At 47.4% G+C, this 242,549-nt stretch overlaps 1 protein-coding gene and 1 non-coding gene across 4 annotated transcripts; both read right to left on the bottom strand.

The window, feature by feature from the left end:
* Positions 1–22,028: 22,028 nt before the first annotated feature.
* Positions 22,029–22,104, bottom strand: TRNAA-GGC (transfer RNA alanine (anticodon GGC)). Its single transcript has one exon. It is a non-coding gene; the product is annotated as a tRNA-Ala (tRNA).
* Positions 22,105–34,585: 12,481 nt separating this feature from the next.
* Positions 34,586–226,048, bottom strand: SH3RF3 (SH3 domain containing ring finger 3). Of its 3 annotated transcripts, XM_066376893.1 has the most exons (10): positions 224,097–226,042; positions 128,791–129,066; positions 113,732–113,827; positions 100,141–100,494; positions 83,426–83,505; positions 79,522–79,692; positions 77,439–77,668; positions 67,049–67,383; positions 44,714–45,045; positions 34,586–37,545 (listed from the first exon to the last, which is right to left on the bottom strand). In XM_066376893.1, the coding sequence occupies exons 1-10, from the start codon at positions 224,625–224,627 to the stop codon at positions 37,377–37,379; spliced, it is 2,574 nt and encodes an 857-aa protein (XP_066232990.1). In that variant the 5' UTR covers positions 224,628–226,042; the 3' UTR covers positions 34,586–37,376. The 3 variants fall into 3 exon arrangements, with proteins under 3 accessions (XP_066232990.1, XP_066232992.1, XP_066232991.1); XM_066376895.1 differs by lacking the exon at positions 100,141–100,494 and having other exon boundaries at positions 224,097–226,048; XM_066376894.1 differs by lacking the exon at positions 113,732–113,827 and having other exon boundaries at positions 224,097–226,045.
* Positions 226,049–242,549: the final 16,501 nt, after the last annotated feature.

Below are 242,549 nucleotides of genomic sequence, written 5' to 3'. Positions count from 1 at the left end.
AAAAAGAATCAGTCAGAAATGACAAATACAATATCTGAAATAAAGAACACAATGGAAGGAATTAAAAGCAGGATGGATGAAGTGGAGAATCAAATCAGTGAGTTAGAGGACACGATAAATAAAGGCACGGAAGCAGAGCAGAAAAAAGAAAAGAGACTCAAAAAGTCTGAGGAAACTCTAAGAGAGCTCTGTGACATCATGAAGAGAAATAACATCTGCATCATAGGGGTTCCTGAAGAAGAAGAGAAAGAACAAGGGATAGAGACTTTGTTCAAACATATCATAGCTGAAAACTTCCCTCAATTAAGGCAGAAAAACATCTCACATGTTCAGGAAGCACAAGAACTCCATTAAGGAGAAACCCAAAGAAATCAACACCAAGACACATCATAATTAAAATACCAAAGCTAAGTGATAAAGAGAAAATATTAAAAGCTGCTAGAGAAAAAACGACTATCACCTACAAAGGAGCCCCCATAAGGATGACTTCTGACTTCTCAACAGAAACACTTGAGGCCAGAAGGGAATGGCAAGAAATATTCAAAGTAATGCAGAACAAGAGCCTACAACCAAGACTACTTTATCCAGCAAAAAACCAAGGCTGCAAGAAATGCTAAGGGACCTGTTGTAAACAGATCAAAGGAGAAAAAGAATATAGCAAAAGAGGAATACAGTTTTAAAGAATAAAATGGCATTAAACAATTACATATCAATAATAACCTTAAATGTAAATGGATTAAATGATCCGATCAAAAGACATAGGGTAGCTGCGTGGATAATAAAATAGGACCCATACATATGCTGTCTACAAGAGACACACCTTAAATCAAAAGATGCACACAGACTGAAGATAAAAGGATGGAAAAAATATTTCACACAAACAGAAATGAAAAAAAATCTGGGCTAGCAATACTTACATCAGACTAAATGGACTTTAAAACAAAGAGTATAGTTAGAGATAAAGAAGGTCACTACATAATGATAAAGGGAGCAATCCAAAAGGAAGATATAACCGTTATAAATATCTATGCACCTAATATAGGAGCACCTACATATATAAAGCAGACTTTGATGGACTTAAAAGGCAAGATCAACAGCAATACTATAATAGTAGGGAATTTCAATACCCCATTAACATTATTAGATAGATCTTCAAGAAAGAAAATTAACAAAGAAACGGCAGACTTAAAGGACACACTAGATCAACTCGATTTAATAGATATCTTCAGAATCTTTCACCCTAAAACAGCAGAATATACATTCTTTTCAAGCACTCATGGCACATTCTCTAGAATAGACCACATGTTAGGGCACAAAAGCTGTCTCAACAAATTTAAGAAGATTGAAATCATATCGAGCACTTACTCTGACCACAATGACATTAAACTAGAAATCAACCACAACAGAAAAACTGAAAAACACTCCAACACTTGGAAACTAAATAGCATGTTATTAAATAACAAATGGGTAAACAATGAGATCAAAGAAGAAATTTAAAAATTCCTAGAAATGAATGATAATGAGCATACATCAACTCAAAATTTATGGGACACAACAAAAGCAGTCCTGCAAGGGAAGTTTATAGCATTACAGGCATACCTCAAGAAGCTAGAAAAAGCTCAAATAAAGAACTTGACCCTACATCTAAAAGAACTAAAAAAAGAACAGCAAGTAAAGCCCAGAGCTAGTAGAAGGAAGGAAATAATAAAGATCAGAGCAGAAATAAATGACATAGAGGCTAAAGAAACAATACAGAGGATCAATGAAACCACGAGCTGGTTCTTTGAAAAGGTAAATAAGATCGATAAACCTTTAACCAGACTCACCAAGAAAAAAAGAGAGAGGACTCAAATAAATAAAATTAGAAACGAGAGTGGAGAAATAACAACTGACACAACAGAAATACAAAATATTGTAAGAAAATACTATGAAGAACTATACGCCAGAAAACTAGACAACCTAGATGAAATGGAAAAATTCCTTGAAACATATAATCTTCCAAAAATTAATCTGGAAGAATCAGAAAACCTAAACAGACCAATTACAACAAATGAGATTGAAACAGCTATCAGAAAACTCCCAAAAAAGAAGAATCCTGGGCCTGATGGCTTCACAATTGAATTCTACCAAATATTCAAAGAAGAAATAACTCCTATCCTTCTCAAGCTATTTCAAAAAATTCAAGAGGAAGGAAGACTTCCAAGCTCCTTTAATTTTTTTTTTTTTTTTTTTTTTTTTACAGAGACAGAGAGAGAGTCAGGGTGAGGGATAGACAGGGACAGACAGACAGGAACGGAGAGATGAGAAGCATCAATCATTAGTTTCTCGTTGAGCATTGCTACTTCTTAGTTGTTCATTGATTGCTTTCTCATATGTGCCTTGACCGCGGGCCTTCAGCAGACCGAGTGACCCCTTGCTGGAGCCAGCGACCTTGGGTCCAAGATGGTGGGCTTTTCCTCAAACCAGATGAGCCCGCGTTCAAGCTGGCGACCTCGGGGTCTCGAACCTGGGTCCTTCCGCATCCCAGTCCATCGCTCTATCCACTGCGCCATCACCTGGTCAGGCCAAGCTCCTTTTATGAGGCAAGCATAATTCTGATTCCAAAACCAGGCAAAGACAACACAAAGAATGAAAATTATAGGCCAATATCCCTGATGAATTTAGATGCAAAAAATCCTCAACAAAATATTAGCAAACCGGATCCAGCAATATATGGAAAAAAATCATACACTATGATCAAATGGGATTTATTCTTGGGAGGCAAGGCTGGTACAACATTCGCAAATCAATCAATGTGATTCATCACATAAACAAAAGGAAGGAGAAAAACCACATGATAATTTCAATAGATGCAAGAAAAAGCGTTTGATAAAATCCAGCACCCATTCATGATCAAAACTCTCAGCAAAGTGGGAATACAGGGAACATACCTCAACATGATAAAGGCCATCTATGACAAACCCACAGCCAATATCATACTAAATGGGCAAAAATTAAAAGCAATCCCCTTAAGATCAGGAACAAGGCAGGGGTGCCCCCTTTCACCACTCTTATTCAACATAGTTCTGGAAGTCCTAGCCACAGTAATCAGACAAGAAAAAGAAATAAAAGGCATCCAAATTGGGAAAGAAGAATAAAACTATCATTATTTGCAGATGATATGATATTGTATATAGAAAACCCTAAAGTCGCAGTCAAAAAACTACTAGACCTGATAAATGAATTCGGCAAGGTGGCAGGATATAAAATCAATACTCAGAAATCAGAGGCATTTTTATACAGTAACAATGAACTGTCAGAAAGAGAAATTAAGGAATCAATCCCCTTTACCATTGCAACCAAAAAAATAAAGTACTTAGGAATAAATTTATCCAGGGAGATTAAAGACTTGTACTTGGAAAATTATAAAACATTGATAAAAGAAATCAGGGAAGATATGAACAAGTGGAGGCATATATCATGCTCATGGTTAGGAAGAATAGACATCATTAAAATGTCTGTATTACCCAAAGCAATTTATAAATTCAATGCAATACCGAGTAAAATACCAATGACTTACTTCAAAGATATAGAACACATATTCCAAAAATTTATATGGAACCAAAAGAGAACACGAATAGCCTCAGCAATCTTGAAAAGGAAGAATAAAGTGGGAGGTATCACACTTCCAGATATCAAGTTATATTATAAGGCCATTATACTCAAAACATCCTGGTACTGGCATAAGAACGGGCATATAGGTCAATGGAACAGAACTGAGAACCCAGAAATAAACCCACAGCTCTATGGACAACTGATATTTGCCAAAGGAGGTAAGGAAATACAATGGAGTAAAGACAGCCTCTTTAACAAATGGTGTTGGGAAAATTGGACGACTACCTGCAAAAAAATGAAACTAGACCACCAACTTACACCATACACAAAAATAAACTCAAAATGGATAAAAGACTTAAATGTAAGCCATGAAACCATAAGCATCTTAGAAGAAAACATAGGCAGTAAACTCTCTGACATCTCTCGCAGCAATATATTTGCCGATTTATCTCCACAGGCAAGTGAAATAAAAGACAGGATAAACAAATGGGACTTTATCAAACTAAAAAGCTTCTGCACAGCTAAAGACAGTAAGAACAGAATAAAAAGACAAACTACACAATGGGAGAATATATTTGACAATGCATCTGATAAGAGGTTAATAACCAAAATTTATAAAGAACTTGTAAAACTTAATACCAGGAAGACAAACAATCCAATCCAAAAATGGGCAAAAGAAATGAATAGACATTTCTCCAAAGAGGACACACAGATGGACAATAGGCATATGAAAAAATGCTCAACATCACTAATTATTAGAGAAATGCAAATTAAAACCATAATGAGATATCACCTCACACCAGTCAGAATGGCGCTCATCAACAAAACAACACAGAATAAGTGCTGGCGAGGATGTGGAGAAAAGGGAACCCTCCTGCACTGCTGGTGGGAATGCAGACTGGTGCAGCCACTGTGGAAAACAGTATGGAGATTCCTCAAGAAGTTAAAAATCGAACTGCCTTTTGACCCAGCTATATCACTGTTAGGAGTATACCCCAAGAACACCATAGCACTGTTTGAAAAGAAGAAATGCACCTCCATGTTTATGGCAGCATTGTTCACAATAGCAAAGATCTGGAAACAGCCCAAGTGTCCATCAGAGGACGAGTGGATTAAAAAGCTTTGGTATATATATACTATGGAATACTACTCAGCCATAAAATGATGACATCGGATCTTTTACAACAACATGGATGGACCTTGATAACATTATACTGAGCAAAATAAGTAAATCAGATAAAACTAAGAACTATATGACTCCATACATAGGTGGGATATAAAAATGAGACTCAGAGACATGGACAGCAGTGTTGGGGGTACAGGCTGGGGGGGGGAGAAGAGGAAGGGGGTTGAGGGAGGGGAGGGGCACAAAGAAAACCAGTTAGAAGGTGACGGAAGACAATTTTATCAATGTCACCCCATCAAAATTAATAATAAAAAAAAAAAAAGAATGTGTCTCATGGCTAATTCAGGCAGTTAGAAGAATAGTATAAGGATGCTAATTCTGCTTCTCAGGCCACATCCTGCAAAAGGGGCCCCAAGCAAATTGGTGATTTGGCTCCTCTGATTTTGCCAATTGGATTTAATAAAAAAATAGGTCAGGAACGCCCTGAAATGGAACTAACAATACATGAGCATAAATTTAATGGACTTTTAGATACTGGAGCTGATGTATCTGTTATTGCTAAGCTACATTGGCCTCCTTCCTGGTCCACTCATCCAGCAGCCACAGAATTACATGGTATAGTGCAGAGTAAATCCCCTCATCAAAGTTCTAGTTTTCTACATTGGGAAGATTAAGAAGGTCATTCTGGATTTTTTAAGCTTTATGTGCTCCCTGGATGGTCAGTTAATTTGTGGGGTAGAGATGTTTTAAAAAATATGGGAGCGTTGCTTGTCACCCTAATGGTTTAGTCAGTACTCAGATGCTTGATCGGGGATTCTTGCCCATCAAGGGACTAGGGAAAGAACAGCGAGGAATTTTCACCCCCATAGAAGTGGCACCCAATGCCAGAAGGTGTGGAGTAGGAGGATATCAAAATTTAGCATAGGGGCCTTGGTAGCTCCTGCTACCTCAATAATGCATTGTGCAGACCCAATTACTTGGAAATCAGATAATCCTGTATGGGCAGACCAATGGCCCCTTTCTCAGGAGAAATTTAGGGCTCAATTGGTACAAGAGCAGCTACAGCTTGGGCACATTGAACCATCTAATAGCCCATGAAATACACTTCCATATTTTGATCTTATTGCCTCCTGGATTATCAAGGGGCATAGGCGACCCTTACAGCTTATAGGTTTTGAGCCTCAAAATTATTGTTCCTTTTTTCAAAGGATCAACAACAATGGCTCTGGGAAACTTCCACTAAATGGCAAATCACTCTTGCAAATCAATGACAACTTTATACTGAAACTGTCAACTTAAAATCAGCTCAAAGTCTAGAATTATTTGCCATTATCATGGCTTTTCAGCATTTGCCATATTCCCCCTTTAATCTATATACAGACAGCAAATATTTACTTATGGTGTTTCCACTATAAAGACTGCTGTCTTAGGGACAGATGCTGATGAACTATTTCAGCAGTTCCTCCTTCTTCAAAGACTTGTATGTCAACATAGAGCTCCATGTTTTACAGGACATACTCAAGCTCACTCCATGCTCCCTGGAGTTTTGCACAAGGGAATGACCTTTTTTTGTTTCTCTTTTTTTTTTTTTTTTTTTCTGAAGTTGGAAACGGGGAGGCGGTCAGACAGACTCCCGCTTTTGCCCGACCGGGATCCACCCGGCATGCCTACCAGGGAGGAATGCTCTGCCCATCTGGGGTGTTTCTCTGTTGCAACCAGAGCCATTCTAGTACCTGAGGCAGAGGCCATGGGGCCATCCTTAGCGCCCGGGCTGGCTTTGCTCCAGTGGAGCCTTGGCTGCAGGAGGGGAAGAGACAGAGAGAAAGGGGAGGAGGAGGGTTGGAGAGGCAGATGGGCGCTTCTTCTATGTGCTCTGGCTGGGAATCAAACCCAGAAATCCTGCACGCCAGGCCGATGCTCTACCACTGACCCAACAGGCCAGGGCCTAGGAATGCCCTTGGTGAGCAAGCTACCCAAAAGAAAATTATTTGGAGCAACCATGACAGATCAAGCAATTCAGTCTCATACTCTTTATCACCAGAACGCTGCAGCCCTGTGTAAACAGTTTCAACTTTCTTGGGAAGCAGCACGGCAGATTGGGAAATCCTGTCCAAGGGGTCCTATACTACAATCTGCCCCTTCATTTGGAGTTAACCCTCAAGGACCCCTTCCAGGACAACTTTGGCAAATGGATGTTACTCATAACCTTCATTTGGCAAACAGTCCTATGTCCATGTTACAGTGGATACATATTCTGGATTTATAGTAACCTCTGTCAGAACAGGAGAGGCTGCTAAGCATGTTATAGCTCATTGTCCGTATGCATTGTTCTATTATTGGATTTCCTAAACTGGTTAAACTGACAATGCTCCTGCATATGGAGCAAAAGCATTTACTGTATTTTGTCATTCTTACAATCTTTAAAATTAAGGTATTATTAAAGTGTACCCAGCAAATATTTTAAGGTCAATTTAAAAAAATTTAAAAGGGGGGAGTCATATCCTGGAACTCCTACGGGTCTACCGTATCATGCTTTTAACTTAAAAAAATTTTTAATTTCTTTTGAATGCTGATGTACAAGAGACGTCAAATCTTTTTCTCCTGCAAACTACTACCTTCTTTATTTGATCCAGCTAATAACGCTGTTTTGTCTTTTTCCAAATAGCTCCAGATATATGGAAAAGATTTATATAGGCAGATGGGGATCTTCAAACCCCTCAGCGAGATCTTCTGAGCATGGCTTTTAAGATACCAAGAGGCAGAAAAAGCCCAATAGAGATCAGGGGAACTACCAGCTTTTAGGATATGCCCTTAAAGGCTCCAATGCCCCAAAGGGGTCTCATAGGATGCCATCTGGGTCCTGCTTCAATAGTGGAAAGGAAGGTCATTGAGCTAAAGCCTGCCAGACTTACATGCCTCTGCTGTGAGGAAACAGGGACACTGGAAGGTAGGCTTCCCCCTCGCTCCTGTAAGGGAGGGTTCAGTCTCTTCCAGCCCTGCTCCAGCCACCTATGACCTAACCTTGCCCAGAACGCTGGGGTTTGCCACCGAAGGCTGAAGGTGCCCAGGGCCATCAGCCCCATCTACGACACTGTGGACGAGCCTAGGGTATTTCTTCCAAGAAGCAGGTAAACTGATCTCATTTGCACAAGGGCCACTTAATTATGTCTTGCCTGAATAGTCAGGTTTTTTATTCTTCCCTCGAAGATCTCTGTTGTGGGTGTTGATAGTCCTATTTTCTGCTGCTTTGTTTAATATATAATGTTTCCTTTATTCCTCCTACCTCAATGCCCCACTCATATTTCAGGCTGGGACCTACTCCTAATTTAGAGCTCTCTTTCCCCCTTTTGCCAACTTCTATTATGAATCTACCTTTGCCACCCAGCTTAGTGTATCCCAAGGTTCTCTTTACCATGCCACAGTCCCAGAGCTCCAGGGAAAAGCAACCTGGTCTCATCTCTCCAGGCAGAGGAGAACAGAAGCTCCGCATCCACACATGCTGCAGATGGCTTTTTCCAGTCTACCTGAATCATTACCAGCCAGAAGCAGCAGTCATTGGGACTTGGACGTGAGCTGCAAAGTATAGAATTGTGACAACAATTCCAGTGCTATGCAGACTTTTCCTGGATGTGGACTTTTCCTGGACTCCTGCTCCTTGTGACAGCTCCTAACAGACTGAACTGGGGTTGGGTTGCATTTTTCAGGGATTTGGCACTGGGTTGGGGCCAACTTGGACTTGGTGAACATGTTAAGGACATTACTCTTTTATGGACTCTTGCGGTATTGGCCAAGAGTTTGCTTAAAGGCTTTAATCATTGTAAAAAAAAAAGAATAGAAGACTAGGTAAAGAATATGTGGCACATATACACCATGGTATACTATTTAGCCATAAAAAATGATGACTTCGGATCACTTACAACAAAATGGTGGGATCTTGATAACATTATACAGAGTGAAATAAGTAAATCAGAAAAAAACAAGAACTGCAGGATTCCATACATTGGTGGGACATAAAAACGAGACTAAGAGACATGGACAAGAGTGTGGTGGTTACAGGGGGCGGGGGGAGGGAAAAAAGGAGAGGGGGAGGGGGAGGGGCACAAAGAAAACTAGATAGAAGGTGACGGAGGACAATCTGACTTTGGGTGATGGGTATGCAACAGAATTGAATGACAAGATAACCTGGACATGTTTTCTTTGAATATATGTACACTGATTTATTGATGTCACCCCATTAAAATAAAAATTTATTTATAAAAAAAAAATTTTAAATCTCTAAAAAAGGTTTTAATCACATAGAAAACTTAAATGATAGAGGATTCATAATTGAAGTTCTAAAAATATTCAACGAGATATGAGGAAACAATGATAAGCAATTTAATGAGCTCAAAAAACAAATTAATAAACAAAATGAGTACTTCACCAAGAAGATTGAAACTTTTAAAAAAGAATCAGACAGAGATGTAGAACTCAATATGTGAATTGAGAAATGAAATAACAAGTTTAGTTAATACAACAGGCCAGACAGAGGAGAGAACCAGTGACATTGAAGAGAGGCAACTAGAGATGACAGAAGGAAGAGAGAGACTCACACAAAAAAAAAAAAAGTGAGAGCTCTACAAGAATTGTATGACTCCATCAGAAAGAGCAACATAATAATGGGTATATCAGAAGAAGGGAGGAAGAAAGGAATGGAAAGCCTATTCAAACAAATAATTGATGAGAATTTCCCAAGTCTATGGAAAGAATTAGAACCTCGAATATAAGAAGCAAACAGAACACTGAGTTACCTCAACCCAAACAGACATTCTCCAAAGCACATCATAATAAAACTCAAAAATCAATGACAAAGAAAGAATCCTCAAAGTAGCTAGGAAAAAGAACATAACATATAAAGGAAAGTTCATTAAGTTATCATTAGACTTTTCAGCAAAAAGTCTATAAGCCAGAAGAGAGTGGACCCAAACATTCAAAGTATGGAAAGAAAGAAATTACTAGCCAAAAATACTATATCCATCAAAGTTGACCTTCAAATATGAAGGAGAAATAAAAACTTTTTCAGACATACTCAAGGGGGTTATTCAACCAGACACAAAGAACAAAACAAATCAATGCTACAAGTAAAAACTCCAACAAAGTCACAATAAAAACGAGTAATCTGTGACAACAATAGCATAAAAGGGGAGAGGATAAAGTTTTGTAGTAACAAAGGAGGATGGACTGCAGAAGCACTCGTAAGACAAAGGACTCATACATATGACAATTTTTCTTTTAATAACCTAGTGGTAACCACCTATGAGAATGCCACTACTGAAACACATAGCTTAAAAAAAGAAGAAATGGGAAAGAAGTATGGAATACCACCAAACATCAACTGACAGAAATACAAACAAGAAAAGAACCAAACAAGACACAGAGCTACCAGAAAACCAAACAAAATGGCTAAAGGAAATTCTCAAGCGCCAATAATTGCCCTAATTGTAAATGGCCTGAACTCACCAATAAAGAGGCACAGAGTAGCCAATTTGATCAAAAGGCTTTTAAAACCCAACCGTATGCTGCCTTCAAAAGACATATCTAAGCTGCAAGGACAAAAGTAGACTCAAAGTGAAAGGTTAGAAAACAATTCTCCAAGCAAATAATACCTAAAGAAAAGCAGGTGTAGTCATCCTAATATCTGACAATGCTGACAACAAGACAATAAAAGTAACAAGAGACAAAGATGGACATTTCGTAATGATAAAGGAGACATTGTATCAAGAAGACATAATACTTTTAATATATATGCACCGAAGAATCAAGGAGCACCAAAATATATAAGACAGCTACTAACTGATATAAAAATAGAAACAAAGACACAATCATTCTTGGAGATCTCAACAAATCATTGATGGCTTTGATCATCCAAACAGAGTCAATAAAGAAATATTGGCCTTAAACAACACACTAGACCAAATGGATATAATAGACATTTACAGGACATATTATCCCAGAGCATCAGATTATACATTTTCCCCCCAGTGTTCATGTAACATTCTCAAAAATAGACATATATTGGGCCACAAACATCAACAACTTCAGGAAGATTGAAATTATACCAAGCATATTTTCTGACCATAAGGATTTGAAATTAGAATTCAACTGCAAAAAGGAAGTAAAAAAACCCATCAATAGATGAGTGGAATACTGCATGGCCATAAAAAAGAAACCTAATTTTTGCAACAGCATGAATGGACCTGAAAAGCATTATGCTAAGTGAAATAAGCTAGTCAGAGATAAGTACCATATGATTTCACTCATATGTAGAATCTAATGAAGAAAATGAACTAATAAACAAAATAGAAAGACTCATAGATACAGAAAGCAGCAAGACAGCTGTCAGAGGGGATGGGGCTTGGGAAGGCTGGGTGAAGAAAGTGAAGGGATTAAGCAAAGAAAAAGAAATGTCATAGATACAGACAACAGTGTGGTGATTACAAGAGATAAAGGAGATAGAAGATAGAAGAGGGTAAAGGATCAATAAACTATTGGAAGGAGATGACTCGAGATGGTGATACACAATACAATATATAGATGTAGTTTTATAGAATTGCACACCTGAAACCTATATAATTTTATTAATCATTGTCACCCTGATAAATTTAATAAAATAATAATAATTAGCCCATCCTTAATCCTAGTACATTTACCTTCCTGCTTCTGTTAGGATTCTGATAGCTTAAAATGTTATCTGCCCTGGTCACAGGTGTATGTGTTTTTGCTATAAAGCTAACCATCTCTTTTTGGTTTTGAATTTGACAGAGCAGATGTTTTAAAAAAGCAAATATGGGAAATATATGTCTTCTAATTATGTGTATCTTTTCTATGTGTGCTTAGAAGAATTTTTTGGTAAAGCTTAGTCTATTACTTCGTGTATCCATTCATCTGGCTTCCACATATCAATGGTGGCCTCTATAGGCTCCTCAGTGAGCAGAAGTTCCAGCATGACGGTGGGCCAGCAGGCACAGTCCAGAGCACACTTGGTCAAGGGTTCTGGTGGGGAAGCTTAGTTTGGAGTGGCCAACCCGGATTTGGGGGGGTCTTATCCATCTTTCCAGGGGAACTGACGTCCCTGTGAAGGCCTGGTGTATGCCGAGTCAGCCGGAAAAGAGTAGATGTTCTGCAGGCAAAGCTCCATCGCCACGGGACACAGGCTCCGCTCCCTGACTGGCATGAGGCTGGGGTATAAGCAAGAGCTGGGCAGGAAAGGTCTAGCCAGAGTGAAAGGTTTTAGACTTTAGCCTAAGGTTAATCAGAAACAATTAAACAGGCCCTGGCCGGTTGGCTCAGCGGTAGAGCATCGGCCTGGCGTGCGGGGGACCCGGGTTCGATTCCCGGCCAGGGCACATAGGAGAAGCGCCCATTTGCTTCTCCATCCCCACCCCCTCCTTCCTCTCTGTCTCTCTCTTCCCCTCCCGCAGCCAAGGCTCCATTGGAGCAAAGATGGCCCGGGCGCTGGGGATGGCTCCTTGGCCTCTGCCCCAGGTGTTAGAGTGGCTCTGGTCACGGCAGAGCGACGCCCCGGAGGGGCAGAGCATCGCCCCCTGGTGGGCAGAGCGGCGCCCCTGGTGGGCGTGCCGGGTGGATCCCGGTCGGGCGCATGCGGGAGTCTGACTGTCTCTCCCCGTTTCCAGCTTCAGAAAAAATACACACACACACACACACACACACACACACACACACACACACACACACAGAAACCATTAAACAGTTTTAATAAGGGGTATGACTCCATATGACTCCATCACATCTGTGTTGTGGAGTAAGTTTCTGTGGCACTGTGTAAAATTGCAGGTGGGAGTTGGGGGGGTGGGGAGGGTTGGGGGAGCAGCTGGGCTACTAGAGGGCTCCAGGTGGTAGGCATAATGTGCCCAGATGGGAGTGGGGAGAGAAGACGTATTAGACAGGTTCCTGAGGAGACAGGATTGTGGGATCTGTCTGCTAGGACCTGAGAGTGAAGGATAGGAGGGTACCAAAGACAACTTTCTGGACCTCTGGCTTGTTCAACTGGGCATATGGTTGTGCTAGGACCTGGAATGGGGAAGCCAGGGCAAGACGCAGATGGCAGAACAAAGCAGCAATGAGTGGAGAGCCAAGCAGGAGATCCAGAAGGGATAAATATCATGTGCAGATGGGACTGGAGGTTGTAGAGTGTGAGTTCACCCAGGGAACACACACGGAGAGAGGAAAAGTGCCCCCCACCAAATCCAGGGCACTGCCTATTAGGGACGGGCCAGGGAAGAGGGTCCTGCCACAGAGACAGAGAAGGAACAGCCAGAAAGGGAGGAGGAAAGCCCAGAGTGGGCATCCTGGCGAGAAGAGGCGAAGCAGATAAAAAGAGACTGTTTAAGAATGACGCCAGCTGGCTCAGTGGTAGAGCATCAGCTTGGCATGTGGATGTCCCAGGTTCGATTCCTAGTCCAGGCACACAGGAGAAGCAACCATCTGCTTCTCCACCCCTCTCCCTTCTCTCCTTCTCTCTCTTCACCTCCAGCAGCCAAGGCTCAATTGATACGAGCACATCAGCCCCTGGGTGCTGAGGATGCCTCTGTGGAGCCTCCACATCAGGCACTAAAATTAGCCAGTTGTGAGCATGCTCCCAGTTGGGCAGAGCATCAGCTTCAGATGGGGGTTGCAGGGTGGATCCTGGCCCGGATGCATGTGGGAGACTGTCTCTCTATCTCCCCTCCTCTCACTTGGGAAAAAAGAGAGAATAAAAGAAAGAAAAGAAAGAGAGAAAAGAAAGAAAAAAAGATAAGAAAGAAGCCCTCAAGTGCAAGCACTGCCACAACAGTGGCAGTGAGGTACATAGAGCTCGAATTTCTCAGTCAGGACGGCACTGGTCACCAGAGACAACGTTGAGACAGGAGCGTCACTGGAGGGTGGAGCTGGCAGGAGTTGGATTGCCATGGTGATTAGAGATGGATTGAGAAGGGTAGTCAAAGGACCTTTCCAAGAAGGTCGACTAGGACAAGGAAGAGGTTGGGAGGTGGTGATTATCAGCTCACTATTACTAAGTAACAAGTCACTTCCAAATTGTGTAAAAACAACAGCCACCTGTTATTTCTCACAAGATTTCAGATTGACAAGATAGTTTGGCTGAGCCAGGCCAGGCTCCCCTGAGCTGGGCTGGGTTGTGTCCCATGTTTGCAGTCAGCTGCCCTGTGTGGCCCCACACCCATCAGGAGAGCCTGAGCTTGTCCTCATGGTGGAGGCTCCAGGACACCCTGGCTTCCAATGACAAACCGTCACTCCCTGCACTGCTGTGACCACAGCAAGTCCAGCCAGCTCAGATCCAGGGTGTGGAGAAATCCCACCTCTGATGAGAGGAGCTGCAAAGCCACAGGAAGAGGAGGTGGATGTGGGCAGGAAGGTGTGGCAGTGTGGGCACTTCCTCACCCATCCCCCACAGGCAATACACAGCCTCTCAGCTTCCCCTCTGCCCTCTGCTGACCCCATTCTCCACACAGGAGCCACAGTGGCCCTCTGATCACAGGTCCCACTGCAACATTCCCATGCTTCGAACCACCTTGAGTTGATGATGGTGGATTTATCTGGTACTGCTTCCTGTGGGACCTGTTTCCCTGCACTGTGGGCACCCCCAGGAAGTGTCAGCTCTCCCTCCTGAGGCTTTGCCAGAAGCCCCCTCACTGTGGGATTTCCCTCACGGGTCTGTATGTTTCTGCAGTGATTGTCTTTCTAGACACAGCCCCACTTGGGCTGGGGCCTCACGGGACATGTTCCACTTTGTTTCCCAGGATGGTCACATACCTGGTCAGTGAGCATTTGAGGAGTGAAGCAGCATGAAGGAAACAAGAGACTGGGTGATTGGAGCAGAAGGGGTGTGAGTGTCCTGCGGTGCTGGCCGGGAGACCAGCTGCAGTGGGCCTTGTCCACATGGGACAGGCGCAATGTCACCTGCGTGTCGTGGGCACTTAGTTCTCCACTGCCTGCCTCTTGCTTCTCCCTATAGCCTGTTAGACCCCCAGGACAGAGTGGTGAGAGCAGACCTCTGGCTTTGCTCCCCATCTCAGGAGGAAGCTTTTACTTTTTACTGGTAAGTCCATGAGCTGTGGGTTCTCATAGATGCCCCCAGGTGGAGGAAGCTCCCTTCTAGTCCTAATTATTTTGTTTAGCAAAGGAGAAAGAGAGAGAGAGAGGGACAGACAGGGACAGATTGACAAGAAGGAAGAGAGATGAAAAGCATCAAGTCCCAGTTGTGTCACTTCAGTTGTTCATTGATTGCTTTCTCATATGTGCCTTGACCGGAAACTACAGCAGAGCCAGTGACCGCTTGTTCAAGCCAGGGACCTTGGGTTCAAGCCAGCAACCTTGGGCTTCATGCCAGCAACCTTTGGACTCAAGCCAGTGGCCATGGGGTCCTGTCTATGATCCCATGCTCAAGTCAGCTACCCCATGCTCAAGCCGGCGACCCTGTGCTCAAGCTGGTGAGCCCGTGCTCAAGCTGAGAACCTCGGGGTTTCGAACCTGAGTCCTCAGTGTCCCAGGCTGATGCTCTATCCACTGTGCCACCACCTGGTCAAGCTAATCTTAATTTTTGAGTTTTGTTTTTGTTTTTAGTGAGGAATCAATGCTGATTTTGTCAAGTGCTTTCTCTATATCTATTGAGATGATCATATGCTTCCCCCCTTTTTAGTTTATTTTATAAATTTATTTTTATTGAATATAATTATCATATAACACTGTGTAAGATTAAGGTGTCCAGCATTCTGACTTGATACACATATATACTGCAATACGACTATTACTTTAGGTTACCTTAAAAGCTTTACACATCACTGTTATCATTTCTTTCTTGTGGTGAGAACAATTACAATTGGGTCTCTTAGCAGTTTTGAAGTTTATAAAAGAGTGTTGTTCTCTGTAATCTCTGTGCTGTGAGTCAGAACTCCAGGATTTTTTTATTTAACTAGTTGCAATATATTCCCAATTCTCCTAACCCCCAGCCCCTAGTAACCATCCCTCTACTTTCTGTATATATGAGTTCAACTTTTTAAAATTCTACATATAAGTGGTATCATTTAGTATTTGTCTTTCTATGTCTGACTTCTCTCGGTTCACTAAATGCCTGAGAAGTCTATCCATATTATTACAAATGGCAGAATTTTCATCTTTCTCATGATTTGATAATATTCCGTTGTGTGTATCACATTTTTTAATCCATTCATTCACTGACACACTTAGGATGTTTCCGTATCTTGGCTGTTGTGAATAATGCTGCAGTGAACATGGGGGTGTGGATATCTCTTCAATATCCTCTTTTCATTTCCTTTGACTAGATACCCAGTAATGAAATTGCTGGATCCTCTGGTAATTCTATTTTTAATTCGAGTAACCTCCATACTGCTTTCCATAGAGAGTAAGCCAATTTGCATTCCCACCCACAGTGCACAAACGTTCCTTTACTTTCATGTCCTCACCAGAACTTTTGTCTTGTCTTCATCACAGCCATTCTTAGGGGTGTGAGGTGACGTTTCATGGTTTTGATTTGCGTTTCCCTGGTGATAAGTGATGCTGAGCATCTTTTCATGTACTTGCTGACTATGTGTACATGTTCTTTTTTTAAAAAAAAAAGTCTACTTAGTTTTGCTTCCTACAATGTAATTTTTTTTGTTATTGAGTTGTATGAGTTACTTTATTTTAAATATTTAACCTCATATCTAATATATGATTTGCAAATAGGTTGCCTTTTCTTTCTCCTCCTCCTCCTCCCTGCCTTCCTCCTCCTTCTTCTTCTTTTGGTTAGTTATTTTGCTGTACTGAAGTATTACTTTGATGTCTCATTAAATCAACTAGTGGGACATCAAAGTAATTTTGTTGCTTGTGCTTTGGGGTCATATCAAAAAACAAACAAATAAAAAAACAAAAACAAAACAAATCATTGCCTAGACTGATATTAAAGAGCTTCCTCACTATATTTTATTCTATGGTTAAGTCTTGAATCCATTTAAAGTTTATATTAGTGATTTAGTGATTGGTGTAAGATAGGTATTCAATTTTTGTTTCTGCATGTAGTTATCTAGTTTTCTCAACACCGTCGGTTGAAGAGACTATTCTTCCCCTCATTGGCTCCCTTGTCAAATGCTATTGACTATGTATACAGGGATTCATTTCTGGGCTCTTTATTCTGTTCCATTGTTCTCTGTGTCTATTTTTAGGCCAGTGCCATACTGTTTTAATTACCATAATTTTGTAGTATATTTTAAAATCAGAAAGTGTGAATGCCCTCAGCTTTGTTCTTTACCATGAGTCTTTAGCTATTTGAGGTGTGTGTGTGTGTGTGTGTGTGTGTGTGTGTGTGTGTATGTGTGTGTCTCTGTGTGTGTGTGTGTGTGTCTGTCCATACAAATTTTAGGATTTATTTTCTATTTCTGTGAAAAATGCCATTGGAAGTTTGATAGGGATTCATTGAATCTACACACAGCTTTAGGTAGCATGAACATTTTAACAATCTTAATTCTTCTGATCCATGAATATGGAACAAATTTCTATTTCTTTTTGGCTTCAGTTTCTTTCATGAATGACTCGTAGTGTTGTTTAGAGCTTTCAAATCCCCCCCCACACACACACAGTTTTATCAAGACATAAAACTTACACACACAGCACTGAGTACATCTAAGGAATTCAACTTGATGTACATATATTGTAAAATGATTACCACAATAAGTTTAGTGAACATCCATCATATCATAAAGGTTTTTAAAAAGCAAAAAATGTTTTGTTGTTTTTTTCTCTTGTGATAAGAACTTTTAAGATTTACTCTCTTAACAACTCTTCAGATATGAATACAGCAGTGCTAATTGCTGGTCTAATGCTGCACATTTTATCCTCAGGACTGGCCTACGCTGTAACTAGATGTTTCCCTTACTGACCACATCCATTCAATCCCTTCCCTCATCAGCTTCATCCCATTACTCCTTGTTCACTTTTTTGGTTACATTTATTCCTACATACTTTTTTTTAAATTCTATTGTGAATGGAATAGTTTTTGTATTTCTTTTCAACTATTTCTCTGTTAGTGTACAGAAATGCAACTGATTTCTGTGTGTTGATTTTACATACTGCAACTTTACTGAATTTGTTTCTTAGGTCCAACATTTTTTAGGTTGAATCTTTAGAATTTTATATAAATAAGATCATGCCATCAGCAAACAAACAATTTTACTCTTTTCTTTTTGATTTAGATATCTGTTCTTTCTCTTTTTTTTTTTTAGCAAGAGTGAGAGAGAGAGAAAGGGAGGGAGATGAAAAGCATCAATTCGTAGATGCAGCATCTTAGTTGTTCATTGATTGCTTCTCATTGGTGCCTTGACCAGGGGGCTGCAACTGAACCAGTGACCCCTTGCTCAAGCCAGCGACCTTGGGATCATGTTGATGATCCCACACTCAAGCTGGTTACCGTGCACTCAAGCAGGCAACCTTGGGGTTTCAAACCTGGGTCCTTAGAAGCCCAGGTCAATGCTCTACCCACTGCACCACCACCAGTAAGGCAGGATGTCTGTTCTTTATTTATCATACCTTTTTTTGTTTATTGTTTTTTAAATTAATTTTAATTTATTATGTTAACATGAATTCAAATGTCCTACTCAAATAACACCTCACCCCCACCCATATGTCCCCTATAACACCCCATTTGCCTCCATCTCCCTAACTCCTCCCCCCCCTGGGATTTGCTGTTCTGTTATCTGCATTTATGTGTTAGGTATATATAATTTCACTAATCCCTTCACCTCTTATCTTGTCCCCTCATCGCTCTTCCCTCTGATATCTGTCCCTCTGTTCCCTGTGACCCTGCCTCTGTTTCTAGTTTGTTTCTCAGTTTATTGTGTTCATTAGATTCAACACATGAGTGAGATTATATGATATTTGTCTTTCTCTGCCTGGCTTATTTCACTTAGCATAATAATCTCTAGGTCCATCCATGCCATCACAAAAGGTAAGATTTCTTTCTTTTTCACAGCCACATAGTATTCCATTGTGTATATGTACCACACCTTGTTAATCCACTCGTCCACTGATGGACACTTAGCCTATTTCCAGATCTTGGCTATTGTAAACAATGCTGCATAAACATGGGGGTGCATATCTTCTTTTGAATCAGTGATTTGGTATTCTCAGGGTATATTACTAAAACTTGGATAGCTGGGTCAAAAGGCAGTTCCATTTTTAATTTTTTGAGGAAACTCCATACTGTTTTCCAGAGGCTACACAAGTCTGCATTCCCACCAGCAGTGCAGGAAGATTTCTTTTTCTCCACACCCTGTCAGCACTTACTGTGTGTAGATTTGCTAATAAGCACCATTCTGACAGGTGTGAGGTGATATCTCATTGTGGTTTTAATTTGCATTTCTCTGACGATGAGTGACTTTGAACATTTCTTTCATATGCCTATTGGCCATCTGTATGTTCTCTTTGGAGAAGTGTCTATTCATTTAATTGCTAGTTTTTTAATTGATTGTTTACCTTCCTGGTGTTAAGTTTTAAAAGTTTTTTTTATACATTTTGGTTATTAACTCCTTATCAGACATATTGGCGAATATGTTCTCCCATTGTGTGGAAGAACACACAATGTTCTTTTTATTTTGTTAATGGGTGTCTTTCACTGTGCAAAAGCTTTTTAGTTTGATATAGTCCCATTTGTTTATTTTGTCCTTTATTTCACTAGCCTATGGAGAGAAATCTGCAAAAATATTGCTACAAGAGACATAGAAGAGCTTACTACCTTTATTTTCTTCCAATATGTTTATGGTTTCGTGACTTACATTTAAGTCTTTTATCCATTTTGAGTTTATTTTTGTGAGTGGTGTAAGTTGGTGATCTAGTTTCAATTTTTTGCATATACCTGTCTAATTTTCCCAACATCATTTATTAAAGAGACTGTCTTTATTCCATTGTACTCTCTTACCTCCTTTGTCAAATATCAATTGATCATAAAGGATGGGTTTATTTGTGGGTTCTCTGTTCTGTTCCATTGATCTGTATGCCTGTTCTTATGCCAGTTGCAAGCTGTTCTGATTATAATGGCCTCCCACTTTATTCTTCATTTTCAAGATTGCTGAGGCTACTCATGTTCTTTTCTGGTTCCATATAAATCCTTGGAATATTTGTTCTATATCCTTGAAGTATGCCATTGGTATTTTAACAAAAATTGCATTGAATTTATAGATAGCTTTGGGTAGTATACAATTTTAATGATGTTTATTCTTCCTATTCATGAACATGGTATATGCTTCCACTTGTTTGTATCTTACTTGATTTCTTTTTTCAATGTCTTATTATTTTCCAAGTACAAGCCTTTTACCTCCTTGTTTAAATTTACTTCTAGGTACTTTATTTTTTGTTGTTGTTGCAATAGTGAAAAGGATTATTTCCTTAATTTCTCCTTCTGACAGTTTATTTTTGATGTATAAAAATGCCACTGATTTCTGAATATTAATTTTATATTCTGCAACCTTGACAAATTCATTTATCAGGTCTAATAGTTTTTTGACTGAGACTGTAGGGTTTTCTATGTACAGTATCATGTCATCAGCAAATAATGATAGTTTTACTTCTTATTTTCCAACTTGGATGCTTTTTATTTTTTCTTTTTGTCTGATTGCTGTGGCTAGGACTTCCAGAACTATGTCGAATAAGAGTGGTGAAAGGGGGCACCCCTGCCTTGTTCCTGATCTTAAGGGCATTGCTTTTAATTTTTGTCCATTGAGTATGATGTTGGCTGTCAGTTTATCATAGATTGCCTTTATCATGTTGCAGTATGTTCCCTGTGTTCCCACTTTTCTGAGAGTTTCAATTATAAATGGGTGCTGGATTTTATCAAATGTTTTTTCTGCATCTATTGATATCATAATGTGATTATTATCCTTCCTTTTGTTTGATAAATCACACTGATTGATTTGCAAATATTGTACCAGCCTTGCCTCCTTTGAATAAATCCCACTTGATAGTGATGTATGGTCTTTTTGATGTATTGCTGGATCTGGTTCACTAATTTTGTTGAAAATTTTAGCATCTATGTTCATCAGGGATATTGGCCTATAGTTTTCTTTCTTTGTAGTGTCTTTACCTGGTTTTGGAATGAGAATAATACTAGCCTCATAAAAGGAGCTGGAAGTCTTCCCTCCTCTTGAATTTTTGAAATAGCTTGAGAAGGATAGGAGTTAGTTCTTCCATGAATGTTTGGTAAAATTCACCTGTGAAGTCTTCTGGCCCAGGACTATTGTTTGCTGGATTTTTTTTTATAACTGTCCCATTTCATTTGTTGTAATCAGTCCATTTAGGTTTTCTGATTCTTCCAGATTGAGTTTTGGAAGACTGTATATTTCTAGGAATTTATCCATTTCACCTAGGTTGTCCAGTTTTTTGGCATATAGAGCTTCATAGTATTTTTTTACAATCTTTGATATTTCTGCGGTATCAGTTGTTACTCCTCTATTTTCATTTCTAATTTTATTTTAGTCCTCTCTTTTTCTTGATGAGTCTGGTTAAAGGTTTGTCAATCTTGTTTACCTTTTAAAATTACCAGCTCTTGGTTTCATTGATCTTTTGTCTTGTTTTTTAAGCCTCTATGTCAGGGGTCGGGTACCTATGGCTCGCAAGCCAGATGTGGCTCTTTAATAAAAAAAAATTAATAATGTTAAAAATAGAAAACATTCTCATGTATTACAATCCATTTATTTCCTACCACTCATGTTCATGGTTGCGGGTGGCTGGAGCCAATCACAGCTGTCCTCCGGGACAACACCAAATTTTTATTGGATAATGTATAACATACACGGGTCGTTCATATGGCTCTCACGGAATTACATTTTAAAATATGTGGCGTTCATGGCTCTCTCAGCCAAAAAGGTTCCCGACTCCTGCTCTATGTCATTTATTTCCACTCCAATCTTTATTATTTCCTTCCTTCTACTTCCTCTGAGCTTTATTTGATGTTCTTTTTCTAGTTCTTTTTTTTTTTTTTGTATTTTTCCGAAGCTGGAAATGGGGAGGCAGTCAGACAGACTCCCGCATGCGCCCAACCAGGATCCACCCGGCATGCCCACCAGGGGGCGATTCTCTGCCCATCCGGGGTGTTGCTCTGTCGCGACCAGAGCCACTCTAGCACCTGGGGCAGAGGCCATGGAGCCATCCCCAGCGCCCGGGCCATCTTTTGCTCCAATGGAGCCTTGGCTGCAGGAGGGGAAGAGAGAGACAGAGAGGAAGGAGAGGGGGAGGGGTGGAGAAGCAGATGGGCGCTTCTCCTGTGTGCCCTGGCCGGGAATCGAACCCGGGACTTCCGCATGCCAGGCCGACGCTCTACCACTGAGCCAACCAGCCAGGGCCTCTTTTTCTAGTTCTTTTGGGTGCAGGGTTAGATTGTCTATTTGAGCTTTTTCGTGCTCTTAAGGTATGCCTGTAATGCTAAGAACTTCCCTCTCAAGACTACTTTTGCTGTGTCCCATGGATTTGGGGTTGTTGTATGTTTGTTTTCATTTGTTTCAAGAATTTTTTAATTTCTTCCTTGATCTCATTATTCACCATTTGTTATTTAATGACATGCTATTTAGCCTCCAAGTGTTTCAATGTTTTTCAGGTTTTCTATTATAGTTGATTTCTAGTTTCATGCCACTGTGATCAGAGAAGATACTTCACATAATTTCAATCTTAAATTTATTGAGACTTGTTTTGAGTCCTAACATGTGGTCTATCCTAGAGAATGTACCATAAGCACTTGAAAAAAATGTATATTCTGTTGCTTTGGGGTGAAAGGTTCAGAAGATATCAATTAAATTCAGTTGATGTGTGTTATTTAAGGCCAATGTTTTTTTGTTAATTTTCTGTCTGGAGGATCTGTCTATTGATGTTAGTGGTGCATTAAACTCCTCTACTGTTATATTGCTGTCAATCTCACCCTTTATTTTCATCAAAATCTGCTTTATATATTTAGGTGCTCCCATATTAGTTGCACAAATATTTATAATAGTTATATCCTCCTGTTGGATTGTTTCCTTTATCATTATGTAGTGCCTTTCTTTATCCCTTACTATAGCCTTTGTTTTAAAGGGTATTTTGTCAGATATAAGTATTGCTACCCTAGCTTATCTTTTCATTTCCATTTTCATGAAATGTTTTTGTCCATCCCTTCACTTTCAGTCTATGTGTATCTTTTGTTCTGAGGTTGTTCTCTTGTAGACAGCATATGTATGGGTTCTGTTTTCCTATCCATGTGGCTAACCTATGTCTTTTGATTGGAGCATTTAATCAATTTACATTTAAGGTTATTTTATTATTATTATTATTATTATTTTTAGAGACGAGAAAGAGGGAGAGAGAGAGAGGAGAGAGAGACAGAGAGAGAAGGTGGGGAGGAGCTAGAAGCATCAACTCCCATATGTGCCTTGACCAGGCAAGCCCAGTAAGGTTATTATTGATATGTACTTATTTACTGCCATTTTATTCTTTAAATCTATAATCCTCTTTTTCTCAATTCTTTTTTTCTTTTCTCTTTTTACAGTAGGCCCCATTTCTTGCAGTGCTGGTTTGGTTGTAATGAATTCTTTGAGTCTCTTTTTGTCTGGGAAGCATTTTATTTCTCTTTCAATTTTCAATGATAGCCTTACTGGATAAAGTAGACTTGGTTGTAAGTTCTTGTTTTGCATCACTTTGAATATATTACCTGCCAATCCCTTCTGGCCTCAAGTATTTCTGTTGAGAAGTCAGATGTCATCCTTATGGGGGGCTTCTCTGTAGGTAATTAACTGCTTTTCTCTTGCAGTTTTTAGTATTCTTTCTTTGTCTCTTAACTTTAGCATTTTAATTATGATGTGTCTTGGTGTAGGCCTCCTTGGGTTCCTCTTTAATAGGACTCTCTGTGTTTCTTAAACTTGTGTGGCTCCTTTCTTCACCAATTTAGGGAAATTTTCAGTTATGATTTCTTCAAACAGGTTCTCTCTTCCTTGTTCATTCTCTTCTCCTTCAGGAATCCTTATGATGTGGATGTTGTTTCTCTTCATGTTGTCACAGAAGTCTCTTAGTGGATTAAAGGTCAGTTGAGGCCCTGGTTGCAAAAGAAAATATTAGGCCCCTTAAAAAAAAGGGGGAGAGACAGGGAAAATAAAAATACATGTTAACCATATTTTTAAATAAATAAAAAATATTATGTACTATTAATGTTAAAATTGCACATATGAAAACAAATTTGGTGTCATTAGAAAAAAGTCTAAGTTAGGTTTTGTGTGGCACTTCAGAAGTTGGGGCCCAGGGCATGCATCCATTTTGCCCACTGTTAAATCCGCCTCTGCTCTTAGATTTTCTTCAATCTTTTTGCACCTCTTTTTGTTTTGCTGCTCTGCTTCTGCGCTTATGTTTATCTTGTCTTCTAGATCACTAATTTGATCCTCTGCTTCATCCAGCCTGCTGCTGATTTCCTTCTAGTGCAGTCTTCATTTCTGCTATTGTATTTGTCATTTCAGACTGGTTCTTTTTTTATGATTTCAATGTCATTTTTGATGTTTGCTATCTTTTTATTTAAGTACTCATTATGACCATCCATTGTTGCTCTAATATCTTTGAACATCTTAAAAATAATTATTTTAAACTCTGCATCTGGTAGTTTGGTTACTTCCATTTCATTTAGTTCTTTTTCTGGGGATTTCTATTATTGATTCAATTGGGTGATATTTCTATTTCTGCTCATTTTGTCTGTGTATTAGGTAGCTCTGTCTGACTTTGAAATTTATTGTGGTATATTTATGAGGAAGATGAGCTTAGTGGTACCGACCTCCAGGCTACCTGTTTTCCTTGCTCTAGGAACATTTCTTAAAGGTACTATTTTCCCTCCTGTTGTATGTGAGCACTGAATGCAGTTGTTCCTTTTAGGGGTGCAGTTATCCCTTCAGGCTGGCTGGCTCTAAGGATCAACCTTGATCATGTGTATTAGACACTGTCCAGTGTCTATCCTGTTGGGCATATTTATTCTTCACAATGTCTGGTGCCTGCTAGACTCTACTTTTGTGCATGCTCTTTTGTAGCTAGCTGAGTCTAGGGTTGGTGTTATCTGCCACCCACTACTAGTTGTGTAGGTTCTAGGTCTTCTTGGGCTGGCATAGTCTGCTGTGGGCTACCTGTCTGCAGCTACTGCAGTGTTCACTGTTTGTGTCTGTGTTTTCTGTGAGTGGGGAGTGTGGGAAGGACCAAATTGTGTCTAAGGATCAGCTTCTTCCTGCTTAGAGATGACAGCAGCTTTGCAAAAACCCAAAGCTCCATACTATTTGCCTCTACTTCTCAGCTGCTACACCTCCTCTTGCAGTTGCTTGGTCTTCCCACAGAGTCTTCTGTGGGAAGTCTTTAGTATGGGCTCAGGCTGACGTCATCTAACCAACCCTTCTACCGGTTGCAAGCTTGGTGAGTTAGGGTAACTGAGGTTGGGAATACAACGTTAGTGAGACTCCCTACTTCAGGGGTCTGTTGGTCAGGAGCTCAATACAGGGAATGTGGCCCCTACTCCAAAGCCTAATCCCTTAGCCACTTTTGGATGCTCAAATTTTATTTCTCCCCAACAAGGTGAGCAGCAGTTTCAGATCGAGTGTGACTGACAGTCTCCTCTGAAGAAGTTCTTATAGCTGGTGAGACCCTGGTCTCAAGGAGGAAGACTGAGGGAGTTCCCTCCTGGGTCTGACTGTGCCCCTCCCCATAAAGTGGCTAAACCCCTCAATCAGGGCCAAAAATAAGCTCACAAGGATCCACACTTTAAATGTCCATACTCCAAGCTTCTCTCCCTTCTGCCCATGGAATCTAGCCCAGCAGGGCAGGATATCCAGCACCCAGGCCAGTTGACTGTGAAGCTCCACTCTATCCAGTGCATATAAGCTGCTGTGAGATGCTGATCACAGAAAGCAGAACTTGCCTCAGCTGAGTCAGGTGTGAGGAGCCCTTCCTTAGGATACCCCTTTAGCAATGATTCTGAACTGATGCTCTCTGCAGCTGGCCACTAGATGTGCCAACCCTGGCCTCCCTGGAGGGAGCCTGGCGCAGACCAGTGGGAGACACTGCCCATGACTGGCCCTAATCAACCTTCTGGGAGCTACAAGCAATCCAGAGTTTGTGGCTGACTCTGCTGAGCCCAGGTGTACATGGAAATAGAAAACTGCACACCTAGGCTGGATTTTACCCACTCTGGGCCTGGGAGAAGGTTGACTTAAAAGGCCAAAGTTGGCCCTGGCCGGTTGGCTCAGTGGAAGAGCATCGGCCTGGTGTGCAGAAGTCCCGGGTTCGATTCCCGGCCAGGGCACACAGGAGAAGCGCCCATCTGCTTCTCCACCCCTCCCCTTCTCCTTACTCTCTGTCTCTCTCTTCCCTTCCCACAGCCGAGGCTCCACTGGAGCAAAGATGGCCCGGGCGCTGGGGATGGCTCCTCGGCCTCTGCCCCATGCGCTAGAGTGGCTCTGGTCACGACAGAGCGATGCCCCGGAGGGGCAGAGCATCACCCCCTGGTGGGCATGCCGGGTGGATCCCGGTCGGGCGCATGCGGGAGTCTGTCTGTCTCTCCCTGTTTCCAGCTTCAGAAAAATACAGAAAAAAAAAAAAAAAGGCCAAGGTTCCCTGAGTCCCACCTCCTGCAGCCTCTGTCTTCTGGCTGCTTGTTGGGCTCAACCACTGAAAAAAACCCTGGTAGAGTCCAAAGCCTGCAGCAATTCAGGGATTAGGAAGGGTGATGGGTATGGCTCTGCCCGGCCCCAGGTGTCAGTTTTTCCAGACTTTTATCATAGACCTCAGTAGGGTGTGGCCTCAGGAGTCTGGTGAGTATGACCTCTGAGACCCAGAGGTGTGGTCTGCTCATAGTCCCGTAGTCATCATAGTTTCTACTGAGTTTCCCCTGAGGCGAAAGCACCAGTCATAGACTCAGGAGCATGAGAGGGAAAAAGCTTCAGCCTCAATGCCAAATGACTGAGTCACTGATGCACCCCCTGTTTCCTGGCTTCTCAGAACAACCCAGTTTCCATGACTGGGGTAGGAGAGACTCCTGAGGGTGGAGCAGTTGCTTTACCCCAGGCTGATATTGCTCAGAGTGGACTGCTCAACCCAATAAAGATGACGACTGTAGTATTGGAGAATGACTCAGCACAGGGGTTCCAGTGGCTGTCTCCCATGGTGTCTCTCTCTGGGCCTCCAACTTTATACTGTCCTCATGCAACTCTAGTTCTCTTAGCTCTCCCTCCACCAAAGCCTTGGGTAAGTGGCTATGAATGAGATTCTCTGTGCTGGCCCTTTAAGATGGAGCCTGCATCTCTGAGAGCTCCTGTCTCTTTCTCACAGACAGATACCTTGGTTCTTTTCACTGCCAAATGCTGTGTGGGTTCCTCTTCTAGGATCTGGGGCTCTAGGCTGGAGTGCCAGGCCTGGGCTAAGACCCACAGCTCTCAGGGAAAACCTCTCTGCAGTGAGAGTCCCTCTGGACCCTCTGCCACTGCTCGCTCCTGGGAGTAGGGCAGCCCTTTCTGCATCTCCACTTTTCCAACCAGTCTCGGTGTGGCTTCTTCTGTGATCCTTGTTTACAAATTCCTTTGTTTAGTCAACCTTTTTATACCTACCGCCCACTTTTGTATCTCTGTTAGTAGTAAAATTTTCTAACCACCCACTGGTTCTACAGTAATGGTGATTTATAAAGTAGGGAAGTAACTTTACTTTATAAAATTTATAAAGTAGAGTTACACAAGTTAAAGCATATAATAATAATTACTTACCAAGTTCTTTATGTCGGATTTTTGCTAAGTTTGGCAGAATAAATCTTTATAAAACAACTTACTATAGTTAAATCTATCTTTTTATTTATACTTTGGTTGCTCCGCTACCACCCACCATGAAAGCTGAAACGCCCACTAGTGGGAGGTAGGGACCAGGTTGACTACCACTGGTTTAGTTCAAAGTTGGTTTTTCCAGGTGATTGTTCTTAAGTTTTAACCCAATTTTGTCCTGGGAGATGGCAGTTGAAAAGTCTGCCTACTTTGTTGCCATCTTGAAATCTGTCATACCTTTTTGTCTTCTTGTAGAACCTAAATTATTCCAATATTTGTTCTTTGATAAAATTCTATGGATTATTTAAGGCTTTCTTAATTTTTTTTTCATTTTTTCCCTTTGTTTTACCCTAATTGGGTTATTTCAAAAAATTTTTTCTCCTGCTCACTTATTCTGTCTTCTATTTGCCTTATTCTGCTGCATATGACCTACAGGGCACTTAAAATTTTTTATCTGTTGTAAAGCCAGTATCCACGGCCACCATCACAGCAGCCTGGCCCATGCAGGTTCGCATTTGATTCAGACAGATGGTAATGAAACAATGGAGCCAAAAACTGGTGAGCCATCATCTATAATCCTAACTTGCACCCAGCAGGCAAGTAAAACACACACTGGGCTCCAAAACCCACTCATTCAGTGCTCACAAAGCTATTGACTTATCCGAGTTTCCTAGAATCAAAGGTTTCTAGCTCACCAGCCTTATTCACCTCTGTTTTCCATCTTCTTCTCTCTGCACAAACTCTGCACTAACTGGCTTCTCTTTTAGCACTCCACCATCTTTCCTGCTTCTCCTGGCCTCCTCCACGTGGCCTTTCTCTGCTCTCCTCTCTAATGCTAATCTCAAGAACTGAGAGAGCAAGCTCCTGGTCTGCCCCCATTTTATAGTGTAGAAATCAAACCCTTTAATCCAATATACAAATAAGGAAATTTCTAATACAAAGTCACTTATCTGAGGCATGATGGGATTGCACCACCCCACATCAAAAAAGGTGGGAAAGGCTTAGTCCTAAAACCAAGCCCCAGGCTACAAAGATCCTGCCTGCCCACAGCCCGCCCCCAACACACATTAATATAATCACGCCCATTCCAAGCAATAGGGCAACTAATATCACCTGGGAGATGGGCTTCCACGTGGGCAGTGCCATCTTTAACAAAGTGAGCATAATATATTTTATCTGCCCAACATCTGTTGAATTCTTCAGCTCCAGATTTTCTGTTTGGTTCCCCTTTATATTTTTCTCATTGTTAAATGTCTTATTTTGTTCATGTGTCTTCTTCTTAATCTCAATGAACTGTCTTTCTGACATATTTATATGTCATTGAATTTCTTCAAAACACCTAGTTTGAATTGTCAGCTACATTGCTCTGATACATATCTGAACTGGGTTACTGGAGAATTGTTACCTTTTGATGACAACAAGCATCCTTTGATTTTACATTTTTGTTTTTTGCATTTGAAGTAGCAGTCACCTCATTAAATCTTTCTAGTTGCCTTCAGATGGGGTTGTTGGGCAGATAAAATATATTATGCTCACTTTGTTAAAGATGGCGCTGCCCATGTGGAGGCCATTGCCCAGGTGATGTTAATGTGTGTTGGGGGCAGGCTGTGGACAGGCAGGATCTTTGTAGCCTTGGGCTTGGTTTTAGGATTAAGTCTTTCCCACCCGTTTTGATGTGGGGTGGTACAATCCCATCATGCCCCAGATAAGTGACTTTGTATTAGAAACTTCCCTATTTTGTATATTGGATTAAAGGTTATGAATCTACACTATAAAATGGGGGCAGAACAGGAGCTTGCTCTCTTAGTTCCTGAGATTAGCATTAGACAGGAGAGAGCAGAGAGAAGAGCAGAGAAAGGACATGTGGAGGGGGCCAGGAGAAGCAGCCAAGATGATGGAGTGTTGATTGAGAAGCCAGTTTGTGCAGAGTTTGTGCAGGGAGAAGGAAGGTGTTGGGCAGATAAAATATATTATGCTCACTTTGTTAAAGATGGCGCTGCCCACGTGGAGGCCATTGCCCAGGTGATATTAATGTGTGTTGGGGGCAGGCTGTGGGCAGGCAGAATCCTTATAGCCTGGGGCTTTGTTTTAGGATTAAGCCTTTCCCACCCTTTTTGATGTGGGGTGGTACAATCCCATCATGCCCCAGGTAAGTGACTGTATTAGAGATTTCCCTATTTTGTATATTGGATAAAGGTTATGAATCTACACTATAAAATAAGGGCAGAATGGGAGCTTGCCCTCTTTTGGTTCCTGAGATTAGCAGAAAGGAGAGAGCAGAGAGCAGAGAAAGGCCACATGGAGGAGGCCAGGAGAAGCAGCCAAGATGGTGGAGTGTTGAGTGAGAAGCCAGTTAGTGCAGAGTTTATGCAGGGAGAAGGAAGGAGATAGGGAACAGAGGTGAGTAAGTCTGGTGAGCTAGAAACCTTTGATTCTAGGAAACTCGGATAAGTCAGTAGCTTTGTGAGCACTGAATGAGTGGGTTTTGGAGCCCAGTGTGTGCTTTTACTTGCCCACCAGGTGCAAGCTAGGGTTAAAGATGATGGCCCATCAGTTTTTGGCTCCATTGTTTCTTTGCCGACTGTCCGAATCCAATGCGAACCTGCATGGGCCAGGCTGCTGTGATGGTGGCCGTGCCTACTGGCCTTACAGAGGTATACTGTTCATTGTAAGAATAATAAACTGGCCTGACCTGTGGTGGCGCAGTGGATAGAGCGTCAACCTGGAAACGCTGAGGTTGCCGGTTCAAAACCCTGGGCTTGCCTGGTCAAGGCACATATGGGAGTTGATGCTTCCTGCTCCTCCCCCTTCTCTCTCTCTCTCTCTCTCTCTCTCTCTCTCCTCTCCTCTCTATAATGAATAAATAAAATCTTTAAAAAAAAAAAAAAAAAAAGAATAATAAACTGTTACTATCTGGGTTTTTTCCCCTACTTTCTGTTTTCCAGATGGTAGCACTATAACAATTTTGTGGCTTCCCCCTTGCCCAAAGATCCTGGTCTGTTTTCTGATAGCATTCATTTTTCATACTTGCTGTTGCTACTGTGCTTAGGAGGGCATGCAAGGAGCCCACTGCAGGGTGGTGGAAGATCTGGGTTTAACATTTCAGGTGTCAGTTGGTGCCTGCGGACCTGGTGAGTAGATCCTTGGGGGAGGGATTACCAGGGCATCACAGAAGTCCTGCTCAAGTCCTGAGTAAAGTCAGCAGGAACTGCATTCATCCAATGCTCTTTTGTGGGAGACTGCAAGCTGGCAGTTTAAGGCTTAGCCAAAGGTTAAGCTCTTTCCCCACACCTCCATATTGGCTATGAAGCTGAGTATTTGTACTGGTCCCATTCCCCCACCTCACTTCTTGATTAAGTTGTTAGAGGCTATTTACATGCCCTTCCTCTCACCCTTTGTTTGTTCTGATGTTGGTTGATTTCAGTTATGCAGGGTGGAGGGTTTTCTGCACTTGGAAGAATTCCTGGGTTGCCTGGGTGTGACTCTGTATCAGAGACTTCCTTATTTGCATATGGCTCTGCACTGTATAATGAAGCAGACTGGGAGCTTTGCTTCAGCTCTTGCAAGCTAAAGGCTGCAAAGAGACCTTCTGATCCCATCCCTTTTCTCTCTGAGTTTATTTCTTCATTCTGCATGCACCATTCTCACTCAGGATCTAGACAATTATTAGCCATGCTGGTCCTGGACACTCTGATATTCTTATCTGCCTCTTCCCTGATATCCTCCTCCCTTCCACCCCCCCAGGCATGGAGGCCCTTTCTCAGTACTCTTGAGTGCTATTGGAGAAAAACAGGTTTCTCCAGCTGCTTTCTACATAGCTGAAGGAGGCACTCACTCACCTCTTTCTTCCTTCTCCACCCTTCTTCCTGCAGGAGAGTCTGACTATGGCACAGTGTTGCCCTAGCTGAGGAAAAGGGTGGGGCATGGGAGGATGGAGCTAAGAAAATTCCTTTTACTTACTATCTCCAACCAAACTCATATACGTATGCTTTTTCTCCATGCGCATGCTGGCATCTGCCCTCTGGAAGGCTGTGCTTCTGCAAATTCACTCATTTCTGGGTATCTGCCCAGGTGGGCTCTCTCTGGGTTTCTTCCCCAACAATGGGAGAAAGGTTTAAGTAAAGTTTATTGGCTCTTCTGATTTTGCAGTCCATATGAAGGTCTGTCTACCTATAACCATGCACACAGGGGGTGGGGAGTCTACCTCTGAGCCACCTAACATGTGCTGCTGGATCCCACAACTCTGCATGAACAGAATTTTGCTTTGTTGTTTAACAAGAGGGACAGAAAAGAGGAATGTCTTAGGCCACCGTAATACTGAGTTCACTCACACCTTTATTGTATGGTAAATATTTATTTATTAAATGGAAAATATTGATTTTTGAATGTTAAACCTTGCATTCCTAGAATAAAAACCACTTGATCATGATATACTATTCTTTTTATACATGGCTGGATTTGTTTTTGCTAGATTTTAAAAATATTTTTGGCATCGTGTTCATTAGGAATGTCGGTCTGTGGTTTTCTCCTAAAGTCTTTGGCTTTCATCAGTGTTATGTCAGTCTCATAATACGAGCTGGCAAATATCTCCCCCATTTCAATTTTTTGGAAGAATCTGTTTAAAATTGTTGGGTTTTTTTCCCCTTGGATGTTTGATAGAATTAACCAATAATGCCAATACATTTTGTGTAAAGTTTTAAATTATAGATGTAATATCGCTATGCATTTTTCTATTTCTTCTAGAGTGACTTACAGTAATTTGTGTCTTTTACCAAATGTGTAAACTTCAGCTAAGATATTAAATTTCTTGGCACCAATTTTTATTCATAATGCTCATTACTCTTTTTTTTTTTAGCGAGAGAGAGAGACAGACAGGAAGAGAGAGAGATGAGAAGCATCAATTCTTTGTTGTGGTGCCTTAGTTGTTCATTGATTGCTTTGTCATATGTGCTTTGACAAGGGTGGGGGGTGCGGCTCTAGCTGAGCCAATGACCCTTTGTTCAAGCCAATGATCTTTGCACTCAAGCCAGAGACCATGGGGTCATGTCTCTGATCCCACACTCAAGCTGACAACCTCAGGGTTTTGAACCTGGGTCCTCAGCATCCTGGGTTCATGCTCTATCTTCTGTGACACTTTTCTTTAAATAAAAGATTCCGGATAGCACCTCAGTCCCTCCATTTGGAAAGCCCCCCAAGCCCTGGCCTTGTCCCTCACACACATACACAAAAGCACATGCTAAGGAGAGTGGTGGAGAGGTCTCCTGGGGCTGGGCTCCCTCTTCTGTGAGTTCTCACAGGTTGAGCATCACCCCCAGGTGATTCCATCCCATCTGCAACCATCCTGTGCTGCCCTCAAAGTTCTGCCAGGGGCTGACCACTCTCACCCCTCCTTGCTCACCTGTAGCACCCAGTGTGGCGCTTTGTGGGGATGTGTAAGTGAAGGGCTGGCCCCCAGAGCAACTCCCCGGGAAAGGGGAACCTGTGCTCCCCCAGCATGAATAGGCTACCTGGTGGGTCTTTGTTAGAGGCAGAGACACATGATTTGTTTACAGGGTTCACAGGGATGGAGGCCTCGCCACGCCCCAGTTCCCTGGTCGGTGACAAGAAATGTCTCTGCTTCACAGGCTGAGTCGTTGAGCTGTCCCAGAGAGCACGCTGTTCAAGCGGGTGTGAGACAAGCAAAGGGAAATTAGCCATTTGTTTAGTGTAGATTCAGAACATGGGCATGTTATGGAATTTGAATGCAAAGCGGCATGAGGCCTGAGGGCTGCCATGTCCATCTCTAGGATTGGGATATCCCCAGAGGTGGATTAAGGTCAGTTGAGGCTCCGGACGCAGAAGAAAATATTGAGCCCCTTACATTAGAAAAAAGTGTCAAGTTGGGGTTTTGCAGGGCCCTTCAGAAGTTGGGGCCCAGGGCGTGCGTCTGGTGCGCCGCTGTTAAATCTGCCTCTGGATATCCCTACCGGTTGTTCCCTGTCCTGACAGACAGTGATGGGCACGGCCCACTTGTCCTCTGGTATTGCTCTTCCCAAGCTTGCTGACACATTATTTCTACAGAGGGCTTAGGCTTAGCACCTAGACTGGGACTTGGAGAAGTAGACTTGAACTGAAGTCCCATGAGCTATGTGATCTGGAGCATTAATTCAACCTCTTCCAACCATGATTGCTCAAGTAGCAAATGAGGACCAGAGCATCCTTCACCAGGCTTGTCGTAGAGGTAGGTGAGCATGTGGGATGCTTCCTTATGGAGTGCTGGGCCCTCACTATGTTCCCTAGCCATAACTTGGGATACGTTATCTGTTCTTGTACAAGTTCATTGAATGTTTACAGAACATTAGTCATTCTTTGCTAGCTAAGCCTCTTTCCAGCTCAAGCACAGATACAGTAGTCAAGAACCGCAGGCATTCGTGCTGCCCAGAAGGCAGGAACAGCTGTCTCAGGAAACACCTGGATTGGAGACTGCCAGGGCAGCCCTCTGCAAAGTGGTGGTCTGGCTGCTTTGGGTCAGTTCCAACTTTCTGGAGGTTGGCAGTCTCCCAAAGTCCCTGTTGGTGGTTTCAAGGCACCCTCTACCCTGCGATCCAGAAAACAGCTCGAGCACCGCAAGGGCCAGACAGATAGGAACAGAGAGTGAGAGCACTGGTCTAGAGGTCAATACCAGACATCGCTGGCTGCCAGGAACCCGAATAACTACCAAAGCACAAAGCTCTCCCACACAAAAAAGAATGTGAGTCAACTGCAGAGAGTCAGAGGAGCAAACCTTCCAGGCAGACAAACCTCAGAGGGTCAGCCAGAGCTCATTCTTAGAACCCCGCCTGCGGATCTCTGGCGTATGCTGGGCAGGCTGACACCCTCAGTTCTCTCGGCAGCCCAGTACCCTGAAACAAGCCCCATGTCCCTCACTCTGAGGATGGGGGCACAGGTGATGTCCGCTCTGTCCTGCCCCTTCCAGGCTGGGTGTTTCTGTTCTGGCCCTCTCAGCCTGGCCCCACCTGCACCACTCTTGCCCTCACCCAGACACAAGAGCTCTCCATGTTCATCTTTATTTAAAGACTCAGAAACACAGGCATCATACTTTATCATCACTGTACATTCTTCCAAAATCACACACTGACATTGGTGTGTAACAAAAGCACTGTGTGTGTGTGCAAAATACAAAGAACTTCCCAGCCGGGTTGTGGATCTTATTTGGGGCACGAGAGTCAGGGACGCTCTTGCCTGGCTGTCTCCCCACCTCCCTCCCATGGTCCTCTGCTGGCATCAGGCCCCCACTACCTCCCTCAGGGGTGGCAGTGGACTCTACTGTGCTCCCCTAAGGAAGTGTCCTTGGCTGTCAATGCCACTGGAAAACCAAGATGTGTAAGTCCCTGGGCCAGGAAGGAGGTTTGCTACACCTTAGTGAACAATGAATGTGTCCTTCAAGGCAACATGCCTTGAAGAAAGGGTCTCGTCCTGCTTCTGCTCGTCTCTGGGTTAACTGGTCATGAGGGCCAATGGGTCTGACTGTGTGCGCTTGGAAACGCTCAGCCTGTTGTGCGCGTGCCACCACTGGGTTCCGGGCACTTCCTCTGGGCGACCGTCCTGATTGGACGCCTGGCTGATGGGGCCGATGACATCGCTTCCCTTCCCAAGTCGGTACCACTGGCCGCCCCAGTGGATGCTTGGCAAGGGCACTGGACACTTGCCCCGGCCTGCTGTGAGGGATGCTGGGCCCCAGAGGGCTACTGCCTCACCCGTCACTGAGCTGTTGGCTCTCCCATCTCCCACCAGGGTCAGGTGGGCAGGGACCAGGGACGGAAAGGAGGTCCAAGCTGGGCTGGCCTGTGGCTTAGCAACTGCTGTTGGGTTTTCTCGTAAGACTTTTCTTACTATGTAGGGACTTGAGTGAATTCTGGTTTCCGTGGAGAACACTCATCCTCGTCAGCATGTTAGCCCATGCATGTCTTTAGTAATGACATGATTTTAAACACACACATGACCTTTGCACAAAGATGACCAGGAAGTTGGTAACTGATGGCGAAAGGATACCCTGCAGTTGTTAGTGACTCGTGAATGGGGCTCCCTATGATTAAACTGCATTTTTTTTTCTTTGATTCAGAACAAAATTTCTCAAGTTTTTAAATCTATTGTCACCGGGGACATGAGTCTTTCTTTAGGCGTGATCCTGCCAGTGTGGCAGCCACCCACCCTGCCTCAACAAACATCAAAGTGGCATCCTGAAACAGAAACTCCAAAAACGGGCATTTGCATTTCGAAGGCCTCATGCCAGGCGCCAGGGAATGGGTTTCTGAACTGTGTTTTGCCCCTGAAAATCAGGGGGCTCTTATGGTTACCTAAGGCTAATTTATTCAGCCTCATTTAAACCTGAGTGATTCTGTAAAAATATAGAGAGAGGGTTTACAAATTGTGACTTTGAACAGGTAAGAATGTAACCCTAACGTGTGAATCTCTCGAAAATAAGACTGCCATGTGACAGGGCTCCTGCGAGCAGTGTGTGCAAGAGTGAGCACCGGACTTCAGGACGCTTCCTGTACCCGCCTGGGGAAGGCCCAGGGACGGACCTGCCCCTCCGTTGTTCCTCCGGTCCTGGCTCCCCCAACCCTTCCAGCCTGCGCTTCCATCTGGCACTGCTGGTCTCTAGGCCAAGGTCTGTTCTACCTGAGAGGGGAGAAGTTGTGTATATTTTTTCAAAATCTGAACTTTGGTAAAAACTTCACATTTCAATTGTGGGAAACCATCTTTTGATAACACTGATTGTAGTCCCTCTCACTAAAGCAATAAAAGAGAAATTCTGCTTACTTTTTTTTAGGCTGAGGTGGACCTTCCTGTCCCTTTTAACTATCACACAAAAGGAAATTATAGTGGCCTTTCCTTGAAATGTCTCCTGTTCTTGCATAATAGTTTTCACTGTCTAGACATGGCATAGGGCTTTGGTAAGGGTTTCAAGAAATTGTCTTTTTCCAAACTCCCTTGAACCTCTCCTAAATGGATTCCCTGGGATCCCGTGCAGTAGCGGCCAGCACTGTGGTATTATTGCGAGTGTGGCCTTTCCAGGGTTCTACAAAATGTGTTTAGTAAATATGAAAATTCTGCTCGCCTGATGTTTCCTCAGACATTTTTTTTCTTTCAAGCTCAACCAAGTCATTACAAAAATGCAGCACCAGATGTATGAAAAATAGGCAACGTATGACTGATTAGAAATATATAAAGTCTAACAGCATTACGTTAAAAACATGTAAGAAAGAAGCGATGCAAAGGGACAGTGGTGGCCAACGACAGTGCTGTTCAGATAGTGGGGGTGGGGCACAAAGCCACAGGGAGCTGCCTGAGCCCCGACAGACAGAAGCTTGTGGCTCTCCAAGGGCTGGTCGCACCTCAGGGAAGGCCAGAGCTGGAAACAGCCTTGCTGAGTGGCCAGGTGGCAGGTGACTGAGGTATAGCTAGAGGGGCTAGAGTAACTAGGACCCCCGCAGATGCTGCAGGCCCAGCCCGGCCCAGCCCAGCGCACACAGGTGGCTGACAGATGCTGCAGCTGGGACACCGTAACCAGTCACAGCAGCTCACCAGCCTCACCAGCATCTTCCTCTCCTCCAAGACACACTGTACAGTTCACACAGGGGCAGCAGGCACCTCATTTAGGAGCAACCCTAGGGCATGCTCTCGGTTGGGGGTTGTGACCGAAGGCACAACCTCCACATCCCTGGGCCCCCACCCCAGGCTGTGGTGTCCACTGCCGGGGGCCCTCGGGTGTCGTGGCTCTCCCCCTGCTCCATGGAGCTGGCTTCCTCCCTGGTGAGCGGGGTGTGGAGAGTCTGTCTTCAGAAGCTCTCGACGAAGCTGCCCGGGAAGAGGCCCGTGCGGCCGTTCTTCTGCAGGGTCCCTTTGTACCAGCCGTCCTCTCGCTTCTTGTGCACAAAAACAATGTCACCTTCCTTCAGCTCTATCTCCGCCTCATTCTGGGGGGGATACGAGACCACCACACGGTACCTGAGGGGCGGACAGACCACAGTGAGTGAGCTTGACCAGGCAGGCCAGAGGGTGACCAGGGTCTGCTTGCTCTCTGCTGCCAAGATCTCTCCTTCACTCTTTCCCCTCTGGTCTAATTTGGGGCTACTTTTCCCTCTTAAAAAATCCCATTCATCTTTAATTTTAATTTTTCTGAAACTTTCTCATTTTTACCAAAAATTTAGCAATAATTTCCTCTGTGATATCTTTTAGGTCCTGATCCCTGCAGTTGGACTGTTTCCACTCGCATGCACCCCTCCATGTCACATGGACTCTTCTGTGGACCCCCACAGGCCACAGGTGGGACAGAGAAGAGGCGGACACTTCAGCCCTGGGGCAGGCATTTGGTGAGAGCAGGACCCCAGGCTGTGTCCCTGCTGCTGTCCCATCCTGACACAGGACTCTGAGTGGGTGACCTCAGCACCTGTGTCAGGGTCTCTGTCTAAAGAGCAGGCAGGTGGAGGACGCCACTCAGGCAAGCCGCCCCACCAAACTGGCTGAGTTCACATTATACACGAGGCCCAATTTTTCACCAAGTTCACTCCTGCAAAGCCCAGGCCCCTCCCGAAGCCTCCAATCTCTGTGCTCTTCATTTCAGACCAACATAACATAGGATCCAGGTGATGACCTGGCCCGCTGAGCACTTGGAGGGGGAGCTGTGGGCCTGAGCTCCACCCAGACAAAGCACAGACCTCCAAGGGCCCCAAGAGGCCTTAGCCGGGGCAGCAGGTGGGTGGGTACCAGGTGCTGTCCCCTAGAGCTGCCACTCAGACAGCTCTCTGGGTCTGAGACAAGGTCTGACCCTCTCTGGCATCTTGCCTAGAATCCCAGGGTCAGCATGGGTAGGTCTGGCATACATCCCATACCTCACACCTGTCCGTCAAGCCTCAGAGGAGGAAAAAGAAGGCTGAAAAGAACCTGTGCTCGCTCTGAGGACCTGCTTTCTTCTAAAGCACCATCAGAACAAACCAGTATATATGCCCTTGTGCCCATGTCCCTCATGGCCCCCAGCCTGACAGGTGTTGCCCTGTCCTCACCACTCCAGCCAGCTGCACCTGCCCTGCCTCCTCAGGGAAGTTACGCAGGCATGTGTGCTCTGACATGGATAGGCTCTGCACCCTCAACTGCACAGCTAGTGACCATGGGCAGGAGTGAGGGGAGGGGCTGCCTACCTGCAGGGTACAGGAGTTGGGGCTCTAGGACAAAGTCCAGGTACTAACGGTGAATAGTTCGGTGGCCGGCAGAGTGTAGCCACTCTCCCTGCCTGAAAACACCTGCAGACATGGGCTGAGGCAGGCTGGGGACACTCGGCCAGGCCACGCCAAGATGCTCCATAATTGTTCCCCAACTTTCCAGGCAATATCCCCAAGGCCAAGCCTGGGCCGCCTGGGAGGCCACACGCCAGTCAATCTAGGCTGCATTCTCCCAGCGACCTTGCCACAAGTGTCACCATGGGTTCCTCCAGGTGACGGCACCTAACCTAACCCAGGCCCCCTGCTATGTCCTCACTCCAGTTCAGCCTGCTGTCCACCCAGCAAACCCCAAGTGAGAACACAAGGTGTCACAGCCCTTCTCTGCTCAGAACACCACAGCAGTTTCCCCTTTCTCAGAGAGAAGCCAGAGTTGGAAAAGATTTCTGTGTTCCCATGACCTCTGAGCATGTCTGCTGACCCTGCTTCCCTTAAGGGGTCCCCAAACTTTTTACACAGGGGGCCAGTTCACTGTCCCTCAGACCATTGGAGGGCCGGACTATAAAAAAAACTATGAACAAATCCTTATGCACACTGCACATATCTTATTTTAAAGTAAAAAAACAAAACAGGTACAAATACAATACTTAAAATAAAGAACAAGTAAATTTAAATCAACAAACTGACCAGTATTTCAATGGGAACTATGGGCCTGCTTTTGGCTAATGAGATGGTCAATGGGCTCCTCTCACTGACCACCAATGAAAGAGGTGCCCTTTCTGGAAGTGCGGCAGGGGCCGGATAAATGGCCTCAGGGGGCCACATGCGGCCCGCGGGCCGTAGTTTGGGGACCCCTGCCTTAGATGCCACCCAGGGTACCACCTCAGGGCTCCTGCCCAGAGTGCTCCTCCCTTCCTGTCCCTGAGCAGCCCCTACCTTTCGCAGGCCTGGCCGTGACCTGGTCACCACCCAGGTTGCAGGTCCCCCACACTGGCATGCCAGTTCCATGCCCCCTGCAGTGGGCCTGCCATGCAAAGCAGCTTGGTGCAGAGCTGTTCACTTGCCACACTGCAGGCACACGTTGCAGGCTTGCTGCGCTGCTGGTGCACACTGTAGGCACACGTTGCAGGCTTGCTGCGCTGCTGGTGCACACTGCAGGCACACGTTGCAGGCTTGCTGCGCTGCTGGTGCACACTGCAGGCACATGTTGCAGGCTTGCTGCGCTGCTGGTGCACACTGCAGGCACACGTTGCAGGCTTGCTGCACTGCTGGTGCACACTGCAGGCACACGTTGCAGGCTTGCTGCGCTGCTGGTGCACACTGCAGGCACACGTTACAGGCTTGCTGCGCTGCTGGTGCACACTGCAGGCACACGTTGCAGGCTTGCTGCGTTGCTGGTGCACACTGCAGGGAGAGGTGGAGCTGGAGGGTGGAAGGCAGGGGCTGCTGGTAGATGACATGGGCTGAATAGATGAGACAAAGAGGATTCCAAGATGGCAACAGGGTAGGCAGATGTTCCAACCGCCACCTTCCAGGGCCAAACTGTATTACAACTAAATTTAAGAACCATCATCTTGAAAAACCAACTTTGGATTAAATGAAGAGGAATCCATAATCACAGATCACAGAAGAAGCCACATCGAGACTGGTAGGAAAGGTGGGCATGAAAACAGCTGCCCTGCTCCCAGGAATCAGTGGTGCTGAGGGTCTGGAGGGACTCTCACTGTGGGGAGCTTTATCCTGAGAGGTGAGGGTCCTAAGCCCTGGGCTGGGTGCCCCAACCTAGAGCACCAGAGCCTAGAAGAGGTGCCCACATAGCATTTGGCAGTGAAAAGAGGCAAGGTTTCTATCTGAGAGAAAGGAATGGGAGCTCTCGAAGATGCAGGCACTGTCTTAAAAGGCCAGTGCAGAAAATTTCATTCACAGCCACTTACTCAGGGCTCTGGTAGGGCAGGGCTGAGAGGAATAGAATCATGTGGGGAGTGTGTGAAATTGGAGGTCCTGGGAGAGATACTATGGGGGACAGCCACCAGAACTCCTGTGTTAAGTCATTTTTCAATACTGGCATTGCCATCTTTCTTGGGTGGAGCAGTCCCCTCCACGTGGTATCAGCCTGGGGGAAAGCAGCTGCTCCACCCTCGGGAATCTCTCTTGACCCACCCTATAAAAACCGGGCCATTCGGAGAGGTCAGGAAGCAGGGGTGTGTATCAGTGACTCAGTTTACTGATGTTGAAGCCAGAGATTTTCCCCACACTCTCCTGAGAATATGATTGGTGCTTCCATCTCATGGGAGACTCAGTAGAAACTGTCTGGACTGTGGAGAGACCACATCTCTGGGTTTCAGAAGCCACACCCTACTAAGGTCTGTGAAAAAAGTCAGGACAGACTGACACCTGGGGCCAAGAGGGGAAGCCATACCGACCACCTTTCCTAATCCCTGAATTGCTGCAGGCTCTAGACTCTACCAGAGGTTTTATTTCAGTGGCTGAGTCCAACAAGCAGCCAGCAGACAGAGGCAGCAGGAGGTAGACTGATTCCAGGGAATCTTGGGCCTTTTGCTGACTTTTCCCCAGGACCAGTGCAGATAAAAGACAGCCTAGGTGTATGGCTAGGTGTGTCCATGTGCACTAGGGCCCAGCTCCAAGAAGGCTGCTGAGGGCCAGTCACGGTCAGTGTCTCCCACTGGTCTGCACTGGGTTTCCTTTAGGAAGGCCCAGGGCTGGCACATCCAGTGGCCAGCTGCAGAGAGCACTGGAGCAGGACCTAATGATCCTTGCTGGCAATGTGTCCAAAGGGAAGGTTCGTCAGACACCAGACCCAGCTGAGGTAAGTTCTGCTTTCTGTGGTCAGCACTGGCACAGTGGCTTACACACACACTGGACAGGGTGGAGCTCCATAGTTGTTAGCCCAGGTGCTGGATATCTGGCCCCACTGGACTCAGTTCCACAGGGGGAAGGGAGAGAGGCTTGGAGCATGGACATTCAAGGTGCGGGTTCCCTAGAGCCTATTGTTGAGTCCAGTTGAGGGGCTTAGCCACTTTCTGGGGAGCACAGTTAGCCCAGTAGAGGACTTTCTCAGTTTTCCTCCCTGAGACCCGGGGCTTCCCAGCTGGAAGAACTTATGCAGAGGGGACAATTGGCCCCAACCAGTCTAAACCTGCTGCTCACCTAACTGGGGAGAAATACACTTGGATTATCCCAGTGTCTGAAGAATCAGGCTCTGGAGTAGGGGCCACCTTCCCTGTATTGAACTTCTGACCAAGAAACCCTGACATAGGGGGTCTCACTAACATTGTATTCCTAAACTCAGCTGCCCTAACCCACCAAGCTTGCAACTTGTAAAGTGGTTGGTGGGGTGAGACCAGTCTGGGCCCACACTACAGTCTTTCTACAGAAGGCTCTGTGGGAAGACCAGGCAGCTGCAAGAAGAGGGGGAGCTGCTGAAAAGTGGAGGCAAGTCTTATTTATGGAGCTTGGGGCTTTTATGGAGCTGCTGTCATCTCTAAGCAGGAGAAAGCTGATCTTCATACAAAGGTTGGCCCCTTCCACACTCCCCAGGCACAGAAAACACAGACACAAACAGTGAACAGAGCAGTAGCTGTGGACAGGTGGCTCACAGAGGTTACAAACAATGGCTAACGCCAACCCAAAAGACCTAGAACCAGCACAACCAATAGTAAGTGGCAGACAGCACCAACTCTAGACTCAGCTAGCTACACAAGCAGCATGCCCAAAGGAGGAGTCCAGCAGGCACTAGACACTGTGGAGAATAAATACGCCCCACAGGGCAGACACTACAGTGTGTAATACACATGATCAAGGTTGACCCTTAGAGCCAGCCAGCCTGAAGGGATAGCCCTACCCATGAAAGGACCAACTCCATTCAAGACTCACATACAAGAGGAGGGTAAAAATAACTCTCAAGAAACATTCTTAGAGCAAGGAACTCAGGTGACCTGGAGGTGAGTATCACTGAGCTCATCTTCCTCATAAAGACACCACAACAAATTTGGGACTCAGAGCAGAGGTAATACACAGACAAAATGGGCAAAGAAGTATGACCCAAATGAATCACCAAGAGAAAACCCAGAAAAAGATCTAAATGAAATGGAAGTAACCAAACTACCAGATACAGAGTTTAAATAATGATTATTAGGATGCTCAAGGATCTTAGAGTAAGAATGGATGATCACACTGAGAACTTAGTAAGCATTAAAAAGAACATTGAAACCATAAAACAGAACCAGTGAGACATCAAAGTAATTGTGATATGAGAGATACCCTTCATCTCTCCCCTTGAAATTTTAACAAACTGAAACTTAACAAACCAGTGAAGGAACCCCAGCTGGGCCGATAGTCTTGCTTGAAAGATCCGCAGACCCAATCAACTAAAGGTAGGAAGGGTAAAAAAGTGGAAGTGGAAGATAAGACACACTCATGGTTGGCTCAGGAAAGGAGAGAAACCTGGAAGGACTGGGTCTTCTTCCGCCACAGGAACAGAGACTGGAGGGGGGGAGGATTTGAACCAAAGTGGCAGAGAGTGGGGTCACCATCAATGTTCCCATGGTCTGCCTGCAGCCTGAGCTAAGACAGAGACACCAAAGTACAAAGTGCAGTCCCGCAGCCTCCCAGATCCCGCCTCCTCCCCTCGCTGGTATGGAGAGTGGCAGAGACACACCCATAGCTGAAGAACAAGGTGCTCTGTGTCTGGTCTCCTGCTCTGTTCAGACACAGGGAGGAGAACATGGAGGCTTGATACCACCATTGCTAAAGCCCTCACAAGTCCCGCCCATTATTGTGACTCCACATTTACACAGTGGCTTCTTTTTTTTTTTTTTTTTTTAAATTTTTTTTATTCATTTTTAGAGAGGAGAGAGAGAGGGTGAGAGAGAGACAGAGAGAGAGAGAGAGAGAGAGAGAGAGAGAGAGGAGAGAGAAACAGAGAGAGAAGGTGGGGAGGAGCTGGAAGCATCAACTCCCATATGTGCCTTGACCAGGCAAGCCCAGGGTTTCGAACCGGCGACCTCAGCATTTCCAGGTCGACGCTTTATCCACTGCGCCACCACAGGTCAGACACAGTGGCTTTTCAGTAGAGTTCAGCCTGGGATTCTACAGAGCTAAAAAGATAGAAAACACTCTCGGAAATATTTTCTTCTAATTTTTTGTTTTTCTGTAGTTCTTTTTGTGGTTGTTGCTGCATTGTTTGTTTGATTATTGCTTTTTATGATTTTTGTATTTTATTTTTGCAATATTTTTCTCTAATTTTTAATTTAATTTTAATGTTATTATTCTTTGTGGTTATTCTGCTTATTTATTTATTTTTTACATGCGGGGAGAGAGAAACAGATTCCCGCATGCACCTCGACCAAGATCCACCCGGGAACCCGTCTGGAGCAGATGCTCGAATCAACCAATCTATTTTTAGCACCTGCAGCTGATGCGCTGGGACCAACCTGAGCCATCCTCAGTGCCAGGCCAACACTCAAACCAATTGAGACACTGGCTATGGGAGAAGAGAGAGAGAAGGGAGAGAAGAAAGGAAGAAGCTACTTCCTGGGTGGGGCACACAGGCCCGTGGGTCTCAGCCCAGAGCCCACACGAGTGTTCCTAGGTTGATGGGACACAGTCCCCTCACTGCCCCTTTGGCTCCATATCCCATCAGTTCTGAAAAATTTCCTGATGAATCTCTTGTAAATCCTAACTTGAGAACCCAGGAGAATTCAGACATGAAATATGTTCCCATTTTATTCCCAAACTTGTTTTACCTGATGCTCACTGGGCACGGTCAGAACTGAGTTGGTAGGGCTAATGAGGAACGTCTATTCACGCCAGTCTTCAGTACACCCCCCCCCCCCCCCCCCCCGCTGTCTCTGCACTCCAAAAGTGGCTACACACCTCACAGACACACCCACGCCGGCCATGCACAGCCATAGGGAAGCACGCTGATCCACCACCCTTACCTCTCTCTGGGCAGCGGTTTGGGCTCAGGGTGGGCGGCAGCTGTGGAGGAAGGGGCCTGCCTGGAGGGAGACGAGAAGTTCAGATCCAAGGAGCCCGCCTTTCTGTGCAGTGGCTCTATCCACATGGCCCCCTGAGCCTCGCTGTCTATGGGGCAGGATCCTGCCCGGCCATGGGTGGACAGTGAAGATACTTCAGGCCCCACTGCTCCCTGGAGGGAGGCATCCAGTGCCACCTGGGGGTCATGGGTGGGAGAGCTGGATGGCGGGGAGCGAGACTTCTTCTTGGTGGATGCCCCGGCTAGTAGTTTCAGCAGCCCACTCTTCCTCTCTCTCTGGAAAGACACAAAATCGATGCCAGTGAGTTAGCTAGTGCTCCTAAATGCCCTTGTGGTGAATGACCGGTAGATGGATAAGCCTTTTGGAAACTTTAGACACAATCTGGTAAAGTCGGGTAGAGAAATGAAAAGCTAAGATGGAAAACCTTTCCAACTCTTGTATTCCTTTCCCTGAACCTGGCATACATGCCCCAAATGGTCCCAGCAGGCCTCTGGGGCAGGCTGGAGAGTGACATGCCCGGGCACTGTCTCTGAACTGTGCCTTAGCGTGGGAACCTCATCGGCTGTGTCGGGGGAGCTAGCAGCCAACATGATTTGGTTTCTCCTTACCCAAGTTTAATAAGTGTACTTCCCTTCTGGGGGGTGTTGATTATTCTGCATCAGTCTTCCTGAGATTAGCTCCTGCAACCCTGTGGTGCTGGACACAGCCTCCTTTGCCAGGTTTGCTTTGCACACGTGATCTGGACCACATAGGAACCTGCAGCACATGTGTGTATATGTACATGCATGTACCTCCTAGGTTTCCCAGGAGAGTCACTTGCTTGTCCCAGAGCTGAACATGGCCCCTGGTGAGGGCCACTTCCTCCAGGCCCTGGATTTCCTCACTGGTGAGCACCTGCCGACAGCTCTCCTACCTTCAGGGATGTAACAATATCTAGGTCCTGGCTCCTCACATACAAAACCAGTGGAATAATTGGAAGGATCTGCCCTTATACAGATGAAGCCTTATCTCAATGTCACTCCATCGGGACACTCAGAACCCCTTCTAGGCCTAGAACACATTCCCGGTTCCTATAGACGACCCCCTGCGCCCACCCGACATTGCCAACCTCAAGCGGGACAGCAGCCCAGTCTTCATCAGGACTCGGGGCTTCATCTCATGGTGTGGGCACAAAGTCTACTCCCTACAGATGTCTGAGGGTCAGCCTGCAGTGGCGACGTCAGCCCAGATGAGGAGCCGGACAGCATCTTTGGGTGGTCCAGCCCAGCATCACATCTGCTCTCCTATTTTCCCTTAACTCTAGGCAGCATAGGTGTGAGCAGGCGTCTCACCTCAACCTCTTTCAGCAGTGCTAGTGCAGAGGACTTGGAGGGCTTAAAATGTAGCTACCGCCTGACCTTGTGGTGGCGCAGTGGATAAAGCGTCAATCTGGAAATGCTGAGGTTGCCGGTCCGAAACCCTGGGCTTGCCTGGTCAAGGCACATATGGGAGTTGATGCTTCCTGCTCCTCCCCCCTTCTCTCTCTCTCTGTCTCTCTCTCCTCTCTCTCTCTCTCTCTCTCCTTTCTAAAATTAATAAATAAAATAAAAAAAAAAATGTTGCTACCAACACTCTAGGGACAATCCAGGTGCAGGGCAGATCACATGTGCAGGTGTGCGTGTGTGAGAGTGGACACACAGACAGATGCTTTTAGAACAATGTGCATGGCTTGGCATTTGTACATTTTCATGGTTTTATTATTCAGTTTTCCAATGTTCCTATGGAAGTTAGGTGGCAGGCAGACATAGGGATATTGTATAAAAGGGCAGCAGTGCACAGAGGTCCAAAACTGTACCCACTGGGTCAGTGATGGCCACCAAAATATCTTTGGTCACAGGGCTTACAGGACTCTGAGGTGGACAGATGTGAGAGTTCCTCTTTCAGACTTCCTCCGCTGCATGGTCAGAAGCCAGTAGGGGAAGTCAGTGACACTGAAACTTTTTTTTAATTGATTTTAATTTATTGTGTTTACATAGTCTAGTGTTGCCCTGAATGCACCCCCCTCCCCCCGTATTCCCCTCAATATCTCCCTTTCCCCCCTCCCTATACTGCCCTCCCCCCTTCCCATCAGGTTTATCCCCTCCTATCATCCCCTTTCCCTCTGTTTTCTTTTCCTCTGGTCCCTTTGATCTTTCCTCTGTCTCAATTCCATTCCTCAGTTCACATTGTACATTGGATTCCTCAAATGAATGAGGTCATGTATTTTTCTTTTTCTACCTGGGTTATTTCACTTAACATAATAGTTTCCAGGTCCATCCATGTTGTTGCAAAAAGTAAGATTTCCTTCTTTTTCATGGCCCCATAGTATTCCATTGTGTATATGTACCACACCTTGTTAATCCACTCGTCCACTGATGGACACCTGGGCTGTTTCCAGATCTTCGCTAGTGTGAACAATGCTGCCATAAACATGGGGGTGCATTTCTCCTTTTGAAACAGTGCTATGGTGTCCTTGGGGTATATTCCTAAAAGTGGGAAGCTGAGTCAAAAGGCAATTCAATTTTTAATTTTTTGAGGAATCTCCATACTGTTTTCCACAGTGGCTGCACCAGTCTGCATTCCCACCAGCAGGCACTGAAACCTTTTAAAACACATATATCTAATAACACACGTATCCTTAAGCTAAGTCATTAACACTTTAGTATGAACAAGTCATGTTTTTCTCTTCTCCTAGCACTGATATTAAAAGGATGTAAGCAGATGTCCTAAATATACTCCATGATGGTAACAGGCTGGCATGGTGAGCCCAGGTCTGATGAGGATCAGGCGGGTGCCAGGTAACACAGCACAGAGCACCCTGTCTGCGCACTTTACCCGGCTCAGCCCTGTTCTGGCATCCATGAGAAAGACAGGTGTGCTTGGGCACAGTTAAGAAAGCTTCAGACCTGACCTGTGGTGGTGCAGGGGATAAAGTGTCAACCTGGAACACTGAGGTCGCTAGTTTGAAACCCTGAGTTTGCTTGGTCAAGGCACATATGGGAGTTGATGCGTCCTGCTCCTCCCCCTTCTCTCTCTCTCTCTCTAAAATGAATAAATAAAATCTAAAAAAAATTTTTTTTTTAATTTAAAAAAAAGAAAGCTTCAATAGTGCAGCCACGAGGGGGGCATCGTGCAGCTAGCTCAAAGGCTGCCTCAGTCAGCCCTGTGCCCCACCTTGCTGGGGCTCCTGAAGCCAACACCACTCCAAGGTGGGCAGTTGGCAGCGGGCGTCTGGCTCCTTGTGACCTAAAACCACAGAGGGGATGGCATGGGAACTGGGAGGACACAGCATGGATGTGAGGGGCCATATCTGATGGTCCATGGCCTTCTGGGCCCAGTGGTCCAAGCCCCTGCCCTCAGGTCCCAGCCATGGCTTCCTGCTAGCACGCTCCCTGACCCAGCCTTTTCCTTACCCTCTAACTCCTTTCAGCCCAGAAGGCCTAGGAGGCATGTCATTCCTGGCTAGGCTCTCCTAGACAATATGTGTTAGAGGCAGGGCTGTGCTTACTTTGTGCACTAGGGCAGCCCCAGTGCCTAGAGCAACACCTAGAACCCAGCAGGTGTGCAATAACTGCTGAATGAAGTGAGCTCAGCCGGCATGGACTCATGTGGCCCCTTCACAGTGTCCTTCTGCCTCAAGGGCAGAGAACAGGTTCAATGGACCACCGCTTGCCTGCAAAGATCCACAGTGGGAAGAAAGCCCCCCCCCCCCATACCACAGCATGCTCAATGGGGTGTGTGCTGAGCTGAGTGAGGATGAAGTCGGGGCTGCTCAATGTGTCTGTGGCAAAGACCAGTCTCAGTTGTGAGTTTAGAAAGGGATGAGCAACAGTGATTGCTAATTTTCCTGCCCCAGTCAGTTTCCATGGTTACATATGACTGATCATTTTCTTAATTTGATTTGATACCAAGGCTGAAAACTGCCCCTGACGGGATTCTCTCAATGCCTACCACCAGTCACAAGGAACTGCCGTGGAACTCAGTGTGCTGGCCATCATGGAATGCACACGCAAGACATGCCGCAGGCTCCCTTCAGTTTCCAGCCTGGACTCCCTGAGGAACTCTACACCCATTCTCCTCCTGAGTAACCTGCTAACAACGGTGTCTCACTGACAGAACAATGAAGGATGCAAAGTGAATTAGGAAGGTGGTCAAAGAATTCTCATGCCATATCTGCCTGTGGGTAGGCAGGAAACCACAGCAGGCAGGTATGAGAGGCTTGAGGAAGGCCAGGCCTTGGAGAGGGAGGGAGGGTCCTGAGTTCTCACACACCTGCTAGAATGGCCAGCAGCCATCCATTCAGGAGGGAGCTGGTGAGATCAACGCCTGTCAGAGGCCTGACCCACATGAGTTCACATGACAAACAAAGTTTTCAGGGGCTTTGAGATACTAAAACAAAACAAAACAAAACAAAAAAAGGGGCAGGACATCCCTTTAATGAGTTTGAATCCTGCAAATCAGACTTGGAAGCTCTTTGACTGGAATTTTCTGTTTGGGCAGTTTCTCACTGGAGATGGGAAAGGGTGATTAAAAGCCGTGTCCTGCCCTGGCCGGTTGGCTCAGCGGTAGAGCGTCGGCCTAGCGTGCGGAGGACCCGGGTTTGATTCCCGGCCAGGGCACATAGGAGAAGCGCCCATTTGCTTCTCCACCCCTCCGCCGCGCTTTCCTCTCTGTCTCTCTCTTCCCCTCCCGCAGCCAAGGCTCCATTGGAGCAAAGATGGCCCGGGCGCTGGGCATGGCTCTGTGGCCTCTGCCTCAGGCGCTAGAGTGGCTCTGGTCGCAATATGGCGACGCCCAGGATGGGCAGAGCGTCGCCCCTGGTGGGCGTGCCGGGTGGATCCCGGTCAGGCGCATGCGGGAGTCTGTCTGACTGTCTATCCCCGTTTCCAGCTTCAGAAAAATGAAAAAAAAAATAAAATAAAATAAAATAAAAGCCGTGTCCTGCTAAAATGTTGATGGGGAAGGGGCACATCTTTGGTCATGCCTGAATACACAGCTACTGTAGGAGCAGAGGGCTGTGTTCCAACAGTGCAAGTTTGCAGTGCATTTCCACCAAAGGTAGAGAAACAGGTGAGCTGCAGCAAACAGAAAGGAAGGCATTCACAGCTGATTAAAAGAGACAAAGATTGTGCATTTAGCTGTTGACTAATTTAAACTTTGAACATGCCTTCAAAAATACTGCATTCACAAAATACAGAAGATGAAGAAGACTGAATCATGAAAATCATGGGGCCATCAGAGCCCTCCCGAGGGCAGGCCTGGGCTGCACATATGTGTGTCCCAGGCTCAGCCAGGGCCAGCTGTCTAGGAAGTCACTGAACAAGTGGGACCAGAGCCTGGCGGGCCCATCACCACTGCTCATCTAGCTTCTCTGACATGGCGTCATGGTGCTGTCACTCCGCATGGCAACCGCGACCAGGATCACCAGCACCTTGGGCGGCTGTCACCAAGGCAACAGGGGGCAGCCCAACATCGGCAGGTGCAGCGTGAAGGGGGGATAAGCACAGCTTGGAAGGCACGTGATGGAGGCTTGCTGGGGTGATGCCCAAACACAGGTGCCAGGATGCTCATCCTGAAGCCCAGAGAGCAGGCTAACAAAGGGGCAGAGGTGATCCAACACCATGGGGCAGAGGCAGGAACAGGTGGCTGAGACCTCAGCTGGCTTCCGCTACTACCCAACTATGCACCCTTGAATAAGGAACTCAAGATTCCATGCCTCAGTTTTCTTATCTGTGGAATGGGCTAATAGTGGTACATAACACTGAGAGTTACTGTAGGGAATCTGATGAAATGGTACATTTGGTGCCTGACACCTGGGAAATGCCACATTTGTTTGCTGTCATCATCAGCATCATCACCAGTATGGTTAGAATACAAGTCTGGTACCACGGAGGCAGTGAACATGACTCCTGCTTTCCGCAAGAGTAAGCCTCGCTCTGAGTATTTCTCTGGTGTCACTCCACAGCTGCTCTTCACTGTGTTGGAAAGAAAGCAGCACCTTTCAGCCAAAGGAAAAGCACCAAGCTCTCATCTTCTCTTCTAAAGCAGTGGTCCTCACAGGTAGCACGGTGGAACCCACCGTTCTCTCCCATGTCATCTCACAGTTGTGATGGCAGATTTGGCTGGAGTGGATACATCACCTGTGTGGCACCAAGCTGCAGGGGGCTGTCAGCAAACCCAGAGCAGAAACAAAAATTCTTGGAAAATCTGTTTCCCATGAACACCATTTGAACCATGAGGTTACCTCAGAGACCAGCAAGTCCATAGGGGTCTTAATCAGGGGTCTGTAAATGGTTCTGGGGGTCTGGAAAACCCTTGGAACTACAAATCTGGGACTAGGTGTGGATATAGGGCCTTCAGCAAGTTTCAGAACAGTCCACGTTCCCCTTCCTAAGACACTAATGGTTCAATTCCATTGACGAGGGAGGTGCAGGAAGGTGCAGGCCTGGGGGGGGGGGGCTGTAGGGGAGGGGTTGAGGCACCTGTGCCTCAGGTCACTGCTGCTTCTGCTACGAGGTCAGAGGGTGGAAAGCAAGAGTCCTTGGGGACAGTAGATGAAACAGAATTTATTTTTGCACTTAATCAAAACAGTCCTGAATCAACAGGAGCAGCAACAGACAAGAACTGTTCTGACAAGCTCAAGGGAAAGTGAGAGGTCACAGAACTAAAACAGGACCATGGGTAATGTGACAAATTTAGTTTTCCTGATATGGCCACAACACTGTCTCCACACAAAGTGACTTTGGTACTCCTCTTATTAGGAGCTGTGCTCCCTCCCTGTGTGTGGGAGACCTTGTGACAGCCTCTACTGACAGGTCGCAGTGGAGACTGCACAGGACACCAAGGTGAGACCATGAAGACACTGGGGGCCACTCTCAGACCCCAGACTCATACTATGAGGAAGTCCCAGCTGGCCTGCACACAGACCACATGCAGAGGCCACATGCTAGTGTTCTGACACTAGCCCAGCATCAACTGCAAAGCATATGCAAGCACTCCTCCAGACAGCCTGACCGACCAGCACCCACCCCAGCCTTCATCTGCTCCGAGTGCTGGAGCAGACAGCCTCCTGGGAGTGCTCTGCCCAGGGTCCTGACCCACAGAATTAACACTTAGTGTGAGCATAATGAAGGGTTGTATTAAGCCGTCGAGTTCTGGGGTGATTCGCTGAACACTGAGGATGAGTGTGGTGGGTTTCGTTTTGGCCTCTCATGACATTTTACAATCCCAGACCTGCCTGCCCAATATGATGGTGGCACCACCATCTCTGAGCATGAGGACCTCCACATGGGGGTCTCTCTCTCTCTCTCTCTCTCTCTCTTTCCTCTCTCTCTCTCTCTCTCTCTCTCTCTCACACACACACACACACACACACACAGTTTTTTAATAAACAAGTGTAGAATGGAAAAATAAAGCAGATCTCAACATATTTCTATGAAAAAGTTTACAGAGATATTGGAAACATGTACAATGGAGAAGCAAACCCCAACCAACAGCTGAGCAGAGCTCTATGAGGAAGGACAACAAGCACTGAACTTCAGTACACTCTTACTGGACACATTTAGATTAAAAACAACCCGATACAATCAAAGCCAAGAGCAGGTTTGTAAAAATGAACAGGTAACCTTTTCCACCAACGGGGGAATCAGAAGCTAGAGGCCCCGTCCTGATTTTAAGGTGTAACTGGGAATCAAGGTAGAAAGGGTTTATACTTAGGAAAGCATCTTCAGACCACTTAGGGAATCCAGACTCTGCTGGACTGCTTTATGGGGCCTAAGAAAGAGACAGAAATGAAAGATGTAGCAAGAGCCACACAGACGGAGGTGCGAACCTCCACATGTACATGAGGGCGCAGACAACACTTAAATGGCTTGCCCAAGATGATGCCTCCACTTAAGCAACTCATCTCCCTCGCAGAAATGCTGCTCAGCAGCTCATGGGAGGGCCCTTTTATCCCTGTCAGTGGACAGGACACTTGGGGGACATTCACCTCGGGAGATCTTGGACTCATTGGAGTACAATCAGAGGGGCAAGAGGTGAGCGGGCTGAGCATGCAGGACCACCAGCAGGGGGAGACATTTCCTCTGCACAGGCATGGGAGGTTCTTCCAGCCCCCAGCCAGCCCAGGCCATGACCATGACCTTCAGCACCGCTAGGGGCAATACAATATTCACATGGACTTGGTGATCCAAAGTGAGGGCAGCACTAGTGTAAGGGACTGGTCTCTCAGAAGTAAAGTTAGCAGGCAGCAAGATGGCGATGTTGTAGGAGGACATACCAACTCCCACCTCCCAGAACCAAAGTGGATTACAACTTAATTTTAGAACCTTCATCTGGAAAAACCAACTTTGGACTAAACTAAGAGGACTCTTTAACCAAGGATCACTGAAGAAACCACACAGAGACTGGTGGGAAAAGCGGAAACGTGGAGAGGGCTACCCAGCTCACCGGAGTGAACAGTAGCCCGGAGAGACTCACGTGGCGGGAAGAGAGTTTAGCGGAGAGGGGAGGGCCCTGGCCCCAGGAACAAAGCCTCAGCCTGCAGCCCCAGAGCCTAGAAAAAGTGTATGGATGGTATTTAGCTGCAAAACAAGTCAGGATACTGTTTGTGAGAAAGAGACAGATTTCTCAGACCCAGGATTTTTCTTAAAGGGACCATGCAGAAAACCTCTTTCACAACCACTCACCCGAGGTTCCGGAGGATGGGGCGAGAGGAGAGGACTGAAGTAGCAGGAAGAGAGTGTAATCTAGAAGGCACAGGCGGAAACACTTTGAGGGACAGCCACCCTAACCCCTGGGCTGAGTCACTCCCCAAATCTGAAGTGAATATTTCCCCTGGAACCAGCAATACCAGCAAGGGGAAGCAGGACACCAGCCAAACAAGCTCTTCCACGGCACTCAGAGCAGAGTCACTTAGAAGGAGGGAGCCTTAAGGAATATAGTATTGAGTGCTAGGGTCTGAGCTGCAGCGCCCCCACCCACACTGCTGAAGGCTTGCCAGAGGGCAGGTGGCTGTGGGACATGGAAGCATGGTCCTGTTGGCGGGGACAGAAGCCAGGCCAGCCATGACTGAGGCCCAGGGTGAGCTAAGTCTCACCCAGTGGAGGCAGAAGGGATGCACCAAAGTGGTCCGGCCAGCTGCAGGCATGCCTGCAATGCCCCCTGTGGGGAAAAGGCAAAAGTCTGGGATCTGCAGAGACATGCAGCTGAGCGCAGGCGCGCAGCCCCGCCCAGCCTGCGGAGCCCAGGGCTTGCGGCCTGACTCAGGAGTGCAACTGCGCCCGAAAGCCTGGGAATAGGCAAAGACCCACAGCTGAGCAAAGGTGCTCACCCCTGCAGGCGGTTCTGAGGCTTGCAGTCCCTGGCACGGCACACAGCCCCACCTGCGGCGGCAGGCGAAGGCCAAGACTTGTAGACCCGGCCACGTGAGCACAGCCCCTCCCATGGAGGAGAGGCAGAAACTGCAGTGACAGCAGCAGCAGGCCAACGCCAGCAACGCCCATACCCGAAAGCCCAAGACAGCGACAGAGGGGTTAGTGGCCCTGCAGACAGACCACACCTAGGGAACACAGAAGCCACACCCTTCTTATACACAGACAAAATGGGAAGGCAGAGAAATGCAACCAAATTGAATGAAGAGAAATTCCCAGAAAAGGACTTGAATGAGTCAGATATAACCAAATTACCAGCTACAGAGTTTAAAATAATGATTGTTAGGAAGCTCAAAGATCTTAGAACAACAATAGATGATCATAACAAACAACTAAATAAAGAGGTAACAAGTATAAAAAAGGACATTGAAATAATAAAAAGGAATCAGTCAGAAATTACAAATACAATATCAGAATTGAAGACTACAATAGAAATAATTAAGAGCAGAATGGATGAAGCTGAGGATCGAATCAGCAAGTTAGAGGACAAGATAAACAAAGGCACAGAAGCAGAGCAGCAAATAGAAAAGAGACTCAAAAAGTCTGAGGAAACTCTCAGAGAGCTCCGTGACAACATGAAGAAAAATAACATCCACATCACAAGGGTTCCTGAAGAAGAAGAGAAAGAAAAAGGGATAGAGACTTTGTTCAATCAAATCATAGCTGAAAACTTCCCTAAATTGATGCAGGAAAAAGTCACACAAGAAGCACAGAGAATTCCATTACAGAGAAACCCAAAGAAATCTACACCAAGACACATCATAATTAAAATACCAAAACTAAGTGATAAAGAGAAAATATTAAAAGCTGCTAGAGAAAAAAAGGCTACCACCTACAAAGGAGCCCCCATAAGGATGACATCCAACTTCTCAACAGAAACACTTGAGGCCAGAAGGGAATGGCAAGAAATATTTAAAGTAATGGAGAACAAGAGCTTACAATCAAGACTACTTTATCCAGCAAGGCTATCATTTAAAATGGAAGGAGAAATAAAAAGCTTCCCAGACAAAAAAAAGCAAAACTTAAGGAATACATTATAACCAAATCAATGCTAAAAAAAATGTTAAGGGTCCTGTTGTAAACATATCAAAGGGGGAAAAGAATATAGCAAAATAGAAATACAGCTTTAAAGAATAAAATGGCAATAAACAACTACATATCAATAATAATCTTAAATGTAAATGGATTGAATGATTCGATCAAAAGACACAGGATAGCTGCGTGGATAAGAAAACAGGACCCAGGACCCATACATATGCTGTCTACACACCTTAAAGAGACACACCTTAAAACAAAAGATGCACATAGACTGAAGGTAAAAAAATAAAAAAAATTTCATGCAAATGGAAATGAAAAAAAAGCTGGGGTAGCAATATTTATATCAGACAAAATGGACTTTAAAACAAAGGCTATATTAAGAGATAAAAAAGGTCACTTCATAATGATAAAGGGAGCAATCCAAATGGAAGATATAACCAGTATAAATATCTATGCACCTAACATAGAGCACCTAAATATATAAAGCAGACTTTGATGGATATAAAGGGCAAGATCAAAAGCAATACTATAATAGTAGGGCATTTCAATACCCCCCCTAACATCACTAGATAGATCCTCAAGAAAGAAAATTAACAAAGAAACAGCAGACTTAAAGGACATACTAGATCAACTCAATTTAGTAGATATCTTCAGAACCTTTCACCCTAAAGCAGTAGAATATACATTCTTTTCAAGTGCTCATGGTACATTCTCTAGGATAAACCACATGTTAGGGCAAAAAAGCAGTCTCAACAAATTTAAGAAGATTGAAATCATATCAAGCATTTTCTCTGATCACAATGGCATGAAACTAGAAATCAACCACAACAGAAAAACTGAAAAATACTCAAACACTTGGAAACTAAATAGCATGTTATTAAATAATGAGTGGGTTAACAATAAGATCAAAGAAGAAATAAAAAACTTTCTAGAAACAAATGATAATGAGCATACAATAACTCAAAATTTATGGGACACAGCAAAAGCAGTACTAAGAGGGAAATTCATAGCATTACAGGCATACTTTAAGAAGCTAGAAAAAGTTCAAATGAACAACTTAACCCTGCATTTAAAAGAACTAGAAAGGAACACAAGTAAAGCCCAGAAGTAGTAGAAGGAAAGAAATAATAAAGATCAAAGTGGAAATAAATTACATAGAGGCTAAAGAAACAATACAGAGGATCAATGAAACCAGGAGCTGATTCTTTGAAAAGGTAAACAAGATCGATGAACCTTTAACCAGACTCACCAAGAAAAAAAGAGAGAGAACTCAAATAAATAAAATTAGAAATGAGAGTGGAGAAATAACAACTGACACAACAGAAATACAAAAAAATTGTAAGAAAATAGAATGAAGAACTGTGTGCCAAAAAATTAGAAAACCTTAAATGCACAAATTCCTTGAAACATATAAGATTTTAAAAATCAATCAGGAAGAATCAGAAAACCTAAACAGACTGATTACAACAAATGAGATCAAAACAGTTATCAAAAAATTCCCAACAAACAAAAGCTCGGGGCCTGATGGCTTCACAAGTGAATTCTACTAAATATTCAAAGAAGAACTAACTCCTATCCTTCTCAAGCTATTTCAAAAAATTCAAGAGGAGGGAAGACTTCCAAGCTCCTTTTATTAGGCGAGCATAATTCTGATTCCAAAACCAGGCAAAGACAACACACAAAAAAGAAAATTATAGGCCAATATCCCTGATGAATCTAGATGCTAAAATCCTCAACAAAATATTAGCCAACTGGATCCAGCAATATATGAAAAAAATTATACACCATGATCAAGTGGGATTTATTCTGGGAAGGCAAGGCTGGTACGATATTTGCAAATCAATCAATGTGATTCATCACATAAACAAAAGGAAGGAGAAAAACCACATAATAATTTCAATAGATGTAGAAAAAGCATTTGATAAGATCCAGCACTCATTCATGATCAAAACTCTCAGCAAAGTGGGAATATAGGGAAACCTCAAAATGGTTTAGAAGAATAAACATCATTAAAATGTCTATATTACCCAAAGCAATTTATAAATTCAATGCAATACCAATTAAAATACTAATGACATACTTCAAAGATATAGAACAATTATTTCAAAAATTTATATGGAACCAAAAAGAACATGAATAGCCTCAGCAATCTTGAAAAGGAAGAATAAAGCAGGAGGTATCACACTTCCGGATATCAAGTTATACTACAAGGCCATTGTACTCAAAATAGCTTGGTAGAATATACATTCTTTTCAAGTGCTCATGGTACATTCTCTAGGATAAACCACATGTTAGGGCAAAAAAGCAGTCTCAACAAATTTAAGAAGATTGAAATCATATCAAGCATTTTCTCTGATCACAATGGCATGAAACTAGAAATCAACCACAACAGAAAAACTGAAAAATACTCAAACACTTGGAAACTAAATAGCATGTTATTAAATAGCATGTTACTAAATAGCATAAGAACAGGCATATAGATCAATGGATCAGAACAGAGACCCAGAAATAAACCCACACCTTTATGGACTTTTGATATTTGACAAAGGAGGTAAGAGCATACAATGGAATAAAGGCAGCCTCTTTAACAAATGGTGTTGTGAAAACTGGACAGCTACCTGCAAAAAAATAAAACTACACCACCAACTTACACCATTCACAAAAATAAACTTAAAGTGGATAAAAGACTTAAATGTATGTTGTGAAACCATAAGCATCTTAGAAGAAAACATAGGCAGTAAGCTCTTCGACATCTCTCACAGCAATGTATTTGCTGATTTATCTCCACGGACAACAAGTGAAATAAAGGACAGGATGAACAAATGGGACTATATCAAACTAAAAAGCTTTTGCACAGCTAGAGACAAAATGAGCAAAATACAAAGACAAACCACACAATGGGAGAACATATTTGACAATATGTCTGATAAGGGGTTAATAACCAAAATTCATAAAGAACTTGTAAAACTCAACACCGGGAAGAAAAACAATCCACTCAAAAAACTGGGGGCAAAAGAAATGAATAGACACTTCTTCCAAAGAGGATATACAGATGGCCAATAGGCAGATAAAAAAATATTCAACATCACTAATCATTAGAGAAATGCAAATTAAAACCACAGTGAGATATCACCTCACACAAGTCAGAATAGTGCTCATTAACAGAACAACACATAATAATTGCTGGTGAGGATGTGAAGAAAAGGGAACCCTCCTGCAATGCTGGTGAGAATGCAGACTGGTGCAGCCACTATGGAAAACAGTATGGAGATTCCTAAAAAAATTAAAAATTAAACTGCCTTTTGACCCAGCCATCCCACTCTTAGGAATATATCCCAAGGATACCACATCACTGATTCAAAGGAAGAAATGCACCCCCATGTTTATGGCAGCATTGTTCACAATAGCCAAGATCTAGAAACAGCCCAAGTGTCCATCAGTGGACAAGTGGATTAAAAAGCGGTGGTACATATACACAATGGAATACTATGGGGCCATGAAAAAAAAGGAAATCTTACCTTTTGCGACAACATGGATGGACCTGGAAACTATTATGTTAAGTGAAATAAGCCAGGCAGAGAAAGAAAAATATCATATGACCTCACTCATTTTCGGAATCCAATGAATAATGTGACCTGAGGAATGGAATAGAGACAGAGGTGGGATCAAAAGGACCAAAGGGAAAGCGAACAGAGGGAAAGGGGATGATAGGATGGGATAAACCTGGAGGGAAGGGGGGAGGACGTTGTGGATAGGGAGACAAGGAGGGACACTGGGGAGGGGCGGTGCATTGGAGGGGGGGATACTAGAATCTATGTAAACACAATAAATTAAAATGAAAAAACAAAACAAAAAACAAAACAAAACAGAAGTAGTTAGCTTTGTTGAGGAGTTTGAGCAGCGAGAGAGAGCAGTTAGGAGACCCAGGAAAGAGACTTGGGGGGGTACAGAGGCTTAGTGGTCTCTCAGACAGGCTCACTGCCACCCACTCCACAGCAGTCTTCGCAGTGAAAGGAGGGAACTTGGGGGCAGGTGGGCAAGCCTCCTGGCAGCTGCAGCAGACAGACCACACCCTGATCTCCCCACTGGCCTCCAGCCTGCCCACCTCCATCCCTTCCCAAAAGCCGCTCATGCCGTTTGGAAACCACTCTTCTTTGAAAGCTTGATGGGATTCTAGGAAGACTTTGTTTCTCTCCTCTCTGCTCTGCCTGGCCACACCTCACGCAGCTGTTGTTCAGGCTGTCTCTCGCCTCTGCACTTGCTATTCTACCTCCATGACAAGGGACCACAAGGGCATAGACCTCGTTGCATGGTCCTGTGTCCAGAGGGGAATGCAGCTGATGCTCCCAGAGCACTCTGTATTCTGAGTGTGACACTAACCTGCTCGTGACCAAGTGACCATGAACTCAGTGTGCGCAGCTCCCACAGCCAAGATAGAGGCCACAGGCCAGGTGGGGTCAGGTCTCACCTGCAGGTCCTCAGGAGAACCTGGACACAGAGTGGGGACCAGGCAGAGGCAGATTTAATAGTGGGCACACCGGGTGCATGCCCTGGCCCCGACTTCTGAAGGACCCTACAAAACCCCGACTTGACACTTTTTTCTAATGTAAGAGGCCCAATATTTTCTTCTGCACCCGGGGCTTCAACAGACCTTACTCTGCCTCTGGGACCAGCCCAGGCATCCGAGTGCTCCTCCTAGTTCTTCTAGAAGAATGGCACACTATCACAGGGTAGGGGCAGGGTAACTGGAATTAATATTGTTAAACAGGGAGGATTACATGCTAAGGTTGCAGTTCTATTTTTTTAAAGTGAGAATAGAAGAGATAAAGAGACAGACTCCCACATGCACCCCAACCAAGATCTACCAGCAAGCTCTTTAAGGGCCAATGCTCTGCCTATCTGGGGCTATCTGTTGCTCAGCAACCAAGCTATTTTTGACACCTGAGGTGGAGGCTCCATGGAGCTATCCTCAGTACCTGGGTCAATGCACTCGAACCAACTGAGCCACAGCTGAGGGAGAGGAAGAGAGAAAGAGAGAGAGAAGAGGAATGGGAGGGCTGGAGAAGCAGATGGGCACTTCTCCTGTGTGACCTGACCAGGAATCTACTCCAGGACTTCCACATGCTGGGCCAACACTGTACCACTGAGCAAACTGGCCAGGGCCATGATAAGATTGCAATTCTTTACAGATTTTCCAGACTCGGCACCTGAGAAGCTTGAGGAATGTGTGTCCTGTTCTCTTGTCACCTCCACCCAATGCCATCATCCTCTCATTGAAGTAGGAAGGCCCTGCTAACCCAGTAAGATTTATAACAGAGCATTAACTCTTTTAAAATTGCTTCAAAGGCCTGACCAGCTGGTGGAGCAGTGAATAGAGCATCACATTAGGATGCAGAGGACCCAGGTGTGAGCCCCAAGATTGCCAGCTTGCGTGCAGGCTCATCCGGCTGGAGCATGGGGTTGCTGGCTTGAGTGTGGGATCATAGACATGACCCTATGGTTGATGGCTTGAGCTCAAAGGTCGCTGGCTTGAAGCCCAAGGTCGCTGGCTTGATCAAGGGGTCACTCACTCTGCCGGGGCCCCCTGATCAAGGCACATACTGTATGAGAAAGCAATCAATGAATAACTAAGGTGTTGCAATGAAAAATTGATGTTTCTTATCTTTCTCCCTTCCTGCCCGTCCATCCCTATCTGTCCCTCTCTCTGACTCTGTCTCACTAAAAACACAAAATAATATGCTTCAAAGGCCATTAGGTCAAAAGGCCAGAAGGGCAGAGATAAGAAAAACTGGAACAGCCCTGCCCCTCCTCCCCTCAGGGGGTCTGTGCAGTTGTTTTGTCCAATTATGGTAAATTTGCCTTGTGTTCTGATTTCCAACAGACCTCTGGCTTTTCTGTGGGACACACATGGTGCTGCCACAAAGGATCAGATTAAATGCAAGGCACTCAGATAGTGTCTTTGTAACATCTGGCACCTTTCTGAAGGATTTCTGGAATGACACAAGAAATATTAGACCCTTTACTAATTACACAGGTATGCCAAATTCACGTACTTGCTGAATTTTTAGAAACAAGACAGAGGGATAGAATCCAACTTCATCCACAACGAGGCAGCAGGTTGGGCAGTGATGTACTGAGGGGCAGCCTGCGTTAGTGGGGGACGTGCCTTCTGAAGCACAGGTACACATTGGAGCTACCATTCCCATCAGCACATGGCGCTGACAACATGCCAGGTTCTGACAGCAGCTTGCAAACTCTGTGGGCGATTTTGATTTTCTCCTTCTACTTGCGTGCTTAACACAGACAGGCTGCTTCCAGGAAATATGGGGTGCATGCCAGCCTGAGGACGACCTCAGAGATGCAGGCTCAGAAGGCCAGCTGGGTCCTCTGCTGCCACTGCCATTGCTGGTCACCACCCAGACCCTGGCCAGGCAACAAGTGTCTTCCTGAATAAGGGTCCTTCCTGATTTGGGCTTTCATCCAAGTCCAATCTTAATTTGGCAACTGCTTCTAAATTTTTCCCAGGAGGCACCACCCTGAGGTCCTGTGTGGTTGTTATTGTCATATAAAGATGATGAGAAGAGGATGGGATTTGAAAAACACTGAGGTCTCAGGTTCCAGGTGAACTTCTTCCTGTAGGTCCACAAATTCCACGGGTCTATGCTCTGCCTTTCTCTGACTCGCCTGTAGGTGGAGAGGAAGAGAGCACACCACCGAGACCCCAGTGTATAACTGGCGAGCCACACTCTGACTCTGGAGCACTGCCAGGCTTCAGGTTCACCTGTGGCCAAGATCTCAGCCAAGGACAACGTTGGAAAGGTTTAACAAGTGCTCCCTGCAAACAGCAGGATGAGTAATTCATGAGAACAGGTTAGTTTATCTTCTGTGACTTTACCCTTTCCTACTGGGGATGTGGAGGCTCATGTGGTAGGGGCCAGTGGAAAAGGAAGGCCCTAGACCCCATCCCAGCTCAACAGTGTCCTTCCTGACCCCTTGAGACTGGGTAGGGCCATGCACCTCGTTCTGACCAATGAGCTGTGGGAGAATCTGTGGGCAAATATGACACCTGTCACTTCTGGCAAAAACACTTAATTTCCCATGGGGAGCCTTCCAGAGGCCTCCTTCTGTCTGTCACATCAGCTGCAACGGTGGCAGTGGCAGGTCTGTCAGCCTGAGTTGTTGGACAAGGGGCTCTGGACTAGTGACTTTAGCCAAATGGCAAAGTACAGCTTTGTGTGAGAGAAACTGTTTCGGAGGCTCACGTCTGGATGCGCCCCTTCATCAGAGCACAGCCAGAGTCGGGTGGACATAGACACAGACTGTGTAATGCGCGGTCAGGGCCGGGGCGGGAGGCAGGGGCAAAGCAGAACCACAGTGAAGGGGTGTCCTGCTTCTGAAACAAATATGCAAATTATGCTCACTCTTTTATCAGTCTCTGAAATGTGTATTTTCACCAAAAAATATACTGAGTTTGTTTTAAAAAAAAAATAAAGTGTTGTCTTAACTCTTTTGATAACTTTGGTAAGTTTTGACACGTGCACATGCCTGTGACCTGTCACCATCATCGGGAGAGGCTGGTTGCTAGAACTACCATGCTTGCTCCAGCTGTTTGCAGTCCTTGGCTTCTTTCTTCCGGGCTCTAAGAAACCACCGGTCTGCTTTCTGTCACTATAGATTAGTTTTCATTTTCTAAAACAGAACACTTATGTATAAATCTAACAAAATATGTATGTATGAGGGTTATAGAAGGAAAACATCAAAATTCTGACAAATGAAATTTAAAAAGAACTAAAATAAATGGAAAGATATTCCATATTTGTGAATAGGAAGACTCACTATTGACGAGATGCCAATTCCTCCTAATTTGATATATATAATAGAAATTCAACGCAATCTTAGTCAATATCCCAACAAGTTATTTTGCAGATACTAACAAACTGACTCTAACGTGTATATGAAGAGGCAGAAGACCCAGAATAGCTGACACAATATCGGAGGAGAAGACCCAAGTTGGACAACTGACACTACTGACTTCAGTACTTATGCTGCGATTAGGAAGATGAATGTACTGGAAAAATAGCAAACAGCTCAATGGAACATCACAGAGAGCCCACAAATAGACCTCTTATGCAAATATAGTCAAAAGACTTTCACAAAGTAGCAAAGGCAACATGATGGAGAAAATATAGTCTTTTCAATAGATAATGCTGGAACAACTGGACATCCACATACAGACTAAGAGAGATCTAGATACAGACCTTTACTCCTCAGAAAAATTAACTCAAAAGGGATCTTAGTGTAGACTTAAATGTACAACTCCAAACTATAAAACTCCTAGAAGAGAATGTAGGGGGAACATCTTTGGTTTGGCAACAACTTTTAGATACAACACCAAAGGTGAAAATAATTCATGAAAATAATAGTTAATAAGTTGGGTTTTCATTAAAATGGAAAACTGCTCTGTGAAAGAGCATGAATAGAATGAGAAGACAAGACACAAACTGGGAGAAAATATTTGCAAAAGGGAAATGTGACAAAGGGCTATTACCCAAAATACACAAAGAACTCAAACTCAGCCACCAGGAAACAAACCACCTTATTTAAAAGTGCAAAGCTCTGAGCACCTCACCAAAGAAGACACACAGAAGGCAAACAAGCCTATGAGAGAATGTCCAACATCCTATGCCAGCAGGAACCTGCAAATTAAAATAACAATGAAACACTACTAAACAACTACCAGGATGGCGAGAATCCAAAACATGATGATACCAGATGCTGGCGAGGAAATGGAGTTAACAGAAGTCTCATTTATGACTTGGTGGGAATGCAAAACAGTTCTATATTGGAAGAGGATTTTGACAATCTACTAAATTTAACATATTCTCTCTTTCCATATGATTCAGCAGTCACCTTCCTTAATATTTGTTTGAAAAAGCTGAAAACTTATGACCACACAAATCCTGCACATAAATGTTTATAGCTGTTTGATTTTTAATTGCCAAAACTTAGAAGCAACCAAGAATCCTTCAGAAGGTGCACGGATATAAATATACTATGGCACACCCGTACAATGGAATATTATGTAATGATAAACACACTATCAAGCCATGAAAAGACATGATGGAACATTAAAATGTATGATATGAAGTGAAAGAAGCCAGTTCTAGAGTATAGCCTTCCACCTAGAGCAGGGGTCCCCAAACTTTTTTCACAGGGGGCCAGTTCACTGTGCTTCAGACCGTTGGAGGGCCGGACTATAAAAAAAAACTATGAACAAATCCCTATGCACACTGCACATATCTTATTTTAAAGTAAAAAGACAAAACTGAAATAAATACAATATTTAAAATAAAGAACAAGTAAATTTAAATCAACAAACTGACCAGTATTTCAATGGGAACTATGCTCCTCTCACTGACCACCAATGAAAGAGGTGCCCCTTCCAGAAGTGCGGCGGGGGCCGGATAAATGGCCTCAGGGGGCCGCATGCGGCCCGCGGGCCGTAATTTGGGGACCCCTGACCTAGAGTATAGTTTTCCTCCTAGAGTATAGCCTTCCACCTATATGACATTCTGAAAAAGGAAAAACCATAGAGGAAAAGATCAGAGGTTGCGAGCCACAGGGAGAGGGAGGGGTGGACAGGCAGAGCACAGGGGATGTTTAGGGTGGTGAGACTACTCTGTGTGACACTGTAAGGATGTGTCTGTGTAGGCTCATCGACTGTAACAAAGGTTCCACTCTGGACTGGGGAGAAGTTTTGATCACGGGGAGACTATGCAAGCATATAGACAGGTGTATTTGGGAAATCTGTATTGTCTGATCACTTTTTCTGCAAGCCTAATATTGCTCTTAAAATAGTTTATTTAGAAAAAGCCTAAATAGCAGAAGGGCTGCTTTCAGAAGAGGAAATGGACTGGGAGGGGGCAGAGCTGCCCAAGTGGATCGACTCACAAGATGCGTATTTATGTGTGTGAGTGTATGTGCACATACACAAGTGTGGACATATGGGGTGCATATATATACATACATGTGAATGTATGCGTGCATGTATTATGTGTGTCTGACTGTGCATTTATATGCGTGTATGTGTGTCAACTGTAGACTGTGACTCAACAAGAGGGTGAGTTTTTTAAGCATCAAGGTCAAGTCCAGCCATAGACGAGGCTCTTTCATTAAAGAGTGAGCTCTCAGTCTGTAGAGGTATACTAGCAGAACCTGAGTGACCTTTCCTCAAGGATGTCACAGGCAGGACAGCGAGGCTGGTCAGGGGCTGGGTCCTCTCCACTCAGATGACATCGAAAGGCCCTGTAGAGTGGGGCCCTGTGACTCCAGGGCACTCCTGTGTGAGGATCTCCTAGAGACTGCTTGCCGGGAGCACTTTCTATAGGTGCCTTTCCTGAGAGATTCTGTGAGTGTTCACTGGCTGTCTTTCTGTGCGCCTAACTCTTGGGAACCCCGGAAACCCCACCCAGGGAATGTCATTAGCAACACACTCAGGAGGGCAAAGACAGTGACAGTGTCACTCTCCAGGTTGATTCTTGCAAAGCTGACCCTGCCCAGTAATGAGCCACACTGGAGCTAGCCCTGTGCCACAGGCAGGGAATTTGGGGGCAAAGAACAAGACATGTTTAGAGCTATTATGGCTCTTCCCTTCCTACGTTTTTTAAAATGTTTTTCTTAGCATTTCAGAGGCCCAGGAAAGATGTCCAAGCAAAGGGGGGACCACACCCTCACCTCTGCCACCTGACGAGACCCAGACACATCTCTTCATAAGGCCGCAGGTGGAAGGGATTCAAAGAATCTGATAACCAGCTCTCTGTGCTAATGACTGTTTTAAGTATATATAAAAAAAGACATACGGAAAGGTAGTTTACTATTTCATGTATTTAACACTTAACAATAAAAGAGGTACACAAAACTAGATTATGTACAAGACAAAGTTTTAAAATATTAATAAAATATTAAATAATACCTGACAAAAAACAATAAAACACCTATTTAAGGTATTTCCATATTTGCTTCTTGACTGGCGTCCTCACTTGCCATTTTTTTCACCTATGGATGGAACGAACATTACTACGGGCACTTAGAATACACTGTTGCACAGATGAATGTTAAAAAAGAGTAAGGAATGTAGATTTGTGTTTACACATTGGACAGCTGCTCAGGTGCCCTCCTTAGAGAGAACCTTGATGACAAGTGCCATTTTAACCAGTTTGTTGAACTCAACAAAAAATTAAGTATCGGTTCTGCTGATCCGCTGCGACCCAGTGGAATCCCACTACTGGAGCAGATCAAAATCTAAGAGGTTTCCAAACAGACATGCAGACAAAGAGCAGAGCAACCACTCTACCGCACTAGGTGCCCAGGCATCCTCGTCACAAGGAGATGGAGGCATTGGCTGCTCAGCGCTCAGCAGCAGTGGCCGTTACAATGCCCGTCCACACCAGCTGGCTGAGATCTAGCAGGAAGAATGCTGCTCTGACAGAATGAGCACATCACAATGACTTCCTGATAGATGAACTAAAGCACCTGGAGGAGAAGACACAATTTTTCTGACCTGCATAGACGCCATCATTGGGCTTGGGTCGACCATGTCAGCACCTGAGGCTTGTCTAAATTCCACTTCCACAACCAGCGGCTTTGCTAGTTGGTTTGCCTCCACATCTGCTGTGTGCCTGGTGCCAACCCTCAGGACTTAATTGTACGAAATGACCCTGGCGTCTGGTGCCGAAGAGTTACAATTACCTGCTGGGTCAGGGCCAGAGCTTGCCCAGGGCGGGCCTCTTACCTTCTCATTTTTCTTCTCATCTGGTCTGCACCCCGCGTTGGTGGGGCTGGAGGCTGACAGGTCACTGACGGTGCCTGCTTCAGCCTCCCCACTGAGGTTGCCGGCAGTGACATTAGGAGGTGTGATGGCTGATGCTGCTGACATGAGTGGGATGGCTGGCTGGGGGCACTGGGCCCCAGTGACAGGCTGCGCTGGGGGCTGGTGGAGGTGCTGCGGGGACACTATGGAGTGGTGCCTGAGGCTGGCGATGGGCAGGTGGGACGGGGAGTTCTGGGTGTGCAGGGGCGACACGGTGGCGGTGGGCCGGTCCTGAACCTGAGCAGAGCAGTGGGCAGCTGGAGTGAGGGGTTGGAGAGACAGTGGGTTGAAAGGTTAGTTTGCAACCTGCTGTGCAATTGCAACGAACGTGTTCCTGGGACAGTCCACCCAGTCTTCTGCAGACCTGGGCACACGTCCCAGGGAGACCCGAGGCCCAGCACCCCAAGGACGCACAGCTCCCTCAGGACCAAGACTCCACTTCCCCCTTGCTTCCAGTTTCCTGCTGAGTATCTGAGTGTCTGCTGTGACAGGCCGATGCACTTGCCCTTGATAGAGTGTTCATCGAAGTCAGGTCTGAAAGAGAACCCTGAGGCGCCTGCATATAAGGCATCACCATCAACAGCTCCCAGACTGCAGTGCCAGTGCTTTGTTTCTGAAGTGGTGCCCGGCCCAGGTGAGCTGTGCCAGTTGTAGGACAAAGTGCTGCATTTCCCTCCCTGCCCCCCGCAACCCAGGAAGCAGGTACCCCCTTCCCTGCCCGCACACCATAGCCCAAGTTTCCTAACACATAACAGGAGCCTCGTGGATGGACATAGCCCCTTGCCTAAGGGTGCTAGGACTCTAAAGAAAGTCATCTGTAGAAATCTGTCACTTGAACAGATAGTTCCCTTCAAACACAGTACTGTGTTAAAACGAATCCCAAGACAGCTCCTGTTAGTATTGAAGAACCATCTCCTTACTAAGTCAGAAACACGGAGGGGAGAGGACGAACCATCCTACAGGCCAGTGAGTTCTAGCCAGGAAGCACCTGGCCCCAGAAGAGAGACACAGCTGGTGCAGCAGCAGACAGGACTTCATACCAAGTGTCCCCCTAACATTGCACAACTCAGCTCCAGGTGTGTTTGCTTTGTTAGCTGGGAAAAATGTATGTCCCACTGTTGCTATTTCTTGGAACCAGACTCTGTGGCACACATGGACGACTCAGTTAATGGGGAAGTATACATGCAATGAAGCAGTATCTCAGCCCCACATGCACCATGGACAGAGCACGCACTTACATGCCTGTCCACCTGCCCCTGCAAAGCAACCCCTTCCTCTGAGACCATGCTGGAGCCTGTCCTCTCATTCTAGGAAGGGAGGCACAGGGAGGTGTATCCACGGTTTAAAAAAAAAAATTACTCAGGGTTTGGGATGGCTCTAGAAAGATCCTCCCTCAACACAGCTCCTCATTCCAAAGGAAGACCAGGTCAGGCAATGACACAGATCAATAGAGCCACCGGAGTCACACAATCACCATGGGGTAATCAGGACTTGGGCAGTACTCCTGGGGTCATTTATTCACCTCTCCCCTGCTGTCTGAACTCTTCTACACCCAAGCTTAGTAGCCCTTTGACGGGAGGTAACGCTCAGCTAAGGAAGAGCATTCGCACTTGGGCCCCAGGCACACCGCAGGCAAGGCTTCCAGTTCTCGGTTCTCCTGCTGAGGGCGCAGACCACTCACCGCCACCTCGAGCTAGCTTTCACCATGCTACACATCCCCTTACTAAACCGCATGCAAAACAAGAGAGGGTATTCCAGAAAGTTCTAAGCCCACCTGCCACATGGTTTTTCTGGCATCCTCTCTGAATCTCTCCCATACTTCCTCCAGTCAACCACTCTGGTCTCTTGACTGCTCCTCACACACACATGCAGGCTCTCTTTCACCCTGGACACATGGTGCCCCCCGGCTCTGTCACACAGACCGCCTTCCCCCAGAGAGCTGCTTGGCTGGCCCCCTCAGCAGCTCCCAGTCAGCTCAGACGCCACCTTCTTGGGAAGACCTGTGCTCACCAACCCAATGAACAGTGCCACCTGCCCTTCTGCAACCCAAGATCCCCTTGCCTTGCTATAACTTTTTTTAAATTTTAATTGAATTTATTGGGGTGACCCTGGTTGACATAATAAAGGTTTCAGGTGCCTAATTCTACAACACATCTCTGTACAGCATATTGTGTGCTCACCCCCCTCAAGTCAAGTCTCTGTCATCACCTCCACCTCCCTCATCCCTGGGCAATCACCACACTGTTGTCCATGTCCATGAGTATTTTGTTTGTCCTTTTTTGCTCTATCCCTCCACTTCCCTCACCCCTCATGCTGACAGCTGTCAGCCTGCTCTCTATGTGTGAGTCTGTCTCTATTTCGCCTGTTAGTTTTTTTGTTCATTAGGTTCCATGTATACCATATTTCAAATGTATAGATGCAACCTTTTTCAAAAAATTTGGGGTCTAAAAACTGGGTGCATCTTATGCAGTGGTTGCGGCATTTCAATTGCCATAAACGGAACTGAGGACGAGGCAATATATGAAGACAGTGATTCATCATCAGTCACAGATAGGGACAAGCTAATGGATGGGAGTTTTGACAGTGATGATGAGTCAGATGAATTTTATGATAAAACTTGAGTTAAAGTACTTTATGTAATACATTTTTTTTTTCAAATTTCAGACCCCAAATTAAGGTGCAACTTATACATGGGGAAATACAGTAAGTGAAATCATATGGTACTTGTTTTTCTTTGACTGGCTTATACCACTTAGTATAATTATCTCCAGGTCCAGCCAGACTGTTGCAAAGGGTAAGATTTCCTTCTTTTCTATGGCTCCATAGTATCCCATTGTGTAAATGTACCATAGCTCTTTTACTACTCATCCACTTATGGGCACTTGGGCTGCTTCAAATCTTGACTATTGTAAATAACACTGCAGCGAACATAGGGGTGCATATAATCTTTTGAATTAGTGTTTCAGGCTTCTTAAGATATATTCCCAGAAGTGGAATTGCTGAGTTAAAAGGCAGTTCCATGTTTTTTGTTTTGTTTTGCTTTTTAGCTAACTCCATACTGTGTTCCACAGTGGCTGCACCAATCTGCATCCCTACCAATAGTGCAAGAGGATTCGTTTTCTCCACATCCTCTCCAACACCTGTTTGTTGATTTATTGATGAGAGCCATTCTGACAAGTGTGAGGTGATACCTCGTTGTGGTTTTAACCTTTCTTTTCTACAAAGGCACTATCTCCTTTTAATAATCTGTTAATAGATCTTTTTATTGTGTACTGACTGTCCACACTCTGTCCAACCCCCCCCCCCACACACACACACCATAATGCAAGTGCCATGAGTATGGGACATTTGCTATTTAATTATAAACAGCTAGAATAGTGCTTGGCATGTAGTAGGTGCTTAAATTTTTTTAAGAAAATAAGTGAACAAGGGCCCTGGCCGGTTGGCTCAGTGGTAGAGCGTAGGCCTGGCGTGCAGGAGTCCTGGGTTCGATTCCCGGCCAGGGCACACAGGAGAAGAGCCCATCTGCTTCTCCACCCCTCCCCTTCTCCTTCCTTTCTGTCTCTCTCTTCCCCTCCTGCAGCCAAGGCTCCAATGGAGCAAAGATGGCCGGGTGCTGAGGATGGCTCTGTGGCCTCTGCCTCAGGGGCTAGAACGGCTCTGGTTGTAGCAGACTGACGCCCCGGATGGGCAGAGCATCACCCCCTGATGGGCATGCCGGGTGGATCCCAGTTGGGCACATGCAGGAGTCTGTCTGACTGCCTCCCTGTTTCCAGCTTCAAAAAAATACAAAAAGGAAAAATAATAAAAATAAAAATAAGTGAACAAATCTTTGAAAAAAGAGCATCTCATCTAAAACATGTTCATATATTTCACAGAATTAAACCACTAGGGAAGAAAAAAATACTTCATCAGAAAAAAAAAAAAAAAAGAAGCTTGATATATTATACTGGCTGGTGGCAAAATGCGGAATTCCATGATCTTCAGTAGGTTTCTCCCTCAGTTTCACCCTTTCTGCATCAGCCAGCCGAGTGTTGACACAGATGACAGCCCCGCTAGTGAACCTATGAGTTAGTGTAACAAAATGACCCACAGGAGAGGTAGGCTGTTTGAGAAAATGCCATTCATTATTCCATTCCCTGGTTTCCCCTTTCTTCTCCTCTTTAAACCTTCGGCATATTTCTGTAGTCCTGGAGCCCCGAGTCCCATTAGCTCTCTGTCCCTAGGACCTAGAAACTCTCCTGGCACCTGGTCAGTGCTTTATAAAAAGTAGTTGAATGAATAAACGACCTATTCCATTATCAAGTCTGTAAGGACCAAACAAGCTATACAGGTAATTTCTCTTCTTATTGCTTTAGAAATCTCTACAAAAGTAGATCTAGGGACAGGGGGACTAGCCACACTACCCTGTCTTATTCCTATTTGCTCTCTCTCTCTCTCTCTCTCTCTCTCTCTCTAAAGCCCAGCGAATTCGTAAACATGGAATCAGTGGTTTCACACAAACTGGGCATCTTACTAGTGCCTTTCATTGGTCCACAGACTCTCCTATTTACTTTTCTAACTTTTAAACCCTGCCTTTTACATTTGTTTACTAGTTTCTTACAGAACTGCATGCAGACCTTCGCCAATCAGACAACTGGAAAAATCTACCTAACCCTACACATCAACCCTGAAACCTGCCCTCATGAAACAGAAAAATCTGAAACCCTGTATCAGCAGACCTCCTAAATTCTATCTTTCAACCCCTACAGGTCCCCTAACCCTAAAGCTCTCCCATATTCCTGAAGAACTAGGAGAATGAATAGCATTCACCTCTTAATGCTTTTCAGTCTTTTTACCTTTCACATAGTAAAAGGACAAGATCACTGGGTCTTCTTGGAGCCTACAAACAGACATGAAACATTTCTTTTAACTCAAGCTAACTGCTCTCTCCAGGTCTGCCAGGAAAAAATATCTCTAACTTTACCATGGAAGAACTTTCACACACACACCCCTATACAACCCTCCTTATCTCTGCATTGCTAATCTCCAAATACCTGCCTCTTTCTTTATTAAGTTCCTACAGGCTGGGATGAGAGAAATCTCTAGAATTATCTACAATCAAATGCTCCTACACTCCTATTCCCCAGTACCCCAAGGAGAACTTCATGAGGGAAATATCAAATAGGTAGGGATGACAGCAGGAAGAAGCCGCCCCTCAGCCTGAGAATTTCCCTCCTGAATGTTCTCCAAACCCTCTTCCTTTTTAACCACACATATTCAGTTCTTCTAAAAATTTACACCAACAGGTTCCCTGTCTCTTAAAATCTCCACATGTCCTCTCATTTGAGAGGAACCAGACCAGCATGTCTCATGAGGCTCATACAGGAGACCATGTATCACCATGTCACTCTGTCCACTTGGCACTCGCAGCAAGCAACTGACAATTATTACCCCGCAAAATTTTTTTTTACTTCCTCACTCAGGTTTTCAGAGACATCACCTGGTTCAGACCTCACAGCATGAAAATTGACGACCTCCTTAACTGGATGAGGGACTTGGCTTGGCAAGATTCCCTTCTTGAGTTCTCTCCAGAAGAAGCAATAATTTTCCAATTTTTTCTCCTCTTTCTCCTCATCACCCCTCACCATATATTATAAAATAACTGCCTTTCTTTTATATGTAACCACAGAGTCGAGAAATGATAGATACGTGAATTCCAAACTGCCCTCTTGATGTTCCGCTTATCTGTCAGACCTCACCCTTACTGGACTATTGACCCTGAGACAGAGGAATTCCAAAAAGCTGACAAGTCGCCCCAAGGAGGGGCTCCGGACATACCAGGACTATTGATTCAACACCCACATGCTCGAAGCCCCCCAAGGAGGAGCATTCCAGACATACCAGGACTTTTGCCTCAGTATCCCCTCAGGCTCTCCCAAACACTATATAACTCGCCCCTAGTCTGTAACCGGTGCTCTTCTCCCCCAGGGGGAGTGCCTGGCAGGGTTCCTTTCTTCCTTTCAATAAAGCCTGTTACTCTGGTCTTTCCGACTCCCATGGATTCCAACAAAGTCCATCCCTTCCTATTCTCTGGTTCCCACTTCCCAGTGAAATGAAATACCATCACTCCCACAGCTCCAGGCCAACCTCATTCTCAACTCCTCACTTCCAGACCCGCCCTTCCCTCCAGTGCTAAGGACCAGGACACAGGTCTCACCAGCCGACCCCTCCTCCTCCCCAGGTCCTCTCCCCTGGCTCAGAGCCTCTCTCCTCTACCAGCTTTTGTCCCGCAATTTACTAACAAACTCATCTCTCCCATTTAAAAAAAAAAAGTCATCTTCCTTTTATACTTTTTTTTTCTATTTAATGCCTCTTTTTCCTGTTATGTATTCTTGGATCTGAAAGTAAATTGGCATAGAAACTGGCATCAGCAAACCAAGTTCTCCGTCCATCTGCTGTTCCAGTCACATCACAGTGAGTGAGGTCCCACGGTGGGGACTGCCCCTCTTGTTGCCACTCCTGTGCCTCTAGTGCCCTTCTGCTGAGTCTGCTCAGACAATTCAGAACAGTGTCACCTCCTCCTGAGAACCTCCCATAAACCTTTCCATGCCTGACACTCCTCCCAATCTGAGGGCACCCTTTCTCCTCCATGCTTTCTGAGACCCTACGTTTCCCTCCATCGTAGTGTTTTTCAAAACCTACGGAAAGAGCCAGTTTCCTTGCCCATCTCTCTAACTGGCAGTGGAGAAGGGGTCTATCTGGTTCTCCTCTGCATTTCTTGCCCCTCACAGACTGCCGAGTGTGAATAGAGCTCTCTTTCAGTGCTACTGGCTGATGACTCTATGGCGCTGCAGGGCTCTTGCCCTGGCTAAGCACTGGCATGAGGCTGTGTGGACACAGTACTTTGCAGGAAGTGCTGCCCCTCAAAAAATAATCACAACACTTAAGTGGAACAAATCATGCTGCATGCTATGGCCATGGTTATTGTGCTTGTGTCAAACTGCTTGACTTTGGCTCAAGGTGAGATCATTGATGAAATGCTTCTTACCTGCTCGGGCTGGGTTTGCCAAAATGAGTCATCACAGCTGGGTACAGTCAGTTAACCTGTACTGTGAACGCTCCCCACCCTGCCCCTCACAAAATGCAGAGTAAAGTGGAAAATGCTGAGGGACATCAGTGGCAGGAGCCATCCTTCAGCCCAGCGGTGACAGCAATACGTGGGAGCAGGGGGTGGGTGTTAGGTTTGGAATGCACCAGGGAAGCCATTATAACCACCTGTGTGCTGCTCTGTATGTAACATTAAACTGACAGAAGGAAATGCTTGTCACAATGGCAGTTACTGTGGTGACTGAGGACTGAGACCCAAGGTTGCACTGCCCCCAATCACACCGATTTCTTTAGATTCTGCTTGTTATCCCACAGAGGGAGAAATGGCTGGCAGATCTCGCTTCTTCCTCTGAATGGGGACAGTCACCAGCCAGCTGTGGCGTGGGAAGGACGTCATACTGGTATTCATGCAGATAACATTGTGCGTGCTAGGAAGAGCACCGGCGGAGGCGGGGCTGTGGTGGTGCACAGAGAAATATCTGTGTGGCGTGCAGACTGAGTGGACAGCATGTTACAACCAGAAGGGACCTGGCTTGAGATTTTAGGTGTCCCAGGTCCTGGACGGGGACTCCAAGGGCCAAGGAGATCAGTATTTTGTGTGAAGCACCGGTCAGGGAGCTCTGCTGTGGGTCCATTTGGTCCCCTGGCCACTACAAGGGCTGTATCCTCAGATGAAGGCTCCCAGTAACCAGTGTTGGATGCTTGAGCCAGGCTAGAAGCCTAGCTAATAGGAAGGTGACAGGGGAGAAGAGGTCTGGCTCCAGATGACACTGCCGTAGAGCTCTCTCAGGACAAGGACAGCGAGCTCCTCCCCAGCCCTGCAGGCCACAGCTGCAGACAGAGGACTCACTCTTGGTTTTTAAAGAACAGATACATATGAAAGGCTACTAGGAACTCCCAGAGTCTCTGAGATGCCTCGGTCAGTCTTGTTGGCTCTGTAGCCAGGAAAGTGCCAAGCCCACCCACAAGGTTTCCCTGGGCCAGATCCCACGGCTGCTGGACATGAAGGCCACCAGAATGAGGCCAGGCACGGGCATCCGAAGACCACCTCCAGCCACTGATGACCAGGCACTGCAATCCACAAGTCCACCCTGCTGCCCCTGAAAGGCCCCTGGATGTTTTCACCACCGCCTTCCTCCCTGGACGGTACCCACGTGACCTCTCGTATTTTGTCATCTGAATGGAGGGCACGTGTAGAGTCCAGGTCATGTATGTCTGCCCCTGATGTGAGAGGCACACACAATTAATCTTCCTGGTTAGTTGGTTCCAGAAACCTGGACACTGGAATTGGTTCCCCACTCTACCTGACCTCTTCCATCATATCCAAGCCACAGCCATTCTGCCTCTGTAGTATCTCACATGCTCTCCCCTTGCTGGGTCCAGACCCGTTGTCACCTGTCACTTATGCATAGCAACACCGTTCGCTGGCTCCTGGCCAGAGGTTGCCCCACACTGCCTCTTGCTCCCTGCTGTGCCTGGTGATCTTTACAGTGTCAACCCTCTGGCTTCAAATCCTGTGGTGGGTCCCCACCACCTTCAAGAGAGGATCCACCCCCCAGACCTGGTGGTAACTGCTGTTTACTTGTTTGAATCTCATGCACCAAGCACACCAATAATATTCTTATTCTCGGACAGCACAATAAAATGTCCATGCTGTGCAGAGTCTCATGCAGTCAGTGTCTGTGGATGTGATGTGGTTTGTCGAGGAAGACATGGGTCCACAGCCACGCTGGCAGCCCCAGCACCGAGCCAGGTCCTGTCCCCACACTCAGGCCCTCACCAGGCTCCTGTCAGCTCTGTCCTGATGAAACCACTCACTGCTGGTAGATCAAGACTATGCTCAGCCACTTTTGTCTGACTATTTCTTCCTTCCTGCTTCAGATGTACCCTTCCTTGTCCCCTGAGTGTCACCATGCTGCTCATTCTGGGATGGCCCTCTTCTGAGAAGCCCTGCCTACTCTCCCTGTCCAGTCCCCCAGGGCCCCATGCCAGGGCCCCCACACAGCAGCATCGCCCTCCTAGCCAGCACTGTTCACTGGCTGGGAGCCTGTGAGAGCTGACAGTTGGAACGTGCTCTGTGTGTTAGGAGGCACATGACTCAAGCTGATTCATGTCACATTTAGGGGTTCCTCCTGTCACCTAAAAGCTCAGACTGGCATTAGCATGGGACCATGCAGGCCACTTGCCCCAAAGAGTAACTGGGGAAGGGTGGCCAGGGCACATCTACCCACCGGTCCATCAGCAATGGTCTCAGGAAAAATTGCAGCCCATGCCCGCACTGAAAACTGTCCCGACTCTCATCCTCGGGAGGCTGCATCTGGAACACGTCCAACAGTTCGTCTGCTGGTTAACTAGATTCTAAAAGGTAGCACATTTTAATGCCCCAAAGAGTTCACATTCTTTTTGTCCTTTAAGTCTCACTTTGAGAACAAGAGAGATGATTTCTAGAGAATAAGGTTGGCAGAGCGGGGGGAATTCTGTGTCATATAAATGAAGCTTAGAGTCACATCTTCCTGCTTTGGGCTCCTTTCCTGCATGGTGACCGTGCTGCTGGCCCCACAGTTTCAGAGTGATTGGTGTGGGCTCCTGGGACTGTCACACAAGTCAAACTCCAGCAGTTCTCATTAGCTCAATGCTAAGCTTCCAAACAAGGCGTGTTTACTTTCTTGACTCCTGTAAGACACCCCCCTCCCATAATTTCTCATCACTTCACACCATACTAGGAGTAAGCCCGTTTTTCCTTAAGTTATACCAGCCTATCTACTGATAGTGCTGACATGAGGTGAAGGTGCCACGACCGTAACTCCTTCCAGCTTCGGGGACATTTAGGTCTGTGTCTTATCACAGCCCTGTCCCAGGAGGTGCCCAGCAAGTGGAGCTCATATCCTCCTAGGGGCCTCACAAGGGAGAGTCCAAAACCACTTCTGCTGATCTTTTTAGTCCATGCAGTCCTCTTGCTACAATGAGATGTATAACAGTCTTAAATTCTCTAATATGTTCCAGCTGTTGGGATGCGGTTGTATGGTAAGTCAGATTTCCTGGAGATAAGCAGAGGTCGACTGTAAGAAACAAATACCCCCCCACACACACACACACATACTCTGTTCCCTCTGTGAACTGCCTGACACCTGGGCCAAAATGTCTCTACGATTTGTGTACCCAAGACCCCAACCCCTTGTCAAACTGTTCTGGAGAGTGAGGTCCCAAAATGACTGGTACATACCTGTGGGGACAGTGCTCTGGGCTTGGCTGGCCACCGGCGGGGCTGAGTGCCACAAACAAGTGCCCTTTAGGGGAAAGGTTGCCTGGGGCTGGGCCTGGGCTGTGATGACGGTGGTGGCAGGGCTTCTCAAAGTCCCAGCGCCTGGGTGGGTGGTGGTGGCCATCCCTTTGGCCAGTGGAGACCCTCTAACCACGTCATTGTGGGGTGGCCCGGCCCCTCCTAAGGGAGCCCTGAGGAAATAAAGCAGAATGAATTTGTGTGGCAGTGCTGATGAAACCACACTATACAGGCCACTGACAAAGGCCTGCTCTGCACGCTGGTCCCCAGATGAAGGCCATGCAGGCCAGGATACAAATCCCAAACCAATGCCAAGATAACCCTGTGGGCAAGCAGTGCCCCGAGTTCCAGCTGGCAAGGATACCCTTTATAAAACCTTCATGGGGGCTTGCTCTCAATGTGAACAATCAAGAAATAGCAGAACTCTAAAACAACAGAGGAATGATTCTGATCCATAAAATATTTTGCTACTGTTTCATTCTAACAAACACCTGTGTGCTCCCAAATGCATCCAGGAAGAACAGGTGACTCAGTCACATCCCAGGAGGCTTGGCCACACCTGAGACATGGTGGGAGGCGGTGGCCAGAACCCACTCCCTCTTGATACTCCTGTTCAGCTGGCCTCTGACAGGCACAGAGAAGGCATGTCCTGCTGAGCAATGCCAGAGAACTTACAGTTTCATACCAGGAAACAGATGCCTTTCCACTCCAGGGCTCCAGATGAAACCAGCTCAGAGTGTTTAAGAAATACAAAAGGAAACAGAGCTTGGAAAATGGGCTTTTCACCCTTGGGATTGCACTAAATCCATACACTGGCTGTGGGCATGCAGAATATGGCAGGGTCAGGTCTTGAAAGCTTCCAGAGGTTTAGATTTGGGGGACTGCAATGTCTTCCATCTGTCCAAAAGCTCAGTCAACTCCTCTTTGTCCCCTTGGGATCTCAGTCATGAGCCACCAGAAGCCACACATGGTTGAGAACAGGCATGGCCAGGCCCACGGCTTCCGGGCCCCTCTCTGTGTGGCTTGTACCACTGGGTCTGACATCTAAAGGGAGAAGAAGCCCATGAAGCACTGAGTCAGCTTTTGCCAAACAGCTGCAGGGAAAGGGCCTCCGGGATAAGGTGGATGTCGGGGACCATGGCAGCCCTCGTGAGCCCTCAGGGCTGCTCTGAGACCACTCTCAGCAAAGCACCAGGTCAGCTGCTGGCCACAACCATGAAATTTTTTTTATCATATCTGCCATCTCCTGAATTCACTTGTACTCTTAAGAAATTTTTAAAAATTACTAATAAACTAGGCTCACAAATACAACCTTTCCCAGGAAGGGTTGGGAAGAGAGATGTGTGAGCCCACTTCTAGGCCAGCCCTGCTCTGGCTGCTTTGAGAAGAAGCATGGACCAGTCTAGCCCTCAGTGCAGGGTCTGAGCATCATTTAATTGTTTGCACCACATTCTTGTTTCAAAGGGAGCATAAAGCTAAGGGCCCGTCTTCAGTGTTGGTATTCAACAGGAAATTCTCAGACAACTCTGGATAACAATTTCAGTGGATATTTTAAGTTGCTCTGTTTTGTTGAGCGTTTTTTTTTTAAATAAAAATAATATAATAGAAAATGTGTGAAACACAGAAAAGCACAAGGAAGGAATGACTCAGCTTTTCAGAGCGTAGCGTTTTTCCTTTGCACACATGACTATGTGCGTGTTTATGTATGACCAGCCTGTGTGACACACCGACATGCCACTGGCCTCACTGTGCATGTTCACATAGACACCCTTCTGGTTTTACTTTCCTTGGTGACCGCCTGTCCCCACTTGTGCTGCTGCCCAACTCTGGCTCATCCTGTCCCTATCCTCTCCCCCGGCAGCCAGTGTCTGATCAGGAAAAGACAAGCACATCTAACTGTGGAGTTCTTGTCATACAGAGCCTTGTCCACGGGGATTTCAGCTCCAGGACAAAGCCCGCAGGCAGGGGTGTCCTGTATGCCTTCCGAACTATGTTTCTGGGGGGCGCAGACCCAGCATGGCCTCACCTGAAGGCAGATGTCACGTAGTTTCCTGGGAACACCCCAGAGAGCCCGGACCTCAAGGATGTTCCCTTGAACCAGCCATCCTGACACTTCTCGAGAACACGGTACATCTCCCCCTTGCGCAGCTCCAGCTCGTCACTCTTCTGGGGCTTGTAGGCGTAGAGCGCCAGGTACCTGCAGGTAGAGGCAGGGCAAGGATAAATGGTGGCAGGCAGGGCGGGTGCAGAACTCCTGGGGGTCATCCAGCCCCCTGTCAGCTCTTCTGTGGGTGAACCCAGCCTATAGAGTGTCTGAGGCCTTGGGGACTTGCACACACACAGCACATGACTTGCTCTTCACAGGAAATAAAGACAGCGGTGGGGGAGGGGGAAGCCATGCAGGAAATGGGCAGAGTTCAGCCTCTTGACCTTGAGCCCATGGTTACTGCACAGCCCTGCAGCTGCCCAGGCAAGTGTGCATCCCACACCTCCTTTCTGGTCTGACAGCTCAGTGAGGTTATATGACACATCCAGGGCCCGGGGGCATGTCAGAAGTAGAACTGGGGGCTGGGTCCTTGGGCTCACTCCTTTGCTTTTGTGTTTATGTTCCCTACACTGGGCATAGCTTGATGCTCTGGGCAGGAGAGCACTGCAAGGGATAAGAGTAAGGTGAGCAGACTAGAGTGCGCTCTCCCCGTTTGTCTGACGGGCCAGGTAGTCCGCCACGCTGCGCTGCAGGAGCCGCAAAAGCCCTTTCTAAGGAAAAAGCAGTCTAGCGAGGGAAGTCTTGGTTGCACTCTTTCTTGAAACATTCATACCATAACTAATTTACGGTAACACTGTAAAAATTCCTTGGCCGTCGAATCAAGAAGAGGTGCTTGGAGTGTTAAGGTTAAGACGTGGGAATGGCGTGGCAGGTTTTATTTTGTTTTGTCTTATTTATTTTAAGGCCACTGGAATTTTTGATGTCCACAGGATTTTCATTCTGTTCTAGCATGTTCCTCATGAGGCCTCTTAGGTCCAAGATGCCTTGTTCTCAGCTGAACCCTACTTAGTCATGTCACATTTCTGTATCCATCTCCTAAGAAGGCCCCTTCAAGGGTCAGCCAGGTGCCCTGGGCATGTCTGAGCCTCTTCAGGCCCCAGAGACCCCACACGTCCTGGAAGTGGTCAACTAAAACCTCTGGTCTCTTATTGAAATGAAGCTCCTACCCACTTTCCTGCCTCTATCTTGTGAGCAAATACAGTTGCCCGATGCAGTTCTCACCATAGTTCAAAACCAACCACTCTCACTCCTCACAACCCAGAGCAGCGAAGTATTCCACAGTGTTACCGCGCGCAGTATTACCACAGTGTTACATTGCAAGAATCTAATAAATGGGAATGGTCTGATGCTTTCTGGCTCTGCAGTTCCTCTACTGTCTGCCCGAATTCAGTGTGAACCTGCCTGGCCTCAGCCACTGGCATTACTGCCAGCATCTTGCATTATCTTTTTTTTACTTTTTAGTCTACTAGAATCTAGTGAACAAATGAACTCACAAGCACTACTGTTTTCACAGGCAGTCTGTTGGGTGTCTTCAAGCATTGCAGTCCTGAATCTTTATTCCTTGCTCGTTTCTACAGCAAGACCTTCTGTCTACAAAAAATCTGTCTACAGATTTCCCCTCCACTTTAATCAAGGAGAGAAGTATTCTAGTACCCTGTCAATTCCCCACCCTCTTCCCTCTCCTTTATCAATAGCTTGCTGTGTTCTCGGTAGGTGACTGCTTCCCATTGCTCCTGATAAGAAGTTCTTTTGGTTGCCAGGGCCACACAGCTCAAATTAGAGAGATGTGCCCACTTGTGATTGTTCATTAGGTGCCTGCCAGAGGAAAGCTGGTGCAGCCAGGCGGGAGTGTGGCCTGGGAGCACTGCTTGGGGAGGAGTACTACCCATGCTCAGAAGGCCGGGGAAGTGCTCTGATTGAGGTGCCTTGGAGCTGGAGGAGGTATGCGTCCACCATGGCTGACCTGAGTGATTAGGCCTTTCATTTTGAAGCACGTAACTCAACCTGTAGAAGGCAAACCCATGCGCTCATGAGGATTTCAATAAGCGGGGCTACTGAAGTTATTCCATCATGGACCTTCAGCTCTGCCTGGCCAGGCATGTGAGGGTTATAGACGCCCTGGCTCACGTGCTCACAGCAGCACCTGTGCTTGTGAAGGCCCCCTCCTCACGCGCAGCTGCAGGCCACCTGTGAACCCGACTGATGACACTGCTTTGGGGAGAACAGTCAGAAAAAGAGAAAGCAGCTCCCAGCCTACATGCTGTCGCCGGGATGCCTGGGACCACTCACTTCCAGAGCTAAAAAAGGAGAGGTGAGTGGTGAGGCTAGTCCCCTACTTGATAACTAATGAAGTCAACTGGGTCTTTTTCTAGAGGAAAAAAATGAAAACTGCAATTTCAAAGAACATGTTTCAAAGTGGATTGTTCATAGCGCTGTGATGTGTGTGATACCACCTAACATGGTCTTGGTATTGGGACAAACAGCACACCCTGGACTCAGAAGAGCTGATCACAGGCACACTGGCCATGGTTTGCCTGCTACTCAAGATGACTGCTGTGACCAGAGGACACATTCCTACCAAAACACTTATCATCCTTTGAAGGACATTATTTGACATGAGGCCCAAAACATGAAAACACCTGGGCCTTGTTCTCAAAAAGCTCACCGCATCCTGCCTCTCACTTGGAAAAGAACCTTAGGGCCCCGGGTCTCCTGTGGATGAAGATCTATTTACTCAGGGGGAGGAGCCTTGTGTTCAGTTCTAGAAGAACGAGATTGTCACCACCACCCGGGCCCAGGACCAAGTGGCAGTCACCGGAGCTCATCCAGTAGACCTCGTCGGAGGACAGGGTCTTCTGTCCAGTGGTAGTGATAACTTATATTCAGCCTAAAGACATCTAGAAGGCAGTGTGCTGATGTATATTCCACTCAGGAAGCTAGATTACGTAGAGGTGAGTCTCCACTTCCTTTTGTTCGGTTGGACATGCTAATAGCCTAATCACAGTAGAGTGGGCAGGGGGAGGACATTCAGTGATTCCCATCTGCGCCAGATATGGGCAGACATTCCCACAAAGTTTAGAGAGGTCAGTGAGCATGTGCAGGATTTCTGAGCTATGTCTCAGAAACCTTTCAGAGCTTGGCAAGTTGCCTTTTCAAAAGGCATTTTGCTTAAAACACATTCTTTTCTGCAATAGCATAGATCCCCGGTGTCTCTCTGACCTGCGTCGTATCTGCGGAGCTTTCCACTGCACCACATTATTTACCACATTTACATTCTCCACCTTAAAACATTCATTCAAGTGGCTGACCCATTGCCAAGTAAAAGAGCAGAAGGCAGTCCAGCTCTGAACATTAGTTAAGTGGGAATTTCCAAACCACACTTATCTTCTAAGAACTATAATTTAACAAGAGCAGGTTTTCTAACCAGACAAGTTCATCACTTCCAGCCGTGACTCACTGGGCCCTGTTTAGCTAGGACACAGCTGCCTTGCATGGTTGTTAAGGTACTGAACTGCTTCTGAGCCACCAAGAAGGTCCCACGACCACCTATTGCTCCTGATGCCAGGGCCCAGAGCCCAGAACTGTTTAGGACCCATGAGGTGTTCCCTGTGCTATGGCTTCTCCTTTTCTGATTGGGCAGTGCTTGTGTCATCAAATATTTTGATTATCTGCCCTGCTTCTGATAAGTATCCTAGCGACAATGACATTTAAAGACCTGCTTGATTTTCTTGCACTTTCCCACGAGCCGTGTTCTTAGATGCACATAACTAAACTGACCAACCAATAACAAAAGAGTCCTATGAAAACCACATGTTCACACGCCAGCAGAGTTGGCAGGGAGAGGCTGAAGGCATGAGGCCTCAACACATAAATAGCAGCTCACACGTTGAGGGGCAGCGGGACCTTGGGAGCCTTGCTCTGCTGCTCCTTTGCTGGGCTGGATCCGGCCAAGGGTGAGGTGTCCTGCAAACAGACAAGAGTGGACAGTGAGTGACAGGCTTCTCCAGGGAAGAGAGACAGAGTTGAGCTGGAGTCCCAAGGCCTTGGCTTGCTCCTCAGAGTCTAATTGCCTGGATTGTTCATAGCATTTTCTCAACACACAAGAGAGCCTGGTGGCCATGATACAGGGCCTCCCAAGCTGCTGCCCAAACAACTCTCTTTAGCCAGCATCCGGGCTAATCAGCGGCACACTGCGCTCAACGTGCAGAAAGGTGGTGTCTGAAAGCCCGTCCTTGATTCTTAGAACGCAAGTTAATTATTCTTGTGTTTGTAAAAAGGAAATCCGGACAAAACTTTTCTACAAATCCTGGGCTTATTAAAAAACAAAACAAAACTGCATTCCCAGGAACTGAAAATTAATCTCTACAGAACACTAGTCCCCTGGCTGCGCACAGAGGGGCCGGCTGTCAGGCAACAAGACCAACAGGAACTGCGCCTCCTGCCTCAGACCTGCAGGGCTCGGAGCTGCAAGGTTCACTAAGTGGGGAGAGGACTGGAGGGTCCATAAACATCAGGCGTGTGCTATGCTGCCTGAGGGGGGTGGTAAGGCCGAACAGAGATTTGGGCTGTGCAGTCATCTCACCAGGGCGATTCCTGCACAGGCAAGAGGGAGGGACAGCAGTGTCCCCAAATCTCCTCATTCCCCAGCTCATCCACCAACCCCAGTGCCTCTGAAGGTAGCACCCTGTCTTCCTGTTCAGATGCCCCAATGAATTGAATGGTGTCTGCCCAAAAGCTATGTCCAAGGTATAGCCCCTGGTGCTGTGGACATGACCTTATTTGAATAAGGTGAGAATATAAGGTAAGAACCCTAAAATGAGACTACCCTTGACTACAACGGGCCCCAAACCCAGTGACAAGTGTCCTGACAAGAGAGAGAAGGAGGACTGAGACCCCGGAGGGAAGGAAGTCCTCAGCCATGGAGCCCCGAGGACTGCAGCAGCCACCAGAAACCGGAAGACAGACCTGGCTGGATTCTCCCTCAGCCTTCAGAAGGAACCGGTTCTGCCAACACCTTGACTTTGGTCTTCTGGCTTCCAGAACTGTGAACAGGGTAACTCCCTGTTGCTTGGAGCCACCCAGTGTGTGGCCCTGTTAACAGCTGCTCCCGAAAACTAACACAGCTCAACCCCCTGACCAGTTCTGACCTTGCCTAGTGGATCAGCTCCACAATGTAAGGCAACCTTCTAACCCCTCCCTAGGTGGCCAACCCCCCCCCCCCCCACAGGGGCCATGAAAGGTGCTGGAAATCATAGCGCATCTTCCATGACCTCTAAGAAGTTAGGAATTCTATTTCTTTTTGCCGTTTAAACATCAAAGTGCCTGGTAGAGTGAGAACATGCAACGTGGACGGTCTCCAAGATACCTCAGAACCTCCAAGGACTTCCCCTTCCCAACGCCAGCACCCGTGAGAGGAAATGCTGATTGCCAAAGCAGCCCCTTCACGAGTCCCTTCCCTGCACACCTGCTGGTGCCCAGGTACTGTTTTCTAGAGTGCTCTGTCGAAACTGGGCTACAAGGACATTCCTTCTGCTGATAGTTTCAGGGGACCTCCATCTGCTCAACACATCTGCCAACCTAGGAGGGGGGACAGACACCAGAAGGCATTCCGCATTAAAGTGTGGGAATGTTCTTCTTTCAAGGAGGTAGCTGGCGGAGTTCACCACAGCCGGCCAGGGGCCATCCTTCACAGAGCGGCAGGTAGGGGTGGGAAGGTGCCTTCTACAGGGGCAGACACCTGGGGTATGGGCAAGCACCCTGAGTGCTGGTTTCCTCACAGCTCTCCTTGTGCAGCCACTGAAGGTGTGTGCAGGACATTAGGGCCCTTCACTCACTCAAACAGGCAGGCATGGCACCATGCTGGACGAGGTCAGCAGAGGTCCATGAGCACCTCCAGTGTGGAGCTCATCAGCTAAGCCAGGTCAGAACTGGTCAGTGAGTTGATAAGAAATGCCCCTCTTGGCTCTCCACACAAGCAAGAAAATAGTGATGGTCAATTGAGTTGTAGGGTGGTCCTGCCTGCATGAGTCCTCACGGATTCTGCTTGACTACCTGTCAGAACCAGGGGCAAAGACACAGCCTCTGACTCCAGTGTGGGGCTTACACTGGGGAGGGGGGCAAGCATTAGACATGTCATTATAGACATGGGGGTCCCAGCAAGAGCAGGGCCACCGAATACACAACAGGGACCTCACCTGAGGGTGTGGCAGAGAGGGCTTCTGTGAGCAGGGGGTGGGCCTGCTAGGTGAGGTGGTGAGAGTCGGGAGAGGTGGAGGAGGAGCAGTCTGTCCAGCAAGGGCTGGCAAAGGCAAGCACGGCAAGTGTAGAGAAACTGAAAGAAAGGAAGAGGGAGCGATGAGGGATGCTGGTGCAGTGCAGGGCCAGTCTGCACGAGGCCTCCTGAGCCACAGGGAGGGTACTGGTCTTCACCTTGAGGGCAGAGAGGCGCCCTGGAGGACTGGCAGGAGAAAGACAGAGATAGGGTCAGACCCACGGCTCACAGGGGGACGTGCCTGTAGCACTGAGGAAGGCCAGGTCTGGGTGGGGGTCTGGGAATGGAGAGAGGTCTGGTGGTAGGTGAGAAAAACAGCAGTAAAGATGACAGCTGCTCCTCTTATCCGCAGCTCACCAGCATGTATCTGGAATAATACATTTCATTCTCAAATGAGCCTAGGAAGTAGGTGAGTTTTTTGTTTGTTTTTAAAATCAGGATATGAGGCACAGAGGTCAATGAATGGCTCAGTCATACAGCTGGTACACAGCCAGGGCGGGGCATGAACGCAAGCGGCCCGATGCTGGAGGCCACGTGCTCATGCACTGTGCCATCTGTTTGAGTGTCCTATAGCTGCTGGAGCAGAACATGACAAACTTAGTGACTCAGAAAAACACAGACAGCTCTGACAGTCCTGACAGTCAAAAGTCCCAAGGCAAGGTATCAGCAGTACTGTGCTCCCACCAGAGGCTCTGAGGCAGAGTTCATGCCCTCTTCTCCCAGCATGTACAGCCCCCTCATTCCCTGGCTTGTGGCCTCATCCCTAACCTTGGAAGCCAGCCATGTGCCATCTTCACATCTCTCTGTGACCTCTGCTCCCATCACCGCATCTCCTGACTCCAAACCGCCTGCCTCCCTCTTATAGAGACTCCTGTGATTACATTGGGCTCCCTGGGTAATCCAGAATAATCTCCCACCTCAGGTTCCTTTTCTCTCCTGCCACATGGGGTGACACATGCACATCTTCTGGCATAGTGGGGAGTCCATGATTCCCTCCTCTACTAGCAGGACTGGCACATCACTAGCTGAAGGGCATGAGGGAGGAGACTAAGCCCAGTTTCTGGCCTCAGCAACCAGCCAGACAGAGAAGCCATTGGAAGGTACAAGGAGTATGAGATCTGGGGGGAGGTCATCTGTGTTGGTCATGTGCAGTTTGGCATGCCTGGTGTCCCTGAAGATGAGACCACTGGTGACACTGACCAGCCGAGAAGGTGGACTGGTTGAGAGGTATAGATTTGGGGACCGTCGGCATACAGCCTGTCTACTCAGCAAGCGACGCAGCTGCACAGGTATGTCCTTAGTCCTCACGTGTGCGAGCCTTGTCTGTGTGACCTCAGATAAGTAAAGTTGTGGAGACTCAGCTTCCTCATGCTTAAAATAGGAATCAGGGACATCCACTGTCAACTGCAATGCAGCAACGGGGCTGGATTTACCCTCCCACCTACAACCTCGGAAAGACCAGGCAAAATGTGTGAATCCATGCTTCCTGCACTTTGGAAAATGAATAATAAAGGCTGGGTAGATATGACTTACAGATGAGATGATGGGGTCCTTAAGGCTCCTGTCTTCTCTGTTGAGATGTTAAATGAGACCATTTAACTTAAGCCCTCGATCAGTGCTGGCTATCATTACTGAAGTCAGGTAGGAGGTGGATGAGACAGCCTGAGGGAAAGTGTGCAGCGAGGACAGAGAACATCCTGGGACTTGGCCCGCGGACCACCAGCATGACCGAGGAGATGGCAGAGGGGACAGGATAAAAAACAGCACTGTGGTCGGGGTCCGGGGGAGCAACGATTCACAAGGGAAGCAGTGGTCAACTGGGCTGAAGCCTGCAGAGAACCAAGCAAGACAAAGACCAGAAGGACCCCTTCAATTTGGGGCGGCAGCACACTTCCTAGGGCCAGCCATTCTGGTTTAAAGTGACCTTACAGTATTTGAATGAGGCAGAATAAAGGTTCAGGTGAGGAATTCACCGCGGCGCTATTTGTAATGTGGGAAACCTGAAGTGGCCCAAAGATCCCACGGTACAAGGTTCAACATACCACGCAGGAATGGAGGGGTTTGCATGGAGAGGCAGGGCAGGCTGTGACGTCCATCAGGTGGGAAAGGTGGTCAGAGAAATGGATACGTAGCATGACCTCACTTCTGTAAATGATGCTTGTATTTCCGTGGGAAAAAAAGGTCTGGAAATTTATGTACCAAATGATAACATTGGCATTTAGGGTACTTGGAATTTGGGATAATTTTTTTTAAAGTCTGTATGTTCAAATATTTCATCATTTTTAATACCAACAAGTGACAATGGTTTTCTGATACATGGTCAAAATAATAAAAAGAATAGCGTTAAATTATTTGAGGCCTAAAATACGATCAAGCTCTGGTCGATGGTGATCCCATGCTCTCCTGGATTCCATACATGCCATCATGTGGGGCTGCCAGGAGGAGAAAGGAGGAGACGGGGAGGGGGCGCCTGAGGATCAGCTGCTCTGTGACCAAGCCCAGGTGACTGTGGCCAGCCGTGTGCGGGCAGGAGTGAGCCAGGCACTGAGTGGAGCAGACACACAAGACGACCAGCTAAGATAGACCTCAGACCCAGAGCTCTGCTTAACATGCCTCCTGTCCAAATCAACTCTCCTGACACAGCCCGCCCCGCCCCAGCTGTCACCACTCAGGCTCAGCACCAGTGACCTGTGATGGTGTGTTCTGAGTCTTGCTGTCACCGAAGGCATCTTGTGCAGGGTCTTCACCTCCCAACGACCTCGAACCACTGAAGTCATAATCCTACAAGTGGTCGGGAGAGACAGAGCACATTGATTTCTGTCTGCCAGGCAGCAGGAGAAGGCTGGCTGGGACCTTGGACTGGGCTGGAACATGCGGCATTAGGGCTCAAGAACCTATGTTTGCCAGCTTCTGCCAACTCTGCTGGTTAAGCCAAACACAGCACCCTCCGTGGGGCAGGGTGTTAGGAGGGCCAGGAAGGGCTGTGGTGGGGTGGGGCTAGCCAGGCCCAGGAGTGATAGGCGCAGCCAAAGGGCCGCCCTGGGACAGGACAGGACCTAGAGACAGCAGTAGGGCAGGGCCCTCAGCAGTATGGCCGGGACCCTGGCAGTCTGCTGGAACTTGATAGGACAAACACTACAAGCAAATTGCTACTTGGAGCTGGAACAAAGGAGCAGAGAGGTCACACCCATGAAAACAGCTTTTTTTCCTGAAGGTCGAGATGGAGACTATCTAAAACTGACACTGGGCTGAGCGAGCATGCAGCCTTGTCTGGTCCCTGCGCAGTGTAGTGCAAAGCCCAACAGAAAACTAAGTGTGACTTTCTGTTGTGGACAGGGGTTTCCACCCACCCTCCTGTGAGTCAGATGTCTATTTTTGTTGCTGCTGACGTGAGGTGACAAGTAACGCCACTGGAGGTAGTGAGTGGAGGGATGTCCCCAGTGACAGCTGAGCAAGAGGTGAGCAATGGGGCCTGGGGGCCTCCACAGGAGCCTCCTGATGGGCGTCACAGAACAACATGGCTCTTCTCTCTTCTTTTTTTTGTGAGAGAGAGAGAGAGAGAGAGACAGAAAGAGGGACAGACAGGAAGGGAAAGAGATGAGAAGCATCAATTCTTTGTTGCAGCATCTTAGTTGTTCATTGATTGCTTTCTCATATGTGCCTTGACCAGGGGGTTACAGCAGTCTGAGTGATCCTTTGCTCAAACCAGCGACCTTCGGCTTCAAGCCAGCGACCTTTGGGCTCAAGCCAGTGACCATGGGGTAATGTCTATGATCCTACACTCAAGCCAGCGACCCTGCACTCAAGCTAGTGAGCCTGTGCTCAAGTTGGTGACCTCTACGTTTTGAACCTGGGTCCTCTGCATTCCAGTCTGAACATCTATCCACTGTGCCACTGCCTGGTCAGGCTTCTCTCTTTTTAAAAAATTTTATATTATTTTTAATTTTTTAAGTGAAATGCAGGGAGGCAGAGAGACTCCCACATGTGCCCTGCCTGGGATCCACCCAGCAACCCCACTAGAGGGTGATGCTCTGTTGCTTAGCAACTAGAGCCTTTTTTTTTTTTTTTTTTTTCTTTCATTTTTCTGAAGCTGGAAACAGGGAGAGACAGTCAGACAGACTCCCGCATGCGCCCGACCGGGATCCACCCGGCACGCCCACCAGGGGCGATGCTCTGCCCACCAGGGGGCGATGCTCTGCCCATCCTGGGCGTCGCCATGTTGCGACCAGAGCCACTCTAGCGCCTGAGGCAGAGGCCACAGAGCCATCCCCAGCGCCCGGGCCATCTTTGCTCCAATGGAGCCTTGGCTGCGGGAGGGGAAGAGAGAGACAGAGAGGAAAGCGCGGCGGAGGGGTGGAGAAGCAAATGGGCGCTTCTCCTGTGTGCCCTGGCCGGGAATCGAACCGGGGTCCTCCGCACGCTAGGCCGACGCTCTACCGCTGAGCCAACCGGCCAGGGATTTTTTTTTTTTTTTTTTTTTTTTTTAGCACCTGAGGTGGAGGCCATGGAGCCATCCTTAGCACCCAGGGCCAACTTGCTCCAATCAAGTCATGGCTGCAAAAGGGGGAGAGAGAGAGAGAGAACGGGGAGGGGTGGAGAAGCAGATGGTCCCTTCCCCTGACCAGGAATCAAACCCAGGACAACCACATGCTAGGCTGATGATGTTCTACCACTGAGCCAACTGGCCAGGGCCACACAGTTCTTCTCTCTGCGACCCAACTGGACATCTGTAAGCACAATGCATCCACAGGCCTCCAAATCAGCACTGCCAGGCAGCAGGATAAACCACTCTTAGGACATGGGGGACAAGAAAATTCTGGTTTAAGATTAATTAATGCAACCCCAGGGCTTCCTGTGCCCCTTGTCCTCCAGCTCTGACCATGCTGGACAGGGCCGGGTCTGGGGCCTGGCCCCCATTGGAACCAGTTTCATCCTTGAGAATCACACTGCTAACTGCTTTGATTCTTTTTATTTTATTTTATTTTTTTTTGGTATTTTTCTGAAGCTGGAAACGGGGAGAGACAGTCAGACAGACTTCCGCATGCGCCCGACCGGGATCCACCCGGCACGCCCACCAGGGGGCGATGCTCTGCCCCTCCGGGGCGTCGCTCTGCCGCGACCAGAGCCACTCTAGCGCCTGGGGCAGAGGCCAAAGAGCCATCCCCAGCGCCTGGGCCATCTTTGCTCCAATGGAGCCTTGCTGCAGGAGGGGAAGAGAGAGACAGAAAGGAAGGAGGGGGGGGTGGAGAAGCAAATGGGCGCTTCTCCTGTGTGCCCTGGCCGGGAATCGAACCCGGGTCCCCCGCACGCCAGGCCGACGCTCTACCACTGAGCCAACCGGCCAGGGCCTGCTTTGATTCTTAATGGCTTCACCTCAAGTGATTCTGGGAGGGAGAGGGGGAGGGTCAGGGAAGGCAAACCCCACGTAGATGGGGTGGGGGTGCTACACGGAGCTCAGCTGGGAGAGAGGGCAGGCAGGTGTGCTCTGGGGGAGAGGGCAGTGGGACCTAGCCTGGAAGAGAGGGAGTTAGCAATCCAGGATGAGGTGGGGAAGGCTCTGAACTCCATTGCCCTCCCATCCAGAAATGAGAGACGATGGACAAGCCTGTGCACCAGAGCCTTAGAAAGATGTGAAGACCCACCTGGAATCAGCCTCAGTGATCCCAGGAGCCATTCTCACCTCCCTTCCGGTTCCTGCCCTGCTCTGACCTGCCCCAGCGTTCCTGGTGCTGACCGACTCTGTGATTCCCACTGTCCATGCTTGATGGCATGCCGTTATGTCCTCTGTCCTGGTGGTCCAGGTAGGTCCTGAGGTGGGGTCCACATGTGCCTCTCTTTCCATCTGCCACAGGCTGCTCCTTTAACACAGGGCTCACCAACCTGGAGGATGGACCAAGGGCACCAGAGCTCACCGGCAGCTCCTGGGCTCCCCAGGTGCTAAGGGGATGCCAGGGAGGTTCCCTGATGCGTCCCTTTCTTGTCTGCCAGCAGGTGGCAGGCACCTGTGCACGTGGTTCCTGTCTTGTCATAGCAGCAGAGGAAACATGGGTGACATCGAACATCACAAACAAAACAGAGCCAGTCACCGGCAACCAGGAGTTGTGGTGTCCAGTAATTTCCAGGTTTATCAGTCTTCCCACAGGAGGTCTTCAGGATGAGGTGATTTTTATTCATCCCATGCCCTCATTTTTTTTCTTCCTTATAAGGTGTGGAAGTAAATGTGTAACTTTCTCAAAGTGCTGAGGATGCTAGCTCTGCCCCAAGCTGGATCTGTGGGCTGCTAGGCAGGGAGGCGGCACCTGCAGCAGGCCCAGCAGGCCCCCGCCCACAGGAGGTCTTTCCTGGTGGTGAGGAGGCCCAGCCGGTGCAGCCACAGCCACACTCAGAGAGATGCCTGCACCCCCCTTGGGAAAGGCTCCACATGGCAAGGAGGGGTGTGTCACGGTTGACATTCTGGGAGCTCACTTCTCAGACAGGAAGACATGGAGAAACATTCTCTTAATATTTTCCCTGCTGAATTTCAAACACTTCCACTGACTTTAAAGGGCACTCTCCTAAGTCTCAAAGGCTTCTGTTTGCTTATTTGAAGTTGATTTTAAGCTATTGGGCTCTGAAGCTAGCAAGCTTGCAAAGTCCTGTGAAAGCAACTGCTGTTGGTGGAACGGGCTCAGCCAATGCCGTCCCTGAGCCTGTGGGAGTCTGCCCAGATGCAGGCCACTGGCACAGCAATGCGGCCTCAGTGAGTCAGCATGAGCTCTTCCCGCAGTGATGGTCTGCAGGCAGCAGTTCTGCCTCCCCGAGTGTCCCAGCCTCTGGGCTAAGCATTATACACTTCCTAACAGATACAGAGACTCCAGGGCACATGGTGTTAGAGGGGCTTTCTCCTCTTGGGTACCTGCTGGCCCGGGGCTGTCAGACCTGTTTGGTAACTGAAGCATGAGCAGGAGTGACACGTGTCACCTCTACGCACCCCGACTTCAGGAACCACTACACTGGCTGCCACATTTCCCAGCCCTGCTGCCCCTGACATCAGAGGTCAGCGAGCATTTCTCATCCAGGGCCAGAACAGAAATAACAGTATTTAAGGCTCCTTGGGTCACACGATCTCTGTCACAACTATGTGGCTCTTCTGCTGGGGCCTGAAAACAGCTACGGACCGGTATCGATGAGCACGTCTAGCTGGGACGCCTTGGCCTGAAGGTGTGTTGATGTCTGAGAAGAGGGCACTGTGGTGCCCATGAGAGACATGCTGTACGGTGAGCAGCAAGCCTGAGCCTCGGGGGCTGCTTGTCGTCACAGCACAGCGTGGCTCCCAGGGACCGACCGGGAAGTTCCAAGGCTACCAGCACTCACTGGACAGCTCCTCAGGCAGTCTGGTGATGACTCTGGTCACCTGTTTGGTTTCTTACTTGATTTATGAAAGAACGACTCTAAGATGTTAAGTTATCATTTCCTAATTAGCTCCAATGACTGCTATAAACACGAAACTGGATTTTTAAAAGGACAGTTGGCTTAGATAGCCTCTCTCACTTCCTCTCCCCTAACAACCCTCCCACCCCCAGTGGAAAGGGGATGTGTAGGTACTCTGTTACTCATGAGGGACTAAGCTGACCCTCTGACCTCTCCAAATGGCAGAGGAAAATAATTCATAGGGTGCAAATGTGAGCGGGTGGGTCATTCGAAGCTCAGCTCCACCACACAGCCCTGGGAGCTCACAGATGGACACTTGTCAGCTGTGCCGCCCTGCTGAGCTCAGGGAGCGAGTATCAGGGGGTAAGCTTGCAGCATTTCCAATATCATGTTGTTTTATGTGGAAGGCCATTCACTACTCAGTGAGACAGACACAGTTCCATGCCCGCCTGCCTGAGAATAAATGGAATAGGTATGAACTTCCATGCAGAGCCAGGAAGCCCAGGGGTGTAGCCACCATGCACAGTGACAAAGGCAGTGTACTGGTGATAAATGTAGAGAAAACGGCCTGTAGGCCAGAGATAATGAGGGAATTAAACTGAGTGATGCAGAGGTGATCAGGAACCACAGGAGCACAGAGGGAGATAAACATTGCAGACAGCTGGAAAGGGGGACAGAGGTTTCCACGGGGGCGGGGGTGTGTGGAGGGAGAAGGAAGGGATGAGAGCAGAGAGTGGGAGGCATGAACAGCCTGGGCAAATGAGTCAGACACCACAGCCTTGGTCTGGGGTGAACCCGAGCCAGAATCAGACCAGTGTGGGGACACAGACCGCATGGATGTGCACAGGGACTGGTAGGAGAGCTGCAGACAATCTGGGGCTAAGGGGCAGAGTCTGTCTGGAGGTGGCAGGGAATCTCCAAAAGCATCTCTGGAACATTAAGCTAACGCAGATGAATTCCCAGTCAGGAGTTGGGGGTGTGGTCTCCGTGAGGAATCAGAGAAGCCCGAACCTGGCAGGAAGGGTGCCACATGGGAAGAGACCCTAGGCTGTGATTTGCACGTGCAGTTCCACAGGATCCAGCACCCGGACAGTTATGTTGGGGCCAGGTGACCAGTTCTTGCTGATTAGAGTAGACGGCTCATCTCATCTCGAGGCTGAAGCAGTTATATGCCCCTCTCTACGGTGGAGGCCTTGTGCTGAAGATGGCAGCTACGAGAGGATGTAGGTGGGACCCTAATCCTTGCTTAAGCACATCACCCAGGACAGCCCCCAGACCCCTGCCCAAGTGCAGGCCAAATGTTCACTACCCTGGGGTCCGGAGTTGTTCTTATTGCACGTGACCTCCATCACCTTGACAATTACAGTCAGAGAAAAGGTTTGGAATCGGAGCTCAGCCAGACCCTGACTAGGTGGCAGCAGTGACAGGGAACGTGGAGTCTGGACTGGCCTGTCTCAGGCTCAGGGACATGCAAGAAGACGGAGTGAAGGAGGGAGGGAGGTTTGAGAGCGAGGAGCACGCTGCTCTATGATGTACAGGGAAGCTGAGGCCCTGTCCGTGTGGGGCTGTCAGGTATTCAAGAATCTGCAGTTCAGGAAAGACCTCAAGGGCAGAACTAATACGGATTGGTGCTTGGCTGCTGGTTGAAAGAGAACCGCATGGGAGAGCAAGCAAAGGGTGGTGGGGAGGTACTGACGTTCCAGTGAGTGTCAGAGGACGTGGCGCTGGCGGAGGGGTAAGGAAAGTGCCCAGAACCAGCTGAAGGCTCCAGAAGCAAAGGCAGGAGACAGGTGCAGGAAAGGAGTCATGAACAGTGTCCAGTGCTGATGAGATGTCAGGGAGGAGAACAATGGTGCAAGGACACTGGACACGGGGCTCTGGTGTGACGTTGGCCAGCTGGTTTTTGGCAGCAGGGGTGAGGGCAGAGGTAGGACTTCAGAGGACAATTTAACAAGTTGATGTGTGTTGGTGGCAGGGGGAAGACAGCTGGGCTTCCAGCAGAGGCACTGGGAGGAGACAATGCAGATGGGAGAAGGGGCGACTCCGTGCCCATGGCACCCTCCAGGAGGGACCAGCGTGCTGAACCAAGTCTGGGCCTGAAGGAGTGAGGCACATTTCTTTAGTACCAGGGAACTGTTGCCCCTCCGGCCTGAACATGAGAACAAGGCCCGTGAAGCAGAGCTGCTCTTGACTCTAGGTCACGCAGCATCCCTGCACACAGGCCTGACTGACACAGCACGGCCATCCTCCCTCTTGGACTCAGGTCCACTGATAGGGTGGCCCTTGGATCGGGATGTGTAAAGGCCTCCTAGGGGGCATGGCACACATCATGCAGGAGTCCATGCAATGGGGGTGATGACCATGCCTACAGCCATGCTCTGGCCTCAAGAGAGTTCCTTGCATTGTGGTCTCTGGTACCCTACACAGGTCCTGCATGGAGGGACGTTTCAGCTCTGTGAAAGCCTGTAGTCACCTCCCTCTGGAGCCCAGGGAAGAAATGTCCTAGGCTGACTGACCTATCCTGCAGGGCCCCAGGATTCTCCTGGTCTTGCACTGAAGTCCTGGGTGCACCACGCCATGGAACGCCCTCCATGACTCAGCCTGGGTTCAGTTAGGACCTGTGCACAGCCTGGAAGGGAGACGGGCTGTGCCAGCTCTGAGACAGGCCGGGGAGTCTCTACTTGGCAGAACCACTCATGGGGGTTGGAGGCTCTAAGGTCCACAGGACCAGGCCACACTCCAGACCAATCATATCAGTGGCCGGAAATGCTGTCCAGTCTCTTCTCCTAAAGTCTCAGTTTCCCTATCTGTTACACAGAGCAAGGTCAGCACCTCCCAGCTGTCAGGGTGAAGTGAGCATGGCCAGGGCATGCTAAGGGGAATCAGGCAGCCAAATTTGTTGAGTCTTCTGGGTGATGATGGCTGCAGTGTGTCCCAGGTGGGTCCTCAGGATCTCTCTCGTGGTGTATGCAGGGGGCCAGGGGGCCGCCCCATACAACCTGGCACTAGGGACAGACAGCAAGCACTGCTAGTCCAAGTCAACATCAGCCCACGGGGAGGCTAACTAAGCCCAGGTGTCGATGACAGGACCTGTGACTGCAGGCAGCCATGGCCCCACCCACCCCTGACCCATCACCAGCCCTCCAGAACCTTCAGCTTGCACTCCAGCAGACAGCCATGACCAGACAGATGAGGCGCCCAGAGCCCAGAGTCAGATCTGACATCTTGGGGCTCATGGTTTGTTCCCTGATCCTCAGTGCTGCAGAAAGAACCGCTACAGACAACAATGACATGTCGCCTGAGGAGGGGCCACCCTGTGTCTGCTCACTTCCCCCTGACAGCAAGCCAGCAGGGGTACCGCCACTGCTCCATTTAACAAGCAAGAAAACTGAGGCTCCTGAAGAGACGGGGCAGCTTTTCTGGGTTATGAGGTGCAAGGACAGTGTTGAACTTGGCCTTTTTTTTTTTTTTTAGGTGAAAGGAAGGGAGATAGAGTGACAGACTCCTTGCATGCACCCCGACTGGCAACCCCATCGGGAACTGATCCTTGAGTACTGAGCTATTTTTAGTGCCTGTGGCTAAAGGGCTCCAATGGAGCTATCCTCAGTGCCCAGAGCTACGCCCAAACCAATTGAGCCACTGGCTGCCGGAGAGGTAGAGGGAGAGAAGGGTGAGAAGGCGGGGGTGAGAAGCAAATGGTCATTTTCCCTGTGTTCCCTTACCAGGAATCAAACCCAGGACATCCACATGTGGGGCTAACACTCTATCCACTGAGCCACTGGCCAAGGCTGAACTTGGCTCTTAATGGCACCTCCATAGGCTTGGCAAGGTTCGACAACTCTCCCAGGTGACACAGCTCATTGAGCAGGGGACTCTGCCTCATACAGCACTGTGTAGACCTGCCTGTCCCAGACCTGCCTTCACAGAGCGTCAGCCACTCTCTGAGGGACGGGCGGGCATTTCCTGCTCCTTCTCCTTTAGCCTGAGGTGAACCCTGAACATTTAACAGAAGAGCAATGGTTAAGTGAGATCACTCCCTGGACTCAGGTCCATACCACCCCTGCTGGAGCCAGGGGAGGGGGGCTGTGAGATGAGCTCTGAGACTCACAGGTCCAGGCTTCGTTTTCCTCATCTGCAAACAAGAATAATTAGTGCTGCTGGTTCTTCCTAGGGCGAGGTGTGCTGCACAGTGGAGGGAGCCCTGGCCGGAGTAGGGGGAGCCACAGCCACAGAGAGGGGTGCCGCTGCCCAAGCAGGAGGTGCACCAGTAAGCTCTCGGGGGTTTGCCTCACTGCTTGCTGCGGCTAGGACCCCAGGCATCCGGTCACAGCAACATTTTAGACCCATTTCTATAGAAACCACAACCCCCGTACATATTTCCATTTTAAAGGAACGCAAAAGCGAGCTAGAAAGTGTGGTGACATTGAGGAGCCCTCAGCCACTGGGGGGCTCCCTCGGCCATGCGGCTACTATATCTGTTCTGTGTGTGGCCAGCAGTGTGGGCGCCCTTGCTCATCATTTGGTCCGTGTTCCTCCACAGGGTTTTAGACTCAAGTCCATTAAACAGCAGCAGGATCATCTCATGTTGGGCAGCCCTCTCTGATCTGCAGTCCCCGGCACACGGGTCCCATCAGAGCCTGTCTCTGGACCCAGCTGGAGCTGCTTAGTGAGGCTCACCTGCCAGCCTGGCAGGGAGCAGGGACACATGAACCTGCCAGGTCCCCTTCTGCCCCCAAGCAGGCAGCCCAGCCAGGGCTGGCAGGCCGCACTCAGAACTTCCTGAAGCACACCGTGCCATGTTCAACAGAGTTCAGTAACCACCACAATAATTGTCAGTGACAACAGCCACCCTTGTGCCCCAAAAGAAAACTTGCTGGAACCCACGACCTGAGGCCTCACAGAATCTCTGCCCTCCTGGCCTGGGAAACCCTGGTGTGCAGGCCAAGGGTACATATGAGGAGACAGGGTTAGTCTGGGCCTTGTCATCACAAGTGCCAGAGATTCATCCTGTTGGTGAGGACATTCTCTGTCCCAGCTTGGAGCCTAGGGGTGACAGGGGGCTGGCTAGACACTTGCTGGGGCTGTCATCACCCCATGCCCCTGGGCAGTGAGGAGTCTAGTGCTTCTGCTCAGCCTGCCCAGGGGCCATCCCCACAATGCCAGCCTGGCACATGGAGGAGGCCTCTGTTTGTGCAGGAAAGCATGCCTGCAACCATGCTGGATTTTTCCACACACGTGATCACAAACCTCTGACCTCCAGCCGCACAACTCCAGGACTAGGTCCCCCTCCCAGAGCCAGTCCTGCCTGGTGGGGAGGGGGGTTCGTGAGACACTGGCCACGTGGGACCTGCTGCCCTGGGTGAATCCCTGTGTGATACATGAGGCCAACAAAGCACCACAGACCAGGCAGTATTGTATTGGCGGAAGAGAGGGACCAGTCTCAGGGCAGCCCGACCACAGGCAGCACACTGGGCCTGGGGACCAGCGGGGGCAGCTCATCCCTGACTCCCTGCTGCTCAGCATCACCCCTGACTTTCCCCAGTAACTGAATTAAACTGGGATGGGGAGACAGGTGGAAACTGCTCTGCTTGACCTCTGGCCCTTTGTGATGACCGTCAGAAAAGTCCAGAGCCTGGCCACAACTTTTGCTTCAAGTTAAACTGATGGAAAATGGGTCTCAGGGTCCCACTCATCTCTAAAACAAGCGGATTCAGCACTTACATCTTTGTGGGGCAAAGCGGGGCACAAGTTTTTTTTAAAGTGTCTCCCTTGGCCCTGGCCGGTTGGCTCAGCGGTAGAGCGTCGGCCTGGCGTGCGGGGGACCCGGGTTCAATTCCCGGCCAGGGCACATAGGAGAAGCACCCATTTGCTTCTCCACCACCCCCCCTTCCTCTCTGTCTCTCTCTTCCCCTCCCGCAGCCGAGGCTCCAATGGAGCAAAGATGGCCCGGGCGCTGGGGATGGCTCCTTGGCCTCTGCCCCAGGCACTAGAGTGGCTCTGGTCGCGGCAGAGCAATGCCCCGGAAGGGCAGAGCATCGCCCCCTGGTGGGTAGAGCGTCGCCCCTGGTGGGCATGCCGGGTGGATCCCAGTCGGGCGCATGCGGGAGTATGTCTGACTGTCTCTTCCCGTTTCCAGCTTCAGAAAAAAAAAAAAAAAAAAAAATAAAAGTGTCTCCCTTCTACCAGGGGGGCTGCCTAAAGTAAACCGGACTGTAGAACCCAGGCCTGCTAACATCCACGGGCCCTGCTTGTTTCTAGAACTCCTAGAGACATAGAGTGGGGAGAGCTCTAGATATAGTACCTACAAGTGCCAGGATGCAGAGAACAGATACCCTGGTAGCCCTGGCTGGCTAATTGAAAATAAGGTCCCCTGCTTCCCCTCATCCCCTCCCCTCTCCTTTATTTTCCTAGGGAAGTGGAACCAATACCATATCTAGAAACAAAAGCAACCCACATGAATTACAAAAGTACTACACGATACAGTCATTTCCGGTTCTGATCTCTGTCCTTTTCCGTCTTTGTTGAAAGGGAAAGGAGTTGGCAAGTGTTAAAGACACGCTAAAAACATCCTAGCACTAAACCAAGATATTCTCCCTGACACCATCGCACAGCTCAAATGCAAACCAAGACAGATAATGCAATTCCTGGTTGTTGAGTTGCAGACCACCGAAAAGCACCTCACCAAATGCTGGGAGTATCAGTCACATGTTTAGCCTGTTAAAAGACAGGGACACACCCCTACCAAGGCTTAGGGCAGCCCCTGGGAAGGGAATCACAATTGACCCCAGAGGATGTGCTGCTGCCTTGGCCTCCATGCTAGTTCAGGAGATGGATGCTGAGCTCCCAGCTGAGAATGGAGCCCCCAGGCCCAGCGAGGGATGCCCAGCACCTCCGGGGCCATGCCCCAAGGATGTTACCTGGGAGGGAGCGCAGCAGGACAGAGGGGCCAGGTCCCCGATCCTGGGCACAGCCCGGGGGTCACTGGAGCTGATCAGGACTGGGGCACTAATCTCCATGGAGTGCCTGTGGCCAGCAGCCGGTGAGGACCTGTGAGTCACACTGAAAGCGGTGAAGGAGTGGCGTTTCTTGGTGCTCTTCTTGCCCTCCACACGCTGCTGAAAGCCACTGACAGCCCCTGCGCTGCTTAACATGGAACCTGGGGCCACAGTGGCCACTGTGCTGGGGTCCGGTGGCAACGCGGCAGGGCAGCCAGACACTGCAGCTGGGCAGAGCTTGTCCATCTCGATAAGCTGCTTGGCGGAGTCATTGAGCTGAGTGAGAGAGGCGAGAGTGGCTTAGGTCAGTAATTCTGAGCTCTCCAAGTTGGCATTCACATTTAAAAATGAACAATATGGCCCTGTCTGGTTGGCTTAGCAGTACAGCATTGGCCCAGCATGTGGATATCCTGGGTTTGATTCCCAGTCAGGGCACACAGGAGAAGCATCATCTACTTCTCCATCCTTCCCTCTTTTCTCTCTCTCTTCCTCTCCTGCAGCCACAGCTCGAATGGTTTGAGCAAGTTGACCCCGGGTGCTGAGGATGGCTCCCTGGCCTTACCTCAGGCTCTAAGAACAGCTTGGTTGTTGAACAATGGAGCAGCAGCCCTCGATGGGCAGAGCATTGTTCCCTAGTAGGCTTAATGAGAGGATTGCAGTCAGGGCACATGTGGAAGTCTTTCTCTCTGCCTCCTCACCTCTCACTTAAAAAAAAAAAGTCTGACCAGGCGGTGGCGCAGTGGATAGCATGTAGGACTGGGAAGCAGAGGACCCAAGTTCAAAACCCTGAGGTCGCCACCTTGAGCACGGGCTCATCTGGTTTGAGCACAGCTCACCAGCTTGAACCCAAGGTTGCTGGCTTGAGCAAGGGGTCACTCCGTCTGCTGTAGCCCCACGGTCAAGGCACATATGAGAAAGCAATCAATGAACAACTAAAGAACCGCAACAAAGAATTGATGCTTCTCATCTCTCTCCCTTCCTGTCTGTCTGACTTCCCTCTCTCTGTCTCTCTCTCTCTGTCACACACACACAAAAAAGTTATAAAACGGTCAGATCTCTCTAATTGGGCATCCAGTATGTACCGTGCAGGACAAGACACGGACCAGGCTGGAGTGCCGCCTGCAGACTTTACTGACAGGGTGTCTACAGCCGCTGTGCTTTTCCAGGGCCGGCTGCCAGGTCTGCCCCAGTGAGCCCAGGCTTCCCTGGCCTGTCCATTTCCGGGGATCAGAAAGAGGAACAAAGGATGCCTGGCCTCATCTGACACCACGGCAACATGGTCCCGACCTGCCTTGCACAGCGTGGCCACTCCGGTAGGGGAATTCAAAGTAGATGACCAGAACATGCTTTCTGACCATGGGTGAGGGCGGGTGGCAGGACAGTCCAGCTGGGTGAATAGAAGCCACAGACATCCTTTCCAGGAACAGCCTGCACTTAGGCCATCGAGACCCAGAGCTGACCCAACCTTGGTCCTGAAGGGTCAGTACTACACTATTTCCAGCAACTTAGCAAGGACTTGGGGGTAAAACTCCTTCCCTACTCTCCCACCTTCTCCACAAAATAGTGGTCACCTTCGCAGGGCAGAGTTGGGTCCTGGTTGAACTGACCAGGAAAGGTGGGGTGGGATCGCGTCCAGGACAGCCATGCCATGCTGCCAGTGAATGCTGGAGGGCCTGTGTGGGAGAGGTTCCCTGGACTCCTGCTGGGTGTCCGGCAGGGCCTGTGGTCAGATTAGGGCTCAGCTCATCATTTGGGAGCCAGAGTGTACCTCTGACTCCTACACTTGGAACAGGTTTTTCATTCAAGGTGCATGATGGGGCCCCTTCCCATGGAGGCTGTCCCTTGGTCCAATCTAAGTTCATAACAAAGGTGGAGCTTACAGTGACTGAAGGAGTGCAGCAGAGCGAGCCCGTAATTGTGTCTGGTGTGGCCAGGAAGGAAACGTGACGTGAAAATGAGCCTGGGATCATGCCCTCTGGACGGGTTACGTAAACGCCCCTGTGCTAGGTAAACTCGGACAAGTCTAGTCTTTCTCCCTAGTCTTTGCAGAAACAGCAGGAACAGCTGAGTCAGTGCCTGCTGGCCTCCTGAAACAACCGCAGGAAATGCAGAGTTAAACAGGTGTTTTCTCCTCACCTGACAGGAAGGGGGTGAGATTGGGGGTGGGGTCGTGGCTTGAGCCAGCTTGGCACACGCCCCCATCTTACACAAGGGGCTCTGCTGGTGTCCGAAAGCAGCAGCCACAGTCTTACCCATACCTGCTGGGTGGAACCAGCAAGCAGTCTGGCCCACATGGTCCACAGCCATCTGCCCCACCCCCCTTCACTCCCCTTTTCTCTTTCCAGACCCCACATTCCCGAACATCTGGCCTGGGGTGTAAGCTGTGTGGCCCCTGTGGGAAAACACCCCGGGAACAGTTCCTGCCAGCTCTGGCCCTGCTTTCTGAATACAGCTGATGGAGAGGCCAGATGTTCATGCTGACCTGACCTGCAACAGGCAAAAACAGCCAAGAGCTGGCAGACCGGTTCTTGGAGGTAGACAGGATGTCCCCAGCCCCAGGCAATTTCTTCTCCATGGGTGCAAAGGTGGAGAGGTCCTTTCACTCTGAAGAAGCCCCTGTTTCCCTAGAATTCACTTCGAGATATGGGCCTTGGCCATGGTTTTTCCATATGACCATAGAGGGAAGCACAGGTGGGCCTTTCTCCGAGAGGCTTGCGAAGCGAGGTCTCAGGTCATTAGTTATCACCAGCAGCCAGGCCCCTGCTAACCGGTGCATCCCTGCACATTGCCCTGGCCACACGGAGCAGAAAGCGTCAAGGTGGGCCTGCAGTGGAATGGATTCCAGGTGCCGTCAGCAGGGCAGCTTCACAGTCCTCCCGTAACGGGGGCAGAGGGGTGGATGACCACCGTGCACAGGAGGTAGAGATGATGTTTCCGCCACTGACCAAATTCTGGGGGTTAGCATGCTGGGCTGACCAATGAGCCTTAAGTCCAGAAACCCAGAGTTCAGCATGTTTGGGCAGAGCCAGCCGCCACATGTCATCCACAAGCTGGACCATGAGGTCAGAAGTGGCCTACAGTTGGTCCTTCTATTTAGGGCATGGTACAGGAGTCAACTTGGTCATTGAACACTCAGTTGTTGTTTTTTTGCCAGGGTGGGACTACGACGTGGAGTGACCAGGGGAGGGACCACCAAGGTCAGTGGTAAGCGACAGTGAGAGGTGAGTAAGGGCACACCAAATGCTATCTCCCTTCTTCACACTGGCCACACTGTGTGCCCTGAGAGAGTGGACATGCCAGTGTGCAGGCCATGCCCTCCATGCCCCCTGCCTCCACTTCCTCAGAGATCCGGGCAGAGGCAGAGCTCCTGGACGGCCCTGCTGGAACATGAACAAGTCAGCAAGGCTGGTGGGGGCATAGAAGGCAAAAGGAAGCCAAAGCCAAGACCGTGTAGACCAGGGTTTAGTGTCGAGGGCGAGGCACAACCCAAGGTGCCAGTTTAGAGAAGGGGCATGTCCACAGAAGCCACTGTGGGGAGCAGCCTGAAGTGTGGGGGACGGACTGAACAGAGCCCAGAATGAAGCATAGGTCTCAGATGGCACAGAGAGAGCAAGTGTGGCCAGGAAATCCACAAAGAACGAAGTCCTTGCCGGCAGGTAAAGGCTACCTGGAGCCAGCGGTGCACCTGCTGGTCAACCTGTGCAAGAGCCAGGCCCATGTCCCCTGGCTAAGCCTAGAATGTGGGCTGGACCAGGAGGGGCCACACCACCACACAGAGGAGCCTGGTGTCAGGCCTGGGTTAGTAAACTCCGAGCCCGTGCCGTGAGAACACTTGCCCTTGCGCAGGCTGCACTGTGAGGGCAGGCTACTGCTGGCTTCTTGTTAAGTTAAAAACGACAAGGACAGCCCTGGCCGGTTGGCTCAGCGGTAGAGCGTCGGCCTGGCGTGCGGGGGACCCGGGTTCGATTCCCGGCCAGGGCACATAGGAGAAGCGCCCATTTGCTTCTCCACCCCCCCCTTCCTCTCTGTCTCTCTCTTCCTCCCCTGCAGCCAAGGCTCCATTGGAGCAAAGATGGCCCGGGCGCTGGGGATGGCTCCTTGGCCTCTGCCCCAGGAGCTAGGGTGGCTCTGGTCGCGGCAGAGCGATGCCCCAGAGGGGCAGAGCATCGCCCCCTGGTGGGCAGAGCATTGCCCCTGGTGGGCGTGCCGGGTGGATCCCGGTCGGGCGCATGCGGGAGTATGTCTGACTGTCTCTCCCCGTTTCCAGCTTCAGAAAAATAAAAAAAATTTTTAAAAAAATCACAAGGACAAGCCCCACAAAGAGGAAGCAAAGAGAGCAGGGATGGCCAGGCTGGTGACACACCCCACACTGTAGTGGGTCCTCGCCAGCCAGGCCTCAGCGCCTCATTATAGAGACCCATCTCTCAGAAAGGTGATGGAAAGTCCTCCAGCCCCATGTGCTCTAAGTCCAGGGCTGTTTACTTTGAAACACTTCCTGCCTCCTGCTTCAGCTGTTCCACTCCATTCTGTCTGCTTTTCATGTGCTCCTTCGGCAGTGACGGCTCAGAGAGCACCAGGCACCGGCTCCCCGCCAAGGCCCTGCGCGCTGCTCTCCAGAGTCAGCTTCTTGGACCCCCGTGTGCTGCACCCACCTTTCAGGGCCAAGAGCAAAACAGAAGAGCAGGCAGCAAACTGCCCCTCCTGTGGTCTAAATGGTACCCGCCCTGTCCCTCCACATGGAAGTTCATTATAGAAATAACATGCCTGAGGCTGGGCTAAAATTTCCTCCCTTCCCCAAAGCAACAGACCTGGACTGTCTCACTTAGTTCCCCCGTTCCTCTGTTGAGTCAGTCCTGGAAATCCCACTTTCAAAATCAGGAGACGCAGGACTCAACAGGTCCACTGTGTACATGCAGAGCACACGGGCCCCCAATGGAGCGGAGATACAGCCTAGGGCACTGCTCTGCCTGCAGAGCTGCCTACCGAGTGCATGAAGCTCACCACCAGCACAGGTCTTCCAGGCGCTGCTCCCAAACAACCACTCTGCCCTCTCTTTTTCCACAGAGAACCAGTGAGCAGGGACATCACGCCTTTTCCACTCCTGCCTTAGTCCAAAGCCCTCGCCGGGTGCTGCAGGGGTGGGCCGATATATTTCCCACTGAAGACAGAACTTCCAACAAACTATAGGGAAGTGAGAACGTCTGCTTCCAAATGGTGAAGGCTCAACATTTCATCAGTTCTACAGCCCTAGCCTCTGCCAGAGGCGTGGGAACTTCCCGCCGGAGGCCTCCTGATGTGAGAAAAAGTTCAGCCCTGTCTTCTTTACTGAATTGTTGCTGGTGACAAGTGACTTCTTATTGGAGAGATAGCTAGCTAGCTAGCTAGTGACACAGACAGAAAACTGCTCAGTAACTAACTATCAATGCCAGGGGCCTTGGCCTGCTAGATGCTGACAAGTGCAGTGGGAGGCTCCACCTCTGGGCCTTAGTCCTGGACACAAAGCTCACTGTCCAGGAAAGCTGCCGCCATCTTTCCAACAAGTGCCAATGAGCCACACGACACAACCCTCGGGGACGGGTCTGGTAGCGGCAACCTGACGCCGTCCAACTGAAGAGCCTCTCTCTGGGCGCACACGTGCTGACCACATGGCCTGTTATTGCAGGACACCTGCACCCGCTAGCATCTTCCCCTGACAGTGGCTCTCGCATCAGACCCGCTCAGAGCAGCCATAATTTTCCACTTCCTCCTCCTTCTCCAACTGGGGAAACTAAGCAGATGCTGGGGCCTAGCCTCAGTGCGGGGGGGACCCTCAGAGAGAGCTGAGGAGACAGTGGACAAATGTGGAAGTTTCCCCTCTTTTCCCTCACAAGCAGAACATTAGAACGTGCTAGGAGTGGCCGCTGATTGCCAGTGGTGAGGTGAGGGGCTGGGTGTGGTTAGGTAGACAAGTACCTCCTGCCTGAGGGTGCTCCCTCTCTCAGTCAAGATGCTCACCTGGGAAAAAAACAGGTTCTGCTGCTCTGACTGCAGATGGGGTCACTTGACCTGTATCTCAGGTGGGTTCCTGCAACCCACACAGACGGACCATGCTTTCATCATCCACATAAACACAAAGTCAGTGATGAACCAACACATTCAATAACTCCAATTTTTATTGTTTTCCATAGAAATAAAAGACATTTTGAACATCTATACAAAATGGAAACAAGGTGTTACCCCGAAGCTTAAGCATCTTGATGCATTTGTTTATTTTATCAGAAAAGTAGGCACTGGCTGGTTTGATCAGTGGTAGAGCATCGGCCCAGTATGTGGCTGTCCCAAGTTTGATTCCTGGCCAGAGCACACAGGAGGAGTACCCATCTCTGCTTCTCTACCCTTCCCCCTCCTTTCTCTCCCTCTCTCTCTCTCTCTCTCTCTCTCTCTCTTCCCCTTCTGCAGCCATGGCTTGACTGGAGCGAGTTGTCCCGGGCACTGAGGATGGCTCCATGGCCTCTGCCTCAGGCACTAAAAATGGCTCTGGTTGAAACAGAGCAGCGGCCCCAGATGGGCAGAGCATCACCCCCTAGTGGGCCTGCCAGGTGGATCCCTGTCAGGGCACATGTGAGAGTCTATCTCTCTGCTTCCCCTCCTCTCACTGAATAAAAAAAAAAAAAAAAAAAAAAGAGAACTGTCCCTGGCACCTGGGAAGGAGGGCATCCACTGCATACCTGCTCCCTCTTGCTCTGGGGGTCCTCGTGCAGGAGCCAGCCAGCGGTCCATGTGCTACTGAGGACATGGCGTCAGATGGGCAGAGCCAGCTCACAATCACACACGACCCTCCTCCCTGGGTCCAGTCTGGCAATGGCACAGTAGCAGTTAGTCAAGGTCGCTCCCCCAGGAACTTTGTGCTCTGGCTCTGTGGCTCGGCAACCCTCTGTTCAAGATTGTGTCTCCTCAACATTATATGCTCGGCTGTGATAGTCCCCCACAACCACTCTTTCTTCCACGCATACAAACATCTAGAAAAGTCAGAAGAACTGAAGAGTTCCTTCTTTCCGTGGTTTAAAGAATTCCAAAAGTGGCCTGTTAGAATTTGTTGCATTCCAGCTGCATCTGAATTTGGGGACCAGGTTGAAGAAAGACAGCTCCTACATGAGCCATGAGACCCCTGCTCCAGTGAGCCCAAGGCCAGCATGGATTTGGGCACTTGGTCTGGGGAAGCATCAGACCAGGGCCTGTTGGATCACGGTTACCAAGAAACCACAAGTTCTGAGTGAGAGGACTTTGAATGGATCAGTGTAGAAGAAATGCTTTAAAAAAGGAATATGATTGAAAAATCAGATGTACAGGATGATACCAGACACAACATTAAAAGAAGGACAGTGGGGTGGGAGGGTCCCAGCATTTCTCAAGAAAAACAACAGAGAAAACAGATGTGCACAGTGGCTCCCCCTTCCCATTCAGAGGCAGAAAGTTCAGTCTCAATACATCTGTACCTGAGACCTGAAGGAGGAAGCATATCTTCCCGTCCATGGAGACCCAGCAAGCCCAGCCACAGGCATGCAGGACCAAGTGCTCACGATGAAAATAGAGGCAGCCACTGGGTGTTTCCATGGGAACACCATTCAGACGAGTCTCTACTGTGCACCTGACATGATCGGGGCTCCACGGTGCTGCCAATGTGGCAGGAGCATAGGGACAGCTGTCAGTAAGTGTGGTCTTCAGTTGTACTTGGGGAGCTTGTTAAAGATGTAGATTCTGGCTCAGTAGGTGTGGGATGTCACCCACGTTTTGGCATGTCTTTCAGTTCCCAGGAGACAAAGCAGCCACTGTTGACAGACCACACTGGAGTAGCAAGCATCTAGAACTCTGCTTTGTGGTTCTGGCTTCACACTACCCATAGATACCCACAGGACCAAGGACAGCAGTCGCGTGGCCTTTCCTTCCACGTGCTGCTGCCCCCAAGGTGCACCAAGTGCAGGACGGGTCACCAACATGGTGGCTGGCCTACCATTCCTGGGGCACAGACTCAGGAGTAGATGAAGAATGGCCTTTACCTGCCCGAGACATCTGTCAGGAGGAATCTCAGGAGCTGCCGCATCTGTGAGATGGGCTGGCAAAAACCTCTGAGCCTCATTGACCAGTGCTTCCAGGTTGTAGAACATTTCCTTCTAGATGAGACTAGACTATCAGCCAGGGTAGGCAAGGACAGAGTAACTAATTCCTTTTAACTCTGGCACCCCTTGACCTCATCCCTGAAGGTCATTCCCGGAAGGCAGCCTTTGAGGAGAAAAGCAACCAAAACATCGACCAAGCTGGTCAAAACAAGTAGCCCAGTGAAGACCACCAGCCAAACACATCCAAGATCCATCTTCGTCACCACAAAGTCTCATCTGGCCCTTATACCAAAATTCTCAGGCAAAACCAACATGGTGGTTTTATAGATGAGGAAACTAAGACACAGTGAGCCTAAGTCATGTGTTCCAAATCCCACGGCTCACAAAGCAGCGCCAGGCTCCCACTCATACCTCTGCCCCATCACACCGCAGCTGCCAGTACTGCACCTACTGCAGAGCGCTGGTTGCTTTTTGGTGTTGCTACATCTGTAGGTTAAAAATCAACACATCGGGCCCTGGCAGATTGGCTCAGCACTAGAGCATCAGCCTGGTGTGTGGAAGTCCCAGGTTCAATTCCCAGTCAGAGCACACAGGAGGATCAACTGCTTCTACACTCCTCCACCTATCCCCCCCTTCCCCTTCCACAGCTGTAGTTCGAATGGTTCCAGCAAGTTGGCCCCAGGTGCTGAGGATGGCTCCATGTCCTTGCCTCAGGCACTAAAGTAGCTCAGTTACGGAGTAACGGAGCAATGCCCCAGATGGGCAGATTATTGCCTGATAGGGGACTTGCAGAGTGGATCCTGGTTGGGGTGCATGTGGAGTGTGTCTCTCTGCCTCCCTGCCTCCCACTTAATTAAAAGAAAAAGTCAACACATCCATGGATGTAGCTCTCCACCTTTGGAAATTATAGGGGTGGGTTCATTTTAAATCAGACAGATATTTTTTTTTGGCATGGAAATTAGGTCAGGCAAATTCTAACTCTAGGAGAGCTTCAGCTACAGTTACCACAAGTGGAAGGCCATTTCTGTCCCTTCCTCTTACTGCGATGACATGCTAATAACTTCACAGCTGTTAACTGTGCCAAACTTCTATTTGCTCGGGGCACTGAACTTTGGACATTTGGAATGCCAATTGCCAACAGTCTAAGACTGATATTGTCCCATGCATTCAACAAATACTTGTGGAGCACCTGCTGGGGTGGGGGCTTTGCCCCCGAGGAAGTCGCTATCCCCAGAAGCACACATCTCCTAAGATGCAATGCCAGAGCCTTGCCATGAAATAACAGAAACCCCAACAAAGGGCAAGAGTCCTTGGCTACTGGGAGCCCTAAGGGTGACCCACACCCCGCCCACTACAGGGAGCTGCCTCTGTTCCATCTGTCCCCTCCAGGTTTGCCCTTGAGCCTTACTATTCTCTTCAAGGTGATTGATCAGTACAGGTGAGGCCCTACTTAGGAGGCTGGTGAATTGAGGTGATTATTCAGGTAAGTAAGGTTTAAAATAAGAAAGATCCAGCAATTCAAATGAATGAGGAAACAATTCCATTTACAATTTCATCAAAAAATACCTAGGAAAATGTTTATCCAAGGACGTAAAAGACCTGTACCTAAAAAACTAGATGACACTGAAGAAATAAAGATACAAAAATACAGAAACAAATACCATAGTCATGGGTAGAAATAATTAACATTGTTAAAATGTCCATACTCCAAAGTAATCTACAGAGTCAATGCAATTCCCATCAAAATACCAATGGCGTATTTTACAGAACTAGACCAACTAACCCTAAAATTTATATGAAACCACAAAAGACCCCAAATAGCCACAGAAATCTTGACCAAAGAACAAAGTTGGAGGTATGACACTACCTGATATCAAACTATACTGTAGAGCTAAAGTAATAAAAACAGCATGGTACTGGCATAAAAATAGACACATAGATCAACAGAACAGAACAGAGAGTCCAGAAATAAACTCACAGCTATATGGTCGATTAATCTATGACAAAGAAGACAAGACTATGCAATGGGATAAAGACAGTCTCTTCAGTAAATAATGCTGGGAAAATGGACAAATCATGCAAAAAATAATGATGCTAAACCACTTTCTTACACCATATACAAAAACAAAACAAACCCACAAACTTCAAAATCAATTAAAGATGTAAATGTGAGATCAGAAACCATAACACTCCTAAAAGAAGATATAGGCACTAAAGTCTTAGATGCTGCCCTTAGCAACATTTTTTTGGATATATCTCCTTGAGCAAGGGAAACAAACAAAAAACCAACGGGACAACCTCCAACTAAAAAGCTTCTGTACAGTGAAGGAAACCATTAACCAAATGAAAAGACAACCAATGGAATGGAAAAAGACATTTTCCAACAACACACCCAATAAAGGGGTAATCTCCAAAATATATAAGTAATTCATACTCCTTAACACCAAAAACACAAAGAAACCAATCAAAAATGGGAAGAGGACCTGAATCGACATTTCTCCAAAGAGAAATCTCTGAAAATCAATAAAAATTAAGCCCTGGCCAGACAGTTCAGTTGGTTACAGCATCATCCAGAGTGTGGAGGTTGCTGGTTCCATCCCTGGTCAGGGCACACATAAGAGCAGCTGCATGTTCCTGTCCCTCTCAAAAAAATAAAACATACTGCTCACAAAATTATGGGATATTTGATCGCTTCATATTCATTTTGAAATATCCCCTAATTTTTGTGAGCAGTATAAAACAAAATAAAATGAAGCAACAGGAAGAGAACCATGCTACACGAGCAAGACAACTAAGCTCAGCATCACAATCAATAAGGCTTAGGGCAAAATTGTCTGTGTAATTATAATCATTGTGCTGAAAAGAAAGACTTTCAAATGGGAAATGGTGTCATCAGTAACTGCCACTGTTGTTTTTAGGTGTTACAAGAATTTAGTGTTTGTCTTCTTTATTACTGCATACATATTAATTCACTTTTTCTATAAGCAGCATCACACCACCAGTTTCCCTCACATCACATAGGATTCATTCAATACCAAAACAGAGGCAAACTACTGACACCCACAGAGAGGGCTGAACTCTGTCACCACAGTCAGTCCTCTGTGCTCCCGCTGCCCTGGAATGTGGGTGCCCCACTGGAGCCCCCTCTCTTCTGCCAGGACATGGTACCCCTGATTGCTCTCTCCCTCAGGTGGGGGCAGACCAGACATATTGTGGGAGGCCAAAAAGGGCTCTGATCACTGGCCTCCAGAGCAGAAGGAGAGGAGACAGGACAGGGTGGGCTGCCCTGGGGCAGCAGGACAGAGGACAGACCCACCCCATGACCGTGCATGGCTCAGGTCTGGGAGACAGAACAGGCAGGAGCTCAGGTGAGCCTGCCATTGCTTCTGAAGGAGGCTGTTGCACCTAAGCTTCAAGGGCCATGGGCACAGCCTCTCTGAAGAAACACACAGGGCCTGAGGAGGCTATGCTCAGAGCAGAGACGGGCCTGTGAATGGAAGTATGGGACCTGAAGGGCCACATGGGCAGAAAGATGAAGGTGCCTCCTTCATAGCCTAGAGGGAGGAATATTTGAAAAGAATATTCCCAGGGAATAGGGAGTCAGTCCCTGGGAAGGCACAGATGGGTGATTTGCTGGCTTAGCCTCTGCATGTGTCTGTAGTCACTAGAAAGCCCAACTGTTTGGCCTCCCCAACCTGTGCACAAGCATTCTGCACCCCTGACTGCCTGGAGCTGCCCCAGAAAAGGGCACCATTTTATAGTTGCTCCACCTGTGCAACCACCCTCAAGACCAAGGTATAAAACCTCCCACACCTAAAGTCACCACCGCTCTGACTTCCATGAGCCTGGAAGAGTTCTGCCTGCTTCTGAACTTCCTTTAGAAAAAATCATACAGCACATGCTTTTTGCGTGTGGCTTCATTCAAACATTTGTCTGTGACAGTCACCCAGGCTCTCAAATGCAGTACCTTGTGCTCATGTTCTCTGCGGGACAGACTTCTGCTGTGTGGACCTACTTCATTTACTCAGTCCACTGCAGATGGACAAGGAACAGTTTCTAGTTTAAAGCATCACAGTAAAGTTTCTCTGAACATTCTTGTATGTGCCTGCGAGTACATTTCTAAGGGTCTGCCTAGGAAAAAATTTCCACCAGCAGAAATGTCTGAGAGCACAAGTTTTTTCTTCTCCACTGTGCTGGAGTGGTATTCATGCATCAAGTTCTTTTGTCTTAAGCAGCGGGACATAAAAGAATACCCCTTTAGGAATAAGGCACAAATGGAAGCTCACATGGTCTTAGGGAAATTGTGAATCTCACAGGTGTACTATAGAAGCTGTGTGTGTGTGTGTGTGTGTGTGTGTGTGTGTGTGTACTTATTGTTGTGGGGAGGGTCTCAGAATGTCCTGGGCAGCTTATCCAAAATAAATGTGAGAGGACCAGAAAATTTAGGCAAGAGGAGTAGGAAATGACAAGTGAAGAGTGAAAAGGCTGGAAAAATAGATTAGGGTCAAACTGCAAAGGGCCTTGAATGCCATGTGAAAGCAGTCAATCTTGACCTGTAAGCAACAGGAATCAGCAGATGTGTTTAACAGCCACCAGTGCCCACACACCTCTGGGTAGGTGTGAAAAAGCTGACACGTCACCTACTAAGCTGAGTGAGCTGTGGTTTGTTAGTGGGCAGCAGGAGAATAAAAGACCATGTCCAGAGCAAAACAACCTGTGTTCAAGTCCCAGCTCTGCCTGTTACCAGAGATGACTGCCGTAGTAACAGGGTGATGCATGTGATCAGCTCACAGACATTCATGTGGACACACAATGACAGATGGCACACACACTCAAGGGGCAAACACTCTTACACACACACAATCGTGAGCCAGTGGTGTAGAAGTCAAGCATTCTAAGACACTTACCACTCTGCAAGAGCCCATAATGTACTCACTAGAAACCTAGTGCTTCTTAGTTACAGAAAAGAGACAGGAAATTAAGACCTCAAATTAGCCTCTAATTGTCTTCACATTAGGGACTCACAGTTAGATGAACCTGCCCAATAATCCAGAGTCCTAGGACGATGCTGCCCACAGTCTGGGAACGTCTCCTTCAGCTCCGTGTAAACTCTAAGGCGATGAGTGCCCAGGACTCAGGAGAGTCTCAGAAGCGTGGGTGCTGGCCCAGGCTCCCCATGAGGACCAGGCCAAATCTACCTGGGAGTTCTCCTCTGTGGCCCACATGGTGAGATGGCTCGCAGCCACGCCTGGGACAGACCACTCAAAACTGACCAAGGCAATTCTTAAAGCACTGATGTGGTGAATAAAACCCCATCTGATCTCAGACTACCGTGGAGTAGCCTCTTTCTTTCTGAGAGAAGGGTTCCGAGGTCGGGTCAGAACAACACGGGCAGAAGAGAAGCCAGAGAGCCTTACCTCCACGTACAGGAGGGGGAAGATCCCGATCCTGTCCCGCAGCATCCCCTCCGCCCAGTTGTCATCCACTCTTCGGATCACAGTCAGGACATCATCCTGTACAACCACATGGACACACACAACAACAACAACAAAACAAGAGATCTGTTAGTGCTGTTAAAGCCTCAATCCTGCTGATTTTTACAGCCAGAACTTATGGGGACTTCTCTTTCTGGACTTGGAACTCTGGGCACAGACTAACTCAGCTCACTCCCTCTGAGCTCCAGCACAGAGGCAGCAGCTTGAAAGGCACCAGAGACATACGGGGAGGAACTGCATTGATGGGCATCAGGGCAAGAGCTGGGGTGGGGGTAGCTTTCTGCCAGACAGACAGGCAGAGAACATTGGTCCTTTTCTGAGACCCCACCCCCACAGAGCCTGCAGGCAGGTGCCATATCTGGGTCTTCATCAACCTGGCTCACACTATTCACCCAGGCCTGGTGATTCCCTGAGAACCCACCCCACCCAACTTGTAAACCAAAGCTGCGGCTTTTGAATACTAATTATCTCTGACTGTCCTAAAATCTCTCAGACAAACAGCATCTGGACTCTACATACCCCAAACTTCTTGCTAAGTGGCCCCAGGTCTGGCACTAGCAGCAGCCAGCATTGGTTCATGGCTTGATCTCGTCTGGGCACCTCCAAGTCCAGCACAAGTAGCAGCCACCTGCACATCATTCTGCCAGGTGGCTCTAGGCAGGGCACAGGCAATGATTGGCCTTGCAACTCCCAGGAGGTCCCAAAGCCAGTGCACCCGGTAGATAGCTTCAGACCAAGTGGGATTACAACACTGAAGGGGAAGACTTGGTGAGCACAAAGCCCCACAGAAGCAAGTCCTGCTCCACAGACTCTACTCCTGCACAGCAGTTTTTCTGCTGTAGTCACAGCTGGTCTTTGTAGCCAACTGGCCTGGGGTTCAATCCCTCCCAGTGATGCCAACAGCAATCAAGGCTCAACTACAATAGGACAGTGCGTACAGTCCACATAAGAGTGTACCTGGAATGCCCAGCTCAGGTGAATGGGGAGGCTGAGCCACTGGACCCTACAGGATACCTACTACACAAGGCCACTATACCAAGCCTGAGAGAGATAGCAGCTGTATCTAGTACATAGAAACAAACATAAGAAAGCAGCCAGAATGAGGAGACAAAGAAACACGTCCCAAATGAAAGAACAGGAGAAATCTCCACAGAAAGAACTAAACAAAATGGTGGCAAGCAATCTGTCAGATACAGAGTTCAAATCACTGGTTGTAAGGATGTTGAAAGAAGAACTTGAACAAAGAAATAATAAGCATAAAAAAGGACACAGAAACCATAAAAAAAAGACCAGTCAGAAATGATGGAAACACTAGCTGAAATCAAGAATAATTTATAGGGACTCAATAGTAGAGAACAACGTGAGTATTGAATCAGTGATTTGGAATATAAGAAAGGAAAAAAAGAAGAGAAAAACACTCAAACAGAACAGCAAAAAGAAAAAAGAATCCAAAATAAATTAAGATACTGTAAGGAGCCTCTGGGACAATTTCAAACATACTAACCTTTGCATCATGGGGTGCCAGAAGAAAAAGAGAGCAAGAAATTAAAAACCTATTTGAAAAAATAATGGCAGAAAATTTCCTAACCTGGTGAAGGAAATAGACATAAAAGTCCAGGAAGCTCAGACAGTCCCCAAAAAGATGAACCCAAAGAGGCCCACACCAATAAAATGCATAAGGTTAAACACAAAGAGAGAATTTCAAAAGCAACAAGAGAAAAGCTAAAGTTAGATACCTACAAGGGAGCTCCCATAAGACTGTCAGCTGATTTCTCAACAGAGACTTTGAGGCCAGAAGGGAATGGCACAAAATATTCAAAGTCATGAAAAGCAAGGACCTACAACCAAGATTACTTTACCCAGCAAAGCTATCATTTAGAATCAAAGGACAGATAAAGAGCTTCCCAGACCAAAAAAAAAAAAAAGATGAAGGAGTTCATTACCACCAAATCAGTATTATATGAAATGTTAAAGAGTCTTCTTTAAGAAGAAGAAAAATAAACAAAATATATACACAATAAATACAAATCTATTAATAATTGAATCTTTAAAAAGATGAACAAGCAGAATAGAAACAAACTCATAAATACAGAGAACAGCTTGACAGTTGAACAGACAGGAGGGGGGTTGTGGGGATGGGTGAAAAAGGTGAAGGGATTAAGAAGTACGAATTGTTTCTCACAAAATAGTCAAGGTGATGTCAAGTACAGCACTAGGAAAACAGTCAATATGTATGGTGTCATGGGTACAAGACCTACCAGGCTGATCACTTAGTAAGTTATATAATGTCAGACCACTGGGTTGTACATATAAAACTAATATAAGGCTGTGTGTCAACTGTAAATGAAAACTAAAAAATTATTTAAAAAAATAAAGCAATTAAACTGTTAAAAAGAAATTAGATACTTATACTTGTATATAAGGATTTCTGGTACCAAGAATTAGCCAGTAAGATTCAATCTTATTATGCAATGTGACCAATAAAATACAAGTCTATTATACGATCTATGTATTTATGGTTCAAGACAGGACATTCTAATGGAAATGCAAAAAAAAAAAAGAGAGAGAGAGAGAGCATTCACACAGATGGCTATTGGTGTGTTAGCTGTTGTCATTTATTTATTGGACAATCTAAGGGAAAACAGGCAGTGCCCCTGACTCAACAGTCAGGTATTGCATGTTTTAAAAATTCTTGTGGCACTAAGGTTGAAAATCGCTGGTCTAGATTACCATACTGATCGTCATGGAATCATAGTGCCTGTGCTCGGGTCATCCTTGTTTTATTTAATAATGGCCCCAAAGGGTGAGAATAGTGATGCTGGCAATTTAGTTACACCAAAGAGAAGCTGTACAGTGTATGTATGGGTGCACAGGACAAAAGAAAGTATATGTCGGGTTTTATACTATCATGGTTTCAGGCATCCATTGGAGGTCTTAGAATGTATACACCCTGCAGATGAGGAGGGAGTACTGTAGTTCTTATTTTAAAATGAATGTTCCCATTACTTAATGAAATGAAAAATATTTTGAATAAATATATATTCAGCTAAGTATAAAACTTTTAAAGTTTCTGGCTCTATCAAAAAACATTTACTTGGAGTAGTGGGTACGTAAAGCATTGATAACCCTCTTGAACTCTCTGGCATGCCAGACAGCATCCTTCTTCTTTTATGCCTACCAAATTAGCCTGAAGGCTGGCGTGGCTGTCCCCACAGATGCCTCTGGAAGCCACTAGAGGTGGCTAGTTGAGCACACTATCCTTCAATACCATTTTAAAGGCACATCTCAGCGAATGTCACAGCTCAATTGCCAGGGCTCAGCCTGAAATCAGGTGCACTGGAAACCCCAGTAAGTTCCTTCAGCAGCTCTGCACAACCTAGCCTCTGGGGGCCCAGTATTTCACCCTCCTACATGAGCCACGTGACATCTAGAAACGGTCCCCAAAATGTCACGAAGAGTAAGCAAACCATTGCTCTGGAGTGCCACTTCCACTCTTCCATCCTCCTCGTCATCTGCTGTCAAGGGGTTTCAAGACAGGGTAGCCCCTCCAGATGCTCAGCCAAGCTCCCACAAGTGTGACTGGGGACCAGGCCCTGTCACTGACAGCACCATCCTGTCAGAACATGGGCTAGCCACAGACAGAGCTCCTAAACTCACTGTTTCGCAGGAAGAAGAGAAAATGTTAAAAGGAAGAGCTCAAAGATTCCCTCAACCTCTTGTAGAAGCGACACAGAATTGTTCATTGTTCTGATCATGGTGGGCACTCTATGCGAGGCTCTTAACAGAAGCATAGCAGCCACCAACCCCCAGTGTCCTGCTGGGTCCCTGGTACCTGTGATGTGGGAGCCCAGGACTTCCTCCTATTATCCTGTGCAGATTTCACAGGCTGCCCAAGGTCTGAACTCAAATAAGGGCAATACTTTGAGAGTGAGGCAGACTTCTCAGGGACCTTCAGTGCTGAGGGAAACCTGCAGCCAGGGGGTGGGCCCAGGTAAAAACAAAGAGGTCAGAGGTCAGATGTCACACCCTTCTTAGTGTTTAGAGCTCTCCCCACTACAGATGCACACCAACCCATGCACTGCACACATAGGCACAGCACGTGAACACATGCCCTCCAGCAGGGTGGAGTCTCAGGTGCCAGAGATCCCTCCCCTGGTCTTCCCACTTTGTACGGGGAAAGTGGGCCTCTCTATGCCCATCCACTGACCTGGCACCCATCCCCACACCTGGAACACAAATTAAGAGTTGATAAATGTCTTTACAAGGAATGATTGTACCAAGGAGGCTAGGTGAGAATTAACTGACATTCTCCAGAGTAAGACCAGCAGACTCCCAACCCAGGCCAAGAAAGTGCCCTGCTCAGCTTCACTGTGAAATATGTGTTCCGAGTCCTGTGTGTCCTTCACTGGCCCATGCTGAGGACAGGCAGGGAGTAGATGATGGACAACTCTATCCTCGGGGAGCCTGCATTCCAGCCAGGACATACAGACAACCGTCATGCAAACACAGCACCTTCTTGGGAGGAGTAAATGGAAATGTGCTGGGTAAAGGGGTTCCATCTCAAGGGGTCAGGGGTGATTGGAGGGGCTGCGAACAGGTGGGGAATACCCAGGCTGGAGGAGCCTGCACCATTGGCAGGCGAGAAGGAGCTGGCATCAGCATGCCTGGGAAAGGTGTGAGCCAGGGCCAGGTGCTCTGAAGAGAGCCAGGCGGGCGGGCACTGGCTCAAGCAGTTCTGTAGCACAGGCCTATATGTGGACTCTGGGGAGGAGAAGCCAATGGGGGTCCTGAGGAGGGGTAGGCACCACCTGCTGCAGGGTGGAAGGCTCTCGGGCTCCAGCTGCTGAGGAGAATGGGCTGGGGCACCCAGTGAGCCAGGGAAACAGTGGGGCGGAAGCCACACAGGGTGTGAGGTCTGTTCTGGGAGAAGGAGGAGCTCACATTCCAAATAGGTTTGCAAATGTTTCCTGACCAAGCTTCAGATCTACCCCAAGTTCCATTGACAAGTCAACATCACTCTGGGACAGTGTGTCTGACTCTCACCTCAACATCAAAAGAAGGGGTTAGGCAAGGACAGTCCTCAGCAGCCCCCAGGCGGCCTTTGAACCATGGTCACTGGCACCTCTGAATGACCTCCTTAGAAAAGGTGCCTCGGCCACATAGGCCAGGTGGCATGCAGAGGTGGTTGAAGAGCTGCAGCCCCACTGGAAGGAGGGAAACAGGATCTAAGAGCCAAGAAGTTGACTGAGTTTCTCAGGTAATTGCTGGGGTCACACAGCCTGAGCAAAACACAGGGCTCACGAAGAAGAAAAGGAGGAGTCGCAAAATCCCTGAGTGTTCTCAGCCCTACAGGAAGAATGGCACAGTGGGCTCAGGGGTGCCCAGTGATGGGACAGCAGCCTTGACTCCAGGGCTGAGGGGCTTTCCCACCCCTGGGCCATTCCCCCGAAATCAGACACCAGGAGAATAAGGGGACAGTGGACTAGTGCTTGGAATTCTCAGTTCTCCATGGTGTACGTCTACCCACAAAGGACGTTTATTTTTCTGAGAACACTGGGCTAACACAAGAAGGGGCAGGTGTCTGACAGGATGGCAACATTCCCCAGAAAAGGGAGAGAGTGGGAGGAGCAGAAAGCAAACATTTATTGAAGGCCAATTCTGAGCTCAGTCTTAAACACCTTTGCTCAATGAATCCTCGTGTCAACTCCATTCAATAGCTAAAAAAGAGATTCGAAGACTAAGCAAATGTCCCAAAGTCACTGATCTGAATCTCTGTGTACCTTGAATTTTTTTTAAGAAATTTTTTTACTATTGATTTTAATTTATTGTGTTTACATAGATTCTAGTGTTGCCCAGAATGCATCCCTCCTCCCCCATATTCCCCTGCAACATCTTTCTTGCCCTCCTCCCCCCCTTCCCTTCAGGTTTATCCCATCCTATCATCCCCTTTTCCTCTGTTCTCTTTTCCTCTGGTCCCTTTGATCTCTCCTCTGTCTCAATTCCATTCCTCAGTTCACATTGTTCATTGGATTCCTCAAATGAGTGAGGTCATATGATATTTTTCTTTTTCTGCCTGGTTTATTTCACTTAACATAATAGTTTCCAGGTTCATCCATGTGATCGCAAAAGGTAAGATTTCCTTCTTTCTCATGGCCCCAAAGAATTCCATTGTATATATGTACCACTGCTTTTTATTTTATTTTATATTAATTTTAATGTGGTGACATTGATAAATCAGGGTACATATGTTCAAAGAAAACATCTCCAGATTATTTTGACATTTGATTATGTTGCATACCCCTCACCCAAAGTCAAATTGTCTTCTATCACCTTCTATCTGGTTTTCTTTGTGCCCCTCCCCTCCCCCCACCCCCCTCTCTCCTTCCTCACCCCTCTCCCTCCACCTCACCCCCCCCCTTACCACCACATTCTTGTCCATGTCTCTGAGTCTCATTTTTATGTCCCATCTATGTATGGATTCATATATTTCTTAGTTTTTTCTGATTTACTTATTTCACTCCGTATAATGTTATCAAGGTCCATCCATATTATTGTCATCATTTCTTATGGCTGAGTAGTATTCCATAGTATATATGTACCAAGCTTTTTAATCTACTTGTCCACTGATGGATACTGGGGCTGTTTCCAGATCTTCGCTATTGTGAACAATGCTGCCATAAACATGGGGTGCATTTCTCCTTTTGGAACAGTTCTATGGTGTTCTTAGAGTATATTCCTAAAAGTGGGATAGCTGGGTCAAAAGGCAGTTTGATGTTTAATTTTTTGAGGAATCTCCATACTGTTTTCCACAGTGGCTGCACCAGTCTGCATTTCCACCAGCAGTATAGGAGGGTTCCTTTTTCTCCACATCCTCGCCAGCACTTATTCTGTGTTTTGTTAATGAGTGCCATTCTGACTGGTGTGAGGTGGTATCTCATTGTGGTTTTAATTTGCATTTCTCTAATGATTAATGATGTTGAGCATTTTTTCATATGCCTATTGGCCATCTGTATGTCCTCTTTGGAGAAGTGTCTATTCATTTCTTTTGCCCATTTTTGGATTGGATTGTTTGTCTTCCTGGTGTTGAGATTTACAAGTTCTTTATAAATTTGGGTTATTAACCCCTTATCAGATGTATTGTTGAATATGTTCTCCCATTGTGTAGTTTGTCTTTTTATTCTGTTCTTATTGTCTTTAGCTGTGCAAAAGCTTTTTAGTTTGGTATAGTCCCATTTGTTTATGCTCTTTTATTTCACTTGCCCATGGAGATAAATCAGCAAATATATTGCTGCGAGAGATGTCAGAGAGCTTACTGCCTATATTTTCTTCTAAGATGCTTATGGTTTCACGGCTTACATTTAAGTCTTTTATCCATTTTGAGTTTATTTTTGTGAATGGTGTTAGTTGGTGGTCTAGTTTCATTTTTTTGCAGGTAGCTGTCCAATTTTCCCAACACCACTTGTTAAAGAGACCGTCTTTACTACATTGTATGCTCTTACCTCCTTTGTCAAATAACAATTGACCATAGAAGCATGGGTTTATTTCTGGGTTCTCTGTTCTGTTCCATTGATCTATATGCCTGTTCTTATGCCAGTACCAAGCTATTTTGAGTACAATGGCCTTGTAGTATAATTTGATATCAGGAAGTGTGATACCTCCCACTTTATTCTTCCTTTACAAGATTGCTTGAGGCTATTTGTGTTCTTTTTTGGTTCCGTATAAATTTTTGGAATATGTGTTCTATATCTTTGAAGTATGTCATTGGTATTTTAATTGGTATAGCATTGAATTTATAAATTGTTTTGGGTAACAGACATTTTAATGATGTTTATTCTTCCTCACTATGAGCACGGTATGTGCTTCTACTTGTTTGTATCTTCCTTGATTTCTTTTATCAATGTTTTATAATTTTCCGAGTACAAGTCTTTAGTCTCCTTGGTTAAATTTACTCCTAAGTACTTTATTTTTTTGGTTGTAATAGTGAAGGGGATTGTTTCCTTAATTTCTCTTTCTGACAGTTCATTGTTAGTGTATAAAAATGCCTCTGATTTCTGAGTATTAATTTTATATTCTGCCACCTTACTGAATTCATTTATCAGGTCCAGTAGTTTTTTGACTGAGATTTTAGGGTTTTCTATATACAATATCATATCATCTGCAAATAATGATAGTTTTACTTCTTCTTTTCCAACTTGAATGCCTTTTATTTCTTCTTCTTGTCTGATTGCTGTGGCTAGGACTTCCAGAACTATGTTGAATAAGAGTGGTGAAAGGGGGCACCCCTGCCTTGTTACTGATCTTCAGGGGATTGCTTTTAACTTTTGCCCATTGAGTATGATGTTGGTTATAGGTTTGTCATAGATGGCCTTTATCATGTTGAGGTAAGTTCCCTGTATTCCCACTGTGCTGAGAGTTTTGATCATAAATGGGTGCTGGATTTTACCAAATGCTTTTTCTGCATCTATTGAAATTATCATGTGGTTTTTCTCCTTCCTTTTGTTTATGTGATTGTACCTTGGATTTTTACCTACTTTTGTTCCCTGGATCAAGGGAGCATTGTTTGGGATTAATGCTGGATTGATTCACACAGGAGAGAAGCCAACACGCTAGAAATGGTGACTAAACATTCAGCAGTAAAAGGTCATATGGAGGGGCTGTGTGGTGACAGCAACAGGAGGAAAGTCTGACAGGTCAGGACAAACTGTGGTGGTATTTTAAAAAGGGTTTCTGCCAACTCAAAGCATCCCCTCGGTGCTGGGCAGAGAAGGAAGGTTGCAAGCTGATGACTAGAACAGAACTCTCCCATGTCCACAGGGCAGAGGTTTCGCACAAGACGAGCATGATGGGAGGCTGGGGGACAAGCTTCAGGCGATCATGGTATGAGCCTCAGGCCCCCGCTGAACGTTGGATGCTAAAGTGAGCCTGCAATGGGCTGGGTGCTGCTGAGGGGACACACGACCTCAGAGGACAGCTGAGCATCTCAGAGCAAGTCCACGAAAGGGCAGCACCAGGCCTTTCCATCTGCAGCTCCCTGGGGGGCCAGAGATGGACAGCATGCTGTCATTCACTGAAAATTATAGGGTCAGGGCTCCACAAACATTTCTGGGACCTTGTAGTTGAGTAAAAACACAGTAACTGGAGTCAGCGGCCACAATCAGAAGGGAACGCAGGCTGGTGTGGTGTGCCTGGCCCTGAGCTCTGCTCTTCACACCCCCAGGGCAGGCAGCAGTGTTCTGATCTTTAGGGCAAGGTACCGTGGCCCAGCATGGCTAAGTGTTCTCCTAAGGTCATATGGTCGAGATCACACATAGGACCCCTTACTACAAAGTCCTAGTACCAGCCTAATCCCTGCTGTGAACGTGAGTGAGCTCACATCAAGGACTTCACATGAGAGCATGCAAGGAACCAGCGGACAGAGCTGAGGACAGCGCACACCTTTTCTTTAGCCTTTCTACTTGCACATGCTCAGCTCGTGGGAGTGGGACTACTAAGAAGTTACGAAATATGCTTTCTGTAGTGTAAAAAGCAATTATTCATGCCCTTCTTAAATGAAACAAAGGTTCTGGCTTTAGAACAACTTTAATGAATGTGATTTTAACAGGACTAGTCAAAATCCAACAGTGCAGGTAAAAACTTGCTTTGATTCACCTGCTTTAAGCCTTTTAAAACCCAATCAGTCCCACCACAGCGATGTCTGTTCAAAGTAAGACAGCACCCCTGTGGCTCTCAGAGATCCCGCTGTCCTCGCTGACTCCAGAGTGGAGCAGCTCCAAACAAGATGCCCCACAAAGGCAACACCCAGCTTGTTTGACCCATCAATGCCAAAGCGTGAGAACCATTTGCTCACTTGAGGTGTGGCCTCAACAGAACCAGCATTCCAGGCATGGGGACAAGGGGCCAGCACAGGTGCCCAGGGAAAGAAAAACAGAACAGGAGACAAAGGTCACATAGAGATAGCAGTCACGCTGCCTTAGCCGCTCCCTCTGGAGGCTTTGTTTGGAGACCTTTGGAGGTGAGAGACAGATAGGAGCTTAGTAGGGGTGCTGTGCTCCATCCCAGATAGGAGGGTACAGATGAGTGCAGGCAACAAGTTTATGCAGAGATGGCAGGGTGTCACAGAGTGATTTTCCTTGGGAATCATGGCCAAGGGTCTCTCACCTTCCACATTTACCCCCAGGATTCTAGAAAAGAAAGTCCTTCAAAACATCCTGAGATGTGTCCCTGTGGAAACAGGAGACCCCATGGTCCTGCTGCTTCTGCCCCTCAACCTCAACTCCAATGCCATCCCCTTTAGGGCCCTTGTGACCACGCCTCCTGTCACCGTGATGCTTGCTCACAGCCCAGAGAAGGTGCAGTATAAGCCCTTTCTGCTTTTTCTCTTCTGTCATGCAGGTGCCTGCCGTAAGTGTGGGCTTCCCAGGCCTGCACGTCTGAGAAGGTTGTCTAGGTAACACACTGTGGACACAGTAACTGAACAAAAGGCCAGGTGGCTCCCCGGAAGCAGTTTAAGGACCTTGGTTGATTTCCATACTGACCATCTGGACTACTTGGTTTTTTCTTCTCTTCTCATGCCTTAAAATTCCTACCCTTATGTTTTAAATTCACCATTAAAGAACAAGCCCTTGTCCTGGCCAGATAGCTCAGTTGGCTAGAGCATGGTCCCACAGTACAGAGGTTGCTGTTCCATCCCCAGTCAGGGCACATACAGGAGCAGATCAATGTTCCTGTCTCTCTCTCTCTCTCTCTCTCTCTCTTTCTCTCTCTCTCTCTCCATTCCTCTCTCTCTCAAATTAATAAAAAAGAGTAAGCTCTCAACACCCTAGGCCCCTACCCTTGACCTGCACAAAAGCAAAACCCCAGGCCCATGTGCTCTCTTGCCTAAGACCTCACTGTACATAATGTACCTGAGTCTCTTCAAAGTCTTGTCATGCTTATGCTGACAGCTGTCTTGTAATCACAACAAGAACCACAGGGCAGGTCCAGCCATGACACTGGCTAATGACAGGCTGAGACCTGCACAGAACAACCCCACTCCCCAACATAATTCAAAAGAAAAGCAATGCTAGCCTCTGTTAAGGAAGCCTAACAGAGTTCTAAATTGTCCCATGAGGACTGCTTTAATGTGGTTTTATTCCCCTGAAGTATCAAATATTAAACTCTATCACTACCTATGTTAGTTACGGACCAGCAGATCTGCCTCCAGGGTGACCGGCATACCTCACTATCCTCTTCAGGCTCCAGGGGAGCAGCGGGTACTCTCCAAATACAGACCAGCTTCCAGCAGGGTGGGGGCCTATTACAGTTCTGTCAGGTATACAGTGCTGCCTGTCCTGTCCGGTGGGCTCCAGTCCTCACCCTGGAGTTGAGTGTCCCTGTTGGGAGAAGTAGGGGTGGAGGGCGGTGGCAGGGAGGGCTCCAAGCCTCTGTAACCACCATTTCTCAGTGAGCTCTCCTCTGATGAAATTCTAGACATAGGCTTAGCAAGGGCCCATCCGGAGCCTGAGTGGCTGTTGGGGTCCCTACTCTTGGTCAGAAGTGACAGGCTCCCAAAAGGTTCCTCTTCAGGGCAGGTTCTTTTTTTTTTTTTTTTTTGTACTTTTCTGAAGTTGGAAACGGGGAGGCAGTCAGACAGACTCCCACATGCACCCAACCGGGATCTACCCGGCATGCCCACCAGGGGGCGATGCTCTGCCCATCTGGAGAGTCGCTCTGCCGCAATCAGAGCCATTCTAGCGCCTGAGGCAGAGGCCATGGAGCCATCCTCAGCGCAGGGCAGGTTCTTGAGGGTCCACTGGGCCAAGATGTAAGCCAGGCATGGGTTCTGTCTGCCTAACATTCTGAGAAGTCTGCCCCTCTCACTTCCACCAAGAGAGAGAGGGAGAGGGGTGGGGGCAAAAGGAGGGAAAGAGCTGGTGGTGGGAGATGGAGAGGGAGCTGGATGCTGGACTCCTGGGAGGCAGTGTCAGCCAGAAGACAATCAGAATCATCGCAACACCTTGACTAAAGGGAGGTAGGACAAATTGACTCCCTGAATGAAACCAGACTATTCACTGGCCATCTGAACAGTGGGCCGGGTGTATAGCGGCCATGCATGGGACATGCCAGGTTTGCTCTCATGGTGTACGGGTACCCCAGCAGCCCCCACCGAGAACTCAGTGCCACAGCCAAGTTGTGTACTGTGCAGACAGAGACACAGACAGAGAGACAACAATGTGCTCTCAGAAGTGGTAGGAATGTAAGCTTTAAAGTCAGAGATTGGAGTTAGAATTCCAGCTGTTACTTCTAACCTCATGTAGGGTTGGGGGAGGAATGAGAACAGGAGGTAGAGAGAGGAAAGGAGGAGGAAATGAGACAAGACAGAGAAGGGAGAGAGAGGCCCTAGCTGCCCGCCATGGGTAAGGGACACAGCCTCTGAGCTTTGGTTCCAACTTCAGGAAGACTGTAGGGACAGACAGAAAAGACATCTCTGGAGAGTAACCTCAGGGTGATCTGATCATAAGTTCCTAACTGGGAAGTTCACACCCCAAGCCCATGAGTTCTGTACTGAAAGGCCTCATGCTGCCTTAAGGCAGCTCCGTGTGTTGTTTCTGTGCACCTGGATTCACACACCTTTGAAAAAAGCTGTAACTGCCCTCGGGAGAGCACATTACAAACCCACAGCCAACATCATACTCAATGGGCAAAACCTACCAGTGTTTCCTTTAGGATCAGGAACAAGGCAGGGGTGCCCCTTTTCACCACTCTTACTCAACATAGTCCTGAAAGTCCTAGCCACAGCAATCAGACAAGAAGAAGAAATAAAAGGTATCCAAGTTGGAAAGAGAAGTAAAACTGTCATTATTTGCAAGTGACATAATTCCAATATATAGAGAAACCTAAAGATGGCACCAAAAACTACTAGATCTGATAAATGAATTCAGTAAAGTAACAGGATACAAAATAAATATTCAGAAATCAGTTGCATTTTTCTACACCAATAATGAACTATAAGAAAGAGAAATCAGTAAAACAATACCATTCACAGTTACTTCAAAAAAAATAAAATAACTAGAAATAAATTTAACCAAGGATGTAAAAGTCCTGTATTCAGAAAATTATAAGACATTAAAGAAAAAACTCGAGAAAGATACAAACAAGTAGCAGCATATACTGTGCTCATGAACAGGAAGAATTCACCTCATTAAAATGTCCATACTAGGCTGTGGCTGGTTGGCTTAGTGGTAGAGCGTCAGCCCAGCGTGTGCATGTCCCAGGTCTGATTCCCGGCCTGGGTACACAGGGGAAGCACCCATATGCTTCTCCACCCCTCCACCCCTCCTCCTCTTGCTTCTCTCTCTCTTTCTCTTTCTTCTCCTCCCCTACTGCAGCCATGGCTCGATTAGAGTGAGTAGGCCCTGGGAGCTGAGGATGGCTTCATGGTCTCTACCTCAGGCACTAAAAAAATGGCTCCAGTTGCAATGAGCAAGAGCCCCAGATAGGCAGAAGATTGCCCCTTAGTGGGTTGGCCAGGTAGATCCTGGTCAGGGCGCATGCAGGAGTCTGTCTCTGTCTCCCTTCCTCTCACTTAAAAAAAAAACAAAGTCCATACTTCCCAAAGAAATGTATAGATTCAATGCACTTCTTATCAAGACACCAATGGTATATTTCACAGAATTAGAATATTCCAAAAACATATATGGAACCACAAAAGACCCCAAATAGCAACAGCTATCTTAAGAAAGAAGAACAAAGTAGGAGAATCACAATACCTGATATCAAACTATACTACAAGGCCATAGTACTGAAAACAGCCTGGTACTGAAATAAAAACAGAATAGAGAATCCAGAAATAAACCCATGCCATTATGGTCAAATAATATTTGACAAAGGAGACAAGAACATACAATGGGGTAAAGACAGTCTATTCAATAAATGGACAAAATTAACTAACAAGCAAAACAGAGATAGACTTATATATAGAGGGCAGGCTCACAGCTGTCTGAGGAGAGGATGCTGGGTAAGGAGGGGGAGTGATCAGCAATAAAAGACAAAATAAAAGAGAGGAATAAGAAGAGTATATAATCTTGTTAACTTTCCTGTAGTCCAATCCCAGACTTGCTTTCTCCCACCTCTGTGTAATCTTCCTTACATTCCCTCCTTAATTCCCAATGCATAAAACCAGCCTCAAACCTGATTCTGTGAAGCATTTGAGATCTTGCTCCTGGCATATCCCTTAGTTTGGCTCAAATAAACTCTTATAATAAAATTCTCTACAGCTTGGCCAGTTTTTAGCTGGACCACAGGCTCTGACTACTACCCTTGGAAACTTGGTGGTTGTGAAGAGGAGGCCTTGGTAGAGATAATACCTATGGGAACTGCTTCATTGGCACCAAGTGTGAGGAGAAGCTCCAAGGGCTCTCTCCTGTCCCCCTCCTGAAGAGAATGGAGCACAATTGGCAGTGGGCAGGAAGGGGCCATCACTGCCTACGGCCCATCACTTCTGTCCTCCTATGCTTGATAGTTTCTGAGCCCTTTCACCTGCTCTCCTAAGAAAACTCCACTGCCAAAAACTGCAGTTTGTCATTAACTGGGGTCTCTCTTGGCAAGAATGGAACCTAAGCATGCCTGTCCACCCTCTCGTGTACTCCAGAAGACAGGGCATGAGTGACATGCTGGTTTCTGGGTAGCCCTGTGACCTGAAGGGCATTTTTGCAGAGTGTTCCTTGATAAGCTCTTTCAGGGTCTGTTGGTCCTGAAGAGACTTCACTCCTTGGCACCTGAGTTAGACACGTGACCCAGGTGACCAGCTGTCCTGTTCTGAGAGCACCCTGTCAGTTCCTGGGTACAGCCATGTGTCATTCCAGCCGACAAAACCTCAGGAGGCAGACACAATTCCATTCCCACTCAGGGAGGCCCAGCAGGGAGGTGGATCTCAGAGAGAGGCAGAAGTCAAACCTGCAGGAATCACCGTACGAGGACTGTGCTCACAGAGGCCACCTTACCTTGGTGAAGGTCAGGCAGTCCACGTCCTGGTCTTGGTACTTCATCTCAAAGTCATACAGGGCTTTGCCCTGGGGTGGGGTCGGGGACAGGGGCCGGAGGCACTGCACATAGCTGGCGGGCAGGAAGCCGTGGGCACCACGCAGCTCTCCGTGGAACCAGTGCTCATCCACTCTGCGGCGCAGCATGATGACATCATCCTTGCTGAATGTGAGATTGCCAGGCTCCTTCCCCTCGTAGCTGTACAGGGCTTTGCCATAGGAGAGCTGGGAAGGGTTCTGAAAATAAAACACAATACCAGTTCTCAGTGTGGCTGTCCCCGCTGCACAAGCAGCCCGGAGCGTGGGGTTCCCGTGTCCGCGGTGCATGTGCAAAATGCCCTCAAATGGGAAGCATTTCAAAGGAACACACCCCGTCATAATCAGCCAACCTGCATCCAGGTGTTTGCAATAAATTCTCTTTGTTACACTTTGGGCTCTGCCTGGTTGATGCGACTCCTGCCAGATTGGGAATCTTTCACTTATGTTCTTTGGCAATAAGGAGTCTGTAGAACTACCTGGAAACTCAATGTCATCATACAATTCCCGGGCCCCTCTAACTTAACTGGTTCTATTTCATAAAGACCAGTGGCCACTGGATGTCTCTTCCTCTTCTTTACTGGTGGCCAATCCCCACTCCACAGAGTAAGCTTTGCTAAAGGCCAATTCTCTGGGAGAAAACAAACAAACAAAAAAACCACCTTATTTCTGTCTCCAGGCCAACACCCAACCATTTTCCTAACAGAAGCTACATTTTCTCACCAGAGCTGCCCATGCCAAGGGTTTCTTTAGTCTTTGAATGGGTCGACATGGGCACGAAAGCCTGAAATGAGTGCACATAGAAAAGCTCTTTGTAGAGGAGTTAATAGTACGTTGACAACTCCATCTCCCTGCCTTTGTGTCTCAACAACGTCAAACAGCAGGGTGTTAAAAGAGAACCCGCTGGCAATCTGACAAACAGCTGCCACTAACCAATAAAATAGGAACACAAGCAGAACTCAACGAGGAAAATATTCAGGTTTGCTTCCGGTAGCACTCAGCCTGGCTGGCTCTGCTGTGTACACAGTAGACTGGAATGGGCCCCCGTTTTAGAGAGCTGGGGCAAAGGGGTCACTGGCAACCCAAGGGCTGGCCATGATCAGAAAAGAACGGAAGGGACTGTGGGTCAAACAGCCATTCAGCCCCCAGCCCAGGAGTTCCAAATCAGGCACAATTTTGTCCCCCACCCCAGGGGTCATCTGGCAATGTGTGAAGACGCTTTCGGTTGTCAGAACTGAGAAGTGGTTACTATTAGCACCTAATTCGAAGAGATCAGGTATGCTGCTAAACAGCCTACAATGCACAGGAAGCAACCCCCACCCCACAACCCACATACAGGATTACACAGCCCAGAACATCAGCATGCAGCGGCTGAGAGAGCCTGCTGCAGCCATGAGGTTAGATCTACATAACAACAGAGTAGCTTTCTTGTATCAGTTGAATTTGGTGTACCACAACTTTAAAAAATTAAATATGTTATTTCTGTGATGGCAGGATTTTCACTCATGACCAGCGAGAGAAGGCAATGTACCCGTCAAGGTAAGATGTGTTTAAGGAAAGAAAAAAACCTACTGTTAATCTAACTGGCCTCAACTAGGTACACAAAAGGAAACATCACTTTGTCACAGAGACTCCACTTCCTTTGGTCCCCAGACTAAAAGGGCCATGCTCAGAAGCAATATTATAAAAGCCACTGACTCTGAGGCTGTGTGGTATACACACTTTTGTTTCTACACTCTGTCTTCCTCTGTGCACTTTCATGCCATTTCAACACATGCACCTCCACCATGTGGAAGGCACACTGGCATTGCCACTCTCATCTGCCCACTACCAGCTACTGGCTCTGTTGACACAGAGAACACTTGCAAGCATCGCGTTCATGCATGTTGTACCATCCTGGCCTGACCCACCCATCGTGGCTGGGAAGGACCTGGGTGCAGTGAAGAGACCCGGGCACAGTCTTGTGGCTGGGCTGGTACTCTCAAGAAGTAGCTCTTCCCCGCTCCTTACTCCAAAATAAGGCACATACTCCTTATTTTGTGAAACTCCATCTTGCATTGATTCTCCAAAGTGGACACTGATTCTCCAGGTCTCTCTGGCCAGCAAGACCACCTTCATGGTCCCTGTCTCTATCTGTGTCTACACAGTGACTCTAAATTTTCTGTGCTTCTAACTTCTCTTCTGAACAATGGACTGTGAACTCTGGAAAAAATAAAGACACCTACTAAAAAAGGCTTCTCGCAGCTAACTGGGCTCATTTTAAAAACCAGAGCCTAGCAGCCATTTCTACCCAGGACCCCTCACACAAACCTCACTTCAAGGAGAAGCCTGCACTGACCTGCCCCCATGCCTTCAGTCCCTGCCATCTTAAGCAGCCCTTACAAGGGAGCTCCCAGAGTCCTATTTCAACCAATAGGACTGAGGCTTTCCCCATCCAATCAGAGCTACTATATATCCCCATTAACATCTTCCCTGACCAATCAGAGAAGCTCCATTCTGACTAATGCCTTTTGGACAATAAACCTGAGAGGATTTGGAGTCCTCATTTGCATGAAGATGGACCAATCAGGGACCAGGGGCAGGGACTCCCATCTATTTACCATATTTTTCACTCCCTAAGATGCACTCCCCCCCCCCCCCCAAGTGGAGGAGAAAATGCCCATGCGTCTTATGGAGCAAAAAATACAGTATTTTATTAAAGATTTTAATACACCATCTGGTTCAGATTTTTTTTTTATTTTCCTCCTTAAAACTCTAGGTGTGTCTTATGGTCAAGTGCATCTTACAGAGTAAAAAATGTGGTAAGTCAGATCTCTGGCTCTGGGAATGCACTGCCCCTTTCCACTGAAGATGGAAGACTGCATTTTCCTCACTAAGCTGAAACACCAAAGATATCTCATCAGAGCAGACCAGACCGGGGAGCACAAAGCAGACCACTGAGCAAAGCAGAACTATCTAACTGTAGAGGATCCCAGCCCCAGGGCTGCATCACAACCATACTATACCACAGTTGAGCTGTTCGAACTGAATAGTTTCCTTATTCACCGCCCCTCAAATTGGGGATTCCTGTTGGAACTAAACTGGTGCCAAGGACCACTGGTTTGCAGGATTTGTATCAGTCTAACTGCCATGAGGTATCACAGGTCAATGACACCCCCCTACTCCTTGCTTTCCTCATCCTGGCCATGGAACCCCTACCCACCAATAAGCAAGAACCCTGTTTTTCCTGAGCCCATCTTTTCCATCAACCTCAGTGTTCCTCAAATCACGTTGATTCTACTTCTAAATTCTTACCAAGAGACTCCACGCATGCCTTCACTCCCACCACCCCACTCTCATCTCTCCTGCCTAAACCACTGCAAACCTCCACCAGCATGAGGCTAGAAGCCTGAACATGGAGCTGAGCTCACCACCCTGCTGCTCACCTATTGCCCTGCCCTCAGAGAGAAATAGCATGAAACCCAAAGTTCTCATGCTGACCTGGGTACAGCTTCCACCACAGCCCTCATCACTGCCCCTACTGCCTGTGTCCAGCCACTGTGGGCAGCACCCTCACTCAGAAGGAAATGTGCTTCTGAACTGTTCCAATCTTTGCTACCCCTTTCTGCTCCCTCTCTCTGTCCCAAACCCAGCAACACCCTAGGATGTGCTCTCCTCATCCTAGGAGCCCCTTGTCCATCACTCCTCATTCCTCCCCCACTGCATTAGTCCTATTCCACCAAGGCCCAGAACAGGGCTGTGCTGTGTTTGCCTGGAACCAAGGAGAATTCTGGGCTACAGTGCAGCTAGTGCCCTATAAGTGCTTGTTAATTCAAATGCACGCAGGTGACTCCTGAGATAGGCTGGGATTTGGGGGAGTGGGAAAAGCTAGACGTGACAGAAAGATCTGATGTGGCAGCCCTGTAAACCAGCACACTTCATGCAGATCTAGGAAAAGGGTGCTGGCCCCCTCACTGCACAGAGGGTAAGAACAGGTGTTCTAGCATATGAGCCAGGAAAGGAGGCCAGACTCCAAAGCAGAAACAGACATGGGGGCAGACCATACCTGACTCACGGCTCTTCTGGCAGCCAAGACAGGGCTAACTAGCCCTAGCCTGGAGGTCAGAGGGCAAGGCTGAGAACAAGCAACATCACTGGCTGTGGCCATGTTTAGTTAGACAGCCATGTTCTTCAGCTGCCAGTAGTGGGAAGAGGAGAGGGAGAGAGGGAGACATCCCAGTTCACTAATCCTCCCTAGCACAAGCTGCCAAGATCAGCATGTGATAGAGCAAAACTATCTGAAAGGGGCAGTAAGCTTTTAAGAACACAGGACACACTTCAGAAGGCAAAAATAACCAAAGTTGGAGACAATGCTGGGAGACAGTTTATCTGGGGGGTCAGGACCTAGCTCCCTGTTAGGAAATGCTTAGAAACAGTGAGGCCCCGCATCTCCACAGCTCGTCTGTCTGCAAAGCCCTTCGTAAGATCAACTACATAGCCCATGACTAGGACCCAGAGGCAGGCAAACACTATTATAAGGGGTGGGGGGAGAGAAGCAACTAAAATTAACTCTGAAACTGCAACCCACCCCCTAGCCTGGTCAAGGAAGCTGAGTGGATTTGGCCATTTCCTCTCCGTCCCCTGCGGTCCTCATAGCCTCTTTATATCATGTGTGCTACCCTTCGAAGGAGCTGGTTTCACATGCCACCACCATGCCATGGTTATGTTATGTGGGCTCATGACATTTTAAGAAATGAAGGAAAAGGGAAATATATCTGGGATGCCACAGTATAATTAGCATCAGCCCGCCTGCAAGTCATTAATAATTAAATCTCGTGTCAATTTTACAGCTCATCACCCAGACACAGGACACACATATTACTGTGGGCTCAGTGTTCTCCTCGCAGGGACATGGGTGCCCATGCACACGTCGAGGCACCAGCTCTGTCTTTTATTGAGATCAGCGTGGTGATGGGGTGTCACAAATGTGCTTCCCCTCCACCCGCACCATGCTGCCAGGTGCTGCTGGCTCCGCTGGGAGTGAGGGCAGCTCGACAGCCGGCCGAGAGCGTGTGAGGGAGGCGGTCCTGGGTAGGTCTCTCAGCAAGATGGGGAGAAGAGTACAGATGGGGAACTCACCCACCTTCTAGAAGCCAAGGATAACCCAGTCTCCCATACACAGTGTTTTCCACAGAGCACCTGTCCTGGATCTGACCACCTAGAGCAGTGGTTCTCAACCTTTCTAATGCCGTGACCCCGCAATACAGTTCCTCAAGTTGCAGTGACCCCAAACCAAAAAATAATTTTGGTGGCTACTTCATAACTGTAATTTTGCTACAGTTATGATTCGGACTGTAAATACCTGATATGCATTATGTATTTTCCGATGGCTTTAGGCGACCCCGCTGGGGTCGCAGGGTCCCTAGAATCTTGCCCCCACCATGACAGATACTGTACCTGCTTTTGCTCCAGGCTGCACTTCTACCTGTGGCATGACAGAAGTCACATGTACACAAGGTCAGTTCAATGAGAGAATATATGGACTCTAAGACCAACTCTCTGAAGTCAGGTCTTGGGCTGAGAGCCTCTGGCTGGGAGAACTTTGCCTGCATGTTATTTTTCCCAGATTGTGAGATCTGAGGTCCATAAAGCCGAAACTCCTGCTGCTAACAGTGGCTGAGCCGGTGAGCGGGGGAAATCCTAATGCTGGCTCTGCGAGAGAGAACACGGAGCTGGGCGATGTTGCGTGGCTGGACATGAACACCAGTTCACTTCACACAGTCCATAAAACCGACAAGGGATAGAAATGAGTCCCGAGAGTCCTGAGACAGTGAGCAGGCCACAGAGGGTACACTGCCCAACCACAAATAAACCAAGCATCGCAGGGTCTACAAAGGTGGCCGACAGCTAACTGCCCCAGTATCCACTTGCTCTTTCTTCCTGTCAGTGAGAATATTCCAAGTTTCAGTTGGTGTCAAGGTGACCCACCTAACAACTTCTTCTTCTGTCCTCACATGCAGGAAGCCATGGCCATCAGTCAACATCCTAGTTATGGAGCACACGCAGAAGGGACATGTATAGGTCCTGGCCCCGGATCATGTTTTACAATGACATGTACAAGGGACTTGCATGTCCTGCCCTTTCCCCTCCACAGTCTGGACAGCACTATGGTGAGGGGAGCCCGCTCTTTCCATATAAGATTACACTCAGTGCGAAAGACCAGAAGGCCCCAGGTACTTGGATGGCGTTGTGGAAGAGAGCCCTGGGCTGTGACCTGGGAAATAGGAACTGTATCTTATCAGAGGCCACACACACCATGCTTTGGGATCTTTTTACCAGCAGCTCAGTCTGCATTCTGATGAATTTAGGGGGTCTGAGATCAGAGTCACGGTTTCTTTAGCTCATAGGCCATTTTCAAGCTAAAGTGCTTCATTCCCACTGTGGGGGTTACCACACATGTATTTTCCTTCTAGAAAGGCACTTGCAACATGAGCCATCTCAGATTCAGAATTACATGGAAAGGCATGAGTCCTTGGCCTTGTCATCTGTTAAATATGTCTTGAATCAGAATGTCACCATCTTCTGGTTTACAAATCAACCTGTGATCATGTTGTTACTACTTCAGCTGGGAGGCTTCCAGGTTTAGTGTTTACACTACAGTGATGCCTTGGTTTTCATCGAGTAAGCCTACTATTCCTGAGCTGGACCCACCAGTAAAGACTGTAGGTGCTTCAGGAATGGGCTCATTAACAATTGTCTTAGGAAAGACAAATGTAGTAATTAATGAAAACTGAACTATTTTATCAGCTGGGTAGTGAGAATCAATTTGGCCTGTAAAATTTGCAAAAGCAATTTGCCATTTAGTGGAAATTTCCCAGAGCCATTGTTGTTGATCCTTTGAAAAAGGAACAATAGCCTGACCTGTGGTGGCGCAGTGGATAAAGCGTCAACCTGGAAACACTGAGGTTGCCGGTTCAAAAAAACCCTGGGCTTGCCAGGTCAAGGCACATATGGGAGTTGATGCTTCCTGCTCCTCCCCCCTTCTCTCTCTCTCTCTATATATATATAATGAATAAATAAAATCTAAAAAGAAAAAAAAGAAAAAGGAACAATAATAATTTGATGCTCAAAACCTATAAGCTGTAAGGTTTAAGTCGCCTATGCGACTGAAAACAATCGGCAAAATCCAAATCCAACGAAAACCGAGGCAATTATTTCCATATGAATCAATGTAAATCCAATTAATTTGTTCTAGACACTCCAAAATACATACCAAAAACATTTTATAGAGAATAAATGTAGCATTTAATACTAAAAACAATAATTAATATAAAATTAATATAGAAGACTAATGTAAAGAATAAATGAACATTTAACATGGCATTATTAGCAAGGGAAACACTTAACAGAGACAATGAGATTGAGCACATGTGATTTTATCTTAAGTGTGTTACATACATTTTGAAACTGGAAAACGCAAAATAAACACATTACGCTGAAGACTGTATACGCAGTAATCACTTACATGTAATTGTAGTATTAGCACTCGCAATCAATAAAAAAAAGCACAAAAACACTAGAAAGCAATGGAATTGTTTTTGCTAGACGCACGGGGTGATGCTCACATGAGAAACAACGCCACACTGAGCAGAAGAACGTGTGGGTCACCCTTTGTTTTCACAAAATTAGCAGCAAGGTCACATGGGCACATGGATGAAATCCGACAAAGACCAAGACAAATTTTTCGCAGAGAAAATTGGCAAAAACTGAAACCAATGATAACTGAAGTCAATGAAAACTGAGGCATTACTGTATTCTATTTCAAATTTCTTCTTTCCTTTTTTCTCATTAAAAGCTATCTTGGGGCTTTTGTTTACTTTACTCTTCTGTTCCAATGGTTTCTCCTTCCCCAGGTTTGCCTACACATTCTTCCAAGAATGTATGGAACGCCATGATGTGTAGGATCCCACACCAGGTCCTAGGCTACAAGGGAGCAAGACACACCCTTTTTTCCCCATAATGTCACTGAAAAATACAACAAAAGGGGAATGCACAATGTGTCCCCAGCACAGGTGGGAGAGCACATCCCTCAACTGTTCCTGTGCGACACAGCTGTACAGTGTAACTAACAGTCATACATCCATGCACTGCCTTTTGCAGAGCTTCTTGTTTCAGCAAGATTAGGGAAGATTATAAAGTAAATGTACTGGCCTGACCAGGCGGTGGTGCAGTGGATACAGTGTTGGCCTGGGATGCGGAGGACCCAGGTTTGAAACCCCAAAGTTGCTGGCTTGAGCACGGGGTCATAGACATGACCTCATGGTCGCTGGCTTGAGCAAGGGGTCACTGGCTCAGCTAGAGCTCCTTGGTCAAGGCACATATGAGAAATCAATCAATGAACAACTAAGATGCTGCAACTCTTTATTGATACTTCTCATCTCTCTCCCTTCCTATCTGTCTGTTCCTAATTATCCCTCTCTCTGTCTCGTAAAAACAAACAAACAAAAAAAAACTACAGCCTAGATCTCTAGAGTGAGAATGCACCTCTGTGTGTGTGCACATCAGAAAGAAGACATGCCCAATATGCCCGTCAAGAGTGAGGTGGACACAACTGTAGAACACTGTCCAGTAGAAAGTGTGAGTGTGTCGATACGGCTGACCCTGTGCTGGATAGAAGAAGCAGGTCACAGAGGACACACTGGGCCTAAGTATGCAACATTGAGCACCAAGGCATGCCAAATAAAACTCAGTAAACTAGTATGTCGGGACATATGTGTGTTGTAAAGTACCCAATCCACAATTCTACAGGTTTTCGTAGAGACACCAAGTCCAGATGAATTTTGAAGAGTTTTATTAAATATGCCGGCCCCTAATAGTCTAGGGGCTGGTTACATACCCTTAATTATACATGGGCGGGGAAAAGCCTGACATCACGGCATAAGCTTATATGACAAAGCTTAACCTTTGTTTTCACCTATACAGGTTTGGGAAAAGGATGAAGGGGGGATGGGACACAATTCATTACCAAGTTTATAACATTTGTCTATAGGATTCATAAAAAAACATTTCTACACATTAAAACTTACAAGGTAACACAATGGTAAAAATGTCACTTTACACATTAAAAGATGTCCCTATATTTTCTAGTGTTCACCTGCCATTCCTTTGTTCACAGGTATATACTTAACTATACGCTTTCAGGAGGGGAGAGGTAGTTTCCATGGGGACAAATGCCTGTAAATGGCCCATCAATATAAGAAAAGGTTTATTTTAATCTTGCTCTTCCTGCACCTGGCTAGCTATTCACCTATTTCCTTACAGGTGTGGGAGGAGGTCAGAGAATCCAAGTCTCCTTCCCCTCTCATTTACAACACAATGCTATCAGTCATCCTTGTTTGATGCTAATCCCACAAGTACAAAGATCATTCACAAAATCTTTCTGCATGCCTAGCCCAAATTAATAAAATGTTCTTTAAGCTTCCTAAAATATCAATATTAATTCTGTAGCTTTTGGTACCTTACAACAATCTCCACTGGTTTTATTTCCTAAGTCAAATCCTTGACTTAATTTATTGAAGAGCATGAAGCTGTTGTGTACAAAATATTAACTTATAACATGTAACAGATATTTAACAGACAGCATTAATAGCAATACAGTTCACTAAAGAAACAAATATTGGCCCTGGCCGGTTGGCTCAGCGGTAGAGCGTCGGCCTGGCATGCGGGGGACCCGGGTTCGATTCCCGGCCAGGGCACACAGGAGAAGCGCCCATTTGCTTCTCCAACCCCCCCTTCCTCTCGGTCTCTCTCTTCCCCTCCCGCAGCCAAGGCTCCATTGGAGCAAAGATGGCCCGGGCGCTGGGGATGGCTCCTTGGCCTCTGCCCCAGGAGCTAGAGTGGCTCTGGTCGCGGCAGAGCGACGCCCCGGAGGGGCAGAGCATCGCCCCCTGGTGGACAGAGCGTTGCCCCTGGTGGGCGTGCCAGTTGGATCTCGGTCGGGTGCATCGGGAGTCTGTCTGACTGTCTCTCCCCGTTTCCAGCTTCAGAAAAATACAAAAAAAAAAGAAAGAAACAAATATTACTGATTGATTTCCCATAAACCGGACAAACCTTTTGCAACTTACATAAAATTAACTGGCTTTTATAACATTTACTTTTACTCAGAACTCTTAATTTTAAAACTTTTAACCTTTAGTGACAATTAAGTTGACTTTCTTTTTACCCTAGTTTTCCTTTTCCCAAAGTCTGATTAAAAGGGAGTCCTTAGTAAGTTTCTTTGTGCATTCACCATACGTAGACCAACCAGCTTCCAGTTGTGGTTGGAATAAGACATGCCTTCTATCTTGGCATCAGTGGGAGTTGTTAGGATCAGGGTGTGTGGACCCGTCCACATGGGAGCCAGTCCCTGGGTGATGCACTGGATCTCCTAGTAATGTTGGAAGCGCCTCTCGGACAGTCTTTTGAAAAGCTTGCTGAGTAACCTGCAAACCCTGCAAGTACTTAAGGAAGGGTAGTTACGTTTCCTTTACTATTTGATTCATGCATTTTACTTGCCCTGAACTTTTTGGTGCCTGTGGGCACAATGTAACTTCAAATTAGTTTCTAATTAATACTGGGTTCCTTTCCTACTAGCTTGGAGACTGTAGACACAAATGCAGGTCCAACACTAGCATGGGCAAGCTAAACCTGGAAAGAATTCTATATAGTAATTTCCTAACAATTGTTAATTATTTTATTAAAGTCTATTTCTAAATGTTTACCTGGGAAAATTATTTTTTGTGTTTTTCTGAAGTTGGAAATGGGGAGTCAGACAGACTCCCGCATGCGCCCGACCGGGATACACCCAGCATGCCCACCAGGGGGCAATGCTTTGCCCATCTGGGGCGTTGCTCTGTCGCAACCAGGGCCACTCTAGCACCTGAGGCAGAAGCCATGGAGCCATCCTCAGCACCCGGGCCAACCTTGCTCCAATGGAGCCTTGGCTGTGGGAGGGGAAGAGAGAGACAGAGAGGAAGGAGGGGGGAGGGGTGGAGAAGCAGATGGGCGCTTCCCCTGTGTGCCCTGGCCGGGAATCGAACCTGGGACTCCTGCATGCCAGGCCGACACTCTACCACTGAGCCAACCAGCCAGGGCCGGAAAATTCTTTTCTTGTTGGTAAAATCTTTTTCTAATTGGTTTTGAATAAACCTTTGGCAATAAGGATCCCAAGACCCTACTGGTTTTGGGTGGCATCTTTCTATCTATTTGAATTCCTATGTCCAAATTTTGAGGAAGACTGGAAAAATATAAAATAAACAATAAAATTCAAATAGCTAATGTTAACAAATACTATAACAAGTATCCTAATACAATAAAGTGACTAAAGCCTACTAGATTAATTAAACAAAAACAAAGTTCTAACCAATACAACAGGATTCAAAATAAAATTCTTACAGCAGGGGTCTCAAACTCGGGCCCGTGGGCCGCCCACCAATTTTGTGCAGCCGCAGACTGGCCCGCAGACTAATCCACAAAGTTTGATTAGTCTGCGGGCCGCACAAAATTGGTGGGCGGGCCGCGAGTTTGAGACCCCTGTCTTACAGTCACAAATGTTCTTAACATGTTAACATAATTTCACTAAGTCTATGTCAACACTATTGCTGCTTTATATTATTTCACAAATGTAACCCAATTCTCCCTTTAGTCTGAGAAATGTCCTAAAGAGCAGGAGTTACACATATTCAGGAAAAGTCCATAAGACACTGAAGTTTTGTTACATTCCACACTCTGTAGTTAGAGTACAAGTCCTAATGACCACTGCTTCTAGTTGGAATTAAGAGCAAGTCCCAGCCTAAAATAGGCATGGGGCATTGAGACAAAAGGAATAAAGGAGACACTATACATTAAATAAAGCAACAGAAAATAAGACTATCAACACCCACAACAGATATCTTCGATGGATTAATAAAACTCAAATATTAAGCACAGCATAGTAAATGGCCCTTGTGTTCACAAGAAATGAGATCAGTTTACCTGATACTTGGAAGTAATACCTTAGGCTCGTTCACGGTGACATGAGATGAGGCCAACAGCCTTGGGCACCTTTAATCCATCAGTGGCAAGTTCCAGCCAGCTGGGCAAGGTCAGGTCACAGGTGGCTGGAAAGGGTTGGAAGAGACTGAACCTTCCCTCCACAGAGCAAGGGGGCAGCTTACCTTCTCGTGTCCCTTTTTCCACAGCAAAGACATGTCCCCTGGTTGGGGCTGAGAAGCCTAGCAGGCCTCAGCTCAATGACCTTCCTTTCTACTTTTGAAGCAGGGCCCTGATGGAATTCCATGAAGCCCCTTTGGGGCATTGGAGCCTTTATAAGGGTATATGCCAAGAACTGGTATTTTCCTGATCTCTTTTGGGCTCTATTTGCCTTTTCTGTCTCCTTTTTTTGTCATTATAGACCTTAAAAGTCATGCTTAGAAGATCTCACTGAGGGGCTTGAGGGTCCTTATTTGTTTACATAAACTCTTGGAAAAAGACAAAAACCAGCAGTATTAGCTGGATTAAATCAAGAAAAACAGGTTTTGGTGCCTCCTTTAGGATTCCAGAGTCTCTTCGCTGCTGAATAACTCAGACATTAGCATTCAAAAGAAACTTTAACAAAAGCATGATAAAAATAGATTTGCAGGAGTTCCAGGGTATGACTCCTTTTCTTATATTACCTAGTATTGAACAATATTGTTACAAAATGATAATAAACTAAACATTACAAAAAAGACATTATTAACAATTCCTAATATTTAAACTAAGATTTTAATATCATGGGGCTATAAAACAGCAAATAGGCCCTGGCCGGTTGGCTCAGCGGTAGAGCGTCAGCCTGGTGTGCGGGGTACCCGGGTTCGATTCCCGGCCAGGGCACATAGGAGAAGCGCCCATTTGCTTCTCCACCCCCCCCTCCTTCCTCTCTGTCTCTCTCTTCCCCTCCCGCAGCCAAGGCTCTATTGGAGCGAGGATGGCCCGGGCGCTGGGGATGGCTCCTTGGCCGCTGCCCCAGGCGCTAGAGTGGTTCTGGTTGCGGCAGAGCGACGCCCCGGAGGGGCAGAGCATCGCCCCCTGGTGGACAGAGCGTTGCCCCTGGTGGGCGTGCCAGGTGGATCCCGGTCGGGCGCATGCGGGAGTCTGTCTGACTGTCTCTCCCCGTTTCCAGCTTCAGAAAATTAAAAAACAACAACAACAACAACAAACAGCAAATAAAAGAATTAACAAAAGGCCTTTGAAATAACATATATTTCTAACATGGAAAATACTTTTTTACACAACAGTGGGGGAACAATAACTCACCATTCCTAGCCCAGTGGTCGGAAAACCTATTAGTTAATAGAGCCAATTATTAACAGTACAATAACTGAAATTTCTTTTAAGAGCCAATTTTAAATTTAAACTAAATATAGGTAGGCACATACCCTACTGAGACAGCACCCACACATGGCACTCCACTGGAGAGCTATACCTAAGAGGACAAAAGGCCGTATGTGGCCCACAAGCTGTTTGCGAATGGTAGTTTGCTGACCAGAGTTCTTAGAAGTGGAGGAAAAGGAAGAGGCATTCGACGTGCCTGTCCCTCTTTGCACAACCCGAGGGCTGACTGAACCCTAGCCTGGCCAAGTGCAGGATGGCAGCAGTGGCGAGGCTCCGGGCTCAGTCCCAAAGCGGCACTCATCTTTCCCAGGGCTTCCACTCCCTTCTCCTTCGCAGCCAGATTAGGGACATGGTTGCCATGCGAGAGGTGGCACGGACGGGCGGGTGTTTGGACCTAGCATTTCCAAAAGCCAAGCTGACTTTTATTCTCCCCCCCCCCCCCCCCCCCCCCCCGTCTAACTTTATTTCTTTTTTTTTTTTTTTGGTATTTTTCTGAAGCTGGAAACGGGGAGAGACAGTCAGACAGACTCCCGCATGCGCCTGACAGGGATCCACCCGGCACGCCCACCAGGGGCGATGCTCTGCCCCTCCAGGGCGTCGCTCTGCCGCGACCAGAGCCACTCTAGCGCCTGGGGCAGAGGCCAAGGAGCCATCCCCAGCACCCAGGCCATCTTTGCTCCAATGGAGCCTTGGCTGCGGGAGGGGAAGAGAGAGACAGAGAGGAAGGAGGGGGTGGGGGTGGAGAAGCAAATGGGCGCTTCTCCTATGTGCCCTGGCCGGGAATCGAACCCGGGTCCCCCGCACGCCAGGCCGACGCTCTACCGCTGAGCCAACCGGCCAGGGCAACTTTATTTCTTACAATAAAAGCAGCAAATTAAAATACAATTTTTACAAATTTATCTTCCTAACAGTGGGCTGTTTTAGCCTATATGAGGTTTCCAGTTTTTCCCGCAATTCCTTTTACAATTTTTACTATTATGGCTAATGCAGTGGGTCTCCCTTATGAACTCCATGCCTTCTACGTAACTGAGAGACTTGGAGATACTCCAACATCCCCTTGGCCCCGCGGGAGAGTGTTGGAATTTTTTTCTAATTTTTTTTCTACACCAGTGAAGGGCAACAAGCCACTATCCCCAACCTACGGAGGGCTTATTTCTAATAATTTTATTCCCTATAATTCTATTACTTATAATCCTATTACTTCTTCTGGAGCTGCAATTTAAGAAACTTCCAATTAACTAGCAAGGTCCACACTTATGGTTTGTTAATTTCTAAATTATTTTTCTTTCCTTTAAGATTTTTCTAAAGCAAAGTTCTAATTTTAATACTATTCCTATCCTGTATTTTCTAGATGGGCAAAACTTCTTTTGGTCAGTAGGCGGATATTTGAAACTAGTTTCTATTCTATATTTTAGTTACCTCACCCTTACTTTATTGCCTTTCCCAGTCACCCCGCACACTGCGCGCCCCCCGCTTGGTTTTTCTTTTACTCAAACTGCCTATTTGCTAGTCTTTCGGCTCTAGAGTCTGGAGAAACACTTTCAGTTTGTGGGCTTCGCTTTTCTTTCACCCTCCCCTTTTGGCTGTTAGTAACCTGGGACATTTATTTTTCCAATGGCCCTCTTCCTTACAATAAGCGCACTGATTCTTTCCTAGCCGAGTCCTATTCTTCCTCAAATTTTTTCCTTCTCTATTTTGCTCCTTTGGGGGTCCCTCATCCTTAAAAAAGCTCATCTCTTGGAGCGCTGCTACTGTCATTTTAGCTATTCTTTCATCCTGTTCCAGACTCAAATCTGGCCTGACTAGGAAGACGTGGCACCCTCTCTGTATGGAGAAAGTTTTTAGCCATTGAGATGGATTTATTGTTAAATTTAGCCATTGACCAATATATGGAAACTGATCGGGACAGCCTGGATCTTCAGTTACAATATTCCAGACTTCTCTTAGTATCTGGGGATTAAAGGTTCCGATCAATGGCCACTTAACCCCAAAACTAGGCCATTCTGATTCAGAGGGAGTGCAAAGCCTTTTCTTGGACCATTTAATTCCGTATTTATGGCTGTCTCCTTAAGCTTCTTGAAAGTGCTTTAAAAGACAACCTAAGGGAGTCTTCTGTGAACTGGCTCCTCCTCCCATATTTAATAGCTAAGACCACCAATTACAAAATTAAAACTACTTCAGAAAAATCCAGAAATTAGTGCACCAATAAAAACAAGAAAGATAAGACATAATTAATTGCACCCGGAATAAAAGGCTGTTTGACTATAGAGATATTAATTATTACACTAAACCAAGGGAAGAAGCCAACAGAAGAAAATAATTTCCTTCAGGGGAGAAACCTAACAGGGCACCTTGAAGCTAGAATTCAAGAACAAAGAAAGCCACTTAAGATTGCTTTTTAGTCAGAAGCTTCCAATTTATTTTTATTTTTGTATTTTTCTGAAGTTCGAAATGGGGAGGCAGTCAGACAGACTCCCGCATGCACCCGACGGGGATCCACCCGGCATGCCCACCAGGGGCGATGCTCCGCCCATCTGGGGCATTGCTCTGCTGCAATCAGAGCCATTCTAGCGCCTGAGGCAGAGGCCACAGAGCCATCCTCAGCGCCCGGGCCAACCCTGCTCCAATGGAGCCTTGGCTGCAGGAGGGGAAGAGAGACACAGAGAGGAAGGAGAGGGGGAGGGGTGGAGAAGCAGATAGGCGCTTCTCCTGTGTGCCCTGGCCAGGAATCGAACCCGGGACTCCTGTACGCCAGGCCGATGCTCTACCAGTGAGTCAACCGGCCAGGGCCTAGAAGCTTCCAATTTTGATACAAAAGACTCAAGCTTGGCCTTAAAACAGACACATTTAGACATTAAACAAAGGACTTACACATTAAACATACACACACACACACATACACGCACACGCACACATGCACGCACTTGCTTTCATAGACGAGGGAAGGGCTCCCCCTTGTGGCCTCTCAGGTGTACGCAAGCCGTGTCTCTGCAAGGACTTTAGACTTAAACTCAGGAATTTTAGACAAAAGTAAGGAAAAGAAAGACTGAGATCTCGACAAACACAGAGAAGTTTCTGGCAGTCCGCAGCGAGATTAATCAATCCAGGCTAGCTCAGCCTCTACTGGTGTCCTTCTAAAGTACGAGCAGATATCCCCAAGAGCCTCAGGTAGGACCCAATCCCACTAGTACCTCTCATAGAGAAACTAGCGTCTCTGAAGGCACGAGACAGACTAATCCTGGACCGATTTAATCCCCATTCCTCCCAGACCAGAAACAATTGTCCCCACTTCTGGCATTTTACTGAGAGCCCAATTAGATACCTCCGGAAGTCCTGGGCAGGATGAAGTTCCTACTAATACCTCTCTTAGAGAAACTGATATCCCCGAGAGCCTCAAGCAGGACCCAATCCCCACCAGTCGTCCCTCCAGAGTATAACCAGATGTTCCCCAGCAAAACCCAAGGCAGGACCACTAAAACTCCCCACTGACGTCTCGGTCTTGGAGAGCCTGCTACAAACATACGACCACGTCTGGTCTGTTTCGCGGCAGTCCAAAACAGAAAGACTATAGACTAGTTACAAACAGCAAAGCAGTTTTGAAAGCCCTACCTACTCCACTGGAGTTCCACATCTCCGGAGTCACAACTCAGCAAAGCCCCCAAATCCACTCTACCTACTTCTAGTCCCAAACAGAAAAGCGAAAGCAAGAATTCATAAGAAAGCCAGAAAATTCAGTAAAGCAAAAAGAGTTGCTTTACCTACTTCCTTGCTGTTTCTGCCGAATTGTCCAAATTGTCAAATTTGGGAACCGGGAGTGTCTACCAGAGATCTGTCCGAACCCACAGGAAAACCTACACAGGGAGCCCTGAAAACATGTCAGGTGGCGCCTCTCCTTGAAATTCAAGCGGGACCGGGCAGCTTCCTGGAGAGACCAGAGGATTCGGGATGTCTCTACGCGGTGACGCGAAACACTGTAGCCACATGTTGGGCACCAAATGTCAAAAAGTACCCACGCTTTCAGGAGGGGAGAGGTAGTTTCCATGGGGACAAATGCCTGTAAATGGCCCATCAATATAAGAAAAGGTTTATTTTCATCTTTCTCTTCCTGTACCTGGCTAGCTATTCACCTATTTCCTTACAGGTGTGGGGGAGGTCAGAGAATCCAAATTTCCTTCCCCTCTGCATTTACAACACAATGCTATCGACCACCCTGGTTTGATGCTAATCACACAAGTACAAAGATCATTTACAAAATCTCTCTTCATACCTACCCCAAATTAATACAATGTTCTTTAAGCTTCCTAAAATATTAATTCTGTAGCTTTTGGTACCTTACAACATGTGTATGTCCTTCAACAGTTTTACACTCTAAAGAAAAGCAAAGGAGACATTAAAACAATAGGCAGAGCCCCCTTTAGTTCCTGAAGTTTTATCATTCTTTACACTGTGTGTATATGTTTTATAGGCTTTTGTAATACACCTCACAATAAAAATGTTGCTGAAACTCAAGTATAAAGACTTCATTCTAATCTAAACATGACACATACTTGCAACCCTCTCTGAGCTTTCTGCCAAGAGTGAACAGAATGGAATCCTGTGAAGTCCCCGTTCGCAACGGCGTCCCTGCGATAGGGCAGTAACGAGAAACGGCTGTGGGAAAGGCAGTCCCAACACACTGGTCTGCAAGACTCAGAGGGGTGCAAGACTCAGAGGGGTGCAAGACTCAGAGGGGTGGCTGGCCTGCAACCCGGGTTGGTAGGGTTCAGGGAAATGGCTGTTTTAAAAAATACTTTAGTTAAAGTACCAATATGTGAAAGGTTGGGACACACATGTGCAGAGTGGCCCACAGGATGGAACCCAGACCACTGGGGAGCAGACTTGGAATCCATATATGGAAGAACCTTCTGGCAGTCAGAACTGAGAATGAATAGGCTGCCTCTAGCAGTGGTGAGTTCTATGGCTGCCCAGGCCTCACACAGACAGATAGCTACTTTGGGGCCAAGACACTGGGGGTGGGGGCAAGGCGAAATCAAGGAAAGAAACCAAGTAGGTGGTCTCTCAGATCGACGTCAGGCCCCAGATATTGTGATTTCTTGGCTTGCTTTGTGAAAAGCAACCCTGCCTATGTCCACAATGCCAGCTGGAGGGGTGGACTCTTTAGAAAAAATTAAAGTCTAGTGTGTTGTCTCCAGGCATGGCAGAGAAATGCAGCCAAAAACCCATGCACGGACCTCTGGGGCCTGATAAAAGTCATCACACGCTCCCTGCTGGCCTCTAGAAAAAAACAAAACACAAACCACATGCACACACACTCACATGTGCATTCACACAAATGTTTCTCCAAGCAAGCCAAAGGTGTGTCCCAGAACAGATTTTTCCTTACCAAAACCGTGATTATATTTTTCTGTATCCATCATTACTATTCAGAAAAGGAAAAAGGAGAGTGTTTGGGGAGGCAACATTGCAAACAGTGCCTGAGGAAAGGAAGTGCCGACACACATATATGCACAAGCTTGGCAGAGAAGTAATCACACCACAGAGCAAGGAGTGAGCTGTCTTTAGGACCAGAAGCAGGCTCTTAGGCAGGCTCTGCCCCCACTTGTGACCCTCTCCTCAGTGTCACTCAGCACTCGTACAGTGACTCTCCTGTCAAAGGACTTATGAGCACTTTGCAAATATTACTCAACAGGTCATCAATGTGGTTCCCCTTCCAAGGTAAGTAGAGACTGTAACCATCTTTACCATTTTAAAGCTAAAAGATTAACCAAAACCACCTGACACCCACAGGACAGGTATAACCACAAGACACAACAGTCAATGTCAGCAAAACTGTGCCCAAACGGAAACCATTAGTTTTTGTTGGTGGCCATGTAAAAGGGACCCAGCAATTCCACTCCTTACCAGAGGAAAACATACGTCCACACACAGTTTGTACATGAACGCTCATAGCGGAACTGCCCACAATGGCCAAAAAATGAGAACTGAAATGTTCATCAACAACAGATGAACGGAGAAATAAAACTGGTCTGTCCATGTACTGCATTATTATTCAGACATAAGAAAAGTGCTGATACATTTGACAACCAACAAGAACTCTGAAAGTATCATGCCAAATGAAAGATATCAGGCAAAAACAGCCACACATGCTCTGATTCTGTTCCTATAAAGTGTTGAGAGCAGACAGATCCAAAGACACAGAAAACAAATTAGTGGTTTCCAGGGGCCGGGGTGACTGGAGAATGGTGTCAGGGACTGAAAAATCAACAGGGTTTTAGAGTTATTTCTGGAGGACAGAGGTGTGGGGAACTGGCGTAAGCTGACAGACTGCCAACCCCCCACCTCACTTGCAAAAAGCTAAGCCCTCCCCCCCACCTCCATGTTAGCTGTGATCCTCGTCCTGCCCCCATGTTCCCAGGAAAGACTGGCTTCTTTGTGTATGTTTATGTATTGGTGGGGTTTTTTGCGCTTGGTAGAATTCTTGGGTTGCTTTGGAAACTGTAATCAGAAAAGTCATTGATTTGCTAATGTCCCACTTTGCTCTGTAAAGAAAGGAAGAAGCGGTTTTTGAGGGCGGCCATGTTTTCTGCTAGGGCAGCTTCTTTTGCCAGCAGTGATTGCAGAGCCCTCCCAATCCCATCTTTTATTCTTTCATGCTTTAAGTGTATTTTTCTTAATTCTGCACCGTTCTTGCTCGGGACCTGAATATATTAGTCACTGCTGGCTCACAACAGAATGGGAAGGGCTGTCAATGGGTGTGGGTTCCTTTTTAGAGCAGTGACAACATTCTGGAATAAGATGCTAGTAGCTTATACACCTTTGCGACTCTACTGAAAAACACTTTAAAAAGACCAAACATAAACTTGAAAAACTAAAAAGGTTAGTACTGAGACACTTGGGAATCTGAACTAACAATTACGAACATCTGCAGAACAGCTTTGCAGCTTAGAACAAGGTCTCCACACCCACTGTCTCTTCTGCATTTGACAGACGCCTGCGGAGGGCCCAAGCACAGAGTTGTCCGTTTCCTCGTTTCCTGTTTTCCTGGGGTTGCTGCCGGAGGACACAGAGCCACCCTTGAGTGTAATCCTGCGGCATCTGGGAGCCACTAGCCTGGTGCAGCAGCACTGTCAGAGCGGTCCTGCTGGGGCCTGATGTCATCTGTCCTGCCCACCAGGGAGATTGCCCTTCCTGGGGATGAGGGGGGCAGGTGGGGTTTACAGATTACTAGCAGGGAACACACTTAGGTTATTAATTTATTTTATATTTTATTTTTATCTATTTTATTTTATTTATTTTTTAGGTGAGAGGAGGGGAGCTAGTAAGCAAGACTCCCAAATGCGTCCCAACCAGAATCCACCCAGCAATACCCATCTGGTACCAATGCTCAAATCAACCGATCTATCCTCGGTGCCCAGGGCCGACACTTGAACCAATTGAGCCCTGGCTGCAGGAGAGAAAGAGGGAGAGAAGGGGGCGAGGGAGGGGGGAGAAGCAGATGGTCACTTCTCCAATGTGCCCTGACCAGAAATCAAACCAGGAATGTCCATATGCCAGGCCAATGCTCTATCCACTGATCTTCCGGCTAGGGCCGGGTTGTTACTTTAAATCTCACTGAACATTCTTTGGGATGTGTATGTGTGTGCATTTGTGATTTCTTATTCACACAAGTCCCCATTCATGAAGAAAATGCAGAGCCGCTAGCTAGAATCTCACAAGTCTCTTGTTCATCCCATCTTTCTCTATGTCGCCTGTTTTACAGGTACTTGACCCATTGTCAGCCCTTGAGGAACATCTGATGACCTCCAGACCAAGACCTGATGAGTCAGAGGGTCCTAGTGGCCCCCTGGCTCTTCTCTCCATTTCACAAGTCCACACTTTCTCTTTCCTGCCTTTGTGCTGTCCCTTGGAATACATGCTAGGAGCCTGACCACAGCTCACAGGAGCCAAAGCAGCAGAATGTCTGCAGTTTCTCCCTGTGTCTATATAATGCTTTAATGCAACAACCTGAGGAGTAGAGAATGGACACTGGTACGGTACAAGAAGGGCCCTCTGCTTCACAGCCCAACACCTGTGCTTACGTCCCATGCAGAGCTTTTTTTAAAAATGATGTCTGCCTAATCTCATTCAGTTCCAATCCAGCTGGGGAGAAGCCTGTCCTGGCCTCATCCTGACATCACAAGACTCTGCACAGAACTTTAATTGACAGCAGTAAGGCTGTCTGCCCATATCCCAACATGATGAGTGATGCCGATGCCAGAAGCCTGATTTCCAACTTGGAGAAGGGGCCTCATTTGAATTCCCATCTGCTGAGAAACCAAAGAATGCACTTAATGAATTAGAAATCACTGCCATGAATATTCTCTGTGCTCAGTTAATGCACCCTTTTTAAAAGCGTTTTTTTTTTTTCCTGGCTTTGACCGTTCTTTCACATTCAACTGGCAATGGACTGCGGGTCTTAATCATTCAGCCAATTTATTGCTGCAGTAGCTCTAAAAAACCAGCACACACTATTACACAATGCAGGCCCCAGCTGTGAGGTTATTTACAGTCTTCTTTAGAAAATGAAGCCTCCTGAAGATGCATAGTTTTACCGGCTGACTTGAGCTCACCTGTAAGGTGAGGAGCACCTATGCTTCTAAGCTCAGTGTCCTGGGCTCCTGCCACACCTCTTCACTGCCCAACTGTCCTTGGAAACCACTTCACAGGTCTAGCTTTTCCTCCACCTGGCACAGCTGCCCTCAGACTCTGTGCGTCTACAGAGGAGGGTCTGAATTGACCTGAAAAGGAAATGTAAAATATGTGGTTCTATTAAGACGAGAGGGGTGGTGATAATGTGGGGATTCTGCGCTGTTAGAAGCCATGCAAGATAGGTATTCTGTCCATCTTTCCTTCCCTCTCCCTTTCTCCACCTTTCTTTTTCCTCTCTGTCCTTCGCCCCTTACCTCCCCTCCCTTTTCTCTTCCTTCGCTCTGCCTACCAGTTGTCAAGGTGATTATTTTAAGCCATCTGCCCCACCCCGAATGGCATTTGCTTTGGTACTGAATTATCAGCACTGATGATCTTCGGAGCTTAGACCAACCAGAGGAGGGTCTAACCCCTACTTCACAGAGGTCCTGGGTCCTGGCCACACCAGGACTTGGAGGCAAGTAGTGGTAATACTTGAAAATTTGGTCAGAATGCTGGGATTTTCATGGCCAATCTTTGATGTCAACTTCCAGTACTCATACTAACATTGGAAGTGGACCCTCTCCTCTCTACAAATCTGTCTTTCCTTAGGTGACATCTGCCACATGTCTTTCCTTACAGTTGCCATATTATATTCTGCCACATGAGGGTTTTATCTAGACAATATTCTTAAATTGGCATTGGCAACATTTAATTTGCTCTAGAGATTAGTCTTATCTATAATCCATTCAATCATTGAAAGTGAAAACTATTTCAACAAAAAAACACCACTACCATTTATCTTCCTTTGTTAAACAGAAACAAAGCATCATCCAATTTTTAAAATACTGTAAGCAGAAAATAAAAATTTCACAACTGTCTACCCCGACTCGACTCATTCCCATTTCAAATGCTTCTGATCCACGCTGCTCTGGCAATGAAGGGTGTTCTGAAGTGAGGAAGAGGCAATTTGCATGCCACATTTGCTACACCAATTTACTCAATTAAGTACCAAAGCAGTAAAGGAATGGCATTTTGATGAGGACAGTCTAATTAAAAACGAATGTGAGGACATAAGGTTAGGGTCCCACTACTGCACACCTCAACACATGCCAAGAACACAGAGCACTCAGAGGTGCACTCACGTACCCTGGCATCTGTGTCCGTGCGTCTGTCTTTCATGAGCACTGTTACTTGTGAGCAACACTTACCAGTGATAATCGTTACTTACATCACTCTAACTTATCATTAATAGCAGCCATTCTTGAGCTTCTGTGAAATAACCTTATGATGTTTTATGTAAATTCTAGTCCTCATTTTAAGAAAAAGTGCAGGATAGGTGAGACTGCCTTTATTTTACAGGTCAAGGATTTGTGGTTTGGAAATATTAAGAATATTGCAGAGGGTCACACAGATGATCAGGAATAGGGCAGGGATCTGACTGTCTGCCACCAAAGTGTATGGTCACTGGTCATCCCATTCTCTGCTTCTACACATACGCCCAACAAAACACTGCACCCGAAGACCTCGATTTTCCTCCAGAAATAAGTTCATCTGCATGACGCTGCCTAGCCACCTGCAGCACCTGCCTCTATGTTGATATTTTGTAGCTGTTGTGCACTGTTTTGTCAGCTCTAACTCCTAGAGAATCTGTGAATGAGTGACATCCACAAGGTCTCATCCTCAGTGGCCCTGCCAGCTCCGATAGACTCCTTAGAAACATGGTGTAGGGGGCGAGCCCCACAGGAATCACCAGGAAGACAGACAAGTACATCCTGGAGCACATTAAGCCTGAAACATTGCTGGAGGCAAAATGACAACATGTGAGGAGGCACAGTTCTTTGGAAAAGACGATGGTGCTGGGGAAAAATATAGAAGGCAGCAGGAAAAGAGGAAGACCAATATGAGACGAACTGAGTCCACAGAAGAAGGCTTAGGCTTAGCCATAGGTTCAAACCTCCACCCCACTCCTTAGCATCCATATGACCAGTCCTCTCAGAGCTCATGCATCTCCTCCAGACAAGGACTGCTGTGCAGACACAGATGCAGCCGAAAGCAGGAGAGCATGACCAACAGTGGGCACAGAAACTAGGTGGGGATAAGCCGCCTCCATCCCACAGACATTCAGTGAGCACCTGCTATGCTCAGGGGTTCCCAGCTACAAGCATCTAATCTTCACCAAACCCCAAGGGAGAGGCCAGACACCATGGCCAGTGAGTGCCTCTAGGTGACAGGACTGTGAGGAAGCCTGGGAGCGAGGAGTAGCAAGATAAAACAGCTAAACAGCCGGAGGAGGCAAAGACAGCTTCACAGGGCAGATGCCATCTTAGGTTCTTTTTTTTTTTTTTTGGTATTTTTCTGAGGTTGGAAACAGGGAGGCAGTCAGACAGACTCCCGCATGCGCCAGACCGGGATCCACCCGGCATGCTCACCAGGGGACGATGCTCTGCCCATCTGGGGCATTGTTTGTTGCAACCAGAGCCATTCTAGCGCCTGAGGCAGAGGCCATGGAGCCATCCCCAGCGCCTGGGTCAACTTTGCTCCAATGGAGCCTCGGCTGCCGGAGGGGAAGAGAGAGACGGAGAGGAAGGAGAGGGGGAGGGGTGGAGAAGCAGATGGGTGCTTCTCCTGTGTGCCCTGGCCGGGAATCGAACCCGGGACTCCTGCACGCCAGGCCGACGCTCTACCACTGAGCCAACCGGCCAGGGCCCACTTTAGGTTCTGACAGCTGAACAGAAGTTTGCCAGGCAGAGGGGTGTTGGGGACCGAAAAGCCAATAGGGTTTTTGCAGTTTAGATTTTTGGGGGACAGAGGTGTGGGGAACTGGCTATAAGCTGACAGTCTGCCCAACCCCCCACCTCACTTGCCTGATTAAGGTGCAAAAGACTAAGCCCTTCCCCACACCCTCCATGTTAGCTGATACTCATCCTACCCCATTACCCCCAGAAAGACTGGAGGAAAGTTCTTCTATCCTGTTTTGTGTGAAGTTAAGATGATATGTATGGTGGGGGTTTTCTGTACTTGGTAAAATTCTTGGGTTGCCTTGGAAACATGATCAGAGATCTCATTGATTTGCTAATGGCCCGCTTTGCCCTATAAATAAAGCAAGATGCCATTTTGGGGCGTGCTCTGTTTCTGCTATCAGCTTTGCAGAGCCCTCCCGAACCCATTCTTTAATTCTTTAAGCCTATTTTCTTAATTCCGCGCCATTCCCACTCAGGTCCTGGAATTACTAGTCACGCTGGTTTGCGACAGAGGGGAACAGTGAATGCAGAAGCAGCTGCTAGACCGTCAGTCCTGAGTGCGGAACACGTCAGAGCTCAAGGCAAGGATGCAAGGACAACCTCAGGTCTTAAGGGACCATACATCGCAAACCACAGCCACGGTCACTCAGTGCAGAGCAGCTCATCTCCGAACAGCCCCTTGCCAGGCATTTTACCTAATTGTTGAGGTGGGGAGGTTGTGTAGTGTTTTGAGCTGCAGGGAAACTGGCAGCCCCCTGGGGGTGATGGCCAACTGAAACCCAAGGTGGCACAAAAGCCTTTCCTCTTCTGGGATGTGGCCAGGCTCAAAGCAGAAGCTCACTGAGGGCTTAAACTGAAGGTGCTCGCTCACACAGGGACCCCTAGAATAACACAGCCATCATCACTCTCCCTAACCCTTCATATACCATGGGGGCAGATCTCTAAGTCATAAATGCAGGGCATGAAGACCAGCAATAATTACTAGCCCTTTTCTATTCCAAGGAGATGAAAATGCCTTGGTCCTGTTGGAAAAGGCTCCAAATTGGATGAGGGGACTAAGGGTATGGCCAGACTGAGAGAGAGGAGGGCAGGAAGGCCCAGGGAGGGAAGGAGCCAGTCATACTCATCAGCTCAGGCCAGGTTTGCACAAATCAGCATACTTTAAAAAGAAGGGTGCAGTGGAGACAGAGATAAAGCTAATGTTTAGAAACAATGGGATGATAAGAGATGGTAGAGGACAGGTGGGGCTCTCTGCTCCGGAAGAGTCCATGAGCTGCTGTCTGTGAGGTCCCTCTCATTTGGGTGTGGGAAACACAGATCCATAGCACTTGCATTTCTCTTGAACAGTCACCACCCCAAGCTTCAGACCCAAGACATTTAAAGGAAAGCACTAAGTGTCCCATGGGCCTGTGGGCACAACTGAGGGCCATTTGTCTCTGTCTAGCTGCTGTCCTCACAGGTTCAATAAAAGGGGAAATAAAGCCAAAGCTTGTATCAGGTACTGTTAGGGACCAATTTTTACTTTTCTTTTTTAGCGAGGGAGAGAGAGACAGAGAGTGAGACAGACAGGGACAGATAGGAAGGGAGAGAAATGAGAAGTATCAACTTGTAGTTATGGCACTTTAGTTGTTCATTGATTGCTTTCTCATATGTGCCTTGATGAGGGGGCTACCGCAGAGCATGTGACCCCTTGCTCAAGCCAGCGACCTTGGGCTCAAGTCAGTGACCTTTGGGCTCAAGCCAGCAACCATGGGGTCATGTCTATGATCCCACGCTCAAGATTGGTGAGCCTGCACTCAAGCTGGTGACCTCAGGGTTTCAAACCCGGGTCCTGAACGTCCCCGGGTCAATGCTCTATCCACTGCACCACTGCCTGGTCAGGCCAATTTTTTCTTAATTTCAAGTAATACAATCAACTTAACCCTTGGCAAACTGTGCTGCTGTATCTATCTGATATGTACAGGGGCAACAACCAAGCACAAGGTGATGGAGCGGAAACCGAGACACGCCATCTCGGCAGTGATAGCAGTTCTTGTGCTGCAGACACCCACACGCAGCCGCTGTGCCGGGAGCCCCTCACTAGGCAGCACACACGCACCAGGCTCTGTGCTGCTCTGGGAGTGGAGACTCAACCCATCTTCCCATCTCTGCTCCCAGCCAGACCAGGGCTTTCCATCTGCTCTAGAACAAAGACATCAAACAAGGATGTTTTCAGAGAAGCTTCAAAATAAACCTTCATCTGCACTTATCTAATCCACTTGGCTACCTACAGGAGGCGAGACAGTCCATTTGGGTTTGGTTCCAGATTCCTGCCTCTTCCTTCTAAAGCCACTCTCTGCCTCTTAGCCTTCAAGCCAAGGCAGAGGCCTCAGGCCAAGCTGATGGGTGGGGGGGCGCTTACCTCGTATGCTTGGTCTTTAGGATTGGATGGTAATGCACAGAAAGGCCAGCACCTGGGCCCCTCAGTACCAGCTTCTCATGGTACCACTCCTCTGGTTGGGTCACACTGGCTTCAGGGGACATCAGCACACATAGGATCCCCACCAGAGCCTTATCCACCCTGACTTTGGACTGACACGAGAATAAATGCACATTGTCAGGCAGTCTCACCTATCTGCATACACAGTTCTCTTCATCAGCCAACACCTGTGGCGTCTCCTTCTCACAGTGGGTGCATAAAGCTCTGCCACAGGGTGGGCACAGAGAGCGGGGTTTTCGTCCGGAAGGTAGGCAGGCAATAGTCCCACGGGGAGGAACAGTCACAGAAGTACTGCCAAACATCTGGGGCTGAGCCTCAGATTTCAAAGTGACTCTCTGCTTGCACAATTTTTACAACCTTGGCATTTGCTAAATGCTTATGCTTTGCTTAATCTGAAATTAGGCAAGGATTTCAACTCTCACTTCTCATTATCACTACAGCGAACTTTCTTCTTCAAGGGGCCTTTTTTTTTTTTGTATATAGAAATTCAGACTGCTCATGCCTTAGTGACATAGGGCAGTAAGGGTCATCAGTAGCCATCTTCTCCTCCACTTTGTAATACCTGCATTCTGTTCAAATGCAGGGTTTCCCCTCACCTGCACTGTGGCTTTGGTCAGTAAAGGTGGCAGAGCTAGCCAACGCCCTTGTGAGATGCTATGACCGCACCCATCTTCCTTCCTGACCAGCTTCAGTACTGGGATTCAGCCACTTGGCTTTGGTTCAGTAGAACCGATACCTAATATTTTGTTAAGTTCAGCGAACCAGTTATTAAACTGGCACTTGTCATCGGGGTTCTCTCTAAGATGGGCACCTGGGCAACCACCTAATGTGGAAATCACAAATTTACATTCCTTACTCGTTTTTCATGTTCACCTGCACAACAGCGCACTCTAAGTACCCACAGTAATGTTCATTCCATCCATAGGTGAAAAATATTTGACAGAACTATGCTAGTGATATTTAGTCATTTCATAAAACTCATTATACTTTTGATAAAATACTATGTTTAAATTCACTCGCATTTGTTAGTTCAGTAGGAAGTGAGGACGCCAGTCAAGAAGCAATATGGGGCCCTGGCCGGTTGGCTCAGCGGTAGAGCGTCGGCCTGGCGTGCGGGGGACCCAGGTTCGATTCCCGGCCAGGGCACATAGGAGAGGCGCCCATTTGCTTCTCCACCCCCCCCCTTCCTCTCTGTCTCTCTCTTCCCCTCCTGCAGCCAAGGCTCCATTGGAGCAAAGATGGCCCAGGCGCTGGGGATGGCTCCTTGGCCTCTGCCCCAGGCGCTAGAGTGGCTCTGGTCACGACAGAGCGACGCCCCGGTGGGGCAGAGCATCGCCCCTGGTGGGCGTGCCGGGTGGATCCCGGTCGGGTGCATGCGGGAGTCTGTCTGACTGTCTCTCCCCGTTTCCAGCTTCAAAAAAAAAAAAAAAAAAAGAAAAGAAGCAATATGGAAATATCTTAAATAACAGTTTTATTGTTTTTTGTCAGGTATAATTTAAGATTTTTTCAATAATATTTTTTAACTGTTTCTTATAACATAATTTAGTTTTGTGTACCTCTTTTATTGTTCTTATTTAAGCATTAAATGCATGAAATAATAAATTACTTTTTGGTATATCTTTTCTTTATACGTAAAACGGTCATTAGGGAGGAGAGCCAGTTGTTAAATTATTTGAATCCCACCACTCCCCAGCTTCCTGTTATTTCCAGACAGACGAGGTTATTCCTATGTCCTAGGACACAACCTCAGAGAGCATTTGCACAACATGAATGTGGTCACCAGCAGAGTGACATCTGGTGAAATGTTTCTTCTCAAGGGGCAAGTGTGCCTTTCATTTTAACAATGTAACTAATAGGCATCTGAAATCATGTAGACACGAGTCAGTTCTCTTTTCCCAGGGACAGCAGTTCCACAGACACCTTAGAAGGAACCCTAGAACAGAGGAGTTAAAGCTTAGCAGGAACTGGACCAGAACTGAGTCCTTCCTGTGACCTAGGCCACTTATCAAAGCCACACAACACATTTCCCTCTGACTCCATGAGCTGTGGAAACCAGGGTCGGGGTATGGGTGTCTCCCTAGGATTGAGGTAGAAAGTTTCATCACAGGTCTAACAGGTGTAGAGAGTAAGAACTGGGGGCTCTCCTCCCCCCACTTATTCTCTCCTGGAATTAACTCCCCAGGTCTGGGAATGGAATCATGGTCAAGAATGCTGACCATGAGCAAGAGCCAACATGACAACACTGTCCGCTCATAAACCAGCACCACTCCAGGGGTCCAACATGCCAAGAAAGCCCATCCAAGCAGAGGTGTCACCATGATCTCCCAAATCCTACAGAATAAAAATAGAAAAACAGAAACAAATCCACACAAAAGCTGCACACGGATGTTCATAGAGCAGCTTTATTCACAATCGCCAAAACTAGGAAGCAGCCAAAATGCCCTTCGGTAGGGACAGGTAAGTACACATCCACACTGCAGAATATTGCCCAGCACTGAAAACAGAGGAGCTGTCAAGCCACGTAAATGCATGAAAGAAACTTGCATACGTCATCACTCAATGAAGGAAGTCAATCTGTAAAGCCTACCCACCGTAGGTTGTCAATTTTATGTCACTCAGAAAAAAGAACTATGGAAACAGTAGAAATATCAGTGGTTTCCTGGATCTGGGAAGGAGAGGTGACTTAACAGAGCACAGAGGACGCTGAGAGCAGTGAAGGTGCTCTGTGTGAGACTGTCATGGTGGGTCCATGGCATTACACATTTGTCCTGACCCACTGTCTACCTTCTCAAATGGCCAGTGTAGTGCAAACACGTACACTGACTACTCCCTCACCCCTGTGTGCACAGATGTGTGTACCAAGCCCACACAGAGACTGTCCTCTCTCACAGCTCCCCGGGACGGGAAGCCACTGACCACTGCACTGTGCCAGGTCCCCAGGATGGGATGGGGGTGCATGCATTAGGCCACCAGCCATGGGCAGGTGCAGCCTGGTCCCCAAGCTGCAGAGGAAAAAGCTCAGAGGGAGTGAACAGAACACATCCTCGCCTGCCTTTCACTTCTTCATTTCACTCCTTTCTTAGTTGGCTCTGCATAACTCACTTGTAATCCAGCCGTTCCAACTGTCCATGGCAGACTTTCTAACTGAACATTTGTCCTGGCTGGCCTCGCCGGGTATCATCAGAGTTTTAATCAATAAATACATTAGCTCCCCCATGCCGCACCTTCTGTTCAGTGCTCACAACAGAGCCAGGTGGGAGCAGAGAGAAGACTGCTTGAAAAGTTGTTTTTCCTCCCCCAGTCATTCAGAACATTCCAAATGGACCTGGCTTTTGGGCCCCTTGAGTCAAGGGCAAGACAAGCCCCTCGTGGGTATAACTCCAGGTTTCCTGTGAGCTCCTGGAGGGAACTCAGGGTTCAGAAAGCAATTTCACACACACCCCCCATTCTCTTGTCCTGGGGCTTAAAGTCACAGGCCTGAGGACAAACCACAGAGACAACCCCTTGCCCCCTAGAGGCCCCACAGGCTCGCCGACTTCCCGCAGAGTGGCCATTTGGGTGATCACTCAAGTATATAGAGGACCTCCCGTGGCCAGCAGTAACCAAAGTGGGGAAATTGCTCTACTGCCCCTCCAATCTCAGTGGCCAAAAACATACAGTGACAACATACATACATAAAATACAGAGAGGGTTAAACAGTCAGATGTCCTCTGGGAAACAATGAAGGGGAAGGGAATAGAAGTATTGAGGGAAGGAGGCAGGGTTGTAATTTTAAGCAGATGATCAGGGAAGACCCCACAGAGAAGGAGGCATGGAGGAGGGGAGAGTATTCAAGGCTGGGAACAGCATGTGCCAATGTCCTGCGGTGGGTGGGAGGCCGCCTGGTGAGTATAGGAAAGGCAGAGCCAGTGCGGTCACAGCAGGCAGAGAAGTGTGGTCAGAGGAGAATGATAGACGGGACACTGCTGGTGGGCAGCGATGCAAGCCTCACAGGCCATTTAATAGGCTCTAGTTTCTTCTCTGACAGTGATGGGAGGCACTGGGGGCCGGGTTTGAATCTAGGACCAGTGTCATCTGACTTCTGTGTTCACAGAATCACTCTGGCCCCTGGGTGAAATACAAAAGGGTAGGGAGAAGGTAGGAGAGGGTCAGAGGCCAGTGCCGCCATCCAAGGAGGAAGAGGTCAAGACTGGGCAGAGGAGGCAGAACTGTGAGTGTCTGGTGGGGAGAACTGACAGGGTGTTCCACACAGGGTGAGAGCTAAGAGGGGCCTCAGATGCCTCCACAGTCACTGACTTCCATGACGGCTGCCTCCCAGGAGAAGTGTCTAACCAATGTTCCTGCTTGGCACGTCCTCCACCAGGCCTCACAGTGCAGGTGGCCAAAGAAGAGAGAACTACACATCTGCTCAGCCTATCCTCAGAAATGCCTGAGGGAAGACCCTCTTTCTGTGGCCCATAGGCCATGGGGCCTGGGGCAGCCACCACCTTCTGCTAACCGTGCAGAGATCTGACCAGGTGTGAGGCCCTCACGGACAGTTTTCTTCCCCCTCCATCTCACCCCCTCCCCGCAGCCCCACAGGGGGATAGCAGCTGAGAGTGTGCATGCCCCGCCCCCTCATCTATTTGGTGACTTTTACACCAACTTCCAGCATCTTATACCTTCTGTCCTTCCCCTGATGCTGCCCCCAACACCTGCACACTTCTGTCCCTTCACCCAAGAAGCAGGTCTGATTGGAACAGTCCATCTCTGTCCAGCGGAGGACACCCTGTTGGACATGTTCACATGGCACACCTCATACTCCTGTGGCTGAGGCTAGCGCAGGGGACGCCTGGAGGCCTGGGGGCGGAAGTGACTGCAGGGCAACGGCACGCTCATGTGCCCACTCTCCAGGTGGCTGTTCAGGTTTGGGTCACCCAGGTGACAGAATCCCTTCTCTATACCCTTTCTGTGGTTCTTTTGGGGGCTTTCTTTCAACTCTTTTAGCAAAGGGTGTTCACAACGAAGGTACGCAGAAATTAGTCTTTCCTGTTATTTACAGCATTTGGAGTAATAAAAATAACACCAATGAAAAAGGGACAGACCAGTAGCAAACTCCTCCTGGGAGGCCGCTTCCTCTCCAAGAGATCTCCTGAGCACCCACTTGTGCAGAATCTGTCCGTGCTGCCCTCGTGTCCCCCGTGGCACCGGTCACTGTATGCAGACATGCACCAGCTGCTTGCATTCTCACTGTCTCTCCCACCTGTACCAGACACTCCTTGAGAGCACCGCTCACCAGTGCACGCTCAGTACTGGCCTCAGTGCCTGCCCCACAGCACCGGCTCAGTGAGTGAGTGTTACATGAAGGGTGTGGAAATGGCTGGATGGCTGAACCCACAGGGAGCCTACCGGGCGTAGGCCGTCATACTGCAGCCTGAGTATTAGCAAAAAATAAATAAACTCAACAATATTAGCACTCGACAAATATCAGCTACAATAACAGCTGAGAAAACGCTGTGTTCATTCTTCCTTGCTAAGTGCTCTTCCTCACTCTTCAGCCCCTCTTCTGAGCATACCTATGTGCTAGGCTCTGGGTCAGGCCTGTCTGAGTCCCCACCTCCTGAGCCAGCACTTCTTCCATGTGGGCCTCCATTGGAGCAGAGCCCTCCCCTGGAACTGTGGTGCCCATGTATCCTGGGCATGGCCTCCAAGGGGCTAAACTATCTTGTTCCCAGCTGAGTCCCAGAGTCACATAGATGTTTAAACATTGGACGATCAGATGAAGGAATACAAGGATGATTCTGACAACAATTCTTTATACAGACAGAATATTTGTCTTTGGAGAAGCTTTACAGGGACTCAAGCAAAATCTCTTACCAAGGAACTGTATCTGAGCCACAGACTCCTCCTTTGACACAATGAAAGAAAGACTTCTGGCCGCAGCAGCCTGACCTCGGGAGGGGCCCAAGGAGCAACCATCAGCCACACACAGATCCCGCCTTGTGGATCAGAGGGAAGAATCCATGGCTACTTTTCAGGGAGGGAAAAGACCATGACCAAGAAGGATACAACATGATCAGCCACAAAGCTGAGCCATGGCCCCGAGACACTGGGCCCACAATGCAGGAGTGCCCCCAGAGGACACAGAAAAGGGCACGGGCCATCAGCAAAGAGCCAGGGCTACTCAGGCCGCAGCCATGAAATGGCAAGAACATTTGTACAAGGAGAGTTCCCTGGGCCATGAAACTACTTCTCCTGACTTCTGATCTGAAAATAAACACAGGGGCCCAGCCCTGGGGGTGGGTGTTTCATTCTCAGCGGCTCTGTGCCAGAGGTTTTAGGAAGTGCGGACAGTCAAGCAGGGGTGCTAAAAAAGAACACTTATTCTCTGGTGTAGCTCCCTCCCACGATGAGAGGGCACTACCCCAAGCACAGCTAAGAGAGTCAGGGAAATTGGGATTTAATTTGAGAAAGGGGTTCCTCAGGTTGGCATGATCGTAGTGCTCTTCATGTTCCAGTGGTTGGCAAGCTTGGCAAGAATGCCCATCTGACCACAGCGGGCAGGCAGTTCGCATGAGGCACAGAGGGGCTGGCCATGTGGGTGGGAGGAGAGAGAGCTGTCCTTGGCCTCCCTTCTGTAGGCCAGCCTCTCAACTCTCTGGTGGCCTGAGTGGTCAGTGACTACCCACACAATGAATGCCCAGGTCAGTCAAGAAAAGTAGGGCACCTACCAGGTCTGGTGCCCTGACTGTGAGGAACTGCAGTACCTACATGCTGTGGGGTGAGCTGTGTGGACCCGTGTCCTCTCACCACAGGACTGGGGATTTTTAAAAGAAGAATTTTTACCTTCCTTCCCTATGGTGCCAACCTGACGGTGGCATGGACTACAGGTGCATCTCAGCACGGGCTGTCCAGGAAACCTGACGGACACGACCTCTCAGAGTTGTGCCACAAAGCAGGAGATTCCAGGATGTGTCACGGTGTCAGCCTCCTTTATCCCCAGCCCACTCTGCTGGTGTCACAAGAGAAACCTGATCTTCTGCCTTGACACTGAGGGGCTGACCATCCACACACGCGTCAGACAGCCCCACAGAGACAGGCAGGTGTCCTTTCTCTTCGCGCCATTGCAGCAAAGTAAAAATGTCCAAACCAAACAAAGAGAGCTAAGTGAAAAGGCCAGGATACAGAAACGTCACGTTTAACACGACTCCAATAGCATATACAGGACGCCAACATCCTTGGTGTTCTCTCTGGAGGAGAGAAGGGGAGATTCTACTTCCGCCTTTAAACATTATTTTTGTGTATTTATTCATTCTACATTTTCTGTGTCGACATAAATCATGGTGTTTTTTTTTAAGTTGTTTTTTTTTTTCCTGAAATTGGAAACTGGGAGGCAGTCAGACAGACTCCTGCATGCGCCCGACTGGGATCCACCCGGCATGCCCACCAGGGGGCGATGCTCTGCCCATCTGGGGGCCTCGCTCTACCGCAATCAGAGCCATTCTAGCGCCTGAGGCAGAGGCCACAGAGCCATCCTCAGCGCCTGGGCCAACTTTGCTCCAATGGAGCCCTGGCTGTGGGAGGGGAAGAGAGAGACAGAGAAGGAGAGGGGGAGGGGTGGAGAAACAGATGGGCGCTTCTCCTGTGTGCCCTGGCCGGGAATCGAACCTGGGACTCCTGCACGCCAGGCCGACGCTCTACCACTGAGCCAACCGGCCAGGGCTAAATCATGTTTTTGATATGAAGGAAAACACTTGAAAACACGTATCATTTCAGTCCGAAGAGACACCAAACGCGGCTCATCTTTGACAGCTCCTCCACAGACCTGAGAGACGGGGGTCATCAACACTGATGACCTTGCCAAGTTTGAGATGCCTCCTAACTCTGAAGCCTCTGTTCTCCTGAACCCAGAGCAGGAGCAGCTTGGGGGCAAAAGGGGACTGGTGGAGGCAGGTGGGCGCTATGCTGCCAAATTCTTTCCAGCTTCTCCCCACCAGATAGGGGTTACCTGAGGCCAGGAGACCGAAGGGACCACAGCATCCCCCAAAAGCACAGCCCCTCAAGAGCCAGAACAAACGGCAATCCTATGAAGCGTCCTGCCCAAGGCCCACATGGACCCTGGCCCCGTCCTCACACCTACCACCCAACCCCACCCAGTGGCTCTGCATTCCCTGCTCCTTGAGCAGATGGGCCTGGTCCCACCAAACTGGCAGAGGCAGCTGCAGCCAGAACACAGAAAATCAAAACAGCCCCCCCCCCCAGCATAATGCAAAAACAAATGCCTCCGTCTCTTTTTTCTCTTCTGACAGCCTTCTGTTGCTGCTTTCCTGGCATTTGTCCACATTATCTTGACAGCATTCTCAGAAAAGTTATGTTAAATTGCACTCCCTCCCTCTGACCCCAGTCACAAGAACCACGGTCTCAAATTACGTTCCATCTGACCCATTTCAGCAATCAGTTCCAGACACCTCCCAGGTCAAGGACATGAGGGGCGCCCTCAGGAACCAGAGGACCCCCTGGAGAGGTGGGACCCTCCGTGGCTCCCGGCACTCTGGTCACTACATGATGCACACCTAATATATGCTCACTCTGCCAAGCACCCTGGGGAAACAACGTAGAGTATGTGGCCAAACACACAGACCCTGTCTGGCAAGAGAGGCAGAAAACATACAGATGAAGAAAAAAGACAACAGTTAAGCCCTAAACCAGATGGAAAAGATGCCTCAAGCAGTAGTTCGAGGCTGTCAAGAGCACTGTGTGGTGAGGAAGTCCAAGCCCATCCCGAGCTAGGAGGCCTGTGAGCAGCAGCAGCAGCACGTCATGGGGGTGGCAACGTGGGTGGTAGGCAGGCCAGCAGTCTATTCTTGCTACCGAACACCAGCAGTGGAAAGGAGGAGGCAGGAGGCTTCAAGGAAGAGTGAGGACTTGAGATGATTTAGAAAAATAATAGGCTTTGGTAGGTGAAAAGACAATGGAGTCAGAGGAATACACTCAGGCATGCCCTGGCTGGTTGGCTCAGTTGTAGTGCGTTGGCCTGGTGTGTGGATATCCCAGGTATGATCCCCAGTCAGGGTATGCAGGAGAAGCTTCCTCTTTTGTCCCTCTCCCCCTTCTTTCTCTCCCCCCTCCTGCAACCATGGCTCAATTGATTTGAGCACATTGACCCAGGCTCTGAGGATGGCTCTGTGTAGCCTCAGACTCAGATGCTGAAAATGGCTTGGTTGCGAGCATGGCCCCAGATGAGGAGAACATTGGCCCCAAATGGAGGTTGCTGGGTAGTGCAGGTGGGGTGCATGCAGGAGTTTGTCTATCTCCCCTCCTCTCACTTGAAAAAGAAGGAAAAAAAAAAAAAGAAATATACCCAGGCCTGACCAGGCGGTGGCACAGCAGGCGTCTCCAAACTATGCGGCCCCCTGAGGCCATCTATCCGGCCCCCGCCGCACTTCCGGAAGGGGCACCTCTTTCATTGGTGGTCAGTGAGAGGAGCACTGTATGTGGCAGCCCTCCAACGGTCTGAAGGACAGTGAACTGGCCCCCTGTGTAAAAAGTCTGGGGACCCCTGGGATAGAGCATCAGTCTGGGATGCAGAGGACCCAGGTTCGAAACCCTGAGGTCACCAGCTTGAGCCTGGGCTCATCCAGTTTGAGCGCAGGCTCATCAGCTTGAGCCCAAAGGTCGCTGGCTTGAGCAAGGGGTCACTCACTCTGCTGTAGCCCCCCCCCCACCAGTCAAGGCACATATGAGAAAGCAATCAACGAACAACTAAGAAGCCACAATGAAGATTGATGCTTCTCATTTCTCAGCCTTCTTGTCTGTCCCTCTGTCTCTCTCTCTGTCTGTTATAAAATAAAATACAAATACACCCAGGCATGAAACTTGACTACTTTATACTGCATTCCCAGGCACAGTTCACTGGGCACTAGAAACAGAAGTTCTCCCAGTGACGTCCTTGTTTCTTGTTATTGCCAAAAAGAAGAAATAATGTGACAGGCTCTCACAAGGAAGAAAGGGTCTGCCTCACCCAGGACCATGCAACGCTGGCCATCCAGGTTGATGGCCCTCCAAGTGTGGTCCATGGCCCAGCAACAACCTGACCTTGGACCTTGAGAATCAGAGTCCACGTTTTAACAAGATCCCGCAAAGATCAGCACCTTCAAGATCAGAAGCATTGAACCAGGCCAGAGAGTCCCAAAGGCTTAGAATGTGTGACAGATAGAGGATGACCAGTCACACAGTAGATGCTCAATAAATGGAGAGGAAAATGGGGGGCTTGTCTAAACAAAACCCACATCACTCTTTAGTCACAGACTCATTTGAGGTGAACTTTACCTTACCTCATGCAGATACATCATGCAGGCACTCGCCTTTTGATGCTAAATAGTAGAAAAGTGGTTTCATCTCCCAACATGTCTGTTGGTGTATTGGTGTGAAGGTTTCCAGCTTAGAAACTCCCTAGTTAATGCTGTCAAAGATGGGTTAATTGGGTCCCTGCATTTCTTTTCGACTGGGGTTAGTATCACACTACCACCCCCGTCAAGCCCTGGTCTGGTCAACAATCACCTAGGAATGGATTCCCTTCCTCAGCGCTCACTGTCCACTGGGCTGGGTCTCTGATGACCATCACTACCACCCCCCACCCCCATCCAGCCAAGAGTGCATCGCAATGGACACAGAGCAGCACCAGCCAGAAGGGTGCTGTCCAGGCAGGCAGTGGGACCCCAGGGAGGTCTTTCCCACTCCTGGGGCTTCCGTTTCCTAGTATGTAGGAAACATATTAGGGAGGGGTGAACGTAGAGGCCCCCGGGTCCCTTACAGTGCTGACATGCTAGGATTCCACATGGAACCCTCAGCAACCAGTTTTCTGTTCTGTGTGGCTTTTATCCCTTCACTGGTGCAGATCATTCAAGTTAGCCCCAGGTGTCTGGGCTGCTACGACTCTGAGCACTACGGCATGGAGCCCTGAGAAGCTGCTAGTCAAGTAAGTTTGTAAATATGATATATATGTTTGCTCACTTATAGTTTGCATTGGGTGTGGGGGACAGGCTGTAAGCAGGCAGGGTCATTCATTATATCCTAAGGCTTAGTTTTGAGACTAAACTTTTCCCTACACCCTTGACTGATTGCATGATAGGGGGTGGTGCCCTCTCTTGAGGAATCCCATTATCCTCAGATAAGTGGCTTTGTATCAGAGACTTCCTTGTTTGTATATTGAATTAAAGGTTTTGATTTTTACACTATAAAATGGGGCAGACCAGAGCTAGCTCTCTCTCGGTTCCTGAAATTAGCATTAGAGAAGAGAGCAGAGAAAGGCCACGTGGAGGAGAGGAGAAGCAGCCAAGATGGTGTAGTGCTGAAGGAGAAGCCAATTTGTGCAGAGAGAAGGAGATGGGGAACAGAGGTGAATAAGGCTAGTGAGAAGCAGGGAGGCAGAGAGACAGACTCCCGCATGCACCCTGACCAGAATCCACCCGGCAAGCCCCCTATGGGGTGATGCTCTGCCCATCTGAAGGGCCATTTCTCTGTTGCTCAGCAATGAAGCCTTTTTTTAGCGCCTGAGGGGGAGGCCACAGAGCCATTCTCATCGCCCGGGGCCAACTTGCTCCAACTAAACAAATGGCTGCAGGCGGAGAAGAGAGAGAGAGAGAGAGAGAGGGAAGTGAGAGGGGGAGGGGCGAAGAAGTAGATGGGCATTTCTCCTGTGTACCCTGATTGGGAATCAAACCCAGGACATCCACACTCCAGGCCAATGTTCTACTGCTGAGCCAACTCACCAGGACAGATGCAAACATTAAAGTCAGTAAATCTGGAAGAAATAACCTCTGCTTCTGTGAATTATATATGTTAATAAGGCTGTTTTTCAAAATGGTATATATCTACTCTGGCTACAATAATTCTGCACCTGCTGAAAGTGAGAGAGGGAAACAAGGGATAGCTGATCTAAGAGAACAGATAAATCCCACGTGCTCTGTAGCTGCCTGTAGAACACATGGTTGAGATGTATTCTAAGATTTAATTTGGAAGCAGACTAAAAAATACTAATTATATTTTTACTTAGGGTAATGTTAAAATTAACATGTTGTCTTAGCCACGTGTCAGCTGAGAGCAGAGGGAAGCAGCTTTGTTCAGGAGTGCATGGAAAGAAGGAGCCCCCATGTTGGTCAAATACTTTTGCAAATATGATGTACATGTTTGCTCACTTATAGTTTGCATTGGGTGTGGGGGACAGGCTATAAGTTGGCAAGGTCCTCATAGCCTAAGGCTTAGATTTAAGACTAAGGCTTTCCCAATCTTTTAATACCAAGATCTTTTCAACATCCTTCTAATACTAGTATCTTCTCAAAACTGAGCTTTTCCCCACACCCTTGACTGTTGCATGATGTGGGGTGGTGCACTCTTATGAGGAATCCCATTATGCCTCAGATAAGTGGCTTTGTATCAGAGACTTCCTTATTTGTATATTGGCTTAAAGGCTTTAATTTCTACATTATAAAATAAGGCAGACCGGGGACACTCTCTCTCAGATCCTGCCATCAGCACTGCAGAGAAGAGGCAGCTAAAATGGCAAAGTGCTGAAGGAGAAGCCAGTTTGTGCAGAGTTTATGCAGAGAGAAGGAGATGGGGAACAAAAGTGAATAAGATTGGTGAGACGGAACCCTTTGATTTTAGGAAACTCGGATAAGTCAGTGGCTTTGGGAGCCCTGAATGGAAAGGGAAGTGTTTTCCCACTGTGTGTATTTCTTGCTGGCCGGGTGAGAGCTAGGATTAAAGGTAATGGCCCCCCAGTTCTTGGCTCCGTTGTTTCATTACTGTCTGTCCAAATCAAATGTGAACCTGCACAGGCCAGGCGGCTGTGATGGTGGCCATAGCTACTGGCTTTACACCCCAACAGAAGACAGAAACACAGCAGAAACCCCCAGAGTAAAACCCATGAAGAGATAGATGATGGTATTCACTTTTTTTTTTGTATTCTTCCGAAGTTAGAAGCAGGGAGGCAGTCAGACAGACTCCCACATGTGCCCGACCGGGATCCACCTGTCATGCCACAGGGGACAGTGCTCTGCCCATCTGGGGCGTTGCTCATTTGCACCTGGAGCCATTCTAGCACCTGAGGTGGAGGCCATGGAGCCGTCCTCAGTGCCCGGGCCAACTTTGCTCCAATGGAGCCGTGCTTGTGAGAGGGAAACAGAGAGATAGAGAGGAAGGAGAGGGGAAAGGGTGGAGAAGCAGATAGGTGCTTCTCTTGTGTGCCCTGACCGGGAATCAAACCCAGGACTTCTACACACTGGGCTGATGCTCTACTGCTGAGCCAACCAGCCAGGACCGATGGTATTTACTCTTAATAGGTGTTTCTGGAAAAAAGAATTCAAGCGCTGTATGTTAGAATGTGAGTGAGGCCTGGTTTGCACAAGTAGAAAAGAATGTTGTCCCGACAAGACACACATCTGAGGACACCAATGTTGACATGGCTGATCACTGTGCTAACCTTCTCCTAAGAGAGCACTTCTACTGTGGCACACGTGTCAGAACGTCACATCAGCCTGCCCCACTTACCAACTCCTCTTAGCAATGGAGGGAAGAGCAGTCATTAGAGCCAGAACAGCCCCTGGATGAGTAGCAGCTCTAGCCTGATCATCCATCCAAAACACTCACAAAGAGGCCCTGAGAGACCACTCCCGCAGGGCAGACAAGCAGGTGCACACAGGTAAGGCAAGCCACCTATGGCCTCTTTATGGTCAGGGGAGTGAGCAGAAACTGAATCCCAGAAGCCACCTCTCCTGCTCTGTCTGAATACTGACGTTAGGAACCATGAGATTAATGACATGTAACAAAGTGCACTTTATTCTAGCACTGTCAGACCAACAGCCCCACAAGTCAGGGTGACCATCCCTGCCCCCCCCCATGTTCCATTTTTCAGTTAAGAGGGGAGAAGCCCCCAAAAGGAGGCCTCCTGGCCAGTTTATTCCCAGATTTAGAAGTGGATTAGACTTGCTTACGGGGTTACCGGCTGCAAGTACTTTGCCTGATTAGTGTGTGAGCACGTGGCAGAGGCACGTGTGCAGAGCCTGTATACGGCTGTGGGTGTTTGCACTTGAGAGAGATGAGAGATGGGGGATTGCGGATGCACGGACTGCCTGCTCACCACTGTGAGGAGCCATTTTGCTGTTTGTTTGCCTAGGAGGCATTTTCCCCTGCCTGTGTGCTTGTCTGCCATTGTGAGACTCTATTAAAAGATAACGGCCCAACACTTTCTGGCTCCGCAGTTCCTCTACTGTCTGCCCAAATCCTATGTGGACCTGCCTGGCCTCGACCACCAGCACTACATCTGGCATAGTGGGCAGGATTCTGAGCACATTGGTATGGAGCCGCTGACACCCTTGAGGGGTGGAATAGAGGAGTGGCTGTTCCCGGTGGCTCTTCAGGAGGGGGACCGTGAGCTGGGAGCTTTTTACAATCCTGCAAGAAGAAACTAAGAGCTCTGTGCAAAAACCTGAGTGAGGTTGAAAGCTCCAGGATGGGCTGCATACTGAGCACCAGTGATGGCGTGAACTGGAGCCAGCACTGGAGAAGGAGGCTGAGTGGGTCCAAGAGTTGCATTGTGAGGTGCAGGCTGAGCGCCAGAGGTGCCTGGAACCGGAGCGGTCTCTGGAAAAGGAATTTCAGGTTCACGAGTTGCAGTTTGCCTTGGAAGCAGAACGTTGGCAGTGACAGCTTTTGGAGAAACAACAATGGGTTCAGGAGCTCTAGTCTCAGGACAAGAATCGGAACCCGCAGGAGCCAAAGTGGATATTGAAGACAGAGAGCTGCATTCCTGCCGGCAGAGTGGCTCTGAGTCAGCGGGAGCCAGTGTTTCCAACTCCTCTTCTTCTAAAGGGGAGGCTCAGGCTGCAACAGCCATCCACAGACTCAGAGCTCAGTCAGTTGTTGCCAAGAAGGTAGAATCCCAGCAGCAAAGAGTCCTTTGGGCAACCATAGCCTCCTCCACAAATAGTGGAGCACTCTGTGGTCTGGCCTTACACCCAAGCGGAGCTGATGGAGTTAGGGGCGCAATTCAGGCAGAAACCCATGGAGCCGCTGGCAGCCTGATTACTGAGGTTGTGCAACATGAGGGTGGATGGTGTCATGCTCTCTGGAACAGAGATGGAGAAATTGGCCGCCATCACCACACACTCCTCCTTGAGGCAGCATCTTCAGAACTGCCATGACATACAGTTTCCCAGGAAACCATACCCTATTAGAATGAGTGATGGCTGCCATTTGTACAGTCTAGCAGAATGCTGGAGAATTGCTGGGGGCAGTGAGTCAGTGGCAGTGCCATAGTGAGTTAGTAAAGGTCCTTCAGGAACTAGATATGAAGAATGCTGCTTTCCACCCGGGGTCCCGTGGACCTGACGAGGAAGTGTTTACGGCCGGGATGTGAGATCTTACCCTCTGCAGTGCCCCATCGGCCCTTTTTGGGTCACTAGTGGCTATCCTGGGCCTCTTTGTGAGACAGCCTATCATCACAGTTACACAGATGGTAGCAGAATTGGGGGAGGTGGAGGCAGCACGGAATCACAAAGCTGTGAGGGCTGCTGCCCATGCTGCTCCTCCGACTAACAAGAGGAAAGGGCCTGTGAAAGTTCCCCAAACACAGATGTGGGTAGATTAGATTGTGGCTGGGACAGATAGGGAGAATTGGATGGCAAGACTAATAAAGTTCTTTTGGAGCTTTGCCAGCAACTTAAACCAGGACAGAGATTCCAGTCACTGAGACAAACAGCCCCAGCAGCTACCAATAAAATGGTTGGTGCATGGGCAGCTCGGTTACAAGATTATATGATGGAGCCCACTGAAGGAGAGGAGGACCCCTAAGACCCACTGTTCCAGTTTGAGTAGGGGGAAGGTGGAAGGACCCATCTAACAGGGACAGGCAGGGACTGGAGGCCCCATGTGAAATTGGCTATCCACTGGTTCCCTTTTAATGTGCAGAAGGTGTTGGCATTAGAAGGTAATAGGTGCTTTTTTTGCTTTTTTTTTTTTTTACAGCAGCAGCAGCTAAGAGAACTGTTAAAGCAACACAGGTTTTGAATGTGTTTGACCCCACCAGGCGCTGTGAGCTTGTTGAGGAGTTTGGATGGGGCTTGTGGCAATGGACAGCACACTAAGGAAAGGTGGTGAGGTCTGTTAATACAGAGCTGTGTGGCCAGTTGTCTACAATGGACCTTTACCTTGGGGATTTGCACAGACAGCTGGGCTGCCTATCATGGACTGACTCTTAGACGGTGACCAGAGGGGGGCACCGGCTCCCTTGATGGATGGACATGCCACTTTGGGACAGTATGAAAGACCCTGATGGCGGGGGGGGGGGGGGCTCGCAGCACCTATGAAGACCCTCCTACACTGGGAAGTTGCTCTTACCCAGTTGCAGAGACACACCAGGACATTTTTGGTTTCAATGGACATGGCCCTGGACTGTATAGGCCCTCCACCTATATAAGGCTATTGGTTATTGTACTTGAGAGAGATGAGAAATTGGGGATCATGGATGCATGGATTGCCTGCCCACTGCTATGAGGTGCCATTTTGCTGTTTGTTTGCCTGAGAGGCGGTTTCCCCTGCCTGTGTGCTCATCTGCCGCTGTGAGACTTTATTAAATGGTAATGGCCCAATGCCTCTGGCTCTTCGGTTTCTCTACTGTCTGCCCGAATGCAGTGTGGACCTGCCTGGACTCGGCCACGGGCATTACAATACCTATAATGGAATATAGGCATAACAAGAAAGGAAGTTCTGCCCTGGCTGGCTAGGTCAACAGTAGAGCATCGGCCTGGTGTGAAAGTCCCAGGTTTGATTCCCGGCCAGGGCACACAGGAGAGGCGCCTATCTGCTTCTCCACCCCTCCCCCTCTCCTTCCTCTCTGTCTCTCTCTTCCCCTCCCGCAGCCAAGGCTCCATTGGAGCAAAGTTGGCCCAGGTGCTGAGGATGGCTCCAGCTGCAACAGAGCAACGCCCCAGATGGGCAGAGCATCGCCCCCTGGTGGGCATGCCAGGTGGATCCTGGTTGGATGCATGCGGGAGTCTCACTGCCTCCCTGCTTCTCACTTCAGAAAAATAAAAAAATAATATAAAATAAAATAATTTTAACAAAGAAGGAAGTTCTGACACAGGCTACCACGTGGATGAACCCTGAAGACAGTAAGCTAAGCGAAATAAACCAGACACCAAAAGAATGTTGTGTGATTCTAATAGTTATAATGTCTCAGTCATGTCTTACTGTCTGTGCTTTGATGCTCTGGCATCTGGGGCCTTGCTGACCTGGAGGGCCTGCCCCTCTCAGAGCTAGCCATGTTCTAGAGGTGGTGAACAACCTGTCCATGAGCATGCCTTCCCAAGGCAAGCCACCCAATCCAGAGCCGACACCTCCAACCAGCTCCTCCGTGAGCTCTCACACTCTGGACCACTGTCCATCTGCTCTAATCACCTAGGGCCAAGACCAGACAACCAGGGACAGTCCCTTGCCCAGAGTTCCCTGAGACCATTCAGACTAGCTGATCCTCAGCCTGCTCACTTTCCCTTCCTTCCTCATTGGAACCAGTCTAGGCTCTTACCCACATCCCCACCTGCCTCTGCCCCCAACGGACCCTGGGGCCTCCTGAGAGCCCCTGTGTCGGGTGTGCCCTTCTTTCTGGAAACTGTGAGTAACTCACTATATTTCCAATGGCAGGTAGCTCTGTTGACATCACCACACCTGAATAATAGTAAAACCTATCTTAAGATAGTAGAGCAGCCAAGTTCATAAAGAAGGAAAGTAGAAGAGTGTTTGCCAGTGGCTGGGGAGTGGGTCTAGAGCGGTTACCATGTAATGGGCTCAAAGTTTCAGTTGGGGATTATGACTAAGTTTTGGGAATGGAAAGTGGGGAGGATTACACAACAATGTGAGTGCACTTAATGTCTGAACTTCACACCTAAAAATGAGTGACATGGTAAATGCTGTGTATATGTATGGTTTAGCTCAAAAATAAATAGATGGATAAACAAATAAAAGAAAGAGAGAATATACCCTTATATCATGTGATGAGAAGGGCATTTCATCTCTGTGGTCTTCCTCCTATAATCACTAAAAAAACATCAAGGGGCAGCCCTGGCTGCTTGGCTCAGTAGATAGAGTGTTGACCCAATGTATGTACAGTCTGAGTTTGACTCCCAGTCAGGGCACACAGAAGAAGTAACCATCTGCTTCTCCCCGCCTCACTTCCCTCTTTCTCTCCCTCTTCCCCTCTTACAGCCAGTGGCTCAACTGGTTCAAGTGCCAGCCCCTGGCACTGAGGATAGCTTGGCTGGTACAAGCATCAGCTTCAGGTGCTAAGGATAGGTCGGGTGATTCAAGCATCAACCCAGATGGGGTTGCCAAGTAGATCCCGGGTCAGGGCATATGTGGAAATCTGTCTCACTATCTCCCCTCCTCTCACTTAAAAAAAAAAATCAAGGGGCAGTCTACAAAACAACTGACCAACAGTCCTCAAACTACAAAAGTCATCAAAAATATGGAGAGTCTGAGAATCTGTCACAGCCACAAGGTGGATAAGAAGATGTGACAACCAAATGTAATGTAATGTGGCCTCCTGGATGAGAGCCTGGGTCAGAAAAGGGACATTAGGGAAAAGCTAAAGAACTCCAAATAGAGCACTGATGTTAGTTAATACTATGGGGTCAAATGTGCCACACTAATGCAAGGTGTTAATAGGGGAAATGGGGCGTGGGGTATACGGGAAGTCTCTCTTACAGTATTTACAAATATTCCTAAATAAAGAGGTTCTCACAAAAAGGGAAAGGGAAGACGTCACCCATGGAGATAAGGTACATCCCCAAAGTCTTCAGACTAATAGACATGCTGTGGACAACAGAATTGGCTCATTAATGAGACTAAAAGCCCCTCAGGGCTAGGCGTGAACAATGTAACACCTGCCACCAAGCACATTCTGGAGACTAGGAAGGCTGCTGATTGAATTTCTGACAGTATTATAAGCAAGCGCTATAATGTTTGTCAAACATTGTAAGTATGTAATCTGCAGCATGAAATTTTAACCATTTGAGACATATGTATAAATTAGGAAAGAGACCAAGTATAATATTACACTAGATGCACATAGCAGGGGCCAGGCACTGCCTTCCTACAAGGAAAGGAAAACATCAAGTCTCTCTGTCACTGTCTATCTGCCCACAACACACCCAATTCCATGCCCCAAGCCAGAAGAGAAACAGCTCCCACTCCATCAGTGCCCACTGTGCTTGGAGCTGGGCGTAACTGGAGGAGCATCACAAGTGGAGGTCACCATCCAAGAGAGCTTACAGGTTATCAGACTGCAGACACACACCGATCAAAGGACGAGACACTGGGAGGGCCAGAGTGATCCCCAAGAGTGCACTGGCATCCAGGGAAGGAAGTGCTGACCTCAGCCAGCCCAAGCAGATGATCTTCCCAGAAGGGCTGCTGCAACTGAACCCTGAACAACTGTAGGGTTCTGATGTCTACAGAGGACTGGACAGTGCGACTGGCAGGGAAGGCACAGTGGGATGAAAGAAAAAACTGCTGGAGAATGCCACGGAGCAGGCCACAGAGTGGAAGACACAGCAAGGCAGCTTAAGGGGTCTCTTCCACGTGGAGACGATCCTGAACAGTCAGTGGTTTCCCAAGAAAACAGGTATGGATGAAGGTCAGAGACCGTCAGACCCAGAAAGCCCACTTAACAGCCCGGATCTCTCTCCGTGTCTCCAGCCCAGCACTTCTGTTACATTTGTTTTTACTTGATGTGTAACTCTTAAAGTTCCATTCCAGCAATTTCCTGGAGCAACACGTGTGGTTCATCTACCTACACTCACTCACCTCCTTCCAGCAACAGCCCACTCCACTCCCACTATCATCCCTGAGGCCAGGATGGAATCCCCTGAATGCCAGAGAGAGCCCACTGTCTCCATACCACCAAGTCACACGGCTAGCCCAGTGACCTCACGTGTTCTGTAGATGCTTCCAGAAGGGACTCCAGAAAGGCTTCCAGAGAAAGGATGGAGAGCCAACATCATCCTGCTCTCATGAGGGTTTTCATTATTAAAATAGAGCTCCTTGAATCCCCAGTAGCCAAAACTGGGGTGAGACAGAATCCCAGAACAGAAGCACTAGAATCTCACTTCACACATGAGAAAACTGAGGCCAGAGAAGTTACATGAGCGTCAAATGTCATCCAGCTTAGCCAGACGCTAGAATAAGTAAGTACAAAGGAAAAAGCTCCAGACCAGGTGTCAAAAGGCCCCAGCTCAGTCACTACCTCCTTTTAGACCTAAACTTGCCTTTAAATCCACAAAATTCCTTTCTTTCTACATTAGATTAAATGATAAAATAATAACAAAACAAGATTGTTTTATAAATCCCTAACTGTCCATTAGAATAGGCATGACCCACATGGGACCTTCTCAATTTTAATTTTAATTGCTTGAAAGGAAACATAATTAAAATTCAGTTCCTACATGTTAGTAGCTGCATTTCACGGGCTCAAAGGCCACGTGTGGCTGGTGGCCAGGTGCGGGACAAAGCGGGTATGGAGCATTGCCGGCATCACTGAGAGGCACCAGCTTCCTAGAGGTCCTTCATCTCCCCTTTACATCACCAAAAAGTGCAGGTCAAAGGATTAAAGTCAGCATGCAGTTGGAAGCCTGCTGCATGTCTATATACCTTATTTACCCAATATGTGACACATAGTTTGAGTATTATCATTAATATTACCAAACAAGTCTGGTTTGCTAAGTAATAATGCAAGTTTGATATACTTGATTAGCCATGCAAGCAAAGTTTGCTCTTTCTGTCCAAAATCCTTTCATGGGCCCCACACACTTTAGCTGGACCTGCCAACCAGAAACAGAAATGAGAAACCAGGCCTCAGTTTTCTCTCTGTTCCAGTTCTAACCCTCAATTCATTGATGAGCCGAGCTGACACATTTGCATCTCACTGCTTACACAAACGTGTGTTGACCGTGTTATGCATCAGGAGTGACGATCACACAAGGCCACAGAACCACATGGGACAGGCAAAGTGATGAGGAGAGGCCACAGAGGGGCCTCACCTAGTCCCTGAGCAACTTCGCTGTCTCCACGTGATCACTGTGCCCCATGAAGACTCTCACATCAAGCCGTTCTCAGGTCCCTCGTCTCTTCCTGGAAACGTGAGTGCATCTCACCCTTGAGACACCTGTCCGACCTGTTTATTTCTCAGGCAGGTGTTCAGTCACCTTACTCCCTGTGACAGGGCAATTCCCAGAGCAGCAGTACAGAGGTTAAAGGATAAAAACAAGTGTTCTGGTTGTCCATACCTGCATGACAAACCAGCCGAATCTCAGTGGCTCACAAGAGTTAGTGTTGCCCACAAATATCTAACCTGAACAGGAACAGTGCATTGCTGCCACACACAAGACAGCTGGGTGTCCTGACCGGGGCCAAGAAGCTCACTCCCACAACAAGTGAGGTGATACTGGCTACTGGAGCTCAGCTTGGACTGTGGGCTTGGCTGGTCGGCTCATCTCCACAGGGATGCTTGGGCTTCCTCACAGGATGGCTGTCCCAAGAGCACACATTCCAAGAGTCCGTTAGTGCAAGCTGCAGTCTCTGGCGGCCTGGGCCCAGAAATTGCAGCCCAGTCACTTCTGCTGTAACTACTGGTCAGAGCAGCCAGAGTCCAGGTTCAGGGAAGGGGACATACCCATCTGTGGATGGCAGCACTGTCCATGACTACACCAAGATGCAAACTGAAACTTCTGCTCGGCCAAGTCACATAGGAACCAAATGACAGTCACATTCTAAGTTAAGCAGAGCTTAAACTTAGATTCGACGCTCCACAAAGACTGCCATACTGACCAGCACAGACAGTCAATAAATGCTTGCTGAATGGTTGAATAGAACAAGTCCCATTCTCAAGTTTCTTTTTATTTAAATCCCACTAGATTTCTAACAACTGAAGATGGGTGTGGGGGAGGGTGTATTATCAAGTACATATGAGTTAAAAGAAGGAATCCCAAATTAGAGCAAAACTAAACCGAAAATGTCTGGGAAAATTACCATAGAGAAAAACAGCCATGTGTCAGCTTATTAAACTGGTTCCCCAAGCAACAAGATGTCGTTTGATTAAAAGCAAAACCAAAAGAAAGATGGGAAGGAAATGGTGCTGTTTAAACAGATCATTAACCAGAGGGAAACTGATTTCAGCAACTTACAAAATAGTCAACTTGGTCCAGATAAGTCTTACCATATACATTTTTAATATCTAAGTGCACATAGCTTTTCAACTTCATATGTGACATGTTGTAGCCTAACAGCAACTGCCTCCCAGGAAGCAACTTCAGTGCTCCATTCTGTCCTTACTGTTCAGTTTTCATATCTTAACCACACACAGTGTTGTTCCTTATAGGAAGTGTTTTACTATAAGATTCCACCAATGCACACCTTGGCAAAGACAGACAGCTCTGCTACAGTATGTTATTACACAAATAATTACCTACATCAAAAACATTCTCAAAATCAAAACCACTAAGCTTTCTTGCCTGACACTTTTTCTTATGCTATCTCCATAGCAACCTGCTTCCCCTCTCCCAGAGGCAAAGATAACACAGAAGATACATTTAAAATGGCATAAATTAGAGATGATTCTTTACTTAATTAGGTGCACAGCTTACTTTAAATGATTACCATACACCAGAATTATCCAGAAATAATAATGTAGTTCATGAAAGTGAACCATTGAAGACCTCTCTGTTATTCAATGATGCCACAATACACCATACGGCACGCCGTCTTCCATCACCGTGCACCCTGCAGAGGTTCCTCACCTCTGCACCCACACCACCCTCCTCACAGTGCATACAGCCCCCACACCCCTTTCTCAAAATGATATACGATAGGTCCTGCCTCAGGTACCCAAGGGCTCTTGACCACTCCCATCTGCCGCAAAGGCAGAGCCAGCCAAGGCAGGTGTGCCAAGGTGAACTTCAGTCACAAAACAGACTTACCCAAACACAAGCTCATGGTCCAAAGCTGGGCAGGAAAGATGTTACAAATTATCTCAATTAACTTTGATAACTGCTACAGGGACAGCACATGCAGGAGTTACGTAACTTTTGGTCCCTCTTTTCACAAATCCTCTACTTGGTAACCACAGTTTAAAAAACCCTACCGAGGCCCTAGTCAGTTGGCTCAGTGGTAGAGAGTGTCAACCTGGCGTGTGGAAGTCCCAGGTTCAATTCCTGGTCAGGGCACACAGGAGAAACGACCATCTCCCTCCCTCTGTATCTCCTTCTCTCTCCCTCTCTCTCCCTCTCTCTCTCTCTCTCTCTCTCTCTCTCTCTCTCTCTCTCTCTCTCTCTCTCTCTCTCTCTTCCTCCCACAGCCATGGCTTGATTGGTTCAAGGGCATTGGCCCAGGCAAAGAGGATGACTTCATGGAGGGTCCACCTCAGACACTAAATATAGGTCAGTTGTGAGAATCAGCTCTAAATGGGCAGAGCATTGGCCCCGGACAGGGTTGCCGGGTGGATCCTGGTCAGGGTGAATGCGGAAGCCTATCTATCTTCCCTCCTCTTACTTAAAAAATAAAAATAAATAAATACCTGCCCAAGTCCCTGTAATGATATACAATACTGAGCGGGGTCCCCAGGGAGGAAAGACCTCCATCCACATACTTCCAGTTCATAAAACATCCAAAGAGCCACAGGAAAGGTCTAGAGAGCAACTTCACTTCCGCCTGCTCTTCAGACACTTCCCCCCCAAAACGTGATAATGCTGGTATCACAGGGAGCTAAGAGAAACACACACCTACGTTTTTCTTTTATGTAAACAAAAAATACACAGACCTACAGTTGGTTTCTAAAAAAATAGAAAGGAATGATGTAACACTGGTGGCTGAGGCCAGACAGGTTCACCTTGGACTTGGGCAGATGGTAGAGAAACTGTGGAGCTGGAAAGCACTGGGCCATTCCCATTTACTGGATTCTCACAAAGGCGAGCGAGCAAACAGGCAAAGGAAAACCTCTCCTGGGGCGGCGGCAGGCAAGCAACCCGCAAAATCAGTGCCGAAGGCAAGCACTCAGTAGCCTTGTATAGACTATATACATGTGGCTCTGCCACATGCTCACGCACTGATCACGAAAAGTACAAGCAAGAAAGCCTAGCGCAGCTGTTTTCCCAACATGTACTCATGCCGACAAGGAGAAAGAGGCTGTGGCGAAGGCCTTTGGGACCACGTGGTCAGGTGGGACCAGGCTAAAGAACACCAGGTGGTTAAGTGGGAGCAAGGAACAGCAGGCTACACACCTTTGCCCAGGGTTTCAGAGGGCACCTGTCTGAGCTCACCCTGGCCTCTGTGCCAAGAACAGCCACCTGTCGTGCCCCCAAAAGTCACGGGTCAGACTGCCAAGAACAGCATGCTCAGCTCTGCTGAGCTCAGATGTCGTCTTAGTTGGACACAGGTGGGCCTGGAGGTTGTGTGGAGCAGCTCCCTCTCCTCCTGCTGGGGCAAACGCTCACTCACACCAGCACAAGGTTCACACTAGTATCTGCAGCAGTCTCTGCGCCCAGACCTAAGCTGCCTGGTTCAGAGTGCAGTCTTCCATTACAAAACAGCAACGCTCCTGGACCTCTGAGGCTGGATCCTTAAGTGCTGTCCAAATCTAGTCCCATTACCTGAGGCCCCCCTCATAGGCAGACAAAGCAGTGACCTTCCTGGCACATGTTCTAAGCAGCTGGTTCTAGATACCTCAAACAGACCAGAGAGGAGTATCTGCTGCTCTGTCCCTAGCTGGGCTGCCTCAGAGCAGCAGCAGAGCTGAAGGGACCACTGACCAGGCCAGAGGCTGCACATCACAGGAGTAAACGTCAGGGAATGCCAGGAGAGGACACGGGCCCCAGGGTGAGAATGACCAAGTTGTGAGCCAGCCCAGGTAAGCCAGGCAGGCACAGGGCGCTGGAAGTGTGGGAGGGTGTCCACAGACGAGGGAACGGCTTCTAACATCTCTCTCTGCGGTGGCCCGGTGATGGCCTCAGGGACTGACCAACGCAGTGGCCCAACTTTGGCCTATAGAATAGCCTTTCTTGCTTCCATGCCCATTATGTCACAACCTGACACAGCCTCTAGGATGAGCAGGCTTCCAGATGGCTAACTCGTCCTCAACTGACCAGCTGTGTGACCTAGAATGAGCCTGAGGGAGCCCCCAACTTCTCAGCCTCTGCCCCACATCCCATAAAGGAGGTTCTGGACAAGGCGGCCTGGTGATGTCTCTTACACATATTTAATGTAACCTGCATTCCTGGCATCAAAACACGTGCAAATCTTACAGAGGGCAGCAGTCCCCACAAGACGGACACATCACCCGGCCTGCTCACTGGGGGACAGGCAGATGGAAACGAGGCACTGAGCACCAGAGCTATATGGGAACTTAGAGAAACCTTCCAAATATCTGGAAGTACTCTATTTCAGAATAAAGTGATGATAAGAAGCAGGAATTTTAAGTAGAAGGCTAATTTTAAAAGGCCAATAGTTCACAGGAGGTCTGAAGACTACTTTAAAAAGTGCCTTATCAGAAGAAGTCCAGGTCAAATGAATACTGAAAAAAATAAAAATAGTGCTCAGAAAAAATACGATGGCAAAGACTGCCCACAGGGAACACAGTATCCTTCCAGAAAACTGCCTAAAAATAGCTCCAATAAGAGAAACTAATGCATGCCCGGGTTCGGCACAAGTAAGAACTTAGTTAGACAGCCTCCATGGAACTTGGGTATCCCAAATAAAGCCAGCAGCAGTGCCCGAGTTAAGTGGGCACTGAATTTACCGTTAGACCTCACATTAATAGTGATGAAAGGTCACAGTGTTTTATATGTGCTGTCTGATTTGATCCTCCTCACAGTATTTCTACCAGGTGGCAGAGTGAGAGTTCCTCTTCAAATCAAGTGCTCACTATGTCACAAGGCAACATCCCCACTCAGAACGTGTCTGTTTAAAAATCTGCTCCTGTTGAACTGGACTTTTCTTGCCTGTAGCCTCCACGAGTCTGCCCCTTTAAGGACAGACCAATCTGGTATGTTTGAAGATAAACACCATGTTCTCTAGTTCTCATTCTCTCATGTTCCTTCTCTTTCTCTCCCACTCAAAGGAAATAAAATCAACTTCTTTAAACCATCCTTCCCGGGACATAATTCTGAGTTATGTCATCACCCCTGATAGCTGTCCTCTGACCAGGCTTCCATGCCTAAGGTTCCAGATCAGCAGAGAAAAGACAGAAGCCCCCAGCTTTCCCAGGAACCATGCAGAACTGACCTGGAGTGCCCGGCAGGTTTCCACCTGCTCACCCTGCTTGGCAAGCCCACCTTTCCTCTAATCTACCAGTGTCTGCACCTGTGTTTAGCTCTGCCTGCCATGAGGAGAGCTGTCCAGGTTTTCCTGCTGCTTCTTTCCCTGTCTCTCTTCCACCCCATCTTCCACACCCAGCTTGAAAAGCTGGGAAGAGAACCAACACAGACTGACCACCGACTGCTGAGGGTCAGATGCTGAGAGAGGTGTGCTTCTCCGTGGCTCATGGTTATTGAAGCCTCATGGTGGCTCTGCAGGGCGTAACTTGTTCAAAGTGACACAGGAAATAAGTGATGAAATACAGATATTCACTGCGCTGGCTGGTTGGCTCAGTGGTAGAGCGTCGGCCTGGCATGCAGAAGTCCCGGGTTCGATTCTCGGCCAGGGCACACAGGAGAAGCGCCCATCTGCTTCTCCACCCCTCCCCCTCTCCTTCCTCTCTGTCTCTCTCTTCCCCTCCCGCAGCCAAGGCTCCACTGGAGCAAAGATGGCCTGGGCGCTGGGGATGGCTCCTTGGCCTCTGCCCCTGGCGCTAGAGTGGCTCTGGTCGCAACAGAGCGACCCCCTGGAGGGCGTGCCGGGTGGATCCCGGTCGGGCGCATGCGGGAGTCTGTCTGACTGTCTCTCCCCGTTTCCGGCTTCAGAAAATACAGAAAAAAAAATACAGATATTCAAAGTCAGGTCTTTCTAAAACCAAAAACCCATCAGCACGATCAAGAGCCGCACTGTCCAGTGCAGTAGCCAGGGGCCACCTCCAGCACCCGGGAAACGCACCTGTCACAGCAAGGATGTGAAGGAAGAGGAGAACGCACAATGAATTTTGAAGACTTAATTTTTAAAAATGCAAAATATCTCAATAATTTTTATGCTGATTCTATGCTGTAATAACATTCTCAATCTATTGGATTAAATAACATATATTAAAATTGATTTCAAGCCCTGGCCAGTTGGCTCAATGGTAGAGCATCAGCCCAGCATGTGAAAGTCCTGGATTCGATTCCTGGTCAGGGCACACAGGAGAAGCAACCACCTGCTTCACCATTCTCCTTTCTTCTCCCACAACCATGGCTCCAGTGATTCAATGGCATTGGCCCCAGGCACTGAGAATGGCTCCACGGAGCCTCCACCTCAGGTGCTAATAGCTTAGTTGTGAGCATGGCCCCAGGGGTTCCAGTTGAGGGCATGTGAGAGTCTGTCTCTCTACCTCCCCTCCTGTCGGGAGCCGATCCACAACTGCTGGCTGACAAGGTCACAGCAGAAGAAGACCCACAACTGCTGGCTGACAAGGTCACAGCAGAAGAAGACCCACAACTGCTGGCTGACAAGGTCACAGCAGGAGAAGACCCACAACTGCTGGCTGACAAGGTCACAGCAGAAGAAGACCAAAAACTGCTGATTGACAAAGTCACAGCAGAGAAGACCAATGGCTGCGGGGTGACAAAGTCACCACAAAGGATAGGCACAACGATACTCCCCCCTTTGACTTTTTAAATTAATCTGGCCTTATATCCCCCCTTTTCTGGGTGTGTGCTATTATTTGTGGCACAGGGATAATAGTACCGTGCTTTCTCTGTAGATTCGTAGTGATTTCTTTGGAAATGAGACAGAGGGTGTGAGTTCCACAGAAAAGCCTGTAAGCCCCTTGAACTGGGCTCATAGACATAAGAGGCTGGCTATGAAATCCCTCGTAAAGGGTTAAAGTTTGTAGGAGAATTCCTTCTTAATCATGTTAAAAAGAATAGATTGTGACTTGTGAATGGGTAGGAGGCAGTGGCTGTGCACAGAGCACCCTTCGGCCTTCACTTAAAATTTTTTCCTCCCTAGCCTTTTCATGTGATAAGTAGAGAAACATTCCTTTCTTCCTGCTTATTTGATCTGCAAATAGTGGTATATTCTGAGAAGAATAGAGTCAGAACTTAACTAGTGTTTAAATAAAATGTAGGAAGTAATAACAGTTAATGTCTTGTGTTGCTGTTGGGCTATCTTGCAAGTGCACTCTGCATATCTTTGGGTGAAAGCTATCCTTAATGTTATGTTAATTTCTTTAAAGGCAAGCCTTTCAGAATCTTGTAGGACACTACATAAACTCAAGGCCATTTACCTAAGCAAGTGGTGGTCCATTGTTAGTCGTCTGCTAAATCTCTCTCTGCCCCTTAACTCACAACAGACTAATACTTTAAAAGCTTTTACTGATGTTGTTATTCAAGTTATTTTGAATGATTTGCTACCTGATTTGTGACTCATAGATGTAAATTAACTGTTATCCGGAAACATGAAAACATAGTGAAACAAAAGCAATAATTAACACCATGTGATTGTAACTCAGTGTGTGTGTATAAAAAGGGAGCTATACTAGCATTGAGCAGAGATGCCTGGCAGAAAATGCTAACCGGAGAATAAAGAGAAAGAAAATAATTCGGCTCTCTCACTCCATTTTTGCCGACGCCGTCTCCTCCTGTGGGACCCCTGGATCCCCCCCGGGGCTGGACCCCGGCACCCTCCTCTCATTTAAATTAAAAAAAAATTTAAATAGAGAAAAGATCTAAAAGGAAAACCAGAGAATATGTAAGCACTTCAACAAAATAAACTTAATAACTGTACCTACAAGATATAAAAGGGGTCATGAAGAAATGGTCCTCAGGAAGTGTCACAGAGGACAAATCAGAGATACAAAGAAACAGACAGCAACAATTGATGCTGAGAGGGCATCCCAGGACCCACCCCTCCCCCGGGTGGAGAAGAAAGAGGAAGAGTGGGAGAGTATGGATCAAAGGGAGGTCTGGGTGGCAGAGAGAAGGGTTTGGGTTTGATGTGCTCAGCAATGTGCTGAGAAAGGTAACAAAAGCAGCCTGAAATAAAAGGAAATCTAGTAAAGAGTATGAGACGTCACAAGGGCTGGGAGAGGACAGAAAGGGGTTATAGGCTTCTAGGTTTCCTTTGTTGGTGCAGATGGTACATGTTCATATGTGTGGAGTATAGCAGTGGAATCTTCTGTTCCAACCAAATGTTACATAACAGTGTGAGGCGGTGTTCTGGGCTGGATCCTGAGACAGAAAGAAACATGGGAGCGGAAAAGGTGGTGAAACCTGTATGAAGTCTGCACAACAGCCCCAGACCTGTGGGGAACACATCACAGGACCTGCATGGGTGCCTGGAACAGGGCCAGTGCCAAATCCCATATGCACATATCCTTACATACACACTTACGAGGGATGTCGTTCATAAATAAGGCGGACAAAGAGATTACCAGCATTAATAATAAAAAAAAACTAGAACAATCATAACAATATAAAAGTTATGTGAATGGCTCTGAAGCTGTTATCAGGTAAAACAAGGCAGACCTGAACATGACAGTCCTCAGCCGTCACTCTGGTCACTGAGAAAGCTCTTCGCTGACTAAGACGCTAGCTGGGCAGGGAGTGTTTACAGTGTGGGCACACAGGGTAACTCGCTGACTAAGACGCTAGCTGGGCAGGGAGTGTTTACAGTGTGGGCACACAGGGTAACTGAGGATTCGCGTCCCAAACAGGAGAGAGCCAGAGGGCACAAGATTTCATCACACCACATAAAAGAGTTCAGTTTAAAACTTACAAATTGTTTACTTCTGGAATTCTCCATCCAATCTTTTTGGACCAGGACTGACTGTTGGTAAGTGAAACCATAAAAAAGTAAAAACGTGGATAAGGGTTGAGTAAGGGTGGGAGTGGGGGGATGACTATACTTTAGTGACTAGTGTTGTAGCCATGTTAATTTCTTAATTCTGACAAGTGTATCATGGTAACTTAAACTGTTAAACATCGGGGGGGGGGGGAGGGCTGGGTGATGGGTATACAGACAGAATTCTCTGTACTGTGTTGCCAACTTTTCCATAAATCTACCCAAAATAACAAGTTTATTTTTAAAAATTCTGTCACTGGAAGCAGAGGAGCTGCTACAGCTTGCCCATTCTCCCTCTCCCTTCCTCCCCCTGCCTGTGCTCATGAAGGGTCCCACTGAGCACAGTATGAGCACATCAGGTCATCCCATCAGATGGTGCCCTGTCAAGAGGGGACAAACAGTGAGACAAGTTGGATCAGACCTCTGACAACCTGAGAAACCAGCTTCAGAATAACCCTACTGCACACCTGGGGACTCCAGTAACAACAGCCCACATAAGAGCTCCTAGCAGGCACGTGCCTTGCAGTCCTTTCCCCCTGAAAGCCTGCCACACACTCAGCCTGGGGCCCACATGATTGCCCCATCAGCTGAATGGACAGGGAAAAGTCACCTGACCCTAGTGGAGCCAATTATTGGATGGCTAATGGCCTCTGCTACACCTGTTGTGAAATGATTCTGGGGCCGTTGTGATGGTGCTTTTTGTGAACTGGAATCAGGAAGCAAGACAAGAACAGCCACCTACTATCTGCCCAATTGGGGAAGGTGACCTGAGAGGGAGGCAGAGAGAAGCAGGGACTGTGAGCAGGAAGCAGAGGGAACAGAACAAAGGCCAGAAGTGATCAGTAGTAGGGCAGGTGCAGCAGGAAGCTGACCAACGGGCACAGCCCAACAAAATAGAGAAACCCCACAACCCAGCTGCCCCCTCAGCCAAGTTCTCTTGTGGTTCCTGTCCCTCCTGAGGTCCCGTGTCCAGTGGTGCCTGGGCTCCATGCACGGAAACCTTACAATAAGTTCCCACCACCTGAGGGATGTGAATGAGTCTGGTTCTTGCAAGCAAAAGAGTCTTTTTAAAAATACCATTGAGTCTGACCAGGTCGTGGCGCAGTGGATAGAGCGTCAGACTGGGATGCAGAAGGACCCAGGTTCAAGATCCCGAGGTTGCCAGCTTGAGTGCGGATTCATCTGGTTTGAGCAAAGTTCACCAGCTTGGACCCAAGGTTGCTGGCTCGAGCAAGGGGTCACTCGGTCTGCTGAAGGCCCGCAGTCAAGGCACATATGAGAAAGCAATCAATGAACAACTAAGGAGTCCCAACGAAAAACTGATGATTGATGCTTCTCATCTCTCTCTGTTCCTGTCTGTCTGTCCCTATCTATCCCTCTCTCTGTCCCTGTAAAAAAAAAAAATACCATTGGGCCAGAAGGACCCAGCTTCTGGCTGGTTGAACGGCTTCAGTTCTTTCTTCTGTGATTTTTGGTATCCTTTTTCCTCCTACAAGGAACACTTTGAAGGGTAGGAGACAGCATGGTTCAGCCAAGAGGGCCCTGGGCTGGCAGGGGGAGTTCCTGGTGCACTCCCAGCTCAAGGATCATGACTTTAGGATTCTATTTCTTCAGCTACTACAAGAAAACTTTAGTCTTCGTCTCAGCAGTCCTAAAATGAAATGCTCCAGAGGATGAAAAGGGCTGCCTAATGAACAGAAAGTGGGACCTAATTCCACCCACCTCCATTTCTAGAGCTGTGAGCTACATGTCTCCCTGCGGAGAGACTGGACATCCAGCCCACTTCCAATCAGCCACCCGACACCTACAGACTCCTGAGGTCGTCAAAGGTCATGAATCCCACTCTGGTTAAACACATACACACACAATTTTATTACAATCTAAAAGAATAAGTATGTTTATTTCCTCCAAAACCTCTAAACACACAGCCAATTTCAATATCTTACGTTGAGAAAGATGGACCATACACACCTCCTGAGGAGGCTTCCATGAAGTCACCATTTAATGTGCACATAGTTATTTTATTGTAACACAATTATTTTGCTCATTAAATACTTCATGCTGCCTGAGATACCCATGAAATCCAATATGCCATTTCCGGAACTACACAATACACCAATTTAAAAAGGTTAATTAGATCTAAGTGGACAGCACAAGAAATTCACCAAAGTGAAATCTAGGGAGGGAAGGGAAGGAGAACATGGTAAGCTAAGCCAACAGGCATGCCCTCAGCTCTGCCTCACTCTCTCACCACAGACTCTTGATTCTAAAAAAATAAATAAATAACATATTTGAGTTCAAAAATCTTGGGTCAAAAGGTGGACATAATTATAATTACTGATAGCAATACAGTGAAAGAATACATACTATCTAAATATGTATAATACCTCTAGAGCAGTGGTCCCCAACCCCCCGGCCGCAGACTGGTACCAGTCCATAGAGAAAGAATAAATAACTTACATTATTTCTGTTTTATTTATATTTAAGTCTGAATGATGTTTTATTTTTTTAAAATGACCAGATTCCCTCTGTTACATCCGTCTAAGACTCACTCTTGATGCTTGTCTATGTCACGTGGTACATTTATCCGTCCCACCCTAAAGGCCGGCCGTGAAAATATTTTCTGACATTAAACCAGTCTGTGGCCCAAAAAAGGTTGGGGACCACTGCTCTAGAGCACCCACTACAGGAGATGACCCAGGACCCACACTGAGACACAGAGCACTGCTTCAGAACAGAGGCGTGCCCTAGCCAGACAGCTCGGTTGATTGGTTGGTTAGAGCATCACCTAGAAGTATAGGGGTTGGCATTTCAATCCCCAGTCATGGCACACACAGGAACAGATCTATGTTCCTATTTCTCTCTCTCTCCCTTCCTCTCTCACTAAAATCATTTTTTTAAAAAAGTAACAGATATGAATGAAAGGTGACACCTCTATATCCCTCCAGCATGCTTAGTATGTGCTCAGGCCCAGAACAGGTACCATATATTCATTTGGACCCTTCAAATTGGAATAGAAAACGTTCTTTCAAAAGCTCTGAAATGTAAAGCTACAAGGAAGATAAAAATGTGACCTTTACATTCTTAAAGAAGTTATAGAAGATGACTCTGCAAAGTCAGAAATAGATATGAAGGTATTCTGCTTAATTTTGGGACCCAAAAAATTAGGGAGGCAGAGTGGTGCCTCCTATTTCTTTGCCACCCACAGAAGCACTGGACTTCTGCTGTAACAGCAGGCTGTGTTTGGGTTTTGGATGTGCTGTGTATTTGGCTTATACCTTAACACTGAAACATACTTGAATGATCAGGAGAAAAGATTTAGGTCACAAGGGCTTCTGGCTTTTTAGTTACCATATTTCCCCATGTATGAGATGCACTTTTATTTGAAAAATCTGAGGTCTAAAAACGGTGCATCTTACACAGTGGTTGTAGATGTTTTTAGTTGCATTTCCCACTTTTTTGCGCTTGTTTTTAGGCTCATTATTGAAGACAGTGATTCCGTCATCAGACAGATGAGGACAAGCTAATAGATGGGAGTTTTGACAGTGATGAGGAGTTGGATGAATTTTATGATGAATAAAACTTAAGTTCAATAACTTTATGTAATATTTATTTTTCTAAATTTCAGGCCCCAAAATTAAGGTGCATCTTATACATGGGAGCATCTTATACATGGGGGAATATTGTACTTCAGATGCTTTTGGAAATAGAAAGATAAATCAAGTGAGACTTCTGCTGCTCCCTTGAAATTTCTAATTTTGTAATGAAATACCACCTCCAGGAAGGAGGGTGGATTAAACAAACAGGCTTAGCTGTTCTTGACCTACAAGTCATCAGGCAACCCACCAAAATAAACTAGTAAAATTGACCTAAGAGACTTTGTTATTCCTTACATCTAAAACCTACTAGAGGATCAAGTGGGAGAGGGTTCCTATTTTTTCCTCAGAGTATTCCTAACCTAGGTTATTCATAGAGTTTTTAGATTCCCATACAAGAGCAGGATTTCAGCGTGGTCTAGATATCTAGTCACCTCACCCCCCCCACACACACTCCACACACCTTGTGATCCTTGTTCTTCCTCTAGATCACTGACTCTACTACTTCATGTCCAATTAATTAATGCCAGGGTGAGGCAAGGCTGGTTACACTCACTGGTTCCACCACGAGTATCCTTTATATGAAAGAAAATCACCATTTACTGGGCCCCTTCCATGCACCAGTCCTGGGCTATGAATTCAATCTTCCTGCTTAATAATCCTGCACAAGGGGTTACGACGCCTCCTGTTTTTACATATAAGAAAACAGTCCCCCTTTACCCTGATCCCAGCTTTGGGTGTATCTTTAAGGAAAAGAGCTCTCTTTGAGATTAATCTCACCATCACTGACAATCAGGTCACCACATGAGCGACCTTTCCCAAAAAACAGAGCTTATGATCTCAAAGTTTAAAAACATTTAAAAGTAACTGCCCCCAGGTCACACAGCAAAGTGGGAGACAAAGCTGGGAGCAGCCTGAAGCTGGGGCACTCCCCCACAGCAAGCGGGTCTTCTCCCAGCACCAGGATCTCAAAGGGGTGTGTTGGGTCTCAGCTCAGGCACAGAATCTCCCATGTGACCTCCTTCTACTGGCTTCACCTGGCAAATCCATCCTCACTCTGCAGCCACAGGAATCTTTCTCCCTTAAATACACACCATCTCTGCTAACAGCCATTCAGCGATATCTGGTCAGTATAAACAAGGTTCACAGCTAAAATGACTTCTGCCTACATCACAGCCTCCTTTCTTGTGTTTCTATGCCCTATGTCTGTTGATCCAGAAACTGTGAATAATTATTGCTTTCCTAGCAATATAAATAGCATGCCTTTGCACATGGTGTTCTTCCTACTTGGAGTATCTCTTTCATTGCTATTCATCTTTTTTTCAAAGCAGCTCTCTTTGAAATGATCTTTCAGCCCTGGCCTGTGGCTCAGTGCAGAGCTTTGGCCCAGCACTTTGGACAACCCAGGTTTGATTCCCAGTCAGGGCACACAGGAAAAGTGACCATCTGCTTCTTCCGCCTTCCCTCTCTCCCTTCTCTCTCTCTTCCCCTCTCGCAGCCAGTGGCTCAACTGATTCGAGCTTTGGCCACAGGCGCTGAGGATAGCTCCATTGGAGTGCATCAGCCTCAGGCACCAAAAATAGCTCAGCACTTTAGCATCAGCCCTACATGGGGGTTGCTGGGTGGATTCTGGTTGGGACACTTGTGGGAATCTGTCTCTCTATCTCCCTTCCTCTCACCTAAAAGAGAGAGAGAGAGAGATATGAACTTTCAGTTAACTGACTTTCTCCTCTATACTTTTTTATATTTTATGAACTTCTACAATTACCACTTAACTAAAGCATTACAAAGTATTGTACAGTCTTTTCTCCCCACACTACGTCATACTTTTGTGATTGCTCTTTGAATTCTCAACATTTAGCACTATGCCCACCAAAGAGCAGGCAGCTAGGAAATGCAGGTCAATGAAGTGGATTTTTCCAGTATGCTGACCAAAAGCAAAAGAGACAGAACCCAGCGAAGACAGTCTATCATGGATATAGAGTATCACGTGGGCCACGTGAATCTCTTCTGGTTGCTCTCTGGTTGGCTTCAATGTAAGTGATCTAGGTAAATGAAACATTACCATAACATTTTCAAGAAACTCCTAAGAAAAATAAGTCATCACCAATTCAAAAGAAGACATGCACCCCCATGTTTATGGCAGCATTGTTTACAATAGCGAAGATCTGGAAACAGCCCAAGTGTCCATCAGTAGATGAGTGGATCAAAAAGCTGTGGTACATTTACACAGTGGAATACTATGCAACCATTAAAAAGAAGGAAATCTGGCCCTGGCCGGTTGGCTCAGCGGTAGAGCGTCAGCCTGGCATGCGGGGGACCCGGGTTCGATTCCCAGCCAGGGCACATAGGAGAAGCGCCCATCTGCTTCTCCACCCCCCCCTTCCCCTCTGTCTCTCTCTTCCCCTCCCGCAGCCAAGGCTCCATTGGAGCAAAGGTGGCCCGGGCGCTGGGCATGGCTCCTTGGCCTCTGTCCCAGGCGCTAGTGTGGCTCTGGTCGCGGCAGAGCGACGCCCCAGAGGGGCAGAGCATCGCCCCCTGGTGGGCAGAGCATCGCCCCTGGTGGGCAGAGCATCACCCCCTGGTGGGCAGAGCATTGCCCCTGGTGGGCGTGCCGGGTGGATCCCGGTCGGGCGCATGCGGGAGTCTGTCTGACTGTCTCTCCCCGTTTCCAGCTTCAGAAAAATACAAAAAAAAAAAAAGAAGGAAGTCTTACCCTTTGTGGCAACATGGATGGACCTGGAGTCTATTATGCTGAGCAAAATAAGCCAGGCAGAGAAAGAAAAATATCATATAACCTCACTCATTTGAGGAATCCAATGAACAATGAGAACTGAGGAATGGAAGAGACGCAGAGAAAGGGTCAGAGTCCAGAGAGAAAGGAAAGAGAGGAGGGGATCAAAAAATGAAAGACATTAGTGAAAGTATATACACCTAACACAGAGAGATAGAGGGCAGGATAGTAAATCATGGAGGAAAGGGGGGAAGGTGGTGTGGGGAGGGGGCAAAGGGGATATTAAGGAGAACAAGGGGGGAGGGAGATACTATATTCAGGGTACACTTGTAACTATGTAATACAACAAATTAAAACCTAGAAAAAAATCAGCACAATAAATTATTAAAATACAAACTAAAACACATGTTAAAATATGAATTTACTGGCCCTGGCCAGTTAGGGCACTGAATAAAGCATCAGCCCAGTGTGCAGACGTCCTCGGTTCGATCCCCAGTCAGGGCACACATGAGAAGTGACTATCTGCTTCTTCCCTCCTCTCTCTCCCACATCTTTCTCTCTTCCCCTCTCGCAGCCAGTGGCTCAAATGGTTCGAGCATTGGCCCTGGGCTTGAGGATAGCGTGGTTGATTCAAGCATCAGCCCTGACAGGGGTTGCTGGGTGGATCCCGGTCAGAGTGCATCCAGAAGTCTATCTCATTATCTCTCCTCCTCTCACTTAAAAAATATATATGAATCTACTGGCATGACAGCTTAAAACTGGTAAAGAAATGAATCATCCCCTATTTCAGGTTGTCTTTCTATCAAAGCCAATAGGTACCACTGTTTAAAATTACTCATTTTAGTTTTATGTTAACTTTACCTAGAAAAATCCTTTAGTGAAGGCAACCCAAAATGTGCCCTTCTACTGCTCCTGTAGATCCTTAAAAACAAAGTCCCTGCTCAGGTCTCACGGCAAGATTTCAGACTGCTGCTCACTGAGGACAGTCACGGGACCAGCCTCATGGGAGCTGAGAGCTCACCCTAGTGTGCTCTCAGTAAATACGCACTGACTAAACAAGCAAACTAACCACCTGCCAACTCATGATGCTTCCTGATTGAAGAGACAAGTGCCAAGGAACTTGCGTCTACTTCCAAGGTGCTTAATTCCACCAGCATAGACTTCTCGGTAAGCTAACCTTCCTTGTTTCCCAGATGCAGGATGAAATATACAACCCTCAGGAGATTTCACCAAGATTAAGTTATGAGAAGATTAGAGCGCCAAAAGAAAGGAGAAAAGGAGACGATGATAAAACATGAGCATGAGGTGAAGCAACAGAGTCGTGTCACAGCCTATGGCACCTTGCTGATCTCAGCACTGACCCTGGAGCTGAGGACTGAGATTCCAAGTCTGGACTGTGAACAGGGCCCAGGGCTTCCACAGGCTTGACCGTGGCCAGAATTACAAGCAGGCAGGCATAAGTCCATTTCTTAATAGTGTCTCAAAATATTTTAAGTGTGGGTTTTCATTGCCATACTCTAATGAAGGACACTCAAGGTAGCCCAAAGACAATTGAAAAGTACTTTACTTTGGAAAGAGGAAACAACCACCTTCTAAATACAGCCCATTTCAGGCTCCTGGACAACCCGAAGCATGTCTGAAGAGGACTTGCCAATGGTCCTGAAAGGTGCTTGCATGGGGTCTCCAGGGAGTCATTCTACACAATAAGAAAGTACCCAACTTTTCTTCTGAAGACACCATTAAAATACCCCACCTCAATTTATGAACCCCCGTTTTAGGGAAAAAATTATCTTCCAAATAAATTACATCTTCCAATTTCTTTACCTTTTTCCCACACGGGCATCAGAGCTTCCAATTTTTGATAGAGCAATTCCTAGTCAAGACCTCTACCCTCTGGTTATGAACACTGCTGTCACAGCAAGGAAACTCCAGGTGCCACATGATGGAGAAAGACCCCAGGACCTGGGTTCAAGCCCTGGCTAAGCTGCTCACACTGAATGTATGTGGCCGAACACCTAACAGATTCTGAACTTCAGTACTATTCTGCCCCTACCAGCACCCCAACTGTAAAGTGCAGATATTAGTTACCACTTGTAGTGAGATACTGTGAAAAAACAATAAAATGAAACACAAAATATCCAGCACCCTGACTGGTACCCAGGAAGTACATCCAAATGTTGGTTCCTTTTCTCTCTTTGCCAAAACAAAGTAACTCGACTGTCTCTCTGTCCGTGCAGAGATAACTATGCAAGGTCCACTTACTCCTGGAAACAGTAACAGAGCTGGGGAACCCCAGCAGCCTCTGGTTGGTAGGCCCTGCCATCTGCCCACCCTCCCATTCTGAGGGCAGCTGGGACCTCCACACACACAGAAGGTGTGGGGACACGCAGGGATATTTCATCTGAATTAAGTCCAAATGACTTTCTACTGTGGATGCCAGAGTCCAGCATTAGGCACATCTGCTTTCAAGTGCATAGGAACTGGCCCACACCGGACTCCACATTCCTAATGAGAACAGTCCAGATAAGGCAAGAGAGCAAAAGAGCTGAATTTTAATATCCACTTCCAAGGACTACCGTATCCTCCAGCCCCATCTCCTGCCTTTGGTCAGGGCAGCCTTGCCTGAACTGAGATCATCCCCAACAGCACAGGCAAATGAGCACAGGGCTCTCTGTTTTTCCTTCCAAAGAGTAGACCCCTCTTCTTACATCTATGGTCCTTGTCACAGGTCTCCTCTGGTTAACATTCCACTACCTTATGAGCCTTAACAGACATCCACAAACTGTTCTGAAAGGTCTAGATAGCAAACACTTTCGGGCCCTCAAGTCGTGTTGTCTTTGCTGCATCCTCTGCTGGGTAAGTCCAAAGGCGGCCACAGACATGGCTGTGTTCCAGAAATAATGGCCTTTATTTCCAAAACAAGAGGCTGGCACTTGTTCCCTAGTTTGCCAAGCACACTAGGTCTGAAACATTTTCTGTGAGTATGGCCCTAACTGAAAAGGAAATAAAGGACTTTGGCATTTGTCCAATTACCCCAAATCAGAATAACCCAGCTTTCTCTGAAATACTCACACAACCAATAACCAGGTCAAAAGTGAATGAAAGACTAGCTAGCCTCAAAGAGAGAGTTCAAGTGTGGGTTCTGCCTCCTCTCATCTGAATCATGGCTTTTAAACTTGGCAATCTTCAAGGGTCTTTCCAATCCTACAATTCTATAATTCTAAAACCTGTGATTCAATCTGTATTTGATTTCCATGAAGAAAATAAGAAATTCTAAAACTCTAAAAGATTGAATATTTTTTTTAATCTGAATTAAAAAAATAATTCAGCCTGACCAGGTGGTGGCGCAGTGGATAGAGCGTCGGACTGGGATGCAGAGAATCCAGGTTTGAGACCCCGAGGTCACCAGCTTGAGCGCGGGCTCATCTGGTTTGAGCAAAACGCTCACCAGCTTGGACCCAAGGTCACTGGTTCGAGCAAGGGGTTACTCGGTCTGCTGAGGGCCCACGGTCAAGGCACATATGAGAAAGCAATCAATGAACAACTAAGGTCTCACAACGAAAAACTGATGATTGATGCTTCTCATCTCTCTCTGTTCCTGTCTGTCTGTCCCTGTCTTATCCCTCTCTCTGACTCTCTCTCTGTCCCTGAAAAAAAATATATATATACATGCTCACTGTGGAAACTTAAGATAGACAACACCACCCCCCTCAGAAATAATACATGAAGAAAACTAAAATCCCGTCGGCCTAGAGTGCGGAGGACCCGGGTTCGATTCCCGGCCAGGGCACATAGGAGAAGCGCCCATTTGCTTCTCCACCCCTCCGCCGTGCCTTCCTCTCTGTCTCTCTCTTCCCCTCCCGCAGCCAAGGCTCCATTGGAGCAAAGATGGCCCGGGCGCTGGGGATGGCTCTGTGGCCTCTGCCCCAGGCACTAGAGTGGCTCTGGTCGCAACATGGTGACACCCAGGATGGGCAGAGCATCGCCCCCTGGTGGGCAGAGCATCGCCCCATGGTGGGCGTGCCGGGTGGTTCCCGGTCGGGCGCATGCGGGAGTCTGTCTGACTGTCTCTCCCTGTTTCCAGCTTCAGAAAAATGAAAAAAAAAAAAAAAAAAAAAAAAAAGAAAACTAAAATCCCCCTTAAGTCTGGGTGACCCAGACTTGACTAACTATGACCAACATAGTTTAATCATTTGATATTACATATATAATTATTTGAACAATGTTTTAAATTTGCATAGAAGTGCCCAGATTGCATTTTTTAAAGGAAATTTTATTGATGTAACACTGGTTAATAAAATTACATAGGTTTCAGGTCCGGGCCAGTTGGGTCAGTGTTAGAGAGTTGGCCCAGCATGTGGATGTCTTGGGTTCAATTCCCAGTCAGGGCACACAGGAGAAGCGCCCATTGCTTCTCCACCCCTCCCCCCTCTCGCTCTTTCTTTTTCTCTCTCTCTCTCTCTTTCCCTCCTGCAGCTATGGCTTGATTGGTTCCAGCACATTGGCCCAGGGGCTGAGGGTGGCTTCATGGAGCTCAGCTAAAAATAGCTCGGTTGCAAGCATGGCCCCAGATGGTCAGAGCACTGTCTCCAGACAGGGGTTGCCAGGTGGATCCTGGTCGGGGTGCATGCAGGAGTCTGTCTCTTTTATCTCCCTCTCTCACTTGGGGGGGGGGAGAATATATATATGTGTGTGTGTGTGTGTGTGTGTGTGTGTGTGTGTGTGTGTGTTTTAAGTGTATAATTCTATGATACATCTATATATTATATATATTGCATTATGTGCCCACCACCCAAAGTCAAATCTTCCCCATCACCAAATATTTGACCCCCTTGACCTTACCCTCCCACCCGTTTCTCTCTGATTTAATCACCATACTATCTTCTATTGTCTATGAGTTTTTGCTTACTTGTCTTCTTTGTTCATTTGTTACTTTGTTTTATATCCCACATGAGTGTAATCATACGGTTCATGACTTTTTCTGACTTATTTCATTTGCTTAGCATGATATTCTCAAGATCCATCCGTGTCGTCACAAACAACAGTTTTTAATCTTTTCTCATGGCTGAGTAATGTTCCATTGTGTATATGTGCCACATCTCCTTTACCCAATCCTCTATCAAAGGGCATTTTGGTTGTCTCCATGTCTTAAAACCCTGAGTGTATTTAACTCCCCATCTAGGGCAGCACAAAGGGGGCATTCTCTGCATCTCATAATCCCAAGAACCTCTACTACATAATTTCTAACTGAAGTCCCACCAGCAGCGATGAAGTCTTGCCAACACTTGTGTAAAAAGACACATTACACATAACAAGTGCAGTAGCCACAGTTATATGCACAGCCAAACAATGACTTTGAACTTGTATATTCTTTTTTGTAAAAGAATTACTAGCCTCCCCCATGGCAATACTCTTATAGCACACAACAACAGAGGTTCAGCACTATGACTAGGACACAAGGAGATGACTTCCGCGATGCACGCGTGGTCCAGCATCCCAGCCAGAGCACTGCCTGGGCAGCGGTGCCTCATCATTTCAAGTAAAAGAGTAGAGAAAGAAGAGCCCGTGCACAGAGGTAGGCCACCCCACACTCCAAATGACTGCTCCCCTGTCCACAGATTTTAGTAAGGCAGGCAGTCAGGCAGAGCCAGGAGTTCACTTTATTTGGAATAACACTGCTAAGACTTATGGTCTGCACCAATTCAACACCAGTGGGAATTCCCAATTTGGGGTATGGTGAAGATGGAACCTTTATTCAGTGCACACAGCTAAATAGTGATACAGCATGGCTGTGAGGACAGCATGGCAGTCAGTCCTGGGAGCCCAGCCCCTCTCCATCTACACAGCTCTGCCCTGCTCTGCCTTCTCTTCTCCACTGTGGTCCAACAAGAGGCCTTTGCTGTTCCATCCTAAGTGTTCCAGTTCCAGTCAGAGAATCAGTCTTAAATCTTTGGTGGGAAGAGAAAGCAGTGCTCTCCTCTCCCAGCCAGAAGGGACATGGCTTACATGGACAGATGCCTCCGCCCCAGCCAGATTGATCTGTCCTCATGCAAATGAGGACTCCAAATCCACAGTTTGATTGGTCCAAAAGCACTGTCTTGATTGGTCAGAATGAAGCCACTCTGATTGATTGGGGAAAATACTAATGGGGACATAGTTATGCAGCTCTGATTGGACAGGGAAAGCCTCAGTACTATTGGTTGAAACAGGACTCCAGGAGCTCCCTTATAAGGGCTGCTCAGATGGCAGGGACACAGGGCAGGGGGGCAGTTAGTGCAGGCTTCTCCCTGAAGTGAGGTTTGTGTGAGGGGCCCTGTGCAGAAATGGCTGCTAGTGCTTTGGTTTTTAAATTTGAGCTGAGTTAAGCCATTGAGAGCCCTTCTTAGTAGGTTTCTTCTTTCTCCAGGTCCACAAGGAGAAAGGGAAAGCCACAAAAGTAAAAGTATTTTTCATATCTTTCATTCACCAACAAAGATAAACATGTGATTTGCAATACATAATTTTTAAATGTTTTTAAAGCCCTGGAAAGTTAGTTCAGTGGTTAGAGCATCGGCTTGACATGCAGATGTCCTGAGTTTGATCCCCAGTCAGAGCAAACATGAGAAGCAACCATCTGCTTCGCTTCCCCTCCCTCTCCCCCTTCTCTCTCTCTTCTCCTCATGCAGCCAGTGGCTCAACTGGTTCAAGCATGGGCCCTAGGTACTGAGGATAGGTGGGCTGGTCTAAGCATCAATGTCAGGTACTGAGGATAGTTCAGGGGATTCGAGCATTGGTCCCAGGCTGGCTTGCCGGGTGGTTCCTGGTCAGGGTGTATGCGGGAGTCTGTCCCTCTATGTCCCTTCCTCTCGCTTAAAAAAATGTTTTTAAGTTACCAACAGACATACCAAAAGGAAAACTATCACAATCAGGAAGAAAGGACAGTTAAGACATGTGCATAAAGAACAGGAGACTGGATGTGCTGTTTTGCTTATTTAAAACAGAAGGACATTTGAGAGGCATTTTTCAGGAACACACATGCCCAACACTGAGGACAGCGGCACAAGTGGCCTTTCCTACATATGAGATGTTTGGTGACTCAGTGCATCAGCAGTTGTGTTCACAAAATTCAGATGCCTGAGAATCCTGCCACTTGGCACTAACTGGTCGCTGACTCATCACCACATTCCGGATGGCTGGTGGAGAGAAACGCTCTCCATCCTGCCCTGCTTTGGGGCTATTTCATTGGATATGTCATGCATATCAAGTTTTCTTCTTGCTCCTAACCATGCAACCAAACAGGCCACGAGGAAGCCGATGGTCCCGAAAGCTGCTTTTGATTGGGAAGCAGGCGACTCAGCTCAACATCACACTGGGAAGGCAGAGTTTTACCACAACCACAGGAAGAACTGATGATTCAGTTCTCGGCATGTTCATGCATTTTATGGGATTACAAAATGAGGTTTCCACAAAAGAATTCCTACAAAACAAGAATAAAATGTCTTCATTCTGTGACAGAGAGGCCAGTTCAGAAGAAACAATTCAGTTTCCCTCCCAATACAGAATGTGTTTGGGTCCAGGTTCCCTGGGGAGCAGAGCCTGAGCCTGGGTGGGCACTCTGAGGGAAGAGCCTCTGGAAGGCATCACCAGGACCAAACTCCCATAGACATGGACAAAACACACCTGGAGTGCCCTGGATGTTAGTTCCCAATGCAGTTCTGTATAGATAACAAGTGGCAATAAAAAGTAACACTCCTTGCTCTGTGTTGTGATGCACTTTCCAGTTGACCGCAGGCACGGGTCCAGACAGCGCCTGCAAGCCCAGCCACACCAAGAATGGTCCTTATCAGGAAGACAGAGAGGAAGAAGCAACAGTATGGAGCATGGGAAAACCGACTTTGGCAGGGAAGAGTTTTTCAATTCAATACACTTCCAGTTTTCTCTGCACACACAGGGTAACTAACAGCAAATCATGTTTTGTTTAAGGGTGACAAAAATTGAATTCTTAACAGACAACACATAGATATGGCAAGATGAGAGGGCTTTCAACCAGAAAAAATATGCAACCAACAAAAATCTGATAAGCTGTTTTAAACTCTGTAAATCACTCAGGAAAAGATAAATTAAATGGGAAGTAGGTTACATAACAGTGGTACTTCAATGAACTGAGGCAGGTTGCTGAACTTGCTACAGGGCCTCAGGGGTCTAGGCTCTGCCGACCCTGTGAAGTGTCCTGTTTATCTGAGTGCCTCTGAGCCCCGAACCCAGTGTGGTCTACAGCCAGCAGGAGCTGCTGTCTGATGAGTGAATGCATCTCATCACTCCTCTCTGAACTGAGACAGGTGACCCAGGTAGCCTTCGGAGGATAAGAATGCATCATCTCTGTCCACATGGGAACTGAATGTGGATTTCTTGAGGACAGCAAATCGGGCTTCTTCCCTTCTTTAACCCCAGTGTCCGGCACATAGTCCTCAACAAATATTTGTGTATTGCCTGACCTGTGGTGGTGCAATGGATAGAGCATCAACCCAGAACGCTGAGGTCCCTGGTTCAAAACCCTGACATTGCCAGCTTGAATGCAGGCCCATCCAACTTGAGCACAGGCTCACCAGCTTGAGCACAGGATTGCCGGCTTGAACGTGGGATCACTGACATAATCCCAAGGTCACTGGCCTGAGCCCAAATTTGTTGGCTTGAGCAAGGGGTTACTGGCTTGGCTGGAGCCATCCGGTTAAGGCACATATGAGAAGCAATCAATGAACAATTAAAATGAAGCAATTACAAATCGATGCTTCTCATTTCTCTCCACCCTGTCTCTCTCTCTCTCTCTCTCTTAAACCAATTACATACATACATATATTTATTTATTGAATTATTTCATATTTTCAGCAGGACCAATCCTCAGAAAATATCACCCCACTCATCTTCAGAAAACAAAATAAGAGCCAAACATGGTGACAGGTATGTGTAAATTATAACACTTGGCCCTTGGCCAGTTGGCTCAGTGGATAGAGTGCCAGCCGAATGTTCAGATGTCCCAGATTCGATCCCCGGTCAGGGCACACATGAGAAGCAACCATTTGCATCTCTCCCCCTTCTCCTCCTCTTCCCCTCCTGCAGCCAGTGACAAGATCAGTTGGAGCATAGGCTGCACAGAGACAGGGGTTTGCCAGGTGGATCCGGGTTAGGGCACATGTAGGAGTCTGTCTATCACCCCTCCTCTCACTTAGAAAAAAAAAGGGGAGGAGGGATCTGAATTTCATTCTGCACTGGGCCACAAAAACAGTGTAGCTGGTCCCAATTGCAGGTGTCCCATCAGCAGGGGATGCCACGGGAGCTGGTCTGCAGCAGGTCCCCACTGAGTCCTAGCAAACCACACAGCAGGAAGTACATGGTTTGTGTGCAAGTCACGATTCATTCCCAGTGTGCCAGATGCAGTCCCTTGGGTAAATTTTCACTGTGATGTGCCCAGACATTGTCATGGCTCAGTCTACGGGAGAAGTCACTAACCATGCACATCACCCTGGGTTCAGCCAAGTGTTCATCAACTCGTGGCCTTAATATTTCTCTCAGCAAATCACTATAAATATTCTGCCTTTTTAACACCCTTATTATTTCCTTCTCAGCAGAGCCAATCTGTCTAAATTTCAGGCAAAATCAGTAATAACTGCTTTTTCAAACCTCAGCACATATGCAAATTGTTGTATAAAAATTAAAAGTAAAAATCACTAAGAAGGTAGAGAAAAACATACAATTTAGCTTTTTCTTAGTAATGGGTTCTGGGTTATTCCCTAAAAACCAACATTAGCATCCAGAATGGATTTACTTTTTTTCCTTTTCCTTTCCTTTTTTTTTTTACTGATTGGTTTTAGAGAGAAACATCAATTCGTTGTTCCACTTCTGCATTCACTGGTTGCTCCTTGTATGTGCCCTGACCGAGGATCAAACCTGCAACCTTGGCATGTCAGGACAATGCTCTAACCAACTGAGCTTCCCGGCCAGAGCCAGTTTTAATTTCTTTCATCAGAAAAAAATGGGCTTGTTTACATCACTCACAGGCAGAGGTTTAAGGTTAACAAGGTTTTTTGACTGATGTTAGTTCTGTTCTAGTGAAGCTGCAGCCCCAGTGCTGCACTCCACTCCACTAGGACCGGCTTCTCAACAAGAGCTCGCAGTCTCTGCCTGTGACTGTTTGCCTCTGCCCATCAGAAACTGCTTCCAGCAGGGGCTTGCACCCAACTGGTTCCACATATCAATGGTTGCGGGTCTAAGTACTACCCTTACCAGGGGATTTCGCTGAAGACATGAAAGCTTTAACCCAGTGACTAGGCCTCTGTAAAGCCAGTGGCCGTGGCCACAATCACAACCGCCTGGCCCATGCAGGTCCCCAAAAGGATTCGGACAGATGGTAATGAAACAACGGAACCAAGAACTGGTGGGCCATCATCTTTAATCCTAGCTTGCACCCAGCAGGCAAGTAAAAACACACACTGGGCTCCAAAACCCACTTATTCAGTGCTCACAAAGCTACTGACTTATCAGTTTCCTAGAATTAAAGGTTTCTAGCTCACCAGACTTATTCACTTCTATTCCCCATCTCCTTCCTTCTCCCTGCACAAACTCTGCACAAAATGGCTTTTCCTTCAGCACTCCGCCATCTTGGCTGCTTCTCCTGGCCTCCTCCACGTGGCCTTTCTCTGCTCTCCTCTCTAATGCTAATCTCTGGAACAGAGAGAGAGAGAGAGAGAGAGAGAGAGAGAGCAAGCTCCCAGTCTGTCCCACTTTATAGTGTAGAAATCCAAACCTTTAATCCAATATACAAATAGAGAAGTCTCTTATACAAAGTCCACCCCACATCAAAAAGGGTGGGAAAGGCTTAGTCCTAAAACCAAGCCCCAGGCTACAAGGATCCTGCCTGCCCACAGCCCACCCCCAACACACATTAATATAATTACACCCATTCCAAGCATAAGGGCAACTAATATCATCACCTGGGAAATGGGCTTCCATGTGGGCAGCACCATCTTTAACAAAGGGAGCATGTACTAAGATTTACTCCTCAGTCTGAAAGACAGGGTGATATGCTTGAGTAATGCAACACTGAGCGGCGGCTGCATAGGGAACAAGGAGCAGCTCTCCCAAGAAGCCTAGAGAAGACATGAGGGGACATCCCAGATCTCCACTGATGCCCATTCAAGCCAGAGCCTGTTATTTATGTCTAGTGAAATGCTAACTATTAAAGAATGCCATTCAAAGAGGATGACAATCCCCACAGCCTTAAATATGAGCCTGATCATATACAATGTAAATAATAAAAGGCAAAAATCCAATTTCTGCATCATGAACTCCCAAACATGCCACTGTTTTCCTCTAAACTCTGTAAGTCCACCTGAGGAGCATCAGGCCTCCAGAACACACGTGTTCCTCTCTCAAGGTACAAGCCTAGAATGATCTACTCAATGTGCTGAGCATGTCAGCTGACAAAAGCATTGCGTGAAGGGTTTGACGAACACCGTGGGGAGAGGGCCAGCCACCTCAACATGTTCCCAAAACAATGATGATCTAACACGGTGACAAAGGAGGAGGAAATACACACCCCTCCACTTACTGTCACCTCAGAAAATGGGACAACCTGGCAGGTGACAGTTCTGCAATCACTTACTTCAGGGATATAAAGCCAAATTCTTCATTCCCTCCAAAAAGGGGCTAACTGAAAGAAAAAATTAAGACCCCATGTCCAGGCCGTGGCCGGTTGGCTCAGCGGTAGAGCGTCGGCCTGGCGTGTGGGGGACCCGGGTTCGATTCCCGGCCAGGGCATATAGGAGAAGCGCCCATTTGCTTCTCCACCCCCACCCCCTCCTTCCTCTCTGTCTCTCTCCTCCCCTCCCGCAGCCAAGGCTCCACTGGAGCAAAGATGGACCGGGTGCTGGGGATGGCTCCTTGGCCTCTACCCCAGGCGCTAGAGTGGCTCTGGTCACCGCAGAGTGACGCCCAGGAGGGGCAGAACATCACCCCCTGGTGGGCAGAGCATCACCCCTGGTGGGCGTGCCGGGTGGATCCCTGGTCGGGCGCATGCGGGAGTCTGTCTGACTGTCTCTCCCCATTTCCAGCTTCAGAAAAATACAAAAAAAAAAAAAAAAGACCCCATGTCCACCAAGACTGCTGAAAAGAGATTAGTGATGAGGAGCTTTGTCAGAGTCACTTCCCACTGGGAAATTTAAATAATCATTTGGGTATGAAAAATATGCACATTATGGGTTGCAGAGCAATTTCCCAGTACCTTGTGTAAGCACTCCAGGCTATTAGCACATTTTAAGTTCAAACTCCAAATTCCCGCAGTGGTTTGCAGATTCTATCACAGCAACAATTTGGAAATCAGAGCAAATTTCATATTGTTGCCGTAAACCTCCGCAAGTACTTGATGTGGTTATAAATCTGTTAGAGGCAAAAAAAAAAGAATGTTAGCATCAGAGCCTGTACCACAGGTTCTGATTCACCAGAGCCCACCTGTCAGGCATGGCACCAGCCTCGTGTGGCTACACACTGGAAACAGGGCAAGTGGAAATGAGACGGGCAGTGAGTGTGACAGACACACCAACCAGGCTTCCCACGGAGCATGAAAAAAGGAATGCAAAACATTCATATTTTTATAGCAATCAATGCTTACATGCAAATATGCAGGATACAGTGAGTAAATAAAGTTATCACTAAAACTAACTTCCTTATGTTGCTTTTTACCTTTTGTAATGTAGCCATGAGAAAAATTTAATTCAGTATTCGAGGCACCAAAACAACTTATTTGAACACATGTTGATCCATTATCTTGTTGTACATGTTTTTGAGACAAGTACAAGCAGTTGTGGGGGAGGGAGATGAGTCTATATTCAGTCTGTCTCCGCCCCACAAATATCTGGGCCTGATTTTAGCACTCAGTCAGAGGAAGGAGACTCAGGTGGCAGGGAGAGGCTACATGTGGAAGAAAACTTTCTAACAAAAAGATGGCATCTCTCACCACTTCTTGGTATCCTGGATTACAGCCCACACATTTTCCATGATGTCCATTTCAAAGACTTGGCCTCCTCAAATACACAGCAATTACATTGTGTGCCCCTCTCCTATGCCTACTGTGCAATGATACAAGGTTACCTTGGAAAGCCTCTTCCTGAATTAAGCCCCAAAGGCAGGGCCAACGGCTACCTACAGGACGACATGTTGGCAATGGAAAAGGTAATCTCTTCCTCTTCTCCTCCTCCCCTCCCCTGTCAGCTCTTCTTCTCATATATCTCTACGTCCAGCTATGGAACTCTCCCACTGACTTACATCTTGATGTGTGTACTTTTTAATTTGGTAAAGATAGTAAAATATTTTCATTTCTCCCCACCTCTCCCCCAAGGTCGAGGCAGCTTGGTGAACTTTGAGGCGGTCACAACTGAATTCAAACCTCAGTTCGCGCCCTGGTTTCCTATCCTGAGATGAGGCTCATGGCACCCACCCCACAAAAAGTCAGAGCCCAAAGCAAAACCCAGAGTCAGTCTGGGCTCAGAGTCCTGCCAGCCCCACTACCCAGCAGCCGTGTGGCGAGTACTTGACTTCTGCGGGACTCACTTTCCCCATCTGCCAAACAACGATGATCATAGCATCTCCTTCACTGAGTTTCTGATAAGGGCTAAATGAATTGAGCTGAAGTCATTCTTTTGGATAAAATTATTTTTCTAAGGAATTATTTTTAAGTGCATTGATGAGAACAATGCCAGGCTCATCAGTAAAATGGCCCCAACTGTTATAAAGTACTGCACCCCAGATTCTGAAAGGCACCGTACCTCATTTCATTGAGTTCACGTAAAGACACCCAGTCCAGATAAGTTTTGAAGAGTTTTATTAAAGGAAGAAATTTACTAAATACGCCGGCCGCATATAGCTTACCACGGGGTAGTCCCAAATCGTGTGCATCTATAATATTCTAGGGGCTGGTTATATACCTTTAATTATACATGGGCGGGGAAAGAGCCTGACATCACGGCATAAACTTATACCTTTGTCTTTACCTACACAGGTTTGGGAAAAGGATGAAGGGGGGATGGGACACAATTCATTAGCAAGTTTATAACATCTGTCTATAGGATTCATAAGAAACGTTTCTACACATTAAAACTTACAAGGTAACACAATGGTAAAAATGTCACTTTACATATTAAAAAACATGCCTATATTTTCTAGTGTTCATTTGCTATTCCTTTGTCCAGAGATACATACATTAATTACACGCTTTCAGGAGGGGAGAGGTAGTTTCCATGGGGACAAATGCCTGTAAATGGCCCATTAATATAAGAAAAGGTTTAATTTAATCTTTCTCTGCCTGCACCTGGCTAGCTATTCACTTACTTCCCCACAAGTGTGGGGGAAGGTCAGAGAATCCAAGTCTCCTTCCCCTCTGCATTTACAACACATCTTGGTTTTATGCTAATCACACAAGCATAGAAATCCCATCTACAAAATCTCTCTCTGCACCTAGCCCAAATTAATAAAATGTAATTTAATCTTTCTAAAATATTAATATCAATTCTGTAACTTTTGATACCTTACAACACAACAGCCTATAAGACCCAAATCCCTGGCCTAGTCTTGTACTGTGTTCCTCTGCCTCTCCTATCATCTCATCTCAGGCTCGTGTCACATCCCTCACTGGGTCCCCAGCACTTCCTTTCTGTCCCACCCTGCTCCCAGACCCGGGGACAGGAGTCCTCCACATCTGCTACTCCCACTGATGAAACACTCGCTTTGTCCCCCTTCTCCTGGCCCATGCACCCCTCTTAGCGCGATCCGGCAGGATTCTCCAGGCTTCTGCTCTCACAACCCTCTATCCCTCCCTGCACATTGGGAATGGGCTTCCAGGAAGTTTCCCATACTCCACCAACTTCCCCAGGCCCTCCGTGGTTTAGATCAACACTGCTCATCCTCAGCATTAGCGTCACCTGGGGATGTTTGACAAGCCAATGCCAGGCTACACCCAGACCCATCACATCAGGACCTCTGCACTGGAACCACACTTTGGTGTTCAGGGAAACTGCCCAGGAGGTTTCAACCTGCAGCCCAAGTCCAATACCACTGAGCTAATACACAACCACAGCTGCAGTATTTAGAAAGATGATTTCAGCCTCCCAATTGGATATAAATATCACGTATTGTTCGCAAAGAGAACTTGCTTATTTTTTTTTAAATAACCACTAAGTCCAACTAGAGTATAAAAATGCATGCATTACAAAACATCTCTGTTGTATCTGAACTCTTCCAATTGGCATTCTATTCACAGGATAGCACTCCCATAACATCAACTAAAGGTAAGTCCCCAGAGGTGACAGACTTCACCTCGTTCTCTGCCATATTGCCTGCACACAGAACTGTGCCCAGTAAACACGGGTGTCATGAGGACACTGTGATGAGATATGCAGTCTCCCTCCCATCAGATCACAGGTGACAGGAACACAAGCCGGGAACACACCTGGCGCACAGACAGAGTGCCGGCACAGGTTGGCCGTGAGGACTTGCCCCGTGGCTTCATTCTCTGTGCCTGGGCCTGCCACACTGGTCACCCCTGCACTGCAGAAGAGGGGTCAGCTCCTTCGAGTGAAGCCTTTCATCTGTGGTGTATGAAATGCTGGATAACCTTTGAGATCAAGAGGTTTGAAAATGCAAATGGCTGTCATATGAATATTAACAGCAGTGTTATTAATTACTGAAGCTGCCTGCCAGACACTTGACTCTTGAGTAAAGGGAGTGAGAAACCTCAAATTGAGACATTTCAGCTCAGAACCAAAGGAGCTGCTGTGGCACCCACTCAGGTCCTTTGGCTCTGAGGTAGGACATGACCCCTCTCAACGTCTGTAGAGGAGTCTGAACAAAGTCAGGTGGGAGCCTGCAGTGGACGAGGCCAGTGCTGCATGCTGTTGCTCTGTCTGGTCACAGCCGCCCCATCTTCTGCTCACTGGGTGTGGACTCTATGAAGAGAGCTGGGCCAGCAAGTGGTTTTCCCATGGCCCGGCACGGCATCTGGCCCACACAAGCTGCTCTAGTAAAACTTCTGGATAAATATGGTAACAAAGGAATAACGAGAGAAGGGAGAGAGAAAGGGCGGGCTTTGAAATCGAAAGCTAGAGAGTGCAAACAGGAAATCAGAGCCAAAGCTTGGTGGGCTCTGTCTCCTCTGCAAAGAACAAAAACAGGACTTACACATTTTTTTTTGGTAGAATTCGCCAATCAGAACTGTTCCATAAGTTGTTGTTTCACCTAAAATACTCCTTACAAATACCGTGCTGTCTCTGAGACTTAAAAAAAAACCCAGGTATCCTGCCAAACAAGCAGCCTGTCTATAACTGAGTCTTAGTAACTTCACAATTCTGATACACCCAATGTTATGTTCTGCTCTTTAAGTCGTGAATGTACTTTTCAGGATTAGAAATCATCCCTTCCACATTTTCAAAAGCTGTGCTTTCTTCCCCACTGTCACCTTAAATTATACATGATCAAGTGTATAATTGAGATTTAATTAAGATTTAAGAGGGTCTGCTACTCATCAAGATGGCCCCCTGTCATCAATCAGATTCTTCAAGTCAATCACTCAACCCTTCTTTCACTTGTCAAAAGTATCAGCCTACTCGTGCAGAAGTTTACAGTGTGAGCCATGACATCTTACCAATTTTCCCAAAATTATAAGACTACCTTTTAAGGAACCCACACCATTCGGACTTCCAAGTGAGTTCTGGCACAGCAACACCACCATGGATGGCACCCCAAACATGCCTCAGGTGCAGGACACCCATCACTGTCCCTCTCATCACGTGCCAATCTGCCCATGGCGGGACCAGAACAGGAAATGGATACTCTGGAAGGTAAGCAATCTGCCTAAGTCCTACAGCAAGAGGGTGACAGTGCTGAGATCCCTCCCCCCAGGACAACATACAGCAAGAGGCCAGGAGAAACACACAGAGCCGGACAGCAGGGAGCAGACAGACAACACCATGTGGAGGGGACCTTTCCTTAATGTGACTCCCTCAGTCAGCACACAACAATCCACCTAGACCATTTTTTCATTATACAATACAGTTTAAGGGGCCAAGTAATCTCAAGCAAACTTGAAAATCAGCAGAAATCAGCTTTCATTCAAAGCCAACCAAATTAATAATTGTAAGTGCCTGTTTTATAAATAACTATAAATATATACACACACTTTCTATATGATAACGTGTGTGTATAAAAGTATTTACATATAATGAAATAAATGTCTTAGTTATTGAGTAAAAAATGAACAGATCAGGCCAAATTCTAACATTTCACCTAAACAACAGATGATTAACTTTTTTTCATACCGACAAGAAAATTACTCAAATTACTAAACCAAGTACCCTGAGACCTGAAAGCAGAAAAATATCACAAGAAAAGTCCCCTGATGAACAGTCAACATGTCTTCCTTTCCAATAGAAGTGGGAATCAGTGACAAGCTCTGTGACCACGTTCCCCTCTTGAATAACTGCCAAAACATCTTTTTTGGGCGATGTTCAAGACTGTGTTTAGCCTGATCTGTGGTGGCGCAGTGGATAAAGCGTCGACCTGGAAATGCTGAGGTCGCCGGTTCGAAACCCTGGGCTTGCCTGGTCAAGGCACATATGGGAGATGATGCTTCCAGCTCCTCCCCCCTATCTCTCTCTCTCTCTGTCTCTCTCTCCCTCTCTCTCTCCTCTCTAAAATGAATAAATAAAATAAAAATTAAAAATATAAATAAATAAAAATTTAAAAAAAAAGAATTGTTAAAAAAAAAAAAAAAAAAAAAGACTGTGTTTAAAGTTCCATTTAATGCTAGAGAAGACACACTCAGGTGTTGGCTTCTTGTCAGCTCTGTGGACCAAGCAGCAGATAGACCATGATACACACACACAGATGTTGGACTTCTTCATGTGAAAGCAGCACACTGACATGACCTTCAAGAACTGCCTTCACTTGGCCCTACTGGCTGATAGTGAGGCCACTTGTCACTGCACAGATCCAATACCGCCCATGAACATGTGCCAGGCTCCACTGACGTACCCTCTGACAGCACAGTGCCCTCACTCACACTTATTTCTAGCAAACCTCAGCAGCAACTGACAGCTGTAATTCCAATAAGCAGGCCTTCTGGCCGTTTCTTCCAGGCTCCTCTACAAAAGTCCTAGCCAACATCTCTCTCCTATGGACAAAGAGAAAACCCGGGCACTGAGGATGGCTCCGTGGAACCTCCACCTCAGGCAGGAAACGAATAGCTTGGTTGTGATCATCAGCCCCAGATGGGCAGAGTATCGGCCCCACATGGAGGTGGCTGAGTGGATCCTGGTCAGAGCACATGTAGGAATCTGTCTGTCTCCTTTCCTCTCCTCTCACTTAAAAAATAATGCTGCCCTATCTCTCATATTTACCCCATCCAACCCTCTCCATCTCATACCTCTCAGCACCACCCACAGCTCAGGACCCTCCTCTCAGACACAGAGAAAACCAGAGGTTGAAAGGTCAAGGTCAAGGGGCTCTAGGGAAACAAACTCTGCTGATTCTATGACTTTAGGCAGTTTTTATCCAAACTACAGTCATCTGTGTCTCATCTGCACAATATTTACCTTAGTGAGTTTCTTTAAATGGACTCACTTTTCATTTGTTTCCAAATAAAACTTCATGTCACTGCCATAATTTTTTACAAGGTACCATTTGATAGAAACAGAAGGGACTCTCACAAGAAACAGACATTCACATAAAAGGTATCACGAGTTACTGCCAGGGCCATCTTGCAGCCACTGTGCTGTGCCCCCCACACATGGGTTCCCCAGTCCCCATCAGGAACATCAGACCCCACCAGCCAGTACGCCACTTGAGTCTTCAACATACCATTTGTAATACCTTGTCGCTGTGCCTGTCAATGTGACAATTGTCATCTTGAAAACTGACATCCCTGAAAAGGCCTCAGCCTGATAAAATGCTTCCCACCTATGTTTAAAAAGTGAAAATGACAGCTGCCTCTTGGTGCTTCTACTGACAAGCCCACAGTGCTTTCTCTACTCAACAATAAGCCCTGCCCACTTTGCAGGTAAGGCCAGTTGAACACCATCAGAAACTAAAATTTCAGCCTAACGCTGACCCAACTCCAGAAGAGACGCATGACGGAACAAGGGCAAAAGCAGCTCTCCCTCAGAGAAGAAAGGAGGCTTCTGATAGTGGGGGGACCCACAGGCACATCACATCCAAGGACCTCCTTTAGTGACCAGTGGGTTAGTGGAGGGACCCCAGCTCCTCCAAGGACATCCTGTTCAGAGCCCACTCTTGCTAGTGTGAAGCTGCACACCCCAATCCTCTCGGGGGTGCTCAGTCCCCACAGCCATGCCGAGCGGGCTGGGGAACCTTTAAGGGAGAAGCTGGTGAAGGCCAGGGTTGGGGAATAGGAAACACTTCTGGTTCCAGGTTTAGGAAATCAACTCAGCTTTATATGACAATCAGAGGAGTCGTATTATAGAATAATGCTCATGTGAATTTCTAAAAGACAACGTAAGACTACAAACACACACCTGTTCCTGAGAAGAACATCAGCAGAAAGGGTACAAGGTGCAGGGGGCAGCTAGCAAAGAAACGGGGCTACATAGGTGACCCAGTCTGAAGGCACCAGAGTTCACACAGATGGGACCAAGCAGGGCAACAGCACCCGGCAGGCAGCCCCCAGGATGGCCACACAGGGCAGGGGCTGGGGAGCACAGGCAGAAGGCCGGAGCCAGAGATCAGAGACGCCCTTTGTGAGCACACCAGAGACTCCCCAGGAGACTCGAGGAACTTGAGAAAGGATTGACAGGGCCTGGGCAGGAGAGATGACAAGGCAGAGAAAGTTCTTCTGTGACTTCTGGTATGAGCGAGGGAGATCAGTCCTCACCTAAGAGTACTAAAAAAAAAGCAGCCAGCCGGCTGCATATGGCCACTTACTTCTCAGGGTGGCATGACCTTGCTGGGTACAGCCCACAGGCCACAGACAAGAACCTTCCCAGCAATGGACACCAGGTGTATCTATTCATCCAAATACAAAAAAAAAAAAAAAAGTGTCCAAAGAGAAGACCTGTGACTGGACATTATCCCTGCGTAGACGGAAATGCCATTGTCCTCAGTTGTGAGCACACCTGGAGATACCACTAGGCAGTCACACCGGTCACCTGACAAGCAGAGAAGAAGATAAGGTCCCAGCCTTCCTGAGCTGAATCAGCAGGCCTGGACAATCAGGGTCCTGACGGCCACTCTGAACTCTCTTCTCTCTGGGCCTGACCTCCTGCAGGTACCTTCAAGGGTCCTGTACCCCCAAGCTGAGGAAATGAATGTGTTGCTTTTCTGGGGAGATGCTGACTTAGAAGCTTAACTCTTCTCTCAACCATGCCCAAGTGCTGCCCACACTACATTCACACCAGATTTCTGTCTGCACCTGCAAAAAACCTGTCAGGCTGCAAATGTTGACCTGCTGTCCCAGGTACCAGGTCCAAGCCCAGCCCTGGGCACTTGGGAAGGAGGACAAGTGCCAACGGCTGCAGAGAACTCCGTCCTCCTCGTGAGCCACTGTCACTGGGCAGGAGAGTACAGTCAACCCTCAAGGAAGCCGCGGGAAGAGGAACCAAAGTGAGATGACTTTCTGTTGCCTCTTGGAAGCCAGCTGACCCAAACAAGAGGACCAACAGCACAACATCCATCAGGGTACACACTACCCACAGGAGAGGGGAGCGAAGAAAGAACACTGGAAACAGCTTGAAGAAATGCAAATGGACTCAGTAAATTTACAGACAAGGGATAAAAGAAGGAACTATGCCAAGACTTGGGCTTAGGTAGGTTGAGCTGTCAGCTGGATGAAGTCAAGTGGACCACCAACCTGGTGTAGACTGCCCCTTTCAATATGGACAGGGCAAGCTGCCCATAACAACCCAGAATCTACCTAACTCTCCAATGTCCTGGGGGAAGGGGGGCATGAGTCCCCTTGGCCCCCAAGGCCCCCCACAGACGGCCTGGCTATCAGGGATATTTTAGGGGTTGTTTAGACCGACAACCCCAGATGGGCAGCCTGGGGTTACAGGAGACAGAGTTTCTAAGCCCATGAGGCTATGACAAGCACTGAGGGGAAAACTGGTGTACCAGACTGTAGATGTCTGCTGGTTCAAGCCAAGTCACCAATTAGTTTGGAGACATGGTGGAAATGTTATAATATCTATCAGCCACACATCACAGACCAAGTATGAACTGACAGCAACCAATGAAAATTCTATTTCCTTACAATACCTAAATTGTAGGAATGCAAGAAATTGCTGAAGTTTGGAAAACAAAAGAGCTTCACTATGGAAAGGGCCTTTAAACATATCATGGTTCACAAAGGGCAAGTGCAACAGGTGCTGGTGCAGGGGCGAGACTCATACATGCCTCATCCCAATCATGTCATCTGAACTAAGTGGGCACCGTCTCAACATTTTATGAGCTACTATCTCTGGTCAATCAAGCACTGTGTCTCTTCAGAGCCACTGGATTTAAGACAAACAGCCCCCACAGGCCTGAGAATGCAAAGCCATGCATCAAACAGTGGTGGTACTACCCATCAGCTGCCTCTTTGACAGCTCGGGCCACATGCCAAGGAAGGGCACACGATCTTCGGGGAAGGAATGATCAGAAAGTCGAAGAGCTGCAATCCATTGTCAAATAGGCTATCTGCCAGGTGTGTTCTCCACCATGACCTTCAACACAGGGTGCAAATCCTCCTTGGAATCCAAGATTGGTGACCTCACCAGAGATGTTAGGGGAAACAACTCCAGGAAAACTATCATAGTTTGCTCAAAGGTGACACTAGATAAATTCCCAAATCCATAAGAACCACAAAACACAAAGTCAGCTACAGAAGACACAAGAAGGCTGCCACTCAGCCAAAGCAAAGGACTCTCCTTTCCTCAGTAGTGTCTCCTCTCCTTCTACACTGGGTCCAGACGGCCACTGCTCATGACAAAACTAACCCACAGGCACCACAAACTTGGTAGACAAGACACATCACACTAGTTATGTTTGAGGTGGTGTTAATTTAGCTGCATACCTCATCTCACACAAACACATCTGGCTTTAACTACCATTAGCCAGGCTCGGGAAGGGAAACAGGTGCAACTCTTAAGTCGTGTGAATCTGAAGTATGAGTATCAAACATTAAGGAATCCGAACATCTATCTGTAAACAATAAATATTTGCTACTTACATAGGAATTTCCAAAATGCGTGTAGGGATAACAGGGTGGTACTTCAATGCCGTGTGTAGGAGACATGAAGTCTTGGCATCTAACCGTCCAAAAAAACACAGTGGCTGTCATCAGGTCCTCAGTGCTGTTTTAAAAATGAACGTGGTGCTCTGTTTGCTGGTGAGGTGGCAACTAATCATTTGGCCACTTTCTATAAACTTATCCCAAGCACTTTCTGTAGTGTCTGGTACATAGTAGGTACCCTACTCTGTGTTCAGAAATAAGAGGAGAGGGATGCATTCCTACCCTATTTCTTGAACTGCTGTGTGACAGCCTGATTGTGACCCCAGAGTCCCGGGGACCCCCATGTCTGGGCCTGTGGAGAACGAACTATCCCATTCTCACCGCCTTTGGCCTGAGACATTACAGCCATGCCACTACTTCTCCGAACCTGAATCCTAATTCATTTAAACTCGTAAATTCATAGGAGTGCATGACTAGGTGGTGGCGCAGTGGATAGAGCATAGGCCTGAGATGCTGATGACCCAGGTTTGAAACCCTGAGGTCACAGGCTTTTAAGCACAGGCTCACCAGCGTGAGCATGGGATCACTGGCTTAGCATGCGATCACAGACATGACCGCATGGTCACTGGCTTAAAGCCCGAGGTTGCTGGCTTGAGCAAAGGGTCACTGGCTCAAGCAGAGTCCCCAGTCAAGGCACATATGAGAAAGCAATCAATGAACAACTAAGGTGCTGCAACTATGAGTAGATGCTTCTCATCTCTCTCCCTTCCTGTTTGTTTGTCCCCGTCTGTCTGTCTGTCTGCCTCTCTCTCTCTCTCTCTCTCTCTCTCTCTCTAGCTAAAAATAAATAAATACATTCACAGGAGCATTCTGCACACATTCCATCAAGCAGAAATACAAATATCATGTCTTCCTGTTTGTAGGTAAGCACCGTGTCAGTTAGCGACATAAACACTTGTGGCAGAGAAGGACAATGACCTACCAAGCCACTCTTCTTTCCTAGCACCAGAAGGACCACTGATCCTTAAACATCCACAAGCCATCAAGCGCCAAAGGCAAATTTAAAGAAGGAAGCAGCATCTATGAGTAGAACCCAAATCGTGCTACCGTTTGATGTACTTTTTTTATTCTAAATTCACTTGGTGGGAAAGGGAGCCTCACACTGTGGTATGTCAGAACCATCTGTAAACCATTCAAAAAATAATAATAATAAAATAAAATAAAATAAACCATTCAATGCCACCAGCACCTTCAGATTGACAGCCTCGTCTTTTATGGTTAGAGTCGCAATACGAGTCTCATCAAGTGCATATTTCTTTTTTTGTGTGTGTGACAGAGACAGAGAGACAGAGAGAGAGACAGATAGGCAGGAAGGGAGAGAGATGAGAAGCATCAGTTCTTTGTTGAGGCTCCTTAGTCTCCTTAGATGTTCATTGATTGCTTTCTCAATCACAGCAGAGCGAGTGACCCCTTGCTCAAGCCAGCGATCTTGGGGTCACGTCTATGATCCCATGCTCAAGCCAGCAACCTCATGCTCAAGCTGGTGAGCCCCCACTCAAGCCAGATGAGCCTGCGCTCAAGCCGGAGACCTCAGGGTTTCAAACCTGGTTCCTCTGTGTCCCAGTCCAACGCTCTAACCACTGGGCCACTGCCTAATCAGGCAAGTGCATATTTCTAATCCATCTAGTCTGATAAAAAGTGACCTTGGCCTCTTTGAGTGATGCAATAAAGATAATTTCCCCTTAACTAAAGTGTTCTGAGGTTTTATTTCAAGAGTTCAAGAGTATACCCCCAAAAATGAGCCTGTTAACTGTGAAAAAATAGATTAAATACAGATTAAATTGGAACACACACACTTCACACAACTGCATCACTGAGACCCAGTCCCATCATGCCCCAGCAAGCCAGTGGGCTCGGAAGTGCCAACTAAAGGAACAACTGGCAATAAATGCTCAGATCCAGGACACCCATAGCCTGGGCAGCCGCAGACCAGCCACTGTGCCGGCAAGGGAAGGAGGTGCATTCTGCTTCCCGGAGAGCCTTCAACCAGCTGTGGTGGCAATGGAGCACAACTCCCCCCCCCACACCTCTGCTGCCTTTTTATAAACAGGTTATAGTTTTGACTTTTCTTCACTTTAATGAAGCTTATAATGATCACAAAGATAAAACTTGGAAGCCATTTTTAAAAATATTTATTTTACTGATTTTAGAGAGAAAGAGGAGGGGAAGAGAACGAGACAGGAACATCGATCCACTCCTGTATGTGCCCTGACCGGGGATAAAACCGGCAACCTCTGTGCTCTGGGATGATGTTCTAACCAACGAAGCTACCCAGGCAGGGCTAAAACTCGGAGCAATTTAAAAGATTCAAGCACTCGGCTTAGATGCTCTTAATGCTGAACAACCCAGTCACAATAACACAGGCCAACTTTCAACATAAAGGCAAAGCATTATATCACATTACACTCACATCCACACATATCCACACACACCCAAATATACATCCACACACATATATATACACATCCACACATATCCACACACCCACATACACATACACACACACTCTTACATTGGGAGGCCATATGAACAAACTCACTTAGCAGTAAGGTGGGTGCTAAGAAGCATGCCTCATTGGCAATACAAGAATTCCAGATTTTCGCATTAGTAACAGGCACTGAAGTGACAACCACTCAGGGTGCTGGGCACTGCACATACATGACTTCCTTTGTCCAGTGAAGCAGGTAGAGTCCCTAATTCACAAATGTGAAGCTCAGAAAAGCTAGACCCTTTGCCCAGGGGCACATGGTGAGGAAGTAAGAATTTGGGATTGAAACTACCTGTGCTGGGACTCCCAATCCCTGTGCCACTTTAGCCACCCACCAAGTCCCCACCCCTGCCCTCCTCCCTCACAGGACTCCATAAAGCCCAGAGACCCTCCTGGTCTGCAGCCACATGCATGGAGAAGGCCCATCCTGTGTCCCAAGTTCCTGGCCGAGCTGCAGCTGGTCCAAGAACCAGCCCAGGATGCAACACTGACCTCTGACACGAGAGGGCATATGGGACGGTTGCCACATCACAGTGCGCACCAACCTGCAGAGTGGACACCAGGGAAAGAACCTGGCTCTTCTCTGCTGGTGAGTGCTGTCTTGAGGATATGATGCCTGAGGCCACTCTATCTTGAGACCCAGTGGGTGTGGCTCAGGGTAAGACCCACATGGTGGTAGAGCAGAACATGATTTCCTGGAGACAGAGTGGCACCACCTGGAAAGCTAGCCCATCCACTCCCACCCACATGGGCTGCCTGTGACTTGCCCTCAGAGCCATAACTGACACAAGGCTTCTTCTTCAGGATCACAGTGCTCTGAGACTCACAGCCCGGGTCCGTAAGGCAGCAGCCTCAAACTGGAAGAGCATCTGCAGCCATGGGGAGACTGCATCCACAGGGTTGGTCCTGCTTCTATTTGAGACTGGATTTGTTACAGAGAGAGAGGACTCCTCTAACCACAAATCCAGTTAACCAGTCAACCTAAAGTCTATCTTTCACATGTATCCTTATTAATTGTCCCTGAGCAAGAAAACCTTGGGGACTCAGCTTCCCCATCTATGTGATCTGGCTGAGGTAAAGAATGGATAAAACACACTTAAATAAGATACACTCGACCCCTGGCAACCACAGGCACCCAGCCAAACCAAGGCACACAGCAGGCATCCTGCAAAACCTTAGCAAATGGCAGGCACTCAATGGATGGCAACTTCAGATTATTTACTGACTGCCACAAAATGGACACATGCTATTTGTAAATGTCAGAGGTGCTGTTTCCACTCCCAGGGGCCTTCTGAAGATAGGTCTAAAAAGGACTTTGATTTGATGCATCTGTGACCACAGTCAACCAGTTAGTTGTCTGCTATCCTGTGAGCTGTCTGGCTTTTTGTGAAGGCTTCCAGGCACCGGGCCCTCTACCCGGGAGTCCTTATTACATCCAAGACCAAACACAACAAGACACCAAACACAGCCAAACCAAAGAGAAAGGGCAGGAGAGTAGACTGTGAGAACAACTCCTGACCCAAGCACTTCCTGGCTCTCTAACTGTGCCACTGTGTCCACATATCAGTGTCCGTATAGATATGTGTATAGACAGTTACTCCAAGGAGTAACTGTCACCCACTTTACAGGATTACGGTGATCTTTTTATAAAGCAATTCATATCAAACTGTCGCGCATGTAGCAACACTCAAAAACTGTTAAAATACATCATCGCAAGCCTTAATTGCCCCACTGTTGACGACTAAAGAACATGTTGATTTGCTTCCAGATACTCTACATTCTCTACACTGGCCCCAGTGAGCTGATCAGCTGGGCAAGCCAACACTGAACTTCCTCTATAAGATGTCCATCCCCAGAAAAGGCTGAAGCCTAGCCAACAGCTGTCCAGGCTGCCAATTTTGAGAGGGGAGGCATGTGCTTACCAGAAATCCATTGTCCTGATTCCCAACCATGTTTATGTAAGTGTATTTACAATAGCAAATATAAACTTGAATTAAACATTATGCAAACCAAGGAAGTTTGAGTGCAAAAAGGTTACTCCTTGGCAAACCATGGTGACCGCTTTGGGGAGATTCACCAAAGACAGACTGCTTTAAAATTGTGAAATTAGACAAGAACAAAAACATAAAACATTGAGGGGGAATTATTTAAAATATCTAGAAGCTGCTCCACTTGGAATTTTTTTTTAATTCTTAGTTCCCACTCCATTTGAAAGAAACAAATAGAAAATCATAAACTGTGGTTGTGGTTTAGGCTAGAATGGCAATCTGAAACTGTGAACCCTGAGAAAGAAGTTGCCTATCAAGAAGGGCTCCTGAAGGCTTAACTGGGTTTAAATTAAAAACAAAACAATAACAGAGCCTTTAGCAGCCATTTCTACCCAGGGCCTCTCAAGCTAATCTTATTTCAAGCAGAAGCCTGCACTAACTGCCCCACTGCCCTATGTCCCTGACATTTGAGCAGCCCTTATAAAGGAGCTCCTGGAGTATTGTTTCAACCAACAGGACTGAGGCTTTCCCCATCCAATCAGAGCTGCTATAGCCCCATTAACATCTTCCCTGACCAATCAGAGCAGCTCCATTCTGACCAATGAGGACAGTGCTTTTTGGAACAATCCAACTGCTAGAATTTGGAGTCCTTATTTGTGTGAGGATGGACCAATTAGCCTTGTGTCTATATAAGTCAGCTCTAGGTTGGCTCTGAGAGTGCATGTTCCCTTTCCAACAAAGACTGAAGAGTGGAACCTTGTGTTTCCCTTGGTGAAGCTGAGACAACAAAGATGGCGCAGAGTGGAATAGTACAGAGTGGAGTACATGAGACTAGTGCAGAGCTAGCTAGCTAGCTGAAGAAGGGCCTGGTCCCAGGAAGGAGCACCTGCCCCCTGAACTGCCTGACAACCAAGCTGTCCTCATAGCCATGCTGTATCACCATTGAGCTGCATGCACTGAATCAAGTTCCTTTCTTTACCGCACCCCAAACTGGGGATTCCTGTTAGCGCTGAATTGGTGCCAACAACCATAGGTTGAGAGAACTCACAGAGAAGTCCTTAGCCCTGCATCTGGAAAATGGGGAATAAACACATACATGTATGTATGTTTATAAAACATTTGTAAGGTCCTCCTATTTATTTGACTTTTCCCATTACCAGGTCCCAGTCACAGTGGCTGACAGATACAGAGACAATTCCCATTTAAATATGTCTTGAAGGACTTCAAGAAACATAATCCAGACAAATAACTAGGCTCTAATGCCTTATGTTTTATATCATCAAAACCATTACCCAAGCCTTCTATAGTTCTTTAGTTCGTGATAATGGCCTTCCCTCTAACCTTCAAAAAGTCCTGGATTGAGATGGGCCAGCTGAGAGCAATCGAATAGCTTCCAACCCTTCATGTCAGCTCCATGAAGAGAGCCCATGCCTGTCCAGTTTACCTGGAATGGTGCCTGACACAGTGTAGCTACATTCTAAATTCTGTGTACGCCCAAATATAAGTGGAGAGATTAAAAAAAATCACTCAGGGCCTGACCTGTGGTGGCGCAGTGGATAAAGCATCGACCTGGAAATGCTGAGGTCACCGGTTCAAAACCCTGGGCTTGCCTGGTCAAGGCACATATGGGAGTTGATGCTTCCAGCTCCTCCCCCCTTCTCTCTCTCTGTCTCTCCTTTCTCTCTCTCTCTCTCTCTCTCTCTCTCTCTGTCTCTCCCTCTCCTCTCTAAAAAAAAAATGAACAAATAAAAAAAAATTTTTTTAAATAAAAAAAATCACTCAGAAAAAAAATTCAAATTTTCTTATATTACAGTCCTTATTAAAGCATATTAAGAAATACTCTAAATTATTCCATTTGGATCCACAAAACCCTTTTAGAAAAAATGTTGCCCTGAAACATCCCCATCAATGCTACTTAGAGATGTTAAAGGGGTCACCTTGTAAAACAAAAAACAAACAGGCCGAGAAGCTTAGCACACATTTTTAGTAATTGCAATGGTTAGGCAGTGCTGTTAAAACAGGACTTTTTAAACATCACTTTTGAAGCAACACATAATGACAAGTATTTACAAAACAGGCAAATGAATAGACCAACAGTCCTAACCTTAGGCACTGGGTACTTGTAACTTGGTATAACATTTCTAGGGAAACATCATTAACTGATTGAAACTATGCCTCATCTCAAATGGCTAAGATGAAAGTGAGAGGCTCTGCTAACCAGGTCAGAGAATTCCGTGTGACACTGTGATAACCAAAACTCCGATGCAATGATGCCAGTGCAGAGTGTGGAAAAAAATTGTTTCATGAACCAAACAGGAATTAATATATTTTACATATAATTCATTTCCAATGTCTAACTGTAACTAAATTAATAAACAATCTAAGCAGGTATTTGTTTACATATCTAAAAAAGTTATATATTCCAATTGGATAAAAGATTTAAGGCTCTTCTCATTGGGAAAAATAGGGAACTGTCTTATATTTATGGTCATCAGCTACTAATGTATAGATGGCATTTGCTGAATAACGAGTGTCCATCTATTATGAACTATGCAGCAACATCCATCTTTCAACTTTGCTTTGCGCAATTTTAAAACAGAAAGCCTATTTGTAAGTAATTTTCAGCTAAAGTCTACCTGCCAAATGCATAGGCTTCTGGTTGTCCAAGAAGACTTCCACTGATTGTTAAAAATCAGTGAATAAAAAGCTTTACTCTTCCCTCACTGAAGATAATCAAATATAAGGTTGGATTTCATTCAGACTCTTTCCAAAACCAAAACTTAGTCCTTATGAGGTGGACCTGCAAAGAAGAAAGGACTGGGGATCCCACTTAGTTAACACACAGCTGGAAACAAAGAAAATATGGTTGAAAGTTCCCTACAACTTAGAAAACATAAACATAGTCTGAGACTCCATATGCCTATAGAGAAAGCCAATCAATAACCCCAAAATCCAACTCAACAAAAATTAATTTCCTGTTCCTAAGTGGCATTACTAAAAGTTGTAAGTGCTACTTCTTTGACATTTTAAAAATGCTACAAATGCCATCACAGAGTTCCAAGCTGAGGTTACCTCCTAACCTCATGATCAAACACAATTCCCACAATATGAACTCAAAGGATATCTATAAACACATGGTCATCCAAACGTTCTTATTAAATGCATTCCAAAAAGCACTTGCTTCTCTGATCTTTCATTATAATGCCTTACTTAGATAAAAATAGCACGGACAGAAAGGAAAAGTGTGAAAATATGTAACAACACTTGTAGCTGGACTGATTAATCACAATCAAAACCAAAGAGCAACTCAATTCCCCATTCAGCAGTAACCTCAAGTAAAAATGTGGCTTGATTATGCTTGACTACTCATTCTCCTTGACCCACAGAGAAAACTCAGTTTGGCAAAGTATGACATTTAACTCTAAAGGTCAACATCCAAGAGTTTAGGTTTCCAACCTCAAAGATGCCGCAGAACTGAGTAACTCAGGTGGCAGAATTTTCCCAGCATCCTAGAATTACAGTACACACATCGGAAGGATTTATGTGGTTGATGCATCGCCAGCTCCCTACACAGTTAAAAGTACAGGAATACAGTTGTGTTCCCTAAAAAGAATAATCACAGTAGCTTAACAACGTGGGTTTTTTTTCCCTGTAAGTGGGCTTTTCTACATTTAAAGAACATATAAAATGGCAGTACCTTGTTCCTCACTTACACCAGCCTCCCCCCCACCATCACAGTTCCCAAGGAGGCAGAGGGTGTGAAATTACACGTTCTAAGTATCTTCTGAAACCAAATCACTAAAACCCTCAAGATAAGATCCTTCACTAAAATAGAAGCAGTGGGTGCACTACAATGTAACTACACACACCAAAAAACTCAGAGACCCACATGGGAATGCAACCCTGCCTAAGGGCCCAGGAGAGGACCAGGACTTCTGACAAGAGTTCAAGAAAGTATGGGCCGCCTGACCTGTGGTGGCGCAGTGGATAAAGCGTCGACCTGGAAATGCTGAGGTTGCTGGTTCGAAACCCTGGGCTTGCCTGGTCAAGGCACATATGGGAGTTGATGCTTCCTGCTCCTCCCCACCTTCTCTCTCTGTCTCTCCTCTCTCTCTCCCTCTCTGTCTGTCTCTCTCCCTTTCTCTCTCCTCTCTAAAATGAATAAATAAAATTAAAAAAAAAAAAAGAAAGTATGGGCCAAATATTCTTCCTGTCTCCATGTTAACTTCTTCCCTCCTGTTAACAATGTGTGTAATTTGGGTTCTTCCAACCCCAGTCACACACTCCCCTCTGCCCAATCTCCCCTTGCCAGACACGCAGGCAGGAGGCCCAGGCTTCCCAGGGACTGGAACCCAGGAAACATTAAGCACTAACTTTACCCAGGCAGGCAGACAGTGTAGGATAGTCTGAAGGCCCAGCAAAGTTTAAAAAGTGGGGGCTCAGCCCCAGCCAGGGGAGAGACTGAAGGTGAGCCAGGGACAAGGAGATGTGCCCACCCCTTGTGAGGGTGCAGTGTTGGTACATATACCAATAGGTAACAAGGTTACCTGGGACCACGTGCAGCCATAAGAGGAAGTACAAGCGATGGGAAAAGGAATTCTAAAGGAGAGAATGAATAGAAGGCAGGTGCGCACAAGATTTCAAAGGGAAAGAGATTGAGGGAAGGGCAGGGGGCACTGTTTCCAAAACTTGGCAGGTGGAACTTGAAGGGTTACACTCACAGAGTCCCTGTAAGGAAATAAGTTGGAGAAAGAAAAGCACGGCCTTAGAAGATCATCGTGGAGCGACCTCTGGTCTCCCCTACCCCTCAACACTGCTCTCCACATCCACGCGTGCCCACACACACCTTGGAGCGGCGAAGAATACCCACCTTTGCCGGTGGCGCGCTCTTACTGGTCGCCAGCTCGCACAGACTGCCCGCCTCCATAAGGAAGCCCGGTGAGCCAGGGGCGCTGCCCACTGCGCAGCCCCCGGCACTCGCCAGTTCGGAGGCATTCCCAGAGCCCGGGCTCGGGCGCACCTGAGGACTGCTGCCAAGGCTGGCGCCAGCGCGGGGCCTCTGGCGAATGCCATCCAGCAGCCGTACCAGCAGGATATTGGCGGGCAGCTCGTCCACGCCGCAGCCCACCAGGATGCGGCACTCTGGGCAGCGCAGCTCGTGGCGCGAGCACACGATGCTCTCCAAACAGCGGCGACAGAAGGTATGCTGACACGGCAGCACCTTGGCTGTGGTGTCCAAGCGCTCCAGGCACACGGAACACTCCAGCAGATCCAGCAGTGACGATTCATCCATGTCCTCGCCCGCCACTACCCGCCGCCGCAGCCCGCCAGGCCAGTCGTAGCCCTCGCTTTGCGCAGCAGCCGCCTTGGACACGCATAGCCAGGACGCTCCGAGGAGCATGGGAGGGGAGCCAGCGGCGGCCGCGCGCAGCTGCCTACGTCCCGAGGCCGGAGCGGGGCCCACCACCCTCAATGGGCATCGCGATGGCGCCCAGGGAGTAGCGCTCCGCCAGAACTTCCTGCACCCCGTCTGGCGGCCCAAGAACCCAGCCGCCGCGGTGCAGAGTGGCACGCTGACCGGCCTGAGTAGCGAGGTCCGGGGTTCCGCGCCCTGCGAGGCAATTCCTGGCCAGCAGAGCCCACCGATCCTTCGGAGCGGGTAACAGCTGCACCTGTGTAGAGGCTGGTGTGCGTCGCGCGGTGCTCAATGGAAGACGCCGAGCACGACACTTAACGGGCCTTGCGCTCCAAGAAGTCGTCCGAGGGCGGGAGCCCCACGGCAAGAGGTGCGGGGAGCAGCGGGTCAGGTCCCCAGGGAGCAACTTGCGCGCTCCCCAGCGCCACTGCTGAGCTGCACCGCCTCCAAGCGACCTGGGCTCGCTCGCGACCCGCTGCCCAGGGCGGATCCAGCCGGACCCTTCCTCTTCCTCCGCTGCAAGCACGTGCGCCGGGAGCGTGCAGAGGTCACGGTCACTGCGGGGTCAAGGGAAGGAGCTGCCGCCGCCAGTGTGCTTGGGCGCACACCGGCGACTACTAGTCCTACCCCTTAGGACGCCCCCAGGGCTCCTGGGAACCCAGAGCGCACCCCTCTGCGCAGGCGCCCCCCCCCCTTCCCGAGCCTCAAGTCTTCCTTTCGGCTCCCCGTGAGCCTCGGGCAGGGATGTCTGCTCCCGACGCTGCCGCGAAGTAAAGTTTAGTCTTAGTGGGTGCTATCCCAACTGCCTCCTTCGCCAGCGCTGGCAGGCAGCCTGAGAGCACACCCAAACCCCGGGCATCCTCCTCGACAGCTCCCCGGAGCGCTCCCTGGCGGCTCCCTTTTCAAACGCCGCGCAGAAGGGACCACCCCGGAGCCGCGGGTATGGGTGCGGGGACGCCCCGCGAAGCGCGAGGGAAGGCGCTCAGGCTGGTGAGGGTGACCGGTGCGGGCTCCGGATCCGGCCGGCAGCTGCTCGCCCTCTCCGGAGTCGGAGGTCAGGGAGGCCGCCGGCCGCCAGATCTACACCCTCGTGCAAGGGGCCTGGCCCAGAGCACGCCCGGACCTCCACCGGCGGCGGAGGAGGGGAGATCCCCGTTCTCCTTCCAGACGCCCCAGCTCCTGCGAGCGTCAGGAGCGGAAGTGCGTACAGGAGACCGGGGCGGGAAGTTCGGAGGTGACATTGCCTGTGGCTACCGCCCCCTCGTGGCCGCCTGCGTCCCCAGCACCCGAGTCACTCCCGCCCAGCACAAACCGTGGTCCATGGGTTGCGTGGGACAGAGCCAAGTACAGTGTATCTGTAAAGTCATGGTGCACTTTTGACTGGCCACAGGAAAGCAACAAAAGATAACAGAAATGTGAAATCTGCACCAAATAAAAGGAAAACCCTCCCAGTTTCTGTAGGATGATGTGGCAGCATGTGCGCATGAACAGATGATGTAACACCGTGAATACAGCGGAGCAGCTCATGGCCATGCCAGTCGAGATGTGGAAGGTACAGAGGAAAGTTAACTGTATTCTGTGGCTCGCTAAATTTGAAACCGTGACCAAAGCACAACGTGAATATTGGCGCGTTTATAACGAAGCGCCACCACGTAGGAATAACATTACTTGGTGGGATAAGCAGTTGAAAGAAACCGGCAGTTTGGTGGAGAAACCCCGTCTGGTAGGCCATCAGTCAGTGATGAGCCTGTAGAGGCTATACAGGATAGCTACCTAAGGAGCCCTAAAAAATCTGTGTGTGAGCCCACATCGGACTGCACTGAATAGGTATGAAACTGGGAGAGTTTTCCTTTTATTTGGTGCAGATTTCACATTTCTATCGTCTTTTGTTGCTTTCCTATGACTGGTCAAAAGTGCACCATGACTTTACGGACACACTGTACATAGTTGCCAGGGCCAACATCAGAAGAGCCATTGGGGGCCTGCCTAGCAATCTGGCTAACCTGGGTTTGTGCAGTTGAGTGTAACCTTTTTTCCCCCTGACTGTTCAGGGAGAAAGTAACATCTATTGAGGTTTCAATGCCAAGAATGTGCCTATGCATTCTTTTATATCCTCCAAACAGCGCTGTGTGATAATTATTTTAACCTTATTATACCTGTCAAGAAAGTGAAGCTTATAGTTATGAATTCACTGAGGCTGAATTTTGTATCCCTAGAACCTAACACGTAGAAAAGCTCACATTCCATTAGAATATAAGCTACATTTTTTTAACACTGTAATATCCCCAGTGCCTGGGCTTTCGATAAATATTTGATGAATTAAGAAAAAAAGCTCCTAGAATCATCCATCACCTAGTGGTGATTTAAGCACTCAAATCTTAGCATCTCAATTCCAGAATGTAACTGAGACACAGGTCCAGCTGCTGCCCCAACAAAAGCCAAACTCGAGAGACAGATGCTAATGCAAAAGTAAAAGGTTTATTCAGGTGTAGCAATCTGGGAGAATGGGGGACTCCTATCTCAAAGACCATTGCCTCCTTCCTGCTCAAGCTGGGGATTCTTATAGGGATAGGAAGAGGAGGGCTTTTTTCCTATCCAATTATCTTTCTAGCTTTAGGTGCATGGGAGTTTTGTCCATTCATCTTTCTAGCTGTTGGCTGCTCTGTGCCATCTTGCCCAGTGGGGGATACTCCCCAGTGCTGCTAGACTGTCGATGGTAACAAGGTCTCTTGAGCTCCCATCAGGATACCAGTTCCTGGAAACTTTGCTCCTGATGACAACAGGAGGCCTTCCCAACCCGCTCTGTGGACCTCCCTCAGTAGTGTGGCCTTCTCTATGTACTGCTCACATCAGCCCTGGAAACTGTGTGAGACAGAAGGCATCCCACCGCTGCCTGGCTTACCGGCCCCTGGGAGCAGACTTCCCCGAGAGGACCAGAGGAAGATACTGCGCATTCCCATGTACAGGAATGCTTCATCTTATCCCCCTTTTACTCTTTGATCCTGGCTCAGGAACAACAGAGCCGTAGAAGAAATGGGCTCAGGAAGCAAGTTAAGGCAAAAGAAGAGCCTTGGAGTTTGAAAGAAAGAGAGATACACACTTTGAGAGGTGAAAGAGGTAGGAGAGGTCCAGGCATGCTTGGGGTTTGGGGGAGCATGAGCATTGGGGAAAGAAGGGGTGGGGAAAGCCACAGGCATGCTCCACAGAGAGAGCTGTGCTGGGTCCTGCCTCCTGGGGGCATTTATCTGGAGGTCTCAGGGGAGGGTCCCAATAGAGTATTCATTCATCAGCATTCCAGGTGTGTCTCCACCAACTGGTTGGAGCTGGGGGTCATTAGTCAATGCAGCTGGTCCTGGTGTCAGTCATGACATCCCTTGTCTGGTTTTGTTGCTTTTCTGGACTTGGAGCTAAAACACAACTGAGGCCTAGATGTCATCTCTAGGGGTTAATACTTAACAAGAGTGGTCCTGCAAGGGCTTATAGTTTCACCCATTGCTAGGCACCCGGGGCATTGCGCCCTGGTGCCCCTCAGCACCTGGCCCATCCTTCCTGCTCTGCTTATGCCTATTTAAGTGCCTATTACAGAGCCAGAATGCTAAATCCAAAAGTAGGTGGCAGGGACACGGGATGCAAGGAGGAGCCTGAAGGGGGAGCCCTCAGATTCTGGGAGAGCTGGCAGAGAGCAGGACTACCTGTGATGACAAGTCCTGGATATTTTTGGTTTAAAGCAACAGAAACCAACTTCTGTTAGGTTTTCAAAGACTCAGAATAGATGATGAGAACCTGAACCCCAGGCCAAGGGCCAGATTCCTGCCCACGGTCATGTGTCTTGCTCTGCACCCACCCCCCCCACATGATTATGTGCTCCCTCCCTCTCTTGGACCAGCGGCCTCTACTTCCCAGCCCACATGATAGGAGACATGGTCAGAGCTGCAGAAGCATTTCATCCATGGCTTCAGCCACTGACAAAAGGCACTTCTGACAAAGCCACAGTCTGGAAGCTTTAAGACCAACAAGACCCTATCAACCAAGCTGGGCCCAGGTGGTCACTCTATGGACCAATGTGTGCTGGCCACAGGAGCAGGATCATAGTGTCACACAAATGTTGCCATGCTTGTTACAGAGAGCGTCATAGAGGAATATTCTTTTTTTATATATATATAAATAAATTTTTATTTTAATGGGGTGACATCAATAAATCAGGGTACATATATTCAAAGAAAACATTTCCAGGTTATCTTGTCATTTAGTTCTGTTGCATACCCATCACCCAAAGAGAGATCGTCCTCCGTCACCCTCTATCCAGTTTTCTTTGTACCCCTCCCCCTCCCCTCCCCCTCTCCCTCCTTCCCTCCCCCCACCCCCCGTAACCACCCCACTCCTGTCTATGTCTCTTAGTCTCGTTTTTATGTCCCACCAATGTATGGAATCCTGCAGTTCTTGTTTTTTTCTGATTCACTTATTTCCCTCCGCATAATATTATCAAGATTCCACCAATCTGCTATAAGTGATCCGATGTCATCATTTCTTCTAGCTGAATAGTATACCATGGTGTATATGTGCCCCGTCTTCTTTATCCAGTCTTCTATTTTTTTTTTACAGCGATTAAAAGCCTTTAGACAAACTCTTGGCCAATACAGCAAGAATCCATAAAAGAGTAGTGTCCTTAACATGTTCACCAAGTCCAGGTTGGCCCCATCACCATGCCAAATTCCTGAAAAATGCAACCCAACCACAGTTCAGTCTGTTAGGAGCTGTCACAGGGAGCAGGAGTCCAGGAAAAGTCCACATCCAGGAAAAGTCCTCATGGCACTGGGATTGTTGTCACCATTCTATACTTTGCAGCTCATGTCCAAGTCCCAATGACCGCTGCTTCTAGCTGGTAATGATTCAGGTAGACTGAAAAAGCCATTTGCAGCATGCGTGGATATGGAGCTTCTGTTCTCCTCTGCCTGGAGAGATGAGACCAGGTTGCTTTTCCCTGGAGCTCTGCGACTGTGTCATGGTCAAGAGAACCTTGGGATACACTAAGCTGGGTGGCAAAGGTAGATTCATAATAGAAGTTGGCAAAAGGGGGAAAGAGAGCTCTAAATTAGGAGTAGGTCCCAGCCTGAAATATGAGTGGGGCATTGAGGTAGGAGGGATAAAGGAAACACTATATATCAATATTAAGCAAAGCAGCAGAAAATAGGACTATCAACACCCACAACAGAGATCTTTGAGGGAAGGATAAAAAACCTGACTATTCAGGCAAAACATAGTTAAGTGGCCCTTGTGCAAATGAGATCAGTTTACCTGCTTCTTGGAAGAAATACCCTAGGCTCGTCCACAGTGTCGTAGATGGGGCCGACGGCCCTGGGCACCTTCAGCCTTCAGTGGCAAACCCCAGCATTCTGGGCAAGGTTAGGTCATAGGTGGCTGGAGCAGGGCTGGAAGAGACTGAACCCTCCCTTAGAGGAGTGAGGGGGAAGCCTACATTCCAGTGTCCCTGTCTCCTCACAGCAGAGGCGTGTAAGCCTGGCAGGCTTTAGCTCAATGACCTTCCTTTCCACTATTGAAGCTGGACCCAGATGGCATCCTATGAGACCCCTTTGGGGTGTTGGAGCCTTTAAGGGTGTATCCTAAAAGCTGGTAGTTTCTCTGATCTCTATTGGGCTTTTTCTGCCTCTAGGTATCTTAAAAGCCATGCTCAGAAGATCTCGCTGAGGGGTTTGAGGATCCCCATCCGCCTATATAAATCTTTTCCATATATCTGGAGCTATTTGGAAAAAGACAAAACAGTGTTATTAGCTGGATCTAATAAAGAAGGTAGTGTTTGCAGGCAAAAAAGATTTGGTGTCTCCTGTTCATCAGCATTCAAAAGAAATGTAAATTTTTTTTTTTTAAAGTAAGAAGCATGATATGGTAGACCCGTAGGAGTTCCAGGATATGACTACCCCCTTTAAAATTTTTTTTAATTGACCTTAAAATGTTTGCTGAGTACACTTTAATAATACCTTAACTTTAAAGATTGTAAGCATGACAAAATACAGTAAATGCCTTTGCTCCATATGCAGGAGCATTTTCAGTTTAGCCAGTTTAGGAAATCCAATAATAGAATAATGCATACAGACAATGAGCTATAACATGCTTAGCAGCCTCTCCTGTTCTGACAGAGGTTACTATAGATCCGGAATATGTATCCACTGTAATATGGACATACGACTGTTTGCCAAATGAAGGTATATGAGTAACATCCATCTGCCAAAGTTGTCCTGGTAGGGGTCCTTGAGGGTTAACTAGAGGAATATTCTTAAGCTTGCAAAATATATGCCATGCATTCGTTTTACATTTTGAAGCAGGCAGTCTAGGTAACTGCTATGTAATATCATTGGTCCAAGTGTAGGATATAGTATTGCTCTGCAGGGTCTTACCTTTATTTCTTAAATGTTGAAATACCTGGACACTTGATTAGGACACCTTAAACTTCAGGTAAGCTGCCCCATGTTAGTTGGCAGCCTCTTTATTGTGTGGGTGAGGCTCAAGGTGCCAAAGCTCAGGGCTTCTCAGTGCCAGGAAGAAATATTTGAGTGCTCCCTTTGCTTCTGGACAGATGAGACAGTTAGGTATCTATCCACTGCCTTGGGAGATATTTAATAAGACCATTTTTTGTGACTTAACAGAAGCTATACTTCTCTCAACCTCTTGATATGTTAAGCTGAGAGGCTTGAGTCAGTTTCCCTTGTCTTCTCGCCCTTCATCAAGGTATGTTCTTGACTTCAGTTGCTGGAAGGAGAGGCCACCCAGAGCACAAATGGTCACTCATCCAAAAAGAAATGAGGTTGATCTGGTAGCCCAGGTCTTGGTGACCATGGGACAGCTGACCCAGCTGCACATGTGGCTGAGGCTGGAAGACCTTTCGCCGCCCCAACCTCCTGGTACACAATGGCTGCATGTGTGCAGGTAATATTAAAAGATGCCACCAGGAAAGCCTTGTTGGCGTAAGGGGAGGGACTGGCCCCCTGGAATGTCTTGTGTTGATTCACCACTGTTCCATTTGTAAACCCCTGACAGGTAGAGTCACACTGGGTGCGTATCTACTGGGGTCCTCCCCTTCCCTCTCAGACCAGCAGAGTCAGGGCCACCACCACTCTGCAGGATGCCTGGAGCCAGCAGGGCCACCATAGGAAGCAATGGTATAGCATGTGCCAGGGGTCTGGGGCAGGCACTCACACCCTCCAGTTCTCCCCCTGCACACCTTGGAAGCACGCCAGAGCCTTCAGACTGGGATGATGCAGAGGGAGATCCCAAGACCAATCTCTGGACTTCATTCAGTTAAATGGGGGCTTGCCTGACTACTTGCAACATTAACATCATAAACGTGAATTTGTTCAAACTGATGGAACGGGTCATTCAATTAAATAAATAAATCATAATTTATTTAATTATAAAGCAACAAACATTTTACTCTGATGAAGCATCTCCTCATTACTGACTGCAGTTTCCACAGCATTGTGACATAAATATTTCAGATTCTTTGGGGTCATTAAAAGTAAAGTAATCTTATAGTTGTCTATGTTTTCTTCCATAATTTTCAAAAGAATTATAATAAATTCTCTCCTCCCATTAGGATACCTAACACACTTTATTTTAGTTTGGCTCAAGATCTTGGAAAACACTTAAATTTGTATGCACAGTATTGAAACACTTAAGCTGAAGCAATACATTGATGGTATGTTTAATGCAATAAAGAAAATCCCTGCCTGACCAGGCAGTAGCGCAGTGGATAGAGCGTCGGACTGGGATGCAGAGGACCCAGGTTCGAGACCCCGAGGTCGCCAGCTTGAGCACAGGCTCATCTGGTTTGAGCAAAAGCTCACCAGCTTGGACCCAAGGTCGCTGGCTCAAGCAAGGGGTTACTCAGTCTGCTGAAGGCCCATGGTCAAGGCACGTATGAGAAAGCAATCAATGAACAACTAAGGTGTCGCAATGCACAACAAAAAACTAATGATTGATGCTTCTCATCTCTCCATTTCTGTCTGTCTGTCCCTGTCTATCCCTCTCTCTGTCTCTGTAAAAAAAAGAAAAAGAAATTCCCTTATTTAAATTATAGTCATAAGAAAAATGAATGATGAATGAAAAGTGAAAAAAAGCTTTCAGAATAATCACGGTATAGTTGATGTTGAATAATATTTAATATCTGAATTCATATCTTGGCAAACGTACATCCTAAGTCATCCAAGGGCCGACTGTCAGTTATAACTAACCGGTGTATTTTCTAGAAAAATGTGAACTACTTTATGAACGGTATAAAGCTCAAGTAGAATAATTAATCTCAAGCGAAAGAGCAATGAGATCTTTTCACTGATGAAATTCACCTCCTTTTGAGGAAAGATTAGAATTGTGAATCTACTAAAAGTTGTTTTTATTCAGTTGTGGTGAAACACATAGACCTTTCTAGAATAAAATACATATTGAGCCTAACCTGTGGGGCTCAGTGGATGGGACATCAACCTGAAACACAGGTCACCAGTTCAAGATCCCAGGCTTGCCTGGTCAAGGCATACAAGAAGCAACTGTGAATTGATGCTTCCTGCCCCTCCCACCCTCCTAGCGCTATCTCTCTCTCTCTCTCTCTTTCCTCTCTCTAAAATTGATAAACAAAATCTTTAAAAAATAAATAAAATACATATTGAAACTTTGCATCAATAGACATCACTTCCAGACATTTCAGGGCTGACACACTGTTCCTGGCATTTCCTCAGAGCTACCATCAAAAGAACGACCTTGGACAGTCCTTGAAGAGCCAGGTGACCACTTTTCCTAGGTGTGCCCAGGACAAAGAAAAGCTAGTGAAAGCAGCAAAGGTGACTCAGTTACAAGAACACACACTCAAATTGAGAATGTCCCCTCACTCAGCCTTAATGCCAGACTCTAACCCACCTGCAGTTTAGCCCCTCTGCACAGACATGACCAGTGAGGATGGCTGCCAGCCTTGGTCGGCTCCGTCAGCAGGTGCTACACCTGCAAGGTCCTTCCACACACAGGGCCTGCACCCACCTTCAGTAACTTTTGTTATTTCCTCTTCCCTGAGCAACTGGGAATGAATGTTGTCCCTGACCATGTGACTCTACAGATATTTGAAATCATGACTTTTTGATGGTTGTTTTTTGTTTTTGTTGGACAAATTAACAGACTGATGGTTCAAGGAAAGAATAATGATGCCCTGAAGGAGAGAAGGAGGAGGAAAAGGAAGAGGAAAGGGAAGAGAAGGAGGGGGAGGGAAAAATAGGAGGAGAGGAAAAGAAGTTGGCAAAGAAGGAGGAGGAGGAGAAAGAATCAGCAGCATCTACAGCAGAGGAAGCTACAGAAGAAATAAAAATGTGAACTGTTGCTAGGGAAATAATATTCATTTGTTATCAGATTCTCTAAAGGCTCTTTCTGGTTTACTCCTCACCAAGCCAGAAAGGTAAAAAAAAAAAAAAAAAAAAGACTGTGATTCACACCCTGGAACTGAATCCCTTGTGGCAGCTCAGGCCACACCACTCAGCCTTTGAAGCTGCAGATTCTTAGCCAAAGGCTAAGGCTTATCTGTGTGGAGCAGCCCTTCACTGCCCACTGGCAGAGTGGACTCCCTAGGGCTTTGCTCCTAACAGCTTCCTGAATGGTAAAGGAAGCTGTAAACTGAAGATATCTGGTCACCAAGGCACACGTTTCTCAACATTATTTCATACTGGCTTCTATGGCCCTATCTGTGACCTTTGATATTTCATTCATAAAAAGGGTGCCAACATTTTGCAAGAACACTAGGGTCCAAATCAAACATCTGAGGGTCCTTGTACCCAAAGGCAGCCTTGTTAATAGCTTCATGTCCAGACCCTTGACTTACAATCCCTTCCTTTTATTTTACAAACTGTATCTTATGGAGTTTTTGTTTTTTGTTTGTTTTTTAAATTTTATTTATTCATTTTTAGAGAGGAGAGAGAGAGAGGGAGAAAGAGGAGAGAGAGACAGAAAGAGAAGGGGGGAGGAGCTGGAAGCATCAACTCCCATATGTGCCTTGACCAGGCAAGCCCAGGGTTTCGAACTGGCGACCTCAGCATTTCCAGGTTGACGCTTTATCCACTGTGCCACCACAGGTCAGTCTTATGGAGTTTTAAAAAATTGTTTTCCTTTGGTGTATGTCTGAGATGATTACTCAAGATAGAAAATGTGTTAGTATTTTGAGCATACTGTCTGAATTTTAAATACAAGAGCCATTCAGTGAAATGTGTGATCTGTGCAATGCATTCTAACTGGCTGGCTGTTCCTCTTCTTTTCTCAAGACACCTGTCCAAGGAAGAAGCACCATCTGGACAGAAATGGAATGCTCTCAGATTGTGAAAAACAGGCTCGGAACAATGTAAGATGGTCAGCCAGGGTACAATCAATGGGCTTTTCCGTTTTGCAGGAGGCACCACAGAATGACAATGATTTAAAGGTATTCGGTGCTCACAAGCACTTTGACATGTTTTCATAGTGGTTCACTCCATCCATTTGATCAATAAAAAGAAAAAACAGATTGTATTCCAACCCAGCGGGTGAGGAAATTAACCTCAGAGAGGTTAAGCTGCTTACCCAGAGCAGAACAGCTGAGAGAGGTTAAGCTGGGCTCAGGCAGGGTTCCCTGAGTACAAGTCCCCACCCTTTCCACTTTTGCCACACTGCTCAGAGGGGAGAGATTTTCCTGAAAATCTTAGGTGTGGAAACTACACACACACATAAGAAATAATAATGGTAACTAATATTTAGCAAGCGCTGAGCATGTGCCCATCTGGTTTTCAATGTGTTGAGCAGCTCTTCTATCAAGCCTTGTTCTGGCTGCTGGACCTGTAACAGTGGCCAGAACTGGAAAAGGTAACTTTGCCCTCCCAGAGCTCACGTTCCAGACTGGGGATCCTCCCGGTGAGCACTGTTAATACATCGGGTGAGTAGTTCTTTAGGGGATAAGGCACAGGGCACTCTCCTGTGTGCCACTGTGTCTACCCACCACGATGCCAGCAGCACCTCACACCCAGTTATGACTCCAGTGTCTCCGGACAGTGCCAGATGTCCTGTGGTTGAGAAGTGCTGTTCTAAAGGGAACAGCAGGTTAGTGAAAAAAATTGAAAAACAAAACAAACAAAAACACTTTGAGGCTGCTCTTTCTACCTTGTCACCTGGTGACCCTCCTTCCTGTAAAGCTCAGCAATAATATCATCTCCTTGTGCATCTCCAGCAGTCCCAGCCACAACACCCAACCCTGGTGCTCCTCTGTTGCCGGGCCAGGTACCCACATGTGGCTGCTCATCTCCCCGGAGGCTGAGGGACAGTGGGGGAGGGTGGAACACACAGGGTCTGGGTCTGTGAAGGTGGCCAGGGCCAGTCATAAACAACTTCCCCTGAGGAGCTGGAACTGATCCCGTGGGTAATAGGAAGCAGTGCCATCTTTTTTAGCAGAAAATGAACAGGGTCAGATTTGAGTTTTGGAGAGTTGGTTCCCACAACAGTGGAGGTGCAGGGGGTGAGAGCCAGGGAGGACAGTGAGGGCACTATTTTGGCAATTTTTATGGCCACTGTTGAAGATCTGCCTGACCAAGCATGGGTGGAGAGGATAGGTGGGACTGGGCATGTCTTTAAAAAAAAAGGGAAAGAAAGAGTTGGTGACAAATGCAACAACTAAGTGGACAAGGATGAGATCTTGGTGTGGAGAGACCCGAGGCTCCCTCTGCTCCGCTGCCTCTGCACACAGGAAGGCCTGGGAAGCCCCACAGACAGATGTCAGGCTGCCTGCTCCCACACTCCCAAGACACAGAGGCTGCCTCATAGCTGGGCACTTTCTTTCCTGGGCACCATTCCTCATCTCTGCAATGGTGCCCATCCCCTTGTCCTCCTCCTCTTTGGAACTACACAGGCATTAGCCACTGTGTGTCCACAGCTCTCCTCTTTTCCAGGCCAGGTTCCACCCGCCTCTAACCAGCCTCACCGCTCATTCACCTCCAGTTGGTCACCGACACTTGGGGCTGCACACAACCTAGCAGCTGTGGCATGACTGGGGGGTGGGGGGACCTGACACCTGCATTCTAAATAGAAAGCTTCAAGCATGGGAGTGACCACTGGAAAGCAGCTCAAGGTAATTCCCAAAAGGTTGTACTCAGGAAAAAACACACTTTTTTTTTGTTTTGTTTAAAAATCTACTTCCAGAATTTTGCAGAAAAAATAGACCTCACTTGGAAGGTTTTTAGTTTCCTAAATCTCTCTCTTTCCTCTTTCAGAAAACTGAGCAAATGCTTGTCTGTCTCCAGGCCTCCAGGCCCTCCTTCCTTAGAGAGCCACCTACTTGCTTAAAGACGCCCTGTCTCCAGGCTGAAGCCAAATCACAAATTGGAGTACTAAAGGAGGTGCAGTTGTGAGTACAGAAGCACCTCCCCCCAAATGGTAAAGACATCACAGAGGGGTGGAAGATTTCTTCTGGTTGGAGAAATGAATGGCTTCAAGTAACCTTCCTGGATATAAAAAGGAGGAAACCAAGGGTGGAGGGTCAGACACTCATCCTTTTCTGTGCACCCCAGCTGTGCCTGTCCTTTGGGACCCTGCTCACTCACCACCTCCTCACTCCTTTCTCCAGCCAGAAGAGATTCTTGAGAGAACTTCCATAATACTTGGTGTGCGTTCACACTAGAGCACACTTAACTCCTTTCCTTTTGTTGAAGGTTCGGTTCCCATTTAGAGGCGAAGACTGCATTGACAGAACTGGGCTCAAGTCCACACTCTGCCACTTACTCTTTCTTAGTTACTTCATGTCTAAAATGGGAATGACATTTGTATCTAGCTCACAAAATTACCATAAAATTAAACGAGATATGCTTATAAGCATGGTGCTTAGCATTTAGACCTTCTCTCGTCTTTTCTCTTACAAAGAGCTTGGTGTGGCATGACCAAAACCAACCCCACCACCTTGTCGATAGGGCGACTAGGATGGGGTGGCCATGTATGGCCATGCAGCAGCACACGAGGACAAGGCCAAAAGAATGACAGTTAATGCTAACCCTTTTGACAAAAGCCACAGCATAGTATTATGTGAAAACAAAAATTCTATTTAAGACACAAAGCCTGTTTTTCAGTTACCTGCAGTGACCCCTTTTAGCCAGACTAAAGCAACTAATGAGATGTGATTTGTTATGAGTTGTGTCTCCATTTAGGAAAGAATATCAGAAGTCTGCCATGCACATGCAGGGTATGCATCTGTGTGTGTGCAGGGGCGCTCTCTGCTCACAAGCCAGTCAGTCTGTCACTGGACACAGGAGGCTGCAGGTGTTGCTGGAAGGACAGTGGTGAGGTGAGGTGAGGCCTCTGCTACCTTCCCGTCCACACTCACCTCCTGAGGTGATGATTGGTTCCTTGCTGGCTGGAGGAGAGGCCACAGAGAAGTTGAGGGCCCCACAGTGTCAAAATGCCCAGGGACTCCTTAAGGGAAAAGAACACCCAGACACAGGGCAATTGGTGAGGGAGAGAGCCAGGAAATACTCCAAGGTTTGACCTGTAATTTGAGGCAGGATCAAAAGCCCAGAGAGTGGGTGGTTCATGCTCTTGTCTTTCCCAGGCCCTGGGGACATACAAGCACAGTTGGAAAAACTCCAAGGCTCCCTCAGAGCCCAGGGACCCAACCAGCTCTGTGCAGGGGAGGGTGTAACAATGCAGCCTCAGCGAAAAGGCCTGGCTGGTCTCAGGTTGGGTGTTGGGGTGGGGGGAGGCGCACACTCAGGCAGGTGGACAGGCAGGGAAGCGACTGAAGAGAGAGAAGGAGCAGGAAGGTGCATGGGGGTGACTCCTGCCCTGGGATAGCTGGGACTGGCCTTCCCCACACATCTGTGCACCTACCTCCTCTGGTGTGCAGCCTGGCACAGGACAGTGTGAGTGGGTGGGCTGCCTAGGATGGCAGGAGCTCTGTCTGCACAGGTGGTCGGCCTGAGGCAGCCAAACACAAGAGGCTGCCAACACCCTCCCACCGACACCATCCCAGCACCCAGGATCCATGAGCTTCTGGAATTTTTCCCGGAGATAGGAAAGCAGTCTTGCACTGTGCTCAGTTCCACATGAGAGGGCAGTGTGTGGAAAGCTCTGCTCCCTGTGGGGATGGTGTGAAGTTGGTCCCAATAGCCCAGATCTAGTGACTTGTCTTCTCCAAGCCCTCTGCAAAGGTGTCAAGTACTTCCAGCTGACTCGGAGTTGTGGGGGCGGAGGTGGGGGTGTCAAGGAACCTTCCAGGACACCGGAAACCTTTTGTTTTCATCTGGTTGGTGACCACCTGGGTGCACACACAAGTAAGAATTCACCCAGTGCTCTACACAAGACTGTGGCACTTGGTGAACAAATAAGGGACTGCCTTAGAAGTTAGTGGGAAAGGCCACCACCAGTGTGGTGGGCTTCTGGGCACCTAGGGCGTGTCCCTTCCCACTGCACTTACCCCACTCCCGTCACCATGGGAGAGGCTGGAAACTCACCTGCTCCAATGCACGCCTTTGGCTGAAAGCTGTCTTTTGCTGGTAGAGTAGGAAGAGTAACTTGTTTCCTTATTCCACCTGCAACTCAGAGAAAAGACCATCAGGGGTAGACAAGGATATCTGAAAATACATTTCCCATGTTACACAGTGGCCAGACACAGACTTTGTGTGGGAGAAGGAAAGAATGGACCCAGAAGAAAGCAGTGCCCCTGCCTGGCCCTCAACAAGATAGAGCCCTACAAACTGGAGGACCCCAGAAGCTGGGACTGAGGGGTGACGGTAAGACTGGGGTTCTTCACCCCTAATGAGGGCCAGCTGCCCCCCCCCCAACTTGCTGCTGGGAATATGTATGGAGCTCCACTCTGAAACCACTGTCTGACTAACCAAAGGGAAACAAGCCCACAGCCCACAAAACTTTAACTGTGGGCTGCAAAGGGAAGTCTGTCACCCACATTCTGAGAATGCTGACTAAGTACTGCTTATGCCCCAATTTATATCACCCCCTACATAGGAGTAGTATCCTTGTTAGAAAAAATTTATAATATCCAAAGTTATGATGAATTGAGGAATACCTAAACATTATTTTTTTTTTTTTTGCATTTAACAGCCATGACAATACCTACTTGTATTTGAAAAATTGTTCTACATATGTCTGTCTGTGAGACACACGGCTTCAGCAGTGGCTAACACCTGTGCCTCTTTCGTGCAGTGGTCCAGCAGAGACCCAGGGCTTCGTATGAAGCCCACAGAGGAGCCAGTGCAAACTGGACAGCTAAGGAAATGGCATTAAGGGAAGGAAACCAGCGATGATATAGGACATAAAGCAAATCCCTGTGAACAAGCCACTTAGCTGTCCCCTAGCATATGTTTTTATAAACACACCTAATGTTGCCCAGAAATGTTGCTTTAAATTTATCCTAAGTTTGGGGGATCCTTGTGTGCATAGGTGGGTACCCAAGTATACACACACAGGGACTCACACACACTCACCAAGCCACACTGCACCCCTCTCAGGTGCCGGCACATGCAGAGGACAACTGCTCTGACCTCTCTTGTACAGTCACTGTTTTTCTTTTTATATTTTTTACTTATTGATTTTAGAGAGAGAGAGAAACACAATCTGTTCCTGTATATGCCCTGACCCAAGATTGAACTGGCAATCTCTATGCTTCTGGATGATGCTCTAACCAACCGAGCCATCAGCCAGGGCTACACTCACTGTTAATAGAGGCTGATAAGGCATCATGTGAGGAACCCAGGGTGAGTGGTACCCCAGGCAGCCCAACTAAAGGCTACACCTCTCTCTGAGGACAGTAGCAGCACTGAACAGACCCACACGGCAGTCTTCGTCAGGAAAGATTGGGCTAATTCCTGTGACCTGGGGCATATCCCCAGCTCAATAGGGCTCCATCTCCCCATCTGTGACAAGAGGCCTCGTCTGTGATTGGTGGTCTCTAAGGTCTCTAGCTGTGGTTCTCTGCATTTCCTGTTTCAAAGCTGATAAGAAAAACCTCCACAGGGCTCTGGCCAGCTGGTTCAGTGGATAGAGCATTGGCCTGAAAAATGGAAATTCCAGGTTTATTTCTGGTCAAGGCAGTTTATTTCTTCTTTCAGGAGAAGCAACGATCTGCTTCCCTTTCCCTCCCTCTCCTCGTCTCCCTCTTCTCCTCCCACAGCCAGTGTCTTGATTGGTCTGAGTGTTGGCCTCAGATGCCAAGGATAGCTGGGTTAATCCAAGCATCAGCCCCAGGCAGGGATTGCTAGGTGGATCCTGGTGGGGGTGCATGCAGGAGTCTGTCTCTCTGCCTCCCCTTCTCTCACTTAAAAAATAAAAAAGGGGTGACAACATGGCAGTGGAGTAGGTGGACGTACCAACTTCCACCTCCCAGAACCAAAGTGGATTACAACTTAATTTTAAGAACCATCATCTGGAAAAACCAACTTTAGCCTGACCTGTGGTGGCGCAGTGGATAAAGTGTCGACCTGGAAATGCTGAGGTCGCCGGTTCAAAACCCTGGGCTTGCCTGGTCAAGGCACATATGAGAGTTGATGCTTCCAGCTCCTCCCCCCCTTCTCTCTCTCTGTCTTTCCCTCTCCTCTCTAAAATGAATAAATAATAATAAAAAAAATTAAAAAAAAAATAAAATTGGGATGTCTTTAAAAAAAAAAAAAAAAAAAAGAAAAGAAAAACCAACTTTAGACTAAACTAAGAGGATTCTTCAACCAAGGAACACTGAGACTGGTAGGGAAAGCAGAAACGTGGAGAGGGCTGCCTAGCTCCCTGGAGCGAACGGCAGCCCGGAGAGACTCGCGTGGCAGGAAGTGAGTTTAGCAGAGAGGGGAGGGTCCTGAGCCCCAGGAACAAAGCCCCAGTCTGCATCCCAAGAGCCTAGAAGAGGAGTATGGACAGTATTTATCTGGAAACAAATCAGGATACTGTTTGTGAGAAAGAGACTGATTTCTCAGACCCAGGATTCTTCTTAAAGGGACTGCACAGAAAACCTCTCTCACAACCACTCACCCGGGGTTCCGGGGGACTGGGAGAGGAGAGGACTGGAGCAGTGGGAACAGAGTGTAATCTAGGAGGCACAGGGAGAAACACTTTAAGAGACAGCCACCCTAACCCCTGGGTCGAGTCACTCCCAAAATCTGAAGTGAATATTTCCCCTGGAAACAGCAATACGAGCAAAGGGAAGCAGGACACCAGCCAAACAAGCTCTCCCATGGCACTCAGAGCAGAGTCGCTTAGAAGGAGGGAGCTTTTGGAACTACAATAGTGAGTGTTAGGGTCTGAGCTGCAGCACCCCCACCCACACGGCTGAGGGCTCACCCAAGGGCGGGCGGCAGCAGGACATGGAAGCGCAGTTCTATTGGCAAGGGTGGAAGCTGGCTGGCCACAACTGAGGCCCATGTGTGAGCTCAGTCTTGCCCGGCTGGGGAGGAGGGGACACGCAAAAGTGGTCAAGCCCAGATGTGGGCTGCCTGCAATCCAGCCTGCGGGGGAAGGGCAGGAGGCCCAGAAGGGGTGGAGACCCGCCCTTGAGCAAGGGCTCAGGAGCTAAGCCTCGCCCCACCCACAGAAACGAGGCTTGTGTCCTGACAGAGAGCCAGCTCCTCCTATGGGGTGGAGCGAAAGCCCAGAACAGGCGGAATCTGCAACTAAGCATGGGCGCGCAGTCCCGCCCAGCCAATGGAGCCAAGGCTTGCAGCTGTCCTGCGAGTGGGCCCCTCCTGCAGGGGTGGGGCAAAAGCCCAGAATCAGGCGGAGACCCACAGCTGAGCAAAGGTGCTCACCCTTGCCCTAAGGGCCGAGCATAACTCCACCCATTAAGGCAGGAAAATGTCTCACAAGTTTAAGAAGTACAGAAAACTCCATTAAAGAAAAACCCAAAGAAATCTACACGAA

Source organism: Saccopteryx leptura, chromosome 3 (genome assembly GCF_036850995.1).
Source record: "Saccopteryx leptura isolate mSacLep1 chromosome 3, mSacLep1_pri_phased_curated, whole genome shotgun sequence".
Lineage (NCBI taxonomy): Eukaryota > Metazoa > Chordata > Mammalia > Chiroptera > Emballonuridae > Saccopteryx > Saccopteryx leptura.
The sequence above is the reverse complement of the archived record's forward strand: the minus strand, read 5'-3'. Positions and strand labels throughout refer to the sequence as shown.

What these genes read in the sequence shown, in the direction of transcription:
- SH3RF3 (XM_066376893.1), bottom strand. Translation starts at nt 224,627, where the DNA reads ATGCTCCTCGGAGCGTCCTGGCTATGCGTGTCCAAGGCGGCTGCTGCG. An exon ending in ACTGCCTGACCTTCACCAAG is followed by an intron (nt 113,828 to 128,790) that starts GTAAGGTGGCCT and finishes GTGGTTGTACAG; the next exon opens with GATGATGTCCTGACTGTGAT. An exon ending in GTCCCGCTGCCCCTCAACGT is followed by an intron (nt 79,693 to 83,425) that starts GTGAGCTGCTAT and finishes CTCTACCTGCAG; the next exon opens with GTACCTGGCGCTCTACGCCT.